This window comes from Aotus nancymaae, unplaced genomic scaffold (assembly GCF_030222135.1).
Source record: "Aotus nancymaae isolate 86718 unplaced genomic scaffold, 86718_ANA_hifiasm-v0.15.2.pri h1tg000057l, whole genome shotgun sequence".
In the NCBI taxonomy this organism is placed as follows: domain Eukaryota; kingdom Metazoa; phylum Chordata; class Mammalia; order Primates; family Aotidae; genus Aotus; species Aotus nancymaae.
In genome coordinates, this window is record NW_026988471.1 from 32,353,733 (window position 1) to 32,642,090 (window position 288,358).

At 39.9% G+C, this 288,358-nt stretch overlaps 2 protein-coding genes and 2 non-coding genes across 7 annotated transcripts; 2 read left to right on the top strand and 2 right to left on the bottom strand.

Moving 5' to 3' along the window:
* The first annotated feature begins 30,955 nt into the window (after window positions 1-30,955).
* On the top strand, window positions 30,956-159,911 carry RASGRP3 (RAS guanyl releasing protein 3). 4 transcript variants are annotated; one of them, XM_064363993.1, is made up of 18 exons: window positions 30,956-31,195; window positions 111,704-111,836; window positions 115,276-115,474; window positions 116,483-116,585; window positions 119,486-119,548; window positions 120,095-120,226; window positions 121,499-121,646; window positions 123,108-123,281; window positions 123,653-123,769; window positions 126,337-126,612; window positions 134,167-134,244; window positions 135,649-135,765; window positions 139,966-140,081; window positions 145,380-145,527; window positions 150,668-150,704; window positions 152,689-152,814; window positions 153,118-153,470; window positions 157,670-159,911. In XM_064363993.1, the coding sequence occupies exons 3-18, from the start codon at window positions 115,405-115,407 to the stop codon at window positions 157,676-157,678; spliced, it is 2,067 nt and encodes a 688-aa protein (XP_064220063.1). In that variant the 5' UTR covers window positions 30,956-31,195; window positions 111,704-111,836; window positions 115,276-115,404; the 3' UTR covers window positions 157,679-159,911. The 4 variants fall into 4 exon arrangements, with proteins under 4 accessions (XP_064220063.1, XP_064220064.1, XP_064220061.1 ...); XM_064363994.1 differs by lacking the exon at window positions 30,956-31,195 and adding an exon at window positions 75,612-75,899 and having other exon boundaries at window positions 135,652-135,765; XM_064363991.1 differs by lacking the exon at window positions 30,956-31,195 and adding an exon at window positions 75,613-75,899.
* A 33,281-nt stretch (window positions 159,912-193,192) lies between these two features.
* FAM98A (family with sequence similarity 98 member A) lies at window positions 193,193-208,912 on the bottom strand. The gene is made up of 8 exons (XM_012475458.3): window positions 208,763-208,912; window positions 205,095-205,243; window positions 201,888-202,022; window positions 197,871-198,055; window positions 196,776-196,856; window positions 196,103-196,219; window positions 195,071-195,238; window positions 193,193-194,985 (listed from the first exon to the last, which is right to left on the bottom strand). The coding sequence occupies exons 1-8, from the start codon at window positions 208,813-208,815 to the stop codon at window positions 194,323-194,325; spliced, it is 1,551 nt and encodes a 516-aa protein (XP_012330881.1). The 5' UTR covers window positions 208,816-208,912; the 3' UTR covers window positions 193,193-194,322.
* A 12,650-nt stretch (window positions 208,913-221,562) lies between these two features.
* Window positions 221,563-221,669, top strand: LOC135269748 (U6 spliceosomal RNA). Its single transcript, XR_010338012.1, has one exon. It is a non-coding gene; the product is annotated as a U6 spliceosomal RNA (small nuclear RNA).
* A 16,987-nt stretch (window positions 221,670-238,656) lies between these two features.
* Window positions 238,657-238,797, bottom strand: LOC135269872 (U4 spliceosomal RNA). The gene has a single exon (XR_010338111.1). It is a non-coding gene; the product is annotated as a U4 spliceosomal RNA (small nuclear RNA).
* Between the last annotated feature and the right edge of the window lie 49,561 nt (window positions 238,798-288,358).

Genomic DNA, 288,358 nt, shown 5'->3' on the forward strand with positions numbered 1-288,358 from the left:
GGTCTGCAGCAACCTCTGTTCTTGCCTCTACAGAAGACAGAATTTGACTGAGGGCATGAGGCAGAAAAAGAGATGAGGCAAGTTTCAGAGCAGAAATGGAGGTTTATTTAAACAGGTTTTAGAACAGGAAAGAAAGGAAAGTTCACTTGGAAGAGACCCAAGTGGGCACCTGAAGGTCAAGTGTGGTGTTTAACCTTGAACCTAGGACTTCCTTTTTTTTTTGAGACAGAGTCTTGCTCTGTTGCCCAGGCTGGAGTGCAGTGGTGTCATCACCGCTCACTGCAAACTCCGCCCCCCACGTTCAAGCGATTCTCCTGCCTCAGCCTCCTGAGTAGCTGGGATTACAGGCACACGCCACCACGCCCAGCTAATTTTTGTATTTTTGGTAGACACAGGGTTTCACTATATTGGCCAGGCTGATCTCGAACTCCTGACCTCATGATCTGCCCTCCTCAGCCTCCGAAAGTGCTGGGATTACAGGCTTGAGCCACTGCACCTGGCCCCGCTGATCTTTTTGTTTGTTTGTTTTGTTTTATTTTTTTGAGACAGAGTCTTGCTCTGTCACCCAGGCTGGAGCGCAGTGGTGCAATCTCGGCTCACTGCAACCTCCGCCTCTCAGGTTTCAGCAATTCTCCTGCCTCAGCTTCCTGAGTAACTGGGACTACAGGTGTGTGCCACCATGCCCGGGTAAGTAGTAGAGACAGTGTTTCACCATGTTAGCCAGGATGGTCTCCATCTCCTGACCTCGTGATACACCCACCTCGGCCTCCCAAAGTGCTGGCTCCCTCGTGAGCCACCGTGCCTGGCTGAACCTAGGACTTTTATCAGCTGGCCCCTTTCCCATGATTCTTCCCATAGAGTGTACTGCCTGCACACATAGCACCCTTCTTACACTTGGGAAATGAGCACACACAGTGTTTAGGAAGCCATCCACATGCTCATCTGAGGCATTCTTCCCTTTTCTGGCGCTCTGCCCCTGGAAAGCCATACTCCACCATTTTATCCTTCATGCACACGCCCAGGAAGTTGCATCTCTTTGGCGCCTACATTCAGTTCACACCTAGATGCAACAGGTGTTGACCATGGGGAAGTGGCCTCTCCCTGGCCCTGGCAGCCAGTTGACCGCTTCTAGAGAGCCAATGTGATCATTGCCGAACCATCACCTGACATTCCTAGTGGGTGGGGGAAGAAACCTCTCCTGCCCCACTCATGCCTGTCTAACTACCTGTAACACTTACAAGAAGAGATTAGGACACAGATACACGGAAAAGACCCCGTGAAGACAGGGAGACAGTGGCCATCAACAAGCCAAGAAGACAGGCCTCAGAAGAAATCAACACTGCCAAAACTTTGAACTCAAACAGCTAGCCTCCAGATTTGAGAGAAAACACTTTTCTGTGGTTTAAGCCACCCAGTTTCCGGTACTTTGTTATGGCAGCCCTAGCAAACTAATGCAAATATATATCACAGGAAAAATGAATAACAGCTTTCACAGTTCCAGTCCCTGCTTACACAACCACAGTAATGCCATTGTTTCATAACTTTAGCTGAAATTCACTTTTACTTGAAAAAGCATCTGAGTTTTTAAAAGCCAACTATAGGCTGGGCACGGTGGCTCACGCCTGTAATCCCAGCACTTTGGGAGGCCAAGGTGGGCGGATCATGGGGTCAGATGATCGAGACCAGCCTGGCTAACACGGTGAAACCCTGTCTCTACTAAAAATACAAAAAAATTAGCCGGGTGTGGTGGCGTGTGCCTATAGTCCCAGCTATTTAGGAGGCTGAGGCAGGAGAATCGCTTGAACTCGAGAGGCAAAGGTTGCAGTGAGCCGACATGGCACTGCTGCACTCCAGCTTGGGCAACAGAGCAAGACTCCGTCTCAAAAAAAAAAAAAAGAAATGATAAACATCAGTTCTATGGGATAATTGGGCCAGTTTTAGTGTCAACTTCCAACCTATAGAACTGAAGATAACAAATGTATATCGTTTGAAGCCACTGAATTTGCAATGACAGAAAGCTAATACAATATCAAAGCTTCATATCTTACCTGTCTCTTGCAACGTCTTGTAGCTGATGTTTGTATAGGAGAATTGTGTGACCAGTTTCCAGCTGTTTCCAGTTCCCAGCATGTGCTCTTAATGCATTTTCACAGTGCCTTTCCCGTCTAGACCTTGTTTTCATCTAGTGTTGTGCAAGTCGCAAAAATGTACAGCAAGTGTCTAAAACTGTACAGAAGAAAGCCAGGTGAGTATGTGTGAGAAAAACAAACATGGAAGAGACGATACTACTGCACGCAAAGCAACTTTGATCACCAAGAGATGTTTTAAGCCTTTTACATTCTAACATGAGAGTTTCATTGCATTTCCATTGTCTTTGAAGGAAATTTTATTTGACTGAGGTGTGTCATGAATTCTATTAGCATTTTCACACAGCACATTTTCATTTTTACAGATTACTGATATTAAGCAGGAGATGTCTGTACATAATGAAAATACATAGCTTGCTTTATTTATTTTATTTTTTGGAGACAGAGTCTCACTCTGTTGCCCAGGCTGGAGGGCAGTGGCATGATCTCCGCTTACTGCAACCTCTGCCTCCCAGGTTCAAGTGATTCTCCCACCTCAGCCTCTTGAGTAGCTGGAATTACAGGCGTGAGCCACCACCCCCAGCTGATTATTATATTTTTAGTAGAGACGGGGTTTCACCATATTGGCCAGGCTGGTCTCGAACTCCTAACTACAAGTGATACACCGCCTCCCCCCACCCCCACCGGCCTCCCAAAGTGCTGGGATTGCAGGAGTGAGCTGCCACACCTAGCTGAAAATACATAGCTTTAAATGTGACTATTTTTAAGTGAGTTTTGCTGCATGAAGTTTGTTTCATAGCCCTCTTTTTTTGATATATAAGATTCTTTTAGCTCCTTTCAGAAGTTACTGGAATTTAAGGCTTAATGCTGGTTGCCCTCTCACGAGGTTTGGGATTCTGTGGCAGTGGTCCTAGTTCTTTGGTCATAAAGAGACAGACACATGGTAAGATATAGTCTAGTCATTCATTTGACCTGTATTTTCCAGCTGCACTTAAGTATCTTATACCCAGGTAAGAGCCATTTGTCTTCCTCTGCCCACCCATGGAACTGGTCTCTGTACCTTAAAATACTATCAGTAATATTTCATTCATTTGTCATAAAATCAAATGTCATTCCAAAAAAAACTAAATATGGCCATCTGATTTAAACCTATGTAGTTTGAAGTTATGTTCTTTAGATTTGTCCTGCTAGTTGAAATGAGCACCAAGTACTGATCTAACAAACGAAATCCTTAAATGTATCAAAGTTCTTCTGTACAACTTCGTATTTCCATTTTAAAAAGTTTATAGATACAAAAGCATAGTATATAGTATTTTCACAGAGAGACTTTCTTACTCTAAAATTGTACTTTAATTCTGGTAAATCTGAATGTCTCCTTTTGCCAGAAATATGCATAAGAAATGAGGTTCATGAATATTTTATTTGAGTCAACAGCCTTAGTTTCATGTACTACATCTATGTCAGTGTTTCATGTACTACTTTGTAGAGGCAACCTGTAGCCGACCAGACTATGCTACTCTAAATATGCTTTTCTAGCACAGTAATTATTTTGAAAAACGGCAGACAGTGGAGGCTCTCAAAACAGCGTTAAGATACTTTTTTTTTGAGATGGAGTCTCGCTCTGTCGTCCAGGCTGGAGTGCAGTGGTGAGATCTCGGCTCACTGCAACCCCACCTCCTGGGTTCAAGTGATTCTCCTGCCTTAGCCTCCCGAGCAACTGGGACTACAGGCATGCGCCACCATGCCCTGCTAATTTTTTGTATTTTTAGTAGAAACAGGGTTTCACCATATTGGCCAAGCTGGTCTCGAACTCCTGACCTCGTGATCCACCCACCTCGGCCTCCCAAAGTGCTGGGATTATAGGCATGAGCCAACACGCCAGGCCCAAGATACTTTTTTCTATAAGGAAAATTTATAAAGGAAATTTCCATTTGTGAGGCTGTTTTCCTCCCTGTACCAGAAAGATGATGGCCCTGGGACTTAAACTTGCGTAATAAGCCAGACAGTTTCATCTTCTCATAACCTGACTCCTCCATAGTTTTCTTCCTTTATTTTAGCTGAAGATGGCATTTAATTAAGCCCAAATTCTAAGCCTTCTATGTACATATGAAATACACATGTTAATATACTTCTATTTGTTTTTAACTTTTAAATCTGCCTTTTGTTACAAGGGCCCCAGTGGAGAATTTAGAAGGGCAGAGGAACAGGGATTCCATCCCCGTCATCTACAAGACCATAGCCACTGATTTATGAATTGCTCTAATTACTTGCAGCACTAAAATTCTATAATGCTACTCTCTCCAGCTTTCAAAGAAAAATGACATAAATATGTCCTAGAGTGCCTATTATATGCTGCTCATAATCTTTGGCAAGAAGAAGAGGAACACAGAGATGGTTGCTGAAGATCAATAGCAAAGTGACTGGTAATTGCAATTATGAGAAAAAGGGAATAGGGAAGGTTTCACCTGCAAAGTGCGAGAGATAAATCACATTCTGATGAGAAAGAAGACATTTCTCAGGGAAAAAAGCTCCCTGAGTTAGGATAAAACATTTAAGTCATCACAGGACTGTGAGGGTCCTTGGGCCAGCTTTCACTTCGTTTAAGAGTATGGGTTGGGCTGGGCATGGTGGCTCACGCCTGAAATCCCACCACTTTGGGAGGCCGAGGTGGGCAGATCTCAAGGTCAGCAGTTTGAAACAGCCTGACCAACATAGTGAAACCCCCACCTCTACTAAAAATACAAAAATTAGCTGGGTGTGGTGCACCCGTAATCCCAGCTACTCAGGAGGCTGAGTCAGGAAAATCACTTGAACCTGGGAGGCGGACGTTGCAGTCAGCCGAGATCACGCCACTGCACTCCAGCCTGGGCAACAGAGCCAGATTCCGTCTCAAAAAAAAAAAAAGAAAAAGCATATGGTTTGGCCGTTACCAAAAGAAGAGGTGAGACTATCTGAGGAACTTCAGTGCCAGCAAAATCAGCGTGGCTGGAGCAGAAAGAGAACCCGGGGGGAACAGTAAGTTATGCTCTCAGAGAAGCCTTATTATGTGATGTTTGTGGGTGAGGCCTACTGAGATGTCTTTAAAGTTCCCCTTCAACCTTTAGTCATCTCAACTTTTTCAGCCCCATTCCCAGACACTTCTTTGAATGATGAATATTTTTTCTGCTGTCAGTAAGCAAACTTCTGTCTTCCTCTCCGTAGGAATTGTCCTCTCTGGTTCCTTCCCTTGTGGCGTTAATAGTTCTCTGCAGGTTACCTTAAACTATAAAAATCCCAGACCCTTCTACGGCACATACAGAACAGGATGTCATGTTGCTCCTAAGCCCCACCTGGAATGTCCTGCTCTTAGAATAGAAAACAGCCCTTTTCCTCTCACCATTTGCAGAGGCCCAAAGAGCAAAAGAAAAATAAGGATAACGAGATGTTCCTAAGGAAATGGCGAGGGGGAGGGCGTTGGGAAACCTGCCCAGCTGGGTTCAATTTCAGCATCCTTCCTTTAAGACCAAGAAATTTGTAGCAGGTGGGCTCCTGGGGGCGTTGCATACTCACTAAGGTGCGCAGCCACCCAAGGATAGAGAGGAAACAGAGAAGGAAGAAGCTGGAAAGGGGAAAATGGTTCGTACAGAACTTTCCCCCGTAGGAGAACTGGGTAGGCACTAATTTGCCTCTGCTAAGGTTTTAATAGTGAAAAGGAGTTGCTGTTATTTTATTTATTCTCTTAAGCATTTGTTAAATGCTTATTTTGTACCAGGCATTGTGCTAGCCCCTGGGACTATGGAAATGAATAACTAGTCATCTTTGACCCCATAGCTAGCTCAGAAGATAGATGGGAGCCCAGCTAACCATAAGGCAATACGGTAAGTACAGGAATTAACAGAACCTAGAATTCAGTGCTATGGGAACAAAGGGGAACCAACTCATTCTACCCTGGGGGCAGGGGGAGGGCGTGGGGCTCGGGGATTAGAAGTCTTAAGGAGAAGATGAAGTAATTGGAATTGTATGGGCTTAAAGTTCATTAGGAAAAAGAAAACCACGCAGCCACTTCACCTGCCCCTTCCTTTTTTGTCAAAGAATGTATGTCTGGACTTCCAGAAATAGCACTGGACTTGCTCAAAGCACCTACCTGGGTCCTAATTTCTTTTTATTTATTTATTTTTATTTTTTTTTTTGAGACAGAGTTTCACTCTTGTTGCCTAGGCTGGAGTGCAGTAGCGCAATCTCAGCTTACTGCAACCTCTGCTTCCCGGATTCAAGAGATTCCCCTGCCTCAGCCTCCTGAGTAGCTGGGATTACAGGCATGCACCACCATGCCCAGCTTAATTTTTGTATTTTTAGTAGAGATAGGTTTCTCCATATTGGTCAGCTGGTCTCGAACTCCCAACCTCAGGTGATCTGCCCGCCGCAGCCTCCCAAAGTGCTGGGATTACAGGCATGAGCCACCGCGCCCAGCAGGGCCCTAATTTCTGCCTCTGCCATAGCCAGCTATATAACCTCGAACAAGTCTCTTTTTAGCTTGTCAGTTTTTTTTTCAGTCAGTAATGTGAACTCTGAAATCTCTACTGTGTCAAAAATCATCAAATTCTTTTTCTTTTTATCAAATAATCTTCTTTCCAAACCTGTTTTCTTAACCCTAGTTAACCATGATCACATTAACCATTTGCTACCTTAGAATGACTTAACCAAACCCTTGAGCTATAGCCATTCTCTGCAGAGCTGGGTGTTCCAAATGGACATTCCATAGATGCATAAAAACAGGTGGTAGCTGCTGGAACAATGCAGGGGCATTCTGTGAATTACAGCTTCAACATTCGAAACACTTGACATGAAAAAGATAGATTGGATTCTTAATCCACTGGTATTTTGACAAGAAATTTCAACTTTTGCCTATATATATATATATAAAAAGATCTTCTTTAAATGCAATTTTAAATGTCTTAAATTTCTGAGTGATTTTTTTAAATATTTAGAAATTTTAGCCATCCATTTGTGCAAATTTTTCACTGATGGTGACTATTAGCAATCCGAGAGATTAAATTAAAAGTCTCGATCAGGAACTGCAGGTAGTCATTTCAAAGATAAAACCTATTTAAAAGTTTGCAGATGTAAGCTCAAGTTTCTCAACAACACTTTAAAAATACTTTTAAAGGAAGTGTTATAAAATTTCCAATATTTAATTTTATACCTACTATATAATCTTAATTTTTAAAAATACTATATAAAGAAAATTTATTTTTTTTTTAACCAAGTTCCACTTAAAGGCCTCAAATCCCCGCCCATTAATCCCAGTCTGCCAAATAGACATCTCATGAAACAGATGTTTTGCCAACCTGTGACAAACACTGGGAAGCATTATTTTAGGGTCGATACCTATGGATGGAACAGATCATTTTATTCAATAGTCATCCTTTCCCTTTCTGATCTGCAGAGACAGCTGTGCTATAGATAAATTTTCATCCATGCCTAGGTCTGTTTCCAAGCTCTGTGTTCAATTCCATCACTTTTCTTCTATCTGTGCATCAGTGCTATACTGTTTTCATTATTGTGGCTTTTTTATAAGTCTTCATTTTTGATAAGGCAAATTCCTCTACCATTTTTAGGAGTGTACTCACTGTTTGATTTTTAAATAATTAATTAGCAGACTTTATTTCTTGAGCAGTTTTACATGCATAGAAAAATTGAGGGGAAAGTATAGGCGGTTCTCATACAGCCCCTCACCCCCACTGCCGCCTCCAGGTCCCCTCATAATATCTTACATTAGTGTAACACATTTGTTACAATGGATGAGCCTCTGTTGATACTTACTAAAGTTTATAGTTTAAGGTTCTTTGTGTTATACATCGATGGGTTTTGACAAATGTATAATTACATGCATTCACCAATATATCACACACAGTAGTTTCACTGCCCTCAAATCCCCTGTGCTCCACCTATTCATCTGACCCTCCCTCAGTTCCCCACCACTCAAACCCCTGGCAACCACTGATCTTTTTACTGTCTCCATAGTCTTGTCCAAAAAATGTGGTTGGAATCAAACAGTATGTAGCCTTTTCAGATTGGCTTTTTTCACTTAGCAATATGCACTTAAGGTTCCTTCACTTCTTTTCATGGCTTAATAGATCGTTTCTTTTTAGTGCTGAAATTATTCAGCATTTTATAGATTTATCACAGTTTATCCACTCACCTATTAAAGAACATCTTTGTTGCTTCAAAGTTTTGGCAACTAGGAATCAGGTTACTCTCAACACCTGCATGCAGGTTCTTGTGTAGATGTAAGTTTTCAGCTTATTTTGGTAAATACTAAGGAGTAAATATGGTTGCTGACTGTATAATGAGAATATGTTTAGTTATGTAAGAAGCTGCTAAAACGTCTTCCAGAGTAGCTGTACCATTTTGCATTCCCACTAAGAATGAATGAGCATTCCTGTTGCTCCCTACCTTTGTCAGAATTTGGTGGTGTCAGTGTTTTGGATTTTAGCCATTCTAATAGGTGTGTTGTGGTAGCTCATTGTTTTAATTTGCAACTCCCTAATGACATGATACAGAACACCTTGTCATCGCTTCTTTGCCATCTGTATATCTTCCTTGGTAAAGTACTGTATCTTTTCAGGTCTTTTGTCCATTTTTTAATTGGGTTGTTAATTTTCTTATTGTTGGGTTTTAGGAGTTCTCTGTATACTTTGGATATATCTTTTACCAGATATGTTTTACAAAGATTTTCTCCGAGTCTGTGGTTTGTCTTTTTATTCTCTTAAACCCATTGCTTTTTATAAATTTAGGATCTGTTTGTTAAGTTTAAAAAAAAAAAACAACTGTGTTTGGGTTTTTATTAGAATTATATTGATTCTATAGATAGTTTTGAGGGAAATAACATCTTTATAATATTGAATCTTCTGGTACATGACATTTATTTAGATTTCATTTAATATTTGTCATAAATATTTATAATTTTCTTCAGAGGATTTTACTAATATTTTAGATTTATTCTAAGTATAATATTTTGTTTTATGGTCTACTCAGTGCCAAAAGTCACAGATACTTAAATTTTATTTGTTTTTATTTTTTTGAGACAGAGTCTTACTCTGTCACCCAGGCTAGAGTACAGTGGTGTGATCTTGGCTCACTGCAACCTCCACCTCCCGGAGTTAAGTGATTCTCCTGCCTTAGTCTGCCAAGTAACTGGGATTACAGGTGTGCGCCACCACACCCCACTAATTTTTGTACTTTTAGTAGAGATGGAGTTTCGCCACGTTGGCCAGGCTGGTCTCAAAATTCTGACCTCAGGTGATCTGCTCACCTCAACCTCCCAAAGTGCTGGGATTACGGGCATGAGCCACCACACCTGGCAGAAATATTTCTTTTTAACCATGTGATATTATACATTTTTAGAATTAGTAGAATATCATTGCATAATTATAACCAGTGGTTTTCATCTCGACACCCACATATAGTATACTGTATCTATAGAATCATTTTAAAAACTGTTTAAAACAAGTGGAAAGAAAACTATTTCAATTTTTTCCCCCAGAATTTCCTTGTAAAACTGGCATGCCCTATATTTCAGTAAATAAGTAAATATAGATATAGATTAAATATAGATGTTGACCTTTTATTGGATGCCAAGTGTGTGCCTTCATCTTCACATTCTTATGAATTATATGTAGAGTTTTCACAGCATTCTCTGGAAGTTATTATTTTCTTGTTTTGTTTTGTTTTGTTCTGGGCCAGTCCCTGGGAACCAGCTGCTTAAGCCAGTGGGTACAAGCAAAACTCTGTGGTCTCTGTGCCCTTACCCATTGGCACTGCTTCAAAGGACTACAAACCTGCAGGAGAAAGCAAACAGAGATCTGGATGGTGTTTGTTTTTAGTGTCAAGGAATGAGGTCACTGCCTGAGACTATGACTTTGAGTAAATTGGTGGATGGGCACAGAAAAGTCAAAACCTGGTTAAGAGGCCACATCATTAGCACACAGAGAACAGTATATGTATATTTCAAAAGCAGGAAACTTTGGCCAGGATGGTGGCTCATGCTGGTAATCCCAGCACGTTGGGAAGCCGAGGTGGGCAGATCACAAGGTCAAGAGATTAAGACCATCCTGGCCAACATGGTGAAACCCAATCTCTACTAAAAATACAAAAATTAGCCAGACATGGTGGCACACACCTGTAGTACCAGCTACTTGGGAGTCTGAGGCAGGAGAATCACTTGAACCTGGGAGGTGGAGATTGCAGTGAGCCCAGATTGCACCACTGTACTCCAGACTGGCAACAGAGCAAGACTCTGTCTCAAAAAAACACACAAAAGTAGGAAACAATGCTTTTATGGGCTTTGGGTAAACTGGATGGTGTTTGTCAAGGCCAGAAAGTGCACTTTGTAAAACATGCATGCTATGCTTGAGCTGATTACTTTTCTGGTGATAACAGTTTTATTTTTTTCTCCAGTGGGTTGGCAAAGGCACTTGCTTGTTTACTATCAGTGAGTTAGGGTTCCTCCATTCCTTTTTGTTTGTTTGTTTCCATAGGCTCTAAGCCATCCAGCTAGGAGCCAACAGTTATAAAAGCACAGATAAAAAATAACTTGGAAACGGCCAGTTGGGACTTAAAGGTGAATCTGTGAGGTTCACTCTCCATAGGGTGTGAATATGTGATGGGTTTGGGAAAGCAAGGCAGGGCTTGAGTGTGCCATTAATGAGTCAGATTCTCCCCTTATCAAGTAACTCTTAAACTGGCTGCTTATGGAAGCCTAGGATCTTCTTCAGGATCACAAGAGGACCAATTGAAGTTATTACTTTCAAAATCAAGAAAACACAATACAAACTTGTATGGTAAGCTAGCATTGCAGGTTAGTCACTGAGCTTGAATGAATGCATTTGGGACTTGGCAGTGGAAAACATAAAGACTGACTGTGGACTTCGTATCATATTTGCCTGAGAGCTCCACCACTGGATGGCAGTAAACATCCTTGGATTCCTGTGTATCCTTTCATATTCCTTCTACTCATTAACTAGACCTTTTTGTCCATTTGAAAGTGCCATACTTTAACAGTTAACTTTGACTAGAACACCTTAATGTGATAGGCATATGATATGTTAGGCTCAAGTTCCAAAATTAAAAAATAAGTAAAACAATTATATACATCGTAGTTAAAACAAGATAAAGGAATTTGGATAATCTAAAGTCATGCAATTTCTCCCTAGGTTAAGATCAATACTCGGTCACTCATAGGTCTTATGGGGACTTCAAACTTCTAAATGCAGGGGGAGAATAATGATCTCAAAATAAGGACACAGGAGTTATTTTTTCACTGATTATCTTCAGAATTGAACAAAAGGTTATATAATCCCCAGAGTACACTTTCAAAAGAGGACCCACAGGCCCTCAAAATTCTCTATTCCCAAAAGTGAATTTATCATCTTAACTTCCCAGCTTATTCATCTATGCATTCATTCATTTACTCAACAGATACTTTTGGAAGATGTACCAGACTAGTGCTATGCATTGGAAATAATAGCAGCGCAGACAAGATCCCTGCTTCCCTGGAGTTTAGGTAATCCCTGCCTTGTCTAGTTGTCAACTCAGACTCTGAAAGTCACCCTCCACTCTCTTCGCCTCATCTCCCACAGCCAATCAGTAGTAGGTATTATCAATTCCATATCATAAATTGCTCTAGATTCCATCCATATGTCGCCTTTCTCATTTCAACTTCTCTGGCCTAAGCCATCACCCTATTATCACAGCCTATCCTAAATGGACTTCTTACCCCTATTTTTGCCTCCTTCCAATCCATTGTCCATCTAGTAGCCACATAGATGTTTTGAAACAATACACCTGATCAAGTTACTTCTCTGCTTAAAACCATTCAGTGGCCTTCCATTGTCTTCCAGATAAATCTTTATTTATTTATTTATTTTTAATATGGAGTCTTACTCAGTCACCCGGGCTGGAGTGCAGTGACACGATCTTGGCTCACTACAACCTCTGCTTCCTGGGTTCAAGCACTTCTCCAGCCTCAGCCTCTCAAGTAGCTGGGACTACAGGCACGTGCCACTGCATCTGGCTAATTTTTGTATTTTTAGTAGAGATAGGGTTTCACCATGTTGGCCAGGCTGGTTTAGAACTCCTGATCTCAGGTGATCTACCCGCCTCGACCTCCCAAAGTGCTAGGATTACAGGTGTGAGCCACTGCACCTCGCCTCTTCCAGATAAATCTGTGTGTCCCCTGCTTCCCTCCTCAGCCTTATCTCGGGCTGTGTGCCCTGTTGCTGTCTCCCTCTAATAACCCAACACACAACACACAGTCACAAGAAACATCTTTTAATTCCATGATTGTAATTCACTCTTTATTCCTTTGGGACTTTCCCACAGTTGGTTCTGGCTTGGAATTTTTCTTCCTACCAACACTCTTTGGTCTGACTAAATGCCCCATTCAGGTATCAGATTCACTGTCAATTTTTCAAGGACACCTTGGTTATCTGGGTTCTCACTGCTAGCTGGCCAGTGGTTGGCAGCTTCAGAATCTCACATGAGCATGTGCTTCCTTGGACCCTGCCACTATTGCAAGTGGGTCTTCTGGAAAGCAGACTGTGAGATGGAGATTAGCACACAGGAATCAAATAAGGGAGTATTCTTGGGAACAATACCCTAGAAGAGAAGAGAAAGAAATCAGTATTGGGTAGAAGAGGGATTATGATGCAATCTCAAAAGACTTTACATTTCATTATAACCTTGTAAAGTTCTGCTGCATACAGGTTTCTGTTGAAACTAACCGCATTGTTGATATCATGGGTATTAAGTACATTCCAGCATCACTTTCTTGGTGCCTTTGCTCCCCAGTGAATGATACACTGGATGAACACCACTGAGATGAATAGCTCTGTCACGGTTTCCAGAAATCTTTTTGTTTCTCTGAAGGAATGCCTTTTAATCTTATAAATTCAGTGGTTATACATTAAAAGTTTTCCCATAAAATACTGTTTTTTGAAAGAAATGTTTATCATTGAGATACCCCCTTTTTTTTTTTTTGAGATGGAGTCTCGCTCTGTTGCCCAGGCTGGAGTGCAGTGGCATGATCCCAGCTCACTGCAACCTCCGCCTCCTGGGTTCTTGCACTTCTCCTGCCTCAGCCTCCCAAGTAGCTGGGACTATAGGCGCACACCACCACACCTGGCTAATTTTTTGTGTTTTAATAGAGACGGGATTTCACCGTGTTGCCCAGGCTGGTCTCAAACTTCTGAGCTCAGGCAATCTACCCGCATCAGCCTCCCAAAGTGCTGGGATTACAGGCGTGAGCCACTGTGCCCGGCCATTGAGATATTCTTTAGTCTGATTTTCCAGTATTATTTTTTTTTTCTTTAAAGTGCTTCATTAAAAAGCAGTTCTTCAAGAATGTAACTATTGAAATAGAATCTAACAAATGCCATAAGCTGAGACATGGTAGGAATATCTATACTTTCACCCAAATGCATGGCCAATGCTGAGTTGTTTATTCGTATCTTCAACAATATTTACTCTGTGACTTCCCAAAAAAACTTGCTGATGAAAAAGTGAATTTTAGTTTTTGGCCTTTTGTTTTACAATTATTTTAACATTTTTTCTTGTGGCAGGAAAATCCAGAGACCCTGATGGTTTGTGGCTTTTGTTCCTTAACTGCAAAATAAAAAACCTCAAAAGAAGTTTCTGAGCAATTATTAGTAGGTTTTGTGAAATTTCTCAAAAACTAGGTTGGTTCACATAACTTTAAGCATCTGAAAAACTGCTGAAATTTTTCTTCCATTTTGAACGTTTGGCTTTAAAATATCTTGTTAATCATTATAACTTTATATTATTACTAGTTAACATCTCAAGACATAATATGCCAGCCAACTGGGAAGAATTTTATTGTTAATGGAAGTGGATATAAATTCATAATTCAAATGGTCTTGATAACTTTGGATTTGAAGGGATTACTTGCTGGTCTAATTATCCTGTCATTCTTTTTTTTTTTTTTTTTCACCTTATATTGTGGCTGATGTAGAATTTATTTCAGAATAGAAGGGTTAGCTCTGCCATTTTCTTTAGGTTTATTTTGCTGTTATCCTTCTTTCACCTATAATTTTTACAGAAATATTTTTAAAGCCATTTTTCCAGTATGAGGGTTAAAGTAATTGAAATCAGATAATATTATATAAAAATCCCTTTACTGGACACGTATTAATGGAAATGTCTTAAGTCTTACGAGAAGCAATCAACTAGCCAGCACTATTTTCCCTTCCACGCTTTTTTTGAGACAATCTCACTTTGACACCCAGGCTGGAGTGCAGTGGCACAATCATAGCTCACTGCAGCCTTGACCTCCCATGCTCAGGTGATCCTCCCGCCTCAGCCTCCCGAGTAGCTGGGACTACAGTTACATGCCACTATGCCTGGCTGATTTATTTTTATTTTTAGTAGAGGCAAGGTCTCACTATGTTGCCCAGGCTGGTCTTGAACTCCTAGGCTCAAGTGATCTGTCCATCTTGGCCTCCCAAAGTGCTGAGATTTCAGGAATAAGCCACTATGGCTGGCCCCTTCTGCACTTTTTTTTCCCACAGGATATCTTGAAATTGCTGAGATGTGGGCACTGTAATTACAGCAGTTAGCATACCCTCATTGAGAGAACATCAAGAACAAGCTTGAAAAGTGTGGGGTCCTGTTCAGCCACATCTCCCCCATTCTGCACTTCTACAAGAGGCTTTTTGAACCTCAGTGCAAAATTTCACCTTTGCTCCTATTAATCTTCTCTTCTGTTGTTGGCCACTTACTTTAGCCTGTTAAGATCTTTTGCGATTCTGATTGTGACATCCAGTATGGTTGCTGTCTCTTCCAAGTTGGTATATACTCTTCATTGCTATTCAAGACATTAAGGTAACTACTAAGAAGGATATCTCTTTAAGACGGAAAAAAAAAGTGCAATACAAAAAAACAACTTCCTTTTGCTGAGTTGCTGAGCCCCTTGTGAGGCTGACAATGGCAGGATGGTTTAGTCTGTCGTCTCCAGAGGGTTTCCTGCCAGGGGACTTCTGGATTTCAGGATCGGGCAGCATGAGTCAAACAGCTCTTGGAGCTCTTTATTCTCAAACCTTCCCTGAACGTCAGAGCTGGAGATTTCAGAATTCCCTCCCCATGTTCCTCATCACCAGTACCACCCTCTCAATTTTTCATGACTCCCTTCAAAGAGAGATATATAAATAAAAAGTCTTTCCCAGATTTACCTTTTGCTGATTTTCCGTTTTTCCCAACTAGTCAACAAGACTTCATTTTGTCCACTGTTGTGTCACACAGAGTACTTAGTTTAAAGCCAGAAGCAGCAAGAGAGAAGATGCTAAGAAGCCACCAGGGCCAGGCACGGTGGCTCATGCCTGTAATCCCAGCACTTTGGGAGGCTGAGGCAGGCGGATCACTTGAGGTCAGGAGTTCGAGACCAGCCTGGCCAACATAGTGAAACCCCATCTCTATTAAAAATACAAAAATTAGCCAGGCATGGTGGCGGGCACCTGTAATCCCAGGTGCTTGGGAGGCTGAGGCAGGAGAATCACTTGAATCCGGAGGCGGAGGTTGCAGTGAGCCGAGATGAACCACTACACTCTAGTCTGGGTGACAGAGCGAGACTCTGTCTAAAAAAAAAGGCCACCAGGTTTCTGTTTGTGGGGGTTACATTGAAGAAATCTAGTGTCTCCTACCTACTTTCCATGGGGAAAAAAACTGAATGAAGGAAGATTAGATCTATCCTTGAGCATGGTGAGTTTGAGGTGCCTGGAAACATCCACAAAGAGATACTGAAAGTCCATGAAATTGACTCATCTGGAGCTGAGAAGCCTACTGGCTTAGTGCTCTGCAATGTGCAGATAGAATATCTTTGGATATGCTGAGTAAGGGCTCTCAGTGTTGGTCTCAAGGCAATCCTGGTCCTTAGAGTAAGTATGAAAAGAGGACAAGGCCCTCTTTCTTTCCATGTCTATCTGACTCTATGATCATAGACAACACATGTTAAGAATCATAAGCCACTCTTAGAATTCACCAATCTCCTTTGGGAGGCTGAGGCAGGAGGATCACTTGAGTTCAGAAGTTCAAGACCAGCCTCAGCAACATAGCAAGACCCCATCTCTACAAAAAATTTAAAAAAATTGCCAGAAATGGTGGCATGTGCCTGTCACCTCAGTTACCCAGGAGGCTGGGGTGGGAGGACCACCTAAAGCCTGGAGAGTGAGGCTGCAGTGAGCAGAGATCATACCACTGTACTCCAGCCTGGGTGACGAAGCAAGAGGTTGTCTCAAAAAAAACAAAACAAAACAAATAACTACCTCCCCCCCCCAGTAAAAAACCCTCACCAACCCCAAATCTGAACACTTTTGCCTGAGATTTTTAAGCCAGCTTTCCCACCCTTCTGACTGAGGGAAGGTAGAGGTAGGTGGATGGGTTGATAATTACCACCTTCATACCGATCACCCTAAGTCTTCTATCATGTTCCAGTCCTACTGTTATTTTGCTTATGTTTCTGCCCAGCTTCAACCTCCTAACTTTGTGGTCACTATTTCAAATTCTGTCTGTGGTCTTTGCATTTGGTATTTGAACTTGGTCTCCCTGCTATTTGAACCTTCAGTTACCCCCAACCTCAGTTACCATCATAGATTTTTCTTTGGAAGAAATTCCTTTGTATTAGTCAGGATCCATTCAGCAGACAGAAACCACACCAGATAAAGGAACAGGAAAATTTTAATATGAAGAATTGCAACTAGGTAAAAAGCCATTAGCTAGGTAACTGAGAAGGGAAAAAGGGATCCCTAAAGTATCACAGAGGTAGGTAGCAACTGCGGTAATCAGCTACCACACCTTCAACTGAGAAAGAAGAGAGAAGAGATTGAAATTATTAAACTTGGAAATGTAGAGGAGGAGTCTTGGAGAACTGAAAATCAAGTTTTCTGAGGAGGTGGTACTGGCCCGCTGGGGCTAGTGTTTCTAAGTGGGTACAAAGGAAGGAACTTGTTTTGTAAATGGGACAAAATTGAAAAGAATATTCAGCTGCTGCTGTGAGAAGTCAGTGCCTCTGCCCATAGGAAGAAGTTTGTTCAGGTGACATCACAGGAATAAGATGTAGACAGGACACAGCAAGTCCTCTCTTCTTCCTCCAGCCTTGCAGGCTCCCTCTAACACACCCTAAAGAGCCTGAACGGTATCTAGCTGGAAAAATAGAAACGACCTTTGCAGTTTCTGCCCCAGCAACCCAAAGCAAGGTATAGAAGTGTATTTGAATTCGAAAGATAATGCCATATAGCCTCACTCTTATTCTGGCCCATTGTAACCCAGTTCTGATCCTGAACTTAGCCAGCTCCCACTCCTCCCCAGTTAATTACTTCCCACTGCTGCCTCCAGTAGAGAATGACATATTTACCATTCATTTCCCGCTGTAGTTCTCCAAGTCTCTGCCCTTGCCCTGGCAATTGGAAGCAAATTGTTACTATCACTTTCCATTCCCGATTCCACATCACTGCCCGAGTAAATTACAGTGTTCTTCAAGCAGGAGTCCACCTTGCTTTCCAGCATGGTGAGGACAGATGATCTGCCTTACAAGCAGCTGCAGGATCTTTTCCTCACCTCAACTCCTTTCTTCAGAGAAATTTGGAAGTAATTCCAAGTTTCTCCTGGGCTCTCTTGGGCAGTTTCATTTACTTAGGCTGTGGTCTGGTTATCGAATGTTGCATAACAAATCACCCTAAATCTTAAAGGCTTGAAATGAGAACAAGCAGTTGTTGCCTTTTACAGTTTCAGGGCATCAGAAATTAGGAAGAAGGTTGGCTGAGCTGAATTGGGGGGTCTCATGAGGCTGCAATCACGTGGTGGATGAGGCTGGGGTCGTCTTGAAATCTCTGGCGCCTGGGCTGGGAAGACACAAGAAGCTGGGGATAGGAACAACCGAGGCTCCTTAGGTATCTCTCGGTCTATTTATTTAGACTCTCCAAGTGGTCCTTTTCAGACTATCTTGATTTGTACATGGAAGCCCATGCTTCCCAGAGCAGTTCTCCTCAAAGAAGCCAGGAGAAGCTGTATGTCTTTTTAACTTCACTCGTAATTCTTCAATCCTCACTTCTGCCACGTTCATCAAGGCAGTTACAAAAGGCCACCCAAGTTCAAGAGGAGGGAACTAAACTCTACCATTTGATGGGAAGAGTGTCAAAGAATTTGCAAGCACTTTGAAAACCACAAGTGGCACCTCTGGCTTAGGGTTTGTGGGAAACATTGCTCTGAACCATTGTTTTCCTCATATCTAGAATTACACTCTTTCAAACAGGCAGGATTCCTGGCTACTATGTGGCATGCTCTACTGCCTACACATGAATATGCAAAACAACAGAAAGGAGGGACATGCAGCCTGGACACTACAGTCCTCATGCTGGTCCAGGATCAGAGTTAGAATCATCGGTGCTTCCTGCCTGGTCCCAGGAAGACCTTTTAGGATTGATGCCTGAAGAGTTAATTTCCATGTCAATTCTACAAAGCTCTGGGGCAGACTGCAAGCCACTGCAGCTGGTTATAGTCACCGCTCTCTGCTGGCACATCCAGGAGGGCACACAACTGTCCATGTATTGCACTGGGGCATATCACATCAAATACGGGGTCTGGCCTGAGCAGTAAACATCCACTACTGGGAAAAGGAGGCTGGTGAGGCTCCACCCATGAAGATCAGAGCAATTGGTGCCTTCCTACAGGTTTGAGCCATAATAGAATTAGAGGCATGAATGGTAGCACCAGATTTGTGTATGTGGCTTAAGGGTAACAGTTGGGTTGGGAAGAGGAGCTAGGGAGTTTGCCTAGAAGCTTTTGCATAACACAAAATTTATTTTCCTTCAATTGTATGTTTATTTGGAATAACTTCAGGGGTGAAGGCTAGTGGATGTCATGGGCGCTAAAGGCCTACTCAGGTCACCCATTGGTGCCATTATTTGGGCCACTATGATATTTAAAAATCAAACGATGACTAAGGAAGCCCAATAACAGATTGGCAAACTTAGCGACTTCAGACCGCCATATACCTCCCTGCCTTTCCTGCTCCATATCAACCTTGAGATCCTTATGACATCTAATTATTTCCAGGAGGCTTTCACCATGGAGATGATATGCACCAGGAGAGCAGCCTTACAATGTACAGCATTTAGGATGCATGTTTTTGCTGAATGGGTGTGCTTGATTTTTGAGCCTGAGACTTCCACTACTCCATTGACACAACTTGTGTTGACTGTTCATAAGACTCTGCACCTCCCCAGTGGAAGAACCCATGTTCTTTAAAATGAACAAGAACACCAACTCTTCCCAACCAACCACTGCATCTTAGAGAATTCCTCTCCACACTGTATCCATTGTCTTATCCCTGATGCCTATAACTACTCTTTGGCACCTGGTCCAAAGATACATGATATTGTATCTTTACAAGGCAGGAGCATTGTTTAGGTCTTGAGGTCACCTATGGTCTGAATGTTTGTGTCTCCCTCAGATTCATATGTTGAAATCTAATCACCAAAGTGATGGTATTAGAAGGTGGGGCTTTTGGGACATGATGAGGTCATGAAGGCTCTACCCTCATGAATGGGATCAGTGCCTTTATAAAAGAGTCCCCAAGAAGCTGCCTTGTCCCATGTGAAGAGGCAGCCAGAAGGTGCCATCTATGAGAAAGCAGGCCCTCACCACACACCAAATATGTAGGCATCCTGTTCTTGGACTTCCCAGCCTCTAGGAGTGTGAGAAATGTGTGTTTTTTATAAGTTACCCAGATTTTGATATTTTATAACAGCAGTCTGAACAAAGACAAAGGCAATAAATGAAAAGCCACATTGCAGGTATGTCTCTGTATCTGATAATGACTGTGGCCTCTACATTGTCCCAGCAGTTTCGTACATGACAGTAAGTGGCATACCGTGGAAACTCATGGGCTTGCATGATACCATGCCTGCAGAGAAGTATTGTGTGGCGCTTCCAAACACTTTTCACATGCTCGTATATTTAAAAATAAGTAAAATAATAGATGTGTAGCCTACTGGATAAAAAGAAGATTCTGCTTTACTGGGAGTCAACTGATCTTAAACCCCACCCTGCTTTCCACAGAGCTGAGCACATCTTTCTTGGCGACCTGTAAACCTTGATCATGTAGTTGTTAGGAACCGCCATAGGGCCAGGACAGTGGTAACAAATGACCACAAACTGACTGCCTTCAGTCAGCAGAAATGTGTTCTCACAGTGTTGAAGGTTAGAAGTCTGAAATCAAGGTGTTGGCAGGGCTGTGCTCCCTTTGAAGTCCTACAAGGAAGGAGAATCCTTCCTTGCTTCTTTCTAGCTTGTGGCGGCTCCAGGTATTCCTTGATGTTCCTTGAATTGTAGCCACAGCAGTCCAGTCTCTGCCTTCGTCTTCACAAGGCCTTCTTTTCTGTGTGTCCTCTCCTCTTCTCATAAGAACACCAGTAATTGGATTTAGGTCCCACCTTAAATCCAATATAACTTCACCTTCAGATCCTCGACTCATTACATCTCCAAAGATCCTATTTCCAAATCAAGTCATATTCTGAGGTTCTAAATAAACATGAATTTTGGGGGCACCATTGTCATCCCACTACAAACATTCAGCCTAAAAATTCTCCTTGTGTCTTCCCAGTGCTGAACTATTCCTTTTTATTGTGTTACTTACATATTCAAACATAAAACATGAACTCCTTGTGTTTATAGTTCCTTTGCAAGTACAAACCAAAACAAATACCAGTTACATGCAAACAAAGCAGTGAAATAAATATGTTTAAGTGATTAGCATTAATTTAATGTGGCAGATGACATTTTTTAAGAAAAATTGTACTTTACTCACATGAGCTGCACTGTCTGCTGTGGTGTACTTTCTTCAAAGTCTGTCTTGCCAAAATTACCGTCAGTTTCTTTCATCACTTTTCTCTCTTCTAAATATTGTATATTTTGGTTCATACAGTTCCCTACCAAATTATTTTCTGGGTACAATTGTGTCCTCTACTTATTTACTTATATAAATTTCTCTCTCAAATCACATGACAACATTTAGTTAAAAGGTGGTGATTACATGATCTAAATATTTGTATATTAATTCTTTATAAAGACTATTATCATTTAAATCAAATCCAAAATTAAATATTTTTTCTAGAGAATATGGGCATCTACATGTTGCCCCTGTTTTGAGAAAACTGGAGTTTGGCCCAAAATCATGTGAACTCTTGGCATGAGTGTTCTCCATCCAATTTCCAATAGCATCTTCCCCAGACTAACCCTGGAAAATATCATTTTAGAAAAACAGAAATGGAATACCTGAGCTAATTTATGTTTAGCAATGGAAGCTCAAGATTCTAGCCTTGGTATCCCCAGGTCTGAAGCAGAAGCTCCCCATTCGTCATCAGCCAATTCCTGAGGTTTGCTAGGCCCAGAACTTTGGTGATGATTTCCCAGTTTTCATGTCCTGCCAACCACACTTTAAAGGGAGAAGAGCAATCTTTGGCTAACTACCAGACCAGAATTCTGAGAGCTGTTAAGTTCTTCTTCTTCTTCTTTTTTTTTTTTTTGAGACAGAGTGTCACTCTGTCGTCAGACTAGAGTGCAGTGGCACAATCTCAGTTCATTGCAACCTCCGCCTCCCACGTTCAAGTAAATCCCCTGCCTCACCCTCCCCGGTAGCTGGGACTACAGGCACGTGCCACCACAGCCAGCTAATCTTTGTACTTTTAGTAGAGACAGGGTTTCACCATATTGGCTAGGATTGTCTCAATCTCTTGACCTTGTGATCTGCCCACGTCGGCCTCCGCGCCTGGCTGTTCTTCATCTTTATTTTGGCTTACCTTGATCTAGGCTTTCCCCTCATCTTTGGAACCAATGCCTTTGGCATCTGGGTGTGCATGGGAAGCACCTTCTGGATTTCCATTGCTTTGTCTATCCAGACACCTTCCCACCTTCCACTCCAACACGCAGCCTCTTTGACTTTGGCCGTAGTCATGAGATGCGGGCTGGGCCAGTTGTATTACATCTGGTCACAGTGATTGTTATAAGAGGTGGGCATATACCCAACCCAATCTGAGTCCTGCCTTGAGAGTTTTCTCACTGGAGGTGGAATGAAAGGGCTCCTTTCCTCTCTGTGAAGGCTGTGTGGTTGTGAGTCCAAAAGAGACCCATTTCTAGTCTCATGAAGAATCCAGTCTGAGTTTGAAGTAGAGATGAAAGCTAGAGGAAACGAGTCATGATGGTGCTCCATGTTGGCTCCAGAGGTCCTCATGCTCCTGCACTTTTGTTCTCCTAAAGTTTAATTAGTTCATAAAATTCCTCTTTCTCATGTAAGCCAGTTAATTTAGGATGTCTTGTTCCTTACAGCCATAAATTGTGACTGATTCATTTCATTTAAAAAAACTACCTTGCTGTTGACATCTAACCCTCTGTCTACTGCTAAAAGAATCTGATCCTTGATCATGTCAGTTATCTTGAATCACATTAGGGTCTCCATTATAATTTTCCATGGGTAAGGACAGGTTCTGGGAATTTGAGTTCCCAGAAGTAAAAGCCTCACTACCTTTTGCACTAATTCCCTTCATTCTGGGGAACCATGATGGTCTTTTGAGGACATAGAACATAAGGCAATATTATCTATTGTTCTGTGAGCAGGACTGTGCAGCACCTTAAGTCTGTAACAGTTGCAACATCAGAAGCAGCAAGGGATCATCAGTTGAGCCATGAGGTTTTCACTCCTCTCTCATTTTCAGTCCTCCTGCCCTGGACACCTGCCAAAATTCCGTCTCAACTCTTGACTCCAGCAGTGAAGCACGTGGCCCAGCCTAAGTCAATCAGAACTTAATCCAGTCAAAGCCAGTGAGACTTTGGCTGGCACTTCTGGAAAAGTGGTATTCTCTCTTCAACACTAGATTTGAATGTGAGAGGATGATTGGTTGGAGCTGCCATAACCATCTCTTGACTATGAACAGAGCCAGCCTGAGAATGACTAACATCATTGGACCCGTTGCCTCAAGCCGCACCTAAAAAGGTTTTGTTTTAATTTGTAAGAGCACGCTAAATAATGATACCATAGATTTAATGGAAGAAGATAATAGTTAAAACCATGTTCAAGGTACAAATATATCACCTCAAAGGACCAGATTCCTTATGACGACTTGGTCTGCATCATTTAACAAAGGGCAGAAATAAACCTATCCTCAACTGCCATCTTTGAATTCCACGTACATTATGGGCTAGATAGCTAAAATAGCTGAAAAAGTCTCCTGCCCTGCACATCAGAATAACAGAGTGTGGTAGGAACCACTTGGCATGCTATCCTGATCAAACAAGAGCAGGGAGACCAAGTGTCATCATCACAGTAGTTATAACAATTACAAACACTTACTGACAGCTCTTGGGTGGGGAATTGTGCTGCTATATTGAATAGTTACCTTTAAGGCTAAAACGTAGGTACTGTTTTAATTTGTGGTATAGATGAGGAAATTCATATAATATTAAGATGGTTTAAAGATCATCTGGATGGTAAGAGGCAATTTAATTTGAAGCCAGGTTTGACTCCAAAACTTATGTTCTTTCTACTTTTTCCATGCTTCCTTTCCTCTTGCAGGACTTGACTGAGGTTCAGAGCCACCCTAGAATACACAGTAAAAGAGGTGTCTTTAGGAGGCTGAGGCAGGAGAATCGCTTGAACCTGGGAGGCAGAGGTTGCAGTGAGCTGAGATCGCGCCACTGCACTCCAGCCTGGCAATAGAGTGAGACTCCGTCTCAAAAAAAAAAGAAAAAAAAAAACGTATCTCGTCCACCAGAATGCTTAGATTGATGCCTTGGGAGACACCTTCATCAAAGTTCTTGAACTCTTTCAGGCATCTCCCCAATCCTATTGGGTCACTGTGGCCCATCCAAAGCATTAACCATGGCCCTCCAGAACTTCCAATGGCTCTGAATTTGGCATGATGCCTTTTGATACATAATATTTATGATATCTGTTCCCAAATCCACAATGCCCAAAGGGCTGCCTTAACCAATCCCATCCTAGTGAGTTATCACCATGAGTGGATCAAAGGTATATCTACCTCCCAAATCTGCAACAAATTTTGGTGGTGGTAAATACCTTTTATAATCCCCAATCTTTATCACCTGACCTACTTCCCATCTACTTTAATCACAATCATTTACTCATCAAAGATACAGGAATTTGATCTGATATCTGGTAGTGACCTATATAGTTCATATTCTGGCTTTAGAAAACATAGCTACGTGATACCTGCTTCCCATAGCCAGATGATCAAACTGTCAACTCATTTCTGAAAAACACCTCTACTTACACACCCAGGTGTCTTTGCTTTATACTTTTCTGCTTTGTAATCTCATTTCTTAAACCAAACCCCTGATTTGGATGTTTAGACTCAGTTCTTCTTCTTCCTTTTTCTCATACCTGACACTTGGTCATGCATTCGGTTTTAAAAATGGGGCATTCATCATAGAAATAAAACGTAGAATGGTAGTTGTCAGCAGCTACAGGGAGGGAGAAAAGGGGAATTGTTGTTTTCAAGGATATTGAGTTTCAGTTTTACAAGATGAAAAAAATAGTCCTAGAGATCTGCTTCACAACAATGTCAACATACTTAACACTAATGAACTGTACACCTAGAAATGATTGAGATCATAAATTTAATGATAAAAGTATATTTTACCACAATTTTTTAAATACAAAAATAAATAAATAAATAAAGGTTAATGCACCCAGGAAGAGAAATGGTCCCTCCATTCAGATCTTTTCTAGGAAATTCAAAATAAATATGCTACTATTAGGACAAATTAGAACTGACTTCAAAGAAAGTTTACACCATAACACATATTCCATTATGGAAACTTGATGTTGGCTACAGCTATAATCAGAATTCATTCAGTACTTGCAAAACCTTTGGGTACTCTCTTGCATTAGTTTAAAAGGTGTGTTTTGATCTCTGGGCCACTCCAATGACACCTGTATCATTGGCTCTCAAACTTCAGTGTACAATTAAAAATCACAGGCACATTCCAAGGCTTACCCTAGGCCTACTAAACTAGCCATCTACTGGGGCAGAGGCCCAGAAATCTGCACGTTCAATAAACTCTCTTCATTATTCTTATATAGGCTGTCATCCAACCATGACTTGAGAAATTCTTTTTAGAAAGTATGCTTCTTTTAGCGAAAAGGCCAAATGTTTAATTTTATTTCTTCTCTTATGGCTCAAGCTCAGAGCTTTGTACTTAGTAGGGACTTACATTGGGTTGAAAAAATAAAGTTTACAAAAAAGAATTTTGCTGGCCTCATTGTCCAAATAAAATACAATTTGTAACATGTGGTTTCTTTCAGAATTAACTGCACATTAATACTTGATATTTGAGCAAGCTGTATATTAAGGAGCTATAACACGATGCTAGTTCCAAGAATGTGACTTCAGTGCTTAGCGTTTTAAATCTAGACTCTTAGATGCTCTGATCTCATATAGCTCTAAAAAGTCATTTCCTTCTTAAACTTTTCATTCCTCTTCAGCCTCTAAATGGAAATGAAACATTCCTAGTTTCAACCTGATTTACAGCTTTTAATCTGTGTTCTTAATGAGTTATTAGAGGACATTTATAATGTCACGGTGTAGTCTGTCCACAGAAGAATAACTGTGAATATATGTTTAAAATTCCATATCCTTTAGAACTTAATGTTTGTCTGAAGAAAAAATTCACTGATCTAGTGTGCAAGCAATTTGGATTTGCCTTATTTAGATTAGATTCATAATTTTGTTTTTAATAGTCATTTACATTTATGACATTAAAAGGAAGTATGACAGTCTATCAGTTTCTACTTAGAAATAATAAGATAATTTGTTCTTCATGTTCTGGAAGATATTTGCCCATCAGATGGGTGGCTAAAAAGTTGACTATGAAAGCCCTTTCTAACCCTGAGGGTATGAGTTTATACTGCCAAAGTAGATTCTCGATGTACTCAATATTACTTGGATGTGAAATGTAGTTTGCTCCCTGCCGAAAACATAATTTTTAGCCCCAAATTTGCCTGTAAAAAGTGAAGTTTATAATGGTTTTGTCTCTGTGTACTTTTTATATGACATCATGCTTTAGAAGTATAAACAGTCAAATGGAAAATCAAAAATTGGATCAGAGGGTAACACCCTAATAGATTTGACTTTTAACTTCTCTAGGGGACTGAGCTATTATGTATTTTCCTTCTCCCCTGTATTGTTATATTAAGATGTCAACAGTAACACACGGATTAACACAGCACTTTGTATGAATACAGTCAGGATTGTGGCATTCCAAAATGTCTTGAGACGCTTGTAAGGGAAGGTTTGAAGTCACAGAAGCTTGGCATTGAAAAGACCTCAAAGATACAGCATGAGGACATTTAGGTCCCTGAGTTGCTTGAGTGTGCTTAATGATAGAAGATGCCCTGATCTTTCTCAAGGCAGTGCATTTACCACTGGTTTGAAAGAGGAAAAATTAAGTTGTTTTATCTATTTTACCTTTGGGTAGCACAGTCCTTAACTGTCCTTTAGTAACCACCTGGTGTATGATGTCTACTTTCTTCTTCCTTCTAGGTCAGTCATCCATTGTGGCAGACAGACAATGGGGGCCCTCATGATCCCACTCTTGATAGGCACATCCTTGATCCCTCACCCAATCACGGGAAGGACCTATAACTTGCTTCTAGCCAGCTGAATGCAGCAAAGGTGACAGGCATGTCCGGGATCACAATATGTGATTTCCTTACATAAGACTGCAGATCACCTTGATAGGAGCTCTTCTCCTATAGCTGGCTTAGCCAGACATGGATTAGCTGGGTCACTGCTTCATAGTCTTAAAAGGCTGCAAGAAGGTATCAGCTGGAACTTTGGTCATCTGAGGCTCGACTGGGGAAGGATCTGCTTCCAAGCTCATGTTTTTATTGGCAACAGTCAGTTTCTTGAAGGCTGTCAAACTAATGGCTTCACTTTCTTGCTGGCTGTTGGAGGGAAGCTACCCTCAGTTCCTTACCATGTGATCTTCTCCCTAGGCAGCTGGCTTCTTCAATGCCAGCAAGGAAGACCGAGGTTTTCTTGGTCATTCTGAACGCTCAGTTATTTTTAACTTGCTTCATCAAATCAATGTGAATTTGCACTCCATAATTTGTTTGAACGGTAAAGCTGATGTTTTGTGTTCACCTTGCCAAACTTAATATAAACTCAGTTGCTTAATTATGTGTCAGGGGATTATGGAATATATTGACCCCATTGTGAATTCAGACTAATCTACTGTATAAGCAAGGAACCTGTGTAGACTATTATTTCAGTCACCAACCTACTGCTTGGCTTTTTACTAGACTACAGTGGCTGCCAAAACAATAAAGTTTAATTGTTGTTGGATAGATCAGTTCCACTGCCCTGCTCGCTTCCCTCCTTTCTTCCCTCTCTCCTTCCAAATACTGCACACAATCAGGTAATATTTAGGCATGCATGCTCTCGGCACCCATGGCAGTCTCCCTTTGCCTTCAGATGTGTGCCGTGAGGTGTCTCTCCGTGGTCTGTTTTGTTTCCTGTGTATTTTACTCCTGGTGATGGTTTTGCTTCTTCTTTGCCTCCAACAGTGATTAGCTTCACAAACAACCTTAGAGTTGAGTCCAAAGGCGTTTCCCAAAGGAACATACAACTAGCAGAAACAGCAAAATGACTGTCCATTTTTCAGAATTAATAGGAAAACTTTTACCACAACACCAAGTAGAATTTCCTTTAGTTATTATGACATCAGATTTTAACTTCAACAAAACTGAACGAACTCTAGACTTTATTATCGGGGAGTCTCAAGTTGTCTTTGTTGTTGTTGTTGTTGTTACACAAAAACTCATGCTGTTTTATTTTAGGTGCATGGCAGAGTGACGGAATACCAATAGAAACCAAAGCCAAGTGCAGGGAAGGCAGTCTGGTTTAGATTTTCTAACTGAATTTGACCAAGGCTGGGAGGTATCTCTCTTTTGGGAGATATTGTGCACTGTTTCATTTGTGCCAAGATTTTTGTACTTTGCAAGGTAACTTTAACATTATGTTTACTGAGAATCAGTCTAAAAAAACTAATGAATACAAATCAACTTTAATTAAATGAATGGAAAAGCTTTGTTTCTCTCCTACGAAGCCTTCAGATCTTTCAAAGAGTTTGGTAACTCTTAAATTTTATTTTTGAGATGTAGAAGTCCTTCCTAACGTCAACTACTTTGTCATTATTCCTGCTGTGATTTAGAGACCCATCCTTAACCGGTGTTCTTTTGAGTGGTTATTCTAGCAGTTTTGATTTATTTTCATTAGTATGATGCAACAATTCAAGTCAAAGGAACACAGTTCATAGGCCACAATTTGATCATAATCTAGAGCTTCTGTACTTTGGGGACAAAGATAAGCTATTATTAAAAATACTCGTGGGACCTAAAGGCTTAAATACACAAGTGCATCCATCTCAGTTGAGCAATAATATGCACTCTTTTTAACGTTTTCTTTGAGGGCTTTTGCTTAGGTTTCCTCTAGATTGTATATTTTGAAAAGTTTTTAAGTGACTTCAATTAAAAAAAAAAAGTATTTTCCTCCATTGACGGAATCAAAACAATTGAAAAATGTCATACATTATCTTTCCTAACAAGGCCTTTGACTTTTTCCCACTATGCCTTTTGAGAGAGTCTGTCATTGATTTCAGATTAAGAATACAGAGCCTTGCTGTTCCTGTAGACATTTTAATGACTCATTTCTAGAGATGGGCAATACGGGGAGTTCTGTGATGCTGTTCTTTTTGACAAGTAAAATATTTCCCCACAAAAATAGAAGGAAGGTTTCCAGAGGACAATGAAAGAAGCCTGGTAAATGTACTTGGAGTTTCTTAGAAGCATTCATTCTTCTCACATGGGAGCACAGTTTGCTCCCAAAAACATATTACCCCATTGCCAGCCATTTTCTTGCCAAAGTCAACTCATGTACTTTCTAGCTCTTTCAATACACTGCAGCTGTTATATCCTGACCACCATGGACTTCCTTCTTCCTCTCTGCTATTACAAGGACGTCATTCACCTCTCTTTTTTGCTTTCTTTCCCTCTTTTTTCTTTCTCCCCCTCTTTTCGTCTCTCTTTCTCTCTGAAGAAACCTTTTCCTCCCAATCTGTACTTAGGATGTGGACACCCCTACTTTTTCCTTACCAGGTCTGGCTTGAGCTCATTGTTCAACCTATTGCTTCTATTATACGGGGCCTAGTATGAAAGCCAAGTGTGGACAAGGAAATGCCTGGATCTCTAAACAATAATCAAATCACTAAACAGAAATAGGGGCTGGGACATTTTTTTTTCCATTAGAAGCTTCATTTCTTCACTGTTTACTTTGGTTTTGTCTTATTTCAGACAACTTACAATTTTCAGATATATGTGTTGGTAAAATTTGCTTTGAATTTATCTATGTGTATGATGACTATTCACAATGTGTGAGTGCTGTTGTGTCTCTCTTAAATACCATCCTTTTGGGGCCGGGCGCGGTGGCTCACGCCTATAATCCCAGCACTTTGGGAGGCCAAGGCGGGTGGATCACGAGGTCAAGAGATCGAGACCATCCTGGTCAACATGGTGAAACCCCGTCTCTACTAAAAGTACAAAAAATTAGCTGGGCATGGTGACGCGTGCCTGTAATCCCAGCTACTTAGGAGACTGAGGCAGGAGAATTGCCTGAACCCAGGAGGCGGAGGTTGTGGTGAGTCGAGATTGCGCCATTGCACTCCAGCCTGGGTAACAAGAGCGAAACTCTATCTCAAAAAAAAAAAAAACAAAAAACAAAAAAAAAACACCATCCTTTCATTCTTTTCACTGCTTTTGCCTCACATTAGGTAGCTCCTCCAAGTAATTGGGAAATTAGCATGTCTTCTTAACATTAGATCTAAAAACTCTTCTAGTCATCTCGATGGAGGTTACCAGCATAAAAAGCATTTAAATTGTTTTCTGATTTTTACATTAAAAAAATCTGTCTGAAATTCCTTTTTGAAGGGATATTAATAAACATGCACACAAAGTAATTCTGTAGACCCGTGCATCTCCTCTTTAGTGAGCATCAGAATCACCTGAAATTCATCACCTGAGCCCCAGCCCCAGGGATTCTGATCCAGGGATTCTGATCCAGGGCCACTGATGCTACTTGTCCTTGGACCACTTGTGCTGCTTCTCAAAGTGTTACCTCACGTAAAGAGCCGCTGTTGACCGACAGTAAGTGGAGAATGACAGAATGAGAGAGGGAGGTGACAGATAAATAGATGACTGTTAGTTAATGAATAAATACACAGACATCTAATAGAATCATGTGAAGGACCTTAAGTAATATCAGTTTTAAAAATTGTCTCTAAAATTAATGTTTTCAAAGCATGACATATACAGTATAATATTCGAAAGAGCAAAAGAAATGTATGTCACAAACTAAACTGTCCCTTGATTCCAGACCCACACTCCCACTTTGTAGAATCAACCATTTTTAAGTATCTATAAGATATGACATCTTCTAGTAAAACTGAGATTATAGGAAATTAAAATGTTGACTATGGTGCATAGACCAAAGCTGAATTATTTGAGGCCAAATTTTCTTTTGTATATTTGTTGGTATTCATTTAAAAGAAACACGCACGCACTCATACACCTAAGACTGCTTTCTGAAATCAAATACATTTCCTGCCTTCTTTCCTCAGTACTCTTACAACCAGCCTATTTATAGCCCAGGAAAGGAAAAAGCTGCACTGGAGGCAGGAAAACTAAGTTGGGAAAGAATAGGAGGAAGTCTGCCTGCCATTTAGCCAAACAACCTTTAATTCATTGAGCTCAAAGCTTAGCAGCTTCAATGTTGTTGTTAGGCGTAATCAGCTTGCAAATTTCAGGTTTTTTTCTTTCTCCACTTTTGAACTGGATTTGGGCAATGGAGACGATGACAGCATTTTAGAAGAGAGAACAGGAATTCTAGGTGTTTTGGCACATTGAAGAGAAACTTGCTAGAGGTGATGAAGCATAAAGAAAAAGATGATTCACTATAGGGATGAGCATTATGGCAGTTCTGCAAATTAAGGTAAGTGTCCTTTAAAATTCTATCTGTTGTTGTGTCTTAATGCATTTCAGAAACTATGAATATTAGCCAGAGACAATGTATACGATTTGAGGTCAGATTCTCACGTAACTCTTCAATATGCTTTGCTTTATCTCTGAAGAAATGTAGAAATCTGCCTCAGTTATGACACCTTCAGTTTTTACAATAAATAATACATATATTTTTTCAAAATCTTTTTTTTTTTTATTATTATACTTTAGGTTCTTGGGTACATGTGCGGATCATGCAGATTGTTGCATAGGTACACACATGGCAATGTGGTTTGCTGCCTCCATCCCCCCGTCACCTACATCTGGCATTTCTCCCCGTGTTATCCCTCCCTGACCTCCCCAGCCCCCGCTGTCCCTCCCTTGGCACCCCCCCAACAGACCCCAGTGTGTTATGTTCCCTTCCCTGTGTCCATGTGTTCTCATTGTTCAACACCCGCCTATGAGTGAGAACATGCAGTGTTTGATTTTCTGTTCTTGTGTCAGTTTGCTAAGAATGATGGTTTCCAGATTCATCCATGTCCCTACAAAGGACATGAACTCATCATTTTTTATGGCTGCATAGTATTCCATGGTGTATATGTGCCACATTTTCCTCGTCCAGTCTATCATCAATGAGCATTTGGGTTGGTTCCAGGTCTTCGCTATTGTAAACAGTGCCGCTATGAACATACATGTGCATGTGTCTTTATAATAGAATGATTTATAATCCTTTGGGTATATACCTAGTAATGGGATTGCTGGGTGAAATGGAATTTCTGTGTCTAGGTCCTTGAGGAAGTACCACACTGTCTTCCACAATGATTGAACTAGTTTACACTCCCACCAACAGTGTAAAAGTGTTCCTATTTCTCTACATTGTCTCCAGCATCTGTTTTCTCCAGATTTTTTAATGATCGCCATTCTAACTGGTGTGAGGTGGTATCTCAATGTGGTTTTGATTTGCATTTCTCTAATAATCAGTGATGGTGAGCATTTTTTCACGTTTGTGGGGCTTATAAATGTCTTCTTTTGAAAAGTGTTCATATCCTTCTTCCACTTTTGGATGGATTTGTTTGTTTTTTCCTTGTAAATCTGTTTTAGTTCTTTGTAGATTCTGGATATTAGCCCTTTGTCAGATGGGTAGATTGCAAAATTTTTTTCCCATTCTGTTGGTTCCCGGTTCACTCTAATGATTATTTATTTTGCTGTACAGAAGCTCTGGAGTTGAATTAGATCCCATTTGTCTATTTTGGCTTTTGTTGCCATTGCTTTTGATGTTTTAGTCATGAAGTCCTTGCCTACGCCTATGTTCTGAATGGTTTTGTCTAGGTTTTCTTCTAGGGTTTTTATGGTGTTAGGTCTTATGTTTAAGTCTTTAATCCAACTGGAGTTAATTTTAGTGTAAGGTGTCAGGAAGGGGTCCAGTTTCTGCTTTCTGCGCACTGCTAGCCAGTTTTCCCAATACCATTTATTAAATAGGGAATCCTTTCCCCATTGCTTGTTTTTGTCAGGTTTGTCAAAGATCAGATGGTTGTAGATGTGTGGCATTGCTTCCAAGGCCTCTGTTTTGTTCCATTTGTCTCATCTCTGTTTTGGTACCAGTACCATGCTGTTTTGATTACTGTAGCTTTGTACTATATTTTGAAATCAGGTAGCATGATGCCTCCAGCTTTGTTCTTTTTGCTTAGGATTGTCTTGGCTATGTGGGCTCTCTTTTGGTTCCATATGAAGTTTAACGTGGCTTTTTCCAGTTCTGTGAAGAAGGTCATTGGTAGCGTTGAATCTATAAATTACTTTGGGCAGTATGGCCATTTTCACAATATTGATTCTTCCTAACCATGAGCATGGAATGTTTCTCCATTTGTTTGTGTTCTCTCTTATTTCATTGAGCAGTAGTTTGTAGTTCTCCTTGAAGAGGTCCTTTACATCCTTTGTTAGTTGTATTCCTAGGTATTTTAATCTCTTTGTAGCAATTGTGAATGGCAGTTCACTCATGATTTGGCTCTCTATTAGTTTGTTATTGGTGTACAGGAATGCTCGTGATTTCTGCACATTGATTTTGTATCCTGAGACTTTGCTGAAGTTGCTTATCAGTTTAAGGAGATTTTGGGGTGAGATGATATGGTCTTCTAAATATACAATCATGTCGTCTGCAAATAGAGACAATTTGACTTCCTCCTTTCCTAATTGAATACCCTTTGTTTCTTTTTCTTGCCTGATTGCTCTGGCTAGAACTTCCAATACTGTATTGAATAGGAGTGGTGAGAGAGGGTATCCTTGTCTAGTGCCTGATTTCAAAGGGAATGCTTCCAGTTTTTGCCCATTCAGTATGATATTGGGTGTGGATTTGTCATAAATAGCTTTTATTATTTTGAGATATGTTCCTTCGATACCTAGTTTATAGAGAGTTTTTAGCATAAAGGGCTGTTGAATTTTGTAGAAGGCCTTCTCTATATCTATTGAAATAATCATGTGGCTTTTGTCTTTGGTTCTGTTTATGTGGTGGATTACATTTATAGACTTGCATACTTGCATCCCCGGGATGAAGCCTACTTGATCGTGATGGATAAACTTTTTGATGTGCTGTTGCAATCGGTTTTCCAGTATTTTATTGAAGATTTTTGCATCTATGTTCATAATGGATATTGGCCTAAAGTTTTCTTTTCTTGTTGAGTCTCTGCTGGGTTTTGGTATCAGGATGATATTGATCTCATAAAATGATTTGGGAAGGATTCCTTCTTTTTAGATTGTTCAGAATAGTTTCAGAAGGAGTGGTACCAGCTCCTCTTTGTATGTCTGGTAGCATTCAGCTGTGAACCCATCTGCACCTGGGCTTTTTTTTGATTGGTAGGCTATTAATTGCTGCCTCAACTTCAGCCCTTGTTATTGGTCTGTTCAAGGTTTCTACTTCTTCCTGGTTTAGGTTTGGGAGGGTGCAAGTGTCTGGGAATTTATCAATTTCTTCCAGGTTTACTGGTTTATGTGCATAGAATTGTTTGTAGTAATCTCTGATTGTAGTTTGTATTTCTGTGGAGTAAGTGATGATATCCCCTTTATCATTTTTTATTGCATCTATTTGATTTTTCTCCCTTTTCTTTTTTATTAATCTGGCTAGTGGTCTATTTTGTTGATCTTTTCAAAAAACCAGCTCCTGGATTTATTGATTTTTTTTTTGAAGGATTTTTTGTGTCTCTATCTCCTTCAGTTCTGCTCTGATCTTAGTTATTTCTTGTCATCTACTAGCTTTTGAGTTTTTTGGTTTTTAATCTTTCTCCTGTAGCTCTTTCAAAATTGATGATAGGGTGTCAATTTTAGATTTTTCCTCGCTTCTCTGGTGGGCATTTATTGCTGTAAATTTCCCTCTAGACACTGCTTTCAATGTGTCCCAGAAATTCTGGTACGTTGTGTCTTCATTCTCATTGGTTTTGAAGAACATCTTTATGTCTGCCTTCATTTCATTGTGTATCCAGTCGACATTCAGGAGCCAGTTTTTCAGTTTCCATGATGTTGTGTGGTTCTGAGTTAGTTTCTTAATTCTGAGTTCTAACTTGATTGCACTGTGGTCTGAGACACTGTTATGATTTCCATTATTTTGCATTTACTGAGAAGTGATTTTCTTCCAATTATGTGGTCAGGTTTAGAGTAAGTGCCATGTGGTGCTGAGAAGAATGTATATTCAGTGGATTTGGGGTGGAGATTTCTGTAGATGTTTATTAGGTCCGCTTGGTCCAGATCTGAGTTCAAGTCCTTGATACCCTTGTTAATTTTCTGTCTTGTTGATCTGTCTAATATTGACAGTGGAGTGTTAAGGTCTCCCACAATTATTGTGTGGGAGTCTGTCTCTTTGTAGGTTGTTAAGAACTTGCTTTATGTACCTGGGTGCTCCTGTATTAGGTGCGTATATATTTAGGATCATTAGCTCTTCTTAATGCATTGATCCTTTTACCATTAAGTAATGGCCTTCTTCATCTCTTTTGATCTTTGTTGGTTTAAAGTCCATTTTACCAGAGACTAGGATTGCAACTACTGCTTTTTTGGCTCTCCATTTGCTTGATAAATCTTCCTCCATCCCTTTACTTTTAGCCCATATGTGTCCTTGCGTGTGAGGTGGGTTTCCGGAATACAGCATACTGACGGGTTTTGACTTTTTATCCAATTTGCCAGTCTGCGTCTTTCGATTGGGGCATTTAGTTCATTTACATTTAAGGCTAATATTGTTATGTGTGAATTTGAATTTGGTCCTGCCATTTTGATGCTAGCTGGATGTTTTGCCCTTAGTTGATACATTTTTTTCATTGTGTCAATGCACTTTACCATTTGGTACGTTTTTGGAGTGGCTGGTTCTGGTTGTTACTTTCCTTGTTTGGTGCTTCTTTCAGGAGCTCTTGTAAGGCAGGCCTGGTGGTGATGAAATCTCTCAGCAATTGCTTGTCCGTAAAGGATTTTCTTTCTCCTTCACTTATGAAGTTTTGTTTGGCTGGATATGAAATTCTAGATTGAAAGTTCTTTTCTTTAAGGATGTTGAATATTGGCCCCCACTCTCTTCTGGCCTGTAGGGTTTCTGCTGAGAGATCTGCTGTGAGTCTGGTGGGCTTCCCTTTGTGGGTTACCCGACCTTTCTCTGTGGCTTCCCTTAGCATTTTTTCCTTCATTTCAAGCCTGGTGAATCTGGTGATTATGTGCCTTGGGGTTGCTCTTCTTGAGGAATACCTTTGTGGTGTTCTCTGTATTTCCTGGACTTGAATGTTGGCCTGCCTTGCTAGGTTGGGGAAGTTCTCCTGGATAATATCCTGAAGATTGTTTTCCAGCTTGGATTTATTCTCTCCATCACATTCAGGTACAATGATCAAAGGTCGATTAGGTCTTTTCACATAATCCCATATTTCTTGGAGGCTTTGCTCATTTCTTTTCACTCTTCTTTCTCTAATCTTGCCTTCTTGTTTTATTTCATTGAGTTGATCTTCAATCTCTGATATCCTTTCTTCTGCTTGGCCGATTCAGCTATTGAAACTTGTGTATGCTTCACGAAGTTCTCCTACTGTGTTTTTCAGCTCCATCAAGTTGTTTATATTCTTCTCTAAGCTGTTCATTCTAGTTAGCATCTCATCTAACCTTTTTTCTATGTTCTTAGTTTCTTTGCATTTGGTTAGCACATGTTCTTTTAGCTCTGAGAAGTTTGTCATTACCCATCTTCTGAAGCCTGCTTCTGTCAGTTCACCAGATTCATTCTCCATCCATCTTTGAGATCGCCAGCTGGTGAGGAGCTGTGATCCCCTGGAGGAGGAGAGGCATTCTGGTTTTTGGTGTTTTCATCCTTTTTGTGCTTGTTTCTTCCCATCTTAGTGGCTTTATCTACCTGTGGTCTTTGTAGCTGGTGACTTTCAGATGGGGTCTCTGAGTGGACATCCTTTTTGTTGATGTTGAAGCTATTTCTTTCTGCTTCTTAGTTTTCCTTCTAACAGTCAGGCCCCTCTGCTGCAGGACTGCTGGAGGTCCACTCCAGACCTGCTTGCCTGGAAATCGCCCACAGGGGCTGCAGAACAGCAAGGGTTACCACCGGTTTCTTCCTCTGCTATCCTCATCCCAGAAGGGTACCCATCTGATGTCGGCCTGAGCTCTCCTTTATGAGGTGTCTCTTTGGGTATACAGGGGTCAGGGAGTTGCTTGAGGAGAAAGTCTGTCCCTTATAGGAGCTCAAGTGCTGTTCTGGGAGTTCCATTGTTCCGTGCAGAGCTGCTGGGCAGGTACCTTTAAGTCTGCTACAGCTGAACTCATAACTGCCTCTTTTTCAAGGTGCTCTGTCCTAGGAAGGTCGGCTTTATTTATAAGTTCCTGTCGTGCTGCTGCCTTTTTTCATAGATGCCCTGACCCGCTCAGAGTAGTCTAGTCACAGTCTGCCAGCAGAGGTGTTGCTGAGCTGCCGCAGGCTCTGCCCAGCTGCTGTGTGAACTGCCTCAGTAGTGGCAGACTGCCTCTCCCCTCACTGAGCTGGACCGTCCTGGGTCCAGCTGCGCTTGCTGCAAAACTCTCAATCCAGAACGTTTCAGATTGCTTGTTTTGTGGGGGTGGTACCCACCAAGCCAGATCACCTGGCTCCCTGTCTCAGGCCCCTCCCTTTTAGTTGAATGGGTGGCTCTATCTCCCAGGTGTTCCAGGCACCAGTCAAAATGGCCACCCAGACTTGTGTGAGTTCCTGTGTGCCGATGCAGCACCGGCTGAAATCGCCACTCTGAAAACTCCTGGCACTTTTTGGCCTGGGAATCTCCTGGTCTGTAAGCAGTCAAAACTTGTTTGGAAATGGGGTGAGCACTCACCCTCTGCGCTGTTCTGGCTAGGAACTGTGCTCTGGAACTGTTCCTATTCTGCTGTCTTGGATCATGATCCCCAATAAATATATTTTTTTAAATTTTATTTTGAAAAAATATTTAACATGCACACAAAATTAATAATAAAAATTTATCTTAAAAGATACATATATTTTTAAAATATTTATTGTTTCTTGACAATAACTTTATCTCTGTGAACTTTCTTCAGTTTCATTGTTATCAGGCATTTAGGTAGCATAAATAATTTCATTGATGATCACCTTTAAAAATATATATATTTGATATTTGTCTTCTTGTCTGCCCTTTTCAAATTGCTGATTAATAATCCACCTACAATTTCTTTGATCAATAGTAGTTTAGAATACCTTTAATAAATAGCCTTCAAGCAGAAATAGACAATTGTGTAAAAGTTATTTCAACTAAAATTTAAATTTTCTATAAAATTAAGCAAAGATAAAAAATGTTAGTACAGGTTTTTTTTTTCTTGAATATACATTTTTCAGACAATGGAGAATCTTCTAGGACCACAAAAAACAGCACTGAACAGTTTCCAGTGATAGAAACTGTTCATAGTAATTCTTATTTAAATTATTATTTCAAAACATTCGTTCATTATATTTTGAGTGCCTTGAAAAATGTCACTGGGTTTGGAAATGGTAAGGTCGAATCCAAGAACAGTTGACGCTGCCCACAAAAACTTGGAAAGCTCCTAGGGACATTCCAAATTCTTTTAACATTCTTTGCCATTAAACAAACACATTTGTTTAAATGATGCGCCATATTCGCATCCACTGCTGATAATAACCACATTTCTGTCTTGGAGTAACTTGATTCATGTTACCACAATGACTAACAAAGGAATAAGGTTCTCGTGGATTATTGAAAAGGAAGAGTAGACGGAAATGTGTTGCTGTTATTTCACCCTATCCCTGTTTGAGATTGGGATGTTTGGAATCTGTCCCAAGAAGATAGCAAAGCTGGAAGCCAGAAAAGCAGAACCAGCCAGAACCCGCACAGGAGGCCAGGACTCGGGCTCTGGCTCGGTGTGGATCCCACTGGCCATCTTCTTTTCTGGGAAAATTTAATGGTTATTTTTTACTGATTAGAAAATTATAATTCCATGGAAACTGTTGGAAGGTATAATACGTTTGAATAGAAAGAGCATGACTTCTTAGTTGAACTTAAGTGGTTAAAAAAAAAAAGAGAGAGGGAAATGAAATTAATCTGAGTAAATGTGATAGATCTGAAGAAACAAATAAACAAACCCTCAGCATTTATTTTCAGAACATTCCAGTACTGTGAAGTCAGTTTTGAGTCCACTTTAGATCTTCCACAGAGTGAACTCTAAGGTGACTTAATTAATTGCTACTCCACATGGCCCTAATGACAGCAGTGTTGCTTATAGCAATCCTGATTTCTGATCATGTTGAACTCATTTCCCTTAGAGTTTCAAAACAACGTTCACATTTGACACATTCACATGTTTACATTATGAGAATGAAAATGTTTTAACTGTATGTAAGGTTTAAGAAATAAAAAATTATGGGCTAGATGTACTATTCCAAGAATATACTTTTTCACTTGTAAAAGACTCACTTTCCAGATGATCGTAGATTGATAAATGTACTCATGAAATGACAGGTATTTAAAATACAGCTCTTAGAAATTGCCTAATAGTTCTACAGGAATGTTTTGATGTATCTACGAGCTGCTGAGAACATTTTAAGTTAGAGTTCTCTAATTTTGAAAAAACTTATAATTATTTTTTTGCTTTTCTATAAATTACATAGAAATGTATTGCCTCCTTTCCAGAGTAACTCCTACAATCACTATGTGTTTACAGTTTACATAGTAGAGCCAACCGTCGTCTTCACATTAAATACAAGTAAAATCAGGTTACTGAAGAGCTCATGTGAGGCAGCAAGAAATTTAGATGTCATTAAATACAATCTGCAACTTGGGGGATGTGTTGAAGAGGGATGTGGGGAGAAGCGTGCCAAGGTCGTCTTCTTCAGATGGGAAACTACACCCATCTGCCCTGTGGCCTGATGCTGGATGGGGGAGAGGGGGTGTTCACGTTGATTCTTGTGTATTTTACAGGCACCTTAAATTCAGACAATTGGCTTTTGGAGATTACCTTTCTGCTAATGTTTCATCTATATTACAGGTTTACAAGTAGCACCACACCATGAAAGCGTACTAAATTTTCTAACTTATAATTTCTATCCTTGATAAACTCAGTGTTAAGTTGGAAAAGGGGAAATATATAGGACACAAGGCATCCTACATGTGGAGCCAAATTAATGACGTAGGTAATGAGTACCACCTAGGGAAGACCTGATCCAGATGGGCTTCATGCAGCTCTGAGACTGAGCTGGGCCTTGGTGAGCAGGAGGACATCTGATAGATATAGAGGGAGTCAAGGGTCTCTAAGATAAGAATGGAGCTATGAGCTTGAGCAGAGGCAGGAATGGACTTGCGGCGCCCAAGGAATAGGGCTACCAGATAAAATACGGGATGCCCGGTTCAATGTGAATTTCAAATAAACAACAAACACTGGTCTAGTATAAGTGTGCCCTACTCCACAACTATATGAGACCTAGTGCATGGGACTTACTTATACGAAAATATTACTTGTTGTTTGTTGGAAATTCACACTTAGCTGGTGACCCTGTATTCTTATTTCCTAAATCTGGCAACTCTTCAAGGGAACCGAGAGTCCCAGCTGGACAACAACAGGAATGAGCCTAGGGAGCAAGAAGGAAGTGCCTGGAGGAGGATGGGTTCAGGCTGTGGCGGGACTGCAATGCTGGACTAAGGAGTTGAGAATTTAAAGACACCAGGAGCCAGTGAAAATTTCTGAAAAGGGAAACGGCATGGATAAGATCTACCTGTTGGAGGCAGAACTTGCTGGAGCAGAAATCAGGGCACCGAGGCTTGGGTTCTGATGAAAACAGAAAGAAGCCAAATGGAGACACATTTGAGAACAAATTGACCTGTTCTGTGAACTAATTGAGTATGGTTATAGGAAGAGAGAATGTGTTCAAGAGGATGTTATGTTTTATGACTCCATTCAAAGAAATGGCCAAAGAGACAGCAGCAGGTCAGGGAGTTAGAGGGATGAGGATTTTGGTTTCAAACATATGAAATTTGAGGGAATGATGGAACAGTCAGATAGAAATAGTAAGTGAACAGCTGGGAACGGAAAACAGTTTAGGTGGGAAATGAGAAATGGAAATAAAAACAGCCAACATTTATTGAGCACTTACTCTATGTCAAGCCTTTTATCTCCATTATCTTTTTTTGTTTCTGCAACCATCTATCAGCAGGTTCCATTGCCAGCCACATTTTGTAGTTGAGAAAAGTGAGGTGAGAGAGGTTAAGTAACGTGTCCATGATCAATCACATCGTTGATGAGAGGCAGATGGAAAATGGAACCACCGTGTGCAGAAAGCCAAAGCCCTCACAACTGCCGACTCCTTTACAGAATGTTGAGCATCTGGCCCTAGATTCACTTTCTCCATCTGCAAAGAGATAAGGGCGCCAGTTGCTCATGCTAGAAGCCAGTTTTTAACCAGGTTCCAGGTCTTCTATTGTTTCTAACTTTGGTGGGTGGCCCTTGTAGAATTCTCCATCTTTTGGTTACTCTCTCTGAGAAAATGGACATGATTTATACCCAGAGGTTTTCCTTATTTATTAATCTTCTAAATTGTTTTTCCCCTTAGTGGCTCATTTAAAATTTTCCCTTGGTTATCAGGTGAAATAAAGATTATAAAGAAGAATCTATAACCTCATATAGTGACATTTTTGCATGACATAGGTGGCTAAAACATGCTTATTTTACAACAATCCCTAATACCACACAATTTTATTAACTTTTATCCTGAGAGGTTGGACATTAGATCTACAAACTAGTTTTTTTTTTTTTTCAAGACAGGGTCTCCTGTCACCCAGGCTGGAGTACAGTGGCACACTCTCAGCTCATTGCAGCCTCCACTTCCAGGGATCAAGTGATCCTCAGCCTCAGCCTCCTGAATAGCTAGGACTACAGGAACGCGCCACTGCACCCACTACTTTTTGTACTTTTTAGTAGAGACAGGGTTTCACCATGTTGGCCAAGCTGGTCTTGAACTCCTGACCTCAAGTGATTCACCCGCCTCGGCCTCCCAAAATGCTGGGATTATAGGTGTAAGCCATATAAACCAGCCTCCAAACGTGTTCTTTAGTGTCTGCTATTTTGTATCCTTTGACCTGTATGTCCCCATTTCCCTTTCCCCCCACTCCCACCATTAGTGACCACTGTTTCATTCTGTATCTCTGTATTTGAGGGTTTAAAAATATTCCACATATAAATGAGATCGTGCAATTTTTTTTAAAAAAGGTTATGCCTAAGAGAAAACCAGACAAGAGTGTCAACCTCCTTTCCTTGTCCCTGGCTGCCCTCTAGTGGCCACACCAGATAACAACGTTCAGCCCAGAGAGCGCAGAGCCAGGCACTAGAAGCAAGCTCCTTAGGAACCTCTAAACAGCATAATCAAGAGTTTACAGAATCGCCACAGAATCATCTGTGGGCTCTTAAATGGGTTGAAGGCTAGTTGTGCTAGGAAATTCTGGAAAAAGACTTCCTGGAATTACCTACAGCCTTACAGATGGTTGACCTGAAAGGCATTTTGAATAGACCAGTTTTAGATTTATCTTAAACTTTCTAATTATTAAAAGTATTTCACCTGTTTACCATTTTAGGCAGGCACATATATCATGTTTGGCTACTAAACTTTCAATGCATATACGTGCCTTTATTGTTAAGATATCCTAGACCTTTGATTCTAAATATTTACTTCAAAATATGCAGTATAATTTTTAGTAAAAAGCAAACAGTCTATCTTTTAGGGATCTATTCTTAAAAACATCATAAGTTCGGACAATAATGTATGTAAAACAATCTTTATCTATTACAACAGATACATTTTGTAACCTAAATTTAAAGGGAATTATTAAATAATATTCCACAATATGAAATTTTACACAGCCATTAAATTACATTATAATATTTAATGGCATTGGCAAGTGTTCATTGTAAATGTTGAGTGAACATTTATACTTACATTCAGTGAAGGTAAGAAGTCTACAAAATTATATATATCCTGTGACCCCATTTGCTTAAAAAAAAATATGTGTGTATGAAAACTTAAGACTAAAAAGTCATACACCAAATGTTAACCATAGAAATTTCTGGTTGGTGGGGTAATGGTGATTTTGATTTTCTACTTTGTCTCCAGGATAATAATGTACTACTCCAGTCTAGTAATGTACTGCTTTTATAATCGGGAACAAAACCCAGTATGTTTTCAAAAAGTGCAGAAGTAAGTCTCTGTTCTGATTTCTTGCTGTCATGGCTGACAATATGTTTGTGCTAATTCAGTGCCATTGAAGGCCTCTCTGCCAGGTAATGGGCTATATCCTGTTTGTGACAGCATAATCCATTGTAATGGAAAAGATTATGATGCACTGGCCTGGTCTGTGACTTCACTGCATTCATCAGCAACAGGAAACAAAGACATGCACTTTTTTCATAATTGTTTTAGTAATAATTGACAATTGGAGGAAATGAATGGCAAAAAACAATTATAGGCAGACAAGATGGTCAGCAAATCAAACTGGGAAATGCAGGGGAGCCAGTCTCAGCTTTATTCACACAGCGATTTCAGAACATTACAAAGATATTATTGTTTTGTTCTCAGTCTACTCCTGAAATCACTATTGTTTTTTGTTTGTTTGTTTTTGTGTTTTGTTTTTCTTACCAGCAGTTACACAATTCTTTGCTGGCAGCAGTGACCTCCAATGTATTTTTAATTCAATAATCCAGTAATCCCTCATCAGGGATTTGGTGCTGAACTTTTTATGTTTATTAGTATTTAGGGTCAGTGTGAACGCCTCCCTGTGCACATAGCCAGTGAAGTGCACAGCGATATTGATGTAACTTTTCTTGCCTCTGAATAACTGCCTGTTGCCCAAACGTAGAATCTTACAAGTGTTACTTTCCATTAAATTTATAAATAGCAAATTCATGTTTTTTAAATTGTCCCTAATCTTCATTTTAATAGCAACAGGCAGGAGAATAAAACAACAAAAAATCAAAACAAGTGAGTTAATGATTCAAGATCTAGTTTCTATGCCATGAAATGGGCACAAGTAATAATAATCCCTTAGATGAAATGAGGGATGTGTTATCAATTAGAAAACAGTTAAGTAAGGTAGGTATTATACTGCAGTAACATGTATTTATTTCTCCTAGTGGCCTATGTTCATAGTTGTCTTCTTGGGTACTAAAATTCTTTGGATGGGAAACTAAATGTGTGTGGGCTGTTATAACCATCACTCCAAGTCATACGCTCCTCTGGTTAGCCTGATGTGGAGTAAAATTCAGCAGCAGTTCTGACTTCCAGTCTGTAAGACTACTTACTAGTCTTACTATGTATTATGGGAGACTCTATACCAGTACTGTCCTATAGATATATACACCTCTAATCCCAACAATTCAGGTGGCAGAGGCTGGAAGATCACCTGAACCCAGGTGATCAGCCTGGGCAACACAGCGCGATCCTGTCTCTACAAAAGAAAAAAAAAATTACCTGAGCTTGGTGGTACATGCTTGTAGTCCTTGATATTCAGGAAGCTGAGCTGGCAGGATCATTTGAGCCCAGTTGTTCAAGTTACAGTGAGCTATGGTCACACTTGCACTCCAGCTAGAGCAACAGAGTAAGACTGTCTCTCACAAAATAAAAAATAAAAATGAAATAGGAATATAATGTGAGCCACTAATGTGACCTACATAGTTCATGTTACATTTTCTAGTGACCACATTTTAAAAAATAAAAAGAAACAGATAAAATGAATTTCAATATCATAGTTTAAGGAGTGAGATATAGTGCCTCACACCTGTATTCCCAGTGCTTTGGGAGGCAAAGGTGGGAGGATTGCTTGAGGTCAGCATTTCAAGAGCAGCCTGGGCATCATGGTGAGACCCTGTCTCTACAAAAAAAATTTTTTTTAATTGTCTGGGCATGGTGGTGCATGCCTGTAGTCCTAGCTACTCAGAGGACTGAGGTGAGAGGATTGCTTGAGCCCAGAAGTTCGAGGATGCAGTGAACTATGATTGTACCATTGCACTCCAGCATGGGTAACAGAGCAAGACCCTTTCTAAAATAATAATAATAATATAGTTGATTTAACCAAATATGTTCAAGTTATCATTTCAACATGCACTCAATATAAAAAACCACTAATAAAACATTTTATATTCCCTTTTTGTAATAAAAGTCTTTGAAACCCAGTGTGTATTTTATTGCATATCTCAACTCAGACTAGCCTCATTTCAAGTGCTCGATAGCTTCAGGTGCCTAGAGGCTACTGTATAAGATAGTGCAAATCTAAACCGAAGAGCTACGGTGCCACCCACAGCTATGTAAATAATGTGAAATTTAGACTATGAGATATTGCCACCTTTTCTGTACTCAGTCATCTCCATTCTGATACATTGAGCTGAACGTTCTATATCAAGTAAAACTGAATAGTTGAACAGCAAGCCAAGGACTGGCAGTTTTTGAGATTTAGCTTATTAGAATAATTAAGCTGTTCACTTGGGCTGGGTAACTATGGATTACTCAGTTGAGAATTACGACTATAGAAGTTTTTTAAAAAAATTATCCAAATTTAAAATCTGGATTATATGGTTGTAAAAGACTTTATCATAATGTTTTCAGGTGAATTTAGGTATAGGGATAGATTCAATTACACAGCTTAAAATTGAGTTCCCAAAACCATTATAGACATTATGTACCTAATAGTGCCTACAACTTAGTACAAAGAAATAAATCTTTAGCAGTTAAAACACACAGGAGCGCACATGCACACACGCACATACTTCCAACATTGTGACCACTTGCTGATGTCTTCTCTGCATTTTGCATTGTCTTATTTGAAGGATAGGAAGTATGCTATAATAATCTTCTATAACTACTCTGCCTTGGGGACTCTCATGCCAGTCAGCTGGGGTGATAAAGATAGCCTCTGTGTACTAAATATGGAGATACAAAAATAGAACTGGTGGAAGTGGATAAAATCAGAAGACACTGTAGGTTCTTATAGCCCTACCAAGAGCAGAGACCTGGAAACGGGTCTCTGAAATCCTGGCAATGAGTTGCAGCCAACTGAAACGATCATATTTTGGGTTCATTTCTTATTCCATGAAGGTTTGGTTATAAAGCTAGAGTTTAACCAGTCAGAAATTTCTGCAATCAAAATAAAAGTTAAAGATATATAAAATATAAATAATGACCATTTGCTGCATGATTTACAAATTGGTAATGCTCCAAAAGTTTGTTTTTAAGAATTTTCTTGGCCCTCTGAATTCACTTTACATTTTCCCCATAGAAACAAAGTTATAAATAGCAACTACATACTGTTCCTAAAATGCCACGTATCTACCATGAAATTATTACAATGTATTTATATTATTTATTCTAAATATGTATGCATGTTTAAATCATTAATGAAGTCTAATTATTAATGTATTATTTCTACATTAATACATTATGTGATATATTAATATGCTAATTAAATCACATTAATATAAGAATATTTAATCAAAACAGAAAATATATATACTGCATCAACAAAACCACCTTGCATTCAAAGCAACAAACAAACACGAATAAAGAATCCAGGAAGTACCAGGTGCTATTCTAGGGCTGGGGATAAGCATAAGAGATAAATAATATTTATCTTGTTTCTTAATGTTGGAGGAAAAGCATAGTTACTAAAAAAAAAAATGAGGAAATAGATGGAATTTTTTTTTAAAGGGGACTGCCTTATCTAAGTGACTCTTAGGTAGAGAGACCTTTTTTAGGCTTTTATGTCTAATTTTACTGTTAAACTTTGAACTTGCCTTTTCCTGAAGGATGAAGTACCTCTGCTGTTAATGGATAGCCTGCCTTTTTTTTTTTTTTTTTTTGGTTCTCAAATAGGGTGAGATTTTTCTGATGTAATTCTTGGCTAAGAAGTAGAAGAGAGGAAGGTGAAGAGAATGGTTAGGATTAAATATGCAAGGACATGAGAATTGTACCTGATTGTTCAGTTCTGCTAGGAGAAAGAGTGAGGCAGACTAGAGGACTGAGCCTCAAGAAATGATCCTCAACAGCTTCTAGGACAGGGAACAGGAAGGGAGGGAAAGCATGCAATTAGCCTTTACACACGAATTTCCAAGTCTGCTAAAGAAAATCTCTTGCTGAGTGCTATTAACTGTTGGATCCTGCAGAGACTACCATTTAAAAAATACATCACTAGAAAATGAGGAAGGAGTGACCGAGTCAGATATGAATAGGCCTTCAGGCAAGGTCAGGAAATCTGGGTTGAGTAGTCCCACTCATTGATTTCACAAAACAGCAAGAGAATCAGGGACCTACAAGTGAGTTGAGATTATATATGTAACCCAAAAAACAGGAGGCTGGGCCAGGGGGACAGACTGTTCTGGAATACTCTCATTTCTTCTGCTGGAAACTCAGGCTGTTTCTCTGGTAATGGAGGCCTTCTGACAAAGACAAAGCATGGGGTGGCTGTCCCTCAGGTGCCCCAGCCTCGGAGTGTGCACATTTTTTTTTTTTTGAGACAGAGTTTCGCTTGGTCACCCAGGCTGGAGTGCAGTGGCCTAGTCTTCGCTCACTGCAACCTCCGCCTCCTGAATTCAAGCCATTCTCCTGTCTCAGTCTCCCTAGTAACTGGGATTACAGGTGCATGCCACCATACTTGGCTAATATTTTGTATTCTTAGTAGAGATGGAGTTTTGCAATATTAGCCTTGAACTCCTGACCTCAAGTGATCTGACTGCCTTGGCCTTGCAGAATGCTGGGATTACAGGCGAGTTTTCTATCTGAAACTGTCTCCACCCCTTCTGGTCAATCATTCCTCAATGTCTTCTCTCAATTTATTTTGCTTCTAGGATATTTTCTTTTAAAACATCCATATCTCTTTGCATGGAAACTACACCCAATCTACCTGAACCTGCAGCAGCCCTCTGGTTACCCATTTGGATTCTCTGATTTCACGGCCAAAATTCTCAATGAGTATTTTATCACTACCACCTTTATTTTCTCAGTTCTCTTTCATATTTTAAACACGTAAAATCTGATGGCCTGTCCTCAACCCCACTGAAACTGTGATGCCAGAAACTTTCTAAATGATAAAGAGAAGAACCTTTTTCATCTGCCCCCTTTGATGAAGCCCTCACCAGTCTTGAATGAGTTTGCCCTCTTCAGAAATACTGTAACATTTACATACTGTAATACTATATCAATACTGTTTTATATATTTAATCCCATGTCTGGTGATGTTTCTTTAATTTATTCAACTACTATTTGCCTCTATGGTTAATTTTCCAAGAGTTTCTTCTCTCAACAACCTAAGTATAAATTCCTTCATATCTGGCCCTTATTTTGTGCTTAAAAAAAAATCTCTCTCTGGTACACTAATGTTCATAGCAGCATTATTTATAATAGCTTTAAGGCAGACACAACCCAAATGTCTATCAATAGATGAATAGATAAACAAAATGTGGCATACCCATGCAATGGGAAATTAATCAGCCACAAAAAGGAATGTTCTCATATATGCTACAGTATGAATGTACCTTGAAAACATCATGCTAAATGAAATAATCCAGACACAAAAGAATACATATTATATGATTCCACTTATGAGAAATACCTACAACATGCAGATTCATAAAAATAGAAGGATTAGAGGTGGCGGGGGTGGGGGAGAAGGGAGAATAGAGAATTATTTCTTAACAGTTGTCAAGTTTCTGTTTGGTGTGATAATGTTTTGCAAATAATGGTGATGATTGCACAACATTGTGAATTAATAGTGTAATTAATACCACTGAATAGTACGCATAAAAATGGTCAAAATAGCAAATTTATGTTATATATGTTTTCTTACATTTTTAAAAATTAACGATATGATATAGCAAAACCCAGTGAATTATATGGTATGTAAATTATATTTCAATAAACCTATTTTTTTTTTTTTTTGACACAGAGTCTTACTCTGTTGCCCAGGTTGGAGTGCAATGGCGCCATCTCGGCCCACTGCACGCCAGCCTAGGTGACCAAGTGAAACTCTGTCTCAAAAAAAAAGGTGCACACTCTGAGGCGATCTTGGCTCACTGCAGCCTCCGCCTCCTGGATTCAAGCAATTCTCCTGCCTCAGCCTCTCCAGTAGCTGGGACTACTGGCGCCGGGTCTATAGGCGCCGGCTACCATGTCTGGCTGATATTTTGTATTTTAGTAGAGACAGGGTTCGACCGTGTTGCCCAGGCTGGTCGCAAACTCCTGAGCTCAGGCAATCCTGCCTGCTTTGAAAGCCTACCAAGGTGCTGAGATTACAGGCATGAGCCACCATGCTCGTCTCAATCAAACTATTTTAAAGACATCCCTTTGGGAACCAGATATAACCTTACATATAATAAATGTTTAAGTAATATTTATTGTATCTTTTGTTATAATGAGATTTATTAGGGCATAAATTTATATGTGGTAGAAATTAGACATGTTTTTCAAAGTATGCATACCAGATATAACATGATTTCTCTTAGGTTTAGACAAAAGCCAAGTGCTGAGCAAGTGTGAATTGAGACCTTAAACAAAATTAATCATTTTTACCTCTTCTAGATTACTGGATGTAAAATCAGGTGTGTGACACATACCAACTTCCTAATCTTAAATTTGGTGAATAAATGAATAAAAATATTAACAAAGTATGCAAATTTGCTTCACATATATATGCATATATGTTTTTCTTGACCAACCTTTCATCATTACAGTTGAGACATTTTTTCAGACATCTACTTTTAAGACATAATACATTATACTACGTAGATAACATAGAATATTGTGTAGCAATCTAGAAAAAACTGTTTTAGGAAGAATATTTGATGACATTAGAATATTTAAGAATATTTAGGCCAGGTGTGGTAGCTCACGCCTGTAATCCCAGCACTTTGGGAGGCCCAGGCGGATGGATCATGTGGTCAGGAGATCGAGACCATTCTGACCAACATGGTGAAACTCTGTCTCTACTATAAATACAAAAATTAGCTGGATCTGGTGATGTGTGCCTGTAATCCCAGCTACTCAGGAGACTGAGTCAGAAGAATTGCTTGAACCTAGGAGGCAGAGGTTGCAGTGAGCCAAGATTGTGTCACTGCACTCCAGCCTGGCAACAGAGCGGGACTCTGTCTCAAAAAAAAAAAAAAAAAAAAAGAATATTTATTACAATGGAAATATTTATGATATATAATACAAAATGCAAACTTTTGTATGTATGTCTATTATGCATTTTAGTAAAGACGAGAAAGATATTTTATTAGTTACATATTTCTGTGTAACAAATCTTTCCAAAACTAAGTAATTAGTTCTTTAACAACAGTAATTATTTATTACCTCTCATGATTTCTATGGACCAGGAATTCAGGAGAAGGTCAGATTAAGGACTATCATTTGTGAGGTTGTAATCAGATGTCACTTGGGACTAGAGTCTTCAGAAGATTCAGTGGGCACTAGAGATTTACTTTTTTTTTGTTCTTTATTTTCAACTCCCAAGCTTTATTAAGATAACAAACTAAAATTGAATGTATTTATGATGTAAAACATGATGTTTTGATATATGTATGCATTATGAAAGGATCAAATCAGCTATCTAACATATTTATCACCTCATATACTGATCATTATTTTTGTGGTGAGAACATTTAGGATATACCCTCTTAGCAATTTTCAAGTATGCAATACGATATTATTAGTTATATTCGCCATGCTGTACAATAGAACTCATACATCTTGTCAAACTGAAATTTTGTACCCTTTGATCAAAACCTCCTCATTGTCACCCCTCCCCAACCACTTGCAACCCTCATTCTGCTCTAGTTTCTGAATTCAACTTTTTAAGACTCCACATAAAAATGAGATCTTGCAGAACTTGTCCTTCTGTGTCTGGGTTATTTCATTTAGCATAATATTCTCCAGGTTTATTCATGTTGTTGCAAATTACAGAATTTTCTTATTCTTTAAGGCTAAATAGCATCCCATTGTATATACCACATTTTCTTTATCCATTCATCTGTCAATGGATGCTTGGGTTGATACCACAGCTTGGCTATTGTAAATAATGCCACAATGAACATGAAGTGTAGGTATCTCTTTGATATGCTGGTTTCATTTTCTTTGGATAAATACTCAGAAGTGGTATTGCTGAATTATATGATAGTTCTATTTTTAATTTTTTTTTTCCTTTTTAAGATGGAGTCACTCTGTTGCCCAGGCTGGAATGCAGTGGCACAATCTTGGCTCACTGCAACTTCTGCCTCCCGGGTTCAAGCGATTCTTCTGTCTCAGCCTCCTACTTAGCTGCGATTACAGGCACATGCCACCACCCCTAGCTAATTTTTGTATTTTTAGTAGAGACAGGGTGACCTCAGGTGATCTGCCAGCCTCAACCTCCCAAAATGCTGGGATTAAAGGCATGAGCCACCGTGCTTGGCCTATTTTTAGTTTTTTGAGGAACCTCCATGCTGTTTTTCATAATGGCTGTACTAATGAGATTCTCATCAACAGTGTACAAGGATTTTCTTTTTGCCGCATCTTCACCAACACTTGTTCTTTTTTGTCTTTTTTGATAATAGCCATTCTAACAGGTGTGAGGTGATATTTCCTTGTAGTTTGAGTTTGCATTTGCCTGGTGATGAGTGCTGTTGAGCATTTTTTCATATACCTGTTGGCCATTTGTTCAGGTTCTTTACCCATTTTAAAAATTGAGTTATTTGTTTTATTGCTATTGAGTTGCTTTGAGTTTCTTATATATTTTGGATATTGGTCCCTTATCAGATACAATATATATGGTTTGCAAATATTTTCTCTCATTCCTTAGGCTGTCTCTACATTTTGTTGATTATTTCCTTTGCTCTGCAGAAGCATTTTTGTTTGATGCAATCTCAACTGTTTATGTTTACTTTTGTTGCCTGTGCTTTTGGAGTCATATCCAAGAAATTATTGCCCAGACCAATGTCAAGATTTTTCCCTATGTTTTCCTGTAGTAGTTTTATGGTTTCAGGTGTTAAGTTTAAGTTTTCAATTTATTTTGAGTTCATTTTCATATGTGACATAAGGGTTTATTGCTGCTTTCAAAGTTTTTTGTCTTTTGAGAATTTGATTGTAATGTGTCTTGGTGAAGATCTCTTTATATTTAATCTGCCTGGGGTTATTTGGGATTCATAGATCTGGATGCTCATTTGTCTCTCCAGATTTGGGAACTTTCCTATTATTATTTTTTTACATAAGCGTTCTCTTTTTTCTTTCTCTGCTACTTTTGTGAATACCCTAATGTATATGTTGGATTGCTTGATGTTGTCTCACAAATCCTATAGGCTTTTTTCACTCTTATTCTTTGTTGTTGTTGTTTCTCTGGCTGAATATTTTAAATGATCTGTGTTTGAGCTCACTGATTCTTTTTTCTGCTTGATTGAGGCTACTGTTGAAGCTCTCTGTGGAATTTTCAGTTCAATCACTGTGTTCTTTAGATCCAAAATATCTGCCCTGTTCTTTTTTATGGTTTCTCTACCCTCATTGAATCCCCCATTTTGCTTTTGTATTGTTTTCATGATTTGATTTACTTATCTGTGTTCTCTTATAGCTCACTAAGCTCTGTTGATTATTTTGAACTCTTGGACAGGCAGTTCATAGATCTCCATTTCTTTAGGGTCAGTGACTTAATTTTGTTGTTTGGTGGTGGTATTTCCCTTATTATTCACTCACTATCTTTGTGGCTATAGGTTGATGTCTGTGCATATGAAGAAGTAGGCACCTATTCCACATTTTACATTTTGGCTTTGGGAGGGAAAACCCTCACCAGTCAGTCTGTCCAGAAATTCTGGGTGGGCTCTCTGGTGGAGTCTGAGGGCAGGCTTGCTCCTGCATTCCCAGGCAAGTTGCCCTGGTGCCTGAATCAGCAGGCAGGCAGGCTGATGGTGGATCTAGATTCTAGGTTCATAGGAATGAATCTAGCTCTCGTGTTTGCAGGGGTTGGCCTGAAATCTGGGCTTGTGGGGGCCAACCTGTCCCTAAGATGGGTCTTGAGCCTGAGTTCATGGAGGCCCACTTGGTGCTAAGATGGGCCTGGAGCCTGAGTTCACACAGGGCTAGCCTGGTTACTGGGACTTGCCTGAAGCCTGTGTCTGCAGGGTTTGACCTAGGGGTTGAGCTGCTGGGGCAGACATGGCTCTGGAGTGGGTGTAGAGCATAGGGATGTTGAGTTGGTGTGGTGCTTGAATGAAGCTGAAACCTGAGGCTATAGAGGCCTGCTTGCAGCCTGGGGCCATACGGGCTGGTCCAGCGTTAGGGTGGCCCTGGATGCTCTTATTCACAGGTGCTAACCTAGAGCCTGCGATCACAAGGGCTGTTCTGGCACTGGATTTCATGGAACTAGGCCTGATGCTGGAGTCCATAGCAAAGTATGGGGCTTAGTTCACTCTCCATCCCCCACAGGGAGGGTATCTTTTTCTGTGCTGTGCACCCCTTGGGGGAGGAGTGATATGAGTAATATGGGACTCCTTCTCACCCTCTTCAATGTGCCTTTTCTTATTTCTGTGCTGCACCCTAGTTATGTAATCGCTCACTGGAATTCTTTAGTTCTTGAGAAGGTACGTTCATGCATGGATAGTTGTTCAAATTGATATTTCTGCAAGAGGTTATGTGCTAAAAAATACTATTCTGCCATCTTGCTGAGGTCTGCTTTTGAGGTGGCTCACTAACATGGCCGGCATGTTGGTGCTGGCTGTTAGCTGGGGACTTCAGTTCCTTTCTTTGTGGATTTCTTCATGGGGCTTATTGAATGCCCTTATAAGATGGCATCTGACTGGCTTCTTTGAGAGTGAAACTAAGATGAAAGATAAAAGGCATTCTATGACCTTGCCTTGGAAGTCATATATCATCACTTTTCATATATACTATTGGTCACACAGGGTCAGCCCGATTCAGCATGTGCAAGGACTACACAAGGATATGTAAGGATCATGAGAGGCTATCTGCAAATTAATATAAAAAATTATATAAAAAAATATAAAAATATATATAAATATATATATTTTATATATATTTTTATAAAAATATATAAATTTATAAATATATATTTTTTTATATATATAAAATATATTAAAAAATAAAAAATATAAAATGTGTAATTAAAATTGATCTTATTTTTCTTCTTTTTACTTTTCTATACTTTAAAAGTTTTTTATAATAAACATGATTTTGAAATTACGCACATACAAATCAACGAAAGTATTTTTTTTCTTAAACAAGAGAAATTTATGTTTCACTCTCCTGGAGGCTGAAGTTCAAGATCAAGGTGTCAACAGCTTTGGTTTCTCTTGAAGCTGTCTCTGTGGATTGAGATGTTTGTGTTTTCACTGTTGTCATCTTCTTTTTAAGTAAAAGTTATTTTTTAAAGCTATACATAGTCCAGAGAGGAGTGAGTCAATTGTTTTTTCTTTGATGCAATATTGATGCCAAGCTCAAGATCAAGGTGTCAGCAGGTTTGGTTTCTCTTAGAAGTGTCTCTGTGGATTGAGATGGCTGTGTTTTCACTGTCATCTTCTCTTACTTTTTAAGTAAAAGTTATTTTTTTAAAGCCATACATAGTCCAGAGAGGAATGAGTCAATTCCTGTTACTTTGATGACATTGATGCATCTGTGCTTTTCTCTGTTTAATGTAATCCTGTAACTAAGGAAGGAGAATTTGTATGGGAGGAGGGATAGTTTTAAATATAGAGCAGAAGACTAGAAAGAGGTGGCCCACGGTAGAGAGTGTGGGGTAGGCATGGCAGTATTTGGGCCCCAAGGGCTAGAGGCATCAAAATGGATTAAGAATATTATAAAAAGCAATGAGTGTATTATAAGGATTTTGAGCTTCCAGCTGAAGACAGGCTTAATACACACCTTATCTACCTTTGTTTCCTTTTGAAATCCCATTAAAATGAGATCAAAGGGATTTTGCACAAGTGGAAGCCAACCTATCTCTCATTATAGCAGAAGGCTGGAAGTTTATTCTCTTAAGAGGGTAAAATATGGGATGTTTAGGCTGGGGGACCCTGGTCTCTGGACCAGGCCCACCTAAAGGCAGACATACTACACTTGAAACTGGAATATTAACTGAAAAGTTCTCCATCTTACCTATAGACAAGGAAGAAAATATAACTGCTGATAGGTTCTAGGTTTTAGACCTTGTAACTTGGCCACAGAAAAAGGATTTTCTGGTTCCGTGTCCTAAAAATTTGGGAAGGGAGTCATTTGGTTAGGGAATCATCCACCTGAATCACGTTTACTCCTGGAATACTCAAATGTGGCCAAAAAAGAAAGGGACTATGATTGGCTAAGTTTGAGTCACATGCCCATCTGGGCCTAGGTAGGTGGGGCAGATGGGGTGGTTGAAGGTAGTGATGGAGAGTGGGAATGTCAGGCAGATGGTGTCATAGATATCAACTAGAGCTTCTCACCCTCTTCTATAGGAGATGATGTCATGTAGGCAAAGGTCCATGAAGCTTAAAACAGTCTTATGAATGTAAGAAAAAAGTCTACTTTACCATAATTATGGTTTTTCAAAGAGCATTTTTCTATATTATTTCAATTCTTCTTAAAAAATTCATGAAACAAATATTGCCATTGTCATCTTGTTGCCTGATCATTGAGGTGAACTCATAATGGTAATGTGCTGGACTCAGTCATTGTCCCTTGAGAGGATTAAGTCATTGCTGGGATGAGAAGCCATGTTTTTTGATTCCTAGTCCTGTGCAATTTTTATTTTATCATCCCAGTGATCAGGATGGGATCACAAATTCGTAAATAATTGGACTCGGAAGGATATCTGGAGAGATGCTGCTTACGGGGAATGAACTACATTTATGTCCATAGTTTCCTAGTATCTCACCCACAATTCCCTCAACATCAACCCCAACACGTGTAAAATCGATAGAGACTGGGAAAGTGCTGCCAAATGCAGACCGCCTGAGGAGCCGTGTGGCCTACTTTTGGAATAAGACTGAAGGATTAACTTCTGGGAAGGACTTTCCATCTGTTTTCCTGACAAGATTGATTAAAACCATCTAACCAAGTTTTGCACTGTATGAAAGAACTGATGAATTGTATCATCTGGCTTGGTTAAGTTTAGTTCAAATTCCTTAGAGGAGTTCTAGCTCCACTATTCAGGAAAGGAATCTTCACCATAAGACTTCCTGGGGGGAAGAGCAGCTAGGAGGGCCCAGAGGTTAGCCCCGCCCCTCCCCGAATGTCTCATTTTAGGTAGCAAGTGGTGCATCATTTTCAGTAAACCAGCTGGATATCAGTTAGACAATTTAACATTTACCCTTTTGCTGAAATTATAGCCTGGAAACATTATTTTTCTTTGCCAGTTCTCTTTGTCTCCTTTCCATTTCTCCCACCCTCTCCTCTTCCCACCAAAGTTACTTTCCTTTGTTATTTTTGGTATAAAGAACTTTCCTTCAATTAATTTCAAGGCTTCAGAAAAGCAGTTAAAAGAAGTTGAGTTGGAGAGAGATATCTGATCTTCTTATTACACACAGCCCTATACCTGTGGAATTGAACTGAGTAAAAATGAATCTATCTTTTGTTTGTTATTTAATGATCGTCTTTACTTTTTTTTTTTTTTTGAGATGGAGTCTCGCTCTGTTGCCCAGGCCGGAGTGCAGTGGCGCGATCTCGGCTCACTGCAACCTCCACCTCCCAGGTTCAAATGATTCTCCTGCCTCAGCCTCCCAAGTAGCTGGGACTACAGGTGTGTGCCATCACGCCTGGGTAATTTTTTGTATTTTTAGTAGAGACAAGGTTTCATCATGTTAGTCAGGATGGTCTTGATCTCCTGACCTCGTGATCTGCCTGCCTCAGCCTTCCAAAGTGCTGGGATTACAGATGTCAGCCACCATGCCTGGCTGATAGTCTTTACATTTTAATGGTGAGTTTAGACCATCTACACTGTGGTTATTAAGATATTAATAATAATATTAATATTTTTTATTTTCAATTTATCATTCTTTCTCTCCTGACTTCTTTTGGATATTTCATTTTCTTTATTCTAATTTTTCCCCTCGATTAGTTTGAAAGTTATATAATCTATATCTTTTGTTTTAGTGGTTGTGCTTACAAGTTTAAAATACATACTTGATTTAACAAAGTCTAATGTTAATATATTCAGTGTTCTGGATAACGTACAGACCTTAGGAACTTTAAATTCTGATCTCAGTCTTCCATCTTACTCCTGCTGAAAATTTTAGTTCCACTCTTTTTCCTAAACAGGTTTGTTAAGGTATAATTGATATATGATAATCTACACATATTTAAAATATACAGTTTGATGTCTTGATATATTTATATATCAATGAGACAATCACCACAATTTTTTAAAATTCATTTTTCTAAAAATAATTAATCTAATTCACATTCAGACATAACTGGTTGCACGTTATCAACATCTGCCAGTTTTATGTAAACTCGTTTTACTTAGAGTTCTGTAGCTTCTGCACAACAGTAACTATTTTGATAATCACCATTCATCAAAATCCACTAGGCATTGTGCTAAGTGCTTTTATTTATTATTTATTTATTTATTTGAGATGGAGTCTTGCTCTGTTGCCCAGGCTGGAGTGCAGTGGTGCTATCTTGGCTCACTGCAACATCTGCCTCCCGGGTTCAAGCGATTCTTGTGTCTCAGCCTCCGGGGTAGCTGAGATTACAGGAGCAGGTAGATATGGGGTTTCCCCATGTTGGCCAGGCTGGTCTCAAACTCCTGGCCTCAAATGTTCTGCCCACCTTGGCCTCCCAAAGTACTGGGATTACAAGTGTGAGCCACAATGCCCGGCCACTAAGTGCTTTCTTTACACTAATTATTTCCCATTGTTTTCTTTATTGTTTTTAATTTTTAATTATAGAAGCAATACAAGTTTGTTATAAATGAAAGTACTCAACTACAATTAGTCATATTTTTTAAAGACTTGGAACCCTCTTTTTTTCTTCAGTCTATATGTTTATTGTTTGTTGTCACTGCAGATATTTTCTGTGCATTTGAAAACATGCATTATTGTAATAAAAATGGGGCTAAATCCACAGTGTTTTTTTTAGCTCACTTTTTAAACTTCATCAAGACCTTCTTTCCATTTCATCCTCCTCATGGCTACATGATGTATACAGCTTTGAATGAATGCATTGGGAACATTTTGATGAATCGCCTCTTATTTTTAGTTTTTTTCTTTCTTTTTTTTTTGATATTACAAATGTCACATTATTTTTATTGGATAAAATCCTGATGGGGAATGCATTATTTCCAACCTTCATTGCCACCATTTGAGTTGGGTATGATCATTTCCTGTTCACAAATGAGGAATTTTATACTTAAAGCCTTAAGTGACTTAATCAGCTCTTAAGTGACTGAGTGGGGAATGAGATGCCTGGTTTCCTGTTCCTGGTGCGCAGCAATTCTTACCCCTCACCACATTGCTTCTCCTACTAGTTTGGAAAATGGTTTAAAAAAATTTTTAAGTTTATTTATAGTGAAATTGTCAGGAGGATTACTGAGAATTTCCAGCAAATAGTAGCCTATGGAATTAGAATGCAGGGGACAATATTTCAGGCAATTTATATTTTCACCTGGTCCTTCAACTGAGGACTCTGATGTGAGAGCTGAGGAGCTATTTATAGCAGGTGACTTTTGAGCACACTGGGGAGATTGTGAAATAGCTGTCTATCACAGGCAGCTAGGAACTGCTTGCTCATTTTTTTTTTTTTGTTCTGAAAGAAAGGATGCAGACCATCTGGGCCAGTAATTTGGGTCCAAAATTGGACTTATGTTTATTTTACTTAATAAATGTGTTTTTGAATAGTATGAGTTGAATTTTGGTTGGTTGAATGCCATTTTTAGTGCACCAGGGGTGCACACATTTCTTGTAATCCTTTAATGAGTAACTTTCTAAAACAAAGAATGCTTTGGTAATATGAATAAGTTTCTCTTAATTTATATTGAATATAATTTATTATTTTTTCTGTGAAGCAGGGAATGTTGTGCTCAGTTGTTTGTGTTTTAGAATGTATTGGCCGGTGTGGCCATATCAGTTAACAGTATCATGGAATATATACGCTATTAAAAATATAGACAGATATATTTCAACCTCTCACTACAAAGTCTCAAATCAAACTATGTGGTGAAGCCATGTAACTTCAGAAGAGGGGGTATAGATAAAATTCCATGCCAGGAGGAGTATAGCTGTAGACACTGGGTGCCTCTTGTTCTGTTTAGATAGTGGGCCCTATTCCTTCCTCAGATGGTATGTGGAAGAGCTGGCTCTTCAGTTACCAAGGCCACAGTGCAGAAAATAAGGTAGAAACAAGTGAGAAACTGATGGACCCTTTTTTTCACCAGCATCATTGCATGCTGTGAAAGTATAAGAAAATGTTTTTAGTCCAACCTTAACATTTTTGTTCTTAATAGCACAACAGTTCACATTTGCTCATTAAAAAAATTTTTTTTACCCAATCATCAATTGATTCCATGGCTTCAATGATCTTTAGAGATTATGGAAATCTTTAGAGTTCAATTGCTTCCACGGCTTCAGTGATCTTTAGAGTTCATCGAAATTGTGGTATGTGCAGATAATAAGGACTAACTGGGGGCAAATAGATTCTAACTTTTAACTTTGACTAATTTTAATCAGTTGGATTTAAGATACTTTGTTTTTTCTTTTTAAATAATGATTCTACGTGAAAAAAAAAAAGCTAACGTTTTTAACATAAATGATTTCATAAATATGCCTGGTGGGATATAATGCTGAAATATTAATGCCTCTCATAGTATAATCTTGATCCTCAAAGTGGACATTTCTCAGACTTTTTAAGTTCATAACTTTGCATTGCTTTTAGGTCATTTTTGGAAAAATAACTGGAAATATAGAGCATTTAAGGTAAACAAAACCAGACACTAATTAAAGTGGTAAGGACCGATTTTAATCAGTTATAACTATTATAATGGGGAAAACAGTCCAGTGTGAACTGAGCTCAACTTTGATATGTCCAGAAGTGACTAGGCATTTTTAAGGGAGAATAAGGGAGTGGGGATGAGACACGGAGGGCCTCAGTAGAGTCAGGAAAGTGAAAAATTACAGAGTTGGTCAGTGTAAATGCAATTAAGCCAGCTGTGTCTGCTGGCTGGAAATTACTGAAGTTAGGATTCTGTCTTTCCAGAGAGACTGGGGAGCAGAAGCCTTATCCTCTGGTGTTAACTGGAGAAAACAACAAATTTTTTTGGCAGCCTTGAGATCTCTCCAGCAGGCACTTTAAGTGGGACTAGAGTCATCTTAGGATGTGGCCTTGAGCTAATAAAAACTGTATTAGAGTTTGTTCAAGTCTCTATAGGCCAGGATTGCGGCCTAGTTGAAAAGAGAGCTCAGAGGAGCCTGGCTAGAGTTTGGTCAAGGAAAGAATCTTTGTCAATTGTAAATGAATAACTTTGCAATCCCAATACTCCCAATTTTGGAAATTTATACAATGGAAATAAAAGCACTAGCCACTAAAGATACATGTACCAGGACATTTGGTGCACTGTTCATAGAAGCAAAACGTGGGAACATTTTGAATATTCAGATAATGAATAAACTATGATATAACTATACTGCAGAGTAGAATGCAACTATTAAAAAGAATAAATCAAATCTATATGATTGATTTTGGAGCCAAGATAAATGACCATAGTACATTATGAAGGGAAAAATCAGTTTGTAGAGTAATGAGGTTTTGAAAGCTGTATGTGAAAGTAGAATCCCATACATACATATATATATATATGTGGGAGATACCTTTTTCGATCCCATATTGCATTTTGATACAGGATAGAGAAAGATGTGTGTTATCTCAGTGAAATGAGAATGGTTGGGGAAGAGAGTTATTACATTTTTCTTTATGTATATGTCTGTACTCTTCAACTTGCTACAGTGGCCATGCATTGCTTTTTAGATTTAAATATCTTATAAAACACACAGGAGTTCCTGCCTGTCTTATTTATAAAAGGAAACAAGACTGTGATTCAATGTGATAATGTGAGTATTCTGGCCATTAGTATATAAGTCTAAAAGGATTTACAGGGATTCAAATACCTCTCAAACTTCAATGTTTAGGTTGATAACTTTCAAGTGTGGCAGTCCATGCTCCTCTGCATTGATTTCTCACTGCCCTGTGTTTATTTCCACCAACCAAGAAGCTTTATTGAGCTTTATAACACTTATGGTCTGTATTAAAAAATCAACAACCACCCCTCATTTCCAATCCCTCGCGTCTCCATTTGAGAAGTTTTGCCCCAACCTAAATCGATCTATTCCTTTTTACTACCGAGAGTGGCAATCACAGAGATGAGCTTTGAGAAATCTCCTTTTTTAATTAAAACATTAGGGAAAACTGGAAATTTCCCTACGACTTACTTACTTACGTATTTATTTATTTGAGGCACAGTCTTGCTCTGTTGCCCAGGCTGAAGTGTAGTGGCACAATCTCGGCTCATTGTGACCACCACATCCTGGGTTCAAGTGATTCTCCTCTCCTCAGTCACGAGAGTAGCTGGGATTACAGGGGCCCGCCACCATACTTGGCTAATTTTTGTATTTTTAGTAGAGGCAGGGTTTCACCATGTTAGCCAGGCTGGTCTCAAACGTGAACTGAAGTGATCCACCCGCCTTGGCCTCCCAAAGTGCTAGGATTACAGGCGTGAGTCGCCATGCCCAGCCCCTACCCGTTTTTAAAATGTGTTTCTGAAGGTGCTTTCTTAGTTTATACCTTATGATCTACAAATAAATCCTGGAGCAATAATGTTAGATCCTCATTCCTCAGCAGATTCTTAACTCTGCTGTGGATTTCCAGGAAGTCATAAGAATATTTTATCCAAAGGTTTTCTACACACAAAGTTACAAGTAACACTGAGACTGCAGCCAAAAGGTTGAGCAAATACAGTGTAAGTAAGTCATGGTGTTATTTAAGAAATGTATGACAAAGGGAGTGATACTTTAGAAAAGGACATGGAAAAATGGAAATGAGGTTAAAAGGCCAGGTCTCACGGAGTTATAACCGAGAGGTTGTGATGGTTGAATTAAAACTTGAGCAAGCAGTTTGGCACTAAGGCTGGAAAATAGGACTTGTAGTCAGCTAGCTGGGTTTGGATAATCTGGTAATTAAAGTGAAGAGCAAAAGCGATTAACTGGAACATGGACATTGTTTAGAATTATACACAACATTGAGCAGATGAATTTGGTATCAAGTTAACGTGATTATTTATAATTACAGCCATCATGTAAAAATTCATTCATTTGGAAAGAGAAAGAAAGACAGAAAGTGAGCATCATTCTCCAGCCAGGGCTAGTGGGCTGCCATGTGAATCCAGGACAGCTCAGTGGACTCAAAAGGAGACCTGTGTTGACTGTTGATTAAGAGTAAGGCTCTGATGCAAAGATGAAGAGAAGAGGCAGAAGAAGCCTAGAGTTCGCATTTGGGATGTAGAGGTTTTTCTTCTTCTTCTTCTTTTTTTTTTTTTTTGAGACAGAGTCTTAGTCTTTCTCCCAGGCTGGAGTGCAGTGGCGCAATCAGCTCACTGCAACCCATGCCTCCCAGGTTCAGGTGATTCTCCTGTCTCAGCCTCTCAATTAGCTGGAACTACATATGGGCACCACCACAGCCCGGCTAATTTTTGTGTTTTTAGTAGAGATGGGGTTTCACCATATTGGTCAGGCTGGTCTCAAACTCCTGACCTCAGGTGATTCACCGCCTCGGCCTCCCAAAGTGCTGGGATTACAGGCGTGAGCCACCGCACCCGGCCAGATGTAGAGTTTCTAACTGCACTTTTCCTGTGATTCTTATGAAGATCAAACTGTGCCCCCACCTCATGCATTAAGCTATCACACATTTCGAGGAAAAGAATTTAAATATTTGCTTTGTGTCATTTATTCCTGAATCAGTTTTGTATTTCTGCTTTGCTGATGCTTGAATAGAAAGGAAATCATGAATCTGAAAATTGTCCTTGTAGTATTCTCTGCACACTAAAATGATTCTCAGAAGATCACACAGAGGTTACCTCAGGATTTTTCTTTATTTATTTATTTTACTATAAGAAACTCTTTTCAAGAATGAAAAGAATCCCAGAATCAATAGTGGCATTTCAGAAGATCTAGATTCAGGTTAACTTTACCACTCATCTGCAGTTTATAGGGGTGAGATCTCAAAAATGAGTGAAAGTTGCTGTCAAATCAAGGTTTTGAAATAAAAATAATCAAGGGAGAAAGTTTAATGTAAGTAATTATGCGAAACAAGGTGTTTTGTGGCATGAATGCTAAATTTTCCTTCTCATCTTTTACTGAATCCAGCTTCAGCTAGAAATCTAGGCCAGTTTAAGAAGATGGTTAGATGGACGGAAAGTGTTAAGAGAAAAACACTGTCATAAAAGTAAATTTAAGTGAATTATAGTAAAAAATGAGATTATACTAAAGCTAGTATGTTTTAAAAAGTGAATGAATTTTAATAAAAAGAAAGAAAAGAGAAGAGATAAAAGACAGGGAAAAGAAACAGAACTGAAAGGGGAAGACTATTGTTAATCTGGACCAATTTGTCTGGAAATTTGGGAGTTTCTGCAGGATGCTGAAGAAAGGGGGCCCACAGAGGCTGGGGTGTAGAGGTGCCTCCTGTGGACCCTCCTCTGGTAGAGGCTGTCTGCTCCTTCATTCTTTTCATTTGTACATGTGCAAACCTCATTTTACCGTGCTGTGCTCTATTATGCTTCACAGATACTATGTTTTTTACAAATTGAAAGTTTACAGCAACCCTGCATCAAGCAAGCCTATTAGGGCCATTTTTCTATTAGCATGTGTTCACTTAATTTCTCTTGTCACATTTTAGTAATTCTTGCAATGTTAAAACTTTTAAATTATTATTATTTAGATGGAGGCTCACTCTGTTGCCCGGGCTGGAGTGCAGTAGTGTGATCTCAGCTCACTGCAACCTCCACCTCCAGGGTTCAAGTGATTCTCCTGTCTCAACCTCCTGAGTATCTGGGATTATAGGCGTATGCTGCCGTGCCTGGCAAATTTTTTGTATTTTAGTAGTGACAAGGTTTCACTGTGTTGCCCAGGCTGGTCTTGAACTCCTGAGTTCAGACAATCCACCTGCCTCAGCCTCCCAAAGTGATGGGATTACAGGCGTGAGCCACCTCTCCTGGCCTTAAATTATTATATCCATTTTGGTGATCTGTGATCAGTAATTTTTTTTTTTTAAGACAGGGCCTCACTCTGTCACCCAGGCTGGAGTGCAGTGGCTAATCACAGCTTATTGCAGCCTCAACATCCCCTGCTCAGTTGATCCTCCCACCTCAGCTACCTGAGTAGCTGGGATTACAGGGATGTGCCACCACACCCAGCTGATTTCTTTTCTTGTATTTTGAAAAGATGGGGTTTCACTATGTTGCCCAAGTTAGTCTTGAACTCCTGGGCCCCAGCAATTCTTCTACCTAGGCCTCTCAAAGTATTAGACATGTGAGCCACCATAGCCAGCCTGTGATCAGTTACTTTGATGTTACTATAGTAATTGTTTTGGGGCACCCCAAACCACACCCATATAAAACGGCAAACTTAATAAAAGCAGTGGGTGTTCTGACTGCTCTACCAACTGGCCATTTCCCCAACTCTCTTCCTCTCCTCTGGCCTCCCTATTCCCTGAGATACAACAATATTAAAATTAGGCCAATTAATAACCCTACAATGGCCTCTAAGTGTTCAAGTGAAAGAGTCCCAATTTCCTCACTTTAGATCAAAAGCTGGACAATGATGAAGCTTAGTGAGGAAGGCACGGTGAAAGCCAAGTCTCTTGTGCCAAACAGCCAAACTGTGACTATAAAGGAAAAGTTATTTAAGGAAATTAAAAGGGCTACTCCAGTGAACGCGTGGATGACAGGAAAGCAAACAGCCTTATTGCTGATGCAAAGAAAGTTTTAGTGGCCTGGACAGAAGATCAAACTAGTCACAATATTCCCTTCAGCCAAAGCTTAATCCAGAGCAAAGTCCTAATTCTCTTCAATTCTTGGAAGGCTGAGAGAGGGGAGGAAGCCACAGATGAAAGTTTAAAGCTGGCAGAAGGTTGGTTGATAAGGCTTAAGGAATGACACCATCTTCATAACGTAAAAGTACAAGGTGGAAGGCTGAAGTAGGAGGATCGCTTGAGCCCAGGAGTTTGAGGCTACAGTGAGCTATGATCACACCACTGCACTCCGGCCTGGGCAACAGAGCAAGACCCTGTCAAAAATAAACAAACAAACATGTTAATAAGTAAAGTACAAGATGAAACAGTAAGTGCTGATGGAGAAACTGCAGCAAGTTATCCACAAGTGCTAGCTAAGATCATTGGTGAAGGTGGCTACTAGACAACAGATTTTTCCGTGTAGACGAACAATCCTTAATTGGAAGAAGATGCCATCTAGGATGTTCATAGCCAGAAATAAGTCAATGTCTCGCTTCAAAGCATCATATGACAGGCTGACTCTTGTTAGGGGCCAATGCAGCTGGTGACTTTAAGTTGAACCCAATACTCATTTGCCAATCTGAAAATCCTAGGGCCCTTAAGAATCATGCTAAATCTATTCTGCTTTTGCTCTGTAAATGGAACAACAAAGCCTGGACAACAGCACATTTGTCTATAGCATGATGTACCGAATATTTTAACCCCATTGCTGAGACTTACTGCTCAAAAAAAAAAGATTCCTTCTTACTGCTGATTGACATTGCAGCTGGTCACGCAAGAGCTCTAATGTAGATGTGAAAAGAGATGAATGTTGTTTTCATTCCTGCTAACACAACATTCATTCTGCAGCTCGTGGATCAAGGAGTAATTCCTACTTTCAAGTCTTATTATTTAAGAGATACATTTTGTAAGGCTATAGGCACCCTAGACAGTGATTCCTCTGATGGATGTGAGCAGAGTAAATTGGAAGGAGCAGAATAAATGGAAACCCTTCTGGAAAGGATTCACTAGTCTAGGTGCCATCAAGAATATTCGTGACTCATGGGAGGAGGTCCAATTATTGACATTAACAGGAGTTTGAAAGAAGTTGATCCCAACTGTCACGCCTGTAATACCAGCACTTTGGGAGGCCAAGACGGGCGCATCGCCTGAGGTCAGGAATTCAAGACCAGCCTGGCCAACATGGCAAAACCCCATCTCTACTAAAAATACAAAAATTAGCCTGGCATGCTGGTGGGTGCCTGTAGTCCCAGCTACTTGGGAGGCTGAGGTAGGAGAAACACTTGAATCCAGGAGACAGAGGTTGCAGTGAGCTGAGATCGTACCACTGTACTCCAGCCTGGGTGATAGAGCAAGACTCCATCTCAAAAAAAAAAAAACAAAACGATTTCCGTGGAGGAAGTAACTGCCAATGGCAGATGTTGGGGAAACAGACATAATGCTATTGCACACTTCATAGACTACAGTATACTGTAAACATACTTTTATACTGGGAAATAAAAAAATTTGTGTGACCCAGGTTTAATTAGAAAAGGATGAGCAAGTCTAGGAAAACTTCTCTGGCTGCTGACTTATTCTGGGGAGGTAAATGCTCAGGGTTTAAAGTCAGACAGACCTGGGTTTACATCTCTCTTTGCTGCTTACTAGTTGCTGGCAGGCTAGTTAACCTCACAAAAAGTCATCTAGGGGTAATAATAGCATCTCCTTAGATCATTACTGTGAGAATAAATGAGTGTTTTACACAGATGTTAGCTTGTTATAAGTAACCTACTAACTATATATATATTAAGAAATTCTACTTGGTATTATTACGATTACTTATATATGCCTTTCTACATGTTTCTGTTTTCTCCCCGAGAGATTGAGAGCAGAGATTTTCCCTAAATATATAGATAAATCCCTAAATGTAATGCACATTGAACGCAGGCAGTATATATTTTTTCAGTTACCAACATTGATTTGTTTCATTCTGGAGCTTTAGAGGTTACAAACTCTACTCTCTGATGCTTTCAAAAATGTTTCTTTTTGTTGCAATTAACTGACTGTGACTGGGTGCTTATTCTGGCACAAACATAGTTCAAAGGGAAGAAAGAGGGAGGAACAAGAAGGGTAGAGAAAACTTGCCATGATTTTTAGACAAGTATTGTAAGAAAAAGAAGCAGAAAAGGTATCAAAAAAGTGTATGTGTCTGAAAGAGATTGCACAAGGTGAAATTTACTGAGCTGGAGGAATATGAGAGAATGTTGCATACAAAGTCTCCTGAAAGGAAAGGAAGGGAGAGATGGGATGAGACACGCTAACAGCAGGTTTCGCGTCCCCAAGTTGAGGCAGCTTGTGTGGAATTTGGCATAGGGCAAATGGACCCGCAGCTTCAGGAGGGAGCTGCTAGCAGGGAAAGTTGTACTATCTGACAGTGTGTGTATCTTTTGGGAATTTCTGCCTAAGGGTGTGGCTCAGATAGGCACAAAGGCCCATTGGGACCTCCCTGAGAAACAGAATAAGAGGTGCTCAGGCTCTTCCCTCTCTTCCTGTATGCTTGGAACCTTTCAGAGATTTGCTGTCAAATATTGGGTCCAGGACCAGAAAGTTAAAGAAGCAAGACTTGAGAAGAAGTGACTGGTTTTGCTAATGAATGATGAAGCTTTTTTTTTTCTTTCTCTCTCAGTGTAGATGATTTGGCTTTTTCTCCTTGTGTAGAGGATTAAAGCACTTAAGTGTCTTTGTAAGTCCAGTATCTCTTTTCTTATTTTAAAAAGATCTTCCTAAAAAAAAGAACTCATACATATTTATTATAGAAACAGCAGATAAATGGTGATGAGCATAAAGAAGGAGGAAATCTATATGACCCCCAACTCCCAGAAATAACCACTATTAAAAATTTGATGTATAATGTTTCAGATTTTTAGTATATTCACATATTTTCTTAGAAAAATGGGATTGTACTGAATAAACTTTTGTAACTTGTATTTCTCATTTAATTGATGCTGAATAGTTTTCAATGTTACTAATATGCTTCAACATTATTATCATATTTTGAGACAAAGTCTCGCTCTGTCACCCAGGCTGGAGCGCAGTGGTGAAATCTCAGCTCACTGCAATCTTCGCCTTTCAGGTTCAAGTGATTCTCCTGCCTCAGCCTCCTGAATAGCTGGGACTACAGGCGCATGCCACCATGCCCGGCTAATTTTTGTATTTGTATTTTTTGTAATTTTGGTATTTTTAGTAGAGACGGGGTTTCGCCATATTGGCCAGGATGGTCTTGATCTCCTGACCTTGTGATCCACCCACCTCGGCCTCTGACACTGCTGAGATTACAGGCATGAGCCACTGCGCCCAGCCACTTCATCATTTTATAATGATTGCATAGTGCTACATCTTATGAATATGTTTTAATTTATTCAACTAGTTTTGGCACATAGATTGTTTCTAATTTTTTCCTAGTATAAATAATGCTGTATGGAATATCCTTATACATATGCAATCCATATTCTTTTCTTGGAATATATTTCTACAACAGGAACTGCTGAGTTAAAGGGTGTTCACATTTTAAAAAGCTTTTGATATACATTACAAAATTATCTTCCTCCCATGTTGTATGATTTATACTCTTACCAGTAGAGTATGAAGGTGGCATTTTCCAAACCTCCTGCCAACATTGGGAATTTTCATTTGTTCATCTTTGTCAAGTTTATAGATAATAAATGGTATCTTATCATTGTTTAATTTGTACTCCTTTTTAGGGAAGCTGAATTTTTCATGTGTATATTGGTCATTTGTATTTCTTCCCTTATAAACTAGTTATTAATATCCGGTTAGCCTATTAACCCTTTACCATATGTATTTCATTTTGTTTTTTTGAGACAGAGTCTCTGTCACCCAGGCTGTAGTGCAGTGGTGTGATCTCGGCTCACTGCAACCTCTGCCTCCCAGGTTCAAGTGATTCTTCTGCCTCAGCCTCCGGAGTAGCTGGGACTACAGGTGTGTGCCACCATGCCTGGCTAATTTTTGTATTTTTTGGTAGAGATGGGGTTTCACCATATTGGACAGGCTGGTCTCAAACTCCTGACCTCATGATCCAGCCACCTCGGCCTCCCAAAGTGCTGGGATTACAGGTGTGAGCCACCGTGCCCAGCCGTATTTCACTTTTTATTCTCATTTTGTTATTTGTAAATTGATTTTGATTATAGTTAGTTATATTTTACATATATAAGTTTTATATTTTATGGTTTAAATATTGAACTTTTTTCTTTATAGTTCCTTCTGTTGTGATTGTGATTAAAACATTTTCATGATAAAAGTATTTAATCATGATCAAAATAATTTTAAGATTATAAAACCAATAGAATGATTTTCTTCAAGCTTGTATGTAATTTTTTTTTTTTTTTGAGATGGAGTCTCATTCTGTCACCCAGGCTGAGTGCAGTGGCGCAATCTCAGCTCACTGCAACCTCTGTCTCCTGGGCTCAAGTGATTCTCCTGTCTCACCTTCCCGAGTAGCTGGGACTATAGGCGCTCACCATCACATCCAGCCAATTTTTTATATTTTTGGTAGAGAAGGGGGTTTCACCATGTTGGCCAGGCTGGTCTTGAACTCCTGACCTCAGGTGATCAGCCCACCTCAGCCTCCCAAAGTACTGGGATTACAGGCGTGAGCCACCAAGCAGTCTGTATGTTGTTTCTAGGTTTAACTCTTTAGTCCTCCATGCTTTTACTTTGTGTATGGCATGAAGTAATGATTGCATCTTTATTTTTCCTAATAGTTAATGATTTCATCTGTTACTGAATGGTTCATTCTTTTCACACTGGGTTTAAATACCATATTTAACAAATACAATAAACATTTACTGTAGTCTTTCTATGTGTATTTCTGGGCTTTTGGCTCTTTTCCATTGCTCTACTGCTTTTGGCACCAGTAACAAACTTTAAATTCTCATTATTTTTAGCCTATTTCGTACCTAATATTTCACTTTTTTTTTTTAAATTTTCTTTACCATTCTCAGTTTTTTATTCTTTTAAATAAACTTTAGGATTTGTTTTTTGACCTATTTGAGAAATTTCTTTGAGATTTTAAGCAAAATTTGATTATATTTATAAATTAATTTGGGGGAGAATTAATATATTTACAATGTTAAGTTTTTCAATACAGAAAAATTATATAACTCCCCATTTATCAAACTGATTTTTTATTTTCTTAGTAAATTGTATATATATTTTATATGGGTTATTCACTTTTTTAAAAAATATTTTTAAAATATTCAGCTAGGTATAGGTGGGCTGAGGCTGAAAAGGGCGTCTGCCGGTTATTCACTACTTTTATTCCTAGAAATGTTGTTGTTGTTGCTATTATAAATAATAATATAAATAAGAATTATTTTCTATTTTATTTTCTAAGTTTTAGGTAGTTCTATGGAAAATTTCATATAATTCCATATACTTGTTCTGTGGCCAAAACAATTAATTTCGTATACTTATTTTATATATTTTTTGTATATTCGTAACTGTTCATCTCACTTTTTAATTACTTACAAGCAAATTTTAGTTTTTTCTACTGAGAAAATGAACATTACTCAATCTGCAGGTTGAATATTTTCGTCTCCATTTTTCTCATAAAGTTCTTCTTTAGTTTCTTTTTCTTGCATGGTTGCAATGGCTTAAATGTCTAGAACAGTGCTAAATGGATGGTAGTGATAATGAGCATCCTTTTCTTGTTTCTGATTTTAGCATGAATACTTCTAGTAGTTTATCATTAAGTATGATGCCTGTGTGTGATTTGAGATGGAGTATCATGTGAAAAAAAGTCTTTTAACTTTGTTTTACTAATTAAAAATTTGATATTGAATTTTATCGAATGACTTTTCAAGATTATTGTGGCAATCCAAAAGTTATTCTCTGTTGCCCAGGCTGGAGTGTCGTGGTGTGATCATAGCTCACTGCAGCTTTGAATCCCTGGGCTCAAGCGATTCTCCTGCCTTAGCCTCCCAAGTTGGTAGGACTGCAGGCATCTGCCATCACACTGGGCTATTTTTTTTTTTTTATGATAGAGATGGGGTCTTGCTATGTTGCCCCTGCTGATCTCAAACTCCTGGCTTCAAGTGATCCTGCCATTCTGGCCTCCCAAAGCACTGGAATTACAGGGGTGAGCCACTATGCCCAGCCTTATTTTTTACATCTTTAGAGTAACTATGTTTACATATGAAGTTAGTCTGTGGTTTTCTTTATTATGCTTTATCATTTTTTTTAAGTTGGGGTATTATGTTAGCTTTCTGTTACTTTTGTCCACTTAAACACTTCATATACCCAGGAAATTCATTGTGCTTGAAGCTCAGAGAGAACTTGATTGTGTAAGTAATCTGAACTAAAAGCTTTATTTGGAAATAATTTCTTATTAACTTTTACATTTTTCCATGGTTACTGATTTGTGTTTTGACTTCTTCTTGGGTCAGTTTGCTTCTAATTATTATTTTGGCTACGTCTCCCAATATTTGACATGTGGTATTCTCATCATTGAAACCTTCTAAACATTCATTCTGTAGTTGTGGTTTTAATTTATTCTCCAATCAATGATTAAAAAAAAAAAAAGAACTCTAAAGTTTCCCCGAGAGCTTAGGGTCTTTTTGACTTATACTTTCGTAATTAATGTATAGTTTTATTACCGCGTGATCATAGAATATGGCCAATTTCTTTTGGAAAGAAATTACTTGAATTTTTTGGGTAGCCTAATATAGAATCAAGTTTTGCAAATTTTTCTTATATTTTTTCTTAATGGGCTAGACAGAAGATCCTTCTCTTTAATTATTCATTTATTCCTTGAGCATTGTTTCCACCACGTGTCTCCTACATGCCAGGCATTGTATTAGGCATTGTAGGATATATAATGAATAAGTCATAAGCTTTCTCTTAGGTTGATAAAGTTTGGGTGGAACATAGACAAATGTAGACCTAATTATAATACAGAAAGAAATGCAACCACAGCGAAATGTACAAAAGCAGCAGCCAGCCAGAGTGGGAGTCAAGCGCTATCGTAGGTTCTGGGAATACAGACTTGCCTAAGATGACCCCAAGATGCTTTCAGTCCTAAAGTGTAAGACATACGTTGAGAGCAGAGGCAGGCTTTGTGGAGGCAAGGTGATGAATTAGGAAATCACAGTGGATCTTCAGTAATAAATCAGAACATATGAAGGATGTTAAGAGTGCAAGACGAGAAGAGAAGATTTTTACACTTAAGGGGCAGATAGCAGAAGAGAAGTCCAGACCAGAGGATAAAGGAGATAGTAGTAAAATTTTATAGAAACCATGAGAGAACTTTGCAAGGAGTGCTTGGTCAGTTGGGTAAGATAGAGCCAAAAGGTCAAGTAAGATAAAAGCAAGAAAGTGTCAGTTGCCCTTGGTCTTTGGGGACTTGGGAAGAGCAGTTTCAGTGAAGTGGGGACAAAAAGCCAAGCTACAAGCAGGTTGAGACCAAATGGGATGTGAGATAGTGGAGATACGTATTTTTTCAGGAGCTTAGTTGTAGCGGAAATGCAGGAGTTAAGGCAGTAATTAAAAGAGCAAAAGATCAAAAAGATTGTTGTTAAGATATAAAGACAATGTGAGAACGTGAGAGTGTTTAGCTAAGGAGGAGTGTGAGCTGAGAGGGAGAGAAGGCATGGTTGTTGTTGAGAGTTCTAAGCAGGTGGGAGGCACAGGGTGAGACACAAAGCCCAGGCGGGAAGTGGCCTCTTGACAGGAAGAGGGAACCTCTTCTTGAGTCAAAGGCAATGCTTGGAACTGGTAGCGAGGATGAGCAAAAAGATGGGATCTCCCCATTTCTTTGCAAGGCTGTGTCATTGTAGAACCTTTAGTCAAACTCCTGGACTCTGGCTGAAAGGGTCCTGGGTCTTGACCTCTGTGTTAACAGTTTGCTTCACAGGAAGGATTTAGGATCCATCCCTTCCTCTCTTGGCTATGGAACTAGAAAAAAGCTGGGCACAGTGGCTCATGCCTGTAATCCCAGCATTTTGGGAGGCCAAGGCAGATGGATCACAAGGTCAGGAGATCAAGACCACCCTGGCTAACATGGTGAAACCCTGTCTCTACTAAAAATACAAAAAAAAAAAAAAAAAAAAAAATCAGCTGCACATGGTGGCATGTGCCTATAGTCCCAGCTACTCAAGAGGCTGAGGCAGGAGAATCACTTGAACCCAGGAGGTAGAGGTTGCAGTGAGCCAAGATCACACCACTGCACTCCAGTCTGGGGCTACAGAGTGAGACACTCCAACTCAAAAAAAAAAAAAAAAAAAAAGAACTAGAAAAGAATCTCTACACCAGTGGTCCCCAACCTATTTGGCACCAGGGATGGAAGACAATTTTTCCACAGACTAGGAGTGGGGAGATGGGGATGGTTTCAGGATGAAACTGTTCCACCTCAGATCATCAGGCATTAGACTCTCATAAGGAGCATGCAATCTAGATCCCTCACATTCACAGTTCACAATAGGGCTCATGTTCCTATGGGACTCTAATGCCACAGCTGTTCTGATAGGAGGCAGGGCTCAGGTGGTTGTGTTCACTTGCTTGCTGCTCACCTCCTACTGTGCGGCCTGGCCCCTTAACAGACCACGGACAGGTACCTGTCCATGGCATGGGGGTTGGGGAGTCCTGCTCTATACTTATGACATAGTTTGGATGTTGTCCTCACCCAAATCTCATGTTGAGATGTAATCCCCAATGTTGGAGGTAGGGCCCGGTGGGAGGTGATTGGATCGTGGGGTCAGATTTCTCATTAATGGTTTGGTACCATCCTCTTGGTGCTGTTCTCATGACAGTGAGTGAGTTTTTTTGTTTTTTGTTTGTTTTGAGACAGTCTCATTCTGTTGCTCAGGCTGGAGTGCAGTGGTACCATCACAGCTCACTGCAACCTCTGCCTCCCAGGTTCAAGTGATTCTCCTGTCTCAGCCTCCCGAGTAGCTGGGATTACATGCCACCATGCCTGGCTAATTTTTGTATTTTTAGTAGAGACAGGGTTTCTCCATGTTGGCCGGGCTGGTCTTGAACTCCTGACCTCAGGTGATCCACCCGTCCCGGCCTCCCAAAGTGCTGGGATTATAGGCTTAAGATCCACCCCACCAACAAGCCAATAGTGAATTCTGGCAAGTATTGGTCATTTAAAAGATCCCCTCTCTGTCTTGCTTCTGCTCCAGCCATGTGACACATCTCCCCCTTTTCCTTCCACCATGATTGTAAATTTCATGAGGCCTCCCCAGAAGCCAAGGAGATGCCAGTATCATGCTTCCTGTACAGCCTGCAGAACCATGAGCCAATTAAACCTCTTTTCTTTATATAAATTACCCAGTCTCAAGTATTCATAGCAATGTGAGGATGGACTAATACAACTTACCTTTCCTGAGGCTGTTGTCTCTGTTGGGCATTGAAGAGCTTCTACAAGTCTCTCTTTCTTTATGTGGCATGCAATGGATCATCAGAATCATTAACCCAGTCGATTGTAAATAAAGTGACTGATGGATGCCATCAGATCACAATTCACATTACTGTAAATACAAGGGTGTAAGCAAATCAAAATAATGTTTCAAATCCTCAGTAGGCCTCTTTTTCTGTTTCTGATTGAAGATTGTCACATCAACACATAAGCAAAAATGCCTGTGAAGGTAATGTGTATTTTAGTACATTGCATTTTTATATCTGAAGTTTACTTCTATTACTAACTTCAAATGCTGAGAAAAGGATTTGTTTTGGTGCTTAGAAAATTTTCCCATTTGCTCTTTGGGCTCTCACAAGTTGATAACAAATTACTCCTCTGATAGTATGGTGAGACTGAGGGTTTTTTGTCTTTTTCTGTTATTCTAGAAAACACTGTATCTTCTGTTAAGGAGGGAAACTTCTGGTTTGATTAACACTAAATTATTATGAGACGAAGCCTAAATATAAAAGATGACTCACACTTTCGCTTATATTAAGATATCGCATATTAAAAATCAGGGTCGATAGTTTAACAGGCTCATTATGGTTCAGAAATCCCCTGGGGGACTTCAACCATCTTTTTTAGGTGTTCATTTTGCCAAATAGGCTGCCTCTGAGTCATATCTCTACCTGAAGGGCTGGCTCAGACACTGATTTGGGGAAGCGTCACCCTGACTATACCAAGAAGTCAGACACCTAAGGTCGGACACTATGCAAAGTCAGATAACTCCAAGGGCTTTCCTGGGAAAGGAGGATGAAAAGGGAAGGGTGGGAACACCAGCTCGGGGGAGACATCTGAATCCAACAAAACGTCAGGGATGGTTTGCCACGTTCGTGAGCCGGACAGAAAACGGCAGTTTGGTCCAAGTTCCCAGCACACCAAAGGGGGCAGCAGCGCGCGTCTGTAAAGTGTGTTGTAAACTTGGTGATAATTTCTGTTTGCACTCACACTCGCTGATAATCTCAACTGCTTGACGCAATCCAACAGATAGCCATGCGGAAGTTCGGTCTTAAACTAGCTGAAATCACTTCCACGAGCTCTTTAGATAAAGCTGCCTTTGATAGTCTTCATTAACCCCTCCCATATTTGCCCCTCAGCCTCCCCTGGCTCAGGAGCCCCGGACTTGGAATTCTAACCTAAGCATTCTCTGATGGTGAGAGTCTGCCTGCCCCAGTCCCAGTCACTTAGTCAGGCTTGCGGCTCATCTAACAAACTGGAGCCTGGGATTCCGAGAAAACGAAACCAAGCAGTTGTTGTGCTCCGGGGTCACCTGGAACACAGAACAACTTCCACCTGCTGTCTGAGTTCCCGATCCTTTCTCTTGCTCTTCTAGAAGGATCAGTTTTCCCCAGTGAAAACTTGAGTGAGATGAGAGAGCGTGGAGCCCGCCGGTCTCCCCAACTCCCCTGCACACACACACGTTTAACTTTCCACTTGTAGTGACCTGCCCTCCAGTGTGACTTATCAGCTGTTTGGCTTTTGTCACTGAAGGAAAACAAATTGTGGAATGTCCTGCTCTGCAGGCTCATGAGATGGCTGAGCCAACTCAGGGGTTATGAGGCAGTTTGTGAGTGAGGAGAAGAATGATCTTCAGTTTCTGACCTCCTGGCACGGTGGCAGGCGGTATTTATCAGGAGGTGCATGTGACTGGTTAAGACTCAGAGCCCCAGCCTGAAGGAAACAGCTGCTCTCGGCGTGCTCCGGCACTTGGCAGCTGGACAGGCAGAGTGCTGATGTGAAAAATACCGCGACAAAACCACCCCAGTAAGTAACTGGAGAACTTTCCTCTCTCTTTCATTCTCTCTCCGTGTGTGTGTGTGTGTGTATTGCAAGCCACCAACAACTTTTGATTTTGATTTTGGTTTCTCTCTGGCATGATAGGAGATATTTTATTTGTACCTGTTAGCAGCCATTGGTGTTTTTACAGCCCTTTTTTTAGAACCTGTTATTTTCGGCAATGGTGTCATAACTTTGAGGATGAACGGGGCATATGGGTTCATTCCTGTCTAGGAAACAGCGAGTTTGTTTCCCAGTGTTAAAGATTTTTCTGGTCCATGGTGTTTAGATTCAAAGCCAAGAGTCAGGTTATGAAGTAGAGCCTTCATTGAAGTGAGTTGATGACTAGATTTGATTTTAATCTGTTTCTACCACTGAAACCTGAAAACATAGTTGTTTAAAATGACTTGTGAATTTATTGTATGGTTGACTTGACTTTTCCTATTCAATTTTTGAGAATATCTCATTTAACTATGTAGAACTGTCTGCAATATAGAAAATTTGACAAAATAACACATTAGGAATTATATTTAGATTTCTTGCCTGCTTTCCAACTAATTGAAAGCTGTATTTTGTAGCTACTTTCCTGTGCCCCCCGACCCCCCGCCACCCCAAACAAGCTAATTCACCTTCATTACTTTAAAATGTTCAGCTGCTCCTGGTCTTCCTTGTTTTAGTGTTTTCATGATGCTCGGGCTGTTTCTTCCTTGTTTATGACCTGGCTGGGGAAAGCATTGCCTGCAGCTGATGATTAACTCTGGGAGGACCGGCCCTTCCTCAGGCTCATTCAGCAGTAATGGTGCTTGCTCTTGGGAGAGCAGCAAACCAAGCACCATGGTTGTTCAGTGACTTTTGTCCTTCCTTGGTAGTCACCAGACAGAATGCTTCAGAGGATAGGCAAAAGGGGAAAAGAGAGAGGGCAGAGCTTTGAACTGATGACGTAAACCTCTGAAAGCGACAGGTCTTTGAATCAGAGGCTGCAGGGAAATATCAAACAGGTTTCTGTTTCTGGAGGTTACATGGACCTCAAGGAGGGTGAGCAGAGAGGGGCTGTTTTTATTTGACGTTTTACCAAATCATTGTTTTGCTTCTGATAAGCCTGACAACCCTGGAGTGGGCTTAATTCCTCGTGTGACAAATGGATTGTCCTACAGGCTCAAGTTAGACAATTTCTTTCACCCTCTGCCACCTACCATGAGGGAACACTGTTCTCTTTCCACCTTCACCACCCCCTGTTGTTTGTGGAGAATGGATTAAAAATGACCCGGGGCACACTACTTCTGCGGTCAAGTTTCCCTCAACACAGCGGGTCTTGAGTACTGCAGCAACCCATGTTGTCTGATGGAAGCAGCTTCCGATGCCCTGTCTAAACAAATGGCTAGTTTAACATTGAGAAGTTCTCCACCTTCTTTTCCTTGAAATGTAGAAGAATCCACAAAACCTAGAGTGACCAATGAGGAAAAATAGTCCCATTTCTCTGTTCCTCGTTATGGCATTTGTGTGAGTGAGGTTCTTGGGTCAGGCCATGGCCATGTGGTCTGTGACTTCCCTGTCTGACTGCTGGAAGCTGGCGGTCCTCCTGGGTCATTCTTTAGGGCATTGGTTTCTGGTATAGTTTCAGTTTTTCCATAGGTTGGTAGTGGAAAAGAACTCTCTGGTGAAATTTTGTCTCTGGAATCGTCGAGCCTCCCATAACAGAAGGGAATGTCTAAATGGGAGTCAGTGATTCTTTGAATTATCCAACTGCTGTATTTTTTGAAAGCCAATAGACTATTTCAAAAAACCCATGATACCCTGACTTTTCAAAATATTAATAGCAAAATAATAAAAAGTAATTATTTTACTTGCAGATAGTACATCCACTGAGTCAAAAACTTTTTGACCTGGATAGGAATGATAGAAGGTGCAATTTAACTCTCATTTCAAAGATGAGGAAACTGTAGCAAATTTATCAGAGTCGCAGTGCAGAGCCAAAAGAGAGAGCTCAAGGCTTCTAACTATTCCCATCATAATTTTCACGCTAACAGTCCCTTACATTTATTGTGCACTTACTATGCCAAATGATGTGCTAAGCCAGTGTGTTTATTTTCAGTCTCCTCACAATAACTCTGTATTAAATGTTATTATTCCAGTTTTATAGATAGGAAACTGAGGTTCAGAAACCCTTTAGTCACTTGACCATACAGACAGGAGGGACACTTAGATCTGACTTTAGAACCTGTACATATTAAAAAATAAAAGGGGAATCCCACCCATTTAAATCTAAAAACTCACGACATGCAAATGAGAGTATTTCCAGCACAATATGATTATACACACAATGTGTGTTATGGCCTTTTTGAGCTCTCCGTTACAGGAAGGGCTGGGTTTCCCCCTGTGACAATCCAAGCCCAGGCTCTACAGGATCACTGGCTGGTGGCGTGTTTTTCTCTTTGAAAATAGTTCAGTGATGGTCTTCATGTTGGTAAGAACAGCAACTGGAACTTTGTTATTAACCTCCAGCACATGGCTCCCACGCCCCTTCTGGCCTTTCCCTCCATTTTTCCTGTCACTCCTTTCCTTTGGAGGACAGCCACTCCACCCATGCCCCACCCCAAATAGCTGGCTTAGTGTTGATAAAGCTATTATCAGACCCGTTTCCCGTGGCTCAGCCTGGAAGGCTGGTTGTCTGAGTAGGTTGTTGATGAATAGAAACCATGCACTCTGCCACTGTGCTCCATTTAGTTGAGCTGTGGCTGTAGGGGGTGGGTCACAGGGCAGGGGACTAGCTGGCAGTGGAGAGGGAGGAGAGGTGTGCTTTTCTCTGCTGCCCACACCTGCCATTCGCCCTTAGTCACACTTCTCTGCACACCACTTGCATATCTAAAACACTGGCAGTCTCATCAGTGGGCCATGAACCTGTGGATTTTCTGGGTCATCAGGCACACAGAACCCTTACAGAAACCTGCCTCCTGAATCCTTTTAAGAATGTCATTTAGCTGTCCACGTTCCTCCACTTTAGGTTAAGTTTCAAAATCTGGGTTGGAGATAAGGAGAAAGAGCACCAGGTAGTACATAATCAGCAAGGGGACCTTTGATTAATCAGGAAGAAAATTAAGCACTTACGTATGTGTAGATATCTCTGAGAAAGTTATCAATGTTTCTGCAAGGTCGTGCTGACAAGATTACACATTTTGAAGATCAAGCTATTTATAGCATGAAAAAAGAATTTTTAAACTTTAAGCCCACCTGCCTGCTGCCTCTAAAGCTAAGCCCAACTGAATAGTAGTAAGTGATGTGGTTTGCTAGACCACAACCACTGGGAATTGCCTCCAGTTCTTGCTAGGAATTGCTCATTTCCGTAGAAATTGGCATTGTACAGAGGGTGTTATATGGGGACACGTGAAGTGGACTCAGAATCATGACAGAGTCCACAAGTCATACTCCAGAGCTGGTTTGAAAGAAAATAAAATGCTTGATTGGTTCTGGGGGCATCTTTTACAATAAGGAAACAAATTCTGGGATACAATACCTATTTTGTTTCTTTGTTTTTGCCCGATTGTTTGTTTCAAAGACGTCTGCTTCCAAAAAGTTACCTTTACTTGGCTCCTCCTTTCCCTTGGTATTAATGGGTTACAGCCCCTGGAGTTAACAGCTTCAGTGTCATGTCCCTACTGCTCTATGAGATTTGGAGGCTTTGGGGTTTTTGCTGTTTCAAGTGATTATTATAGCTTCAGCGTCTGTGGTGTGTAGAGTCACTGTGCTTCGATCTTTGAGTGCATCTTTGGTATTGAGAAGACAAACCCCTGCATTTATATATGCTGGCATAAAGCACTTGCTTGCCTTTGCCACAATCCCATGAAAGAGGGAGGATACCATCACTGTTGTTTTCAAAGAGGAAACAGAGGGCGAGGGAAAATGAGTGACTTGTTTATGGCCATGGGAAAAGTAACTATCAGAGCTCAGTTATGTCTCCTGTCTACTGACTCCAAGTGCCGGGCTTTTTCTATTATTTGTGCTATCTTTCAGAGAAAGATCAATTTCAACTATTTCATGACAATGCACTTACATAATCTATGGAATTATCGTTGGTGATAAAAAGTTGTATAATTTGTATTCTCTTTTGATCGGCAAAGAGTGAACAGATAACTCTTTTGTGACATGCCACTCATGGTATTTCCAAAGCCTGTGGATGTCTGACTTTGGAAACAGGGTCAGCTTAGTCTGCAGACACAGTATTTACTTAGGGTAATTTTTTTTTTTTTTTTTTTTGTTACCCAGGCTGGAGTGCGGTGGCGTGATCTTGGCTCACTGCAACCTCTGCCTCCCAGGTTCAAGCAATTCTCTTGCCTCAGCCTGCTAAGTAGCTGGGACTACATGCACGTGCCACCACGCTCAGCTAATTTTTGTAATTTTAGCAGAGATGAAGTTTCACTATGTTGGCTAGGCTGGTCTTGAACTCCTGACCTCAGGTGATCTACACGCCTCAGATTCCCAAAGTGCTGGGATTATAGATGTGAGCCACTGCACCTAGCCATCTTAGGGTAATATTTTTAAAGAAACTTAAGTGATCACTTTTCTCCCTTGAAGGACTCATGTGGTCAAGTTGGGGTTATACCAACATGGCATGATGTAACATTCAGCTTTTAGAGACCATGTGGTTGTTTCCTGAGATATGAAAACTGCAGTCTGCTCTTCAGCCTGCATACTCCTTGCCCAACAAAACCATCGGAATTCTTGAAAGTTCTGCCTGGGTACAGCACCTGTATTCCTATGGTGGTATAGTACACTCTGGCCACCATGAATCGTGCCCACTGTGATCATTTCCCTCTGCACAATTATCTGCCCATAACTGAGAGAGTCTTAACTTGCTAGAATAATGGAGACTTCAGTATCTGTCAATTTCCCCATGTGGCAATTCAGTTCATTGTATGACAGCATCATCAGAGTGTTGTCAAGGTCATAAAAATGGCAGTGCATGTTGCCTGATGGTTTTACAGTGCATATTGTAATGGCCAGGGCTTAGAGGTAGGGGAAAAACATGTGAACAGCTTTGTGACAAGAGTTGCTATTATAGTGTTTCTTTCTAAAGCAACCTGAGTATGAATGTGAAAGGTAGCCTTCTTTGAATTAAAAAAATCCTGAAAAACATTTAATTTCTGAGCTGACTCAAAGAGCATTTTTCTTTAGTGATGACTGTAATCATCAGAACTTTCTTCACTTTTCAAGAGGACAGAGGGGAAATATGATTTAGAAAAAAAGAAATAGTAAGTTAAAAATATACCTTCCTGGATTATAGTCTGTAGAATTTGGGGTAATAGAAAGCTTAATGCCCCTATTGTAAGTGGAGATTTGACTCAATGTATAAATGATTTCTGTGACTGCAGATATCCTACCTTTTAAGTTTCTATTTGGATAGATTGGTAATTTTATTTTCTGAAGTCTCTATTTGCCAAATGCTGCCCTATCTTTACACTTAACTTAGTGTTGGTTTAGGTGGATTGATCTTTACCCCACAATAGGTTCTAAGCCCCTTGCGAAGATCATTATGCCACTGATTTGCTAAAGTATTGTAAGTGTTCTTAGAGTTTCAGCTCTGAGCGTGTTCCAGGTGCAACTTTGACAGAGAACTAGTAATGTGGGAAAAATAATATGGAAAAAAATCAATTCATATCTAATCCCAGAAGCATGTTTTACTTACTGTTTTTTTTCTTTTTTTTTTTTTTTTGAGATGGATTCTCACTCCGTCACCCAGGCCGGAGTGGTGTGGTGCAATCTCGCTCACTGCAGCCTCCATCTCCCGGGTTCAAGTGATTCTCCTGCCTCAGCCTCCTGAGTAGCTGTGACTATAGGCATTCGACACCACGCCCAGCTAATTTTTGTATTTTTAGTAGAGACGGGGTTTCGCCATGTTGGCCAGGCTGGTCTTGAACTCTTGACCTCAAGTGATCCACCCACCTTGGCCTCCCAAAGTGCTGGAATTACAGGCGCGAACCACTACGCCCCACCTAGTCACTACTTTTCTATTGCTTAGTTGTCTCAAAAATCACAGACAAGCCTGGGCGCGGTGGCTCATGCCTGCAATCCCACCCAGCACTTTTAGAGGCCGAGGTGGGCAGATCATGAGGTCAGGAGGTCGAGACCAGCCTGGCCAACATGGCGAAAACTTGTCTCTACTAAAAATACAAAAATTAGCTGGGTGTGGTGGCATGCGCCTGTAATCCCAGCTTCTTGGGAGGCTGAGGCAGGAGAATCGCTTGAACCCAGGAGGTGGAGGCTGCAGTGAGCTGAGATTGTGTCATTGCACTCCAGCCTGGGTGACAAGAGCAAGACTTTGTGATTTTTTTTTTTTTGAGACAAACAAGTAACTGATTTGAGTGTGTGTATGTGGTTTTAATTGTTTGTCCTTTTCCCATCTGGGGTGTTTGTACTATGGTAGAGACCTTAATAATTAAGAAATTGACCAAAAGGAGGGGTGACAAGCTACAGAATAACTCAGGCAAAGAGGTGATCAATCTGTGATGGAACCAGACTCCATTAAAAAAAAATTCAAATTTGGCTGAACCAAGTTTCCTTGGAGTCTTTTCCATAAACTAACATTGGGAAGGTACCAGGAGGATTCTTTCCTAGGAATTGGCACACATGGGTTGGTTTTACAGAACTCCCTAGACCTAGAATGAAAGGAGTGAAGAAGAAATATCCTTTTCTGACCACACTTTAACAACTTGCTTGTGACTATCAGGGATGAATCTCTCTTCAAGTCTCGAGTTAATACAGATTTCTGGAGCTCATAAACTACTCAAGAATTTTAAACAGTTTTAAATTGAAGAATTGGGTAAAATCTCCATATTTGGTTCTGGAAAACTCATGAGTTTTATTTGACTGAACTTTGGACTCTGCTCAGCTTTCAGTTCTGTTTTTTAAAAGTAGAAAGTATTCCACTTATGCATGGAATGCTTGCCATTCAAAATCATATGAGTTGACAGGGTGTTTTAGAGATCATTATTTTTTTATGGCAAGGACAGTGCCCAGTTCGAATGGTGGAGCTGGAGAGATTTCTCTGTAATCCATTTCTCTCCCCAGTCACTCTTGATTCTGAATCTGCCTCTTTCTACTTTCCTTCTCTTGTGTCTGCTATTGAGAGAGGAAATAACATAACATTTATTTTCACATCACTCAGAGGTAGACATCATTAGCACTCTTGCAGAAAAGAAAAATAAATTTTAGAGAAGTCATATACCTCGTAGAAGGTCACAAGCCAGTAAGAGTCTAGTCCTAGTCTGCCTGGAAACAAAGTAGGTGCCTTTTTCATCCAATCACACTGTCTCTCACTATGTCTATGTTAAAACTGATGATGCCCTCTTGAAAAGGGAAGCATTCTGTGGAGTTGGGATTCTGCTGTCCTTGTCATGCAATTGACATTATGTTATGTCATGCTTAATACATACTCATTTCTATTAAAAGGATACTGCAGGACAAAGAAATATCCTAGGACTCTGCGGATTTGTGGTTGTACCCTGCAGTCTCTCTTTAGCTTCTGCCCAGAACACATTCAGTTTTTATTATTGAGGTGTTCTCTCAACTGTGCTGCTCTGAGTCTTTGGCAGGGTGCTCCTGCAGAGCTAAGCCTTTGGCAACGCTCAAAAATCATTATACTATCTCAGATGGTGACAGGTATGAAAAAGATCATGACTGTTGGACTAGCTGATTAACTAGCAGTGACAGTTTGCTTTAAAATATATTTGGTTTTTATAAGAAGTGACATAATATTGGCACCAGGAGGGACAATCATATTCATTCCCATAAAATGTTTCTTAGGGCCATGATTACAGATAGATAAAAGGGCCAAGCAGAACTTGAAGCAGAACCAGTGTAAAATATCTCATGCTATTTTAATTCTTTATGTTTTTAGAAGAAATACTGTTTTCAACCTCTCTTTGGAAGTTGCAGGAACTTTGGTTGACTTAAGCCAGTGATGGTGGATTTATTATGTAAGAATTGAAGGTTTGTCTTTTTCAGCTACAAAGATGACGGAGACATGTGTCATGCATAAAATTCTGCAACTATTTGGAATACCATCACATATCTAACTTGTAGATGAGAGGCTAACATATTTGGAAAATTGTTTTGAGCTTCAGTCGCCAGTTTTAAAAATTTTCCTCAACCAAAACTTCAGGAAGTACAGTCTAGTAGGAGCCAGGATTTACATTTAGGTAACAAAAGTCAAGGGACAAAATTCAGAATATATTTTCATACAAGAGGATTCACTTGGTATTTCTTTTCTTTTCTTTTTTTTTTTTTTTTTTGAGCGTCTCACTGCATTACCCAGTCTGGGGTGTAGTGGCGCAATCTCGGCTTACTGCAACCTCTACCTCCTAGTTCAAGCAATTCTCCTGCCTCAGCCTCCTGAGTAGCTGGGATTATAGGCACTCCAATTCTCCTGCCTCAGCCTCCTGAGTAGCTAGGATTATAGGCACCCACCACCACGCCCAGCTAAGTTTTGTATTTTTTTTTTTTCGGTAGAGACAGGATTTCACCAGGTTGGCCAGGGTGGTCTTGAACTCCTGCCCACAAATGATCTGCCCGCTTTGGCCTCCCAAAGTGTTGGGATTATAGGTGTGAGCCACTGCGCCCTGCCTCACTTGGTGTTTCTAAACATATGCTTTTGTGCTGTGTATTGCACAAACATGAAGAATATGGAATTTATCCCATAGGATTTTACTGTTTAACAGATCAATATTTTTAAAAGGTTACAATAATCATCTTATAATACATAAATGCGTATTTCGTAAAAGAGGATGTTCCCAAAATGTTCTGTGGGAATTCAGAGAAAGGAGATAGCTAACTGTATTGGGATGAGTCAGGAAAGATTCCCTAGGGTTGGTCACATTTAAGCTGGATATAAAAGGATACAAAGTCATTGTTCAAGAAGAAAAAGGGTATATTTGAAAGAGTACATTCTAGGAATAACATGTAACTTGATAGAGCTGAATCATGGGGTACATATTGGAGGAGGGAGGGGAGAAAAGGAGCAAAGATAAGATGGTTCCAGGAGGTTAACAGTAGTGTTTACCCTTCTGAAACATGTAAGTATTTTTGAGAACTGTTTAGAGTTAAAAGAATCCTTTTTGTAATGGAAAATTTCAACCATATACAAAATAGACAAAGTAGTATAATGAACCCCCATTTATTATCTAACTATAACAATTTTCAATTCATGGTCACTTATTTAATTTATATCCCTACCCATGTTATCCTCTTCCCATATTATCTTGGAAGTAAACCCCAGATATTTCATCATTCCATCTGTAAATACTTTAGTATGTGTTTCTAAAACATAAGTTCTCCTAAAAAGTTCACAATGTTGGCAGGGCGCAGTGGCTCATGCCTGTAATCCCAGCACTTTGGGAGGCCAAGGTGGGCAGATCACAGGAGATCAAAACCATCCTGGCCAATGTGGTGAAGCCCCGTCTCTACTAAGAATACAAAAATTAGCTGAGCGTGGTGATGCATGCCTGTAGTCCCAGCTAATCGTGAGGCAGAGGCAAGAGAATCACTTGAACCCAGGAGGCAGAGGTTGCAGTGAGCCAAGATCATGCCACTGCACTCCAGCCTGGGCAACAGAGCAAGACTCCATCTCAAAAGGACGACATGAATACATTTGCATTCTGGGAAAAAAAAATCTCTGAAGGCAATGAGGAGGAGGACAGATTAGAGAGAGAAAAATATTGAAGACCAAAAGAAGACTCCAAAGATAGGTTTGAATCAAGGCAATGATAATAGAGAGGATGTAAAAACTTTCAAAATATTTAAAAGGTAAAGTTGATTGTTCTTGAGATTAATTGTATATGATATGTAGGAAAGGAGGGAGTTAAAGAAATTTTGGATGTTTCAATTTGAATAATCAGTGTATGAGTATGCCATTAGCCTATATAAGGTAGGGATTCCTTAAAAAGCAGTTAGCCTGGTTCAGCATTATACAGAGACTATAGGAAACAAATAAAAAAATAACTTCCTATTACCCTTAAACAAAACTTTGAGATTTTCACCTGTAGTCCCAGCTACTCAGAAGGCTGAGGCAGGAGGATTGCTGGAGCCCAGAAGTTTGTATATGTGCTGCCGAAGCAAGCACAGAGCCCAGAAGTTTGGAGTCAGTTTGGGCAACATAGTGAGATCCCATCTCAGGAAAACAACAACAAAACTTTGAGACTTGGAGCATTTGGAATAATTCTGATTGTCCCACCTTAAGAAATCCATTAACGCCCGCCATGGTGCTTCATGCTTGTAATTCTAGCACTTTGAGAGGCTGAAGCAAGAGGATCACATGAACTCGGGAATTCAGGACCAGCCTGGGCAACATAGGGAGACCCTGTTTATTAGGCTGTTCTTGTATTGCTATAAAGAAATACCTGAGACTGGGTAATTTGTAAGAAAAGAGGTTTTATTGGCACACAGTTCTGCAGGCTGCACAGGAAGCATAGCAGCATCTGCTTCTGAGGAGGCATCTGGAAGCTTACAATCATGGCAGAAGGCCAAGTGGGAGCTTGCACATCCAACACATGGCAAAAGCAGGAGCAACAGAGAGAGGTGGGAGGAGCCACATACTTTTAAATGACCAGATCTTGTGACAACTACTATTGTGAGAACAGTGCCAAAGGGATGCATAAGAAATCCATCTCATGATCCAATCACCTCCTACCAAGCTCTACCTCCAACACTGAGGATGACAATTCAACAGGAGATTTGGGTGGGAACACAGATCCAAGCCATATCACGTGCCTCTACAAAAATTAGAATATTAGTCATGGTGGTGCATGCACGCCTGCAGTCCTGACTACTCAGGAGGCTGAGGTGGGAGGATCGCTTGAGCCCAGGAGGCAGAGGTTGCAGTGAGCCAAGATCACACTGCACTGCACTCGAACCTGGGCAACAGAGTGAGACTCTGCCTCAAAAAAAAAAAGGAAAAAGAAAGAAAAGAAGGAAGGAAATCCATTAACAAAACTTTGGAAACATACAGAGAATAGCATCTAAAATGTTCAAAGGGACAGGTGAGCCACTTAGACTGAAAACTGAGACTTTTTTTAGTTTATATGATTAATAGTTATACAGCCATAAGGCCAATGAACATGACTTGTTCACCAAATCCCAAACCACTAGATGTTTGAAAGAGATAAATTAAGAATAATGTGAGGAATTTCCATCCCCCATTTTATAATGACAATGTTCAAACCAAAAATTTGAAAGAGTTTTACAGTTAATACCCATATCCCACCAATTCAATTCAACAGTTAAAAATGTACTACATATGCTTTTTAACACATCTATCCATTTATCTGTCCGTTGGTTTATCTTATTTTTTCTTTTTCAAAATCCATTGTAATACCAAGCATGGTGGCCCACACCTGTAATCCCAGTGCTTTGGGAGGCCAAGGTGGGAGGATATTTTGAGGCAAGGAGTTTGAGACCAGCCTGGACAATATAGCAAAACCCCATCTCTGCAAAAAAAAAAAAAAAAAAAAAAAAAAAAAACCTAGAGTGGTGGTGTGTGCCTGTAGTCTCAGCTACTGGGAAGCTGAGGCCGGAAGATCACCTGAGCCCAGGAGTTCAAGGTTACAGTGAGCTATGATCACAACACTGCACTCCAGCCTGGGTGACACAGCAAGACCCTATCTCTAAAATTAAAAAAAAAAAAATTAGTTGCAGACAGCAGTACACTTCATTTGTAAACATTTTATCATGTCTATTACCAACTAGAGTTCAATATTCGTTCTTGCAGAATTAATATTTTACACAAGAGAGATTAAACTTATACATTTATTTTCTCAAAGGGAAAGGCTGTGATTCAAGAAGGATTAACACAATTGATGGCTGATTCTTACTCGATTATTTATGAAAGCAAAAAACTGAGAACCTTTTGATTCTCAAAAGTTGTTGCCATCCAGAGCAGCCACAGCCTACTACAGAATAGCCTTTGAGGAACTATCAAGTATTGTCCTGGCAGAACCACGTTCCTCTCAGTGAATGTTAATTGAATTTGAATATAAAGAAACTGACACCTAGAAATGTAACCTTTTTGCCAGTAACTGACAGAGCTGGTTCTAGAACAAATTACATCTAATAGTTTCTCATTGAGCATCACTCCTTACCCCTAACAACTCTGAATAGTAATAATGTAACACAGAAGATGACTTACTACTAAAAAGGTAAAGCCTTCTACATCAAGTCATTATGAGGTCGCTTAAGATTCAATGGGACTGGGTAGCTGGGCAGTAGGAAGAGACGTAAAATGCTCTCACACACACACACAAAAAGAACTCTTTATACACAATGGAAAAAAAAATGCCTGTGTTCATATTTACCCTCTGACTTCCTCCAGAAGAGGATTAAAGCAGCTTATGACAAAAAGCAAAAATAAAACTGAAAATGATTAATACAGGAATAAAACAAAGGCCAAAATCCGCCAGTTAGTCAGGTGAGGAATAAGTTTGGACCTAGAAACCTTTAAAATGTTCTCCATTATGTCAAATTCTGACATGTTAAATCTTGCAAGTTGAGATGATGTCTAAAAGACATGTTCATTCAACTGTGTTTTTGTTGATGAAGATATCGAGTATTCATTTGGAAACTGAAAAACTCGGTCAAATAGCCAGGCATTTACCTACACAAGAAACTGACATTCTGATACTAGAAAAGATTTTAGGGGTTTGATTGCTTGTTTTGGTTTCCATTTTGATGTTATGGCATCAGTCTGTATCAGTGGTTCTCAACTGAGAATAATTTTGCCTTCCAAAAGACATTTAGCAATGTCGGGGGATGTTTTTGGTAGGCTCACTGGGAGTGGTGTATTACTGGCATCTAGTGGGTAGAGACCAAGGATGCTGCTAAACATCCTAAAATGCTCACAGCAGCCCTGCATAACAATGAATTATCCAACCAAAAATGTCCATAGTACCAACATTGAGAAATTCTGATCTTTGTGAAACAATTAAAAATCTCACTCTAACATACCTTCAAAGACACTTTAGGTGAGTTACATGCAACATTTTTGCTTGTCTGCTGCTAAGCGGTAAGTGGCGATGGCTTAATACACTTGCAGAAATACTGCTGCTTCGGCATCAGAGTGGAAATGAGACGTCAAACTGCCAGTCCTTCAGAATGCAAAGCCAAGTGGGGTAGTTCACAACACAGGCTGACAGGACTCTTTGGTGTCCAAAAGATCAAATGTTGGCAGCCAAGGATACTGATACTTAGTCAGCAGGAAAATATTCAAAGCAATGAGGGATACGTCATTGTTGCTGGGGTTTTCTTCGTGTGTGTTTTGGTTTTTTTCCAAGGTCTAGCTCTATTGCCCAGGCTGGAGTGCAGTGGTGCAATCTCTGCTTACTGCAACCTCCGTCTCCCAAGTAGCTGCGACTACAGGCAGGCTGTAGTCGCCTGCCCACCTGGCTAATTTTTGTATCTTTTGTAGAGAAGGGAATTTCACCATGTTGGCCAGACTAGTCTTGAACTCGTGAGCTCAAGTAGTCCTCCTGCCTCAGCCTCCCAAAGTGCTGGGATTACAGGTGTGAGCCACTGCTCCCAGCTGACACATTGTTGATTAGAACAGAACAAAGGATCTTTAGGTTGTAAGTTATGGGACAGTTGATCCTGGGACTTGAGGAGTTCATTTCTCTGCTTCTAGCTTTTTTCATCTTCAAAAACTCAGGAAAGAGAACTGAGGGCATCAGAGCAGGCTGATTTGATATACTCTTGCTGCCAATCTGATGACTGTATATCTCTGATATATGTTGATTCTTTTTCATGTTCCCCTTACTAATTATAACTATTATCCATATTCGTAACCACGTTCTTCTTCTTCCTTCTTTCATGTTACAACTGGAACCCATCTGCTTCCCTTTGGTTATCTTCTCTTCCTTCTGAGTTTTCAGCTTCCCCTACTAGATTATCCTCATCAGTGCCTATGTGTGCTTCAGTAACTCTCACCTTAAAAAATATCCTTTGCTTGCCACAAGCTCTGCCAATTTCTCTTCACTGCAATTCTAAATGAACTTGTTAAGCTCGTATTCTACACACGTTATCTTTGTTCCTTTACCGCTCATTTACTCTTGCGCTCACACCAACCTAGCGTCTGCCCACGGTTCCATGAAACTACCTTTGTCAAGGTCACCAGTGACCTCCTTGTGTTAAATTTTTATAAAGCAGATAGTTTCCCTTTCTTTTCTTATTTAACTTCTCAGTAGCATTCAACGTGATTGATGGCCTCAGCCTCCATTCTATTCCTGGCCTCATGGCACAGCATGCTTTTAAGTTTTCCTTCTTTCTCTCTGACAGTAGCTCCTCCAGATGCTTTGCTCCTCTTCCTCCTCTCTCTGACCTCTAGATGTAGGAAAGCCCATGGCTTAGAAGTGGGTCCTCTTGTTCTGCCTCTATATACTTTCTTCCTGAGTGATCTGAACCATTGCTCACCTGGTGATAAAATCCCAGATGTTTCCTTGGAGCTCCAATTTGTATACATAACTGCAACTCGAGATCTACATGTAGGAGTTTCTCACCTGGCCTGTTTAGTTCACTCCCGGATACCCAGACCCTGGCATAATGTCTGGAAAGTAGAGACATATTTGTTGAGTCAGTAAAGAACTATTTGGATACTGGGCCTAAAACAGACACATTTTTTTTCTGTGACAAGATAAGAGTTAGTTGCTTTTGCTGTCAGAGTTACACTTTTATTAGATTAAAAGATAACACTTAGGCCAGGCACGATGATTCATGCCTGTAATCCCAGCACTTTGGGAGGCCGAGGTGGGTGGATTGCTTGAGGCCAGGAGTTTGAGACCAGCCTGGCCAACGTGGGGAAACCTTGTCTCTAGTAAAAATACAAAAATTCGATGGGCATGGTGGTGCATGCCTATATTCCCAGCTATTTGGGAGGCTGAGACAGGAGAATCATTTGAACCTGGGAGGCAGAGGTTGCAGTGAGCTGAGATCGCTTTACTGCACTCAAGCCTGGGTGATAGAGCGAGACTCTGTCTCAAAAAAATAAAAAAACACTTAAGCATTATCCAGAAATAAAAAAAGAAACAAGATACTATTTAATAACTGCTTATTGGTTGATGGATAGATTGAGTAATCAATTGGAAATGTATTAATACATAATCTTTTTTTATTCTGATTTATTTAACATAGAAATAATGCTATTATTTGCCAAATCATTTTAAAAGACACAGATAGTAGTTTTGTAATATTCTGTGGAGAAAGACATTTACTACATACAAAATCGTACACAAGATGGTGTAGAGATTGCATGTATTAGCAATTTCCTTAGTCTGAGGACTGCATTGCACTTGTGCCTGAACTCTTGTGGTTTGTGAGCCAACAAAATATCAGTCCTCATTGTTATAAGTCTTATTTGAAAAGCTACCATTGGATAGTGTTTCTGTGATGTGGCTAGAATTATATAATTGTCTTCACAGCCTCGCAGCCATCTGCACTGAGAGGTGCCGGGTGAGGCTGGTGGACAGCACAGCACAGTAGCCCCTGGCTGAGGCCCAGGCTAGAGCGCAACAGACTTTCTGGCATCTGGCCAAAGTGCTGAAGGCTAACAGGTGAACAAAGTGGAGTAGGAAGCAGCTTCAAGGGCAGGAGTAAGGAGTAGCAGATCTAGACTTCGACAGGGTCATAGGTACTTCTGCAAAAGAGAAAGCCTTCTGTTTTCAGAGTTGAATGCTCAGTCTGAGGTTGCTCATGGAATCTTGGAAGGAGATTAAAATTTGAGTATCTTAAATTTTTGTGACTCCAAACAGCTGATGGTGAGAATCAGGAAGTGAAGTGACTTTTTTTCTCCCCTTTTGCATTGGGCAAGTCCATTTACTTTAAGGTCATAAAAAATGACATTGAGTGGTAGAATCTCAGATCGATTTCCCTTTGTCTTCTTCAGAAATCCTCTGGGGCAATTGGCCTTTGTGTGTTTGAGTAGAGGTCATGAAACTTTTATTACAGACCCCCTTCAAGCCCCCAAGGAAAGCTATGGGCCTTTACCCTAGAAAGAAGCCCATAGGCGCAAATACAGGAAATTCTGCATATGATTTCAGGGTTATATATATCTCCAATCCTTGGTTGATGGCCTAGCTGTGGACAGAATGTTGTACCCTCAACATTCATATGTTGAAGCTTTAACCCCCTAATGTGACTGTGTTTGGAAATAGAGCCTGTAAGGAGGTAATTACGGTTAAACAAGGTCAAAGAGTGGGGCTCTGATATCTGATAGGGCTGGTGTCCTTATAAGAGGAAGGGATACCAGACTTCTCTCTCTCTTCCATGTGTGAGAGAGAAGGTAGAAGAAAGAAGAAGGTGGTGTAACTCACCGTTTGCACTTAGGCAAATCACCACAGGAAGAAGGTGGCCATCTGCAAGCCAGAAAGAGCGTCCTCACCAGGGACTTAGCCTCCAGAGCTGTGAGAAATCAATTTCTGTTGTTTAAGCCATCCAGTCTATGGTGTTTTGTTATAGCAGCTTGGGCTAAGACAGGCCTCTTACCCTGGAAGCTGCTCTGGCCCGTAAGGTAGCTGTGCTCGTGCTGACTGTTCCATGGAGGGACCAGGATGAGGAGGGAAAGTTCTAGTGAACAAATGTTCTGGGGAGGTGTATGGGAGCCTTGGAGCACCGAAGCAGGTCAGCCAATTGTACCACACCTGGCTCGCTCTGCCCGGACTTCATGAGTCCTCAGAGACAGAGTGAAGTATGAAGGTCACCCAGAAGGATGATGTGCTGTCATGCTGAGTGTGTGCCTCTTCTTTAGGAGTTCATTTCACTGCGCAGGCTGTCTACCAGAAGCAAGGGGCCTCTTTGAATTTTCTTTCAAGCGTTTAATAAGAGGCATGTATCCTCCTAGACACAATCATCCCATTTTGTAAAGTAGAGAAGTATCTCCCCACAGTTAAGACTGGAGCCACCTGAGCCCTAAACAAACAACTGGCAATGTGGGAAGTATATTTTCCATACAAATCCACTTACCCCATCCTTTCCCCTTTTGAGAAAGCCGCCATTGTCTGATTGGGTAGAATTTGGGAATAAGGACAATAGGAGCTGCGGTATGCAGGCTAGCTAGTCTGATACCTGGGAGAGCAGGGGCAGAGTCCTTAGTGGTGCTGTCAGAGTGAATTTGGACTGGACAGAGGAGTGCTTGAAAGTCTTTTCTGGAAGAGTTAAAAACAGAAGCCAAGGTTTGAGTGGCTAAAAGTCACCAGCAAAATCTGGGATTCAACGTGACATGAGTAAATGAACAGTGTCAGTCCAAGTGTTCGAGCCAGGGAACCAATGGTTTGTGCCAAGACCCATTTAGAGTTCCCAGATTCCGCCTTCTCAACCTCACTTCCATCAACTCACCTTCACCCATCTCACAGACATCCAGACCTGGTTCAGATGTGCAGCACCCAACAGCCAGGGATTATAGCTTTTTATTGAAATCCCTGCTATCATTTTAGACCAGACTGCTGAAAAAAAATGTGTTGACAAGGAGAGATGACCAGATTGGAATAATCTTTACAAAATTAAAAAAAAAAAAATAGATTCCCTTGAAATCAGACCAGTGAGCAGAAATTCCATGACTGATGATAGCATATAGCTGCTTCATTTCTCCAAATCAAAATGGCCAAAGGGTGACTTCATGTCAGAAAACCTAGATATTTTTAAAGCAAGTGCATTAGTTCAAAATCAGCCTACTGCCTCATATACTTTTTATGTTCCAGAGACCCTGGTATGAGTCTGGATTCTATAGAAGCTCACTATGATGAAATATTTTCCTTTCTTCCACTAACTCACCATTTGCACTTAGGCAAACCACCTTATCATTTTGGCCTTGGGGCTCTCCTTTATAGAATGAGGTAGTTAAACCGGCAACTAAGTAAAACATCCCATTGAAAAGTGGAAATGTGTCACCTACTAGTACAACATCTTTCTCTCCTGGAGCTATAGTTTTCTCTGAGTAGACTAAAAACACTGTCAGAAGACATGAATGACCAAGCTGATGAAATCAGGTGCTTAGAGACCAAGGCTCACAGCCACACTGACCAGTTCATAACCCTTCCCTGGCTTCTGGTTTTTCTTTTTAGAGTAATAAACAACAACAAAAGTAGAATACCAGTTCAACTCATATAGTCACTAATTATATAAGTGACCCATTCTAAGGGCTAGAAATGATCCTAAAGGAGATTATCCTGAAGGGTCTACAGTGATAAATATCTATGATTTACTTGAGTCTGACATGGAAAAGCAAGCTGTGACTAGTTGTAATCAACAAATCCAAAACAACCTAGAGAGGAAGTGGGAGAGAGTGAAACTATATACTCGCTACAGTGTGTGGAATCTGAAAATGCCTCTACACATGCATAGGTACATTTTGTTTTTCAGGTAGCCCAGTGTACATTCTAGTTTCTCTAAATCTTTACAAAGTAAGGTATTGAGGGGGCATTGGCACCCAGTCCCATGCTCTTCAGAAATCATTAATGGCTACCTATTTTGTTGATTATGAGAATTTTTTTTATTAATATAAAGAATAAACCAGAAATCTGAGGAAACTCTAAAACTTGGAGGCGATCTAGACATTTAAATGATATTATAAGTGGAAATAAATAATAATGTGTTAGACTAACCAAGCTTGACAAATGCTGTAGAGATCTCCAAATGTACTTTCTTACTCAGGCAAGAGGTGAAATTTGTCTTGCAATCTGAAATTATGTTTTGAGTAAACGTATATAAGTAAGCAAAGTGACTGTCTTGTCATTCTCCCTTGGTCCAGTCCACAACAGTAACATTCCGAGGATCTGCACATTGAAAGGTCCTCCTTAGCTTTTGCATCTGTGGGGTTAGTAGGTAGCCCAATGAGTCTGAGGTAGGGCCTTGCAATCCCTAACCTTTCTGGAACAAGGGACAGGTTTCGTGGAAGACTATTTTTCCACGGACAGGGCAGGGGGTGGGGATTGGGGAGATGGTTTTGGGGTGAAACTGTTGCACCTCAGATCCTCAGGCAGTAATTAGATTTTCATAAGGAGCATACAACCTACATCCCTCATATGCGTAGTTCACAATAGGGTTTGTGGTCCTATGAGAGTCTAATGCTGCAGGTCATCTGACAGAAGGGAGAGCTCAGGCAGTAATGTTCCCTCACCCACATGCACCTTCTGCCGCGCAACCTGGTTCCTAACAGGCCATGGACCAAGCCATGGCCCAGGGCTTGGGAACCCCTTGTTTACAGGACCAGGAAGATATTATAATGATGTAATGAGTGAAATGAATTAGAAAGAATAAAAATTCTGGACAAGGCCTGGTGCCTTATGTTCATAATCGCAGCACTCTGGGAGGCCGAGGCAGAAGGATTGCTTGAGCCCAGGAGTTTGGGACCAGTCTGGAAAACATAATGAGACCTCGTCCTTTAAAAAAAAAACAATTCTTTCTCTGTTTGGAACAAGTGATAGTCACTTTCCTCTTAAACCTACTAAAAGAGAAAAGGCACATAGTGGGATGGTAAATGGTAATGTCACTTGGTCTCAATTTGGGGAGACAGCAGAAGGTAGTAGAGGCTTTGGGGAACTGAGAGTCAGTCAGTTGCTGCTCAGCTCCATCCAAATGTCGCTTCATGGGAATGCAGCCCTAAAATCAGCAGAACTGATTTTTCCACAAGAATCTAGAAAACTGAATTTTTAAAGTAAAAGTTCAGATTTATAAATTTTCACAATTAATTCAAAATTTTTGAAACTTTGTTAGAGCTAATCCTGTGTGGACCTAAAAAAAAAAATGCATCTAGGAGCTAAATCTGTTTATAAGCTGTAGATGCTGAGTGAAGTAGAACTTATTAGCTTGCACCGTCTTCGATTTGTAGAAAAGACAAAGACTCTTGATTCATTATTTGTAAGTCTTTAAACAGGCTTTATCAGATAAAGAGAAAAACATTTAAAAAGAAAGGCATTTGAGAACAATATTTATAGTGTGTGAATAGGAATTGTGCTCTTGCATTTCATTCCTATAGCATCACAGCCAGAGTTCTTGGGTTAATATAGAATGCATGATTTTATTTTAGGATCCACAAGGACATTGACGTGAGCTATTGCTGATGTCAGGCTTATGGCATCTGTATCATCTTGCTATGAATATGGCCCTTAATAAAGACTTCATTAGAATGATTCAGATAGGGCCTTTGTTATAACAAAGATATGGGGATTTGGATATATGTAGATGACATACAGAATTTTCTAGTTGTCAAAAAATAAATGTTTGGGCCGGGCACAGTGGCTCACACCTGTAATCTGAGTACTTTGGGAGGCCGAGGGGTGGGTGGATCACTTGAGGTCAGGAGTTCGAGAACAGCCTGGCCAACATAGTGAAACCCCAAGAAATACAAAAATTAGCAATGTGTGGTGGCACACGCGTGTAGTCCCAGCTACTCAGGAGACTGAGATGGGAGAATCACTTCAGGAGGCAGATGTTGCAGTGAGCCAAGACTGTACCACTTCACTCCAGCCTGGGTGAGAGAGTCAGACCCTGTCTCAAAAACAAAACAAAACAAATGAAAAACAAACCTGTACTCCCATCACATTGCTTTAGATGCATAAAAGCAATACGTTTTGGGTCTTGAGTGTTTCTTGACATTTGAAGTGTAGATACAGCTTTAGATATTTCAGCATTTTCTTCCTACTCATTGATTTTTTTTAATGGTAGCTTTTTGTCTTTTTCTCCCAATTCAAGTATATAGTAATAAGTTAACCTGAGATTTATAAATTTTAATTTCTATTTTTTCTGTTTTAATAATAAAATAATTTGTGTTGCATTTAGTAGTATGGAAGTATCTTTTTACCTAAATGCTTGGTGAATACTTTCAAGTTTTGCTTGATTAATAGTTAAAGGGTGCTAAGAAAATTAAATAAATATATACATGCTCTGTTTCATGAACTAGAAATTAGAAACAATGTTTGAGAAGAAGCCACTAGAAATGAGATATTGTGGTGAGATAAAGATTGACAAGGGTCTAAAACTGTGAGCCAGCAGACTTGTGAAATCCCATAAATGACCACAGAAGCTGATGAGGTTCTCTCTTTCACTGTAGCCCCAGCTTGGTTTCACTTACTATTTCAACTCTTTGGTATCCTTATTATGACTAGTAGATCTGTTAGCAAAACTTTTAGTGGACATGTTTTTGTATAATATCCACTCCTCAAAATGGTTTTAGGGACATTAATAACCTGATATGTGTTTATTTTCATTCCACAGAAGAATAAATGCAATGTCCAGACTTGGATTCCATTCAAGATCCATTGGTACACTTGAGATATTACTGACATTTCTAAATGTATCTACTGAAATCTCCTGTTCTTTAACCTCTTTGTGGGGAGATACGTGTCTTTGTATTCCCTTGAGTACTTCTTGCGTGTGCTTAATAAATACTTCTTAAAAATTAGGTTGTAATTGATCGATAAAGATATTTTTGAATGGTTTGGGTGGTATGCCCAGAAATAGTTTTTAACCTACCAAAATAATGAATAATAGAGAGTAAGAAGCATATTATAGAATTTTCACTTACAAAAGTATGGACTAAGTCATAGTAGAAATGGGATTTAAACTAGTTCTAATTTCATGACATAAATCTCTAGCCTACACTGCCTTTTCCCCCTTCCTTTCTACAACCCTTCTCTCCTCTCGCCTTCTCTTTCCTTCCTTTCTTTGCAAAATGGGTATATGTAGGTAAAATATATGTGACTTATGAATTTAAGAGGAGTGACAGAAATAGAAATCATTGCATCCCTAGGTAGAGGGCACTTTTTGGTCCCTTACCAAGAAAATAGTAACAGCAGCTAACACTCATTGAAGATGTAACATGTGCCAGTCAATAAGCCCTTTCCCTGTAATTAACTCATTTAGTTCTCATAACAACCCTACAACATAGACATTATTATTATTCTATCATATGTATAAAGATACAGACACACAGTAAATTAACTTGCCCCAAACCACACAGTTAGAAAGTTTAAGAGTTGAATTTGATCGCAGTGGTCTGGCTCTAGAGTCCAGGCTCTTAACCACTGTACTCAGAAAAGAATTCATTAAAGAATGAGTAAAATAGGAGCCGCGGTGGCTCAGGCCAGTTGTCCTGGCGCTTGAGGAGGCGAGGCTATGCGTTCAAGGCCAACCTGGGCAACATAAGAACCTCTCATTCATTAAAAAAAAAAAAATTTTGAGAAAAACAAAAAAGAATGAGTAAAATGTGTAAGGCCCACAAGAAAGTACTACGTTGGTTTATGTTACATGGCTTTCACAGGATCTTTAGTTATGACGTACAGAACATGATAGTCCCTCTCTCCCCTTCAAAATGTTTTTGAGTGAAAGAATGAACAAATACATACTTCAGTCCCAACTTTAAGACCTCACCATCCTGTGAGCATTCCAGCTTTTCTACGCCTCCCTGCCTTCTTCAGTGCCATTTTCTCTGTGTGAAGTGTTCTCCTTCTTCTCTTCTCTCTGACCAATGCATCCCTGCTTGTGCGGCTAGACATAGCTCGGTTCTATGAGTCACCTTGCTTTGACCTCTCAACTCTTTCATGATGCCCCGTGTCGTAACTTCTGTCCATGTGTGCCCCCCTCTCTAGATCCTCAAGCCTCCGAGATCACAATCTGTGCCTGACATGTACTTGTACCTCTGCCACGATGTTAATCATAGTGTCTGGCACAGAAATAAGTGTTTATTCAGCAGACGAGAAAGTGACCGGAGAAGTATTCACTGTAATTTTATCCTCTTGAATAATCTATAATACTAAAAATTGGGAAGCATATCTTGAAATTCTATTATGGGCCTGTTAATATAAAAGGAATAAAATTATTCCATAATCAAAAGAGAAACATCAAGACAAGAATAAGGTTAGACTCATCCCTAGCCCCCTCCCATTTCTGACCTCTGTTCCTCTGCTAAGATTCATCCCATCCCTGGTCCTAGTCCCATCCTGGACAGTGAGTCCCTCCCTAAGGCAAGCCACCTATCTCCCTGGCCTTGTCCAGACACCTAATCCTCACTCTACATAGAGTGAGGATTTAAATTAAAACCCTAGTTTTTGGCCAGACGTAGTGGCTCAATCTCAGCGCTTTCGGAGGCCTAGATGGGTGGATCGCCTGAGCTCAAGAGTTCGAGACTAGTCTGGGCAACATGATGAAACCCCATCTTTACCAAAAATACAAAAATAGGCTGGGTGTGGTGGTGCACATGTGCGGTCCCAACTATTCTGGAAGGTGTGGGAGAATTGCTTGAACCTGGGAGGTGGAGGGTGCAGTGAGCTGAGATCATGCCACTGCACTCCGGCCTGGGCAATGGAGTGAGACACTGTCTCAAAATAAATAAACAAACAAACAAACCCACCCCTCAGTTTTGGGGTGGGTTTTTTGCATACTTCAATGCACAATGTTAATTAAGTAGCGAAATCTTGGCATTTAAAAAAATCTGAAATATTTACATAAATGATTTGACCCAAATCACTTGTAAGGGTCAACTGATCAACTGATTTGAATCAAACCACCTATGTCTTGAGCTATACTCAGAGAATTACAGCTGCATTAAGATATCAAATCCAAAAAAAAAAAAAAAGAGAGGATAAGATTAGAGAAGAAAATTAAAGAAGAAACCAATTTGAAGTTTAGAGACCATGTCAGAAGAATATGATGGCAGAGAATGGTAGTCATATAAAGATATCAGGCAGGCCAGATGTGGTCAGGAGATTGAGACCATCCTGGCTAACACGATGAAACCCCACCTCTACTAAAAATACAAAAAATTAGCCAGGAGTGGTGGTGTGCACTACTCCAGAGTTTGAGGCAGGAGAATCGTTTGAACCCAGGAGGCAGAGTTTGCAGCGAGCCAGGATCACACCACTGCACTGTAGCCTGGGCAACAAATCGAGATTCCATCTCAAAAAAAAAACCACACACAAAAGATATCGGGCATACTTCTGGGCTAGGGGCTGAAAAAATACGGTTTTGTTCTTAAACCAGTGGAGAGACCAACAGAACCATTCAGTAACATACATTTTACAAAGCTAAAGGAAGTCAGTATGCTGAGTGCCAAAATCCACCTGGAAGGGTGAGGAGAGAGGAGGAAAATTCTGGAAAAGTGAGTAGGGGATTGCCAAGCAGAAGTATTGAGAAAGGTGAGACATTCAAAAAAAATAAACAATGTGTGCAAAGCATGGGGTCTGTGAAACCAGAGTTCCCTTTTACAGCGTATCACACACGCAGGAGTAAAGAGGACAGAGGAGTGAGGGAATGCGAGGGGCAGGCTATCTAAGCCACGGAAAGGGCTTTCTATTTATGCAAGACAATGGGGAACTGTGGAAGAATTTTGGAGAGAGAAGTTCTGCGATCAATCTGTTAATTTGGAAAGATTGGTTTGGCCCCAGGGGAGAGGAGAGAGAAACAGGAACTGAGAATCAATCTAGAAGTCTGAGAAATGAGCCACTGCAGTGGGGCAGAGGAAAGGGGACAACAGCTTGAACCCAGGAGAGGCGGTGGAGATGAAGGGCAGTGGGCAAAGAGAAGAAACAACTGGGAGGTAGGTGATCGGACTTGGGCGTGAGGGATGGCAAAAGAGGGTGCTAGGAAATCTAGGGTGAGTCCCAAGTTTCTGGCATGGAATACTCAGAGGCAGGTTGAGCCATAGACCAAGGAAGAAAATACAGGAGATACAGCAGGTTAAAAAAGTGAGAAGGACATATTCTCTATGTCTTTTATATTCTGCCTAACTCATTTCCAAAGTGACTGTACCATTTTACATTCCTACATATTCTTTAATTAAAACTATTTCATTGAGACGTGGTTCATGTACCATTAGAACCTACCCCTTTAAAGTGCACAGTTCAGGCTGGGCACGGTGGCTCATACTTGTAATCCTAGCACTTTGGGAGGCCAAGGTGGGTGGATCACCTGAGGTCAGGAGTTCAAGAACAGCCTGGCAACATGGCAAAAACTTGTCTCTACTAAAAAAACAAAAATTAGCTGGGTGTAGTGGTGTGTACCTGTAATCCCAACTACTTGGGAGGCTGAGGCAGGAGAATTGCTTGAACCCGGGAGGTGGAGGTTGTAGTGAGCCTAAATCACACCACTGCACTCCAGCCTGGTGACCGAGCAAGACTCTGTCTCAAAAAAATAAATAAATAAAGTGCATAGTTCAATTGTATTTAGTGTATTCACAAAGTTCAACAACTAACACTATCAAATTCCAGAGCAATTTTATCACTCAAAAAAAGAAAACGGTGAACCCACTGCAGTCATTCCCCATACCTGCCTTCCCTCAGTGCCTGGCAACCACTAATCTACTTTCTGTTGCTGTAGATTTGCCTATTCTGGATGTTTTTCTATAAATGAAGTTGTACAGTATGGACTTTCTGTGTTTGGCTTCTTTCACTTACCATGGCGTTTTCAAGGTTCATCTATACTGCAGCATGTATCAGTACCTTGCTCTTTTTTATTGTTAAATAATATTCCATTGTATGGAGATACTTCATTGTGTTTATCCATTTATCAATTGATAGATACTTGTGTTGTTTTCACTTTGTGAAAATTATGAATAATACTGCTATGAACGTTTTTCAATTCTCTTGGTTATGTACCTAGGAATGAATTTGCTAGGTCATATGGTCACTGTAAGTTTTTGAGGAGCTGCCTAGCTCATTTCCAAAGTGACTGTACCATTTTACATTCCCACTAGCAATGGATGAGGGTGAGATACGAAAACTTTTACCCAAAAGTTAAGTAGAACTTGCCCAAAGTCACCTGCTGGCAAGTAAAAGAGCTAGGATGCAATCCCGAGTCCGCCTGTCTCCAAATCCTACTCCCTTTCTCGGCAGTTTCGTGTCGCTGGTCTCTGCTGTTTGGTTTGGAGTCATCAATGTAGAGGTGGTAGTTGAAGCCACTTCTGTGGATGAGTTCAGTGTGGAGATGTGATAACCATTGGCAGTTTAGAGGGCCAGCAGTAGGAGAGGAGTCTGTGGATGAGACTGAGAAGATATGATTAGGGGCATAGAAGAAAAACCAGGGAAGAGGTGTTGCCAGGAAAACCAGCCAAAACGAGAATTTAAGGGAGGGTGTGGTCAAGAAGTACTACAATATGGCTGAGCCTTAGCAGAAGAAGAGAAGGAAGGAGCTTAGCGGGTGTAATGACTTTTGCCAGAGTAGTTTGAATGGAGTATGGGGGCAAGAAGTGGAGGGGGAGTTAGATAGAGCTTGATTTTGGTGGTCTGAAGAGAGGACCAAATAGAACCAGCAAATTCTGTTTGGCTGTGAGGGATGAGAGAGATGGCAGGTAGAGGGTTGCTAAATGTTGTTTGTTTGTTAGTGTTTGGTTTTGGCCAGAAGACACCTCACGTTTACTAACTTACGTAGAGGAAATACAAGGGGAATTACAAGCTAGAGGAAGGAGACGTGGTAAGATGCATGAACTCTAGGCAGTTACATCAAGAAGCTGGTGAAGAGAGAAGAAAGGCAAGGTGCTGTTTCTAGGTGTGGGGGGTGCAGATACCTTCATATGGCAGGTCAAGGGAACTTAGTTCACTCTGGACTTCCCTTCATTTGTCTTAATTTGCTCACACCTTAGTAAATTACAATTGATTAATTCCTCCTTTTATAACCTACCAACAACATCCTTGTTCTCATTCCTTGGTCTCCTCTAACTCTTTTTTTTTTTTTTTTTGAGACAGAGTCTCACTCTGTTCTCTTGTGACCCAGGCTGGAGGGCAGTGGCACCATCTTGGCTCACTGCTTACTGCAACCTCCACCTCTTGGGTTTAAGGGATTCTCTTGCCTCAGCCTCCCAAGTAGCTGGGATTATCAGCATACGCCACCACAGTCAGCTATTTTTTTTTGTATTTTTAGTAGAGATGGGGTTTTACCATGTTGGTCAGGCTGTTCTCGAGCTCCTGACCTCAGGTGATCCACCCACCTTTGTCTCCCAAAGTGCTGGGATTATAGGTGTGAGCCATCAGGCCCCATTTTCCTCTAACTCTTTAACCTTTACTTTGTGAAAGTTAGCTGCTTCTCCCTCTATCTTTCTTTCTCATTCTCTGTCGCTCTAGTTCCACTAATGAGTCCAAAATACCCATCAAAAACCCTACTTTCTAGGAGTTGCGCCATTTCCGAAAGCTAATCTGGCATGCTAATGAGCCAGTCTATCAAGCTCTAAAATTCTTAAGAACGCCCAAAGTTCTCTTTTAGCATTTTGGCAGGCTGTTTCTCATATGTAAATCTGTTATTAATCCATTTATAATATTGTTTAATAGAAAAATATATTCTACATTTCAAATAACCACTTTACAAATTTAGTTGGGAACATTTCGCAATTTTAGGATTTCCTTTTTTCTCATGGTGATTTATGCTCTTAAAACATTTTTGAAATGAATTTTTTTTGTTCTGTTGAGGAAGGCAGTGTATTAGTATTTATCCCGTGTCAGAGATGACGAAAGTGAGCCTTAGAGAAGTTAAAGGGACCTAAGATATTACGTAATTGTTTTAGACTCTTATATTTTCTTTTTTTTTTTTTTGTAGGTATGGACTGTGATTTCTTTTCAGGAGTAAGGTGAAATTAGTTGATGTCTTAGATGGGAGGAAGACAGATAACATTGCCTCTTGAGATTTGTTTTTCTTTTAGGGAAAAGAAGAACCATTTGCTGCAGGAAAAACATCTGAAATAAAAGGGAATGACAAAGTCATTAAGTGGAGCCTTCTAATTATGGGCTTCAAGCTGTATAACTTTATTTGAGAGCACAGAAATAATTTTAAACATACTGTTTTTTTGGTTCCTGTCTAGTTCCAAATCCCTGATTTCAGAAGTAATTTCAAACTGAGATGTTACCGTCCCATAAAAGAGTAGTGTAAACCCATGGGTTTCTAAATAGGAGCAAAATGTTTTCACTTAGATAACATAGTACAGTTTCTCTTAGAAAAGAGAAATTCATATTACATCTTCAGTATCTGTGTATACAAAGTTAGTGTCTAAATAGTAAAGGAAATCTATCTATTAAAGCTTATCACTATCAATAGTGAAACTGGATAAGAAAATTAATAAAAAGAAAGCAGCATTGTGCAACCACTATGCTTTTTGTAATGCTTTCTTTTATTTGTGCCTTTGAAAAAAATCCACAGATGGTTCAGAACTCAATGTATACCTACCTGATCCCAATTATTTTCTCTGGTTAGCTTTATTTATTTGTTTATTTATTTTAAGATGGAGTTTTGCTCTTGTTACCTAGGCTGGAGTGCAATGGCACAATCTCGGCTCACTGCAACCTCTGCCTCCTGGGTTCAAGGGATTCTCCTGTCTCAGCCTCCTGAGTAGCTGGGACTACAGGAATGTGCTACCAGGCCTGGCTAATTTTGTATTTTTAGTAGAGACAGGGTTTTTTCATGTTGGTCAGGCTGGTCTCGAACTCCTGATCTCAGGTGATCTGCCTGACGTGGTCTCCCAAAGTGCTGGGAATTACAGATGTGAGCCACTGTGTCCGGCCCCTCTGTCATCAGCTTTTAACCTAAATATTGTTGTCTCACATGTGTTCTTACTCATTTTTCATATAATGATAATTTTTTTGAAAACAAATTGCATATGTCTATCCTATGACTAATTCTGGAATCATGTTCAGATATTTCCAACCACCTCACTGTCTGACACTATTAAACTTAGCCTGTATTTTCTACTGTAATTTTGTGACCCATAAAACTTAGTATCTTTCCTGTTGAGAAGGCTTCCTAGATCTCCTTGGGTGGAATTTGGTCTCATTTTTGTGCTCCCACAATGCCCTGGGCATCTGTCTCTGTTACCAGACTTAATGGACTCATTGGTTTATAATAACTGATTTATAAAATGTCTCCTGTATGGGATTGTGTGCTCTTGAGAATGGACTGTCTACATCTTTAGCCTATAGTGTTGTGTTTAATGCTTAATAGACAATAGATGTTGGCTTTTGTGCCCCAACCAAACTAATGCCTTTCTCTGAGAAACTGGGGGTCCATTTAAAGGCAGTCTTTCATTGTGTTAGTGCTTCTGGCTGCATTCCTGTGTAGCAACTTAGAATTCATATTTTAAAATCCTTTCCCCTTGTTTTTAGCGACAGTCAACTTCCACTTCCAGCCTAGAGTGATGGCAGTTTAGGAGAGATTTTGTAGTCCAGGCTATGCCTTCTGTTCACATTCTCTTGCTTTTTCTTTCTGTGTAATGTCTTAATTCCCTTGGAGCCTCCTTTGTGTAGATTCTATCCTTGGAGATTGTCTTCTGGATCCAGTAGGATGATCCCTAAGAATTTTACTTATGCAGTTTTTAAAAATGCCTTCTTGTTCGTAGTGGGCACATGAGGCAGAGCACGTTGGTATTGGCACCAAGTACTAAACAGAAGTCAATAACCAGCTCAGAGCTCATCTCACAAGACATCATTACATTTTTTGGTAACAATTAAGTAACAAGCAAGATTTAGCTGAATTTTATTTATTGCTAGATTGCTGGGAGGGGCCTAGCCTCCCAGAGTTTGCTGGGGAAAAACGTCAACACAGTGACCAACATGAAGAGTACCTAAATGATTCCTTCTCTTCCTCCTCCTCCATATCATCATCATCACCACCACCACCACCACCATTATGACCATCATCAAATCTACTCTGAAGTAAACAGAACAACAAAGGATTAAGGGAATGTGACTTTCTTTCAGAGAATTTGAGATTGGGTACTTCCAGAGTATTAAGACCACAGACAGGATTCTTACAAATATACTATTGGCATTTTCAGGAGAAGAAAATATTGATCTTTAAAAAAATAATTTTTCCAACGTTTAAAATTTTTAATTTTGAGGCTCAAGTTTCCTAGTTTCAGGTTTTACTTTGGGGTATTATTTAGAAAGTGAACGCTCGAATTGCCATAGTGGTCTTAGCACTGCAATGTGGTTGAATGTGTCCATCTGGAAGCCATCCAGCTGCAGGTGTCTAGAATGTGTTTATGTCATTTCCCTTCTATGTTCAGCTGCAGCCAAATGCTAGGAAAATACCCCTTTGGTGTGACTTTGGAATTTTGTGGTATTTATTACTAAAGCTTCTCCAAGATTCTGATTTTTCATTCATATGTCAGATAGCAGTAAATATGTTAAATTGGTTGCCAATATTAAATACCAGTAACCAAGAAAACATAAATAAAATGCAGTTAAACCTTATTACTTGTTACCAGAAAATGCAATGAGTCCTTGTGAGATGAGCTCTGAGCTGGTTATTGACTTCTGCTCAGTACTTGGTACCAGTGATTCTCTGAGTTGCCAAGCTTGCCGTAATAGCGAAGGTTATTCATTTTCAGACAATAGGGCCAGTGACAGAATGCTTATGAGCCAAACACAGGGAATAGTAAACCTTTGTTCTAGACAATGTCTAGAAATTGTTCTAATAGGCAGGCCTTAACAGCAGCTAAAATTTTTGTAGGTAGTAGAAAAACATAAATTTTTGGAATTGGACTTGGCTTTGCAACTTAACTAGTAACATGGTACCGGACAAGTAATTTAACCTCTCTAGGCTTCCATTTCCTTATCCATGAAATGGAGATAATAAGACTTGGTTATGGGAGTGTTATAAGATTTAAAGATAATATAGATAATTTTTCCAATGTTGTATCTGTCACATTACATTGCCACTAATAAATAGTATTTGTAGATGCTGTTATTACTTCATTTTCTAAAATCCAGCACAGTGCTGATTATTAATTTCCCATTTGTGAAATCTCTTTTCAGGATAAAACAAAAAAAATTTTTAAACCCAGGAAAATCCTATTACTATATTAAATAAACACATCCAAACCAACAATGACAAAAAAATACTTTAGAGTTGAAAATTACAGCATTAACCCTGGCTCATTCCTACTGTCATTGTTAAATAACCTTTGGAGATATTGCTTCACCATCCATAAATACGGGGGACTTTAGTCTTCATGTCATCAGTTGTGGTCCATTTATGATGAATGAGTTTTGCTGTAAGCACCGGGCCCATTTCTTATATTTGTACTATCCCAGCAGGTTTGTGATAGAAACAAGTTTGACAGTGATGATTGTATGACTTTCGTGAAACACACTGGGAAGAACACCTGATTGAAGAAACTAACGTAGAAAGAGAAATTCAAGGAACAGAGGAGTGAACTTAAAAGGAATGAGAAGGAAAATTTAAACAGAAAGAAGACCAACGCAGAAATAACCAAAGAATTTCGAATATAAAGAGTAAACTGAGGCTGGGCACAGTGGCTCATGTCTGTAATCCCAGTACTTTGGGAGGCCAAGGTGGGTAGATAACTTGAGGTTAGGTGTTCAGGACCAGCCTGGACAACATGTTGAAGCCCCATCTCTACTAAAAATACAAAAATTAGCTGGGCATGGTGGTGCACGCCTGTAATCCCAGCTACTCTAAAGGCTGAGGTAGGAGAGTTGCTTGAAACTGGGGGGCGGAGGTTGAAGTGAGCCAAGATCACGCCACTGCACTCCAGCCTGGGTGACAGAGTGAGACTCAGATAATGAGAGCATTGGAGAATATGAGTGGTAGGGCAGAGATGCAGAAAGCCTGGTAGGGAAGGTGGGGATCATAAGAAAGGTAGCTCAGGTGGTAGTTGCTAGAATAAAATATTTTGAATCAAGTCAAAGGATGGAAGAGAAATGATTTTCTTTCTGTTGTCCAGGCTGGAGTGCAGTGGCGGAGTTGACTCCCTGCAACCTCCACCTCCCAGGTTCAGGTGATTCTCCTGCCTCAGCCTCCCAAGCAGCTGAGATTACAGGCATGCACCGCTATGCCTGGCTAATTTTTATTTAAAGAAAAATAAAACGTTGGCCAGGCTGGTCTCGAACTCCTGACCTCAAGTGATCCACTTACCTTGTCCTCCCAAAGTGTTGGGATTAGAGGCATGAGCCACCATACCCTGCCTGTTTCTCTTATTATTTCATTTCCAATGGTATCTTAACATCCTCTTCACCAAGCAAACCTAGGTGAAAGGGGATTCGGGATCTGTGCTGTGGTGAGGACACCACCTAACAAATGCCAGCCTTGTTTTAGTTTTGAGGCTCACACATATGGAAAGTGTGACTAGACCATAACAATAGAAACTCAGAATTGCTCCTTCAATGCAGGGGAGAGTTCCCATATACATTGTTCCAGAAGTTATCTGAAATAATTTTAGAAACATGACATGGTGGGTTATACAATAGCCCAAAGAACAAGGAACACTAAACTTCCTCTCAAAAAAATAAAAATAAAAAAATTAAAACCCCAGAAGAATTGAAATGTCAGCATTCTACTCTTGACAGAAATAATCCTGATAATTCTGGTTCCTTTCTTCGATTTTCACAACAGCTTTTGTACATTTTCTCCTTGATAAACCTCAGAACTGTATCCATCATACCTTTTGGCAGATGACCATGTCTCCTTTTTAGAGTATATGAAAGTTGCCAGACAGAAACTTACTTCCATACAAATGACAAATATACCTATATTGATGTCCTTTTTTGGGGTCTCTCCTGCAATTGCATTGAAAGAAGTGGTCATCTTCTTTATCCATAGTCATTCCCTCCACCTGTACGTGGACCCCTTACTCTTGTCCTCCCAGGGACCATGTTACATGAATTAACTTATCACTCTCCTGCCCCTTCCTCCAATTTCTTTTCCCTGCTAATTCTTAGCACTTAAAAAAGCTCAGGTCTTAACTCAGAAGTCTGTAATAGATATCTAGAAGTTAACTCAACAATTCCCCTTCACATGATCAAAGGAAATAATTTAAAACAAAATTTCTCCTTAGAGTCTTAAGCATCTATAACTCAGTACCGCCAAAGTGAACTCATCATTTTCCTTCCATAAACTTGCTTCTCCTCCCCTCCACTCTCAATTTCTCATTCACAGGGGAGTGGCACCATGACCCAACCAAATATCTAGCTACAAATCTAGGAATTATCCTTGATTTCTGGTCATTCCCCATAGCCAATGGATCAGTAAATCTTTCTGAATGTATTTTCAAAAGAAATTCTGCAACCAGCCTCTTCTTTCCCATCTCCATGGACACATGCTGGTTTAGACAACCATCATCTCTTGCCTGAATGATTTTAATCAATTACTAACTGGTTTCCCCATCCTCACTGTAGGTCTTTACTATAATCTCTTCTCCATTCTGCAGCTGGAAGAATCTTTTAAAATCCAGATATGGGCCAGGCACAGTGACTCATGACTGTAATCCTAGTACTTTGGGAGGCTGAGGTGGGCAGATCACTTGAAGTCAAGAGTTCGAGACCGGCCTGGCTACAACATAAGGAAATCTCCATCTCTTCTAAAAATGTAAAAATTAGCCAGGCATGGTGTTGCATGCTTGTAATCCCAGCTACTTGGGAGGCTGAGGCAGGAGAATCACTTGAACCTGGGAGGTAGAGGTTGCAGTGAGCCAAGATCACACCACTGCACTCCAGCCTGGGCAACAGAGTGAGACCATCTCAAAAAAAAAAAAAAAAAAAAAAGGAAACATCCAGATAATGATCATACCACTCTTCTTTCAAACAATGGCTTCCCACTGCCCTTTGGGTGAAGTATATACTCCTTACTAAAGCTTACACTACTGTCATGAGCTACTACTGACTTTTTAGTCTCATCTCTTGCCATAATACTTTGGTCATTCTAAATGTCTTTTCGATTTCTCATAATTGCCATCTTCTTTGTCAACCTAAAACTCCTCAGGCTCCCAGATTAAATTAGTGCCCCTGCCTACCTGCTCTGTGGTCCAATAGGCTATTCTATTGTAATTGTTCCTTTAATTCTTTACTAGAGTGTTAAGGCAAGGATTGTGTCTGTCTTGTTTATCCATTTATCCTTCGATCCCCCAACACCAATCCCTTCTACCAGCCACTCTGGTATTTTGTTCAGTGTCTGGTGTCTAGTACATCCTCAGTAAGTGTTTGTCAAATAAATTAATTATCTTTCAGAGTTTTTATTATTTCATTTACTAAACTCAATTTTAATTCTCCTATGGTGTATCAGGTAATGTAATTACAGCACTTAAAAAAAAAATCTCATGTCTCTGCTGATACAGGGAAATTAAGTTTGCATATTTCCAGAACGATGAATGCTGACATCTTTGGCATTAATCTTTAAGACTTCAAAGTTTGTAACAATTACCACTTGTTTTCACAAAGCATTAGTCATTTAGGGAAACCTTTTTGTCTCCATATGGAGGTTGTATTAATGTAAAGATATATATATATAGAGAGAGAGTCATTTATGCATAAAGATAATGACTGCCATTAGCAGGGAAGGATCTTCAAGTTTTTTTTTATCTTGGAATAGAGATAATGTGATAGACAAGACAATCTTTGAAAGTTCTAATATGGCCAACATCATTTCAAGAGGATTTGTTGAATACTTACTAGTTATAATATTTCACCTTATAAATCCTACAATTACTAGAGCCAGGAGAAAGCTTCCCTGTCATTTTGGCATACTTCCTAGACACCGTCTGGGAATTTAGTCTACAACATCTCTCACAGTCATGACCTAACTTTGGCTTGAGAACCTTTGGGAATTGGAGTCCCTTGCTGGTGAGGCTGCCTGGCCCACTAATAGGTGCAACAGTGTCACCGTATTTTTTCTTCGAATATCTTTTCTCTTCTCTAAACGAACATCTCTCTTCCTGTCTCTTCCACAAATTGATCCTCCACTTCAGGCCTCAACTTAAAAGACTTTTAATATGGGAGGGGAAGGAGTAGTGCGGGTAAAGGGAAACCCTGACCCGAGCACTCAGCGTTTTGCAGGCTCCATGATGGGTTCACTTCACGTGACCTCACTAACTCCTTAAACAATCTAGTAAAGCAAGCAGCATTATGGCATTTTACTCAGAGATAAGTCAGACTTTCCCCCATTTGGTTACTAAGGTTGAAACGCAATTTTTTTTTTTTTTAATGAAGAGGTTCTGAGTCAAGAGCCTGGTATGCTAATTTATATCTGTTAATGAATAGTTGCCTGGAATTGGCTTCCTTTTGTTATTTCTGAAATTGAGAGCACAGTTCTTTTTGTCCTAGGCAACCTCAGAAGGATGTTTTTTTGACAAAAGTGGCTTCACAAGTCCTTTTGCTACATGAACATATCATAGCCTTTGAAATCACACCCAACAAACTCTATTGCCCTGTAAAAATAACACTTCTCTTTTAGAAATAATTCAAACCCTGGGAGAAATTTAGCTGATTATGTCCCTTTCAGACTCGGGAGAAAATGTCTATGTTGGAAAGCAATAATTTTCATCACAGCCAGAGAGTACCTATCAACACCACAGCAAGTCCTAAACAAACAGCAAGTCCTAACGTCCCCATTGGGAGACTAAACAGCCTGCACTAAAATAACATTGACATTCATCTTGAGACAATCAGTAGTGATTTAGGGTCAGAGTTTCGTGATCACAACCACAAACTGTTTTGAGGATTTCAAAGTCAGTGTTTGGAAATTCTTAATGAGTAATCCACTTATATATTTGCATGAAATAGTAGTTTATATTATGTGTGTAGAACTTGGTTTTGTCGCATATGTGGGTTTTTAATAGGCTTCATTTTTTTAAAAAGCTCACTTGATTAAAAAAGATCATGTTACCAAATAGCTATTTTGAATATTTGCCCTTGTTAATTGATTTTGTGGGTGAAGTTTAGACAAAATCTCAAATGGCACCTGTAACTCAAAGTTTTTGAAAATGCTTTAACACAATGTGGATTCTTTGGGGTTATCATTATCTCATTCTGTGTGGGGGTTTCTTTCCATTCTTTTGTCAGGTTCTCCAAAGTACTTATCATTCAGTTTGAACAAACCATTTCTACAGACTGCTTCTTCCATGCATTTCCCAATGATGCTAATTGCCCTTAAAGTTCTTTTGGATTTGGAACTCTATCTGTATGGAAACAACAGGTAAGTACTTCTTTAAATTGTTGTAAATTATGTAAGAATTCTAATAAAACAAATAAATATACCTAGAGAAACTAAAAGAAACATGCTATGATGTTAATAGGAGTTATCTTTGGATGATGAGATTATGGGTAATGTTTTCCTTACTGTCCTTAAATAATAAGTGTACACTTAAATAATAGGTGTACCTTGCTTTTGTAATAAAGAAGCCTTATTTTGAAAAAAGGCAGTGGCAGACACAATAATGTCCACACATAGGAAATGATATCTCAGGTAAATGTGCAGGTGACAGAAGGCGGAGCAGAAACTCAGACACATCTACTGATTGCAGAAACAGATTGTAACCTGATAGCCCAGCCCACCTGGCCCATTACATGCCAGTTTCTTTGCAGATCAGAAATATAACCCTAAACATGGTGATAAGTCTTTGTTTCCAGGTTATCTCTAACTCCTTATGGGAATGTCAACACCTTCCCCAAACAGCTCAGCTGAATAATTTTGGTTTTGAATTGAGAAACCAGTTTAGTCTAGGCCTATTTGTTCTAAGCAGTGTGTGAGTAACAGGATTAAAAAAAATGACTGTATACACATGAAGGTAATCAAACTTGTTAACTGTTCAATCTTGATACTAATAGAGCTTACATTAGAAAAATCAGAGACATTCTACCCCCGCATGCCTTGGAAGAGGCAAGTTCTCATAATGAATATAAGCAGATACTATTAAGTTTAGAAAACTGGCAGAAATTTTTGTTTCAGTGATGTTTACTTAAAGCTGATCTAGTAAACTTTGAAAAAGTCTCTTAAAAACATACGGTATCAGCTGAGCATGGTGGCTTACACCCGTAATCCCAGCACTTTGGGAGGCTGAGGTGGGTGGATCGCCTGAGGTCACGAGTTCGAGACCAGCCTAGCCAACATAGTGAAACCCTGTCTCTACTAAAAATACAAAAAATTACCTGGGTGTGTTGGTGGGAGCCTATAATCCCAGCTACTTGGGAGGCTGAGGCAAGAGAATTGCCTGAACCTGGAAGGCGGAGGTTGCAGTGATCCAAGATTGCTCCATTGCACTCCAGCCTGGGCAACAAGAGCAAAACTGTGTATTAAAAAAAAAAAAAAAAAAAAGATATCTATACACATTCATATGAATACTCATATTCAAAGACAAACCTGTGACAAGTTTTATTATATTCATTTCCTCATCCATTAGTCCACTCATTCATTAATTCAGTGAATAATTTTTGAATATCTTTTATGTGAGAAGCAAAACCTTAGGCATTAAGGAATATACCAGAGGACAAACACAAAAATGTCTGCAATCTTGGAGTTTACATTAATAGCACTATAGAGATTAAAAAACAAATAAACAAGTAAAATATATAGTTTGTCAGATGGTGTTAAGTGTTACAAAGAAAAACAAATCCAGGAAGGGAGGTAGGGTATGCCAAGTGAGAGGTGGGTGTGAGGTGAGGGGTGCGTTGTTTTAAATAGGTCAGGAAAGGCCTTACAGATAAGGTAACTTTGTTAAAAGATGTGAGAGTTAGTTCCAGATGACTTTAATAATCTGCTTTCACAAATCATTTGAGCAGCAGAATTGGGAGAGCTTGGATCAAGTTTCTCTGCTATTTTTATTGAACACTTGAAATAATCCTTTATTTTATGTTCTAAGAGTGGTACCTTCAGCACAAGAATCTGTTCTTTCACAGAATGAATAGATGGCAAACATTTTTCCCCCAAAGTTATGTGCCTGGTGAACAGACTCATTCCAATGTCACTCCAGTGGTCTCACTGAACGAATACAACCATACATATGGTCATTAGGTATTTTTTCCTATTCATTCACATGTTTGTTTTCTGAAGTTGACTATGAGCCCATTGAAGGTAAGAATGGGACGATGATTTGTTCATCTTGGCAGCCTCAATGCCTAACCCAGTGCCTGGCATAGGTCAGGTGCTCAATGATTGCCAGTTGAATAAATACAGTTTGAGAGTAAAATAGACATTGACTTTAAACAGCTCATGAGATGAATCCTCGATGGCTTTATTTATCTACTAAAATGTCTAAAGTGGATAAATATCTTACATCATGACAGTCTTCCTCCTGTTTCAAGTCCTGTGGGGACCTGGCATCAAGGACCTGCTGTGTAAAATAAAGTGATGATGTCTACCCAACAGCAATGCTTTTGAGTAAGCAACTATAAGAGGTTATTTCCAATCACGTTTTCCCCATGACAGTGCTGGCAAATGGGATAGCTGTTATCCCCACATTTTCCTTCTACCTCTGTAACAGATAATCTGTCTAATGTCTTTTTTTCTGAGATAATGTGGAGGAGTGATACCCTTTACACTAGTTTAGCAGGCAAAATTATGATGGTTTGTGAGGGTATCCATGCTTGTGGAAGTAAGAAGAAAGGGAACACAGAAGCTTTATTTTATAGTGGCGTCCTGATTCTAGGCCTTCATAATTGTATGGATTGGGGTAGGTTGCCAAACCTCTGTGAATCCCATCACCTCACCTGTGAACTGGAAATAATTATTACTACCTCATAGCCTTGTTGTGAAGATCAAGTTGGATAATATATGCAAAGCATTTGGTATGGTGCATAGTACATAATGTGGGTGTTAAATAAATTAACAGTAGCATTTTTACCACTGCAAAGAATAATCTTACTCTCAGTTAGGCAAATAGAATTTTTTATAGTTGTCGAATATTTATGTAATCACTGAGGATAATGTTCATAAATATATTTGTATTTAAAAAATTTTCTCTTTACACATCCTTTATTAATATTAAAGTAACCAAGTAACATTTATAGCATTCTTGAGTATCTTATCACTTAAGAATATGAGGAAAGATGGCCGGGCATAGTGGCTCACACTTGTAGTCCTAGCACTTTGGGAGGCCAAGGTAGGTAGATCACTGGAGCTCAGGAGTTTGAGACCAGCCTGGGCAACATGGCAAAACCCTGTCTCTACAAAAAATACAAAAAAAATTATTCAGGCTTGGTGGTGTGTGCCTATAGTCCCAGCTACTTGGGGTCATAGGTGGGAAAATTGTTTGAACCCAGGAGGTCAAGGTTGCAGTGAGCTGAGATCACACCACTGCACTCCAGCCTGGGTGACAAAGTGAGACTCTGTCTAAAAAAAAAAAAAAAAAAAAAAAAAAATGATATGAAGAAAGTATAAAATATTGCATCTAAAAAATTTCAGCTATGAAGTGGGATGATATATAACAGGGAACATTTCCGTGGTCACCACACACATCCATGCCCAGGAACAGCTTAGCAGTTATTTTGGCATCATAAAGATTCATGTAATCTCAGTCACTATGATACTTTTCTTGTAGAAAGATATTGTCTATGGAAGTCATTATCTTTTCAGGTAGGAAAGTGATGTTCTAATGGGGTCTGAACTCTAGGCTAATAACTTTCTCTTGTTTTTTTAGAGTTTTCTTGAAGTACAACTAAGGACAGAGGTCACCACTAGGCACTAACATCACTGATTCACATGATTATGGAGATGGTCTATCTGATGCTGAAAATGTCTCTGGTTTTTTGACAACGGCTAAACAACCATGGGATCAAGTGGCCTTGGGAAAGCAGCAACGTTAGATGAACTGCTGCGCACTTGCATTGAGATGTTTGGTATGATCCTTTTCTCCTTTCATCTCTTTGGGTATCTCGATGCTCTCGCTTTCCTCTATTCAGAGGCAAGTTGCTTGTGCAACAGAGTTCAGTCTCTGTACCTTGGTATTTAAGGCCTTTTGGATTGACCCCAGTCTGTGTCTCCAGTTTCACTGCCCTCCACATTTCTTTCCCTTTACTGCCCACAGCTCATACTGCAGTCCAACTGTCCACTTAATGTTTCTGGAACATTCCCTGCACCTTTCTACCACCATGCATTGGTCATATTCCTTTCATTGAGATTCTGCTTCAGGGCCGTCTCAGATGTTCATAATACCACTCCTAGTCTCCTTGATCAGGAATGTTGCTTGCCTCTTCCCCAGTCCCACATCTCATTGTAATTCCTGATAGCACATGGCATATGCCTTTGTGATTGTTTCTTGTTCTTTTGTCTCAGATGAATGTGAGTAGCACAGTTTACTGCATTCTACATTCATACACGTCGTATCTACTACAAGATTATAGACTTTACAGCCGTATGCTCCTTGTGGTGTTTTCATTTCCACCTCCGAATTCTGGATTATCCCTTGCACAAAGAAAGTCAACTCTCATGAGGATTAGTTATTTATTGAATTGATTACTATAGAAACCAGAGTTAGACCAGAGCAAGGTTGCCAGGTAAAATACAGGATGGCCAGTTACACTTGAATTTCTGACAAACATTTTTAGTGTAAGTGTGACCTAAATAATGCCTTGGACATACTTACACTGAAGAAATTAATCATTGTTTCTCTTAAATTCAAATTTAACTGGGTGTCCTGTATTTTTATTTATTAAAGCTGTCAACTGTAGACCAGAGGAAGGGTAAGACCCACCTACCTTTACTTGCAAGGAAATACTAGCTGAAGTAGGAAGTTAAAGATCATTGTTCTATGAACAATTTTTGACCCTGATGCTTCTCTATTGATGTTAGAAAAAGTAGAGAATAGCACTGTTATCTCTTCACTTCTTGTTCTATTTTTTTAACAGATGACAATGGAGAGCTGAATAACAGTTATTTGCCAAGAATAGTTCTACTGATGCACCGATGGTATTTATCTTCCACTGAATTGGCAGAAAAACTTCTCTGCATATATCTTTTCAACTACTGTGTAATTTTTACAATCATAAATCAAGCTTTGTATTTAGATAGAGTGTCTATCCAAAGCCAGTAAATTAAGATGAATAAATAGTCTTCGGTTATCCAGCTGTTTTGTGAATATATATAGATGTCTAGACCAAACATAGCTGGATGATAGACCAGATAGTTGACTCTCCATCTGGATATTTTGGCTGTACTTGAAGATAATCACTAAGATGTAAAATGAAGCAGGAACTGTAGGCTGGATGTTTCTAACTTGTCTTAAACATTTCTGTTGTTAGAGCAATGAGAGAATATTTAACAATGATTCAAGACCAAATTTATTTCTTCTGGGATGACGAAATGGTGGGCATAGAGAATGCAGCTTAATCATGTGGAAATAGAGCCAAAATAAGATGCTTTTGCTTGGGAACAAACATCAATTTAGTTTTCACATCTCCCCTTGCTGCCAAGATACAATGAACATTCTAGCAGGTTTATTATGATTTGTTGACTGACACTAATTTTAGATTTTCTTCTGAAATACAAACAAAAACATAAATCCCATGGTTAAAAATGCCATTCCATAATGAGGGCTTTTAGCAGCCTACTACTTCTGTACATGATGCAGTCCTGAAAAGTGGTTGAAAGCCAAATGACTGAAAATGCAGTCTCCCATTTGTAAAAGGTTCTATTCCCTGAGAGCCAATGCTTATTATATAATCTCTGATGCTGGTTCCTGCAGTCTTTGCCTTCTTCAAGCCCATGAGGCCCTGGAGATGAGTGATAACCCCTATAGGGGAGGGGGAGGCCTTAAAGGGAGAGGTGCCATCGAGTGTTATTAGGGCCTGCCAAGGCTTTTGGAGTCAGTAGGGTGTCCACCTGTTCAATTCAAGCTTCCTCCACTTTCTACTTCTTCTCTTCATCCTCCTCACAATCTCAGAGCAGAAAGCGGTGTTAGAGAGTCTATAAGGTCTGTGAAAGTGAACAAGATCCTAGTCCCCAGTGGTCCAAGGGTTATATGAGTCCATTGTTGAAGTGTAGAACATAGGTAAGGGTGGAGGGCATTGACTCAGTCTGGCCATACTCCTGACAATCTAGACATTGTCCAAAGAATGTACCATCAACAGCGTTCTCACCCTTAGCATGGCCACCAATGCATGAGACACAAATAAAAAGGGATGTTTAGGCATAGTAATGTTTAATGTGGGAAACGTGAAGACTGTGAATTGACATTTCTTTAAACTTTCCTCCCTTTGGATTCCTTGCTCACGCTGTATCCAGTGCCTGGCATATACACAAGCTCAATATATATCTGTTAAAAGGAGTATGAATAAATAGCACAACTTGAGTACTAACATACCTGAAAATGAAATTTTCAAAAATGAAAGAAGAAATTAGAGTACCCACACTGTTACGCATAGCATAACCATAGGGATACGTTTTGAGAAATTCATCATTAGATGATTTCATGATTTTGCAAAGATCATAGAGTGTGCTTACAGAAACCTAGATGCTGTAGCCTCCTACATACCAAGGCTGTATGATACAGCCTATTAATCCTGGGCCACAAACCTTACAGCATGGTGCTGTGCTGAATTCTATAGGCAATTGTAACACAATGGTGAGTATTTGTGCATCTAAACATAGAAAAGGTGCAGTAAAAATACAGTATAAAAGATAGAAAGTGGTACACCTGTAGAGGGCATTAATCATCAGTGGAGCTTGTAAGACTGGAAGCTGCTCTGGGTGAGTCAGTAAGTGGTGAGTGAGTGTGAAGGCCTAGGACATTACTGTACAATATCGTAGACTTTATAGGCACTATACGCTTAGGCTACACCAAATTATAAAAAATACTTGTCTTTCTTCAATAAAAAATTAACCTTAGCTTACTGTAACTTTTATACTTTATAAACCTTTAAAAACTTTTTAACCCTTTTGTAATAACTCCTTAAAACACAAACATACTGTATTGCTGTACAAAAATATTTTCTTTCTTTATATCTTTATTCTACAACCTTTTTCTATTTAAATTTTTTAAAACTTTTTAAACTTAAAAGCAAAGACACAAACACACGCATTAGCCTAGGTTTAGGTTTATACAGGCTCAGGATCATCAATATCACTGTCTTCCACCTCCATCTCTTGCTCCACTGGAAAGTCTTCAGAGGCAGTAACATGCATGGAGCTGTCATCTCCTAGGATAACAATGCCTTCTTCTGGAATAGCTCCTGAAGAACCTGCCTGAAGCTGTTTTACAGTTAACTTTTTAATTTTTTTACAGAAGTAAAAGGAGTACTCTAAAATTACAACAAAGATAGTATAGTAAGTACATAAACTAATAACATAGTCATTTATTCTCATTATCAAGTATTATATACTGTTCATAACTATATACACTAGACTTTATATGACTCACAGAACAGTAGGTTTACACCATCATCACCACAAACACATGAGTAATACAATTGGGTTACAACATTGTGCTGGCTACCATGTCACTAGGCAACAGGAATTTTTCAATTCACTGTCATATATGTGGTCCTTCATTGACTGAAATGTCGTTATGTGGTGCATAACTGTATAAGGCATTAATTCTAAATACAAAATCTTTTTGGTTAAAGTAGCATTTCTCTGTACTGTCAATTTTAATTATGTACAGTTGCCAATCTATTTGTAACTACAGTTGGCAGTTATTGGTTAATAAGTGCGGAGAAAAGCAAAACTAATTCAGGTTTCAATTGTTCAGTGTTGAAGTCATCAGAGGCCACTTCTCTCCATATCTGAGTGTCCGTATAACCCGAATGTCCCTAGTATGGTCCTCTTATTAGGAATTTGTATAAATCGAGGACACAGCTACAGGTATGTGCAAAGGAAACAAGGTGCAAGGATTTTTTCTTTAACTGGTTTACGTATCGAAATGCCACTGGAGAAAGCTGCAATGAATTTCGATTAAAGATCTGCTACTTCATGAGGTAAATATATTTACAAATTTTAATTTCTTATAGCTTCTGGTTCTGGCACAGTTGTAGTTTCTAGTTCTGGAATTGTTGATAATTTCCTTTTCCCCAAGCTGCAGACCTAGTTTGACAGAAGCGTCTACTCTGATGCCCCTCCCACCAACTTTGTTAAAATTGGTCCTCCTCTGTTGCGTGGCGTCGGGGGAACTTTATCTTTTGGACTAGAGATCAAGTAATAGTAAATGTGATTAGGGAATGAAACTAGCTCTTAGAAAGGGTGGATTTATTTTCTTCTACTCCCTCACTCATTGTTAATTGAAGGAAAGGTTTCCTCTCAACCGAAATAGGGGCTATGAATGGGAGTGGTTTTAGATTGAAGAAGGGCAGAGAGAGGCTCCATGTGATGGATGGGGATTTAGAGACAGGAGATGGCTAATTTGAAGTATGGTCCTGGATGGTCCCAGGTTTGGTGTTAAATTTAGTCTGTAAAATGGTACAATCGTTTCCATAGATATCCAACTTGAAATCTTCCAGCTGCCAGAATTATTTGATGCCTTTCAGGTACTGGATTCTGAAGTTTCCTGCAGAGTTTAATTTGGATCTTGGTTTGGTTCGCATGACTGAGGAATTCCGGGAAGTAGCTAGTCAACTAGGATATGAAAAACACGTCAGCCTCATCGACATATCCAGCATGTAAGAGTGGCACCAACGTCTTTCATACTTGATGAGTCCACTGCTATAGGGGAGGAAGCAGTGATTACCCAACTTGTCCTGAGTCCATCCCATTCCTGAATCCAGGTTTGCTTCTGTGAGCAAAGCCTTGCTATAGTGAGCTCAAGCCATATTGGACACATCTCATCTCTCCAAGCTGCAGTTTCTTTGTTTACAAAATGTGGACAGTACCTTTCTCATAGGATTACTATGAACATCCAATAAGTACATAAGACAGTGCATGAAAGCATTTGGCACACAACAGATGCTCAGTATTAGTTACTGAGTCTGAATCTAGTTGATGTCTCTTATGCCTTCACTACTCAAAGTGTGGTCAGCAGACCAGCAGCATTGGTGTCACCTGGGAGCTCATTAGGAATGCAGCCTCTAAGCCCCACCTTAAACCTGAATTGGAATTTGCACTTTAAAAATGTCTAAGTGATTCACACGCAAGCTTGAGAAGCTCTGTAGCATGGTGCTGCTGAGGTTGGCCTCAGAACAACAACCTTATGGTGGTTGACCATAGATGTCAGGAGCTGGTTAGCTTAGTTATTAGGTAACTGGTGCAATTAGGCCACTTTCATATCAACTAGGTAACTTTGCACAGGGAAAACTATTTGATGATCCTAAATATGGTTATCCATCTTGCAAATGTATGTTCTTGTGTGTTAGGTATTCATATTCTACTCTGTTTTCCACTGTTGATTACTATTGAATACTTCTTCAATAGTAATCAATAGTGAATGATCCAGGAATTATAAGGGATGTTTGGTGAAAATACATATTATTTAGGATCATTCCTAATGAATCAGAACCTCTGGCAGTGAGGTCCAGGCCTCTGTCTTTATAACAAGCTTTTCAGATAATTCATGTTATACTGAAGTGTGAGAACCACAGCTTCTACTGGTTTCCATGTGCCTTAAATCATCAACTATATCCTGATAAACTCCCAAATTTATATATACTAGCCCCGATCTTTCCTTTATGATCCAGACCTTGCCGGTCACAAAGAGACTAAATAAGAGATTCTGGATGGATCAGTGCAAAACTTACTCTATCTGTCTGGAAAAACAACTCCAAATTTATGTTCTATTGGCAATTGGTCAGTGGTTTTCTCTTCAAATATGAAAGACGGCATGTATTTTGCACAAGCCCCTGGATGCAAGCCAAGAGTTACAGAGTCAGTAGGTTAATAACTTCCATTGAGTGAAATGGGCTTTCAGCACATTGACCGGACTCACTCTTCTTTTATAGTCCTTCCTATGACTGGATGAGAAGAGTCACACAGAGGAAAAAAGTATCCAAGAAGGGAAAAGCCTGTCTGCTGTTTGACCATCTGGAGCCCATTGAATTGGCTGAGCACCTCACTTTTCTGGAGCATAAATCTTTTAGAAGGATCTCAGTAAGAAACTTGACATTTATTCTTCCAAGGATAACAACCACCATGCCAACTTTCCCAAGAGCTGCATTTTCATACTCTGAAGTGTTGGCAGCTTCTATCACTGTGCTCTGCTGGAAAAGTGCCCTTAATTCACAGGAACAATCCCTTTTAACCAAAGATAAATATTATCCTGTCTTTATTTTATGGCTCAGGAGCTATATTTCTGTCGCTATTTTCAATGTCTCCTTTCATAGGATTAAAGCGTGATTTTTCTAAATACTCAGTGGAGATTTAACCATTCAAGGTTGATTTAGCTCCATTGACTTCTCCCAAATGAGCGTGTTTTGCTAGGCCCTTCGTTTTTGGGAAAAAATATTTAGTTAGGTTCAGATTTGTATAAATGGCTAATTATGGGTGTAGGTTGAAAATAGGAATTGTCAACTTTAAGGAGAATCTCAACATCAGGTTGTTTCTTTCCCAGAGATAGAGATCCTGAATTAAACTTTTCTTTCCTACTCATCTTGATGGAGCCTCATTCCTTCCCTAACTCCCCCTTTTCTTTCTCTGGTCTGTGATTTCTTAGCCTCCTGCTCTCTATTCTTCTGTTACGATAACATTTTCCACATTGGTTCACAATCAGCCAGCCACTTTGCTTTGTCTCGCCAAGCTCTGGGGAAGTCACTCCTCCTTTTCCAAGGTGTCAGAGAATGAATTACATTATTGCTTGCAAAGAAGGCCGTCTTGGTTCGAAGCATGAATTTCTGAAAGGCTGATTCTTTCACTAAGTAATCCTACTTGGAGAGGACCTTAATGATTCCCCGCAGGCAGGCGGTGGGAGGGAGTCCCCTGCACTGTTTATATGACAGAAAGCTTGTATGTATTTCTTGACATCCATGCTAACATTCTGAAAATGTGTTTGTCTTGCAGTCTTACTTCAACTGAATTTTTTCCTTCTGTCGTCTTTTTCTTGAAACAACTTTATAACTGATGCTAATTTGAAATCATTACATTTATGTTCATATCCTCGTCTTTATTGTATGCCATTGCATCTTTAACTTGCCTGATTGGAATCACCAGCAGTGTGTTAAAATTGGAAATTCTTAAGTTTTTCTTCGGAGACAGTGATTGTTTATACCTAGGGTGTTCCCAGGAACCAGCATTTTACTGAGTGTCACAGATGGATCTTATGAACCAGTAAATTTTGAACTCATTGGAATAAGACTTTGAATCTTGCTCCTTTCTCCTCTAACCAATGCTGTAATGTACAGTAGTGGGTGTCTGTGCGTAGGATAAGTGGGGTTTGAAAAGCAGCAAAATAATATTTTAAAGGCACATGTATATTCAAACTTGTAGGATGCCATTTTAAATGTGAAATAAATTGTTCTGTTATGAAACAATATCTCACCTCTTCTATGCAATATTCTAATTTTTGATTTTACAAAGGCTCCATTAATTCAGAATCTCTGAATCTTCCTTTCCTAGTTCACTGATTACCAAAGCTATGTCATCCACGGCTGCCTGGAGAATAATCCAACCTTGGAAAGATCTATTGCTTTATTTAATGGAATCTCTAAGTGGGTCCAGTTGATGGTTCTTAGCAAACCAACCCCCCAGCAAAGGGCAGAAGTTATCACAAAGTTTATCAATGTTGCAAAGGTATGTCTGGTAATCAGACTGGGGTTCTCGAGTTCTAGATGTTCATTTACTCTACTGAGAAAAGTCATTGAGGAAATGTGGTGATCACAATATAAGGGCATCGGACTCGCTGATGTCTAATGAACAAATCATATTTCTGCAATGCAAGAAGATTTGCTTTCAAAAAGTAATGCTTAGAAGCATTTAATGTAGCCATTTTTCTGTGAAATAATAGATATATTTCTCTGGATCTGTTTGTGCATCCTTCTAAATTAATGTAATTTTTTTCCTTAGGTCCTTGTTATTAAAATTGTGCATGCATTTACTTGTAATTCAGAAAGTTTAGAATAATTCAGAAATCCTTAAAAAGCACTGATGCATTTTAATTGCAGAAGCTCCTTCAACTCAAAAATTTTAACACCCTGATGGCAGTGGTGGGAGGCCTCAGTCATAGTTCCATTTCACGCCTCAAAGAGACCCATTCTCATCTCTCTTCAGAAGTTACAAAGGTACAGTAGATTTGATTCTAATCCAAAGTAAAAAATACATTTGTAAATTGGTCAAGTTTAGCATATGCCTAACAAATGTCACTCAGAGTGGGAACGTTTTCCTTTTAAACCAGTGGAAGGTTATACATGGGGACAAAGTAGAAAGAGTAGCCACACCAACTAAGTCCACCTGGAAAAACAGGTTGGATGTGGTGTTAAGTGTCCCAGGAAGAATGCTTTAACATACCATTAACATATAATAGTGGTAAATATTCAACAGATATCTATTTGGTCCTTGCTATGTGATAGGCACTGTGATACACAAGGTAAATAAGAAATAGGCCGGGCATGGTGGCTCACGCCTGTAATCCCAGCACTTTGGGAGGCCGAGGCAGGTGGATCACCTGAGGTTGGGAGTTCAAGACCAGCCTGACCAACATGGAGAAACACCATCTCTACTAAAAATACAAAATTAGCTGGGTGTGGTGGCACATGCCTGTAATCCCAGCTACTTGGGAGGCTGAGGCAGGAGAATCGCTTGAACCCAGGAGGTGGAGGTTGCGGTGAGCTGAGATCTTGCCATTGCACTCCAGCCTGGGCAACAAGAGCAAAACTCTGTCTCAAAAAAAAAAAAAAAAAAAACAGAAATAGTTCCTACCCTACCTCCTGAAATAAAGTCATTGAATGACTACTCTATTCATGACATTGTGTTGGGCACATCAGAAGATAGAAAGAAGGGGAAGACATAGGCCTTGTATAGAAATCCTCAGATTTACAGCTGAATTGTCATGAAAAAGTATATATTAGGTATTAAAAAGAGTGATTTTACAAACTGAGCTTTTCTACTATATTTATTTTCATGACATGATAGTTGTGTTTTTTCTTGAGCAAAAACGAACATTTTATAAGGATGAATCTTTATGAAGAGATTCTCACGTAAGAGTGCACTTTGCTATTTCAATCAGGACACGTCTAGCTGTGAGTTTAAAAGGAAAAGAAAAAATCTACAATAATTAAACAATAAGGAAATGTATTGTCTGTCAAGAGTGGTGGCTCACACCTGTAATCTCAGCACTTTGGGAGGTGGGGAGGATTGCTTGAGGCCAGGAGTTTGACGTCAGCCTAAATAACACAGCTAGATCCTGTCTCTACAAAAAAAAAAAAAAAAAAAAATTAGCCTGGTGCGGTAGTGTGTGCCTGTAGTCCAGCTATTTGGGAGGCTGAGGTGGAATGTTTGCTTGAGCCCAGGAGTTTGAGGCTGCGGTGAGCCATGCTCATACCACTGCACTCCACCCTGCGGGACATACCTGGAAATCCAGAGAAGGAGCCAGCATGGTCTGTTCAGAGCTCTGACTCAGGTGCTCTGCCTGCCTCTCAGTATCAGGGAGTTTTGTTTGTTTGTTTGTTTGTTTCATCAAACTGGTTTCTCTCCTAATTGGGCTGTCTGTAGCAACCAAAAAATTATGTTCCCTTGTTCATAATTTGAAATAATGAAAGTTGAAGATAGGGAAGACTTCTCACTTCAACTCTTCACCTATAGAATTAAAGACCTCTTGAGCCATCTCAGGTCTTACGTCCATCCCTGGACCAATAATGGTTGCCAGAGGAATGCAAGGTACTGATTGGCTTAACCCTGAGTTCCTGAACCAATCACAAACTAGAGGGATGCAATTACACTGATGATAAATCAGAACTCATTCTTGGTCCTGGAAATGGAAACAGCTCTGTCTGAGTCACATGGGCTGCTTTGGGAGATAGTAAACTAATCAAAATTGGGATCTACTAAAAAGGTCTGGTTGCTGTGAAGTATCCATCGATAACTTGTCCACATAAACAAGAGGAAGTAAGCCACAGAAGTACCGTTGTTTGACCTCATACTCGTACTCATTCCAAGTAGAATGGGACTTATTATGTAATAAGTACTTCATTTTCTTTTAGCTTTGTACCAAATCTCAAGTAAAAAGCAAAACCAAATTTTAAATGTTGTGAAGAATCTGATAGAAGTTTATAGAGGCTTGGAGAACTACCAGTGTATCTTTTTAAATTATTCGTGGGAACTTCTCTGACTAACAGAGAAAGAAACTGAGGCCCAAAAAACTGAAGCGACTTGCTCAAAGTCACTCTTCTAGTTAGGCAGAATACAGAATCACGGCTATCTCACACCGCATTGCAACTTTACCCCATACTGTCCCAGATTCACCTCAAGTAATATTCGGAATGCAACTTTCTTGGAACAACTAAAAAATTTTTAATACTCAACATGCTTCAATTTGTGGACAGTAATATTTTCATAAATTCCAAAACATCTAACTACATGATGCCATTTAATATCACAACATCCCAGTAGGTAGGCAGACGTGTAGGCTGTTTCCGTTTTATAACAAAAGGGAACAGGCTGCTCAAAGCATAGCCAGGCCTAGTACGTTTTTCTAACTTTGTTTTTCCTGATTCACATTTCCCTGCATCAACATTGGTGCAAGTGATACTTTTCTCAGTAGCTGAGGAATTTCCTAGCCATGCATTGCAGGGCCTGGGGGTGTGCAGAAGGGAAAGTTGTCTGAAAATTCTACTTTTCCATCTGTTCCCAGAACTGGAATGAAATGACAGAGCTGGTCTCCTCCAACGGCAATTACTGCAATTACCGCAAGGCCTTTGCTGACTGCGATGGCTTCAAAATCCCCATCCTTGGAGTACACTTGAAAGACTTGATAGCAGTCCATGTCATTTTCCCAGACTGGATGGAGGAGAACAAAGTGAACATTGTGAAAATGCACCAGCTCTCCGTTACCCTGAGTGAACTAGTCTCCCTGCAGAATGCCTCTCACCACTTAGAACCCAACATGGATTTGATCAACCTGCTCACGGTGAGTTCCAAGGAGCCAAGTTTGGGCTTAATAACTCTTCTGCAGGAGTCATAGGACGATGTGTGCCAGCAAATCATTCTGGGGGAAAATTGGTTTCAGAGTCAATAGATGAGAGGAAATCTCATAGGAAAAGGGAATAGGAACCCTGGTTAATATTTTCCATGACTGGCAAATCTTGGGGCAAAGAAATCTATCTTTGTTCAGAGGGGCCCAGTCTCTGCCAAATGGCTCCACTTCTGGAGTTCTTAGAGAGGCTCCTCCAGACTCTGTCTCAGCCCTCATTCTCCTTCACCACATTCGTCCAACTCATCACATTCTTCTGTATGTCCTCCAGTCATCTGCTCCTCTTTATCCTCATTGCACTGCTTTGGCTGAAGCCTGTAGTAGTGCAAGGACCTTCTACGTGATCTTCCTGTTCCCATGATGCACCTCCCAAACCCCCAGGATGTGGTTTACAGTCTGGCGTTCAAGATTCTTCGAGACTCAGTCTCCGACCATCAGCCCAGCCTTGTTTGCCGTCACCCTCTCCCACATTTTACCAGTCTGTGAGAAATATTGAACTTCTTGTACTTCCCACCATGAAATGCTGCCTACTGCTTCCTGGCCTTTGCACTTTCTTGGAGAATCCCATCCCTACCCATTCATGTATTGAGTTCAAATTCAAAAGCCTGTCCTTCCGGGGCATTCTCTCCCCCTCTCCAAAGCAGTCATGCATCTGTCACATGTCGCCCTTGCACTTTATATTTTCCTTAACTATAGATGGTATCACTTTGCAATCATTTTTTTTTTCTGTTTGTCTGCCTTACATATCATATCCCTAGCACCTCTCACAGTTCCTGGCATATTTAGGAACTCAATTAATGAACTGCATGCTGTATTTAGGAGTGATGTGGCTTAGACAAAAGAAATTCACCTACCACTCTTACCTTTTTGGCATTTGTAGCATACATATTTAGATGGTCTCTGGGTCCTATCTTAGAACGTTTAGACACAACAGGTGTATAGAGAATGTTTCCCATTGGCTGCTTCTTTGTGGGAAGAAGAAGCATAACCAAATTCGCTCTCTTGCCCTTCCTTAAACAAAAGTAGATTGCAACTTCCCCGTTTGGGTTTATAACACTGTAGCATCTGAAACTCAGCTGCAATACTGAATTAACTGTTTTCCTTTTATGGCTGTGGAAAATGAAACCAATAACTCCTCTCAATTTCTGAGATCCTAAATCACCTAGGACTGCTACATTGGAATAGGAGTATGTTTTCTCACCCTTCTCACAAACTATTTCTAGAGCATGTAATTGTTTACCAAAGAATAGACCTCCAACCGGGTGTGGTGGCCCATGCCTGAAATCCCAGCACTTTGGGAGGGCGAGGCAGGTGGATCACGAGGTCAAGAGATCAAAATCTTCCTGGCCAACATGGTGAAAACCCATCTCTACTGAAAATACAAAAATTAGCTGGGCGTGGTGGCATGTGCCTGTAGTCCCAGCTATTTGGGAGGCTGAGGTAGGAGAATCACTTGAACCCAGGAGGCGGAGATTGCAGTGAGCTGAGATTGTGCTATTGTACTCCAGCCCAGGCAACAAGAGCAAAACTCCATCTCTATCTATCTATCTATCTATCTATCTATCTATCTATCTATCTATCTCCCTCTAAGTGTAGGCAATAATGCTAGCTATACCCCTTCAAACAAAGCAGAAGTGGCCAACACACAGAAACACAGATCTCTTAAAGATGAGTTTTTATGACAAATAGTAAACACACAGACTTTCTCTACTGGGGGCAGGAAACACAACTCACAATAATCTAAGCACCTGCATTTATTAATCATTTGCCATGTAAATCTGTTTCCATTAATAAGTGACCAGAGTTACAGCCCCAATCACACTACAGACCCACAGCCACGGGATGTCTGCAGACTGGTCTCCATGTGGAGCCTAGGCTTCCTGTGTCTGTGTCCAGGCTGGCCACGATGTCAAGCATGCATAACTTCAGAGAGCAGGTGCCTACCCTTGGGCAATTTCTCATAGAGATAAAACATAATAGTGAGGTAGGGAAATTAATTTTGAGTTATAAATGAAACAAGCAACGTTATGACAAAGAGATTTTTAGAGTAATATTAGGCTGAGTGTGGTGGCTTGTGCCTGTAATTCTGGCACTTTGGGAGGCCAAGGCAGGTGGCTCACGAGGTCAGGAGTTCAAAACTCAGCCGGACCAACGTGGTGAAACCCTGTCTCTACTAAAAATACGAAAATTAGCCAGGCATGGTGGCACCTGCCTGAAATCCCAGCTACTTGGGAAGCTGAGGCAGGAGAATTGCTTAAACCTGGGAGATGGAGGTTGCAGTGAGCCGAGATCGTGCCACTGCACTCCAGCTTAGGCAACAGAGGGAGACTGTCTCAAAAAAAAAAAAAAAAGTGGGGAGCGGGTATTTAGAGAAACATTGAAGGGTTTTCAATAAAATTTCAGGAGTACAAATGAAAAAAATCTGAACTCTAGAAATAAAGGTTAAGAAAAAAATTCCTTTTTGCTGGGAAGGAATCTTTCTCTCTCTCATACTGAAGGAAAACTTAGAAGCCATCAAGCGCCGTATTTAGTAACTGCAGTGTTGGGTAGCATAGCGTAGTGGAAATCCTAGATGTCAGAACTTGCTTTCAGCCTTGCCTCTGCTGTTGCTTGGCTTTGTTTCCTTGCTAACAGCCTTGACTTTGGCTTTTTTAAAATAAGCGTTTTGTGCTCATTTGTGAGGTCTTGTCCAGCTCTAAACTTCTAGGATTCTAGATGTAAGAACCGGTGGAGCCTTGAGCATAAGGAAGCAAGAGTCAACCTGATTCTGTAGTGCCAGCGCAATAGTGCATCACGATAGCACAGTCCTGTGTATGAGTCACCAAACATCAAGCCAAGATCCTTTCTTTCTCCCCACAGCTAAGAAGAAAGTTTAGTGCAGGCCAAGTGTGGTGGCTCACACCTGTAATCCCAGCACTTTGGGAGGCCAGGGTGGGCGGATCATGATGTCAAGAGTTCAAGACCAGCCTGACCAACATGGTGAAACCTCATCTCTACTAAGAGTAGAAAAATTAGACAGGCATGGTAGCACATGCCTATAATCCCAGCTACTCAGGAGGCTGAGGCAGGAGAATTGCTTGAACCCAGGAGGCGGAGCTTGCAAAGTGACTCCATCTCAAAAAAAAAAAAAAAATTTAGTGCATAGTAGTATATATTCATGCTTCCTGACTCCTGGGGATTAATGTCCTCAACATGGGGACCAAGGCGGCCTCTCTCCCTTGGAATATAAGGGCAGTGTTCTCTATGAAGCCACACACACCTGGATTAGAACCATATGACTGACCACAGCTGCCCCAATGCATGTAAAGGTGTCCACACGCCAGCATCAGAAGGGGTGATTCATTTTGCCCATTTATAAGAACATTTCCCTCATATCCCAATTCATTTTAGGACTCTAAATTTTCATCCGAAGTGTTTGTTTTCATCTAAACATGGCTTGAGTGAGGTCACCTATATATGGGGACAGCCCTGGAGGACAGAAAAAGAGAACCCTTAAGTTCATCAACAATTATTAAATGTCTACTCCGTGTGGTAGGCTGCAGGGCAGTGCTTTAACTTTCTGTAATAGTTGATTACGATTTCCACAGCACTTTTCATATATATTTCCTCAGTAAATTCTCACATGCACCTGCCATGCAGCCTGGGCAGGGCAGCAAGTGGAACATAACCTACTTGATCCTTCCTTTTTTTTTTTTTTTTTTTTTTAACAAAAAAAGAAACTGAGATTCACAAAGGACAGGGAGTAAACATCTGCATCCCAGCCTGGGCCGGGTTCCCCTCAAATGGACGTTTGCTCTCTCGTGTGGGCGCACTGCTGACATCTAATTTTTTATTTCACATCTGTAAAAATTAATACTGCTCTCTCCCCCTCTTCATGAAGTGCAGTAAAGGAGGTAACTGCAAGGCGAAATCTATGAGGGTGGGGGCTGTGCTTGTCATTTTTATCAGCGTATCCTTGGGCCCTGGAAAGCAGCACCAGGCATGTTGAGGGAAGGAGGATCATGCCACCAAACCGTTGGGATTTGTATTGTTCCTCTTCTCAGGAAGTATCTGGAGATAACATTTCCCTTGTATCCCAATTCACGTAACCTGGAGTTTTAAAAACTGATGCTTCTGTTGCGTGGTATATGGTGGTATATGAAATAGTCTGAATCTCTTCATGGTATTTTTAGCCTTGTCAGTTACTTTTACCATTTTGAGTACATGCAAATAACTGGAAAGCCCCTGTATTTTTAATTTTAGTCTCATTTTTAAAAAAGAAGAAGAAGAATAAGAAGAGTTTCAAAAATGGTGAGTAGAGGCAGTCTGACGTCCAGGTGTGTTTTATTTTGTGATAAACAGTCAAGCCCATGTAGATCCTAATGAAGACTGAATCTGCAACCAGCTTTGCTGAAAGGATAGGTTGGTCAATGCAACAACCTAAAATAGTGGACTGGAACATTTGTCAGAAAAAAAAACCAGCCAGGCTCAAAATATGTTGGACAAAAGCAAATGTTCTTGAAATTCCATTGACGAGCAGCCCATATTATTAAAAAGGTGTGTAGAAAGTAGAACAGATCACTCTTTAGGCAGGTCCCTAAATCCAGAGGAGATCCAAGAGAGGAAGTAGAATCGTGGCTGGGAAAGAAGAGATGCCAGGAGCTTTACATTTACGAGGGCAGCTTTACATTCATGGATAAGCACAGTGGCATTTGACTGCTGCATTGACTGGAAGTCAAACCCTGCATTTGTAACCTTCTAAACAAACCTAGTCAGACACCCATTCGCTCATTTAATCTTCACCACAGTCCTGGGAGGCAGCTATTATTTATGATCCCCATTTCACAGATCAGGAAACTGAGACTCCAGAAGATTAATTGCTTGCCCAGGCTCACACTACTAATAAGCAGAAAGCAAATATTTGGAGACTACCAGAACATTTTCATCGCTGAGCCAGTTATCTCTTTGACACATGGAAATACCCACGGATGTTCTGTTTCTTTTGAAAGAGCATCTCCCTGACTTAGTGTGTGGCTTATTTGGATTTCTGGTTGGCCGTTGTAGTGCTGCTGTCATCTCCGGCAGATGCTGGTGCCAGTCATCACAGGACTTGGAAGCTGAGTCAGGAGGAAGGGAACACGCTCCTCCATGTCCGGATTAACTTCTGATAACAAGGAATTCAGAAGGAAGGAGTCACTTGGTTTTCTCCTTATGTAACCTTCACAGTACGAGGCCACAAGCTGGGACTGGGGGTACGGAGGTGCAAAAGACAGATGTGCTGCCCACTTTCACGAGGCATAGGGCCTGGCAGAGTTGTCTGTTGTGGGATTTACAAAATGGTAAGCAACTGCCCATGGCCGATGTATTTTATTTGGCCCACATGGAATCATAAAATTTTTTGTTGTTCCCAGTGTTTAAAAATTGGGATAGTTTACCTAAAACTCCAGATTCCTGGCTTCTCCTAACAAATCAGAAGATCTGGAAACTCAAGGACCATTGGTAGGCTGGCAGCAATTTGCCATTGCTGGGTAGCGATGTTCATCCCAAACCACATCTCTCCCTGTTGCTTCCTTAACACAGAGAGGTGCTAGGGCCCATTTATCATCACACATTTTTCTTACTGTAGCGCGAAGATGAAAGATCCCTAAATAAATTACATCTGTAAAGACTCTGTTTTCCAAGTAAGATGCTCTGGTACCAATGTCTCTATCAACATGTACATTTGCACATCCTACTTTGCTCTTTTATATAACGGGCTGGCTCCTAAAGGCATTTGTTGGTGACATGTGGATGTTTCCTTTCCTGTAAAAAGGCAGAGTCAGGGAGGTAGGAGTGATTGCTGTTCAGGGGAAGGCAAATACAATCTCTCTTCTTTGTAAGCAAGATTTTCGTGATCTCGAAATGATACTGGGGAAACTTTACAGTTAAATCAGTTTGATTTTGTTTAGAAAAAAACTTTGTGACAAAGTACAGGCAAAAGAAATGTGACCTGATTATGAAGTCCTTAGTTTAAATGTTATATTCAAGTAGCTGCTAGAACAGTGACTAGAATGGTCCCTGGCACATAGTACGTTACTGATAAATATTTGTTGAATGAATGATTTGAAAATGAAACTTTACAATGCCAACTTCTTTTTTAAAGGAAGTAGAACAGGAAAAGGAATCTTTGAAAACATCTTTGCCTCTGAGTTTTCTCTTGCTTCCTCCTTTCTTTTCCCTTTCACTCCACTCTCATACACATATTAGATAAAGTATGTTAAAGAAAAATTTTCATTCCTACATGGTCAAAGAAGGGAGCCAGCACTGGTTATGTTCATGGCCGGGGAAGTGATGTGATTCATCGAGTGTCCTAGCTTTAAAGGAATGGGTGGGAATTGTTCAGACTTATTTTAAGCCTCGTGACTTCTGTTTTAGGTGAGTGGGAACATGCATTGCAGGCTTTGCAGATTTTATCCACGTTCTCCAATCTGGATCTGTGTTGTCCTTGCCTACAGTGACCTTCTTCTTTCTCTTGTCCAAATTAAGTCCCAATCCTCCTGGTTAAGTCGCAGTTCACAAGGACCTCCATGAATCTGTCCTGATCATTTCAGTCTCCAGTGGCCTCTATGCATAATAATAATATGACTAATAACACATGCAATAATAACAGTAACATTAACACTACACAATAACACTCCTTGAGATTTTACTGAGGTCCTGTGTGAAATACTTTACATGCATTATTTCATTTGGTCCTGATATAAAGCCAACTCAGTAAGGACTTTTATGATCATTCCCATTTTCCAGATGCAGAAACTGAGTGTCAGAGAGGAAATGACTTGATAAACATTACAGAGCTAGCCAGTGGCAGGCTCCATGCTTGAACGTAGTCCTGACTGACTACACAGCCTCTGACCTCTTGTACTTACTATGCTGCCTCCCTGATTCCTGACCGATTCCTGGAGCACTTAAGTGGAGCAGCTACTTCACGCTCAGCATGTGCTGCCTTTTATTGCTATGAACACATCTTTTTAGGTTCAAATAAATGATCAGGCCCTGGAGGGCAAGAAATGATTTTATATTGGTTTGCCTCACCAGGACTTAGCACAATGCTCTCAAATGATAGGAACCTAGTTAATTGCACCTGTATTTCCACAGTCTTTAATCAAACCTTGAAGGCAGCATTTATTACACTTATAAGTCTTACTGTTTGCATCTGTCCTTGCTTCCAGCCTGGAAACAGCAGGTCTCCCTCATCTGTGACTCAGCACTGAGCTGCTGGGAGCTGCTCAGTAAATACTGCTGAGGAATTGAGTTGATGGTTCTGGTCAATACTGATGATAAACGATATTAACGTTTTCTCTTTTAAATTTCATTTTCCATCTCTGCATACCGTCTTTTTATTGTTCTGCATTTACTCAAATTACTGTATTAGACAGTGAACTTAAACATTCAACTGAAAAATTCAGCAATGTAAATAAATAAATAACTAAAGGTAATCCAACATATTTATCCTTTTTAATTTTGTTGTAGCTTTCCCTGGACCTCTATCACACCGAAGATGATATTTACAAACTGTCACTGGTGCTGGAGCCTAGAAATTCTAAATCGGTAGGTATAATTTTCTCTCTAAGGATCTGTGCCAGTCACTTTTTTTTGGTTATTTACAGTAATTGTCTATTACAATGTTGCTTTATGTTCTAAAATGGAAGAATTTAAAAATTGACATTATTCCCATTTTATCAGTGGGACAGCTTAGTCCTGACAGTTTGAGAATTGTGTCTTCATACCAGAGGCTAATAAAGAGGAAGAACATCATTCTCATTACTCTGTTTTATAATTGATCTTCTATTTATTGTGTTCCTGCTAAGAACTCAACACACATAGGACTAAAAAAAAAAGGAAAAGAATAATAACTCATCTTAATGTTAAAGATCATTTAGACCCTTTCAGGTTTTAAAAAAGCTCCATTCCACATAAAATTAGATTTAAAATTTTAAATATCTTGATGATAATTTACAAATTTCTCTGCTAACCATCGATTCAACTGAGAATTTGGATGTCACATTGGATGGTGTCTCATTTAATAGATGGCAAACTCTTAGTAAATAAACATTATATAATGAGATTGAGGGCTGGGCGTGGTGGCTCACACTTGTAATCCCAGCAATTTGGGAGCCCGACATGGGCATATCACAAGGTCAGGAGTTCAAGATCAGCCTGGCCAACATGGTGAAACCCCATCTCTACTAAAAATAAAAAAATTAGCTTGGCATGGTGGTGGGCACCTGTAATCCCAGCTACTCGGGAGGCTGAGACAGGAGAATTGCTTGAACCCAGGAGGTGGAGGTTTCAGTGAGCCAAGATCACGCCACTGCACTCCAGCCTGGGCAACAGAGCAAGACTCTGTCTCAAAGAAAAATAATAATAAATAATAAAAATAAAATAATAGAATTTAAGTTGCTATTAAACAAAAGGCAGTATCCAAACATGTATTTAGTTACAGATTAGATTTCAGTAACAAAAGATGCTTGTTTTATAAGCATTTAAAGCATAAAAAGCTACATAAATGTAAGTTTCTACTGGTATTATGAATATACAAAACTTATTCATTCTTCTCAGTGTCCCTGGCCCTAGTTGCTCAAGGCTCCAGTTAATGTTGAAAAATATGGCCAGTCATGGTAGCTCATGCCTGTGATCCCAGCACTTTGGGAGGCTGAGACAGGAGAATTGCTTGAGCCCAGGAGTTAGAGAGTAGCCTGTGCAACATGGTGAAACCCCATCTGCATTAAAAATACAAAAATTAGTCAGGCATGGTGGCACACACCTGTAGTCCTAGTTACTTGGGACACTGAGGTGGAAGGATGGCCTGAGCCCAGGAGGCAGAAATTGCAGTGAACCAAAATTACACCACTGCACTCCAGTCTGGGCGACAGATCCAGACCCTGTCTCAAAATAATAATAATGATAATAATAATAATAATATAATTGAAAAATATGTGTTTTTTTTATCAGCAGCCTACCTCCCCTACGACACCCAACAAGCCTGTGGTGCCCCTGGAGTGGGCATTAGGGGTGATGCCAAAGCCAGACCCCACAGTCATCAACAAGCACATAAGGAAATTAGTTGAGGTAAGTGGATGAGGGAGAATAAAGAGAGGGCACTAGAAGACCCTTTCTCTTTCCAGAATATTCTGCGATTGTCCAGGAATCTGATGGAACCCATGAAAACAGCCCTCTGGCAAGTAGGAACAATTTAGCAGGTACTTCGTACTACCTGGCATTGGCCTCTTGGGAGAATCAATCTGAAAGACCCTCTTCCCTTTGTTGTCCGTCTACTCTCTCTTGCCCAGATACTCTCAGCTACTCTCAGCTCCTCTCTTTCCCAGGCATTTGCCACCTCTGTCATTGTCAACAGCTCAAGGGATTGGGGATTAGAATCACTCATAAAAAACTCACATGGGTCACACTAAGATGCCCAATAAATTGGTTACCCAAGGGCAGGAAAGAAATCCTGTAAGTTGGATAGTTTCTCCTTTCGTATAGTTTTGGAATTTGACCACGCAGAAGCCCAATGTTATTGAGATTAGAAAAATCACCTAATGGAGGACAAGGCTCTGTCAGAGTTTTCTGTGTAGAAAAGAGCAGAAGTGCCAATGCGGGGAACACGGTAACATCTCGGGTACAGGAAACTGCGATCCTGAACTAAATGTCGACTTGAATGGATTGGTAGGTACATTTGCTGGTGCAACAGAATTGAATCTTTGGGATATTATGTGCTTTGGGCTGGGAAAAGATGTTTAAAGAAAAGGAAAGAATGTCTTACATCTTAGATAATCCAGGAAACTAGGAGGCACTGAAAGAAAAATTTTGTGGAGCATGTGAGCAGGAAGGAAAAGGGTGGTGCTGGTGCAGAGAGGAATATTAGTGAGAGAAGGGGCTGAGGAGATAAGGTCCAGTGGAGGCCGTGGTAATAACAGACCCAGCTTGGAAATGGGAAGGTGAGGAAAGGATCCAGGGACCCCCAGGGAATGCAAGGACTGAGCTGTGGCTCAGGAATGTCCGAAGCCAGGAAATGGAGGCAGATCTGTTCTCTCTCCCAGTCTTATTCTGACTGCCTCTGCCGACTTGGAGAATTTCTCTCTCTCTCTCTCATTCTGTCTTCCTTACCTTCTCTCTCTTCCCTTTTCTCCAAATTCCTTACCATTGGTTCAATCAAACAAAAGACCTAGATTTTCTGATCAATTTTACTCCATAAAAAATCTTCAACTCACAGTATAAATGTGGATGTTAAACTATAAATAGTAGGTATTCCAAAATAGTTAACTTTTAAGCTTTTTTTATTATGGCTAAGCAATGATACTGGGATTTTCACACACACAAAAAAAGAATGTTTTCTGATTTTGCACAATTCTGTTACCTATGAAAAGGCTCGAGATAGGCTCATTTTAGTCATATTTTTAATTAACGCATTCATTTATACCTTATCTACTTCCCAAAATACTCCTGAAGCAACTGCCAACATAGGGCAATATTGATAAATAGAATAAATAGAAACTACTGGGAAAGGGGAGAAGACTAATTAAAACTGGAATCAAAATCAAATATAAATTTGTGTACATGTGTTTGCAGAAAGAATTTATAAATTTTTTTGAAAACCTAATTTTGCAGAAGGCAATGGGAAACCTTTTTTATTTTTCTCTGATTATAAAGGAAGATAGAATCATCAAAACTATTAAAGCATTACATAAATTATAGAAAACAAAAAGCTTTACTTTGAGATCTTGGTAATTCTGTTCTCCAGGGATAAGCACTGATGATTTGTAGATGATCTTATATGACTTTATTCTGTATGTATATATTAAAACATACTACATACATACTACATACATACATACATGTATATCTTACACAACTTTGTTCAATTATTTCTTTAGAACAGATTCCTTGAAGTGGAATTGCTGTGTCAGAGAGTAGGCACTTAAAATTCCTGATTGTCTTCCAGAAATACTGTGGCTATTTACATCACTAACTTGATACAAGTCTACCTATTGTCTCATACCTTAGAAAATGATCAATCACAGTATTTTAAGATTTTATTTAATCTGAGAGGTTAAAAAAGTTTCATTTATGTTTCTGTAATGATTAGCAGAGTTGAATACCTTTCCATGGATGCATTGGCCATTTGTATTTTTATTTGGTGATTGCCTGTTTGACTTTTGTGTCTTTGCTCTCATATATGCTGCAAATAACTTGCTCTGTTTGACATTTATCTTAAAATTTGTTAATTGAACTTTTTGGGTTAGGATATTTTGCATTTTTTTATAATAAAATATTTTTCTTTATGGCTTCTGACATTGATGTCATGCTAAGAAAGTCCTTTTTCACAGGATGAATATTTTCATTTATTTATCTTTGGTACTTTTATGCAGCTTTGGGCTTTTTTTTGCATTAAAATATAGAATACACTAGTGCAGTGGCTCATGCCTGTAATCCCAGCACTTTGGGAGGCTGATGCAGGTGGATGGCTTGAGCCCAGAGTCTGAGGCTGTGGTGAGCTACGATCGTGCCACTGCACTGCAGCCTGGGTGACAGAATGCGATTCTGTCTCTAAAAAGATAAGTAAACAAATAATATATAATACATCTAGAATATAGTTTGGAGGTAATTTATTTTGTAAGATTATTAGCCCTTTAACTCAACAGCAGTTACTGGATAATCCATAATTTCTCTGTGGATTTTAAAAGATACTTATCATCATTTAAAATTTTATATATACATGTTTCTGGACTCCACTCTCTGTGGCATTTTGTATCATGTTGTTTTGATTAATGTAGCTGTGTAGAATATTTGATTTCTGAAAGGACATGTTCCTCCTCATTGCTCTTCATTTAAAATAATTTTTTGCTTACTTTTAACATACCCACTTTGATTTGAACTTTATAATCAATTTGTTCATCATTTAAAACAAATCCCTACTGGGATTCTGATTGGAATTGGATTAAATGTACACTTTAATTGTTGAGATAACACCTTAAAGCTTTATTTTGTATTGTCATGGTGTTGGAATTTGTAAATTCACTAAGCCAATTCCTACTCAACCCTGAGGTTTTGGTTTAAACCTTGCTTTTCCCAGGAAAACTTTCTTAATCTACCTCCTCTTTTCCCCCCACTGATAGCACTATTTTATTGATTGATTGATTGAGACAGATTTTCACTCTTGTTGCCCAGACTGAAGTACAATAGCATGATCTCGCTTACTGCAACCTCCTCCTTTCAGATTCAAGCAATTCTTGTGCCTCAGCCTCCTGAATAGCTGGGATTGTAGGCATGCGCCACCATAACCAGCTAATTTTTATTTTTATTTTATTTTATTTTTTTAGGAGAGATGGGATGGGGTTTCACCATGTTTGTCAGGGTGAGCTCAAACTCCCGACCTCAGGTATCCATCAGCGTTGGCCTCCCAAAGTGCTGGGATTATAGGCATGAGCTACTATGCCCAACCTCTGTTTTATTTTTAATTTTATTTTAAATTTATTTTTTAAAGATGATGCCTTGCTCTATTCCCCAGGCTAGAGTGCGGTGGTGTGATCCTGGCTCGTTGTAACCTCAAACTCCTGGACTAAGCAAGCCTCCTGCCTCACCCTCACAAGTGGCTGGGACTACAGGCATGCACCACCATGCCCAACTAATTAAAAAAAAAAAATGTAGCAATAAGCCCTCTCTATGTTGCCCAGACTGGTCTCAAACTCTTGGGCTCAGGTGATCTTCCCACCTCTGCCTCCAACTCCCAAAGTGCTGGCATTACAGGTGTGAGCCACCACACCCAGCCATTACTCTGTTTTTATCCTCAACAAATCACTTCTCTTTTTATATTATAAAGGCCTATTGATTTACTTATCTTTCACTAGATTCTAAGCTCCTTAATAGAAAGGATCATATGCTAGTTATCATTGCTTTCACAATAACAAGTTCAGAGCCTACTTCATAGTCATTCAATAAATACTTATCTTGGCGGTGACTCATGTCTGTAATCCCAGCACTTTGGGAGGCTAAGATGGGCAGACCACGAGGTCAGGAGATCGAGAACAGCCTGGCTACCATGGTGAAACCCCATCTCTACGAAAAATACAAAAAATTAGCCAGACTTGGTGGCACATACCTGTAGTCCCAGCTACTTGGGAGGCTGAGGCAGGAGAATCGCTTGAACCCAGGAGGCGGAGGTTGCAGCGAGGTGAGATTGTGCCACTGCACTCCAGCCTGGGTCACCAAGTGAGACTCTGTCTCAAAAAATAATAATAAATAAAATAAATACTTATCTTTCCTTTGCAGTCTGTATTTAGAAACTATGATCATGACCATGATGGGTACATCTCTCAAGAGGACTTTGAAAGTATAGCTGCCAATTTCCCCTTCTTGGATTCCTTCTGTGTGCTGGACAAAGATCAGTAAGTTTTAATTTTGTTTTATTTTAATGCAACTATCCTAAAGCAGAAAATTATTATCAGAGGAGAGAAGGAGAAGCTTGACAGCTTCAACCCTAGTGCTTTGATGAGCCAGGTCTAATTTGTCACTGATTATTTTCTTGTGACCCGAATGGAATCACAGGGCAGACCGTGTTGTTAGTGTTGAACACAAGTGCACATTTGTAAATGATCCAAGAGCACCATTTGCTATATTGCTTTTATTGCTTAGCTCTCAACCCAAAAAATCTCCACCAAAAAAAAGAGTAGAGGAGAAATATAGTTAGGTCTAGCCTGGGAGAGTCCTCAGCATTAGTGGACCTGAAAGCAATCTTAAAACTCATGAAGATTAAAAAAAAGTTGGCTGGGCATGGTGGCTCATGCTTGTAATCCCAGCGCTTTGGGAGGCTGAGGTGGGCAGATCACTTGAGGCCAGGAGTTCAAGACAAGCCTGGCCAACATGGCCAAACCCCATCTCTACTAAAAATACAAAAATTCACCTGTGTGGTGTTGCATGTCTGTAATCCCAGCTGCCTGGGTGGCCGAGGCGGGAGAATCCCTTGAGCCTGGGAGGCAGAGGTTGCAGTGAGCTGAGATAGCACCATCGTACTCCAGTCTGGGTGACTGAGCGAGACCCTGTCTCAAAAAAAAAAAAAAAAAAAAAAATTATTTACAGTCTTCATGAAAGCATGATAGCTGCAGATAGCCAAGAAGCATTAATACTCTGTTTTTTTCTTTGATCAAAGGTTGTCTTGATAAACAAAGAAAAAATATGTTTCTTTTTAGCGTCAAATGATTCCTAAAAATCAAATGGCTTTAGAGACTAAAACCCAACTTATTATAAATAATAATAATAATTTTTAAAAATTGCTGAGAAATCCTGGCATTAATTTGATTGTTACTTGTGCAAGATTTATTCCTAATTTAAAAATCACCTGTAAGGAAACACTGGATTTTGTTTTGGTAAAATGGGCAAATTAAATTACATTAAAATCCTCTTATATTTTTGCTGTTATGAGTATTTTTAAAAAATGAAATTCGGGGCCAGATGCGGTAGCTTACACCTGTAATCCCAGCATTTTGGGAGGTTGAGGTAGGAACATTATTTGAGGACAGGAGTTTGAGACCCACCTGGGCAATATAGTGGGACCTTGTCTCTAACAAACCATTTTTTTTTCAATTAATTTAAAAAAAAATATGTAATTCAACACACCAAGAAAAGTCTTGACACGTTAACATAACTTAAAATCCTAAATTCATCTTCATTATATACCCAGAACAAAGAATACTTTTAAAATAAATTATATTAGAAACATAAACTTCCTTTACAAAGTAAAATTTAAATTGCCTGCTAACTACCCACTTCTTCACTTAGTTTGTTACTATCAGTGACATGTAAATAGGACATTGACTTAAAATAACTTCCCAGTCTTCATTTCTTTTATCTGTTGTTTCTAGAGACAGAATTGAGATTGTCTTAGCAAATATCTACATCTATCTCTATCTCTATATCATCATCTCTATATCGATCATTATCATATAATATCATAGATATCATCTTATTGATATCTATAGAATTGTTTTCTATGAATGAAGGTTTGAACTATTCATACCTTGCTTACATGACACTAAATTTTGAGTGGTTAATACTGGAAAGATCTCAAAAAGATGTTTTCTCTGAGGTACTGTTTTCTAAACGATGTTCCACAGAAGTAGCTATTAATTAGTGCTTTTGAAAAAGGAACTGACTAGTCACGTGTGAGAAACACAGGATTAAATCTCATTAAATAGATGTCTTTACTGTGTGACTTCCCAAACTTTGTATAGGCTAAAGTGTGTTACATTGTGAGTCCCTAGGAGGAGTGATTGGCTAATGCACTGTTACACAAATGTATGTAGTAAATTATGTGATGAATTTGTGAGACAATGCATTAATAAATTTATTTATCTCATATATATGATAAGGATTGTTTTTGGTGTCTTCATTATGAAATCTATGCCCATTCCTTTGAGTGGGCAAAGGACACAAATAGATACTTTTCTAAAGAACACATACATGCCAATAAACATATGCAAAAAAGCGAAATGCAAATCAAAACTGCAATGAGATACCATCTCACACCAGTCAGAATGGCTACTATTTTTTTTTTTTTTTTTGAGACAGAGTCTCGCTCTTTCACCCAAGCTGGAGTGCAGTGGCACAATCTCAGCTCACAGCAACCTCAGCCTCCTGGGTTCAAGTGATTATCATGCCTCAGCCTTCCGAGAAGCTGGGATTACAGGCATGTGTCATCATACCAAGCAAATTTTTTTCTTTTTTTTAGTAGAGACGAGGTTTCATCATGTTGGCCAGGCTGGTCTTGAACGCCTATCCTCAGGTGATCCACCTGTCTTGGCCTCCCAAAGTTCTGGGATCCCAGACATGAGGCACTTCACCCAGCCAAGAATGGCTATTATTAAAAAAGTCAAAAAATAACAGATGCTTGCGAGGTTGCAGAGGAAAGGGAAGACTTATACACTGTTGGAGTGTAAATTCATTCAACCATTGTGGAAAGCAGTATGGCAATTCCTCAAGCAGCTAAAAACAGAACTACACTTCAACCCAGCAATCCCATTACTGGACATATACCCAAAGGAATAGAAATCATTCTACCATAAAGACACAGGCATGTGAATGTTCATTGTAGCACTATTCAAATATCAAAGATGTGTTATCAACATAAATGCCCATCAATAACAGATTGGATAAAGAAAATGTGGTACAGATACACCATGGAATATTATGTAGTCATAAAAAAGAACAAGATTATGTCTTTTGCAGGAACATGGATGGAAGTGGAGGCTATTATCCTTAGCAAACTAATGCAGGAACAGAAAACCAAATACCACCCATTCTTACTTATAAGTGGGAACTAAATGATGAGAACTCATGAACACAAGGAATAATAGACACTGGCCTCCTTGATGGTGGAGGATGGGAGGAGCAGAAAAAATACCTGTTGGGTACTAGGCTATGCCATGATGTCTCCCCAGGTTTGATTATCTAAGATCCCTTTCTTACCTCCTATGCAAAATAACTTTAATAATAATACTTATAATGTACAATAATCTGTTACTTTGCATAGGAGGTAAGAAAGGGATCTTAAATTCTCAAGCCTGGGGGAAAATCGTGGCACAGCAAACAGCAATAGGGAAGCCTGGGCAGGGAGTATGGGGAAGAGAGAGATGAAGCTGAACTTAAATACATTGATTGAGACAGAGTGGATCACAGGAAGAGAAGTCCAGCAAGTTCTTGAAGATGTGGTACAAAAATTCAGGACAACAGTCAGGACTGGAGATGGAGATGGAGATGAAGTCTTTAAACCCACTGTAAGCTGGAGTCCTGATCTTGTGAGCACACTCTGGTGGAACGCTTAGAAGGTGGTGAGCTTGGGGCCTGAGGAATAAGCCTTCAGGGACTCCCCTCCCACATGCAGACACTGAAAAGAGTCAGTGAGCCCTGCAGGCCAGCTGGAGAAGGGGGAGCTGGAGAGGAAGGAGGAGAAGCAGGGTGGCATGCAATTCCAGGGTCTCTAAGGGGAGCACGCAAAAAGAAGGAAATATGTCTGTGTGTTACCTCCTGCCAATGAGAAGAGGCCACTGAGGATGTCCTTGGTGACAGATTGGTAGGGTTAGAAACCCAAGTGGTATAAAGAGTAGCTGGAGGAAATGATAGAAGAGCCTAATGAACACTCTTTTTGAAAACTTTGGGAGTAAAAGAAGGATGAGAGAAATGACACCTGTTAGAGATGGCAGCAGGACTGAGGAAGGAGATTTTTCAGGTGAGAAAGTCTTGAACATATTTGTGAAAGGAGGAAGAAACAGGGAAGAGACTGAGAACCTGGAAGAAGCAGAGTCCCGGGGAGGCTGGAGAGTGCTGGATGGGGCAGCCTGGACTCTGAGAGACGGGCCCCAAGAGAGGACAGAGGAGGTAGAAAAGAATTCTGAACTGGAAAGGAAAGGTGTGATCACCAGCACATGCTGATGGACAGAGAAGCGGTCTGGAGCTCACCTGTGTCAAGTGGATCCAATAACTTTTGTTTTCGAGACAGAGTCTCATTCTGTCATCCAGGCTGGAGTGCAGTAGTACAATCTCAGCTCACTGCAACCTCTGCCTCCTGCCTCAGCCTCCTGAGTAGCTGGATTACAGGATTACAGGTACACGCCACCACACCCAGCTAATTTTTGTATATTTAGTAGAGACGGGGCTCAGGCTGGTCTTGAACTCCTGACCTCAAGTGATCTGCCCACCTCGGCCTTTCAAAGTGTTAGGATTACAGGCATGAACCACCACACCCAGCCGATTTGATCATTTTTGATAAACAAGAAGTCAGGATATGTGGTGAGTTGGGGTAGGAAGGTGGGAAGAACCAGAGGTTTGTTCTGTGTGGAGTAGATCTGGAAGAATTGCTCCCAGCATCACAGCGAATGGGCTATGAGCCACTAAGATGTGAGTGAAAACATCACCAATGGAGTAGCAGCCCAGACAGCATCAAGCTGAATGAATTTGAGAATGGTCAGCCCAGTTATTACAGTTTTCCGCCTTTCTCCAGCATCCTAATTCTTGCAACCCTACAGCTAGGCAAGGACTAGAAGGATGTCCTTCGGGAAACTGCTGTTCATAATAAAGAAGACTTTCTGTGCTGCAGGGCACAAGCCACATGTATGCTCACATGAATATGCTCCTGCACACACACACACACACATGCATGGGTGCACACATATGAAATTTTCTGCTTACTGAAAAAGGCTTTGAACACCGGAATATGCCTTTTACGGTTCTCCCCTTCTGTGAGATGTAGTAGAGAAGTGAACATTCTTCATCTGCTTTTGGCCACAAAGGTTTGGGAGGTGGGTGATTAAAGTGTGACAACTATGGACGGGCCTGGTGGCTCACACCTGTAATCCCAGCACTTTGGGAGGCTGAGGTGGGTGGATCACCTGACATCAGGAGTTCGAGACCAGCCTGGCTAACATGGTGAAACCCTGTCTCTATTAAAAATACAAAAATTAACTGGACATGGTGGCACACGACTGTAATCCCAGTTACTTGGGAGGCTGAGGAAGTAGAATCACTTGACCCAGGAGGTGGAGGTGGCAGTGAGCCAAGATCATGCCACTACACTCCACCCTGTGCAACAGGAGCGAGACTCCATCGCAAAAAAAAAAAAAAAAAAAAAAGTACGTCAACTACTTAGCAACCTGGTATTCAAAGATACCTCCCTTCTTTGATTCTCTTAACAGGGATGGCCTGATTAGTAAAGATGAAATGATGGCTTACTTCCTGAGAGCTAAATCTCAACTACACTGTAAAATGGGACCAGGATTCATCCATAATTTTCAGGAGATGACCTATCTCAAACCAACCTTCTGTGAACACTGTGCAGGATTTGTAAGTCTGTTTTCCATTGTTTTCTTATGCATGTAGTTATTTGTGTAGCATTCTGAAAAGGTAAGAAAATGATACGCTGAATAAAGTCCACTGTCTGCTTTGAATCACAAGTAAAACATGGTGGTTCCCTGAAATTAAAGATTCAACACCCAAAGCAAGATCTTTGGGTTTCATTATTTCCTAGGAATGCAGGGCTAGCAAAAACAGGGAAGGTTGTTGAGGGCTGTTAACTCAAGAGAGTGGTTTGTCTATTAATCCCTGCCAGGGAAAAGTGTCAGCCCAGTGAGTCCTGGCATTCATCACTAATATTCCTAAGTGGTTGCAATTAAGAGGTGCATTTATCTTAGCCAGTTCCTTCCAGTTTTCGTTTCATGTGGTATTAGTGACCAGAAATCCATCATGGCACAGTTCAATAATTCACAACTCAAAAAGGAAAAAAAAATCTTTTTGGAGAGAAGTTGGTTATAATAATAAATAACATTTACTCAATGCTTGATGGTAATAAAGTACTCCCATAGACATTAGGGTAACTAATCTTCATTGCAAGCCCTTCGAGTGGGTATTTTACTTTCGCCATCTTGCTTATGAAGATAAAGAGGTTCAAAGAGGATAAGCCAAGTTCCTGAGGTAATCATTACCAGAGCTTGGACTCCGGCACAGGTGTACCGACTCTCAGCCCTGTGCTTCACCTATACCATTGCAACAAATGAAGACCGTGTGCTTCCTTCCCCTACCTTTGATAATTCTTTGAGAACTGAGGTCAGTTTTTGATCCTGGCCTTAACATAAACGCTTGAGCCCTGAATGTCTTCCAGTTGATATTCAAGTTAAATAAAATGGAAAATGCGGTATTCCAGGTGAAGGAGGCCCAGCACCCAGATAAGTATGACAACTGTCCCTTTTTCTAGATGCCAGAGCTCAGTTGTGTTAGCTTCATTTGGCAGCCATGTCCCCCTGTGGACTCACTGACCCATATTGAATTTGTTGCTGATATTATATGCTACCAGAAATTACATTTTCCCCATCCCATCCTCAAATAACTGGCTTTGGGGAGCCCAAGAGGAGTCTGTGTTCAAGCACACACTCTCTGAGAATGTGTAAATAAGAGGCAGTTGTTCCTCAAAGATGGCCCCAGGTGGTCACAGCAGCTGATGTGACACAGGGCAAAGCCAGTCTAACTAGCTCTCTTTATTCATCGCAGAGAAGGTGAAGTTCTTTAGTATCTCCACTGGGATTGCATGACCAGACCATTCTATCATAAAACAAATGGTCTCCTTTTTCATGTTTCTCTAGTTTCTCTATTCTGATGGAAATTTTTGGAAATACCTAGACCTGAAAATTCTGGTGTGGGATGGGGTCATGTGTAACACACTCCTGCAGAGTGGGACCCAGTTAACAAAAGGTCAGGCTGTTGGGCCATGGCATGGCTCAGCCAAAAGTCAAGACAATACGTCTGTCTTTTGGGTGGGCTGTGAGAGTCAGAAGGCGCTTATCAAATCTCAAGGTCTCAGGTGCTATGGCGTGGACCTGTAGTTCCAGGTACTTGGGAGGTTGAGGCAGGAGGATAGCTTGAGCCCAAGAGTTTGACTCCAGCCTGAGCAATACAGAGAAACCTGCCCGCTCCCCGCACCATCTCTAAATATAATTTAAAAAAAAACCCTCAAGGTCTTATCTCTGCTCTCTAGTCCTTCTGTCCTGTCCCTCCCTTTTATAGAGGCCCTGGTTCTGTAGAAGCAGAAGGTAGACTTTCTTGGGAGATCCACACCTGTCTCCCTGACTCATTGGAGCAGAGATGCTGGTGCTACATTCTTGATGCAGCTGTGATGAAGTAGAAAGCTCTGAACATGGAGTCTGGAATGTTGGGCTAAATTTCTGTTTTTCCCTTGCTAACTCTATGTCCTTGATCAAGTTATTTGCCATCTTTGGGTCTATTTCTATCTGTAAAAGGGAGTTAATACTTACCCACCAAGTTGTTGCATGATAAAATACTATTAGATATGTTGCAAGTCACATGGTTTGGAGTACACATTTTTTTTATGTGTTCCTTGATTCTTTGAGAGTTTAATTGAAATTAACTCATTTAAAATATTTACAGCTCTTTTTGTTTTTAAAATATATTCAGTTTTATTGGTACAATTTGATTTGATCTTTATTGACACTCATGTTAGAGTCCATTGGTGGCTGGGCGTGGTGGCTCACGCCTGTAATCCCAGCACTTTGGGAGGCTGAGGCGGGCGGATCACCTGAGGTCGGGAGTTTCAGACCATCCTGACCAACATGGAGAAATCCGTCTCTACTAAAAATACAAAATTAGCTGGATGTGGTGGCACATGCCTGTAATCCCAGATACTCGGGAGGCTGAGGCAGGAGAATCACTTGAACCCAGGAAGCAGATGTTGCAGTGAGCTGAGATCGCGCCATTGCACTCCAGCCTGGGCAACAAGAGTGAAACTCTGTCTCAAAAAAAAAAAAAAAAAAAAAAAATCCATTGGTTTTCAAAGGAATTTATAACTATAGTTCTATAGATGTGTTGTTGAAAGGAATTGCGGGAAAATGGTTCCAGTGCCAGAACCATCTGCTTTTAAAATAAATTCCATTTTAAGGTTAAGGAAGACAAACAGACTTGCTCTGCAGAAGATTTATTTTAGAATTAGAATTCTAGAACTGAAAGAGTGTTAGTAATTCCCTTATTTTGTAGATGAAGAAACTCTGGTCTGGAGAAGTTAAGTGACTTCCCTCAAGGTCACACACAGATCGTTAGTGGCAAAACTGTGAGTCACAGGCAGGTCTCCTGACTCTCAGTCCAGAGCTCCTTACACCACAATTACTCCAAATATTACAGCAGCCAGTGGTCTCAAATCAAAGGACTGTGGAAAATGCGCCTGCAAACCCATCCACATGGCATCATCCTCTACTGTCTTTGGCTGGCACACTGACCCAGTGCCTCTTTCTAGCTACTGTTTGTTCCTGGTTAAGTAAGCATTAGCAAACCATGTCCTCCTCCCCACCCCACGCCCCCCACCCCTCTTGCTTGACTGTATCTTTTTCACCAGTTCCTGCGGCTATGCTAATAATGTAACATATCTGGATATTAGGATGTCTCTTCTTAAATCTTATCCTTTCTTGTCCCACCTCAGTGCCTTTGCTCACACACAAAGTATGCAGGAGCTATGGCTTCCTGTCTTTTCCTCAAGTAATATATTCATCTTTCCCTCACTAGCTATGAGACCTTGCCAAGGGACTTCACCTCTCTGTAGGTCAGTCCCCTCATCTGTAAAAATGAGAAGGCTGGGAGCAGTAGCTCACGCCTGTAATCCCAGCACTTTGGGAGGCTGAGGCAAGTCGATCACCTGAGGTCAGGAGTTGGAGACCAGCCTGGCCAACATGGTGAAACCCCGTCTCTACTAAAAATACAAAAATTAGCCGGGTGTGGTGGCTCATGCCTGTGGTCCCAGCTACTAGGGAGGCTGAGGCAGGAGAATCACTGGAACTCAGGAGGTGGAGGTTGCAGTGAGCCGAGATTGCCCCACTACACTCCAGCCTGGGCAACAGAGCAAGACTCTGTCAAAAAAAAAAAAAAAAAAAGAGAGAGAAAATTATTATTACCTATACCATCAGGACATCATGAGCAATTACATAAGTTAATATGTATAAAGAGCCTAAAGCTGTGCCTCTCACATAGCAAGAGTTCAAGAAATGTTAGCTATCATCATTATTATCACTACTATCATTACCAAGGGCTCTGGAGAAAGAATTTCCAGGTTGTGGAAGATTGCAAATTATCTAACTTCCTGGATCATCACATTCACCTTTTACAAAAGAGAAGCAAACTAGATTATCATAAAGATCACGCTGTGATGATCCTGGCCACCACTGCCCTTTTTGGGACCATGCTCCTCTCTCTTCCAGCCACCCTTGCTTCTACTTAGTTGTCATATAATCCTTCCCGTCCCCAAGAAAAAATATTCTTCTGTCCTTGGAGACATTTGCATTTTAATATGTATTCCAGAGGAGCAAATAGCTGTTAAGGCTCAAAGGAATCTTTGAGTTTTCTACTTGGGGAAGTTCCTTGTCAAGAAGAGGTAAGGAGCCATCTTCCTGTACTCTTGAGTCACTTCACATTGGCAGTGACTTACTCTTCTGGAAAAGCAGGGGCATTGTTTGCTTATAATACACTGTGGACATGAGAACAGCACCCCGTCAGTCCCAGTGGGCCCTGCTTTTTTCAACATTATTTTATTAAATAGATAATAGCCACCTAACCCAAATGCGCAAAGGTTAGCAATAGTTCTCCAACTTGAGCTAAGCCCATTTAATGACCCATAATATACACCTCTGCTATCTCTATCACCCATGCAAGAGCTGTGGGGAGACACAGGAAGGGCATGGAAAGGGCTCTCTTCTTCATGGCGTTTAGAAGGAGTCTGTCTGGCGAAAGAAGACACCACCACCAGGATGTGCCCCTGAACCTCCGGGGAAAACGCTCCCTCGTGGAACTGCAGGCCTTCACATCTCCCCTCCCGCATTGGTCACTTCCTACTTGTTAACCATGAGGAAGTCACAGACTCCTTGGTTGGCAGAATCTGAGTTTTCTCGACATCTACCTACAGCCCTGGCACAGGCCAAACATAGAGCCAATGTGGAGAATGAAGACATGAATAACTAAGATCATTTCCTCTTCTGTATTTTTCCAGGGGACAAAAACTACGCAGAAAATAACCTAGCATAATCCAAGTGTTTTCATGTGAGATGCGCTTCTTCCATTGCTCTATTTCCTGTAGTGGGTGCCAACGGCAGCTAGTGTCATTAAAAAGAGGGAGCTAGGGACTCCCAAAGACCAAGTGGCCATCGCCTCTGTACATTTTGCTGGGAGTGCACCATGACAAAGTCTGAGGATCAAACGTTAGTCATCTCCCATCCTGGCTCCCAGTTGGCTCCGAGAAAGAAAGGGGAAGTGAAACTCATGTTATCACCACCCTCGGAGAGGGTTCTTCTATCTGGCAGGAAGGGTGTTAAGAGTGGCGACATCCTGTTTGTGCCTGGCCAGTCATGAAGCTTCCCAGCACTTCCCTCTCAGTGGCCTTGTTTTCCTTCCAGATCTATCCTCAGATTCTCTGACATTCCTTTGTCTTTTGTTACAGCTCTGGGGCATAATCAAGCAAGGATACAAATGCAAAGGTAAATCAATCTTATTTTGTTAACATTTTAAAAATTTGACATTTTGGGTAAGAATTAAATTTGTCTGGTTAAACTACAAAAGCTCTTGGCGTCATTGAGAATTTCAGTCTTTTGGGTCAACGGCAGCTGAGAGTGATTGCCTCTGAGGAGAAGTTCCTGGAGTTTTGGAGAACCAGAATTGGACTTTTATAGTTTGTTACAAACCACTCTTCTCAACACACATAAATCTAGTTCTTTTGAATCAGCAGCATCCAGTTCAGGTGGGAATTCTGAAGTGGGATAAGCCTAGCTAAAATATTGTATATAAGAACCTTTTTTCAAAGAAAAAAACCTCCACACCATTTCTGTAATCCATAGGCACTTCTTCCTATGGATTACAGAATCCATACTTAGCTATTCCTTTCTCTACCAAATCACATAGATGGTGACAAAAAAAGAGAAAACTAAAACGTATTTTTGTCCTTTTCAATGAATGCATTCCTCTATTTTTCCCATTTAATTAAGTTTATAAACAATTGAATCAATTGTTTATAAATTTGACAAATTGACAAATGCATATGCATGTACATTAAGCATTCAGGAATGTGTTGCTACTTGTTCATGTATGATTAAGTACACATTGTTTAGGAAGTTGCTGGACACTTTATGCGGACGATTTATACAGTTCTTTTAAGAATCTTCTAATGCTTTTGAAAAATATAATAAAACTATAAAAAGAAACATCTTAATCACGGAATGCCTTCAGATGAATGTTGTTCCCCTGGGATGCCGTTTTTTCTCCAGTCATTTTGCATGAACAGAAAACTTCCCGAACCTCAATGGAAGCTACTGTTTAGTGCTCAGAGGGACCTTTCCGTTACTGCTTCTCTATCACTTGTCTTGGTCTAACTTAGATTTTGACTTTCAGGCAGCAAAGATACTGCCAGATCTTACTGCCCAGCAGTGAGTCTTTAGTTTTACTCTGGTTTCTATCCCCATACCCTAAAACAAACACACACATGATTTTATAAAGATGAAAATCTATTAAACCTTTAGATTATCTCTTGTATTCTCTTAATGGCACATAAAGTGGAAAAAAAACTAATTAAAATAGACCGAACATTAAGACTATTTGAAACAAGACCACTTAGGGGAAAATGGGTACTGGAAATAGTTAGAAAGGTCCTCTTTGATGGTAGGAGAGAAATGATCATCTCTATTCAATGATGCTCAGTGAAGTGTAGGACCCTCATCATAGGTAATAATTCTGAACCACCATCTGAACTGCCACATTTTTCTATCCCAAGAAGTAATTAACATTCTACTGCCTTATCTAAAACATCCTAATGGGTAATTTCACAGACTCTGCTGCCTGCCATTTCAAAGCCATAAGCAAATATAGAACATATTTACTGAGCATATGCCCATATTGTATTTTGTTTCTGTACAAAGAAAGGAAGCAGAAGATACAATCACTGGCCCTGAAAGGTTTTGGAAAATGAAGAAGAGTAAAAATATCCAGACAAGTGCTGAAGGGAGGAACAGCTCACCGTAAATGATCAGAGGCAGCAGTTGGCCTGGGAGAGACTGGAAGCTGAGGCTTCTTGCCATCATCCTGGCTTAGGCTCTCTTTGTGGGGGTTTCCATCTAAGCCTGGGAAAGAATCCCAACCCCATTTGATTTGCATTTAGTTTTGGGCAAAGGCAACTGACCTCTCAGGCTGGACTCCATTTGCTCCCTAGATGCAATTGCTCGTTAGGTCCTCAGTTACATAGAGAACCAAGCTGAGCAAATCTAAGAGAACTTTGGGAACTTCAGGAGGGCAAGTGCGGACCGATGGCCCCTTTCCAAACCCCGGACACACCCCGTGGGCCTGTGCGTGACTCTGAAATTCAACACAGAAACTGGGATGGGGGAGGGGAGGGCTGACAACTCAAGTGCCACCCTGGAAACTCAATCAACAGCAGACACACTAATCATCTTCCACACCCTTGGAATTTTTCAGACTGTGGAGCCAATTGCCACAAACAGTGCAAAGACCTCCTGGTTCTGGCCTGCAGGAGATTTGCCCGGGCGCCCTCCTTGGGCAGTGGGCATGGGTCACTGCCTGGAAGCCCCTCGCTGCCCCCAGGTAATGCCCTCTGCTTTTTTTGCTGCCATGGTGTCTCTCTGCTTGGACCTCATTTAGATTCTGGGTCTAAACCCGGTTAGTCACTCTAAATGCTAAGGCTTTCTTTAGGGGGAGCAGCAGTGGCTAAACGCTTGAATCATCCTTGCTTCTCTTTGCTTTCCAGTCTCAGGAACATGTAACCTGCCTGCAGCTAATTGAATTCTGTCCCTAGTTGGTTCCTCTAGGACCTTGCATGCCAGACTCGTGCTGGTTTGCTGTCAGGCAGTCAGACGTTAAATAATCACCATCCTCTTTTACTTCCAGTCCAGGATGAGGTGTTTGAATTTCCCGGAGTCACTGCTGGACATAGGGATTTAGACAGCAGAGCCATCACACTGGTTACAGGCTCTTCTCGCAAGATCTCCGTGAGGCTACAGAGGGCCACCACCAGCCAGGCTACCCAGACTGAACCTGTCTGGTCAGAGGCTGGGTGGGGGGACTCGGGGTCCCACACCTTCCCCAAAATGAAGTCCAAATTCCATGACAAAGCAGCAAAGGACAAAGGCTTTGCCAAATGGGAAAATGAGAAGCCCAGGGTGCATGCTGGCGTGGATGTTGTAGACCGGGGCACGGAGTTCGAACCTGACCAGGATGAAGAGACCAGACAGGACGGTGAGGTAAGTGCCAGGTCACCCCACAAATAAAACCAGAAGGAGGCTGAAAGTGCTGACATGAGCATTACAGAGGGTGTGGGAGGCAGCCTGGTAGTTCTGAAAGCAGAATGGGTGGGAATGAGATATGTATCACTTTAGTCTTGCCACTGGCTTGCTATGTGACCCTGGGCATATGTTTCTTCTTCCTGGATCTCAGTTTCATCGTGTAAAAAATTGGACCAGAGCAAGTTCTCAAACCTAGTGAAGGCTGTCATGCCTGCGTACTGAAATGATATACCCCAGGAACCCATGACTATATATCCAAGATACCTGTACATGATACAAATCAGCCTGGTTTTCCAAGCTAGAACCAGGTCCCAAACTCAAGAAAGGCAGTGGATGCAAAAGACTTTCAGATAAAGGAGAATCGGACACTTTTGACTCTACTCAAAAGAGGCTTTTGACAGTATCATGGAAAAGGGGGTGGTGAGAATCAGAGACACAGGGCTCTCAAGGATCTACAAACCAGGCTCTGCCTCTGCCTGAGAATTACAGACAAATCATGCAAAGCAAACTGGGATGCAGATGGAATTTGTTAGAGTATGCTGACATAAAAATTGATTCAAGATGTAGTTAGAGAAATGTATTAGTTAACAGTCTATAGCGTATCAAGAAAAAGGATTTGAGAAAATTGGCATCATATTCCTAACTTTTAAAGCAATGTCATGGAGGACAGCCACTGCCGCCCTGTCGAATCATTCTCATAAACAGAATATTGGGTTAGGCAGAGATCCTACTGGATCAAGCCAGTGCTCTTTAGTCTTATGGGTGGTCCTCCACATTCCACTCTTCAGGAGACTTAAACACACGTCTCCATAAGTTTCCCATGATGAGAAAAACTCCAATGACCTTTAACCCACAATCCCCTTAGTTCTTTCCTCATTGAAAGCAACGCATAAGGAGGCTACACATTATCTCTGGTCATGCAAGGTTTATTGTAAGTTTCTGCTGAAATACTTTTTTTGTTTCTAATAACATCAACTTTTAAAAATAGCTTTGAGATGTAATTCACATGCCATGAAACTGACCCATTTAAAAGTGTACAATGTAATATACTTTTAGTATGCATTTTGTATATTCACAAAGTTGTGCAACCATCGCTACAATCTAATTTTAGAACATTTTCATTATTCCGAAAAGAAATCCTCTACCCATGAGCAGTCACTCTCCCCCACCTCACCCTGGCCCTAGGCAGCCAACTAATTTATTTTCTGTCTCTTTGGATTTGCAACATCCACTTTATTGTTAACGTTTCCCCCACCGATCATCTTGGCAACTGTATCAGTCCTATCCTCCCACTCCGTTTACTGGCCTAGCACAGTTCAAGCTGGGGATATAAATGGGAATAAAAGAAAGATCATGATTTGGTGCCAACAGCTCTTAACCTGAGGTCTATTTAATGGCTTTAGGGGGTTCATGACAGCACTTTATACTTTATGTAAAATTATACATAGACATATGCTCATTTTTGGGGAGATGAGTCCATGCATTAAACAGATTCTCATGGGGGTATGTGATCCAAAAAAGCAAAGAATCATTGTGCAAGATGATTTTCTGGATTCCCTGTGCTAGACACCCCGTACGCGAACTCAGCCTGCAGAGGCTGTTTCCATGGGTGCTATAGCTGCCCCTGGAATCTCAGGAAAAGAGCTTCTCCAGGAAGATGCTAGGATGACTACCAGAGTGCTTACGGTGGCACCCACCTCATAGGCATCTCTGAATTCAGAGGAGAACCTGCTTTTGTTTAACAAATAGTGAAACTGGTGATGAGCTTACTACTATTGGCCTCTGAGTTAAGAGAAATTCACAGCCTGTTGGGTATAAGACAATTACATAGGTAAGTTTTTTTTTTTTTTTTATCATTATTCTCTGTAACGAAATGTAAACAAATATCTGGGTTTTTTCAAAAAATAATTTTGTTCCCTGGAAATTCAACTTTTATATTCAAATGTTCTATTATCCTTTCAGTGTTCTTATCTCTCTCTTTTTTTTTTTTTTGAGATGGAGTCTTGCTCTGTCACCCAGGCTGGAGTGCAGTGACACAATCTTGACTCACTGCAACCTCCGCATCCCGGGTTCAAGCGATTCTCCTGCCTCAGCCTCCTGAGTAGCTGGAACTAGAGGCATGTGCCACCACGCCTGGCTAATTTTTGTATTTTCAGTAGAGACAGAGTTTCACCACGTTGGCCAGGCTGGTCTTGAACTCCTGACCTCAGGTAATCCACTAGCCTTGGCCTCCCAAAATGCTGGGATTACAGACATGAGCCACCACGCCTGGCCATGTTCTTATCTCTTAAATCACAGAGATGGTTCACCGAGCACAAGTATTTAATTTCATCTGTGCTAATGAATGAAGGAAGTATGCCCTTGTATGAAATGCATATATATAGTATATCGTCTCAGTACCATTCAAATCAGTAACAAATGAGATGTTTGCCCTGTTTAGGAAATAAGTAAGAAGGAAAAAAAGTGACAAAATTATACCCGGGAGTTGAATATGTAGAAAAAAGAGTTTTCAACTTTTTTTCTGCCAGGTAAGACCAATGATTGGGATTAGGAGCAATGACCTACACATTTATTATTTAGTATCAGATGATGTTTATGAGTCCTATAGTTAAAAACTGTAGAAGGCAGAAAAGGTAGTTGTGTTTGTAATCTGTGTATTTCCTCCAACAGAGTTCCAGGATTTATGCTCATTATAAAATATAAGGGTGTGAACATTTTCTGTGGCATCTCACCAATGGCCACCAAGCCCCTGCATGTCAGAACCAGTCAAGATTACTCTCTTGGCTTGTCCAATGGTAGTGGGTTATCAGAACTTATTAACATTAGTGTCACTAAAGTTGGTATACAACCCCCACTGCTAAATTTGACTGGCTTTAAAAAAAAAAAAAAAAGATTACTCTCTTGGCAGTAAGAATACATGTGTTTCCTTTGAACTTCTTTTGTTTTCCTTTATCTTCTGCTCAATTAAACCTAGTCAACAAATATTTATCATAAAAGTTGGGAAATGCTGATTACATAAAATGGAATATGTTTATGAATATATGTAATATACATATATAGTCATACATATATACATATATAGATGTATACTTCTCTATGTAAATATATATTTTTTTTTTTTTACAGATTTTCTCAGTGCCCTCATGTACTAATTTACACTGTGGATTTCTTAAGAGGAAAACCTTTTTTTTTTTTTTTTTCTCTTTTTTTGAGACGGAGTTTCTCTCTTGTTACCCAGGCTGGAGTGCAATGGCGTGATCTTGGCTCACCGCAACCTCCGCCTCCTGGGTTCAGGCAATTCTCCTGCCTCAGCCTCCTGAGTAGCTGGGATTACAGGCACGTGCCACCGTGCCCAGCTAATTTTTTGTATTTTTAGTAGATATGGGGTTTCACCATGTTGACCAGGATGGTCTCGATCTCTTGACCTCGTGATCCACCCGCCTCGGCCTCCCAAAGTGCTGGGATTACAGGCGTGAGCCACCGCGCCCGGCCCCAAGAGGAAAACCTTTTAACAAGAATCATTTTGAGGCACTAGTGATTTGTGGTACACCCTTTAAGGTCAACATCCTAGTTGGACTCTGTATCTTTAGTCTTTAAGAGTTCATGTGCTGGGTGAACTACATGATCTCTCTCTCTCTCTCTCTCCCCCCCCTCTCTCTATCTCCCTCACCTTTCTCTCTCCCCTGGCCTTTCTCTCTCCCCAACCTCTTTCTCCCAGACAAGATCTCACTCTGTCCCCCAGGCAGGAGTGCAGTGGTGCAGTCATAGCTCACCACAGCCTCGAACTCCTGGGCTCAAGCGATCCTCCCATCTCAGCCTCCCAAGTAGCTGGGCCTACAGGCATGTGCCACCACACCCAGCTAGTTTTTATTTTTTGTAGAGAGAGGGTCTTGCTATATTTACCAGGCTGGTCTTGAACTCCTGGCCTCAAGTGACCCTCCCACCTCAGCCTCCCAAGGTGCTGAGATTATAGGTGTGAGCCACTGTACCTGGCTACCTACATGATCTCCTAATTCCCACTAAATCCTGAGACTACAAGGTACTGATCATTTCAGATGTTCCCTCAAATTCATCAGAAAAACCACTTTCAAAATAGGAACACTCCTATTTTGTTACATGAGATCCAGCCACGCAATAGGTTCCAATTTGTGTTTCAGGATGGCTGACTTCAGGCTGAGGAAACTTGACTTTCAGAAGGAGCAAGATGAGAAACTCTGAAGAAAGCTCTGACTCTCAGGAAGTTATCTGGAAAGACACCTGGATGTTTACTGTCTTGTGACACTGTAAGATCTCCGTGTTTAGACTATGGGACAGAGAACTGACCCTAACTATGAACTATTTATTTCCTTACTCCCAGTGAAGTGCCACAAAGACTGTGTTATGTAGTCAGTAGTTTTCTCATGTATCTTTCTCTAGAGCCATTTATATACGGGTGAAACGAAAGCTTTTTTGCATGTACTTGATACTCATTCTGTAAACTCAGACTTTGCTTTTTTTTTGTAAGAATATCCTTTCAATATTTTTATAAACGTTTGTGTGTGCTGTGGCAGGGAACAGTTAACAGGGAGTTAATTTAGAGGTTGTATTTTTTTTTTTCTTTTTTTTTGGTGTGCTTTTTGGATGGCACCAGGACTTAACATTTTCCTGAGGACAAGGAAGCTCTTCAGACACTGGAATGCAGTGATTCTTATGGTCAACTGCAAGGAGAAGCTGTTTACATTGTTCCTACCATACAGTTGCTATGATATGTAACAAGTCACATATGTATATATCACAGAAGTCTTATCAATTCTGCATCACTAGGTAGCTATGACATGGTCATGAAAGCTCTCCTAATACTTATAATAGCCGTGGAAGAAAATTAACTATGCTTGTCCCTTCTGACTGGGTTAGGCCATCTTTCTTAAGATTCCTGAAGTAGAAATAGCAATTAAGAAATCAATTCAAGATTTGAAGGTTAAAATTTAGCAGAAAAACAAACCACTGAATAAGCCACTAGGTGAAATGAAAACAACCATCAATTTTTTAAAACTCAAAGTAAGAATTTTGTTAAGAAAAAAAAACACAAACTTTCGGTTGTGAAAGAGAACCCTTGTGTTCTTCCTAAGAAATTGCCTTCCTCAATTAAAGAATATTCATAGAAAGAAAATAATCAAATTACCTGTAACATTTCATTTAAGCTTTTAAAGTATCTTTTAAATAGCTCCCTTTTACCCAAAATAACTAGTTCTGTGTCTATTTCTTCCATTATTAGAGGACAGATAACTTGATTCAAGATACCAAAAAATAGGCCAGGTGCAGTGGCTCACGCCTGAAATCACAGTACTTTGGGAGGCCAAGGAGGGCAGATCACTTGAGGTCGGGAGTTCGAGACCAGCCTGACGAACATGGAGAAACCACATCTCTACTAAAAATACAAAAAACTAGCCAGGCGTGGTGGCACATGCCTGTAATCCCAGCTACTTGGGAGGCTGAGGTAGGAGAGTCGCTTGAACCTGGGAGGCAGAGGTTTCAGTGAGCTGAGATTGCACCACTGCACTCCAGCCTGGGCAACAAGAGTGAAACTCCATCTCAAATAGAGATGAGACTGAGCCTGTGAATGACAGGAATGATCTGCTACCAAATGACTAGTCAGAAACTGCTCCAGAGAGGTGTACTGGTCTACGTTTGGGGCTAAAGTACATATATATATATATTCCATTTAAAATGGAATTTGTCCCAAATAGGGGCAGTCTTCAGTAAAGCCTTTCTTTCTCCTCTCTTTTCTCCACTGAGGACAGTTCTGCTCAGCAAGATTGCTGAGTACCTGCTCTGGGCAAGTCCCATGCTATATACACAAAGGTAAGCAAAACTTGGTCTTGGCCCTTCAGAGCTGACAACCCATGGGCATTAAGGCAAAGTCATTCTAGTGATTTAAAATATGGTTCAAAATATGCTAGAAACGACTTGTGCCAACCAGATTTACAGATTGGAAATACTGCAGATGAAATGAAGTTATTAGTTGACGGAGCTGTGATTAAGCTTGCTAATAAGCAAACGCGCCGTCTGTAAGCACTCAGAGGGCAGCCAAACCTAGATGTTGATTTCATGTATATATACTATCTACTACTATCCGTAAATGCAATGATATGCATGTTAACAATATTAAAAACAGAAAACAGCAATCTAAGTACCGAAAAGCTTTTTTGTGTATTTAAAAAAATTGAAGAAAATCCAGGAAGAAACTTGTTAATAAACATTGTACTGTTCTTTTACTTCTCAAAGGCTCCTTACCACTTAATTTGGTTATTTTTGGGTTTTCATACATAGGAAGTTTTATATTGTTAGCCTTCCTGTGACAAAGATATTGAATGTAACTCAAGTGAAAAAGAATAAATATGTATCTATATATATAACTATATATGTGCCTGTATATTGTGTGTGTATATACACAGTAAGTCTTCATTTGTCCATAGATTCTTGGAAACTGCTACTTTAACAACTTGAAGTTAGTGTTGAAACACCTATAACAAGACCAACTTTTAGCTCATCAATGTTGTAGCAAAATGAAATTGAATGAAACTACCTTGTGGAGGACCAGTTTGAACACTTCATTTGACTTAAAGTTGCTGTTTCCAAGAAACTGCAGACCATGTTAAGTAAGGACTTACTACACACACACACCCCCCAACCCTATTATTACTTCGCTGAAGAAGAATTTAAGTCTGTAACAAAACTGCTTTATAATTTTCATTATATCACTTACTGATGACCAATGACTCTGATGTTTCCAATCTATCAGTTTCCCATAATCAGTAAAATAAACAAAATGGGCAAATCCATGATGGGACAAAAAGAACCACAATTGACTACTCCAGACCTTCATTTTGTAGGTTAGATGATCACTATCACCCTGAAAATGGAAAGGAAAAACAAAAACAAATGCTTAACAGTGAAGATGAGGCATGAAGGCAGGATTTATTAGATGCTTCAATTGTGTCTTCATTGGAGCAGCTATGAATTGACTGATGCCTTCTCAAATCTGCCTAAACCAGAGCAGCCATGACTGGTATTTGAATGCTTGTGTTGAGTGGATATCCCCTGAAGCAATAATGTGCCCAAATTTTCATGGTAAGTCTACAATAGACAGATGAGTTTGTAATTTAAAAATGAAGACAGGACTTCTACAGAGGAGAACATCAAAATGTTACTGATGGTAGGAAGCTTAAGTATTCCTAAGATAAATACATTAATTTTGTCAAAATATATAAAACTCCAGAATGACTGAGGAGATCTATTCAGTGAATCACAAAAGTGTATCTTTAGCATGCAATTCCGAAACAGATCTAAATCTCACCTTGGCTGCTTATCGTCATGGAATCCTGGGCAAGTCACGTACATCTATTTGAGCCTCAATTTCTTCATTTAAAAAAGAGATATTTCACCACCTTCTTCAACTACCTCATGGAGTTTTGGTAAAGATCAAGTCAGATAATATATGTAAAAGGATTTGTAAAGACCTTATGTTATTATTTTGCCATTAAGCAGGATTATTCTCTAAAATTGCCTCAAAGCCTAGATTTTCTGTATATTAATTTGGAGGCTCTAAACCAAATATTTAAATTTTCTGTTAAAGATTTAAAGAAGTATTAATGAAAATAGTCAAAAGAGATTTTCTTATTTCTGCCACTATGTATGTGTGTAGGATTAGTTCTGGTTTGACTGTAACATTGACTAGTCCTGTCCTGTTTGAAAACAGACCAGCAAGATAAAGAAACCAAATGGGTAAAATGTAAATGAGTTAAAGATGGCCAAATAGGAACAGCTCCAGTCTGCAGTTCTCAGCAAGAGTGAGCCAGAAGGCGCGTGATCTCTGCATCTCCAACCAAGGTACCAGGTTCAGCACATTGGGACTGGTTAGACAGTAGATGCAGCCCAAGGAGGGCAAGCCGAAGCAGGGTGGGGCATCGCCTCACATGGGAAGAGCAAGGAGCCGGAGAACTTCCTCCCCTAGCCAAGGGATACATTAGAGATGTTTCCCAAGACTCTGGCCCTCTGGCTCAAATACTGCACTTTTCCCATGGTCTTCACAACCCACAGACCAGATTTCCCTCCGGTGCCTACAAGACCAGCGCCCTGGGTTTCCAGCACAAAACTGGGCAGCTGGTTTAGCCACAGCAGTTTTTTTTTTTTCCTAATATATATTTTATTGTGTTTTAGGTTTTGGGGTACATGTGAAGAACATGCAAGATTGTTACATAGGTACATTCATGGCAATGTGGTTTGCTGCCTTCCTCCCCATCACCTATATTCTGGCATTTCTCCCCATGTTATCCCTCCCCAACTCCCCACCCCAGACTGTCCATCCCCTAGTTCCATCACAGACCCCAGTGTGTGATGCTCCCCTCCCTGTGTCCATGTGTTCTTATTGTTCAACACCCGCCTATGAGTGAGAACATGTGGTGTTTGATTTTCTGTTCTTGTGTCAGTTTGCTGAGAATGATGGTTTCCAGGTTCATCCATGTCCCTACAAAGGACACAAACTCATTGTTTTTTATGGCTACATAGTATTCCATGGTGTATATGTGCCACATTTCCCTGTCCAGTCTATTGTCAATGGGCATTTGGGTTGGTTTCAAGTCTTTGCTATTGTAAACAGTGCTGCAATGAACATTCCTGTGCATGTGTCCTTATAATAGAATGATTTATAATCCTTTGGATATATACCCAGTGATGGGATTGCTGGGTCAAATGGAATTTCTATTTCTAGGTCCTTGAGGAATTGCCACACTGTCTTCCACAATGGTTGAACGAATTTACACTTCCACCAACTGTGCAAGAGTGTTCCTATTTCTCCACATCCTCTCCAGTATCTGTTGTCTCCAGATTTTTTAATGATAGCCATTCTAACTGGCGTGAGCTGGTATCTCAATGTAGTTTTGCTTTTCTGTAATGATGAGTGATGATGAGCACTTTTTCATATGTTTGTTGGCCTCATGTATGTCTTCCTTTGTAAAGTGTCTGTTCATATCCTTCACCCACTTTTGAATGGGCTTGTTTTTTTCTTGTAAATCTGTTTTAGTTCTTTGTAGATTCTGGATATTAGCCCTTTGTCAGATGGGTAGATTGCAAACATTTTTTCCCATTCTGTTGGTTGCTGATTCACTCTAATGATCGTTTCTTTTGCTATGCAGAAGCTCTGGAGTTTAATTAGGTCCCATTTGTCTATTTTGGCTTTTGTTGCCAGTGCTTTTGGTGCTTTAGTCATGAAGTCATTGCCTATGCCTAGGTCAGGAATGGTTTTGCCTAGGTTCTCTTCTAGGGTTTTGATGGTGTTAGGTCTTATGTTTAAGTCTTTAATCCATCTGGAGTTAATTTTAGTGTAAGATGTCAGGAAGAGGTCCAGTTTCTGCTTTCAGCACATGGCTAGCCAGTTTTCCCAACACCATTTTTTAAACAGGGAATCCTTTCCCCATTGCTTGCTTTTGTCAGGTTTGTCAAAGATCAGATGGTTATAAGTTGCTTCCAAGTCAACTGTTCTGTTCCATTGGTCTATATCTCTGTTTTGGTACCATTACCATGCTGTTTTGATTACTGTAGCCTTGTAGTATAGTTTGAAGTCAGCTAGCATGATGTCTCCAGCTTTGTTCTTTTTGCTTAGAATTGACTTGGCTATGCAAGTTCTCTTTTGATTCCATATGAAGTTTAAAGTGATTTTTTCCAGTTCTGTGAAGAAAGTCATTGGTAGCTTGATGGGGATAGCATTGAATCTATAAATTACTTTGGGCAGTATGGCCATTTTCACGATGTTGATTCTTCCTAACCATGAGCATGGAATGTTTCTCTATCTGTTTGTGTCCTCTCTTATTTCCTTAAGCAGTGGTTTGTAGTTCTCCTTGAAAAGGTCCTTTACATTCTTTGTTAGTTGTATTCCTAGGTATTTTATTCTCTTTGTAGCAATTGTGAATGGCAGTTCATTCTTGATTTGGCTCTCCTTAAGTCTGTTATTGGTGTATAGGAATGCTTGTGATTTTTGCACATTAATTTTGTATCCTGAGACTTTGCTGAAGTTACTTATCAGTTTCAGGAGATTTTAGGCTGAGACAATGGGGTCTTCTAAATATACGATCATGTCGTCTGCAAATAGAGACAATTTGACTTCCTCTTTTCCTAATTGAATACCCATTATTTCTTTTTCTTGCCTGATTGCTCTGGCTAGAACTTCCAATACTATATTGAATAGGAGTGGTGAGAGAGGGCATCCTTGTCTAGTGCCAGATTTCAAAGGGAATGCTTCCAGTTTTTGCTCATCCAGTATGATACTGGCTGTGGGTTTGTCGTAAGAGCTTTTATTATTTTGAGATATGTTCCATCAATACCTAGTTTATTGAGAGTTTTTAGCATAAAGGGCTGTTGAATTTTGTCAAAGGCCTTCTCTGCATCAATTATCATGTGGTTTTTGTCTTTGGTTCTGTTTATGTGGTGAATTATGTTTATAGACTTGCATATGTTGAACCAGCCTTGCATCCCCGGGATGAAGCCTACATGATAACAGTGGATAAGCCTTTTGTGCTGTTGCAATCGGTTTGCCAGTATTTTATTGAAGATTTTTGCATCTATGTTCATCATGGATATTGGCCTGTAGTTTTCTTATCTTGTTGAGTCTCTGCCGGGTTTTGGTATCCAGATGATGGTGGTCTCATAAAATGATTTGGGAAGGATTCCCTCTTTTTGAATTGTTTGGAATGTTTCAGGAGTAGTACCAGCTCCTCTTTGTATGTCTGGTAGAATTCGGCTGTGAACCCTTCTGGACCTGAGGTTTTTTTTGGTGGCTAGGCTATTAATTGCTGCCTTAACTTCAGCCCTTGTTATTGGTCTATTCAGGGTTTTGACTTCTTCCTGGTTTAGGCTTGGGAGGGTGCAAATGTCCAGGAATTTATCCATTTCTTCCAGGTTTACTGGTTTATGTGCATAGAGTTGTTTGTAGTAATCTCTGATGATGGTTTGTATTTCTGTGGAATCTTTGGTGATATCCCCTTTATCGTTTTTTATTGCATGTATTTGATTATTCTCTCTTTCCTTTTTTATTAATCTGGCTAGTGGTATATTTTGTTGATCTTTTTGAAAAACCAGCTCCTGGATTTATTGATTTTTTGAACGGTTTTTTGTGTCTCCATCTCCTTCAGTTCTGATCTTAGTTATTTCTTGTCTTCTGCTAGCTTTTGAGTTTTTTTGATCTTGCTCCTCTAGCTCTTTCAATTTTGACAATAGGCTATCGATTTTAGATCTTTCCTTGCTTCTCATGTGGGCATTTATTGCTATATATTTTCCTCTAGTCACTGCTTTAAATGTGTCCCAGAGATTCTGGTATGTTGTGTCTTTGTTCTCATTGGTTTTGAAGAACATCTTTATTTCTGCCTTCGTTTCATTGTTTATCCAGTCAACATTCAAGAGCCAGTTGTTCAGTTTCCATGAAGCTGTGAGGTTCTGAATTCTGAGTTCTAACTTGGTTGCACTGTGGTCTGAGAGACTGTTTGTTATGATTTCCATTCTTTTGCATTTGCTGAGGAGTGATTTACTTCCAATTATGTGGTCAGTTTTAGAGCAGGTGTTATGTGGTGCTGAGAAGAATGTATATTCTGTGGATTTGGGGTGGAGAGTTCTGTAAATGTCTATTAGGTTTGCTTGTTCCAGGTCTGAGTTCAAGTCCTGGATATCCTTGTTAATTTTCTGTCTCGTTGATCTAATATTGACAGTGGAGTGTTAAAGTCTCCTACTATTATTGTGTGGGAGTCTAAGTCTCTTTGTAAGTCATTAAGAACTTGCTTTATGTATCTGGGTGCTCCTGTATTGGGTGTGTATATATTTAGGATCATTAGCTCTTCTTGTTGCATTGATCCTTTTACCATTATGTAATGTCCTTCTTTGTCTCTTTTGATCTTTGTTGGTTTAAAGTCTATTTTATCAGAGACTAGGATGCAACTCCTGCTTTTTTTTTTTTTTTTTTTTTTTGCTCTCCATTTGCTTGGTAAATCTTCCTCCATCCCTTTATTTTGAGCCTATGTGTATCCCTGCATGTGAGATGGGTTTCCTGGATACAGCACACAGATGGGTTTTTACTTTTTATCCAATTTGCCAGTCTGTGTCTTGTGATTGGGGCATTTGGCCCATTTACATTTAGGGTTACTATTGTTATGTGTGAATTTGATCCTGCCATTTTGATGCTAGCTGGTTGTTTTGCCTGTTAGTTGATGCAGTTTCTTCATTGTGTTGATGCTCTTTACCGTTTGGTATGTTTTTGGAGTGGCTGGTACTGGTTGTTCCTTTCTATGTTTGGTGCCTCTTTCAGGAGCTCTTGTAAAGCAAGCCTGGTGGTGATGAAATCTGAATAATTGCTTGTTCGTAAAGGATTTTATTTTTCCTTCGCTTATGAAACTTAGTTTGGCTGGATATGAAATTCTAGGTTGAAAGTTCTTTTCTTTAAGGATGTTGAATATTGCTCTCCACTCTCTTCTGGCTTGTAGGGTTTCTGCCGAGAGATCCGCTGTGAGTCTGATGGGCTTCCCTTTGTGGGTAACCCGACCTTTCTCTCTAGCTGCCCTTAGCATTTTTTCCTTCATTTCAACCCTGGTGAATCTGACGATTATGTGCCTTGGGGTTGCTCTTCTTGAGGAATATCTTTGTGGTGTTCTCTGTATTTCCTGGACTTGAATATTGGCCTGCCTTGCTAGGTTGGGGAAGTTTTCCTGGATAATATCCTGAAGATTGTTTTCCAGCTTGGATTCATTCTCTACGTCACATTCAGGTACAACTATCAAACGTAGATTAGTTCTTTTTACATAATCCCATATTTCTTGGAGGCTTTGTTTGTTTCTTTTTACTCTTTTTTCTCTAATTTTGCCTTCTCATTTTATTCCATTGAGTTGATCTTCAACCTCTGATATCCTTTCTTCTGCTTGGTCAGTTTGGCTATTGAAACTTGTGTATGCTTCGTGAAGTTCTTGTGTTGTGTTTTTCAGCTCCATCAATTCATTTATATGCTTCTTTAAGCTGTTTATTCTCAGCATCTCATCAAACCTTTTTTCAAGGTTTTTAGTTTCTTTGCATTGGGTTAGAACATGTTCTTTTAGCTCAGAGAAGTTTCTTATTACCCACCTTCTGAAGCCTGTTTCTGTCAATTCATCAGACTCATTCTCCATCCAGCCTCGTTCTCTTGCTAGTGAGGAGTTGTGATTCCTTGGAGGAGGAGAGGTGTTCTGGTTTTGGAAGTTTTCATCCTTTTTGCGCTGGTTTCTTCCCAACTTTGTGGATTTATTTACCTGTGGTATTTGTAGTTGGTGACTTTCAGATGGGGTATACGTGGACGTCCTGTTTGTTAATGATGAAGTTCTTTCTTTCTGTTTCTTAGTTTTCCTTCTAACAGTCAGGCTCCTCTGCTGTAGGACTGCTGGAGGTCCACTCCAGACCCTGCTTGCCTGGGGATCACGTGCAGCGGCTGCTGAACAGTAGGGTTGCTGCCAGTTTCTTCTTCTGCTATCTTTGTCCCAGAAGGATACCCGCCAGATGGCCATCTGAGCTCTCTTTATGAGGTGACTCTTTGGAGACAGTCTGTTCTTTCTGTGGGCTCAAGTGCTAAGCTATGAGCTCCACTGTTCCATCAGAGCTACTGGGCAGGTACGTTTAAGTCTGTTGCAGTAGAACTCATAACTACCTTTTTTTTCCCAGGTGCTCTGTTCCGGGAAGGTAGGGCTTTATTTATAAGTTTCTGTCATGCTGCTGCCTTTTTTCAGGGATGCTCTGCCCAGCGAGGAGGCAGCCTAGTCACAGTCTGCCAGCAGAGGCGTTGCTGAGCTGCCATGGGCACCGCCCAGCTGCCATGTGAACTTCCCTGCAGTCCTGTTTATAGAGGTATAGTTGAAACTGCCTCGGCAGTGGTGGCCTGCCTCTGTAATGGTGGACTCTCTATGTAATTGCGGACTGCCTCGGCAGTGGTGGACTGCCTTGGTAATGGCGGGCACCTCTCCCCCACTGAGCTGGACCGTCCCAGGTTCAGCTGTGCTTGCTGTGAAACTCTCAATCCAGAGCGTTTCAGATTGCTGTTTGTTTTTTTGTGGGGGGTGGGACTGACCGAGCCTGATCACCTGGCTCCCTGCTTCAGACCCCTTTTTTTTTCAGTTGAAAGAGTGACTCTGTCTCCCAGGCATTCCAGTCATCAGTTGAAATGGTACCTGGATTTGTGTGAGATTTTGTGCAGAGACCCGCTGTGCCAGGTGAAATAGCCACACTGGAGACTTGCGGCGCTTTTCCACCCAGGAATATCCTGGCCTGGCTCCCTATTTCAGTCCCCTTTTTATCAGTTGAATGGGCGACTCTGTCTCCCAGGTGCTCCAGTCACCAGCTGAAACGGCACCTGGACCCATGTGATTTTTTGTGCGGAGACCCGTAGTGCTCCTCCTACCAGGAATCTCCTGGTCTGTGGGCAATAAAAATCCATCTGGAAATGCGGCAACCACTCACCCTCTACGCTCTCGCTGGAAGCTACAATCCAGAGCTGCTCCTACTTGGCCATCTTGCATCCCTCCTCCAGTTTTCTTTTTTGTCATACCCCAGTGGTGCCTGGAATGCCAGTGGGATAGAACCATTCATTCCCCTGAAAAAAAGGGGGCTGAAGCCAGGGAGCCAAGTGATCTGGCTCGATGGGTCCCGCCCCTATAAAGACCAGCAAGCTAAGATCCACTGGCTTGAATTTCTTGCAGCCAGCACAGCAGTCAGAGCTCAACCTGGGACGTGCGAGCTCAGTGGGGGGAGGGGCATCCACCATTGCTGAGGCTCGGTAGATGGTTTTAACCTCTGCTGTGTAAACAAGGTCGCTGGGTTTACACAGCAACTGGGTGGAGCCCACAGCAGCTCAGCAAGGCCTCTGCAAGCAGACTGTGACTAGACTGACGACTCCCTCCTCGCTGGGCAGGGCATCTCTGAAAAAAGGCAGCAAGGACTTATAAACAAAGCCCCCACCTTCCTGGGACAGAGTACCTGGGAAAAGGGATGGTGTGGGTTCCACTTCAGCAGACTTATATGTCCCTGCCCAGCATCTCTGAAGGCAGCAACAGATCTCCCAGCACAGCACTTGAGCTCTGATAAGAGACAAACTGCCTCCTCAAGTGGCTCCCTGACACTGTTTATCCTGACTAGGAGACACCTCATGGAAGAGACCTCTGGCTGACATCATCTGGCAGGTACCCTTCTGGGACGAAGCTACCAGAGGAAGGAACAGGCAGTGATCTTTGCTGTTCTGCAGCCCCCGTGGGTGATTTCTAGGCAAGCAGGATCTGGAGTGGACTTCCAGCAGACCTGCAGCAGAGGGGCCTGTTAGAAGAAAAACTAACAAACAGAAAGAAATAGCTTCAACATAACAGAAAGGACATTCACTCAGAAACCCTACCCAAAAGTCACCAACGTCAAAGACCAAAGGTAGATAACTCTATGAAGATGGGCAGGACCCAGTGCAAAAAGGCTGAAATCAGCAAAAGCCAAAACACTTCTTCTCCTCCAAGGGATCACAGTCCCCTCACCAGCAAGGGAACAAAACTGGATGGAGAATGAGTTTGATGAACTGACAGAAGCAGGCTTCAGAAGGTGAGTAATAAAAACTTTTATCCAAGCTAAAGGAGCATGTTCTAACCCAATGCAAGGAAACTAAGAACCTTCAAAAAAGGTGAGAAGAAATGCTAATAAGAATAACCAGAGTAGAGAAGCACATAAACGAAATGATGGAGCTGAAAAACACAGCATGAGAACTTCATGAAGCATACACAAGTTTCAACAGCCAAATGGATCAAGCAGAAGAAAGGATATCAGAGATTGAAGATCAACTCAAATAATAAAGTGAGAAGGCAAGATTAGAGAAAACAGAGTGAAAATAAATGAACAAAGCCTCCAAGAAATATGGGATTATGTGAAAAGACCAAATCTACATTTGATGGTGTACCTGAAAGTGATGGGAAGAACAAAACCAGACTGGAAAACATCCCCAACCTAGCAAGCCAGGCCAACATTCAAATATAGGAAATACAGAGCAGACCACAAAGATACTCTGCAAGAAGAGCAATCCCAAGGCGCATAATCGTCAGATTCACCAGAGTGGAAATGAAGAAAAAAATGCTAAGGGCAGCCAGAGAGAAAGGTCGGGTTACCCACAAAGGGAAGCCCATCAGACTCACAGCGGATCTCTTGGCAGAAGCCCTACAAGCCAGTAGAGAGTGGGGGCTAATATTCAATATTGTAAAAGAAAAGAATTTTCAACCCAGAATTTCATATCCAGCCAAACTAAGCTTCATAAGCAAAGGAGAAATAAAATCCTTTATGGACAAGCAACTGCCAAGAGATTTCATCACCACTAGGCCTGCCCTACAAGAGCTCCTAAAGGAAGTACGAAACATGGAAAAGGAACAACCAGTACCAGCCACTGCAAAAACATACCAAACTGTAAAGACCAACAACACTATGAAGAAATTGCATCAACTAGCAGGCAAAACAACCAGCTGGCATCAAAATGGCAGGATCAAATTCACACATAATATTAACCTTAAATGTAATTGGGCTAAATGCCCCAATCATCAAAAGACACAGACTGGCAAATTGGATAAAAACTCAAGACCCATTGGTGTGCTGTATTCAGGAAACCCATCTCATGTGCAAAGACAAACATAGGCTCAAAATAAAGGGATGGAGGAAAATTTACCATGCAAATGGAGAGCAAATAAAAAAAAAAAAAGCAGGAGTTGCAATCCTAGTCACTGATTAAAAACTTTAAACCAACAAAGATTAAGAGACAAAGGAGGACATTATATAATGGTAAAGGGATTCATGCAACAGGAAGAGCTAACTACCCTAAATAAATATATATGCACCCAGATACATAAAGCAAGTTCTTAATGACCTACAAAGAGACTTAGACTCCCACACAATAATAATGGGAGACTTTAACACCCCACTGTCAATACTAGACAGATCAAAGAGACAGAAAATTAACAAGGATATCCAGGGCTTGAACTCAGATATGGACCAAGTGGACCTAATACACATCTACAGAACTCTGCATCCCAAAGCCACAGAATATACATTCTTCTCAGCACCACATCACACTTATTCTAAAATTGACCATATAATTGGAAGTAAAACACTCCTCAGCAAATGCAAAAAAACAGAAATGATAACAAATGGTCTTCAGACCCCAGTGCAATCAAATTAGAACTCAGGATTAAGAAACTCACTCAAAACTGCACAACCACATGAAAACTAAACAACCTGCTCCTGAATGATTACTGGATAAATAATGAAATCAAGGCAGAAATAAAGATGTTGTTTGAAACCAATGAGAAGGAAGACACTATGTATCAGAATCTCTGAGACACATTTAAAGCAATGTCTAGAGAGAAATTATAGCACTAAATGCCTATATGAGAAGTGAGGAAAGAGCTAGAGGAGCAAGATCAAACAAATTCAAAAAGCTAGCAGAAGATAAGAAACAACTAAGATCAGAGCAGAACTGAAGGAGACAGAGACATAAAAAAACACTTCAAAACAATCAATGAATCCAGGAGCTGGGTTTTTGAAAAGATCAACAAAATCAATAGACCACTAGCCAGACTAATAAAAAAGAAGAGAGAGAAGAATCAAATAGATGATGCAATAAAAAATGATAAAGAGCATATCACCACTGATTTCACAGAAATACAAACTACTATCAGAGCTTACTACAAACAATTCTATGTACATAAACCAGTAAATCTAGAAGAAATGGATAAATTCCTGGATACTTACACCCTCCCAAGCCTAAATGAGGAATAAGTTCAATCCCTGAAGGACCAATGACAAGTTCTGAAGTAGAGGCAGCAATTAATAGCCTACCAACCAAAAAAAGTCCAGGTCCAGAGGGGTTTACAGCCAAATTCTACCAGACATACAAAGAGAAGCTGGTACCATTCCTTCTGAAACTATGGGTATCCTACCAAATTCATTTTATGAGACCAACATCATCCTGATAGCAAAACCTGGCAGAGATACAATTGAAAAAGAAAATTTCAGGCCAATATCCATGATGAACATTGATGCAAAAATCTTCAATAAAATACTGGCAAACCGAATGCAACAGCACATCAAAAAGCTTATCCATCATGATCAAGTAGGCTTCATCGTGGGGATGCAAGGCTGGTTCAACATATGCAAATCTATAAACATAATCCATCACATAAATAGAACCAAAGACAAAGAACACATGATTATATCCACAGATACAGAGAATGCCTTCAACAAAATTCAACAGCCCTTTATGCTAAAAACTCTTAATAAACTAGGTATTGATAGAATGTATCTCAAAATAATAAAAGCTTTTTATGACAAACCCACAGCCAATATCATACTGGATGGGCAAAAACTGGAAGCATTCCCTTTGAAAACTGTCACTAGACAAGGATGCCCTCTCTCACCACTCCTATTCAACATAGTACTGGAAGTTCTAGCCAGAGCAATCAGGCAAGAAAAAGAACTAAGGGTTATTCAATTGGAAAAAGAGGAAGTCAAATTGTCTCTATTTGCAATGACATGATTGTGTATTTAGAAGACCCCATTGTCTCAGCCCAAAATCTCCTTAAGATGATAAGCAACTTCAGCAAAGTCTCAGGATATAAAATCAATGTGCAAAAATCACAAGCATTCCTATACACCAATAGCAGCCAAATCATGAGTGAACTGCCATTCACAATTGCTACAAAGAGAATAAAATAACTAGGAATACTACTAATAAAGGATGTGAAGGACCTCTTCAAGGAGAACTACAAACCACTCTTTAAGAAAATAAGAGAGGACACAAACATTCCATGCTTATGGTTAGGAATCAATATCATGAAAATGACCATACTGCCCAAAGTAATTTACTGCCCAAAGTAATTTATAGATTCAATGCTGTGCCCATCAAACTACCATTGACCTTCTTCACAGAACTGGAAAAAAACCACCTTAAACTTTATATGGATACAAAAAAGAGCCTGCATAGCCAAGACAATCCTAAGCAAAAATAACAAAGCTGGAAGCATCATGCTAGCTGACTTCAAACTATACTACACATCTACAGTAATCAAAACAGTATGGTACTGGTACCAAAATAGAGATATAGACTAATGGAACAGAACAGAGGCATTGGAAATAACGCCACACATCTACAACCATCTGATCTTTGACAAACCTGACAAAAACAAGCAATGGAGAAAGGATTCCTTGTTTAATAAATGGTGTTGGGAAAACTGGCTAGCCATGTGCAGAAAGCAGAAACTGGACCTTTTCCTTACACCTTATACAAAAATTAACTCCAGATGGAGTAAAGATTTAAACACCATAAAAACTCTAGAAGAAAACCTAGGCAATACCATTCAGGACATAGGCATAGGCAAGGACTTCATGACTGAAACACCAAAAGCAATGGCAATAAAAGCCAAAATAGATAAATGGGATCTAACTAAACTGAAGAGCTTCTGCACAGCAAAAGAAACTATCATTAGAGTGAACCGGCAACCAACAGAATGAGAAAAAATTTTTGCAAGCTACCCATCTGACAAAGGGCTATTATCCAGAATCTATAAAACCTAAAACAAATTTATAAGAAAAAAAAACCCCATCATAAAGTGAGCAAAAGATATGATCACACACTTTTCAAAAGAAGACATTTATGCAGCCAAAAAACATATGAAAAAATGCTCATCATCACTGGTCATTAGAGAAATGCAAATCAAAACCACATTGAGATACCATCTCACACTAGTTAGAATGGTGACCATTAAAATATCTGGAGATAACAGATGCTGGAGAGGATGTGGAGAAATAGGAACACTTTTACACTGTTCCAGTGTAAATTAGTTCAACCACTGTGGAAGACAGTGTGGTGACATTTGACCCAGCAATCCCATTACTGGGTATATACCCAAAGGATTATAAATCGGTCTATTAAAAAGACACATGCACACATATGTTCATTGTGGCACTGTTTGCAATAGCAAAGACCTGGAACCAACCCAAATGCCCATCAAAGATAGACTGGATAAAGAAAATGTGGCATATATACACCATGGAATACTATGCAGCCATATAAAAGGATGAGTTCATGTCCTTTGAGGGACATGGATGAAACTGGAAACCATCATTCTCAGCAAACTGATACAAGAACAGAAAACCAAACACCACATGTTCTCACTCATAAGTGGATGTTGAACAATGAGGACACAGGGAGGGGAACATCACACACTGGGGTCTTTTGCGGGGTGGGGGACTACGGGAGGGATAATATTAGAAGAAATACCTAATGTAGGTGATGGGGAGATGGAAGCAGCAAACTACCTTGGCATGTGTATACCTATGTAACAATCCTGCACGATCCGCACATGTACCCCACAACTTAAAATTTTTTTTAAAAAAGACAATCATCTTTATAAAATCAGGAGACAACAGATGCTGAAAAGGATGTGGAAAAATAGGAATGCTTTTACATTGTTGGTGGGAGTGTAAGTTAGTTCAACCATTGTGGAAGACAGTGTGGTGATTCCTCAAGGATCTAGAAATAGAAATACCATTTGACCCAGCAATTCCATTACTGGGTATATACCCAAAGGATTATAAATTATTCTATTATAAAGACACATGCACACGTATGTTTATTGCGGCACTGTTCACAATAGCAAAGACTTGGAACCAACCCAAATGCCCGTCAAAGATAGACTGGATAAAGAAAATGTGGCACATTTACACCATAGAATACTATGCAGCAATAAAAAAGGATGCATTCATATCCTTTGCAGGGACATGGATGAAACTGGAAAGCATCATTCTCAGCAAACTGACACAAGAACAGAAAACCAAACACCACATGTTCTCACTCCTAAGTGGGTGTTGAACAATGAGAACACATGGACACAGGGAGGGGAACATCACACACTGGGGCCTAGGGGATGGGGGACTATGGGGGGTGATAGGGGTGGGATAGCATTAGGAGAAATACCTAATGTAGATGATGGGGCGATGGATGCAACAAACCACCACCGTGGCACATGTATACCTATGTAACAAACCTGCATGAACTACACATGTACCCCAGAACTTAAAGTATAATAAATTTAAATTTTTTTTTTAAAAAAAGAAACTCACTCAAAACTGCACATCTACATGGAAAATGAACAACCTACTCCTGAATGACTACTGGATAAATAATGAAATGAAGGCAGAAATAAAGATGTTCTTTGAAACCAATGAGAAGGAAGACACAACATACCAGAATCTCTGGGACACATTTAAAGCAGTGTCTAGACAGAAATTTATAGCACTAAATGCCCACAAGAGAAGCAAGGAAAGATCTAAAATCGACATCCTAATGTCATGATTAAAAGAACTAGAGGAGCAAGATTAAACAAATTCAAAGCTAGCAGAAGACAAGAAATAACTAAGATCAGAGCAGACTGAAGAAGACAGACACACAAAAAAACCTACAGAAAAGGTCAATAAATCCAGGAGCTGGTGTTTTGGAAAACAACAACAAAACAGACTGCTAGCCAGATTAATAAAAAAGAAAAGAGATAATTGAATAAAAGCAATAAAAAATGATAAAGGCGATATCACCACTGATCCCACAGAAATAAACTACCATCAGAGATTACTACAAACACCTCTATGCAAATAAACCAGTATATCTACAAGAAATGGATAAATTCCTGGACACTTACACCCTCCCAAGACTAAACCAGGAAGAAGTTGAATCCCTGAATAGCCCAATAACAAAGTCTGAAATTGAGGCAGCAATTAATAGCCTATCAACCAAAAAAAGTCCAGGTCCAGACAGGTTCATGGCCAAATTCTACCAGAGGTACAAAGAGGAACTGGTATCATTCCTTCTGAAACTATACCAAACAATACAAAAAGAGAGAATCCTACCTAACTCATTTAATGAAACAAACATCATCCTGATACCAAAACCTGGCAGAGACACAACTAAAAAAGAAAATTTCAGGCCAATACCCATGATGAACACTGATGTGAAAATCCTCAATAAAATACTGGCAAACCAAATCCAACAGCACATCAAAAAGTTTATCCATTATGATCAAGTTGGCTTTATCCCTGGGATGCAAGGCTGGTTCAACATATGCAAATATATAAACGTAATCCATACCATAAAGAGAACCAAAGACAAAAACCACATGATTATCTCAATAGATACAGTGAAGGCTTTTGGCAAAATTCAATAGCCTTTATGCTAAAAACTCTCAATAAACTAGGTATTGATGGAACTTACCTCAAAATAATAAGAGCTATTAATGACAAACCCACAGCCAATATACTGAGCATTCCCTTTGAAAACTGGCACAAGACAAGGATGCCCTCTCTCACCACTCCTATTCAACATAGTATTGGAAGTTCTGGTCAGGACAATCAGGCAAGAAAAAGAAATAAAGTGTATTCAGTTAGGAAAAGAGGAAGTCAAATTATCTCTATCTCCAGACAATATGACTGTATATTTAGAAGACCCCATCATCTCAGCCTAAAATTTCCTTAAGCTGATAAGCAAGTTCAGCAAAGTCGCAGGATACAAAACCAATGTGCAAAAATCACAAGCATTTCTATACACCAATAACAGACAAACAGCCAAATTATGAGTGAACTTCCATTCACAATTGCTACAAAGAGAATAAAATGCCTAGGAATACAACTGACAAGGGATGTGAAGGACCTCTTCAAAGAGAACTACAAACCACTGCTTAAGAAAATAAGAGAGGACACAAACAGACAGAAAAACATTCTATGCTCATGGTGAGGAAGAATCAATGTCATGAAAATGGCCATATTGCCCAAAGTAATTTATAGACTCAATGCTATCCCCATCAAGCTACCACTTACTTTCTTCACAGAATTGGAAAAAAACAGCTTAAAATTCATATGGAACCAAAAAAGTGCCCGCACAGCCAAGACAATCCTAAGGCGGGGCGGAGGGGAGGGGAGCGGGAAGCCGGAGGCATCATGCTACCTGACTTCAAACTATACTACAAGGCTACAGTAACCAAAACAGCATGGTACTGGTACCAAAAATAGAGATGTAGACCAATGGAACAGAACAGAGGCATTGGAATTAATGCCACACATCTACAACCATCTGATCTTTGACAAATCTGACAAAAGCAAGTAATGGGGAAAGGATTCCCTATTTAATAAATGGTGTTGGCAAAACTGGCTAGCCACATGTAGAAAGCTGAAACTGGATCCTTCCTTACACCTTACACAAAAATTAACTCCAGATGGATTAAAGATTTAAATATAAGACCTAAGATCATAAAAACCTTAGATGAAAACCTAGGCAATACTATTCAGGACATAGGCATAGGCAAGGACTTCATGACTAAAACACCAAAAGCAATGGCAACAAAAGCCAAAATAGACAAATGGGATCTAATTAAACTTAATTAGATCTAATTAAATTAAAAGTTTCTGCACAGCAAAAGAAACAATCATTAGAGTAAACCAGCAACCAACAGAAAGGGAAAAAAATTTTGCAAGCTACCCATCTGACAAAGGGTTAATATCCAGAATCTATAAAAAACTTAAACAAAATTACAAGAAAAAAAAAACCACATCAAAAAGTGGGCAAAGGATATGAACAGACACTTCTCAAAAGAAGACATTTATGCAACCAACAAACATATGAAAAAATGCTCATCATCACTGATTATTAGAGAAATGCAAATCAAAACCACACTGAGATACCACCTCACGCCAGTTAGAATGGCCATCATTAAAAAATCAGGAGACAACAGATGCTGGAGAGGATGTGGAGAAGTAGGAACGCTTTTACACTGTTGGTGGGAGTGTTAGTTCAACCATTGTGGGAAGAGAGTGTGGCAATTCCTCAAGGATTTAGACACAGAAATTCCATTTGACCCAGCAATCCCATTACTGGGTATATACCCAAAGGATTATAAATTATTCTATTATAAAGACACATGCACATGTATGTTTACTGCGGCACTGTTCACAATAGCAAAGACTTGGAACCAACCCAAATGCCCATCAGTGATAGACTGGATAAAGAAAATGTGGCACATATACACCATGGAATGCTATGCAGCCATAAAAAAGGATGCATTCATGTCCTTTGCAGGGACATGGATGAAACTGGAAACCATCATTCTCAGCAAACTGACACAAGAACAGAAATCCAAACACTGCATGTTCTCACTCATAAGGGGGTGTTGAACAATGAGAACACAGGGACACAGGGAGGGGAACATCATACACTGGGGCCTGTCAGGGGGTGGGGGGTTAGGGGAGGGATAGCGGGGGTGGGGGGAGAGGGGAGGGATAACATTAGGAGAAATGCCTAATGTAGATGACAGGGTGACGGATCCAGCAAACCACCATGACACATGTATACCTATGTAACAAACCTGTGTGTTTGCCACATGTACCCCAGAACTTAAAGTATAATAATTTTTTTTAAAAGTTTCTATTTGTGCATAAAGATAAAAGAAAATGTGGAAAAATACCAAAATGTTGACTCTAAGTAAAGGGTACATGGATGGTCATTGCACTATTTTTTAAACTTTCATAAAGTTTTGTGATTTTTTATAAAGTTGGGAGAAAATCATTATTCCTTCTCTTACAGGAAATCATTTTAAAAACCATCAATAAGAATAAAAACAAAAAACAAGTTCAAGAGCATCAGAGATTGATCAGAGGCTTGCAGGAGGACAAGGACTGATACTGTTCTGGGAGAGAGGGATTCAGTAGCTGCAATTATTTAAAACATACACATGGGGCGGGTGTGGTGGCACACACCTGTAATCCCAGCACTTTGGGAGGCCAAGGTGGGTGGATCACTTGAGGCCAGGAGTTTGAGACCAGCCTGGCCAATATGGTGAAACCCCACTTCTACTAAAAATACAAAATTAGCTAGGCGTGGCAGCGTGTTCCTGTAATACAGCTACTCAGGAGGCTGAGGCAGGAGAATTGCTTGAACCCAGGAGGCGGAAGTTGCAAGTAAGCCAAGATCGTACCACTACACTCCAGCTTGGAGTAAGGCACTGTCTCAAAAAATACACACACACACACACACACACACCAGGTGACAGCAAACATCCCTCTCAGAGAGAAGGGACACACTCTGTAGTGCAATCCTCAATCCTCGTTTACAACAGAAGAAACAAGGATGTATCAGCCAGTGGCAGGAGCTTCCTGGGCCTGTTTGGTTCTAAGAAGCAGGAGAACCAGGGCACACTAACAAGCAGTATTTGCTAGAAGCAATCTGTGCTGTGACAGCAGAATGCCAGAGGGTTTTTATGATGAAAAAACAACAACAACAACAACAAATCCCATGTTTGCCAGTCCCCAGCAAGATGTTAATACTAACAAAACTCACATTCACACTCAATACTTAGGATCATAAGAGAAATTCCACCTGGCCTGAACACTACTCTGGTACCTTTCCTACATGAACTTCCAATAAATTTTGAATAAAACCTCGAAATTAAAACAGAGCTAAAACAAAAGCCAAAGGGATATGAGAAGAAAATAAAAAGGACAGTTAGACAAATGTCAGAAAACTCACCAGAAAACAAAATTGCTACAGATCATATGAAAATTGTTTCTCCAAGAATTAAAGCTACTTAATGAATTCTTGATTCACAAAAATCATGGTAATAACAAATGCTTACTGTTTTATGTTACTAGGTATTAGGGTATTTTGTTACACAGTACACATGAATATAATATCCTACAAGGCAATTAAATCATAACTTTGAAGTTACCTTCTCTACTGGATAGAAATAATTTACACCTCTACCAGATAAAAATCCGTTGTATCTTACCCATTTTCTGGAAGTCAGAAACTGAGCCCTAATACACAGTAAATAGTAAATTTTTAAAAATTACATTCCCCTAAAGAGGATTCCTGTATCTCTGTACTATTGACATTTGGGGCCAGAGAATTCTTTGTTGGGAAGTGGGCCATCCTGTGCATTGTAGAGTATTTAACAGCATCCCTCGCTCTGCCTTCTAGTTACCATTAGCACTTCCTTTATAACTGAAAATGTCTTCAGACATTTCCAAATGTCCCCTAGGTGACAAAATTGCTCCTGGCTGAGAACCACTGTCCATGCATCAGCGTCACCTGAATGTTTGTTAAAACACAGATTGCTGAGCCCCATTCACAGAGTTTCTGATTCTGCTGGTCTGGGGTGGAGCTTGAGAAGTTGCGTTTCTAAGTTCCCAGGTGATGCTGGCGCTGACAATGCTAGTTGGGTACTGAACTTGAGAACTGCTTCTAGAAAGTCAGGTGGCTCCAAGGAAGGGTTGTTAGACACTGCTGCAGTGTCTAACAAATGTTGTTAGACACCAAAGGACAGACAGCCATCTTTTGCCTTATTTTCAGCTTTGAGATCGCCTCTTTTGTAATTCTTTCTAAAGAAGTATAAGGTAAAGGCAATTCTACCTGGTTATAAAGGTCCACATTGCAGCAAAATTTTAAGTCTTCCTAAATATCAGAGTAAATGCAAAAACCAAAGCAAAGAGACTCTATATAAGAGATGTTTAAAAGTCATAAAAACGGAAGACAGAACTTAACAGAACTAAGTTCAAACATCTGTTATATAAATATAAATGGACTAAACTCACTTTTTTTGAGAGGAACTCTTGCTCTGTCTCACAGGCTGGAGCGTAGTGGTGTAATCTTCACTGACTGCAACCTCTGCCTCCTGGGTTCAAGCGATTCTCACGTGTCAGCTTCCCAAGTAGCTGGGACTACAGGTGTGTGCCACCACACCCAGCTAATTTTTTTTTTGTATTTTTAGTAGAGATAGGGTTTCCCCATGTTAGCCAGGATGATCTCGATCTCCTGACCTCGTGATCCGTCTGCCTCAGCCTCCCAAAGTGCTGGGATTACAGGCATGAGCCACCGTGCCTGGCTACTCACTTTTTTCTTAAAGGATACTCAGACTGATAATACCACCACCAAAAAACACCAATTCTTTGCTGTGTACTAGAGACCTTCCATAAAGTGATTCAGGTGGTTGAAAAATTTTTTCAATGGGCAAATATATACCAAACAAATGCAAGCAGAGAGAAAACACTGATCATAAATATAGTATCACACAAAATTAAATTCAAGGCAAAAGGCACAGAGACAAAAGTAGGGCCCTTAATGCTAAAGGATACAGATCACAATCAAAATATAATTAACATATTTGTACCAAATTATAGACCATCATCATTTATAGAATAAGAATAGATGATTCAAAGATATACAGAAATATATTAGTGGCATAAGATATTTATTATCATCTCACTCACCTCATGATACAGCCAAGTACCAAGTACATAAAAAATAAGGTGCTTAGACCTGTGCCATTCAACATGGTAGCCTCTGGCTACATGTGGCTAATGAGCACTTGAAATGTAGCTAGTCCAAACTGACAGGTGCTGTAAATACAAAATATGCCAGATTTCAAATGCTTAGTATAAAACAAAGAAGGTAATAAGCTAATTTTTTCTATTGATACATGTAATAATATTTTTGATAAAATGGGTTAAATAAAATTTCACTTATTTATTTTATTGTATTTTTTTGTGTGTGTGATGGAGTCTCACTCTGTTGCCCAGGCTGGAGTGCAGTGGCACAATCTCAGCTTACTGCAACCTCTGCCTCCTGGGCTTAGGCAATTCTCCTGCCTCAGCCTCCAGAGTAGCTGGGATTACAGGTGTCTGCCACCACGCCTGACTAACTTTTTGTATTTTTAGTAGAGTTGTGGTTTCACCATGTTAGTCAGGATGGTCTCAATCTCCTGACCTCATCATCTGCCTGCCTCGGCCTCCCAGAGTGATGGGATTACAGGCGTGAGCTGCCAGGCCAAGCAAAATTTCACTTTTAAAAAAATTTCTTAACATGGCTACTTTAAACTTAAAATTGAATGTGTGGCCTGTATTATATTTCAGTTAGATAGTGATGCTGCTTTAGAACTAATCAACAAGGTAGATCTAAATACTTATAACAGCTAACACATGTATATATTTCATTCCAGACACTGTTCAAAATACTTTACACATATTAATGCATTTAGTCTCTCAACACCCTAAGAGGTAGATGCTATTATTACAGCCATGAACCATTTTACAGATGAAGAAACTGAGGCACACAGAAGTGAAGTAATTTGCATAAAATCACAGTAGTGAATCTGAGATTTGGTTTCCATCAATCTGGCTCCAGAGTCTGTACTCTAAACCATGATGCTATGATTGATAAATGTATGTATTGAACTATGTCCTTTGAAAACAGAGATACATCTCCTGTTCCATCTTCTTCAGTGAAACAGTCACAAAAATTGACCACAGATTAGGCCACAAGAGAAATATCAAGTTTCAATACTGGGAAATAATATAGAGGAAATTACACCATAATGCTATAAAATTAGAACTTGACAGACAAACTAGAAAAATGAAGTAGCTAAATTCAGAAATGAAAACAAAACAACACAAAACCCACCTGTTCCAAAGAGCTCTTGAATAAGAGAGGAAATCAAAGACTAGCAAATGATCATGAAAATACTGTTCAGCCTCAGCACTACTCACAGAAAAAGTTATAGCCTTAAATACATTAATAGACAAGAAAGTATAAATAAATAGCTAATCTTCTCAAATCCAAGCCAAAAAAATAATTAAAAACCAAAAGTGGACACTTTTCTAGGAAAATAGAATTTACAAAAACTGATCTAAGAATTAAAAATAAAAAGTACAGTTGTTGAAAAGAGCTACTGTCCAAAATTATTGGGCTCAGAAAATTTTTATCAAATTTCTAAAGTTTGATAAAACTTTAAAGTAACCCACGATCTTACCTGTGTTCCTAGTCCAGGTATGATAATCAAAATCTTTCCTATTGGCTGGATCCAAGTTTGAGAGTCATCATATGGCCAGTGAGGTAGGTTCAGAAATGAGTCACCGTCCCAACTGTGGGCTGTGCCCACGTAGGATGATCAAATCACCTACGTGCCCAGGCCGGTAGATAATTTCGGTGTAACTTACATTGTTTTTAAACACAAATAAAAAACTATTAGAAGCTTTTAAATGAAGGTAATGTAACATTATTCTGCAATAGAACTGTGAAAAAAAATAATAAAATGACAACACAACAATAAAAACAAAATATCACACTGATACCAAAACCCAGTAAGAACTGTCCAAATTAAGAGAACTGAAATAATCTCATTTCTGAATATCAAAGCAAGTCAAAATGCTGTAAATATAGTAAAAATATGAAGGTTCTTAATAGAAATTCAAGAATGGCTCAATATTCATAATTCATGAATATAAGTATGTTAAAAATATATAAAGAAAACTACATAAATCATGATAATGCTAAAAAAATTGACAGAATTCAACACATATTTTGATTTAAAAATTCTTAAGTCAAAATAGATGAAAATTTCTAAATATGAGTAAAATATATCTATTTCAACCCCAAAACCATCATGATCCATTACAAATTTTTTTTTCAGATGGGGTGTCATTTTGTTGCCCAGGCTGGAGTGCAGTGGCATGATCTCCACTGAATGCAACCTCTGCCTCTTGGGCTCAAGTGATCTTCCCACCTCAGTGTCCTCTGTAACTGAGACTACAGGTGCCTGCCACCATGCTGCAGCTAATTTTTGTATCATTTTGGTAGAGACAGTTTCGCCATGTTGCCTAGGCTGGTCTCTAACTCCTGGGCTCTGCCGGCCTTGGCCTCCCTCCCAAAGTGCTGGCATTACAGGTGTGAGCCACAAGATTCTTAATGATGGAATAATGCAAGCATTTATCTAAGAACTTGTCTAGGATAACAAGGCTTGTCACCACCATTATCTAACATTGCTTTTGAGGCACTAGACACTACAAATAAATAAACAAGAAAGTAGATTGTATACTTAAAATAGGCAAAATTATTACTGAAATATAATCCTATACTAGAAACCCAAGAAAATCAACTGAAAACTTACAACAAACAATAAGAAAAATCAACAAGGTAGTTGTGCATTAATAGACAAATAGTTTTTATAATGTAGACAGCAATCAGAAAACAAAAGACCAGTGACAAAAATAGATAAAATATCAAGGAATAAACTTAAGAAACAAGCAGCTATATGAAGAAAACTTTAAAATCTTCATGAGAGACACAAGAGAAGACTGAAATGAATGGAAAGGCATCAAGTTTTTAGGAAGAAATCATCATGAAGATTTCAGTTCTCTTCAAGTTAACCTTTAATACTGCAATTGCCCAAAAACACAAAGAAGATTTTGTTTTTGGTATCACCACATTGATTTTTAAATGCATGGAAGAAAACCAAACATGAATAGCTAGGAAATATCTGAACAAGAGTAATGAGTATTAGCTCTGCCAGATATTAAAACAAAGTCTCAACCAGTAAAAGAGTGTATTACAAATGCCTGCATAGATAGAATAGCAAGTCCAGAAACAGAAACAGCAATATAGTAATTAAACATATGCTAAAGTGGGCATCTCATAACATTTCAGAAAACAGTATTACTCAATGAATGATTTGAGACAACTGGGTAGCAATCTTAAAATAAAATTGAATTTATAACTCAAAGGCATTGATCACCACCTGAGACCTTGATCACATGGGGGTCACCACCTGAGACACTGATTACATAAGGGTCACCACCTGAGGAACTCTGTCCTGCAGAACTCTGTCCTGCAGACTCGGACTCAATGACTGGATGAATAAATGCACTCACACACTAGAATACAGTGAATCTGAGTTGGCTAGGGATGGTCGTCAGCTGCTCTCAGAGGGTGAGTGCAGCTAACCAACCACGACTCCCTGTCCTCCTCGCATTTATTCAGTATAGATTTAATAACAGAGGTTCTAAGTCAATATGCTTGTGGATAATTAACATGGTTAAAAGAGTGGTTTTATGAATGATAAAAGGTCTTGGTTGGGGGGGACAGAGTAAACACATTAATGGGTAATTCCCCTTTGACCTCCCCCTGAGAAGACCATCCAGCACAAAGTTTACATGAGCAAACAAATTAGAGTAAGGACAAAGTGATGTGGGGTAATCAGACTTAACTGGAGAAGCTTTATTATCCTAATCTTACCCTATGACTTAAAATTCTAATGTATTGAACTGGCTGCCTTCAGCCCATTCCATTAAAACCTTTCGGCCTTCCAAAAGGTTTAATACTATAATCTTCTAACTTTCCCTAACATTTCCCTAATATTTTGAAGGCCACCCCAAGTGAATCCCAACACCTCAAAACTTATACCATTATAATTCCAAACAAATGAGTGATTTAAATGGAAAGAAAAAGAACTACAGAAATGAACCATATGAAAATTATTTTTAATTACTATCTTGGACAGGGGCGTGTGACACAGTTCTAAGTGTGACACAGTTCCCAGAAGCCATAAGAAAGAAGAGTGACAAAAATCTGCCATGTAAAAAGTCTGATTGGCTGATTACACCAAAAGTTAAGGGAAAAAATAGACAAAAAATACTTTAAAACATTTGCAAATCCTATCACTAACACAGAGCTAATTTACCTGATATATAAAGATCTACAAAGTCATAAGAAATGTAATGTCCTGGTTTCAAATAAATGAATTAAATAAACAATCCACACCAAAAGAAATCCAAGGGATTCATAAAACCATGTCACATCCCTCACAAAGAAGAAATGCAACTTAAAAGCACACTGTGGCCTGGTAGTGGTGGCTCAAGCCTGTAATCCTAACACTTTGGGAGGCTGAGGTGGGCAGATGCCTTGAGTCCAGGAGTTTAAGACCAGCCTGAGCAGCAGGCTGGTGGCAAAACTCCATCTCTACCAAAAATACAAAATTAGCTGGGCATGGTGTTGCACAGCTGCTTGGGAGGCTGAGGTGGCAGGATCACCTGAGCCCAGGGAGGTCAAGGCTTCAGTGAGCCTTGATGGCACCACTGCACTCCAGCCTGGTGACAGAGTGAGACTCTGTTTCAAAACAAACAAAGCAACAAAACTACACTGTGATAACAGTTTCACTCATCAGACTGAAAAAATTTGAATACTCTCTTGGCAAAAGTGTGAGAAACAGACATTCTATTCATACGCCACTACTGGGCAGATCACCTAAGGTCAGGAGTTCAAGACCAGCCTTGCCAACATGATGAAACTCCATCTCTACTAAAAATACAAACATTAGCCAGGCGTGGTGGCAGGTGCCTGTAATCTCAGCTACTTGGGAGGCTAAGGCAGGAGAATCACTTGAACCCAGGAGGTGGAGGTTGCAGTGAGCCGAGGTTGTACCAGTGCACTCCAGCCTGGGCAACAAGAGTGAAACTCTGTCTCAAAAAAAAAAAATTAAATAATAATATTAGCAATAATAGTAACAGAATGATATGGATCCTCCTTAGGATCTATGTCACAGAGGAACAAAGGAAGGCAAGGTAACGATGACAAATGTGAGGACTGACTGCAGCAGAATGTATAACTATCCTTTTGATAATCACTTAATGAAATAGAAAAACCCAGAACTAGTTATTAGAACTGAGACAAGAATCTTAAAAACTCCTAATACAATCCTCTTTCCATCACCCTGGTTTTTCCTACAACTAAATGACTTCAAAGGTGGTATTCTATCACAGAAAATGGTAGAGGTTACAGTCTGAAAAAGAAGGTTGGTCTGCTCTACCATATTCAGAGAAGTCCCTCTCTGGTCTGGGACAGTGCATTAGTAATGAAGTATCCCTCAGACACACAAAGACATTTACCAAATTGGTGGTCTTTAGGCCCTTGTACTTACCTGCTCATTTTAAAGTTTATATACAAAATGTTTCATCATAAATTTAAATAAGTTCATTGTTTGCTATAAGATGAAATAAGCATTGACTGTGATTGGAATAAATATTTTATGACATGATTTGATAGCCTAGGTTTTAACTAGCTTATTGCATTGAGAACCCTGAATGTGAAAGAAGTCATAGAACCGTTTACTTTAATATATCTTAATAGATTTGGTTTTCATAAAATATTCTAGTTATATTGAAAACAACCCACATAACTAACCTATATTGTTTTGGTTGGTCTGAATTCAGAATATCCCCAGACAAGCCAATTTGATCCTTAAGGGAAATATAGTACAAAAGGATTTAAAGGGTTTGAATGCCTTCTTTATGTAAATTGGGAAAAGTTGTTTTCTCAGCTTGTTTTGGGAAAAAGTAACTGTGGAAGATGATCTAGAAACCAATTTCCTTGCTTAAATTTACCTGACTTAGCAGAATATCTCTTGAAGTGACATGAAGTCACTTAATCCATTTTGGAAAACACTGTGCTAAATCACAGGCATCAATCTACCTTCTTACTGTGTTTTTTTTTTTTCTGAGATGGAGTCTCCCTGTTACCTAGGTTGGAGTGCAGTGGCCTGATATTGGCTCACTGCAACATCCCCCTCCCGGGTTCAAGTGATTCTTCTGCCTCAACCTCCCAAATAGCTGTGATTACAGGTGCACACCATCATGCCCTGCTAATTTTTGTATTTTTAGTAGAGACGGGGTTTCGCCATGTCAACCAGGCTGGTCTCAAACTCCTACCTCAGGTCATCTGCCTGCCTTGGCCTCCCAAAGTGCTAGGATTACAGGTGAGCCACCATGCCCAGCTGTGTTTTCATTTATGAGAGACAAGTTCTCACTGCTGCCCAGGCTGGAGTGCAGTGGCACAATCACAGCTCACTGCAGCCTTAAACTCCCGGGCCTAAGCAATCCTTCTGCCTTAGTGTCCCAAGTAGCCGGGGAATACAGGCATGTGCCACCATGCCCAGCTAATTATAAAAAAAAAAAAAAAATTATTTTTTGTAAAGATGGGGCCTTGCTGTGTTGCCTAGGCTGGTCTTGAACTTCTGCAGTGATCCTCCAACCTAAGCCTCTCAAAGTGCTGAGATTACAGGTGTGACCCACTGCACCCAGACTATTTTGTTTTTGATGGGAAAATAAAAGGGTGCCCAATGAGAGGGAATGTTCCAAAGGGACATAAAAATAATTCTGTGGCCAGGCACAGTGGCTTACGCCTGTAATCCCAGCACTTTTCGAGGACAAGGCAGGCAGATAACGAGGTCAGGAGATCAAGACCATACTGGCCAACACAGTGAAACCCTGTATCTACTAAAAACACAAAAAATTAGCCAGGTGTGGAGGCTCACGCCTGTAATCCCAGCACTTTGGGAGGCTGAGGCAGGCAGATCACCTGAGGTCAGGAGTTCAAGACCAGCCTGACCAACATGGAGAAACCCTGTCTCTACTAAAAATACAAAATTAGGCAGGAGTGATGGCACATGCCTGTAATCCCAGCTACTTGGGAGGCTGAGGCAGTAGAATCCCTTGAAGGCGGAGGCAGAGGTTGCAGTGAGCCAAGATCGCACCGCTGCACTCCAGCCTGGGGAGCAGTGAGACTCTGTCTCAAAAAAAAAAAAAAAGAATTCTGTAACATGAGCCAATGACTCACTCCCTTTGTTGTCCTTAACAATGCTGTCACAGAGCAGCTCTATTCTACGCAGTCACACGCTGAATACTACTGAAAACATTTCATTAGAAAAAAAGCTAAAATACAAAAGCAGACTTGAGCATCATGTTTTACTGTTTAAAAAAAAAAAAAAGCAAAAAGATGCAGAGCGGATTGCCCATCATAGATTCTGTATGTGTGGGTACTCAGGGTATCTTAGGCTGTTTTGAAGTTGTAGGAAGGGGAAATAATTGGGTGCTATGCCCTTCTTTGCAACATGTGTTCCAAACCTGAACCAGGAGGAGTAAAGAGATTTCTCCCTGAGATTGTGCTTAGGAAGTTCCTGAATATTAGCTATCTCTGTATTGATGATAATAGCTAAACACTGAGTATATATTATGTGCTATACATTGTGGTAGGTATTTTACAGGGATCATCACAATCCTCCCAGCTCTTCTAAGAAGGTGGGAATTACTTTCACTTTAGAGACTGGAAGATGATGGGTTAAATAACTTACTCAACATCATGTAGCTAGTGTACCAGACTGCCTCCTGGTAATTTAAATGAATTGTTAGGCAAGTATTTACTGTATCCACTCATTGCTCTCAAATTTTAACATGAAGCTTCTAGAACTAGAGTGGTCCCTTGGTATAAATGAGATTAGTTCCAGGACCCCTGAACTAACGCATACACCAAAATGCACACATACTCAAGTCCACGGTCAGCCCTGTGGAACCCACATATATGAAAAATCAACCCCTCCCTATACAGAGGTTTTGCATCCTGTGAATACTGTATTTTCCAGCAGATTTGGTTGAAAAAACTTTCTCATATAAGTGGACCTGTTGTTCAGGGTCAACTATAATCTCAATTTATGATTTCTTATCTACTTCTTTCTTTGAAGTCCAAAACACTGGTCTCATTTTTATTCTGAAACTGCTCTTGAAAATGCCACAATAAAAAGCAACACAAAAACACCACAAAACATAATGGCTATTTTTCAACTCTAGTTGTTGAATTTCTTCATAGCGCCTGGAATTGTGCATTACTGAGCTCTGGAGCCACATGGCCCTAGGTTTATTCCAGCTCCCCTACTTACTAATTATATGGATGTGGGCAAGTCTTCTCAACTATCCTGGCTTCATACTCTTTACATGTGAAAAGAGGGGTAATAGTGCGTGTGTTGCTCTCAATAAACAGTAATAACAGTAACAAATTACCACTCTTACCACTGATCCTAAGCTTCCATGCCACTGTTCTCTAGGTGTCCTTCTTATTCTGTGACCCTGCTCCATCTATTCCTTAACAGATTATTCCTTAAGATCCTATCCTTGATCCACTGCCCCTTTCCTCCCTTCTTGGATGGTTTAATTCAGAATCATTTTTTCTGATGAAATGTTCCAATGCAAAAATCAATAGATGTTGATCATTCCCAAACTTCTATCTCCAGGCATTTTCTGGAGTTTCAGACTGAAATCATTTCCTCCAACACACCTTTTCCCTCTTCTTATAATTTCGATTTCAATTGGTAGTTCATCATCCACTCAATCACAAACCAAAACAAAACCAAACCAAGGTTCACACTAAATTTCTTGCTCTAATACACTCCTATAACATTTGCCTCCTACATAATTCCCAAATCTGTCCCTTCTATACCTTTACTATTTCTACTACATTAGCTTAAGCTCTATGCTTCTGATTTCAATCTTTTCCCTCCTCGAGTCTATCCCCTCTTCTTGAGCCAATAATTTACATAGAACCAAAGTTGAATATGCCATGTTATTGGTATACTACCGTACACAAAGTAGGTCCAAGTTACTCAGGACGGCATGAAGAGGCCTCTATTATCTGACCCCTGAAATCTTTACAATTTCTGCCAATTTCCACCCCATATAAGCAATACAGAAACAACACGCTCTCCTAGTACCCACACATTATTTTCACTAGTATTTATGCTACAATTATCTATGTTTTTGGCTCTGTCACTAGACATTTCTAGAGGCAGGGACCTCCTACCTCAGCCCAGCCCAGTGCTGCAATATAGCAGACACTCATTTTTATTGAACTTAACTGCAGGCTTTTCCCTTTTTTTTTCTGAGACAGAGTTTCACGCTGTCGCCCAAGCTGGAGTGCAGTGGTATAATCTCGGCTCACTGCAACCTCCCACCTCCTGGGTTCAAGCCATTCTCCTGCCTCAGCCTCCCAAGTAGCTGGGATTAAGGCGCCTGCCACCACACCCAGCTAATTTGTGTATTTTTAGTAGAGACGGGGTTTGGCCATGTTGTCCAGGCTGGTCTTGAACTCCTGACCTCAGGTGATCCACCCACCTCGGCCTCCCAAAGTGCTGGGATTACAGGCGTGAACCACCACCGTGCCTGGCCAGAACTTTTGTCTTCTTGAATAAATTATAACTCAATTTAACAAACAACTGATCATTTTGAGAGATTCCCCCCCCACAAGATTCCCTGCCCTACCCAGATTCCTAGGAAACAGTGTTTTTGTTTGTTTGTTTTTCTAATGCTGCCCTGCCACCACCTCTTTATTTACATTTAGTGGACAGGAAATTATTTACTGTGGAAGTTCTCATACCAACAGTTGTGTTTACAACCACAAATCTGCAGATGACTAAAATTATGAAAGGGGAAAAGTGAGCTGAAACACTGACACGCATACCTGTTTCAATCAGTGATCTGAACCCTAGAAATACATTAGTGTATACAAATATGGAAACAACAACAAAAAAAGCATTTCTAGTTATTTCCATGATAATGATGAATGAGAGAAACAAGAAAAACAGGAAAAAAAAAATAAGTCATAAAATGCTAAGTATTTAAAAACAAATAGATCAAATGCTACCCAAATTACCTAAGGAGGCAGGGGGATGATCAAATAAAATAAACATCTTTAAAATGTATTTTCAAAAGGATGTAATACAGGTAGACAAAGTATCCAGAAAGATATAATGGGCACAATCTAAAAATATTTAAATGTAAGAAAGAAGGTAATCTGGGCACTGGGAAATCAATTAAGTATATATAGAAATGATTCAAATGACTTGCCTCAGCAAGAATTTGTCTATTCTATGTCTGCCACAGTTGCATACTAGATTAGTTTGGATCTAGAGCAAGAAATAAAAATGACAGTGGTACATCTTTAATAGTTTTCATAGAGAATATTGACATTCTAGTTCCTGGTAGTAGGAGGAAACAGGACATTAACAAAAGGTACCATCTGTCTCACTGTATCCATTTTAAGAGATAACAGTTTAAGATTTCACATGTTAAAAATTCTCTCCTGATATTTTTCCTTGTTTCTCTAAGACATTCTCATATGCCCTATTCCAGTAAATCATTATTTACTACCAAATTAAGGTTAAGAATGTGTATAAGATCAAAAGATACTCTTTATACAAAACCTAAGAACTTTAAGATAAAAACAAAACTAACAGGTGTTTTGAAATATCCTTTTTCTAGAGGACTTCATCTATGTTCAAGAGAAAAAACTCAATTCTTTTATGGTTTCAGAATGGGGAAGGGCAGGGTAGGAACAAAAAATGCTGGTAAGGTTCCAGAGAAAAGGGAACACTTATACACTGTTGGTGGTAGTGCAAATTAGTTCAACCATTGTGGAAAGCAGTATGGCGATTCTTCAAAGAGCTAAAAGCAGAACTACCATTTGGCCCAGCAATCCCATTACTGGGTATACATCCAGAGGAATATAGATCATTCTACCATAAAGACACATGCATGCATATATTCACGGCAGCACTATTCACAATAGCAAAGACATAGAATCAACCTAAATGCCCATCAGTGACTGACTGGATAAAGAAAATGTGGCACACATACAACACCATAAAATATTACATGGCCATGAAAAAGAATGAACGCCCATCTTTTGCAGGAACATGGCTGTAACTGGAGGCCATTATGCTTAGCAAACTAACACAGAAACAGAAAACCAAATACCAAATATTCTTATTTGTAAGTGGGAGCTAAATCATGACAACCCATGAACACAAAGAGGTAAACAACAGATGGGGGTCTACTTGAGGGTAGAGGGTAGGAGGAAGTAGACGAACAGAAAAGATAACCATTGGGTATTGGGCTTAATACCCGGACAGTGAAATAGTCTGTATAACAAACCACTGTGACACAAGTTTACCTACATAACAAACTTTCACATGTACCCCTGAACATAAACTTTTTTTAAAAAAAATAATAATGTGGGAAGAAAATCTAGTTTGAAGTGGGAGATGCAGATTTCAGGAAGAAATGCATCATTTGCTTATTACATGCTTATATTTGAAAAAGCAATCTATTAACCATAAAGATAAATCAAAATTATATTTTTCAAAAGAATGAAACCTGTATTCATTGTGCAGTCTGAGGCTACGAAACAGATCAAAGCAAATACTAACCTAAATATGAATACATCCTAAAGATACGATAACCTTGACAATGTTATTCTAACAGGAAATCTTATATAGACATACTTATTGAACAGTTTAAAGAAACCAATACAACATTCAAGACAACTTAAAACTTTAATGATAAAACAGTTGAAATTGTCTTCAAATTTGAACATTTTAAAATAATCATAAATGTTGGCTGAAAAATAAACAGGTAAAGTTAAAAGGATCAATGTGGGTTTTAAAAGATGGTTTTAGTTACCAGAAGAATATGCTTGCCTCAGTAGCAAGTAGATTATTTCAAATGGCATGACACGAGTTGATTCTTTAAAAAAGTTCAATTTAGTAGTATAAAGAAAATACAACTTCTCTTTTAACAAACATATTTATAATTTCAGTTAATTCCTTTTAAGAAAAAAGTCCCCCAATCTTAGGAAGAATGGAGAAACAAAGTAACACAAAAAACCCTAAAAACTTAGACATTGATCTTTGCTTAGTATGTGTAGCAACAGCTACACCCAGTGGCCAGAGATGAGTAATGACGGTTTCTAGATAGATTGTTTTAAAAGGAAAACCTGGAGCGAGCCATTTTTCCATTTACTTAAGGTTTTAGGATAAGAGTCACCTTTCACTAACATTAGGTTTTAAGGAAATACAAGAATCTTTGGGAACAAAAGCCTTAGCTCAATAGTTTGACACAAGAGTCCAGAATAATGCAGTAGCTAAAATAAAACTCAAAGCAAAGAGAGAACTTAACAGATACTTTATTGCTCACCTTTCACACAAAGCACACCTCCAGCCATTTTCTTTCACAGCTTGACAATGTTTACATATACAAAAACCCAGCAAGAAGCATCATGTCATGTAGATTTCAGTAAGGGAGAATGTAAAACATCGACTCAGCCAGGCTTTTGTTTTCTGCAGCAATAATAAAGGGCCTCCTGCACTTGGCAAAAATCTGTCTTAACTTTGTAGTGCATTTCTTCCATTACAAAAAGTCTCCTGCCTAAAGCAAACTAACTTGTATTTGCTGAGCCAGTGGTATTCACTCATGCATAAAACAAATTTCGGTTTGCTGTTTCTTCTAGCAAATTTCAAGTAAAAATAAGGTTGAAGGAGGAATTTGTTTTGGATGGATGCAGGTCAGTTTGAATTGCTATACTTAACTAAATGCCTACATGTACTATAGATTCACAATTTAGTTTGCTTTTTTATAATCTTTATGGATTTTGGCCATGTTCAAGGTTTTCAGTTGAGCATATGATACAGTATTCCATCAACAAAATAAGGCTACTGAATGTGCTATCTGCAGAAGAGCTCATTTAATAGGAACTGACCTAGAGGTTCTATCACGAAGCACATGTGGCATAACACCTCTGAATAAAAAGCCAACTGGGGGCAGAACTGTGCTTGGAAAATAGGCATTGGAATACTTTAAGCAAAACACATATAAATGGATTATTAATATGAGGAAGGTTTCCTAGTAGTAAATCTAAAAAAGTCTAGGCGAATCCTCATTTTCAAAACTGCATATTGAAAACATGAAAACTACTCATTCAAGTAATTTCTTCAAAAAAGTATGCATGTTCTGACTGTGGAATTAGTCTACTGGTCAATTAAAGGCAATTTTAATCACCTTTTAAAAAATTTTTCATAGAAAGGAGAGATGTTATGTGTTTCTCAAATAAACAGCATTATGTAAGTCCAATAAAAAAATCCAACAGAATTGAATGAAGACCTACAAATGCTTATGCCAAGCAGGAATCTGCCTGCCACCTGTGGTCTCACATTAATTCAAAATAGGTGCTGAATTCAGGATTCTGAAACTAAGTTTCTATTACTTGAGCTCTAGCAAAATGTAAGGTTTGGTAGCCTCAACTAGTATAATGTCTTCCCTGTCCAAATCCAGAATGATTATACTGATAACCTCCATGCTGGAAATGCTGTTCAAATTGACCCCCTTGGTGATAATTCTGGCTCCCTCTTCCTCCCCAGCCTCCTCCCTGACCTGCACGACCACCTCGCCCTCCACGACCACCTCGCCCTCCACGACCACCACCACGATCACCATGGTGCCCGCCATCTTGGTATCTATTGTCCTGCTGGTAGCCACCACCCTGGTATCCACTTCCTGTATATGAAGATGTCTGGAAGCCACCATAACCTCCACCTTGATAGCCACCACTGTGGCCACCATGATAGCCACCTGGTTGGAAACCTGAATCTCGATAACCACCATCTTGGTAGCCACCTCCTCCTCCACTCCCTCCATCTGTCCAGCCTCCTTGATGCTTATTTCCTCTTCCTCCCCCTCGGCCACCATGGTCATAGCCACCACGTCCACCTCTCCCGCCTCCTTGTTCATGACCTCCTCGTCCTCCATATGAGGAATGTTCATAGCCACCTCTCCCTCCTCCTCGGCCTCCTGTTTGCTGCTGGGGGCCATCTTGCCTCTTCTGCCATGGTGGCATCTCTGGGGGTGGAGGTTCGATTTCATTGGGTCTACCACCTCTGTCAGGCACCCTGCCCATCAACACCTACAGAATAGGAAAGGTATTTTAAACTTTTATTTTATGAACAGAAATAAATGCATTTGGAAAAAATTAAAGGTACTCTAATCACCTTATTGATCGCACAGGCAGTCTTTTCTCTGATAGAGCCGCTGCTTGTCCTTAAAATCTTTGACAAGTCCTGTCTTGCAGCCAAAAGATGGGCAACAGAAATAGTACTTTTAGGGGATAAGACCGAACGTTTCGGCTGGTAAACCTTGGCTAATTTTTCTGTCTGACTCTGTTGAAAGAAAAGCGTTGAAAGAGAAATGTCGATTTTCAAAATGACATAAGAAACACATATTAAATAAGTTAAAGGTCTCCAAAATATCTGATAAAGATATTTACTAGGCTCCAGATGGTAGGAAAAGTTAATACACTCACTACTGCTCCTACCTAGTCAAGCACTACCTTAAAAGTACAGCTGCCAGACTTGTTGACACAACAAGGAGTGACAGGGGCTGTGGGGGCAGGGGTAGAGTGGGAGGGCTTCCCTTTAGGGTTAGGAAGCCAACATGATAAAAAGGTTCCCCCCTCACAGGTCTCAGATCAAACATACTCATTTTCTCTATTTAAATATAAGAATGTAAAGTTATTTCAACAATTTTGCTTTTAATTTTCCTATCTTTGGTTTCTATGAGGTAATAAATATCTGTTGAATGACCAAGGTCTTTACCTGGATTATCTCATTTGGCTGAAATAAAACTTAAGTCTTACTAGAATTCTCCAATTCTCTAGAAATCATACTAAATCCAGTATTTCTAACTTCCATTAGCAAATTAAATTGTTAGCTTGAAGTAAACAAATAATTTGAAATCAATTTATTATTTTAGTAATTTTCAAATAACTCCATTTCTCTCAAAAACAGGTACTTCCAATAATAACTATAAAATTCAGATTTGTTAAAAAATAGAAAATTGAAAAACAAATCTTTTCATTATTGCTGAATAGTTGAAAAGAGCCGCTACTCAGGAACTCACTAAGGAAAAATCCCAATGTGTGTCTTCTATGTATTTCTCCCATAGTTTCCACATATCTAAACTGTTTATATGTTTAGGGATCATGTCTATAAATAGTCTGCTCTTTTAAATTATTTAACGTGTACCTTAGCTCTGTCAGACCAGCCAAAAGACTGTACAGTGACATCCAAACGTTTTATTAGCAGCTTTCTCCGGACTTCATATTCATTGGCTATGGCTTGGTTAATTGCTTCTATCTTTTCCTAAAGCAAAATTAAAAAGACAAGTTAGAATTTAAATCTCCTTGATCCTCTATCCCCACAGGGGGCAGAAACTGCGTCTGTGTCATTCATAACTGAGATCCCAGCATTTAACAAAGTTATTATTCCACATAATACACTAACAATTAATGAAGCTATAGGCAACAAAAAGCTGATTCTCAAAACATAATGAAGAATATATGAAGGACACAATTCTTATTTATCTCTCCCATAATTTATTGTGTGAAGCTCGGCTCAATGAAGTTTTTGGCTTGAAGGGAATCCAATTGGCAACAAGAAACAGGTATCATACTGAATTTCAGTTTACTTATATCAGCTGTGTGAAATATTTACAGATTATGACATAAGTGCTTCTAATCTCACACAAATAAAATTATTCTGCAGAAATCCTGAGATTCACAAAATGATTCTAAGGGTGTTCAACTAGAAAACTATGTATTAGAAAATATAACTTAAAAATCACAAAATGTAAGTGTTGACATGAAAATCCTAACTCTGTAGTTCTTTACAAAGTTTACTCAAGATGATTACTACTCACCCAGTGGGCTGGTCCCATTGGCTTCTTCAGTAAAGGCTTTCCCACATGATTAGGTGGAACTTTTGCTAACGTTTCCTTTAACTGACACAAAAACATGAATAAATGAATAAAAACTCTAAAAGTCAAACATCCTCATCTTCCCAATTCCCATCATATCTTGCCATCAAAAGAAGATTCCTGACAGAGGCAAAGGTGGAGGATGTTTTGAAATGCAAATGTAAAAGACCCACAGGATAAAGACACTCACTGGTCCCACTCCTGAAGCCTACAGAAGTCCTTCATTGCACCTAGAACAGTGCCTGACAACAGTAGGCACTCAATGAACATTTGCTGAATGGATGAATGAACACACAGGAAAATATGGACTATGGATACACTGCTGCTTCCCTGTAGAGTTCAGCCAAATTTGTGCATCATGGTGCTGGTCTACCCCACAATGCAAATGTACCAATTCTTAAGAATCCAGCAGATAAGCATATAGGAAATAACTCTGCTATAACAAATACCATTCTCTTCTACTCATTTTTTTGTTAAAATTGCTTGTTCCTAATTAATTATATAGAAAATCTTAACTGATAATCTGTGGTATAAATATAATTCTAATTTCTTTTCACATACTAGATTATGTTAGCAGTCAACAAATCAGTTTGTCAACTGAAGCATGAGACTTGAAGTGACTGGATTAAAAATAAAAAATATTAACATCCTTTTCTGTCCAGTCAACGGGGAGCAGGGTGGTAACATTTAATGATAAAGACCTTAAATTGACTGTATCAAAGTTCAATGATAAAATAATTTTTAAAAGGACTGAAATCTTAATCCTTTTTACATTATATCTAGCTTACTTTAGCTTACAAACCAGTGTAGAATTTCCTTTTTGAAAAAGAAACATGCTAACATGTTTTTAGGAAAATACTAAAATACTAATTTATCTTTAAGGCATCTAGGATTTAAAACCCAAAATTCATTTTGTAACAATTACTTAATAATATGCACATTAGATTCCCATTAAGAGAAAGTAAATTAATTGCTTCATTTCAAACAAATGTAGGACTATGCCTTTAATACACTACAATTTGGTACTAAAGGTCTTACTTTTTTTTCAATCCCGCTGAAGAATTGGAACATAGTTATATTGGCTGGAGGTTTGGACATTCCTAGAGCAATACATATGCCTTTCAACTCTTGAAAGACCTCACTACCGCCTCCTTCTTGAGCTTTTTTTGGAGGAGCATTCACACAGAGCATTCTGGCAGCTTCTAGTTCTGAGATGAGGTATGCTGAAGTAAACAAAATAAGATTTCAAAATGAGATACAGCTATAGTTATAGTCATAAGTCTGGAGTCACAACTCTATAGACCTAATGATATGTAACTTTTAAAGCTGCAAGAATGGATAAAAACAAGAAAGAAAAACCACTTTTACCTGCAAATGAAATAAGTTATAAACTGGTTATGCAATTCAGGTATTTAAGCGATACGTAATGCTTAAAGGTTAATTTAAAAATAAGCAATTCTCCTTTGAAACCAAAGTCTCAAGGTAAGTAACATCTAAAAATTTGGATTCTTGAATTCCAGTATTAAGAAAGCTCCAGAACAGGGGTTGGCATCTGTTAAAAATTTTGCAAACGGTGGCAAGTGACCAATTTTTAATGATAAATTTTTTTATTTTTTACTTCTGACTAGTTGTGAGCATCAGTGATACAACTACCTTGCTCTCTTGTCTCCCAATGATTAGGTAGCCTGTCTAGAAGAGGTGTGAAACAACATTTATAAGTTAAAGCTTAAGTTACAGGAGAAGCAGGAAGGCACCCCAAAGTTCCTTTCCCAGGGTCTCCAATTCTTACGTTGCCCTCTGGCTGTTCAAAGAGATTCCTCTTGCATCTATATTCTTCTCAGGACTCCCTTCCCCCTACCTTCCTCAACCCATTCCCTTCAAAACAACAATAAAACTTTCAAAACACTTCTTGGCATAGTCCCCTTCATGTCAATATCATTCCCTATGTGCTTTCAGCTTGGTATAATGAGGGCTGCAAACTGCTTCAGATAATTTAGTTGAAGGTATAAATATTCAATCCCATTCCTTTAACCTTCCCAAGGACATTTCAATTTTTATAAAAGATCATTAAGAATCATTTGAATCTTAGGATTTCAGGTTATGTGACAAAGTGAGACTCTTCTGACAATGTAACGAAACCAGTTTTGGAAAAAGATATTTTCAAGGCCCTTAGGGTCCTATTAGAAGTAGAAAAAAAGTCAACTTGTGTATCAAATTTCCTATACCCAAAATGTAATCCTAGAAGGATAGAGGCCATAATTTTGGCAAATCATTTCTGAAAGGCTGCCAACTCCTGTTCTAAAACAATAAATACAGCTAAGTTTCTGGAAAGGTCATACTAAATGGGTTTGACACTGTAAAATCTTAACACGTTCCATACTGCAAACTGTATTTATGAGTTAAAAACATCCAAACAGTAACACCCCACTGTTATGACAATAACCACTGTTTCTGTACATAAGGTTTTATTAGAACACTGCCACACTCATTTATATATTGTCTATGGCTGCTTTCATGCTATGACAGCAGAGGTATGTAGTTGTGACAGAGAATGTAAGGCCCACAAGCCAAAAATATTTACTATCTGGCCCTTTCAGAAAAAGTTTGCCAACCCTTGTTCTAGAAAATCATATACTTATATGATTTAACATGTTGGTTATGTAAATTTGGGATAACATAGTTCAGGTATTCACAAAATTAGGTCACCGATAATTACTGTGAAAAAACTTTAATCATAATTAATGTGTTCAAAGCATTGGGAAAGGCACTGAAGATATAATTTTTTAAAACATCAAAAAGATTATCCCTTCCAACAATCTAGTTAGGAATAAAGAATATATGCAAAAATAAAAGATGAATAGTTCTTCATCTACTAGGAACTCAGATATCTTACTTAATTTACATAAGGGAAACACTGAGAATCATAAAAGGCCAATGAAGAGCCAGAGTCTTTAATCTGACACTAGAGTTTTTCAGCTGCTCATTCAAAGGCTATTCTATTTTACCAACAATTCTAATGAGGCTGGTTTGTTTCCCCCCTAAAACACAATGTGATAAAAGGTTTGAATTAGTGAGGTAAGGGTGCTGGAAAAGTAAAATTACAGCATCCAGATGTGACAACTGATACTTCGAAAGATGAGAACTATTTACACAGACCAAGTACATGTAGGTAAATGCTACAATGAAAGAGAGGTTACAAACTGGGGAGAATATTTTAGAAAGGGAGAAATGGCAGAAGCAATGATAAAGAGGGAAACAGTGTGTATGTGTCTACGTATGTATGAAGAATATAATAAGTGAGTGACCTCTAGATGATTTAGTCATTTAATTGAAGAGCAAATAGTTGTATATTCTTGAAAAGCTTTTGAGGTGATAGCACATTAAAATAAAGTCTAGAATTATGACCCTGATCCAAAATAATGTTCACTGAAGTCTGCTTAAGAAACAGAAAAGTGGGCCAGGCGCGGTGGCTCACGCATGCAATCCCAAGCACTTTGGGAGACCGAGGCAGGTGGATCACAAGATCAGGAGTTCTAGATCAGCCTGACCAACATAGTGAAACTTCGTCTCCACTAAAAATACAAAAATTAGCCAGACATGGCAGCACACGCCTGTAATCCCATCTACTCAGGAGGCTGAGGCAGGAGACTCGCTTGAACCCAGGAGGTGGAGGTTGCAGTGAGCCGAGACTGCACCACTGCACTCCAGTTTGGGCAACAGACTGAGACTCCAAAAAAAAAAAAAGAAAGAAAGAAACAGAAAAGTGTAAAAGGCATCTTATATTTACATTCAAAGTGGTTTTTATAAGTATCAGTGCTAAAAAGACCAAACTCTGAGCTCTTTGGAAGAATTAGCTATTCAGGATCATAAGTAAGCATTCCACACAGCTATTATTTTCCTAGGTAGATAACATATCCTAAGTGCCAAATATTGGTAAGGATAAGCAATGCTATAAAGGAATTATCAGCTGAGTACACTGCTATTGAATCAGTTACAGAAATTATTCAATATGAAGAATATTAAATAAATATGTAAGAACTACCAGCAGCAATATCAGTAACTAAAGCAACTCCTAACCTTATGTGCACATTCCCACAATAACAATCAATTGACAGACAAAGAGGAAGTTACAAAAGTGATTCTGGAATAACTTAGTGCCTAAGTATTATGGCTATGAACACTTCTTTTTTTTCCACTGAACCTTAAAAACTGAAGTTGCATCATTTTTCAGAAACCATAATAGAGTTGTAAAGACAAAGTATTTTTAAAACCCTCTGAATTGTCTGTCATAATGAGAACTATTAATAGCTAATTAACCAAAGCTTAATGTAAATGTGCTTCAGAATGCTACATAAATTCTGAGTTAAGACTATAGGTTATATTTATTGGAAAGTTTATAGAAGGCAATAAAATTTGTGAGTCTACTTACTGTTTTTCAGTGTGAAGAGACAAAACAGAAGTATGTAAAAAACATGGAAAGAACTTTTCATAAAAATTGTATTTCCCAGAATGGTAAGTACAAGAACAATCCAAGTAATATTCCAGAATATTTACAAACGAAACCAAAATCCCCAATTACCCAACCACAAAGAAATAGCAACAAGACAAAATACTTCACATTAATCATTAACTGTATCTACTATTATAAACATTTACTCTCCTCAAAGAAATTAATTTCTAAACACAATCTCCATTATTTCCATACTATCTTCCTAGTATACTTAAAAACGTGCTTCTAGTCTAAAATACAAAGGTTTAATGATCACACACTTGAGCAACACTCCAGCACTACCAGTGATCACATTAGGAGAAGCACAACAGCCCGAGTACCACTGAAGCTGAAATACTGAACGAGCATCAATTACAGAAACAATAATGCTACCAGTGCACGTCTACCATCAGCTCCTAAATTGGAAATTTAAGAAAGTTTTCTTTTAAAATGAATTTTGAATTATATCCATAATGAAACAAACAAACAAAAAACATGATCAGTTTATTAGTCATGGAAAACATAAACAGAAAATAACAGCTCTATTCCAGTATCCATGAACTTACTGAGCAAGAGAAGGCAGTTCTTCTGAATGAGAAGGCGCTTGGTCACATCGCCAGATGTCAGTGAAAGATACGGGCAGTTCATCTCCCCTAGTAGCCCACTCACCTCAAGCTGGAATTCTTCAGCTTCACTTGGACCTTTTAAGAATTAAAATAATCTTATTTAATCATAAAGATTGTTCTTCCATTAGCATAACAATTATTATATACATGTAAAATTTTTAACAGGATTTTCATAACTTGAGTTTCTTTCCCTTCTAATTTATCCTTTCTTACACCACTACAAATCTTTTTTTTTTTCTTTTTTGAGATAAGGTCTCTGAGGCCCAGGCTAGAGTGCAGTGGTGTGATCCCAGCTCAATGTAACTTCAAACTCCTGGGCTTGAGGGATCCTCCTGCTTTAGCCTCCAGAATAGCTGGGCCTACAGGTGTATGCCACTATGCCTGGCTATTTAGAAAATTTTTTTGTACAGACTGGGTCTCACTGTGTTGTCTAGATTAGCGTCAGACTCCTGACCTCAAGTAATCTTCCCACCTTGGCCTCTCAAAGCACTGGGATTACTACAGGCATGAGCCACAGCACCCAATCTAAAATTTTCTTTCTCAAACAGTGTTCATTAGGTCATTCCCTTATTTGAGAGTCTTTAATGGCTCCCTAATTTCTCCCTCATCTAATCTAATTTTTTCTCTCTGCTTTCAAAGATTCTTCATAGCTGCTTAGGTTTACCCTTCCCAGCACATTTGGCTATAATCACCTACTTTCCCTCCACAGATATTCCCTCTGTTTGTTCCAGGCCAGTCTCCTCATTGTCCCATGAATACCCGGTCTCATTTCCACTCTTTGCCTTCATTTAAGTTATTCCCTGTGACAGATACGCCCTCTACTCTCTTCCCCTCTAGCAAATCCCACCCATCCACCAAAGCCCAGTGGCCTTGCTCCTTGATGAAACTTTCCTTAAATACCCTTGTACTTGCTAATTTCTTCTCTCTATGAACCACAGAATGGTTCAGCATTTATGTACTGTGCTTGGCCGAGCATGGTGGCATATGCCTGTAATCCCAGCACTTCAGGAGGCCGAGATGGCTTGAGCTTAGGAGTTCAAGACCAGCCTGGGTCACATGGCAAAACCCCATCTCTAAGAAAAGTAACAAAAATTAGCCAGTCGTCATGGCACATGCCTATAATCCCAGCTACTAAAGAGGCTGAGACTGGAGAATTGCTTGAACCTGGGAGGCAGAGGTTGCAGTGAGCCCAGATCGCACCACTGCACTGCAGCCTAGGTGACAGAGTGAGACCTTGTCTAAAAAACAAACAAACAAAAAAGGACTGTACTTATCTCCAGTTGTTTCATTTGTGCCTAACATTCCCAGTTAGACAAAATTTGAAGACAGCAAACATGACTTACAGTCCTGTATGCCCATAGCATATTAAAAAAAAAAAAAGCATTGAGTTCACTGCATGAAAAAGGAAAAACAAAGCTCTTTCTTCATTATTTTTTATTGTTCTCTATTCAATATCATAAAGGAGAAGAAATTAACAAACTTTGAGAGAGTGACTCGACCACCTGAGTCCATTTTCTAATCTGTAATACAATAAGACTACATTATGAATGTTTTACAAACTGTCATCTGTGAGCCCCTGAGTTCCACAGAGCTCTTTTAGAGGCAGCTGAGAGGAGGAGGAGGAAAGAGTTGGCTTAAAGGTACCTCATCGCTACTTTGTTAAAACACCTTTTCACCTGTTTTATATGATGGCTTCTGTATCATGTTTCATTTGAGAAAAAGGGGCTCCAGGTTAAAAATAGGTATCATCTAGTACTGGTGTTTTCAAAGGTTCCTACAGTCTCTGAAACATTTGGTAAAGAGGTAGTATAGCACAGTGCTTAAGTGCACTGGCTCAGAACTAGACTACCATTCTGGGGTTGAACTACAGGATGACCTCAGGCAATGTATTTAAATTCTCTAGGCTTTCTTGTTAAAGGTTTAACAGTAATAAAACCTGCCTCATAGGGTTGCCCTGAGGTTTAATGAGTTAACACGTATGAAGTGTTTAGAACATAGTGAGTACACAATAAATGAAAGCTGCTGCTATCATTGTTACACTATACTCTTCTTAATAACTAGAACTGAATGCAACTAACACATACAAGTACACATTAAATATACTAGCATGGAAGCCATCATCCTCTGCAAACTAATACAGGAACAGAAAACCACACACCACATGTTCTCACCAATAAGCTGAACAATGAGAACACATGGATACAGGGAGGGAGAACAACACACACCAGGGCCTGTTAGGGGGGTGGAGGGCGAGGGGAGAGAACTTAAGAGGTTGGGTCAATAGGTGCAGCAAACTACCATGGCACATGTATACCTATGTAACAAACCTGCATGTTCTACACATGTATCCTGGAACTTAAAATTTTTAAAATATATATATACTAGCATGCAAGAAGGTGAGCTCTTCAAAATGCAATTATGTGGAAAAAAAGGAATTATATGGATAGCACTCCATAAGGGTGGATTAACAGGTAAGTATTTTCCTTGATCTCCTATTATAGGTTTACCTACAGCAAGAAGGAACCAGATGGTGGAGGGTCAGATTCATGCTTTTGCCTCTTTTGCAGTGTCGACAAACTAGTGCAACAGTGAAAATAAAATTGGCAAATGCAGAACAGCCCTTAGGCCCATAAATTTGATTGTCCTGGGTCTCACTGTGATGTATCTAACAATGCATTCCTATGATAAACAAAATGTCTTAACAAAGTGTTCCTTTCTCCCCAAGCATAACAGAATAATAATATATTTACTCTACATGCTATAGATGCTTCTAAAATCTGGTAGTCCTAAAAGAAAAACATCCCAGTATCTAGCTATAGCCATCAATCTAGGATCTTACATTTCACATCTTACAAAATATAGGAAGGTCATATATTCTATGCTTGTGGTCTCCATTTTTTCTGTATCTCAGTAATAGGGTCTTTTCAGCCTCCACAAATTTTTAAGTTACATGACTTTATTCTGATATTTCAACTTCCGAATCACCTCTAAAAACAATGGAGGGAAAGAAAATCTTGGCTCCTTTACAAATTTTTCTTTATATTTACAAAAAACTTGGAACTTTCAGCTTTAGTACTGATAATGTTCAGCTGACAGTACCTCAATATTATTTTTATACTTTGTACTTAAAAGTGAATGTTTACTTACTGTTAGTTGCTTGCACATTTTCCTCTAGTTTACAGAGCACTCTTAATTCAGACACCAGCCAAGCACACAGTTTGGTAAACTCAGGGGAACTGGCTCCAGCAGAGACTGCCTGAGAGAGCGCTCCATCTTCCAACAATGGGCCCTTGTAACTGGTGAGTAAGAAATTATATTTCAGAAGAAAATACAATCCCACCTAATATATTGCAGATAAAACATATCTATGTCTTATTTATATAAGCAATTTAATAAAGATAAGTTATGTGATCAATTATAAATGGGTAAATATAAACAAAATTTTGAACTATACTGAACCATTAGAAAAAGAAGCTAAATAGTAGCTGTATTTCAACCTTCAAAACATAGGTTAGTATTTAACAGAATTGCATATACTACTAAATTATGTCAACTTCTGTACATTTACTAAAAGTTTTCATTGTAAAAAGGTTTATTTTCTTACTGTAACTGAGTATTAAAAGCAAATTAACAAGTAATAGCTAATTATACTGTAGCTTATTATTTCAGAAATAAAACTTGTTATCTTTCCTAGAAATTTTTCAGAAAACAACTAGGTTAGGTTTTTATTTTATTTTTAGATAAAGTCTCGCACTGTCACCCAGGCTGAAGTGCAGTGAAGGCACATGCCACCAAATCTGGCTAATTTTTAAATTTTTTATAGCGATAGGGTCTTACTATGTTGCCCAGGCTTGGTTAGGTTTCGAGTGTGTGAGTGTGTATGTGTGTGTGTGTTTCATTTTTTTTTAAGACGGAGTTTCGCTCTTGTTGTGCAGGCTGGAGTGCAATGGTGTGATCTGAGTTAATTGCAACCTCCACCTCCTGGGTCCAAGTGCTGCCTCAGCCTCCCGAGTAGCTGGGACTACAGGCATGTGCCACCACGCCTGGCTAATTCTGTATTTTTTATTTAGAAGAGATGGGGTTTCTCCAAGTTGGTCAGACTGGTCTTGAACTCCTGACCTCAGGTGATCTGCCCGCCTAGGCCTCTCAAAGTGCTGGGATTACAGGCATGGGCCACCATGTCCAGTCTGGTTAGGTTTTTAATGATTTCCTTTAAAAGTTAAAACTTTCCAGTTAACCATTTGTATAACTTTTATAAATTTAATGACCGTTAAGACTAGTAAGACATTCTAGTACCAGAGAAATGTCAAGGTTAGTTTAATAACCATTGGCCAGTTAATGAACTGGGGCATCTGAATCCTAATCCTTTGTAAGTAATTCTAATGTAATTTTTAAAAATTTAAAAATGTTCAAACGTTCACAAAAGATGATAGTCATAATGAACTCCAATCACCAATATTCTAAAATTTAAGATTTTTGTCACTCCAAGTAATCATATACATATTATTCATATTGTTTTATATTCTCTTAAATATTGATAATAACACTTATTCAAGATGATTCAGTAAAGATGCTTGATAATATAATGTTTAGAGATACAGATATGTTAGAGAAATGATAGTTCTCAATCCCTTTAAAATACGATTATAGGTTTATAGAGTATATGCAACAGAATGAAAAAAATCATACACAAAAAAACGAGATTACATGTAGTCTGGCATCTAGATTTACAAACTACATATTATTAGATACCAGAATCAAAAGACTAGGCCTAGAAGTTTCTCCCTGTGTTTCACATTTAGGCTTCATTAGTTTATTCAACAAGTAGTTAGTGAATTCCTACTGTGTGCCAGGTAAGAGATTAAAGAGTCATTTGCGGGATTAGTGCATACGCCTGTAGTCCCAGCTACTCTGGAGCCTGAGGTGGGAGGATCGCTTGAGCCCAGGAGCTGGAGACCAGACTGGTCACCAGAGACTGGTCACCAGAGAGAGATCTCATCTCTTAATAAATAAATAGAAAAGGTAGTTATTTAATTATAACATTTCCCAGTGAATCCTTGAAAAGTACATTTCAATTAATTAAGACTGACTTTTAATGTCTGAACGCCACCACAATAAGTAATGTTAAGATGTATAATAGTTTTTGGAAAATCCATTGTTTACATTACAATACATCTCAAGTATTTATGTGATTACAATTATTACAGTAACAATTACTTGTATAGTACCCAAAAGAATAAAAAGTTTTTTAAAAAAGGAGGGAAAAAAGAGACAATGGGAAGAAACAGCATCTGTGGCCAATTCTTAAGTGACCACCATCCGTGCAGAAAGACTGTATTTAATTAAGGTCTTCCTATTCCCTTTCATTCCACTCTTCCTTCAGTACTACTGTGTCATTTATTTCAGAAAGAAGCTTCTAAGACTTCATTTCCTTTCCCAGTGAAGGGACCCTCCTCAGGGCTCCTCACAGCATATTTTCCCAGTACCCTGTGAACCCTTCTTCCACCTCACTTTGTACCCTAAGTACCCAACACTGCCACAAAGCAACTGTTCCTTAAAAAGGCCTAATGAATGAATGGTTTCATGTGTGAACAGGCAATTCGGTCTGAGACGTCAACTAAAGAGATTATTTTGCTGAATGACTTTAACATGTGCCCTAATGAAAGAAGCCCCCTAAAGTCTGGAATATTTATGAAAATTCAAAGCAAGTTTCCAAGAAAAGAACAATGGTTATTTCACTTTGACAAAGAAAGATGATAAGCACGACTACTTCCTTTCCTAAAAATTTCTACTAGGGTAGTAAATTATTCAAATAGGCAGACTTTGGGAATCCTCAAGGTGTTTTTTCCTAAAGAAAGGTTTCTCTCAAAGATTTCCTTGTTGTGGAAACACAAGAGAGAGTTTTGATAAAGAACTTGTTACTTGGCTAGCAAAATCTGTACTTTTTCTGATACCGTACCTGTAGGTAAACATCTAATCATATAATTTGTTTCTGGAACCACATTTAGCCCAAGAGGTTCCACGTTCTCAAGTTTAATAGAGTACACTGATCTGGGTGACCCAGTGAGATAACAAACCCTATTTCCAGCTTCTAGATCCTGTTGAATTATGGTTGAATAACTATCAGGAGGAGGAGAGACAAAATGCAAAACAAATATGCAGGTTCTTCGTGGGTGAAGACGACCCTGGTCTAATGGGGCTCAACGAGGCAGAGTGTCACAGAATCAAGGGAAACTGCCGTTGGTTCCCAAGGAGGTGGTGATAGGTTAGATGCACAAGTGAGCTGGCTAGCGGAACAGATGCAACGCTCATACATGTGGCTTAGGGAAGCCTGGGTGCATGCAGAGATGACTGGGCAAACGAGAAATTTTGAGAGAAGTGGGGTGAGGTAGGAGTAGGGGCTCAAGATGGGAGCAGGAAATTTGGAGAACAAGTAGGAAAGCAGAATCAACTTTGGCAAATTTAGAGTTGGAGGGTTAAGGGTAGGGCAGGAGGATGAAGCCAGGAGAGAAGCTCGGGGAGTGGGGGTGGCGAGAACCAGAGCCCAGACAATGACACGCATGACTGACAAACGCTGCGGGTAGCTCGGCTGCAGGAAGCACCGGGCAGGCCTAGAGGTGTTGGGATTGGAGGACCCCGAGGTAGCAGTGCAGACAGTGGACGTGGCATTGGGGGTTCCAGGGCCAAAGGGAAGAGACAGCCAGGAGCCACGGGGTGCGGCGTGGAGAGGCAGGTGTCTCAGACTGGGGTGCTGGAGGTGTTCCCAGGGGGCCGGCAGTGTAGGGCTTGGGAGACCCGTGACCTGGCAGTCTTACCCTAGATCTTCCAACGACTCCAAGATGTCAGTTTCCATGAGGTCACACTCCATGCTACTGTGGTATTCAAATTTCCGAGTCGTCAGGCTCCCCTCTTCGCCGGCAACGCGTACACTCGCGCATGCGCGACTTCCCCGGAACTTCCAAATCGACAGCTGGCGCCTCAGCTCCCGCACTGCGCATGTCCGGAGCGTGCGCAAGAAACTTGGTCCCACCGACTGCCCCACCCCTGCCAGCTAAGGAATTGTAGGGCCGCGCAGTTTTGCACATGCGTGTTACTGGATAGTGAAGCCAGCCGCCAAAGAAGGGCAGGAGGACAGGCTGCGTGGCAGCTGGGTGTGGGAACCACACGAGGGGGAGAGGTCTCGGCTCTCTTTATTGGGTGTACGCATGTGCGAATCTAGGGGGCGAGGCGGGCAGGGAAGGAGCTTGGAAGGAACCTGGTGTCGGAACTCGAGTGGAGTCGGCTGTGAAACCGAATCTCTGCATCCCAGACAGGAGATCCGGTGGCTCTTCGTAGTGTGCCGGCATGTGCTAGCCTTAGCTTGCGGGTGGGTCATTTGCCCAGGACTGGGGTAGACGGCCCAAGTGCACACGGCAGATAGCGAGACATTTTATTTCCTTGTGGCTGCAGTGGCTTTATTTCAGGGTTAGGAAGAGTCAACTTTCCTTAGACAATGGATATTCAGAAAGTTGGGTCCTTTACCCCCATGCGGTCTCTACCTGATTTCTAAAGCCCTTCCCAGACACTAAGCATGTTATTTTAAGGATAAGTGGGAGCCTCACTCTATAGCAAATTGAATAGAATATATTTAAATCCAAGTAGTTTAGACAGTGAATAAACTTTTTGGCTGTACTGCCATTGCTTTTGACATTTGCCCGGGTGAAACATTGAGTTCACGATGTGTTAAGATATCTTGGCAGTTAATGAGTGTGTGCTTAGAAATTATTGAAAACTGCCCGAGCTGGGTAGCTCACGCCTGCAATCCCAACACTTTGGGAGGCCGACGCGGGCAGATCACAAGGTCAGGAGATCAAGACCATCCTAGCCAACATGGTGAAACCCCGTCTCTACTAAAAATAGAAGTATTAGCTGGGGATGGTGGCAGGTGCCTGTAATCCCAGCTACTCGGGAGGCTAAGGCAGGAGAATCGCTTGAACCAGGTAGCCTGAGGTTGCAGTGAGCCGAGATCGCGCCACTGCACTCCAGCCTGGCGACAGAGTGAGACTCCGTCTCGAAAAATAAATAAAGAAAGAAATCATTGAAAAATGAGAAATTGTTTTCAAAGTGGTGGCGTATTTAGAAAACTGTATTTAACCATAGTTGGCATACTGTTAAATAGTGTAGACATTTAATAAAAATTTTCATGTTGATACCAGTTGATTTTATTCTGTGGTTCTCAAGCATTTTCGTGCCTGATGGATAGATGTTCCTATCCTTAGTAGTACCATTTTCAGTTCCTTATTTTGCATCTTCTGAAGTGGGGGTAGATTTTGTGCACTCACTGTGTGCACTTGATATGGCCCTACTCCACTGACCCACATTTCGATGCAGCCGCCATAAGGCTGTGTAAATATTAGTCACATTCTACAGATGAGGACAATAAGGCTGAGGGGCTTAATAATCTTCAGAGATTTTTTTTTTTTTAAGACACTAGACACGCACATCTTCAGAGGTATTAATGCCTGTAAGTATGGAACTAGATTTTGAGACCGAGACCTATCTGAATCCATATTCCTTTTTATTTGACCAAATAAGGATTTATATGCAGGATGTGCAAAGAGGAAAATTTAGCTAGTTGAATTTGTTTAAACTTGTATATCTTGTACATAATTACCTTATAATAATGGAATAATTACTTTCCTCATAGGGTTGTTAAAGGTGCTAAACAAAAAGTAATGCTTAATACAAAAATCAGTTTTGAAAGAAAAAGGTTTTCATTCTTGACTCACTTTTGATGTTAGCTGCAACGCAATATTAGTGAATGAACGAGTGATGACTTCCCTAAGACTATTAGTATTCCCTTTCTTTCTTTTTTTAAAAAAATCCAGCTTTTGCAGGAATAGTATTCTCTTTCTAATGCATATCGTTAGCTTAAATGAAGAATTGCTGATATGAATTCTTTATGTATTATTGTTTAAAGTAATTCTACAATGGCTTTCTCTGCAATTAAAAAAAGGTTTTAAATATCACTTAAACAAAATTGTGTTCCCTAGCAAGCAGGCTCAGAAAGAAAAAAACAATTGTCATCATTTTAATGGGATCTACTAGGAATCTTTTGCATTTTATTTAGAAATTATTTATGTTTATATTGTAACCTGATATCTGAAGACCTCTTTCAAGCTGAGTTTACTAGACTGAAAGGGACAATGATTTGGGAATTAGGAAGCTCTGGTTTTTGCATCAGATCGGTATAAGAAGGAATTTTCTTACACTTTAAGAGTAGTCTTAATTAGGTTCAGAGGTGATGAGCTTCCGGTCTAGAAGGTGTTCACCTAGAGGCTGAATAATTACTTGAGAGAATAGTTACTCTTGTGAGAAGGCACACCCACAAGTGCCAGCACACACCCTTTTACTGAAGACTTTGATTCTAGATTCTTTCTCAAAAAAGAATATAAAATACCAGATCAAAACCCTTCTAGGGCCTGGTGTGGTAGTTCAGACCCGCAATCCCAGCACTTTGGGAGGCTAAGGCCGGAGGATTACTTGAAGCCAAGAGTTCAATGTCGGCCCAGACAACATAGCAAAACCCTGTCTCTGTTAAAAAAAAAAAAAAAAAAAAAAAATTAATTAAAAATGACTTCCCAGTGGTACCCAAGTGAGAAAGAGGAGCAGGGGATGGCAGCACCAGCAGTAAGCCTGACGTATCAGGGCCTCACCACTCATTGCAATGAGCTTGTTTTGGGGCTTCATTGGTTTCTTCATACCTTGGTTCATACCTAGGGTCCTAACCAGAAAGTTATCATTACCATGTTGGTGACCTGTTCAGTTTGTTGCATTCTCTTTTGGCTGATTGCAATTCTGGCCAACTCAACCCTCTCTTCAAACTACAGGCGAAACATGAAATCATCTGGTATCTGAAGCATCATTGACCTTGAAGAAGACAGGCTTTACGGTGCTCAATCTTTGCAGTCATGAGAAACGAATTCCATCTAGATGCAAAATCACCTCCAAACCACACCACTTTTCTTAACTTGCTTATTTTGGGCATCAGCTGCCTTAAACATTCACACCACATTTGAATGTCTAACACAATGCAGCATTTTTTCTTCAGCTTTTTTATGCTTTAATGAATTATGTGGCTATTTCACCTAAACTGTGCCAACTCCTTAAAATGATAATGCACTCTTCTGAGAAAGAAGATGCTTTTCTTCTGAGAAATACGTTACTCTGTCCTTGGAATCTGTGTATTTGTAGATGGCTCCTGCCTTCTGACAACATGGGAATCAGTGAACTGTTTAGAAAGTGCTGCCTGACAGGACCAGTGGGGCAAGTTTACAAAGTGCTGCCTGACAGGACTCCAATGGGGCAGTCAGTAGGAGAGCACATTCACAGGAAAGAGCTCTCCCAACAGAATCACACCAAAATTATGTCTTCCTTCCTTCCTTCCTTCCTTTCTTTCTCCTTCTTTCTTTCCTTCCTTCCTTTTCTTCTTTCTCTCTTTCTTTCTCTTTTCTCTCTCTCTCTCTTTTTTTTTTTTTTTTTTTTTTTTTGAGGCAGAGTTTCACTGTTCTTACCCAGACTGGAGTGCAATGGCGTGATCTCGGCTCACCGCAACCTCTGCCTCCTGGGTTCAAGCAGTTCTCCTGCCTCAGCCTCCCGAGTAGCTGGGACTACAGGCGCGCACCACCATGCCCAGCCAATTTTTGTATTTTTAGTAGAGACGGGGTTTCACCTTGTTGACCAGGATGGTCTCGATCTCTTGACCTCATGATCCACCCACCTCGGCCTCCCAAAGTGCTGGGATTATAGGCATGAGCCACCGCGCCCGGCTCTTTCCTTTCTTTCTAACAAAGTTTTACTGTGTCATACAGGCTGAAGTGCAGTGGTGATCTCGTAGCCTCAACATCCTGGTGATCACTTCCAAGTGATCCTCCTGCCTCAACCTCCCAAGTAGCTGGGACTACATGCTCAGGCCACCATGCCTGGCTAATTTTTTAATTTTTTAGTACAGATGGTTTTGCCATTTTGCCCAGGCTGGTCTCCAACTCCTGGGCTCAAGCAATTCACCCACCTTGGCCTCCCAAAGTGTTGGGATGACAGTCATGAGCCACTGCCCCTGGCCCAAGCTATATTTTCAGTATGAATTTCTAATTTCTGCCGTCTTTTGAAATAAATCATGTTTCTGTTTTCTGTGGATAAAATGAAATATAAAATAAAGGTGTTCTAGTATCCATCTTTAAGGGAGACTGGTTACTGTCCATATTCTTACTGCTGCTGTTACAAATTACCACAAATGTAGAGGCTTAAAACAAGACAGATTTGCTGGGCGCGGTGTCTCACGCCTGTAATCCCAGAACCTTGGGAGGCCGAGGCGGGTGGATCACGTGGTCAAGAGATTGAGACCATCCTGGTCAACATGGTGAAACCCCGTCTCTACTAAAAATACAAAAAATTAGCTGGGCATGGTGGCACGTGCCTGTAATCCCAGATAGAGGCTCAGAAGGCTGAGGCAGGAGAATTGCCTGAACCCAAGAGGCGGAGGTTGCGGTGAGCCGAGATCCCGCCATTGCACTCCAGCCTGGGTAACAAGAGTGAAACTCCGTCTCAAGAAAAAAAAAAAAAAACAAGACAGATTTATTATCTTATACCTCTGGAGGTCAGACATCTGAAATGGGTCTCACTTGGCAAAAATGGGCAGGTTTGCATTTCTTCTGCAATCTCTAGGAGAAAATCTGTTTTATTCCCTTTTCCAGTTTCTAGAGGCCACCCACTTTCCTTGGCTTGTGGCTCCCTTCCTTCATCAAGGCCAGCAACACCATTCCAGCCCCTGCTACATAGTAGTCATGTCCTCTTACCTTCCTGCCTCCCTCTTTCACTTATAAGGACCCCATCCTTGTGATTACATTGGGCCTGCCCAGATAATCCAGAATAATCTTCCAATCTCTAGATCTATCATTTAACCACATCTACGAAGTCCCTTTTTCTATACTCTCAGGTTCCGAGGATTACAATGCAGATAGCTTTGGAGGGGGTCCATTAGTCTGTCTGCCATACTGCCTTTCCTAGAGAGTAGAAACAATGAATGATCTTAAAGACCAAACTTTTCTAGCTCTTCTTGAAAAGAATAAAGAGAAATTATTTTTACACTTGTAAAAGAAATATAAATGGGAAAATTGAAAACTGATTTTAGTTTCCAGAGGAACATCTTTTATAAGTCATAACCTTAAAAATTATTAGATGGTTTTGATTTATATAGTAGCTGAAAATTTATGCAGCTGATATTTTTAAGAAAGTTACTTCTAACATCTATAGAAGTAATTTTTTTATCATGGAAATGAGGTAGATATAAACTCAAATATAAGGTTTGTCATAGATTGGTTTCTAAGAGATGATTAAATAGGCATCTAAAAAATAACTTTTCTATCTGAAATAAAAGAACACTGTCTGAAAAATAGCAGTATTTTCCATTTTTAATGAATTTGCCTTTAGAGTGACCCTCCAGCAAAGAGAAAATAGAAAGACCATAGATTTGCTCACGTTGCTCAGAAATGCAAGTTTGTATATGCTACCAAATAAAGTCCTTTTCAGCTTGTACAGTGAAAACACAACTCTTTCTATTAAAAAAATTAGCATGTAGAATCAAATCTTGTATGGTTTCGAATACTTTATATTACTAAGGAATGCTGTTTTGCAAATCATTTCTCTGGCTATGTTAGTAAAGTTTCTGAGCCCCGGCAATGTTTAGAGTATATTGCAATGTTTGAGAACAACACCTTGCCTGTGTTTAAACTAAACAAAGGAAGTGGTATGTGTGTGTCACACACTCAGATGTATATATATATTTAGATGTATGTATGTGTATATATATATACATACTCACACAAACACACACAGAGATATATCCAGATCATTCCTGAATAAAACTCTAAATTTGATTTCTGTTGTTCTCCCAGCAAAGCTTCAGCCTAGTTGCCATGTTCTGTAATCAGGCACACAGTGAACCAGATAGACACCCATCCAATTTGGATGCAGTAAAAGCTTATTACACTGAAGCCTAGAGGTAATAAACCAGCCTTCACACCAGGCCAAGAGTTGTATTTTATTTGGCCTGATGAATAATTGAAAGAATTGAGCCTACATTTAAAAGCTTGGAGATTTTATTTTAAAAGTCTGAATTTCTGGCTTTTCTGGGGAAAAAAAAAAGTCTGCTGATTCGGCAGCACTGGAACCTCATGCCTATCAAGACAATGATTGGCTTGGGTTGAGCAGCTTGCCCTTTCAACATGGGGCATGGATCTACCAGTTCCCTCTGATTTCTGGACCCTGTAAATCACACAGTATGTCATATGCATGAACATCTAGGCATTTACTTGCCCCGCATTCGGGTTTGAGATTTCCAATCTTGTTTAGTCTTTTACTTCTTAAGCAGGTCCATCCCATTTTCTACCCTGTCTCCCATGGGCCTCTCCTCCTTTCTCCTCTGCCTATTCAAGTCACATGGAGCTCCTGCAATTCACTTAACATAACTTGCCCTTTCATGCCTCTATACTTTTGTACAAATTTGGCCTGAAATTCCCTTTCCCTCATTCTCTCTGCCTGGCAGATTCCTCTAGCTCAATCTTCGAGGCTCAGTTTGGGAGACGGCTTTTCTAACTGCCTTGGGCACTCATTCTCTCCTCCCAAGCCTTCCTTTTTTTTTTTTTTTTTTTAAAGACAGGGTTTCACCATGTTGGTCAGGCTGGTCTTGAACTCCCGACCTCAGGTGATCCACCCGCCTTGGCCTCCAAAGTGCTTGGATTACAGGTGTGAGCCACCATGCCCAGCCCCAAGCCTTCCTTAGCATTTTGGCACAGGCAGCTTCGGGTGAGCACACACCTAAGCCCTCTGTCAGCTACTCTGCTCACATCCTATCCTGTCCTCATGTCACAGGCCGACTAGTTCTTCTTGCCCGCTGCCCTAAAAGAACCAATGAGAACTGGTATTGCAGCAAAGAAAGAGTTTAGTAATCGCAGGGCTGGCCAAGCAAGAACAGGGAGAAATTTCTCAAATCCATCTCCCTGATAATTCAGAGGCTAAGGTTTTTAAAGGGTGGTTGGCTGACAGGGGCTAGGGACCTGGAACAATTGATTGGCTGGGGTGAAATCACAACAGTGTCTGAAACTGTCTTCGTGCAGCTTAATCGGTTCTCAGGACCAGGTGGTACCGAAATGCTGAATCTAAAAAATATCTCAGAAACCAGTTCTTTAGGTTTCATAACAGTGAAGTCACCCATAGGAGTAGTAGAGGAAGCTATAAATTTTGTGGCTCCAGCTACATGACTCTGGGTCAGTTAGCAACTTGTAGGAAAACACATTAAGCAATGACAAGTCATTGTTTATGTCTATTTTTTAGCAAAGTTCAAGCACCTACCGCAATTTTACCCTTGTCTTAAGAATGTGGCTTCAATCTCTGGATAGTGTGTGTGGGCATGGTAGGGTGGGGTTGGGAGGGTTAGTTTCCTTTGCCTCCAAGTTTAACTATAAACTAAATTCCTCTCATAGTTATCTTGGCCTCTGTGCTAGAATAAAAAAAAAAAAAAAAAAAAAAAAAATTCGAGACCATCCTGGTCAACATGGTGAAACCCCGTCTCTACTAATACAAAAAACTAGCTGGGCATGGTGGCGCGTGCCTGTAATCCCAGCTACTCAGGAGGCTGAGGCAGGAGAATTGCCTGAACCCAGGAGGCGGAGGTTGCAGTGAGCCGAGATCGCGCCATTGCACTCCAGCATGGGTAACGAGCGAAACTCCGTCTCAAAAAAAAAAAAAAAAAAAAAAAAAAAAAAAAAATTAGCCTGTGAGGTTAGAAACAAGATGGAGCTAGCCCTGTTAGACTTCTCTTATTATTTATAATTCTGCTATAATTCTGCACGGGTAGTTCCACTCAGGGCCCATCTCAGCTTCACTGCTCCACAAAAAAGGTGTTCCGTGATGGTATTGGTTAAAATTAATTTTCCTCTTTTATGGATTTCTGAGGTAGTGGTGCTCAACTGTATTGATTATCAGAACAACCTGGCAGACTTAAATGCAGATTCCTGGGCCCTGACTCTGATGAATCTGTCAGCATTTCTGATATTATGGCATTCTGACATAGCATAGCATTTATGGGGTTGATTTCTATATTTCCTTCCTCCCTCCCTCCCTCCTTGCCTCCCTCCCTCTCTCTCTTTCTTTCCTTCTTCTGAGACAGGGTCTGGCTCTGTTGCCCAGGCTGGAGTACAGTGGGGCAGCCTCAGCTCACTGCAACCTCCACCTCCTGGGCTCAAGCGATCAGCCTCCCGAGTAGTTGGGATCACAGGTGCACAACACCATGCCCAGCAAAGATTTGTATTTTTTTGTAGAGACAGAGGTCTTACCTTGTTGTCCAGTCTGGTCTAGAACTGGCTTACCTTGTTGCCCAGGCTGGCCCAAGTGATCTGCCTGCCCTAGCCTCCCAAAGTGCTGGGGATTACAGGCGCAAGGCCCCGTGCCTGGCTGGAATCTAGATTTTTTTTTTCTTTTTTTTTGAGACGGAGTCTTGCTTTGTCACCCAGGCTGGAGTGCGATGGCATAGTCTTGGCTCACCACAACCTCAGTCTCCCAGGTTCAAGTGATTCTCTTGCCTCAGCCTCCTGAGTAGCTGGGATTACAGGCACATGCCACCACACCCAGCTGATTTTTATATTTTTAGTAGAGATGAAGTTTCACCATGTTGGCCAGGCTGGTCTCGAACTCCCGACCTCATGATCCGCCGACCTCGGCCTCCCAAAGTGCTAGGATTACAGACGTGAGCTACTGTGCCCAGCCATCTAAATTTCTTAAAACCACTTCAGATAGTTTCATAAGTAGTCCTTCATAATTTATCATTTATTAGTATTTTATTTTTATGTTGCTTATTTCATGTGTTCTGCTCTTTTCTTTCCAGTTGTAAAACTGTGACCACCTAATGGGTTCTTCTTGTCTGCTGCCCAGATAGAGCTGATTTATCAAGGCAGGGAAATTGCAATGGAGTTGAATTCCTACAGAGCTGGGATTTCAGGGGCTAGGGCTTTTCAGAAGTAGTCTGGGGGAAGTGGTGGGGGTGGCTGCTGATTGGATGGTGGGTGCAATCATAGGGGTGTTGGAAATGATCCTCCTGCAGGCTGAAACCTAGGTGGGGCCACAGGAGCAGTGGGCGGATCCAGGTGGAGCCTTAGGCATAGGTGTCAGACAGGCGAAAACCCTGAAATGATATCTCAAAAGGCCCATCTTAGATCCTACAATAGTTATGTTATTTGCAGGAGTAATTGGGAAAGTTATATATCTTGTTACCTCCGGAATAAAGACTTGCAATCATTTATGTCTATACTTTATCAGAATTCAGGCTCCTCTCCTCCTCCTAGCCTGGAGTTCTCTCATTAGCTTTACAAAGGCAGTTGAGTTTTGGGGAAGAGCTGTTATCATTTAAACTATAAACTAAATGTCTCCCAAAGCTAGTCCAGTAATAAAGGCAGCTCGATTGCTTGATAGCTAAAGGCAGGAGGGCAGTTGGCTAGATCAGATCTCCCTCCCCCACTGCCATAATTTTCTCACTGATACAATTTTTGCAAAGGCGGTTTCAACGCACCCATGTCCTATGTAATGCCAAATACATTGATGCCTATCCAGCAGCCACAAAAAATATTAATTCATTGATTGACAAGAAAACTTTCCTGTTTTCATAACCAGATTTTGCTCTCTTCTGAAAGAATAGTGGTTCTTTGGAGCGAATAAATAAGTATACAATAATGAATCATGCTCTGAGCTCTTGGATCATCCTGGAACTCAGTCAATGCCTATTTAAAACTTGGCTATTCTGGGAGGATGATATATTCTCTGCTGACTTAGATTGTTCTTAGCAACTTTGTCTTTTATTCTAGTGCAGAGATTCTTTTGGTGTGTATGTGGGGGAGGGGGGTGCATTAGAATCCTCAATGAGACTTTTCATGCTCTACAGCCCCCCTAGTCCCCATGAGAATCACAGCATTGTGATGAGAGATGTTACTGATTAGGAGTCTACTGGGAACAAAACAGGTTTAAATCAGAATAGTGGCTGTGAATCACTGTTCTAGAGAGTTTGCAAATATGACCATTATGATTAGATAAATGAACTAGAGGCTGATTTTTAATGTCCTCATCAAACCATAATTTCCAACTCTTAGTAACAGTTATATATTTAAATTCTTCATTATCATAATAGAATATTGTTTGTAATCACAATAGAGATAAGAAGGAAATACATTTTAAGCCAAAACAATTTTATGCAAATCCTTGGCTGGATTACTTTATGTTTTAGAAAACTTGGGTTAAGTCACTATAAACCAAAAATAAAATTCTAAGACCTCCCAGCCATCTGAATGGGCTTCCTCCTCCACCAGGGTGCTCTTAAAATTTAATCTGAGAGACTGGTTCAGGCCATGATGGGAAATGGGGGTTGGACGTGTCTCATTATACCCTCCAGCATTAACATCAACACTGACCTTAAGTCTAATAAAAAGCATTTACAGCCTGGGCACAGTGACTCACACCTGTAATCCCAGCACTTTGGGAAGCTGAGGCTGGCAGATCATGAGGTCAGGAGATCGAGACCAGCCTGGCCAACATGGTGAAACCCTAACTCCACTAAAAAAAAAATTAGCCGCGTGTGGTGTCAGGCGCCTGTAATCCCAGCTACTCCAGAGGCTGAGGCAGGGAATTGCTTGAACCTGGGAGGCGGAGGTTGCAGCAAGCCAAGATTATGCCACTGCACTGCAGCCTGGATGACAGAGCCCAGACTCTGTTTCCAAAAACAAACAAACAAGCAAACAAACAAAAAGAAGCATCTACAATCTATTCTCTCTGAAACCTGCTACCTGAAGGCTTCATCTGCATTATAAGAACTTTGGTCTCCACAATCCATTATCTTAACCCCAACATTTCCTTTCTATATTTCTCAAGTCTTTAGATGAACTCAACCAATTGTCAACCAGGAAAATTTTAAATCTACCTATAACCTAGAAGCACCCACCTTTCCCCCTTCAAGTTGTCCCACCTTTGTGAACCAAACCAATGTGTATCTTAACCGTATTTTATTGAAGTCTCATGTCTCCCTAAAATGTGTAACATCACGCTGCACCCCAACCACCTTGGGCACACGTTCTCAGGATCTTATATTCTCAGTGTCATAGGCCATGGTCACTCCTATTTGGCTCAGAATAAATCTCTTTAAATATTTTACAGTGTTTGACTATTTTTGTTGACATCATGCAAATTTACTCCGAAGAAAACCTTGGGGAATCATTCTAGATTTTTTTTCCCTTCTCAACCACTCCTAAGAGAAAATTAAGCCCTCCTGCCCTAAGGCATGTATTGTATGTAATAACTAACTTATTTCCCAGTATCTTCTAGAATGCCAGCTTTCTAATTCGGAGAAATGACAAATCACTGAAATAATTTTCTCTAAAGCTTCAATCTCTCCTGTGATTGAGAAAGGCTAAATTACCTAGATTTCAGTGGTTTTCTAATGTTATAGTGAACCCCAAGTTTCTCTTCAAAGAATCAGTATGTCAGTATGTTCAGCTCTCTTATTCTTTAAATCTCTATTTTAAAGTTTGACTTCCTTATAATTCCAATAAACAACTTCTCCACCGGTTCATCAGTAGTTCACGTCTGCTCCCCCTCCCCGCTGGCACCATCCTGACTCATCCCAGTCACATGATCACCCCTGACTACCTGCTCTGACACACCGATAACTGTCCTTCCCGCCAAACACCCACCCTGCTACTCCAGCTCAGACCCCTGCTCTTTTTAAAATAGCCAATTGGGATTAGTCTAGTTTGTGGGGTCTAACCCTAGCCAACAGGGGATGACACAGCAGCAGGGATGACCCCCGTCAGGCATAAGTACACCTTTCCCCCTTGTCCAAGCGTGGGGCGACCATCATTGCTCCATCCGTGCACCCCAAACCCTTCTATAGAAGTAAACTGCCTTGCTGAGAGGACATATCTCCCAATGCTATTTCTTTTGCAGCATTGAAATTTTACTTATAACACTAACATTGTTCAGAATTATCTGGAGGTTTTTTAAAACACAGGTTTCCAGGCCCTGCCCCTATTCAGTAGGTCCAGAATGAAGCCCCCAAATTTGCAATTCTTATGATCACTAGGTCCCAGGTAATTCTAATGCGGCTGGGTCAGGGACCATAATTTAGGAACCACTGATCTAGACCAATTCTAACATTGTTTAAAAAGCTCATGTCAATCAATAAGAAACTCATTTTACATCATGTCTCAGTACACTTAGGAACACACACACACATACCTGAAACAATTTTGAAACTGCCTTTGGAAAATTATAACTAAGGAAATTATGACAGGGAAAGATATCAGACCTAACCAACTCCATCTTGCTTGTAACCTTTAAGCTGTCCTTGTTTATTCCTGGGCATAGGCCAAACTAGCCTTGGGAAGGAACTTAGTTTATAGTTTAAGTAATATCCCTTCCGAAAAGCTAAACTGTCCTTGTGAAATGAATGGAAGACCACCAGCCACTAAGTTAGAATGAGGGGCTGGAATTCTAAATATTAACAGCCATTATTCCAGAGGTCATAGAGTCACAACTTCTCGTGCTCGCTTCGGCAGCACATATACTAAAATTGGAATGATACAGAGAAGATTAGCATGGCCCCGGCACAAGGATAACACACAAATTTATGAAGCATTCCATATATATTTTTTTAAATTAAAAAAAAAAGAGTCACAACTTTTCCAATTACTCTTAAAGGTAACATCACTGTTGTGAACCTAAGCTTGGCCTTCTGAGATGTCTTTTCAAGGTTTTGCATTTCTAACAACCAGATGGTCCCAGCTGGACCTGTCAACCAGTTCTGTGGCCCCCACCTAGGAACTGACTCAGCATAAGAGAACAGCTTTCTTTCTTTCTTTTTTTTTTCCTAAGAGAACCACTTTGACTCCTATTATTTCAGCCCGGAGCCAACCAATCAGCACTCCCAATTCATTGGCCCCCTACCCTCCAAATTATCCTTTAAAACACTAATCCCTGAGTTTTCAGGGAGACAGATTTAAGTAATAATAAAACTCCTGTCTCCTGCATAGTCAGCTCTGCATGAATTACTCTTCCTCTATTGCAGTTCCCCCATCTTAATAAATTGGCATTGTCTAGGTAGCAGGCAAGGTGAACCTATCAAGCGGTTACAAATTTGGGGGCTCATCTGGGATTGCCCTTGTTGCTATCTGTCCATGGTTCAGTAGCCCCCCTCTGGCAATGGATTCAGAGGCCAGTCCAAGCAGCCGCCTAGTTCTCTTGGACTGGGGGCCAACTCTGGTACTCTTTCTACTGGTGGGGTGCTGCCAACCCAATGTGCAAAGTGCTAATTGCAATGGAGAAATAGTCCTGGGGAGATATCCCATAAATGTATCCCCATCACAAGGCATCTGTCTGTAGGCCCATTGTGGGGTGTCTGGGTTGGTGAGTATCCTAGGCACTGCTCATGCCTCCTTCCTTTTCCTGACTGGTTCTCTAGCCCCATGGTGGAGTGTCTGTCTGTAGCCTCATTGCAGGGGGCTTACTGCAACCTCCACTTCCCAGGTTCAAGTGATTCTCCTGCCTCAGCCTCCTGAGAAATTGGGATTATAGGCACACACCACCAAGCCAGGCCTTAAAAAAAAAAAAAAAGAAAAAGAAAAAAAAATGCATGGTAGAAGCACAACACTATCTTCTCCTGTAGTATTCCCCTACTTTTTGGGGATCCAAGATCTAGTATAAAATGGCACCCTTAATTTTGGGGATTTGTTTTTGCCGTCTAGCTGTACATACTTATTAGGCCCTAGAGACCGCAAGCTTTCCTGATTCTCTTCCTCCAAGGGCTCCACCCTGAAGTCAGTAATCCAATTAAGAAACTGGCAAATGGAAAATCTTATAACTGCTGGAACTTCTGTCTGTCTGTCTGTGTATTTATATGTGTTGTGTGTGTGATGTTTATATAAAAGAAATCTGATTAATTGGCTTAGAAAAATAAGTGCTTAAATAATTTTTTTTTTTTTCAGAAAAATAGAAACTTTAGAACAATGTCTTTTTGTTCATGTGACTTTAGTAATCTTTTGGAAATAAAGATAGCTTTAAAGATAAATGGTAAAATAAAAATGCCTTCAAAATTTGGACATTTGGCCTAAATTAAGGTAAAATATCAAATTTGCTAAATGCATTAAGGTCATAAACTGCTTCTTTGACTTTTGAAAATTGTTCAATTTACCTACTTTGGAGCATTAAATTCTAGATAAGGCCTGAGGACATGTGGAGTAAAATTACTTACTTACCAGGTTTTTCATCAAAAATAAAATTTCCTGAGCATTAACATTGTAACATGTAATTAAGACTTCTAAAAATACAGTTTTACATACAAGGTGTGTAAGAAAATAACATGTGTTTTGTTAAAAAAAAAAATTATAAGAGGGCATGGGAATATGGTTTTTGTTAAAGGAAATGTAATTTTTCTAGTTCAGAGGGTATTAAAGATAATCTTACCCTAAAAGAGTAATAGGACAATACTTAAGGCTTAAGCAAATTAAAGAGGGTTCATGAATAATTGATCCTGTTAAAAAGAAAAAAAAGTCCTGTGGGTATAATAAGCAAGTTGGCTAAGATTTAATGGTGATTAATTTTTTTCCCATAGATTAAACATTAAAATAAAAGCATACTGATGCACAACCAGAATCTGGGCCCATGTGTCCAAGTAACAGGATTTTCTTAGAAAATTAATTTGCTGGTTAATAAAAAAATTGTAAAGCATTCTAAAAATAGTTTACAAAAATCTTACCTTATGATCAAACCAGTTAAAACTGGATAGATTTTAAAATTTTATTTTAAAATTAGCAGTCATGTATGGTGGCTCACACCTGTAACCCAGCACATTGGGAGGCCAAGGTGGATGGATCATGAGGTCAGAATTTTGAGACCAGCCTGACCAACATGATGAAACCCCGTCTCTATCAACAATATAAAAAATTAGCTGGGTTGGTGACACACACCTATAATCCCAGCTGCTTTGGAGGCTGAGGCAGAAGAATTGCTTGAACACAGGAGGCAGAGGTTTCAGTGAGCCAAGATCATGCCACTGCATTCCAGTCTGGGCAACAGAGTGAGAGTTCATCTCAAAAACAAAAAACAAACAAACAAACAAACAAAAAAACCAGCTTTAGTATTTAAGATGGACTAATGTAAACAAAAATTAGGTTTCCTTTTTTTAAAAAAAAAAATTTAATGAAACTAAGAAACGATGAAAGATTTTTGTTTGCCTTTTAAGTATATTACAAAAAAAGCGGGGATGGGAGAGAGAAGAGACAGATTGAGTTAGCCTGATGCTATCTTATTGGGTCTTGTTGTTTGGAAAACTGGGTCTTCTATCTAGCAGAGTTCTATCTATCTATCTCTTTAAAAATTTTTGAGTTATCATTTTGGCTAAATAAATGAGTTATGGTGACCTGAGACTCTATTTTATGATATCCAGTGTTTTAAACTTTTGATAGTTGACAAACTTTCCATGATAAAATTCTAAGTTATTAAAATAATCATAACAATTAGGTCCCTTAAGTCCAAAAGGACATATTTATCTTATTTAATGTATTAAATCATGCAAGAAACTACCAAATATAAACATTCAATATCAAACACAACAGGAGTTAACTGAATGGACTAAACTAATAAAAATCTGAAGTAATCTTTTTTTTTTTTTTTACTTTTTTCTTAAAACATTGCTGATCCTTTTTGTTTTCCAGAGCCAAGAAGACTTTTCTTTTGAGCTATATACAGCTTTTGACAATTGAGTAAAACATATTCCTGTGAATAAAATTTGGAGCACATTTTTTTCTCTCTACCTGATTTCTCCAGAATTTGGAAACTATTTGTGAGTATTCTTAACTTATGGCAACATAGTTGTTTGCGTAAGTGCATTAAGAATGTTTTCTTTTAAAGAAACCGGTTGTTTCACCAAGGCTTTTACTGGAATGGCATGCTTTCCTTTAAGGAATCAAACTTGACTTATAGAGCCAACAAAAACCCTTGGGAAAACTGGCCTCATACCTTGTCTACACAATTCCTGTACAGGAATTCTTGTAACCACCCAAGGGGTTCATCTTGCCCACTGTCTAGACAGAGCCGATTCATCAAGACGGGAATTTCAAGAGAGAAAGCGTAATTCATGCAGAGCCGGCTGTGCTAGAGACTGGAGCTTTATTATTACTCAAATCAGTCTCCCTGAGCATTTGGGGAGCAGAGTTTTTAAGGACAACTTCATGGATCAGGGAAGCCAGTGAGCCAAGAGTGCTTATTGGTCAGAGATAAAATCACAGGGAATCAAAGCTATCTTCTTATGCAGAGTCAGTTCCTGGGTGGGGGCCATAAGATCAGTTTTTTATTGATCTGGTTTGAGCCAGCTGACCCATCAAGTGCAGGGTCTGAAAAAAGTCTCAAGCACTGATTTTATGATCGGTTTAGGGAGGGTCAGAATCCTGTAGTCTCCAGCTGCCTGACTCCTAAACCATAGTTTCTAAACTCCTGGCTAACGTTAGTCCTATAAAGGCAATGTAGTCCTCAGGCAAGAAGGAGGTTTGCTTTGGGAGAGGGTTGTTACCATTTTTGTTTAAACGATAAAACTGTTTCTCCCTTAGTTCAGCCTACATACAGGAATGAACAAGGACAGCTAGGAGTTAGAAGCAAGATGGAGTTGGTTAAGTTAGGTCTCTTTCACTGTCTCAATCATAATTTTGCAAATGTGGTTTTGTCCTGACCTGTGGTAAGTAAAGAATATCACTTTCTAACAGGCCCAGGAGCCCCAAATTATCTTGGGACTTTGAGAGGAAGTTACGCAACTCGAAGGTATTTAAGTGTACAAACCCATGACTGGCCTCAGCTTAAAACAGTCTTATCTGAAATTCCTTATGGAACAGAGTTCTATCAAAGCCAATTTATAAAACCTATATGAATAATAATTGTGCTTGATGCACTTTATACAAATAATCAGGCCAAGTATAATAAAGAAAATGGGTCCTACTATGATTTGTCTTTAGTAAAAATGGAAAACTGGAGAGAGAAAAATTATATTTTAAAAACTATAGTACACTTGTTGGATGTTCTTAAGTTTTCATTTTTTTATGCGGTATAGACTAAATCCTAATTTTCTTGTGGGCTACAAGTTCCTAAACTAATGCTTTCAAATTTTTACTTTTAAAGCCGAGAATTGCACTTTTTATCCTAAAACTCATTATTTACCTTGTAGGACACAGTCTGCTTAAATACTGTACTGAAAAGTGTTAGTATAGGTAACAATATTAAAGCTTTTGTCATGTAAGCCTTGGAACCCCAGCCAGGCTGCGTAAGTATGCTCAGACAGTTGCAAAGCAGTTCTACTCTGCTCACTTTGGGCTCAACACCTACCCTCCCTACAAAAATTTAATTAGTTACAGTTTGTTTTCTTTTCTGTACTGTTTGTTTTTCTTTTCCTTTCCAATTTAATAGAATGTTTAACATTGCATCTTAAATAATGTGATAGTCATGAAGCCTTTGTGTAAGAAAAGAAGAAGAAAAGATAATCTGTAATGAAGATCAATAGGGGTTTCCCCTGGTGCCCTTCAGTTATTTACTGTCTTTTACAAAACAACGTAGGTAAGGAAAAGTTAATCTATAACAGAGAAACAAAGATTACATTAGCTTAGGTGACAGGGGCCTGCTTATGTTGACTCAGGTCCCATCACATTCCCTTAAGGCTCAGATATTTTAAAGTTCCAACAGCTTAGATTTTAAATTACTTATTTTTATAGAGGAATGATTCTGAGCATATTATAAGACAATGACATTTAAGTGGACTTTTGGCCGAGTTCAAAGGAAAACTGGGCCTGATTCATAAAGAAGGAAAAGTGAGGATAAAGAAGTGTAGGAAAAAAAAATTACCACTATAGGGGTATGACAGACATTTAGACTACAAGGAAGCCTGTTTAATGACCCAAAGTCCTGGAAAGGGTTAGGGGGAGGTGGTAATCAGGGAGAAAAGGCTCATGTTATTGTAGTGGCTTTGGAAATGGGAAGACTATGGATGAAAATGTCAGTAGGATGGGCACCACAGTTGCTCCAGAAGTGATGTCAGAAGGTATGCTAAGACATAGGAGCAGACTGGCTCCAGGATTCACTAATGAGGACTGTCCAAAGACTGATAATTTGTTTGGTGTGATTCACCATCTATAATTGTTCATCAGACTGATATATCCTGGGCAGTATAGTTACTTAGGAAAGAGAGTTTCTGGTTTGTGTGAACTGACCTGCTCCAGCCCATAAAAGGTGATGAACTGATACCGTTATTGAAATGCCACGGGTTCAATCTAGGTCCCATTACTTGCCACACAGAAAGCCAATCACTGAGATAAAAAGTATTGCCAGGGAAGAAGAATTTAATTGGTTGTTGCAGCCAAGCAGACAGAAGAGCATTCTCAAATCTGTCTCTCTGACTGACTAAAATTGGGGGCCTTTATATGGTACAGGAAGTGATGTAGATACAGGGGGAGATTGGCTCCAGGATTAGAGAGGGATAAGGACGCAATCATGATGAGTGAAGGATCTGATGCCTCATTGTCTGGATGTGGTGAGCTGATGAGTTTCAGTTCCCAAGGAAGGAACTCAGATGTGACAAATGTAAGTTTCAAGTTTCAAGAACCAAGAGGGTCAATTTCTACGTTTATTCAAAAAATCTTAAATATCATTTCTATGGGACAATTGGGCTGATTTCAACACCTGAATCTATAGCTTCTGATTCTCAACATTTTGTGTTCATTATTTTTGTTGTTTATTGTTTCTTATCAAGGAGATTTTCTGTATGTAAAAATACTTCTTTGATTGCATTGAATTGGTTGTACAATTGATCATAAGATATTCTACCAATATAATAACAGATTTTGAGAAAATAAAAATACTGCATGACATGCATGTACATTTCTTTTTTACATCAAAAAAATTACATACTACAGGGTCACAATTCAGGTTTGCATTTAATCCTTTTATGCATTTAAAATCTGAAGATTCTTCTAGGTCACTTTTTACCATTGACAAACTTGCACAACATCATGGTGACACTGATATCACTAGGATATGATGACTGAGCAAGATTGGGTATGAAAAATGACCCCCTAGGATGACTTTTGTGTGACTGAATGGGGGATGATGCCTTTCAGCTGCTATATGGAGCCATAGAAAAAGACAAGATTTATGGAACAAGACCATGAGATGAGTTTTGGATATGTGGAAGCATTTTGAAACATTTCTTTGAGAAATTCAAATGGAGTTATCAAATAAACAATTGGGGCCGGGTGTGGTAGCTCATGCCTGTAATCCACGTAATTTGGGAGGCTGAGGCAGGTGGATTGCTTGAGCCCAGGGGTTTGAGACCAGCTTGGACACCATGAAAAAACCCTGTCTCCACAAAAAGTGCAAAAAGTAGCTGGGTGTGGTGGCACACACCTATAGTTTCAGCTACTCAGGAGGCTGAGGTGGGAGAATGGGCCTGGGAGGTGGAGGTTGCAGTGATCTGGGGTTGAGTGGCAAGGTCTGTAAATCTGTGAGTTACCTCCATCAGGGTGGGACTTAATATCATAAAATGATATTTTATGAAGATTGGTGGTGGATAGGATTGAAAGTGTTAAGGTATGGATAAGGTTTAGAGGCTGGAAGGATGGTAATCTAGCTACTTGGGAGGCTGAGGTAGAGGATCGCTTTAGCCCAAAAGGTCGAGGCTGCCGTGAGCCAAGATTGTGTCACTGTACTCCAGCCAGGGTGATGGGGCAAGACCCTGTCTCTAATAAAAATAAATACATAGGCCAGGTGTGGTGACTCATGCCTGTAATTCCAGCACTTTGAGAGGCCAACATGGGTGGGACACCTGAGGTCAGGAGTTTGAGATCAGCCTGGCCAATGTGGTAAAACCCCATCGCTACTGAAAACACAAAATTAGCTGGGCATGGTGGTGCACACCTATAGTTTCAGCTGCTTGGGAGGCTGAAGCAGGAGAATTGCTTGAACCCAGGAGGCGGAGGTTGCAGTGAGCCGAGGTAGTGCCATTGCACTCCAGCCTGCAAGAGTGAGATTCCGTCTCAAAAAAAGGAAAAAATAATAAATACATAAAAAATAAATAAAGGAGTTGATCTGGCAAAGGAACCACATGGTCAACAAGAATCCCATGATTAACCGAGTCCTAACAATGACCTTGGGTCATCAACCTGCTATGGGCAGGAAGTAGCCTGAGAAAACTTCTCAGTACTCAAGGAGGAGCTTCTATTTAATTCCACTTCAAGTGTGGCCAAGGAGGGTGACGAAAAAGGAAGAACCTCCCAGAGGGTGAAGCCAAAGCTCAAGGTGGCAGTTTCAGAGGCTTCTTCTGTGTTGTTCCCACCAGAAAGTCTCTTATTTAACAGGTCAGAGAGCCAATGGGAGGCATTTTTTCAGCTGCTGAGTATAGCCATCCCTATCATACACTTAGGGGCTGGGGATATGAGCAGAGAGTGTGTTTATCTGACTAACGGTGAGATGGACTTGATTTATAACTTCATTTATTCTTTGGTCACTGTATGCTCCCATGCTAAAATGTGGTAGGCATGATGGCATTTTGGTTCCCTTCATACCTGTGTCAGCTCAGACTCTGTATCTCACAGACGTGGGTATTCCTTCTGCTCTGTGAACAGTTATTCTGAAAAACAGCCATATATGCACCTATATATTGGAATAATAATCTACATAAATGAGTATGAACAACAACTTCACACAACAATATTGATGAGTTTCACAAACATGAAGTTGAGTAACAAAAGCAAAATACAAAAGAGTACATAGTGTATGATTCCATTTATATAATCATTAAAAACAGGCAAAACTAGTTTATCATCACTGAAGTCAAGATAGGCAACCATTGGGGGGCTAGCAACTGAGAAGGGAAAAAATATGGGATTTCTGAGAATGGCTGTAATGTTTTCTCTTGATCTTAGTGTTGTTTTCATTATCATTCTCTGAAAATGCATCAATCTGTACACCTATGACTTGTGTACTTTTTGGTATGTATGCTATATTATTAATATTCTTGTATAAGTCTTTGTGGGTGAATCTACATTTCCTTTTTTTTTTTTTATTCACCTAGGTGTGGGAGGGCTGAGTCCGAAAAGAGAGTCAGCCAATATTTCTATATCTTCATTTCTTTTAGATAATTACCTATAAGGAGGGCTATAGGGTCATAGGATATGTTTAATTAATTTTTTTTTTTTGAGACAGGTTTCACTCTGTCACCCAGGCTGAAGTGCAATCAGTAGCACTATCACAGTTCACTGCTTGTCTTCCTGGGCTCAAGCAACCCTCCCACCTCAGCTTCCCAAGTAGCTGAGACTATAGGTGCATACTACCATACCTGGTTAATTTTTTTATTTTTGTAGAGATAGTGTCTCCCTATGTTGCTTAGGCTGATCTCAAACTCTTGGACTCAAGTGATCGTCCTGCCTCAGCCTCCCAAAGTGCTGGGATTACAGGTTTGAGCCAGCACACCATCTTTTTATGGGTTATCTAATTTGCATGTCACCTAAAGTAATTTTAAAATTCTTAACCTAGTAAATTGAAAGATTAATGGTATTGAAAGGTATCCGAATATGCCACCCCCAAATATGATACTTTGGCATATTGATTATTTTGAGCTGAAGGCAGTTAAGATACAGAGAACACAAGAACTCTCTGCCCTTCCTTTTACTGCCTAAAAGTAGGGTATAAATGTCCCTAGTCTCTTGTACCAGATTAAGGGGAGCAACCCTTATCACTGAAGATAAGACAGCTGGCACTGAGATGAGTATGCATAAACAAACCTTACTAAAATAACCCTTATGTTTCACTAGTCTCCTCCATATATTTCCTAGTCACTTTTCCACATTTATTGGCCCTAGAAGCCCAAACCTCTTTTCCTTTGTCTCATCATTTCTCCATAATTCATTGCCCTTGGTTAAAATGGTATATAAGCCCTGATTCTAACTCCTTCTTTGGATTTTCACTTCTTTTCTGTGAAGCCCCTGTACACATAAAAATATTAACATCAGCCAGGCGTGGTGGCTCACGCCTGTAATCCAAGCACTTTGGAGGCCAAGGTGGGCGGATCACCTGAGGTCGGGAGTTCAAGACCAGCCTGACCAACATGGTGAAACCCCGTCTTTAAAAAATATATATGTATATTAACATCAATAAAATTTGTATACCTTTTCTCCTGTTAACTTGTATTTCATCAGTTTAATTTACAGATCTCAGCTACTAAATCTAAGGAAGTAAAGTTCTTTTCTCTCCTACGCCATATTCCCTTTATTTCACTGTTACCAAGTAAAACTTTATTCATTTCTCACCCCCTTTCTAACAATAAAATTGACCTGTACAACCTTCTTTTGGCTTAGATTTCTAGTGAGTACAAATGTTTCTATTTAAGGAAGGAGGCTTGGGAAGAAGAGAAAGAGAGATCGTCTCTGTTTTGCAGCTTTTGGGTGAGAGTGCTTTCTGTATCATTAAAAGCATTTGAATAATCTAATTTGATAAAGCACTAGAAACATTCATTAGACTCCTAATCTTGCTTTTCTGTGCAATAAAATAGATTCCTGTGAATATTTATAACTGTTTCTAACTTGTTTCTTGCTAATATTAATCTGCCCTTGGAAGCAAAATTTAAACAAAGAGAACTTGTAAAATTGCAGAGACTTTAGAAAACAGTGCTATATCCCATGAAAATAACCTTCAAAGAGAAACATGTAATTCTGATTAGCTTTCTTACTTTTTTTTTTTTGCTCTCATAAAAATGTTGAAATTGACATCTCTATATTCCTAAAGAGAAAAAATATTTATGAGATGTTTTTCTTAAATCAGTTAACCTTTTCCCCCCACTGGTATGAATGGAGTGGGGAGTTGTATGACTGCTAGACTTCATCATTGTAAAATGATTAACAATCTTATTTAAATAAATAGTTGTGAGATATACTTTTTTTCTTTTTTTGAGACGGAGTTTCGCTCTCATTACCCAGGCTGGAGTACAATGGCGCGATCTCGGCTCACCGCAACCTCCGCCTCCTGGGTTCAGGCAATTCTGCCTCAGCCTCCTGAGTAGCTGGGATTACAGGCACGCGCCACCATGCCCAGCTAATTTTTTGTATTAGTAGAGACGGGGTTTCACCATGTTGACCAGGATGGTCTCGATCTCTTGACCTCGTGATCCACCTGCCTCGACCTCCCAAAGTGCTGGGATTACAGGCTTGAGCCACCGCGCCCGGCCCGAGATATACTTTTATTAGCTCAAATGACTTAAATAATTTTCTTTTCTTTTCTTTTTTAAGACAGGGTTTCACCATGTTGGCCAGGCTGGTCTTGAACTCCTGACCTCAGGTGATCTGCCTGCCTCGGCCTCCCAAAGTGCTGAGATTACAGGAGTGAGCCACCACGCCCGGCGACTTAATTTTTTTTGTGTAATTGTTATGACCTGTTTCACCAGCTTGGGTGAAAAACTCACTTCATATTTTCATCTCCACACACGTTACTTGTCAAGAACTTAAATATCTCCCACTTTTGTTTTCTTCTGTTCTTCCCAGTTGCCCAAGAATCTTTGGACTGAAGCTTTAGTGCTTCCACACATGAGGCAGAGAGCAAGGTGGGAAGTCCAATCAGCCCATTACTTGATGGTTGCTTTGGATGCTGTCACTCAGTTATGCTGTCGAATATCTTGGATAGCCTGATGAACTCTTGTCCATTCTTTCAGTGATGACCTTCCTGGCACAGATCTTGGCAAAAGCTGCTATTGATGACCTGGGATTGGTCTCCAAGTTTACATTTACATGCTCAACCTCACCTCCTGACACTGTCTGGCTACAGATCTACAGGGACTCCAGACGCAGCCCCACTCTGTATCAGGGTCAACCTTCACACTTTGCCTTTCAGTTGAGCCTATGCTACCCCAAACTCCCTGTTTCCTTGCAGTTGTTCCACTCTTAGGCTCATGACATCTTTTTTAACCAATGAACTACTGCCTAAGCCACCCAGGTCCACCTGGGTCAAATGGGGCTTCAGTATCCACACCTTCCCCCACCTCTTGGGTCTTGGGATCCTTAGGGAAAGTGGTCAATTCCTCCTTTTGAGTAGTGCATTCAAGGGAGTCTTAGGTGGGGACTCCTTTATCAAGCCCATGGAATTCTGTTACATCTTCTCCCAGGTCAATGGCTGCATGCCTGCCTTATGCTTGCCATTCAAGAGATAGCTTACTTAACAAGACTGTCTGTTCCTAGATAACTGGTGCCTCAACTTTGGAACCAGAGGCAGTTATCATAATTTTGAATTTTTTAAATCAGAGACTAAACACCTATTGAAGGCCATATGCTATCAAATAATAGGGCCAATAGAAGGAAGGATTTGAGGCCTGGACATACAAAGGAAGTTATGTGTTTTTAAATCTGTTTGTGTTCATATTGTTGAGTAGAAATCTCTGTGTGAAATTAGGCCTCTGTCTGAGAACTATAGAGGAGGAAAAAGCTTTTCCTATACCCACTCGGGGTTAGTAACTGGGGGCTTGTGAATTAAACTGATGAAAGATAGATTACCAAGAGAAAAAGCAGAGTTTATTTATGCTTGCAAAGTACATACACAGGAGAGTGTTCAGTGATGAGTAACTCAAAGGAGTTATTAGCATTTGGGGCTTATGTACCATTTTAATAGATAAAGGGGAGGAACAGAAAGGCATTATGGGAAATCAAATAACTTTTTAGAAACATAAATGAGCTCTATGGAGAATAGACAGGAGTTTCGAGTCTTGTGTCAATGTCCATTTAGATGTGGTACCCAACTCACTCCTAGTCTCTGATATTATAGTTGCTTCTGAAGAGAGGATTTATGACAGTTAGTTCTTTTGGGAGGCTCTACTTTTAGGCAGATAAGGGATTTCTGGAGCTAAAATGCCTTAATCTCAAAATAATTTTTATGACACAGTGGCATATTTTGAAGTGTCATATTTTGATACCCTTCAAAAAGGACCAAATTATTTGAACACTGTAACATATAACAAATTCTAAAAATATATAGAGAATAGTTTATCTCCTGTTTGTTTTGAAATATAATTCACTTTAAGAAAATTCATTAAAAAAATCTAAATACCCCCAATCTCCCCACACAGCTAACCACAAGTAATTTTAACCCTACATACAGGCTTATTCCAATTAGATCTTGGACAAAGGAGCTTTATGATCTTGAAATTTCCTTTACTTTGAAGCCTCAGCCAATAGCAGGAATAAATTCTGATGTCAATGTACCTTAGTGGTATTTCTCATTGGTCAGTTCCATGGTGCCTCCTAGCATGGGAGAGAGGACTGGTAGCCCATGTGGTATGTTGGTGTAGGATGGGAAAATGCAATTAACTCACTTGATGAAAGCTTGGCTTCATGCTTTTAACTTTTCTGCTCTTTAGATTTTAGTGTTTAGTTGCTAAAATCTTAACAATTTTTTTTTCCTGCTTGACATGTTTGTAGCTACATGATGGCTTATCAGATTGGTTTATTTTTATTTATTTATTTTTTTGAGATGGAGTCTTGCTCTGTTGCTTATGTTGGAGTGCAGTGGCGCAATCCTGGCTCACTGCAACCCCTGCCTCCTGGGTTCAAGTGATTCTCCTGCCTCCCTCCTGAGTAGCTGGGACTACAGGTACATGCCACCATGCCCAGCTAATTTTTGTATTTTTAGTAGAGATGGGGTTTTGCCATGTTGGCCAGGCTGGTCTCGTACTCCTGACCTCAGGTGATTTGCCCACCTCAGCCTCCCGAGGTGCTGGAATTACAGGCAAGAGCCCACTGTGCGCAGCCCAGATTGGTTTGTTCTAATATCTACTGAAGGCTGGTTGTACATTATTATTTTTACCTAAAAAGATAAAATTTAGAGAAAGTCTCATTTTCAGTCAGGTGTTTGAGACCAGCCTGACCAACATGGAGAAACCCCATCTCTACTAAAAATACAAAAAATTAGCCAGGTGTGGTGGCACATGCCTGTAATCTCAGCTACTCAGGAGGCTGAGGCAGAAGAATCACTTGAACCTGGAAGGCAGAGGTTGTGGTGAGCTGAGATCATGCCATTGCACTCCAGTCTGGCAAAAAAAAAAAAAAAAAAAAGAAAAGAGAAAGTCTCATGTTCAAGTCAATTGTGTGCCTATGAATCTAGAGAAGACAAAAGATTAGTTGACTAAGGCTTAATGAAGTGGAAGATATCTGTATTTTGTTTAAATAACTGAGTCCCATAGCCTATGGGGATACTTGGTTTTTTATTCTATACTGCAGCAGATACTCAACAATGGCCTTGGAATAGTGTCTTCATTATGTGGCCTGTGAAGTTTTCCTGCTGGTGGCAGATGGCAATTTATTTTTAAATTGACCTGGACAGAAATATTTTTTTTCCTACCTTGGCTATGGTGCTGATTTTGGGAAGACAAGCCTCCATAGAATGCTAATTCTGGCAGGTTAGATTTCTCACGTAACCTTAATTGGAAGAACTGGGAATAATGACTGAAAATTCACCTATAAATACCTCCCACAGAGGAAAAATCTACACAGAGTTGTTGCTAATGATGTCAACCTCTTCAGCTTCTTCTATGGTTGATGACTGTTATAAATTCGGACTTCTCCCTGGTGTCTTATCTCTGTAAATATATTTTGAAGACCCATTCTCCCTCTGCTACAACAAGGCCTCTAAACATTCTTGCAAAACTGCTCTTTTATATTTATGTTTCCTTGATAACTCCCCTGAGCCACTGGCAGCATCCCACAGTTTGCCAGGCATTAAAGCAAGAGCTCCTCTCAGCTCTGTATGATCTATGACAGACAGTTGTTATCAACTGCATTTTAATCAGGTTCTTTTCTCTGTGCTCCTAAGGAGAAGTGTTTTCTGTGTTGTGGCATTGACACATAGAGGCTCTCACCAGCTCTGTTCATAAATTCCCAAGAAAATTAGTTTGTAGTTATGAGTTTTCCTTATCCAGATTTGCTTCTGTCAAAAGTGGAAGATTTGCTATTTGCTTAGTAAGGGTGGGTTGAGTCGGTGTCTCTGTATGTGCATTTATTCATTTTATAAGAAGATAAGAAGACATTTATCTGTTATGTAGCTTATGTCATATAAAAAGTTTTAGAAAAAATAATTCTATTTTAGAATTATTTCTAAGTAGAAATAATTTTAGATCCAAGCTGTGCTTTGAAACTATCATTTCATTTCATGAGAATTTTATTTCTGAAATGACATTTATAACTCATATTAAATGACTTCTTGGTGAAGTTACTTCACAGCACTGAAAAAAAGGAATCATGGAAATAAATGATGTAAGTATATGCATTTCCCAAACCTATCTCTGTTTGATCCAAGGGCCATTGTATGGGTATTGCTGTGGAGGCTTATATAATGAAAGAATCTTAAATGTTTATCTTAGAAACTGTCTTAGGTTAGTGTTTCCCTATTGATACGCTTTGGTTCAGTGTTCTGACCCAAATCTCATGTTGAATTGTAATCCCCAGTGTTGAAAGAGGGGCCTGGGAGGTGACTGAATCAGGGGGATGGTATCTAATGTTTAAGCACCATCCCGCTAGTGGTGTCCTGTAATAGAGTACTCAGGAGATCTGGTTGTTTGAAAGCGTCTGTCACCTCCCCCTTCATTCTGTCTTCCTCCCGCTCCCACCATGTTAGACATGGCAGCTTCCCCTTTGCCTTCTGCCATAATGGTAAGTTTCCTAAGACGTCCCCAGAAGCAGAAGCCTGTACAGCCCATGGAATGGTGAGCCAATTAAACCTCTTCTCTGTATAAATTACCCAGTTTCAGGAACTTCTTTATAGCAATGCTAGAACGGACTAATACACCTATGTTTTCCATAAAGCAATGATTCAGAGAACTGCCAATGGGTTCGAAGGAAAAAAATGGTGAGGAAATCGTATAGTTGGGATCATACAGTATGTAACCCTTTCAGGTTTGTTTCTTTCGCTTTCTAGTATGCATTTAAAGTTTCTTCATGTTTGTCATGGCTTAATAGGACATTTCTTTTTAGCAGAGAATATTTCATTGTCTGGAGGTATTACAGTTAGTTTATCCATTTGCCTACTGAAGGACATGTTGATTGCTTCCAACTTTGGGCAATTACGAATAAAGCTGCTATAAACATAATTTGTGCAAGGTGGAAATAAATTTTCAACTAATTTAATTAAATACCAAGGAACACAATTACTGGATCAAACGGTAAGACTATGTTTAGTTTTATAAGAAACTGCCAAATTATTTTCTAAAGTGTCTGTATTATTTTCTATTCCCGCTAGTAATGAATGAGAGTTGCTGTTGCTCCACATTCTTGACAGCATTTAGTGTTGCAGTGCTTTGGATTTTGTCATTGTAATAGGTATATAGTTCTTATATAATTTTTAAATTTAATGTACTCTTTATAATGTGGTTTTAACACTAAAATAAAACTAAGGGGAAAAAATCAAACTACTGGTTCACCCCTTCCCAAGTCTCAGATTTGTTTCTCAGAGACAAATACTTTAAAATCTTTCATTCATTTCTTTTGATATCTGCTTTCACATTTTGAAATAACACTGTAATATCTTAATTTATTAATTCTATTCATTATGTCTGCACTTCCTATTATGAGGAATGAGGATTTAGCACTTTGAAACTATGCTTTATATGTTAACCTCATGACTCACTTTCCCTATTTGTATTTTTTTTTGTATAGTTTTTTTTGTTTGTCCTGAAGTTAATTGCCTTGTTTTTTTCATCTATTTTTTATGTATATACAAACATATAAAAATACTTATACAGATATATTTATGTTCCTATGAATAAGATATATACACAAATATGCATATGAATAAGGAGAAAGAGAGAGCGAGAGATCTTTTCAGCCACTCAGAGACATATATAATCTCTCTTACTACAGTTCTTTTTTTTTTTTAAATTTGAGATAGGGTCTGGCTGTGTCACCCAGGCTGGAGTGCAGTGGCATGATTATGGCTCACCGCAACCTCTGCCTCCCAGGCTTCTGCCATCCTCCCACATTAGCCTCCCAAGTAGCTGGGACTACAGGTATGTATCACCACACCTGGCTAATTTTTTAAATTTGTTTCAGAGGCATGCTTTTGCCATGTTGCTCAGGCTGGTCTTGAACTCCTGAGTTCAGGTTAATGTGCTCATCTCAGCCTCCCAAAGTGCTGGGATTACAGGCATAAGCCACTGCACCCGGCCTTTTAATACAGTTTGGCATAAGACAAGATTATGAGATAATTGGCCAGGTCTTCTTTTTCTCTGGAGACCTTCCTTGAGCCCACAAATTTCCTGTAGATATCTCCAAGTCTGTTTTTTTAAAATTTTTAAATTTTAAATTTTTGTGGGTACATAATAGGTATATATATTTATGGGGTACCTGAGATATTTTGGTACAGGTATGCAACATGTAATAATCACATCATGTAAAATGGGGTATCCATCCTCTCAAGCCTTTATTCTTTCTGTTCCAAACAATCCAATTATACTTTAGTTATTTAAAAATATACAATTAAATTATTATTAACTATAGCCTCTCTGTTGTGCTATCAAATACTAGATCTTATTCATTTTTTCTTTTTCTTTCTTTTTTTTTTTTTTTATAAAAATCAGTCTCCATAGAGATTGTAAAAAATTGCCAGTGCCGACTGTATTGCAAGTCGTCACAGCGGAGTATTGGGAAAAGTTTTCAATTAGCAATAATCACGCCTCGGATAAACCTCATTGGCTATGATACTGCTACTGTGCAAAGCTGATATTATTCATTTTTTCTATTTTTTGGGTGGCCATTAACCATCCCCACCTATCTTTCACCCCCTCCTCTACCATCCTTCCCAGCCTCTGGTAACCGTCCTTCTCTCTCTATCTCCATGAGTTCAAATTGTTTTGATCTTTAGATTCCATAAATAAATGAGAACATGTGATGTCTCACTGTGCCTGGCTTATTTCACTTAACATAATGACCTCCAGTTTCATCAATGTTGTTGCAAGTGACTGGATCTCATTCTTTATAGCTGAATATTATTTCATTGTTATAAGTACCACATTTTCTCTATCCATTCATCTGTTGATGAACACTTAAGTTGCTTCCAATCATGGCTATTGTGAAAAGTGCTACAACAAACATGGGAGTGCAGATATCTCTTCGATATACTGATTTTCTTTCTTTTGGATATATACCCAGCAGTGGGATTGCTGGATCGTATGGTAGCTCTATTTCTAGCTTTTTGAGGAACCTCCACACTGTTGTCCATAGTGGTTGTACTAATTTACATCCCCGCTAACAGTGTATGAGGGTTCCCTTTTCTCCACATCTTTGCCAGCATTTGTTATTGCCTGACTTTTGGATAAAAACCATTTTAACTGGGGCGAGATTGTAATTTTGATTTGCATTCTCTGATGATCAGTGATGCTGAGCACCTTACCATATGCTTGTTTGACATTTGTATGTCTTTTTTGAGAAATGTCTATTCAAATCTTTTACCCATTTTTAAATTGAATTATTAGGTTTTTTCTTATAGAGTTGTTTGAGTTCCTTATACATTCTGGTTATTAATTCCTTGTCAGATGGGTAGTTTGCAAATATTTTCCCCCTTTCTGTGGGTTGTCTCTTCATATTGTTATTTTCCTTACTGTGCAGAAGATTTTTAACTTGATACAATCCCATTTGTCCATGTTTGCTTTGGTTGCTTGTGCTTGTGGAGTATTACTCAAGAAATCTGTGCCCAGACCAATGTCCTGGAGAGTTTATCCAAAGTTTTCTTATGGTAGTTTCATAGTTTGAGGTTTTAGATTTAAGTCTTTAATCCATTTTGATTTTATTTTTGTGTATAGTGAGGAATAGGGGTCTAGTTTCATTCTTCTGCATATGGATATCCAATTTTCCCAGCACCAATTATTGAAGAGACTGTCTTTTCTCCAATGTGTGTTCTTGGCACATTTGCAGAAAGTGAGTTCACTGTAGGTGTGTGGATTTGTTTCTGGGTTCTTTATTCTGTTTCATTGATCTTTGTGTCTATTTTTCTGCCAGTGTCTTGCAGTTTGGTTTAGTATAGCTCTGTAGTATAACTTGAAGTCAGGTAATGTGGTTCTTCCAGGCTTTGTTGTTGTTGGTTTTTTTTCCTCAGGACAACTTTGACTATTCTGGGTCTTTTGTGATTTCATATACACTTTAGGATTGTTTTTTCTATTTCTATGGAGAATGTTATTGGTATTTTGATGGGGATTGTATTGAATCTGTAGATTGCTTTGGGTGGTATGAACATTTTACCAATATTGATTCTTCCAATCCATGAACATAGAATATATTTTATTTTTGTGTGTGTCCTCTTCAATTTCTTTCATCAGTGTTTTATGAATTTCATTGTAGAAATCTTTCATTTCTTTGGTTGCTCACAAAGTATTTAATTTTTTTGTGGTTATTATAAATAAGATTGCTTTTTTGATTTTTTTCAGATTGCTCACTGTTGGCATATAGAAATGCTACTGATTTTTGTATATTGATTTTGTATCTTGCAACATTACTGATTTTATTTATCAGTTCTAAGTTTTTTGGTGGCATCCTTAGGTTTTTCCAAATATAAGATTATGTCTGCTGCATGTGGTGGCTCACGCCTATAATCCCAGCACTTGGGGAGGCCAAGGCATGTGGATCATGAGGTCAGGAGTTTGAGAACAGCCTGGCCATGATGGTGAAACCCTATCCTTAGTAAAAATACAAAAATTAGCCAGGCATGGTGGCGCATGCCTGTAATCCCAGCTACTCAGGAGGCTGAGGCAGGAGAATCACTTGAACCCAGGAGGTGGAGTTTGCAGTGAGCCAAGATTGTGCCACTGCATTCTAGCCTGGGTGGCAGAGCAAGACTCTGTCTCAAAAAAAGAAAAAAAAATCTGGGTGTGGTGGCGGACTCCTTTAGTCCCAGCAACTCGGGAGGCTGAGGCAGGAGAATCACTTGAGCCGAGCAGAGATCTCTCCACTGCACTCCAGCCCAGTGACAGTGCAAGACTCTGTCTCAAAGAAAAAACGATTATGTCTTTTGTAAACAAGGATAATTTGACTTCTTCCTTCCCAATATGGATGCCCTTTGTTTTTTTCTCTTGTCTGATTGCTCTAGCTAGGACTTCCAGTACTTTGTTTTTGTAGTTGTTTTTTGTTTATTGTTGTTTTGAGATGAGTCTTGCTCTGTTGCCCAGGCTGGAGTGCAGTGGCGTGATCTCGGCTCACTGCAACCTCTGCTTCCCGGGTTCAAGTGATTCTCCTTCCTCAGCCTCCTGAGTAGCTGGAATTGCAGGCATTTGTCACCACACCTGGCTAATTTTTGTATTTTTAGTAGAGACAGGGTTTCACCATGTTGGTCAGGTTGGTCTCAAACTCCTGACCTCATGATCTGCCCGCCTCAGCCTCCCACGGTATTTTATTGAATAACAGTGGTGAAAGTGGGCATTCTTAGCCTGTTGCACAGCCATCCTCTGGGAATACTCTTTGTCACACCTTTGGATCTGTGTTGCATGGATACTAAGTCTCTTTGTTTCTCTGTTTTCTTTCTGTGTATTTCAAACAAAATGACCTTTTACATGCTTATGTTTTTTCTTTCTGAAAGCTTTCATACCCTCCTCTCTAACCTTGATGTTCTGGAATGTCACAATTATGTGACTTGGTTGTGAGTCTTTTCTCATTCCCTGGTCTGCTTTTGGTAGTCTTTTCCAGTCTCTGGCTTCATGTACTTAAGTGTGACAATGCCCTTTTACCTGTTTTTTGTTTGTCTTTTGTTTGTTTTTTAAATTGTGGTAAAATGCATGTAACATAAAATTTACTGCCCTAACCATTTTTAAGTGTACACTTCAGTGGCATTAAGCACATCAATATTTTTGTGCTGCAATCACTACTACGCATCCCCAGAACTCTCTTCATTTTGCAAAACTAAAACTCTGACCATTAAACAATAACTCTGTATTCCCCCTTGCCCTAGCCATTGGCAACTACTGTTCAACTTTCTGTCTCCTTGATTTTGACCCCTCTAGGTACTTCATTATAGTAGTTAGGGTTCTCTAGAGAAACAGAACCAATAGAGGCTGTGTGTGTGTGTGTATGTGTGTGTGTACACATACATTATACACACACAAATACACATATAGAGACAGAGATTGAGAGAGAGAGAGAGAGAGAGAGAGAGAGAGAGAGAGTGACTAGCTTATTTTCAGTAATTGGCTTATGTAATTGTGGAGGCTGGCAAGCCCAGCAGGCTGGAGACCCAGGGAAGAACTGATGCCAACATATACAATTAATCATCCTCATCCTGTAATCCCTGTGATTCAGGTGAGGCAGAAGGATTGCTTGAGGCCAGGAGTTTGAGACCAGCCTGGCCAATAATAGTGAGACCCGTCTCTACAGAAACAAAGGTAAAAAAATATTTAACTCTCATACTCACATAAGTGGAATCATACACTATTCCTCCTTTTGTGTTTCACTTAGCATAATGTCATTATGTTATGTCTTCTTTCTTCTTCTCCTCCTCCTTCCCCTCCTTCCCCTCCTACCCCTCCTCCTCCTCCTCCTCCTTCTTCTCCTCCTCTTCCTCTTTCTCCTTCTCCTTGTCTTCTCCCTACTACTTCTCCTTGACTTAGCCTCATTTCTTATGTTGAACTAGCTCTGCTTTGGAGTTAAATCATGAGCAATTTAATTATGTGTACTATTCCCCTTTTATTATTCTGTGGCACTAGTTCTTTTCTTTTCTTTTATTTTAAAAATAAAGACAGGGTCTCATTATGTTGACCAGGCTGATCTGGAACTCCTGGCTTCAAACAATCGCCCCACCGCCCCCCGCCCTTTAGCCTCACAAACTGATGGAATCACAGACATGAGACACTGTACCCAGTCAGGAACTAGTCCTTTCCTTGCCCTTCTATAAAATTTAATGCCATTCCCCTAACTTTTCTCATAATTTTCCGATAACCAAAGATGCTTTCCAGTCCCGTGTCATAGACAAAAGTTTCATCTTGATTTTAAGTGAAATCATCTTTCTTTCTCCAGTGTATGTTGCTGCAGATGGAAAGTCTGAAGTCGGGAAAAAGAAAGTATAATCTTCTTTTCCTCTTGTTACCTGTCACTTTATTTTATCTCCCACATTATTCTAATCACATTTTCTGATCTATCTCCCCTCCAGGGCAGGAATCCTTTGAAGGGATAGAAGGAGAAGGAATCAGAGACCTCTCCATGGTGACGATAGGGTCAAGGTGTGTGATTTCTTGTAGGTAATGTTTCCTTATGTGATTCTATGAGAAAACAAGCATTATTTGTTCTAATTAAGTTGTTTATATATATATATATATATATACTTCAATCTCATTAATAGACATAAAATGTTAGTATTTAATAAATCATAATACATCAATTCAATTATGTTGAAGCATCAGCTCTTCTGAGAACCCTTCCATAATATCTCCACAACCCCATCACTCTCCAACAGGGTTAATCTCATCCCCATCCTCCACCACAGCTGGTGCCCGCTTCTGTTTGACTCATAATAGATTGCATTGGAATCATCTGTTTGCTTATCTGTTTCTCTCCTAGTCAATAAACTCCTGAGGGGCCTCATTATCTCTCCAATGCCTGGATTATAGTGTTGTTAAATAAATTTCCATCGAATTGAATAGACACAGTTCAGAGGCCAAAAGATCAAAGATTCAGCAGAAGAAGGCCCCAAAGTGAGTGCTGATTCCAGAAGAGAGGTTGCTTGTCTATTTGGAAAGAAAAACCTCCCAACTCTTGCTTTTATGATCTCTGGTCCTATCTCTTTTTGTCCTGCTTCAGTGAGTAGGGGGTTTGGCAATTTAAAACATTTTTCTTTTTATTTTTTTGAATTGGGCAGCCTCCAGAATCACAGCAGATTCAAAGAAATTCCCCAGGGGGATGGCAGTTTTACCTACCCTCAGCTCAGGGCTGCCTCTACTCAGCAGACATTAGACAACAGTGCTCAGAATATTTTCCTCCTAATAAGGAAATTCCAGTCATGCTCAGATACCCCAAAAGCTACTGGAATCTGACCTCCAAATATCTGGGGAATTACTATATTGTGAAAAAAAAGGCAGTCTGAAGAAAGAAAAGACAATGAGATAGGCTTGTTTGTAAATATTTGGTTCACCTTTCTGAGAGGTATATCTTTAAGCTATAAAAGTGTATGATATGTTTTATGGATTTTGTCTTTCTTCATAGCTCTATAAAATCACAGCTTTATTGGTATGAACCCTGCGTGTGAAGAAAATGATAGATAAACAGATGATCATTTTATTTCATGGTTGAGACAAGATGTGCCGGGCTTTATTGCACCTAATCTCCTGGTGAAAGAAGAGTTTTAAAGTGCATAGTAGTTAATTCTCTTTGGCAGATATGAACTATAAACATGTTTTCATCTGCTTTCTGTTCTTATTAAATTAGAAATTTTCAGTGATTACAGGCTTTTACTTCTCTTATGGAGAATTTGGAAATAATTGTTAAAAATCGATCTTTCATATTTAGATGCCCAGAGTGACTTAGAATAAAGTATTAATTAGTTTCAGCAAATTATTATTAGTAGTGTAAATGGCATTTTGGCTCAGAATCCCAAAATTGGTCATCCTCACCACGGCCAAAACAGTGATTCCTGATCACCCCAACCAGAAAAGAGCTCTTCTGTCTTGGCGCTACTCAGTCATTTCTTGTTAGCACTTCATAAACAAAGTTCCTTTTATTTGGACACCTTTGTGTAATAACATGGCTGATTCCCAGGCACTTCATCCCTTTTATCCCTACAGATGGGACTGCCTAACTAGTATAGGACAGAAAATTGATCTTCTTCATGCCATGTCTGATAAGTCACTTTGGCTTTGTGGAGCACTGAACCTACATAAGATGATAAGGTGACATGTAGACTCAATATTAAACAGATCTTTCATAATCTACAATTGGTTAGAGACTCCTCCCCAGGTTTAGGAGCAGGAACACAGACAATATGCATTTGTGGACCCTGGCTGCACTCTGTCTTCATGGATCCTGATGTGAGAATCATGCAGTTTTCTATCAGGCAGTTTATGGAATGGTGTTCATAGCTACAGTCCTGTCTTAGACCATTTGTGCTTATAGAATGAAATGCCTGAGACTAGGTAATTTATAAAGAACATAATTTATTTTCTCACAGTTCTGGAGGCTGAGAAGTCTAAGATCAAGGTGCTGGCAGGTTTGGTGCCTGGTGAAGGCTCATTCCTCATAGATGATCCTGCCTAGGTGTCCTTACATGGTGAAAGAATGGAAGAGAGCAAATCCACTTCCTCAATATTTTTTTTAAAATAAGGGCCCTAATACAATCCATGAGAGCTCTGCTGTCATGCCTTAATCACTCCCTAGAGGCCCCACCTGTTTTTCTTTTTCTTTTTCTTATTCTTTTTTTTTTTTTAAGATGGAGTCTCGCTCTGTCACCCTGGCTGGAGTGCAGTAGTGCAATCTCGGCTCACTACAACCTCTGCCTCCTAGGTTCAAGTGATTCTCCTAACTCAGCCTCCTGAGTAGGTGGGATTACAGGCATCCGCACCACGCTTGGCTAATTTTTGTATTTTTAGTAGAGATGGGGTTTTGCTATGTTGGCCAGGCTGGTCTTAAACTCCTGACCTCAAATGATCCGCCCACCTCATCCTCCCAACGTGTTGGGGTTACAGGTGTGAGCCATGGTGCCTGGCCAGCGCCACCTCTTTTGGCAATGAAGTTTCAACATGAATTTTTGGGGACACATTCAGATCATAGCAGGTCCCAATAGAGGGAGAGAATTTGTGATCATAGTCACAGCCGAAATTATTAGATTACATAGGTGTTGTGGGGAAGGCAGTTGGAGATCACTCTTGAGGTCATAAATTTTAGGGCAGGTATAATTCCATAAGGGCACCGTGAGTCCAAAGGGTGCCCACTAGGAGGAGAAAGTCCATTAGGAAGGGGCCTGAATTCTACTAGCAGGCAGCCTCATGTCTCCCTTTTCAATTCTCTAAGCTCAGTTCTCTAAGCTTCAGTTTCCCTAAGCTCACAGTTTCCCAGTCAAATATAGAGAACACACAGGTATGCCAGGAAACCTTACGTGAAAAACGCTTTCAAGGAAAAGAGGCTCATATATAATGGGATCTCTTATGGCAAGACCCTCCACTTTATCGTAAGCCACTCCATGAAGTGGTCAATCCAGTGTCCACAGGTTACTGAAAGATCTGGCCCCTGACTTGCAGACTTATTCTGCCTAAAGGAGAGAAATAGAGGGAGAATGTGGAAATTTGGCCACTAGGTGGGTAAAGGGAGGTGCTTTGGAAAAAGAGGAGGGTTGGTTTAAAGCTATTATCTGAACTTACGAGTTTTTTTATTTTTCATTTTGATATCTTAGGGAAACTGGCCATTTGTTGAAAATCTCTGTAACAGAAATCCAAAAAAGGTTTGACCTATCTCTTCTAGTTTCATAAAATTGTGCTTGCAGACAGACAAATCTAGTTGACTTGACTTCTAGTTTCATAAAATTGTGCTTGCAGACAGACAAATCTAGTTGACTTGACTTGCTAGCTCAATAATCTCATCTTTTATCATTTTATACCTCTTCAAATAGCTTATAGTTTTTCATTCTCTTCCTAGCTGTGGGAAGTAAAAGTTCCTCTTCAAAGTTTCCTTTCTTGTTAAAGAATAAATCATCAGTATGCTAATAACTCATTGTTAAGCCTTATCCTATGTAGCTGTTAAACATGCCATGCTTATAGGCACATAGTACATTCTATGTCCTTGTATTTTAACCAAGATATCTGTGCTAGGTGTGCTCACAGGCATGTCCTAGCTCACAGCCAATGCCCCTTACCTGTTTAAAAAAGTTTTCAGTTATTAGCCAATTGGGTTTTAGTTTAGATTGTGAGATCTGGCTCCAGCCAACAGAGATCAGACACAGCAATAAGGACAACCCCAAATGCGTAAGTGATAGATAGGTCTGCCTTTCCTTTGTTCATTGTATTCTCATGGCAAGATGGCTAGTAAGGGTACCCTTCCTGCAGTCCAGGAAGTAAAAATTGCTTGCTAAAAAATCCTTTGTCTCAGTGCTGATTTTTCTTTGTGGCACTGAGCATCTGTTTCCAACACTAGCCTTTATGCTTCTGCTCATGCTGTCTCCTTGTCTAGAAAGCCCTCGCTCTCTGCCCTGCCTGCTCTTCAAGCCACTCCTTTCTGTGTTCACTTAATCTGGCATATCTCTACAAGCATGTTAAAATTTAGCTCAAGGATTGCCTTAGCTAGGGCCTCTTCCTTGTTTCATACCGTGGCAGACATCGGCTGCCTCCCCATATCCTCTCTTCTTTCCACTTAACAACACGCTGATATTTTTAGTGGTGCCATGCCTCGGAGGTGGCAGGGGCCTCTTCCTGGACCTAGGGGTTAAATCTTGAGTGATTTAAGCCAATTGTAATAATTCTGTTTCCCTTGCCAGTGACTGTTAAAGAAATAATCAAATGATGTAATTCTAACTACTAACATGAGGGAAATCTGCTGGGAGCTTCTGAGGAAGTGTTTCTTACCTTAAAAAGGAAGCCTAGGCCAGGCACAGTGGCTCATGCCTGTAATCCCAGCACTTTGGGAGGCTGCGGTGGGTGGACCACAAGGTCAAGAGATCAAGACCATCTTGGCCAACATGGTGAAATCCCATCTCTACTAAAAATACAAAAATTAGCAGGGCGTGGTGGCACACAACTGTAATTCCAGCTACTGGAGAGGCTGAGGCAGGAGGATTGCTTGAACTCCAGGAGGCAGAGGTTGCAGTGAGCCAAGATCATGCCACTGCACTCCAGTCTGGTGACAGAGCAAAACTCTGTCTCAAAAAAGAAAGAAAGAAAGAAAGTAAGTAAGAAAGAAAGAAAGCCAGCCAGCCAGCCTAGCTTTCTGCTTGTTGACACCACTGAGGAAGCATTGTTAATGTCTCTCTTCCCACTGCCCTCATGTCAGAGTCTCCAAAAGAGCCCGAACAGCTGCAGAAGCTCTTCACTGGAGGGTTGAGCTTTGAAACAACTGATGAGAGCCTGAGGAGCCATTCTGAGGAATGGGGAATGCTCACAGACTGTGTGTGTGGTCAAGAGAGATCCAAACAGTTTCTTCATCTGTAAAAGGAGGAACAAAGTTATGTATCTCTCCATAGTGTTGTGAGGATTAAATGAGAAAATCTAAGCCCATTTTTGAGTACAGTGTTTGGCACATCATCACTGAAAGAGCAGCAGCCATTTCTTAAAAGATGTTAATTTCTGCACAAATAGTGCAGTACCCTTTAACTATACCCACCCAGGCCCCTGCTACAGTGAGAGCTGGTTGCTTCATGCTCACCGCTACCCCCTTTCTCCAGAACATGGCTTGGCAGAGCATTGCCCTGGCCCACTTAGCCCCTACTTCCTCCTGCAGACAGCACACAGACAATGACTGACTGACCCTTCGTGTAAAAGGCTGGGCCCTGGCCTCAAGGCAGAATGGGATTTGTGCTTCAGGGCACCCACCCTGTAGCCGAGGCCAAAGTTGGTTCTTACTAGGAACCACACCCTTGTTTGCCCTTTCCTTTTGGCCTTCCTGATTCATTTCCATTCCTTCCCTGCTTTTTTTCTGAGGTACTCCTTTAACACAACACAAGCACCATAAACCTAGTCGGACTCCATCTCTCGGAAGCCTTCCTAAAATAGGGTCCTTCCCAACCACCCAGTGTGTCTTTCCTTTTGTTTTTTTTTTTTTGAGATGGAGTCTTGCTCTGTCACCAGCCTGGAGTGCAGTGGTGCAATCTTGGCTCACTGCAACCTCTGACTCCCTGGTTCAAGCAATTCTCCTGCCTCAGCCTCTCAAGTAGCTGGGATTACAGGCCCCTGCCAACATGACTGGCTTTTTTGCCCAGCTAATTTCTGTATTTTTAGTAGAGAGGGGGTTTTGCCATGTTGGCTAGGATGGCCTCGATCTCCTGACCCCGTCATCTGCCCACCTTGGCCTCCCAAAGTGCTGGGATTACAGGCATGAGCCACCACACCCGGCCCAGTGTGCCTTTGTTCCAGCACTGTTCTCTTCCCCATCACCCATGTTCTCTTACTGGCTCCACATCACACTCTTACCCACCTTCTATTACAAAGAGAAGGGAAAAGCAACTTATGTGTGAAGGAGATGGAAATAATAAAAGAAAAGGAAGCATAAACTGTGGAGAAGAAAACAAGGACTGAAACATTGAGGAAGTACAAGGAAGAGGAGAAATGTAGCCACACGCGATAGAGTCTGAGCAACATAAATTCAACAGCAGCATCCGTGACAGGAAAAATTCTTCTCATCCTTTCAAAACTGCATTCTAAAAAGGATTTATCCTAAAAATGCATCTTTGTTATCTGATGCACATGAAGATGAGAAGTAGTAGATAAGTTAAATTACTCTGCATAAACCAGGAAGGCAGGGTGTCAGGGAGGCTAGAGAAAGGCTGGGTGGGGAGAAAAGGGCAGAAGGGACCAAAAAACTGTGGTCAGTGACTGATGGGATTGAAACAGACATTTTTATAAGGTGATTTTTATTTTAATGAAACTTTTTTTTTTAAACCTCTGGTGTTTAATGTAAACACAACTTTGTTTACATTATATCCCCTCCCTCCCAAGGAATCATTAATAAGTTTCCATTTTTCACTATGTGAAACTATCTTTGCAAGGATTATGACAGTGAGAGAAAGCTAACATGGCTGTCTCGGGAGTGGCCAAACTGGAGATTCATTTTTTTTTTTTTTTTTTTTTTTTATTGAGATGGAGTCTCACTCTGTTGCCCAGGCTGGAGTGCAATGGCACGCTCTCAGCTCACCGCAACCTCTGCCTCCTGGGTTTAAGCAATTCTCCTGCCTGAGCCTCTCAAGTAGCTGGGATTACAGGTGCATGCCACCACACCCAGCTAATTTTTGTATTTTTAAGTAGAGACCGGGTTTCACCATGTTGGTCAGGCTGGTCTTGAACCTCTGACCTTGTGATCCACCTGCCTCAGCCTCCCAAAGTGCTAGGATTACAGGCATGAGCCACTGCTCCCAGCTGAGATTCACTTCTTATTTATGAAGGACATCTAAACCCTCAACCCATCCTTGGAACACAGGCCACCCAGGGGATTGAAGCCCTTGTTTTGGTTGAATGGAGGCTGCTAGATGGAGACTGCTAAGTGAAAAGGGTACATAATCTGCATGCTTTTTACAAACAGTAGTGGTTCTCCTATCCAGCCTGCTGCCACTGGACCATTCTTACATATGAGTCCTTTGAATAAACCCTAGGTCTCCTTCACTGTCTCTGGGTCTCTTCTTCAGCCTCTTGGATATGGTGCCATCCCTATTGGAGTCAATAGGGTCCAGCATGACAGAGAGTCTCTTGCTCATGTCTTACAGGTGAGAGCCGGGTCACTAGTCAGTCCTGGCTTCAAGGGAGTATGAGAAGGTATGTATTTTAATTGTCTAAACTTTTTGGTAGAGGAATGTAAGAGATAAGCCAATGAGTTGCAAATGGAAATATGTGATAACTGACTTAACCTAGCAAAGGAACCTCGGCCAAGATACCCTCAGAGAGGATCATCACAAGCAAGAATAGAAAACTCTCACACGCAGATGTCTTTGGTTTTGCATTCAAGGTAATACTGGCCTCATAGAATGAATTGGGAAGTATGTCCTTTAATTCTATTTTTAGGAAGAGTTTGTGAAGCATTGTTATTAATTCATTTTTAAGTAAATGGTAGAGTTTACCCATGAAATGATCTGAGCTTGGGCTTTTCTTTGTGGGATGTTTAAAAATTACTAATTCAATCTCTTTACTTGTTATAGATCTAATTAGATTTTCTATTTTTCCTTGAATCAGTTTTGACAGCTTGTGTCTTGGCTCACTGCAACCTCTACCTCCTGGGTTTAAGTGAGTCTCATCCCTCAGCCTCCTGAGTAGCTGGGATTATAGGTGCTCACCATGACACCTGGCTAATTTTTGTATTTTTAGTAGAGACGGAGTTTCACCATGTTGGTTAGGCTGGTCTAGAGCTCCTGGCCTCAAGTGATCTGCCCACCTTGGCCTACCAAAGTGCTGGGATTATAGGTGTGAGCCACTGCACCTGGCCACAAGAGCTTATGTCTTTTTAAGAACTTTTCATAATCCCAGTGCTTTGGGAAGCTGAGGCAGGAGGATTGCTTGAGGCCAGGAGTTTGAGACCAGCTTGTCTCAAACTTACTATGGGTACCACAGTAAGACCCTGTCTGTGAGAGATGGGAAAGTTCTTCAAAGTTTATATTTTAGATTACATTATAAGGAGAAGGAGTTACAATCTCTTGCTCTATGGCCATTATCCGCTATTAGCATAAACATATACCCATGTATATATATTATCTAAATCAGCTATGTCTCAAATCAGCTACCTTGACTCGCTCTGACATGTCTGAACAGAACTTGGCAAGCTCCAAACCCTGGTGCATGCCATTCCTTATTTGGAAACCCTCCTGACCTTCTCCTGACTAGCTTCCTCTTCTTCCTTGTCTTCTTCTTCATCTTCTTTCCCCTTATCTAGTCAAGAAATTTCCAAGATTTTAGCCAACCGGGTGAAGCATAGAATGTGAGGTCCGTTTACTGCCAATGGAAAGTGGACACAGCAGTAGAGTGATTGCGTCAGGTTATGAAAGTTATAAATGTCCTTTTGTCCTTTGTTCAGGTGTGCTCTTGTGTCAAGACTGCTGGCGAGTTGCACCCTTCCTGCAGGAAGTAAACTAGGCTTGCTGAGTGATCTGTTGTCTCCATGTGGATTTTTCCTGACATTATAAACCCGTTTCCAACACTGTCTCTAAAAAAAATATTAAGAAAGAAAGAAAGAGGCCGGGCGCGGTGGCTCACGCCTGTAATCCCAGCACTTTGGGAGGCCAAGGCGGGTGGATCACGAGGTCAAGAGATCAAGACCACCCTGGTCAACATGGTGAAACCCTGTTTGTACTAAAAATATAAAAAATTAGCTGGGCACGGTGGCGCGTGCCTGTAATCCCAGCTATTCAGGAGGCTGAGGCAGGAGAATTGCCTGAACCCAGGAGATGGAGGTTGCGGTGAGCCAAGGTCACGCCATTGCACTCCAGCCTGGGTAACAAGAGCGAATCTCCATCTCAAAAAAAAAGAAAGAAAGAGAAAATTTTATTTCTTGTATGTTATCATTTGTTGGCATGCTGTTGTTTATGGTAGTCACCTATACCTCTCATGATTTCTATAAGATGATTGTTATGTTCCCTCTTTTATTATTGATTTAAAAATTTGAGTGTTTCCTGTCTCTTAATTTTTGGTCAGTGCATCTAAAATTCAATTTTCAAAGAACCAATTTTTGGTGTCTTTGATTTTCTCTGTTGTTTCCTTTTCTTTTTTTTTTCATTTTGCCCTCACCTTTAGTATTTTCTTTCTTCTGTTTGCAAGTGTATTTATTTATTTATTTACTTATTTTTTGAGATGGAGTCTCACTCTGTCACCCAGGCTGGAGTACAATGATGCAGTCTTGGCTCACTGTAACCTCCACTTCCTGGGTTCAAGCCATTCTCCTTCCTTAGCCTCCCAAGTAGCTGGGACTGCAGGCATGTGCCACTACACCTGGCTAATTTTTATACTTTTAGGAAAGACAGGGTTTCACCATCTTGGCCAGGCTGGCCTTGAACTCCTGACCTCAGGTGATGTGCCTGCCTCAGGATCCCAAAGTGCTGGGATTAGAGGCAAGAGCCACTGTGCCCAGCCTTCTTCCAGTGTCTTAAGCTTCAAGGTTAGTTTATTATTCTTCTCTATTAATATAGATGTCTAGAGCTTAAATTTTTCCTTTGAGTATTTTGTTGGGGCTCAAAAACCGATGCCCCAAAATGTGGTGTTTTGACATGCCGAACTGAGGAAGAAGCTTTATGGTATCTCTGACCTCTCTCTACCACCTATTCTCACAAAGCCTTGAAGAAGTTGTTCTCTGAAGCTCCTTATCTGCCCCCAATCCTGACCTACAACAGCAACAACAACAACAAAAAAAACAATGGTTTTGGCTGAGCATGGTGGCTTACATCTGTAATTCCAACACTTTGGGAGGCTGAGGTGAGAGGATTGATAGAGCCCAGGAATTCAAGACCATCCCAAGCAACATGATGAGGCTCTGTCTCTACAAAAAAAATGTTTAAAAATTAAACAAGTATGGTGGTGCACACCTGTGGTCTCAGCTACTTGGGAGGCTGAGGAGGGAGGACCACTTGAGTTCAGGAGGCCAAGGCTGCAGTTAGCTGTGTTTATGTGACTGCAGTGTAGCCTAGATGACAGAGAGAGACCCCATCTCAAACACACATACAAACAAACAAACAAACAAAAAACTAGTTTTTTCTTCTCCTTGTAAGACCAAACATGAAGCAAGATCGAACAGATCCTTTCACAAGATAATGTCTTTCTCCCAGTGTCATTCAAATCCAAAGAGAACTGTGTACCAGTTAACTTGTGTTCCTCTTTATTGCCCCTCAAAAGAATTCCTCTTCTTCTTTCTCCCATAATCTGTTTTGCCAGGATCCAAGCCCCATTCTTTCTGTAACCTCAAAATGGTATATAAGCTTCAGAACTCTGTTGGTGGATGGGTGATCAGTCTGTGCTTCTTTCTGTAAACATGTTAATACATTTGTACACCTTTTCTTTAATGAATCTGCCTTTTGCAAGTTGACTTTTCAGCAAAACTTCAAAGGGTGAAAGGGAAATTTTTCCCTTGGCTCCTACAATTGATTTAGCTGTATTGCATTAGTTTTGGTGTATTATGTCTTTTTATTCATTCATCTTATTATCTAGTTTTGCTTATAGTTTCTTCTTTGTCTCATTGGTTATTTAGCAGTGTGTCGTGTAATTTCCACATATTTTTTAATTTACCAATTTTTTTTTCTGTTACTAACTTCTAATTTCATTCCATTATGATCTGATGCTATACATTATATGATTCCAGTCCTATTCAATTTATTGAAATGTGTTTTATAGCCTAACATATGGTCTCCTCTGGAGAATGTGTATTCTGCTGTTTTGGGGTGAAGTGTTGAGTAGATGTCTCTCAGGTCTAGTTGGTTTATAGTGTTGTTCAAGTCCTCTGTTTTCTTGTTCGTCTTTTGCCTAATTGTTCTATGTAATGCTGAAGGTGCAGTATTATCTCCAATTATCAGTGGTTGAGAAAAAACACACTCTGTTTCTCTACACTTTCAGCCAACAGTTTGGATACCAGATGTGTGAGGTTTTTTTCTGTACCAAGCAATTCTCTAACTCTCTGAACACCAATTGGGTCTTACAATTTAATTTAATTCTGACTGTATATACTTGGGGTTAGCATCAGATTCCACAAATTAAGGGCTTAATAGCTATGAATTAAGGGCTCCCATGACCCACTTCTGTGTTTGATAGAATGGCTTAGGGAAATGCTTTACATTTACTGAACTCTGAGAAATGCTTTGCATACATTGACTGGTTAATTATAAAGGAGACAACTCAGGACCAGTCAGATGGAAGAGATGCATAGCACAGTGTGGGAGAGAGGAACGCTGGACAGGCCTCCTCACAAGGAGGTCCCAGCACCTCCTTGTGAAACTCATCAAATCTCCTTGTTCAAGAGTTTTGTTTTGTTTGAGACAGAGTCTCACTCTGTTGTCCAGGCTGGAGCGCAGTTGTCTTGGCTCACTGTAACCTCTGCCTCCTGGGCTCAAGCAATCCTCCCACCACAGCCTCCTGAGTAGCTGGGACTACAGGCATGCACCACCAGGCCTGGCTATTTTCTTTTGTATGTTTAGTAGAGATGGGGTTTCACCATGTTGGCCAGGCTGGTCTTGGACTTCTGGCCTCAAGTGATCTGCCCGCCTCAGCCTCCCAAAGTTCTGGGATTACAGGCACGAGCCACTGCTCCTGGCCGTGTTCAAGAGTTCTTACATGCTGTTTCCATGATAGATCCTTTTTATCTTTTTATTTTTAACCCCTTTGTATCTTTCATTCAAAAGTTTGCATCTGGATCAGTCCTGCCAAACTCCTCACCCCACTGGCATTCCAGAAGTCATCGTCTATTTTGATTTTTGATGGATATGTTGAAGGGACTTCCTTAGAGTATTCTCGGTGCTATATATGCTGTGGAAGAGATATGTTAGAAGTATCTTATGGAGGAGACAGAGAACTCTGAATCTGAGTTGCTTTGCCTCCTTTCAGACTTAGAAGTCAGTGGGCCGATGGTGTAGATGAGTTCCCATTCAGCTACATACTATATAAATAAATGTGGTGGAAACAAGATTTATTCATAAAGAATGAGTTCTCCCACTCTTCTACTAACCAAAGGTAATTTTGTATTCATTTATACAGATTATCTCCTCTTTTTAGTCTTTAAGGAGAATGCTGTCTCTACCAACATGATTCCAGGATTTTAAAATTATCTGGGGCTGGGTGTGGTGGCACACACCTATAATTCCAGCACTTTGGGGGAAGCCAAGGTGGGAGGATCACTTGAGGTCAGGAGTTTGAGACCAGCCTGGGCAAGATAGTGAGACCCTGTGTCTAAAAAAAAATTATCTGGAATTTAAAAAACTAGTGGATAAGTATGAGACAAGTGGGGCATACCTAATTAGCTGGTAGAGAGAGTCAGTTTTCATGGTGGGGAGGTGTGAAAAAATTGGGAAGAATAAAAAAAGAAAAGGGATTTAACAAATTTTTTTTTGAGTTGTGAATGGATTTTCTATCATGTATTTTGAGAAATGAAAGGAAAGTTTGTTATACTGTCTTAGCTTCTTTCAGCCGATAAGCCATACATCTTTATGCAAATACACATAGAGCGGCTCTACATATAGCTCTTGTTCTTATTATATCTTAAGAAATAAATTCTACATATCCTCTCTTCCTGCTTCTTTTTTAGATTTCTCCCAGGAGTACTAACTAGAAAGGATGTTGATTGGTATATCAGACTCAGGAAAAACGGAAGAGATTCAAACTCTGTCTTAAGCATCTCATTGACCTGTAATGCTTTTTCTTACTAAAAAAATACAAAACCTGGCCAGGCACAGTGGCTCATGCCTGTAATCCCAGTACTTTGGGAGGCCAAGGTTGGGGGATTGCTTGAGCCCAGGAGTTTGAGACCAGTCTGGGCCACATAGTGAGACACCATCTCTACAAAAAAACCCCACAAATTTGCTGGATATGGTGGTGCATACCTGTAGTTCCAATTGCTTGGGAGGCTGAGGTAGGAGGATTGCTTGAATTCAGGAGTTCAAGGCTGCAGTGAGCTATGATCACACCACTGCACTCCAGCCTGGGCAACAGAGTGAGATTCTGTCTCAAAAAAAAAAAAAAAAAAAAAAAGATAAAAAATATTTTAATCTTTTATTTTTTAGAAAACCATTTCTTCAACATTATATGTTCAAGTCAATCATATGTATTTTAATTTGAATTTGAGTGATGTATTCAATTTCATAGTTACATAATGTGTGTTTCATTAACAGCTGTTAAAACTGAGGTTCTAAAATGACATTTCAGCTAACAGAATTCTAATCAAAAGGATATGAAATGACATTTTACCCATATTCCTGAAAAGAATAAGAGCCATTTAAGAAGTAAATTGAGGGGTTTCTTCTGAATTATCTCACTGGCTGATGTGGGGGTTCATGGGAGAGGGCTGATAGCTGAGAAGGAGTCTTCCACTTTACAACTTAGATAACCGAGGATGTCTTTTCAATGAGATATGAATGTGGGGAAAGAACAGCTTAGGAATGTAGAAGAGATGATATTTGGATGTGGTGGGCTTGCTCTGCCTGTGGGACATCTAGCTGAATGTTTAGTAGGTAACTAGTACACAGATTTGGAGATGCTTGAGTGGAGGTTATTGATTTTGAAGTCAGTAATATCATGGCAGTAATAATATAGGAGGGAATAAATATGATAATCGAAGAAAGTGAATTTGTGGTTAAAAAAAAAAGTCATCTGGTAGAAGTGAGAACATACTAGAGTATGGAAGAAGGAAGAGGATCAAACATCAGCAAGGGACTGAGAACCACCAAACAGAGCATCTCAGGAATTCTGGAAGCCAAGAGTTTCTAGAGGGAATGAAAATGATCAATAGAGTCTAATTCTGACGATAGGTTAAACACACACACACACGCACACACACACACGAGTAAAACAGAAAAGTACTGTGCTTACTCACACCTTTTTTGAGAGTTGAATAAGTCTATTTGGTGGCCATGAGATTATTAGTGACTTTGAAACTGCCTTTGCAAAAATGATGATAGTAAGAGAAATCTGACATAGTTGACTCCATCTTGATTCTAACTTCCAAACTGTCCTTGACCATTCCTGGGCCTAGGCCAAGCTAACTTTAGGAGGAATTTAATTTACAGCCTAACTTTAAAGCAAGGATGATACTAATCCCTCCCTAAAACCACTCCCTCCCTGTTCAAGGTCTGAAACTGCCTTTGTAAGACTATTGAAAAAACACAAGATTAGGATTACGGTAAAGGGGCCTGAGTTCTGCTAAAATGTAGGTGTAGTTTCTGTAATCCCTGAGTGCTCAGGAGTTGTGGCAGGAAGTCACAAGATTTGTGGCTTCCCCAATTATTCTTATAGATAACATCACTACTGTAGAACCTAAATTTTTTTTTTTTTTTTTTTTTGAGATGGAGTTTCACTCTTGTTGCCCAGGCTAGAGTCTAATGGCACGATCTGGGCTCACCACAACCACTGCATCCCAGGTTCAAGCGATTCTCCTGCCTCAGCCTCCCGAGTACCTGGGATTATAGGCATGAGCCACCACTCTCGGCTTATTTTGTATTTTTCGTAGAGATGGGGTTTCTTCATGTTGGTCAGGCTGGTCTCAAACTCCTGAACTCAGGTGATCCACCCACCTCAGCCTCCCAAAGTGCTGGGATTACAGGTGTGAGCCACCATACCTGGCCTGATTGGTTTTTTAAACATATTTTACAGACTGACTCCACTTGGACTCAACTGTACTGTGGCCCTACCCAGAGGTGGACTTCATGCTCGAGGACTATTTTCCACACCCTTAATATTTCATCCTCAACCAATTAGAAGCATCCATTTCCTAGCCCCCTGCTCACAAAATTGCCATAAAAATCCTAACCTCCAAGCCTTTGGGGAGACTAGTTTGAGTAATAACTCCATCTGGCACATGGCTGGACTTGAATTAGTTAAATTCTACTGCAATATCTCAGCCTCAGTTGATTCTGTCTGTGCAGAGAGCAAGAAGAACCCATTGGGTGATTACAACTTAACAAGTTACAGGTCGATGGAAAGGATGGAAGACTGATCTGAATGGGAGGTTGGAAAGCTGACAGATGGAATGTAATATGCTGCTTTAAAAACGTGAATGAGAAGGAAGGAAAAGCTAGACCATCAGCTCTCATACTATCAATCAAGCCCTAAGTTAATGTCTTCATTTTTTAAATTTTCTGTACTCAATACATCTGGCCTAATCCATACAAACTCAACAAATACAGTTTAAAAAAAGGAAAGGTAAAGGGCCAAGGAGTTGAGTAGAAACGAGAGAAGTTTGGGCTCCATGTGGTGACACACCTGAAATCCCAGCGTCTTGGGAAGCTGAGGTGGGAGGATTGGCTGAGTCCAGGAGCTCAAGACCAGCCTGGGCAACATAGGGAGACCCTGTCTCTACAAAAATAAAAAATTAGCTGGGTGAAGTGGTTCTTGCCTATAGTCCTAGCTATTTGGGAGGCTGAGGTGGGTGGATTACTTGAGCCCAGAAGTTTGAGGCTATAGTGAACTATGATTGCACCACCACATTCCAGCCTGGGTGGCATAGCAAGGCTTTGTCTCTATTGAGAGAGAGAGAGAGAAGTAGTTTGATGTAGTCTGTTCTGCTTTCCCTTATCTCAGTTCCCTGGACTCAAATCCTTCCTTGATTCTACTGTACTTAAGACAACAATTGGGATGGGCGCAGTGGCTCATGCCTGTAATCCCAGCACTTCGGGAAGCCCAGGCAGGCGGATCACAAGGTCAGGAGTTCGAGGCAAGCCTGGCCAACTCCATCTCTACTAAGAATACAAAAATTAGCCAGGTGTGGTGGCACATGCCTATGGTCCCAGATACTCTGGAGGCTGAGGCAGAAGAATTGTTTGAAGTCAGGAGGCAGAGGTTGCAGTGAGCTAAGATCATGCCACTGCTCCTCAGCCTGGGCGACAGAGTGACATTCCATCTCAAAAAAAAAAAAAAAAGACAACAATTGGCTAGCAAGCCTTCTGGTCATGGCTAGCCTTTTGTCTATGTTTGTTAGAGATGGTTTAAAAATCTTTCTGATTTGCATATTGAGAGTACCATAAATGTACCCTTCCAATATGCAAATGTATCATTCTGAAGCCCAAGAGAAACGCTGAATGAAACGATTACTTCCTGGTACCTTCTTCCCTTCCTGCTCACCACAGAATAATCTCTTCAGTCCCGTTAAATCCCTCAGTCACTTCAACCATTAGTTCCACTGCCTTTCCATACCTGAACAAATGATTTTCTATTTAAATCCTGTTCAATTGATTTTATCTTAAATGAGAGGTTCTCAGCTCTGACTACATGTCAAAATCACCTGGGGAGATTAAAAATTACTGATGCCAGGGTCCTATCCAAAACTAATTAAATTAGAACCTCTCAGCATAATGCTTGGGCACTTGTATTATTTAAATTCTCTTGGAGATTCAAATGTGTGGTTAAAATTGAGGACCAATTTCCTAAACCCTTGTGTGGACATGGTTCTTAATTATGCCTCCAAATAAAGATCCTATCCTTACCTAAGAGAAACTGGCCATTGACCTTCATCCCATCCTTTGGGAATGGAAATATAGCATCACATATTCTGAATTTGAGGACATTCCCTTCCCATATACCAATTCTTCCCAAAAGAATTGCCCCATTTTGTGCTCCCAATGCCAATTAAGTGGATTGAGCTGTCTATACACAGTCATGCCAGGCAGGAGCTCATTTTAGCGGGGAAGATGAGTGGGTCTGTGTTATTAAGAACAGAAGCAACACCCTCTGACTGCAACTGATACTTTGATCTCAAGTTGGTAGACGGCTTAGAAGAAGCTGAGTTACTAGGACAAAGTATTCCTGCTTGAATAAATCTACGATAACCTCTTTGGCTTCAAGTATTCTTGCTGTCTTCTGGACATCCTTGTACTATTCCACATCTATTCTAAGGTGATGCTGTGAAATTTTTTGCAGAACAATCTTTTCAAATGCAATTCCATGCAGAAGCTGCATACAGAGCTGGATAAAAAGTACACTTGCTCTAGCTGAAGCAGAGATGTGGGAGTTTCCACTCCAGGCTCTTAGCTGCTCCTCAACTACCTGGAGGAGCTTCTCCTGAGCTCTCCAGTTTCCAGGAACACAGATTGAAAATCACCACATTAGGATGACAGCAGCAATATCAAAAGCCAACAGGCAAACAATAACACTAGAACAGAATTATGAGTTGTTTTGCTCCATAGAATGCAAAAGACACTCTTATTGAGTAGTCAAGGATACAGAAGTCAACACTCTCAGGAAGAATTCAAAGTGTGGAGGAAGGAAAGGAAACAAGAGCAAGAAAAATAGAGAGTAACCAGGATAATGAGATTTTAAAAATTACACTGTGGGAGATACAGTTGAAAGAAATGGCAATGTTTAGCCTAGAGAGAAGGAATGTGATAACTTTCTTCAAATATTTTTAGGACTGTCTCATGTAAGTAGGAGTGAAGTAGTTCTGTGTGTTTGCAGGAAATAGAACATACACCATTGAGTGGGTAGCAGTCTTAGGGAAAAAGCTTTTGGCTCAATCTAAGTAAGTTTCTAATATTATAATGGGCCACCTAAAGAGGTAGTAAACTCCCAGTCCTTGGAGATGTTGAGTTATTGACTAGATGACAAAGTCACTTATTGACTCCCTTTTTTATTTCTCCCTTCCTCATGTTAAAGAAAAAAAATAAATAATTGATGGATACTAGTATTAATAGCTGGGTGATGAAATAATCTGTAAAACAAATCCCCATGACACACGTTTACCTATGTAACAAATCTGTTCATCCTGCACATGTACCCCTGAACTTAAAAGTTTAAAAATTATTCATGACACTTGTTAAAACATGGTAAAGTAAAATATCATTTGACCCAGCAATCCCATTACTGGGTATATACCCAAAGGATTATAAATCATTCTATTATAAATACACATGCACATGTATGTTTATTGTGGTACTGTTCACAATAGCAAAGACTTGGAACCAACCCAAATGACCATCAGTGATAGACTGGATAAAGAAAATGTGGCACATATAGACCACAGAATACTATGCAGCCATAAAAAAGGATGAGTTCATATCCTTTGCAGGGACATGGATAAAGCTGGAAACCATCATTCTCAGCCAAGTAACACAAGAACAGAAAACCAAACACCACATGTTCTCACTCATAAGTGGGTGCTGACCAGTGAGAACACATGGCTACAGGGAGGGGAACATCACACACTGGGGCCTGTTGGGAGGTGGGGGGATAGGAGAGGGATAGCATTAGGAGAAATACCTAATGTAAATGACGGGGTGATGGATGCAGCAAACCACCACGGCACATGTATACCTATGTAACAAACCTGCATGTTCTGCCTATGCAGCCCAGAACTTAAAGTATAATAATAATTTTAAAAAGCATGGTAAAGTAGACTTTATTCAGGACCATTGAGATAGATACAGGGACCATTTCAATCAGGTTTTGCAGTATGGTAGAGAGACTGGCCTCGCTTTTGAATATAATAAGGAAACGTGGGAATTTGGAGTGAAGGAGCAGGGTGAAGTCCACTGAATGGAAAATTACTAAGAGGAATATCAAGGGGAAGAAGGTTTATGGCCAAATCAACCTAACAGGATTCTTGCTGAAGACAGGCCAGGGTGGTCAGATATCACATGGTAGATAGGAGAGATTGAGGAACTTGATAGATATTGAGGATGATCAGATATCAAGAACGGGGGATTCTGGCTAAAATGACTTAGCAGCCTTTTTACTAGAACTGGACTCCACAAAAAAGTCCAAAGGAAACCAAAATTGGGCCTAGTAAAAAAGATTGCTCAGAAGAGCTTGAGTATAGTTTGGTCAAGGAGACAATCTTTGTTACTCACATGCTTGATCTCAATGCTTACATTAATTTAAGTAAAATTATATCTTTCATCCAAAAAATTAAAATTCAAGTACCTGCTATATGCCCCATGAGTTGTTCCTAACTGCAGTGTTGACAGAGAGCTATATCACAATTAGCGGTGAAGTATGTCACAAGAAGCTGATTTCTATAAATAAACTATTAAAGCTTACAAATGATTTGCTTTAACATTATTGATAATCTGGAATGCATTCAATGCTGTACCTATACCACAGTTGCTTTCATTCTGTATTCTATGATGCATATTTGAGTGGGAGAAAGGTACAAGTTATTAGCTAAAGCATTTCAAGTTAATTATAATCTATGTCATATCAAATTTCAGTTATGGCCTGGAATAATTTGACTGATAATGATCTATCACGGAGAAGCGTGGCAAGATACATGATCACCTCTATCTGTGTTGCCTTTATTTGTTTCACTTTCCTGCAAATGTTTTTGTGTTTCTTCAAATCCTTAAAAGCTCCATGGGATGTGTCCATCTATTATAAGAGACACCTTGGACAAGAACTGTAGGGTCCCTGCCTTTACCAGACTGGGAGGTGTAGCGAAGTTGACAGAGCTTAGGTCCTGGACACAACTGAATGTGATGGTAGTGTTGCCATTTTCTAACTCTGCCTCCTGTGGCATGTCACTTAACCTTCCTAGGCATCAGCTTCCTCAGCTGTGAAAGGAAATACTAACTTCATTACAAGGTTATCAGGAAGGTAAGAGACAACAAACATACATTGTTAAGTGCATTTGTTTAAAAAAAAGTAGATAGTGAATATGATAGTGGTTATCCTTATTAATAGCATTTGAACAGAATAAGAGGTCATGTCCTATTCAACTGAGTTCAGATTTCTTCTGATAATATCAGAGCATACTCATAGTTCTGGAGAAAAAGTAATTCCATAGAAAAATGACTATTTTTGAGATATTTTTGTGAGGAAATATTGTCTTCTGAGCTACTTAGTTTATTTTGTTTGTTTATTTTCTTGTGAGACTTTACTATTCAAAGCAAAATCTAAATTTGAATACTATATGCAGCTACCAAGAAGTTATCAGCAAAACACAGAGCTGCAGACAATATTCTTTTGAGTTTTTTCTTATACATCATTTTTAATGCTGAACAGTGGTTGGCAATACTGGGCCTGGTTGGTGAGACTTACAGATAATTAAAGGGCTTTGAAAGGATTTGACTATTTTTACATGCACTAATTTTATGCATTTCTATAAAATGTAACTGACATGAGCAAGTTTCACTGGACTGTGAATACCAGGTGGGAAATTTGTTAATGTCCATCTTGTTACTGCTCTGAATTTCACCCAATCCCTTTGTACCCCAGCAACAGGGCTGGAACAAAAGTGAGGCAAAGAAGGTGCTTAGGGTGCCAAGAATGCCCTTTTACAAATGAAAATTTTCAATAGTTGAAAATTATAACCATATGTGTAGCTGCTACTTAGAGTAACCTAATATTTTAATGGAGAAGAAGTATTTTTTGAACTCTGATGAGAATTATTTGAGAGCCACAGGCTGATCTGAGGATTTCAAAGCTGTTCCATGCTAAACAGTTTCAGAGCCCAGTGAGAAGATACCCTGCTGGGATCTAGTAATTATCTATCTATCTAGCTATCTAATCTTTCTCTCTCTTTGTCTCCCCAATTAATCAATCTCTATTTATTTATTCATTTTTGAGACAGGGTCTCACTCTGTTTCCCAGCCTGGAGGACAGTGTTGTGATCATAGCTCACTGCAACTTTGAAACTCTGGGCTCAAGCAATCCTCCTGCCTCACCTTCCTTGTAGCTGGGACTATAGGTGCATGCCACCATGCCAGACTAATTTTTTTATTTTGTAGAAATGGGGGTCTTGCTATGTTGCTCAGATTTGTCTTAAATGCCTAGGCTCAAGTGATCCTCTTGCCTTGGCATCTCAAAGTGCTGGGCTTACAGGCGTGAACTACCATGCCTCCCCAATCATTATTTATCTATTTATCTGTCACTATTTTGCCTGTCAGTGTTACCTTATCAATTTAACCCATAAGTCAAGGTATTGATAGAGGTAAGAGACAGGCCAATGCCTAGGCAGATAGGGGCAGGTCCCCAGTGAAACTCCACCTCCAAGTCAAATACAGTTTAGAGCCTGAAAGCCAAGCTACAAGTTAAATCCATGAACTAGATTAAGAACCTGTCTTCTCACTTTCCTCTGATTCATCTCCACCCTTTACCTATTTTACATATATCTACCCTTCCCTAATTGTTTTTGTACACTGTTGTGCCCATCTTTGAGTGGTGCCTTTGTTTTAACCCTTTTTGCATACTCACAAACCAATCAGCACACACTTCCCATTCTGTGCCTATAAAAACCCTGAACTCAGTCACACTTTGAAATTGCCCACCTCTGGGTGGTGGGGAGACTGCCTGCCTTCAGGCAGGCAAGAGTGATGACCTGACCTTCCCATCCCCTCTCCGCTGAGAACTGTTTCATTGCTCAATAAAATTCTCCACCCTCATCACTCTTCAATTGTCAGTGTGACCTCATTCTTCTTGGATGCAAGAAAAAAAATTGGTATCGGCTGAACATGGGTGCTGAGTGCTCAGTTGTGATGGCCGCAGGAGCTGTGGGCTGGAGTGCAAGCCAGATGTGACCAGGTGGGCTGAGTAGATGGGGCACCCCCTGCTGTGAACCTGGCAAAGGGGCTGAAAAAAATCTTGCATCGTATCTGGGGGCTTGTCTGGGATTTGTCAGAAGGGTGAGTGAATGTGGACCCTGCTACTCCCAACAAACTGTCATTCTTGGGTGTTGGGAATAGTGGCTTTGTTTCCTTTCATGAAGGTCTAACTGTTGCGTAGGAATGGAAGGCTGTCCTGGGGCAACTGAGGGCATCTGGCTGAGGCTACACTTCAATGTTATCCAAAGGCCTGTGGATTGACTCCAGTCTTGGACTGCTCCATAAGGTGTCGGCCACGTCTTTTCTATGGCATATTCCTTCTTTCTTTCATGGTCCTGATGGCTCCTATCTCTTCTTTTATAATGTTAAGGGTGTTGTTGCAAACTACAGAGATACTACTAGGTATATGGGGGCACTTGGCTCACTCATCAAAAATGTAGTTCAGAACAATGGGGTTTCTGTCCATTCTTAGAAACAGGGAGGAGGCATCAATTAAGAGCTTTTTCCCTGTTGAAGGAGCCTATTTGCATAAGAGCAAGAGGCTTTTTCCCCAGGCACTTTCCCTTCCCTGCACTTAAGCTGTTTTATTTCTTTTCTCCATCATGTCAGGAGTTAACATAGCCCTGTGAATACAGGGAACTTTTCTATGCAGTAGATTTTTTTCCTTTTAGAAGGCATCTTATTAGGCCAGATTCCCTTTCTCTCCCTTGTTTGAGGAGAACCTGGTTCCATAGCTTCACCTTAGTACTCTGCTTATTATAAGGAAGCAGCAGAGGAGTGCTCCCGCTTGGCTGGCTGCAAGTTTGGCGAGGGCCACCTGGGACTTAATTTAATGAGTCCATGCACCCTTCTGAGGCATCTTTTTGTTCCAAACCCAATTCCAAGCTTTAGGTTGAAGCGCTAGAAAGGAAAATTGGATCTGAGGGATCCAGAGGCAGGCAACAATGAAAGGTAAGGGGCACAGCATAGGTGAGCATGACTAATTCCTGCAAATTAGGCACACCTCATTTCATGGATGGAGGTCACGCCTGTATCCATAGCATAGATGAAGTTACTGACAGCAGGGAGGCTAGGCTAGCGCGTAGGTGAGTGCAGATAATTCCTACCCTCTAGGCCTCCCTGTTACATGGGTGAAAGCCACATTGGCACTCATGGGCAGCACCTGCCAAGGTCACTGGGACTCAGGGATATAAGGACAGAAGAAAAAAAGGGGATACCTTTTTTCTCTCCCTCACATACCCCAGGTATTTGCTAGGAAGAGAAAGGAACTAAGGGCTGCCTTTTTCCCCTCTTTCCAGATGGCTAACCAATCATCTTTAGTCTGTATGTCTCTCAAATGCATTCTGAATCACTGGGACTCCTTTGAAAAAAGAAAACCAATTTCTTTTTCCTGTTTCCTCTTCTGTCCTCTCTTCACGGATGAATAATTGTGTCTCCATACCACAGGACATTCCCTACTGTGAAAAGTTTAATTTCCACAAACCTTAAATCACTTGGCTTAAAAAAAAAATGTACTGGGAAGACATTATAACTCTGAGCAATCTCTTCAGGAAGGACAACGTTTACAGTATGCAAATAACCTATTTGTCTGCTCCCTTTTTATACAACCCCAGGGTCATAAGGGCTTTATAGCTCGGGGGAAGGGAACCCTGAAGCCTGACATGCTGGCAAAAGAGTAAAAGTTTTTTTTTTTTTTTAACCACTCAGGCTTCCGGCTTTTCTCTCTCTCTGTACAAACTGAATGATTGAATGATAAAAATCACCTTATCCTCTGAAATGTTTTGATTAACAGGAAAAGGATTTGTGAGGCTAGTCTTAAGCTGTAGTGAATTTATACTTTGTGGTAAGAATTTGTCTTTCTGTATCTTTCCATCAAAAAGAGGGGTAGCTTAGGATAGAATGTGGGTCTAGGACCCCGTAAGCCCACTGTTCCAGCGAGCCTGGCAAACTGGTCAGTAATAAACTTTGCTATAGGTCTCTGAAGAAAAAGAGGTTTCCATTTTGTTTTATGTACTTGGGAGCTTTATCTTGTAACCATGTGGCAGTACTTTCTTTTGGTCTCTGCCATTTTACAATGGTGACTCAGGGTCAGTTCTGGCTTAGGGAATGAGTGCTTTCTGGTTAATATCTGTGACTTTTACCATTTGCTTATTCTCTTCCCCTCCATGAACAACTTCCATAATAGCTTCCTTTCTTAAATCTTCCTTTCTCTGAGTTACCTTTAAAGATTCTAGATTTTGTAAAAACTGCTTACCACCTCTTTGAAAGTACCTTATACACTCACGGTTAAGTGATAAACTTAGTTGAGGTTTGTTGGTTTCACCTGTGAGATTACTTTTGGTAAAGTTTAAAAGCCAGATATATGGGCCACTTGGTGTGGCTAAAGTCAGGTAATAAAGGATTTAAAAGAATTTTTTTAAAAAAGAGTGTATGGTTAAAAGTCAGCTTAATTAAAAGTGGATATCTAAGCTATAGTTATATTTGAAAGGCCTTTATGTCTGTTTTCTCTCTCTCTCTTCTTGGATCTTGTTTTGCTGGAAAAAGTTTCTTTCCTTCTCAGTCAACTGAATTATTTTTCTCCACTCTTAATGCACGCATGACAGGCCCTGAGATAACTTCTGATAGCCTGGGACTGCTTGGGAAGAACAGAGGAGGCACCACAAACCTTGTTTGGGAAAAACCTCTGTTTTCCTCATGGAACCCCAATAATTAAAAGCAGATAGATATCTCTCAAAATCTGTTTTTGTCTTCCAGTTATACGTTCTTATTAGGCCCTAGAACCTGTATGTTTTCCTAGCCCTGTTTCTAGGAAAGGCTCCACCAGGAGGCTAATAATCCAATGAGGAGATTAGCAAATGAAAAATCTTACAACTACTGGATCTTCTTCCCTCTGTCTGTGTATATGTGTTATGTGTGTGATGTCTATATAAAAAAACAGCTTTAATTAATTGGCTTAGACAAAAACAATCACTCAGATCAAATATTTTTAAAGGAAAAATAAAAGCTGTAATGTCTTTTAGTCCATGTGATTCTAATCTTTAAGAAATAAAAACAGCTTTAAAGATTATTGGTAAAATGCAAATGTCTTCAAAATGTAACGGAGTGGATAAATTATGTTCAGATATTAGGTTTACTAAATGCTTTAAAGTAATAAACTGCTTCTTTGGCTTTAGAAAATTGTTCAACTTGCCTGCTTTACAGTTTGGTAAGGCCCAGAGACATATGGAATTAACCATTTCCCAAACTATGCTGGAAAGAGTCAGACCTTATCTGCATCTTGTACATAAAGTAACTTACCGGCTTTTATATCAAAATTAAAAATTGCTGAGAGTCACCATTATAACATGCAATTGAGACTACTGAAAACAGATTTACATGCAAGGTGTATAAATAAAGTAAATGTGTTTTTGGTAAAAGATTGTAAAAAGGCATGGGAATGTAAATTTTTGCCTAGTTTAGAAGGTTAAAGGACTTTTAAATGAGTTAAGATAAAGGTTTAAATAAGTTGTAGAAGGTTTATAAAATTAATCCTGTAAAAGAAACTGTGCATAAACATATCAACTAAACTCAAAAGGGTATTATTTGGTATTTCTGTAAATTGAGCATTGGAATAAAAGCACAACAAGGTTTTCTGAAGGCATGGATCTGCTCTTTAACAAAAGTTTGTAAAGGGATTGTGAGAATCCCACCTTCTAGTCAAACTAAGATTGGATGGTTTTATCTATAAGGCTTCATTAAAAATAAAATATTGGGATTGATATTAATGGTGGACTAATGCAAGGGTGAATTTGGCTTTCTCTCCCTTGAATAAGATTTTCATGTAATAGCAAAGGATAATGAAAGATTTTGTTTGCTTTGCAAATAAACTGAAAAAAGAAAGGAAAATCCAGGAGACAGATTGCTTGGAAAGCTGTCTTCCCTCTTAATGAGTAAAAGATTTAAAAAATTTTTGAGTCATCATTTTGGCTAAATAAATGACTTATGGTAACTTAGAATTCTATTTCATATTATCAAGTGTTTTATACCTTTAAAATATTTGATAGGCTTCCCAAAATCAAATTTCAACTTTAAAATTGTCTTTTCTGACTCCTGACTTTTGGATGCTACAGAGGGCCCCTGAAGCTTTCAAAAGAGAGGTAAACAGGATTATTTGACATGTTTAGTTACATGGGATTGTCAGAATAAAAATAATGTTTAATCTTCAGGTTATATTTTAGTGAATAATATTAATATATGTTCCAAAATTGTATGGAATTTCTAAAATTCTAATGTTAAAATATATGCTATCAATCATAATTAAGGTTATTATGTTAAGTTATTATAAACCACAGAAATAACCAAATTTGTCAGTCACATTTTCAACTGTAACTACCCTGGAAATTTTGTCATTCTTAGACAATTGTCTTGCTTTGATCCTTTTCAAAAGATGGTTTATAATCAGCTATAGAATTTTGACAGGTGCTTTTTTTTTTTTTTTTCCTCCCTCCCTCCCTCCTGACAGGTGCTCTTAAATTCAGGTTCCTGATGTCTTTGGAGATTGGAATAAAGGAAAAATGTTCAAGACTCATGAAGAGATAAAATATCATGGATATCAAGCAGAACAAGAATTGACTGAATGCACTGAAGAGAAATGAAGTAATCTTTTTTTAAAACTTTTTGCTTAAAACATTGCTGATTCTTGTTTTGTTTTTGAGAGTCAAGGAAACTTATTTTTAGCTATCTATAGTATTTAACAATTGAGTAAAGTATACTCCTGTGAACAAAATTTGGAGCATATTTGTTTTTCTCTGCCTGGTTTCTCTAGAATTTGAAAGCTATTTGTGAATATTCTTAACTTATGGCAATATAATTGTTTGCATAAGTACAATAAGAATCCATTTTCTCTTGCAACAAGATGCAATTGGAGAGACTGATTGTTTACCAAGGCTTCAACTAGAAGGATATACTTGCCTTTATAAAGGAACCAAGCTTTACTTGCAGAGCCAATAAAAGGTCCTTGGGAAAACTGGCCTCATATCTTGTCTGCACAGTTCCTGTACAGGGTTTCTAGCCTGTGGTTAGCAAAGAATATCACTTTCTAACAGGCTCAGAGCCACAAGTAATCTTGGGACCCCAACAAGAGATGAATCTGGACACTCAAAAGTATTTGAGGGTACAAACCCATGTCTGGGTTTGGCTTTAAAAAGTCTTGTCTGACACTCCTTATGGAACAGTTCCATCAAATCCCATTTAAAAAGGCTATATAAAAATAATTATTTTTGCTGTACTTTATGCAAATAATCAGGGCAAGTATAAGACTGAAGTTTACTTTGCAAATGAATCAGTCCTATCATAATTTTGTTTTTAACAAAAATGAGGGCTGAGAGAGAAAATTATGTTTCAAAACTTATCATACAAAATTCTAATAACATCCGTTGTTTTTAAGTTTTTACATACATTTTAGATTAACCCCGCTTACTCCTGTGAAACAGCCAGTGATCTCTAGCTGCAGCTCAGAAGGAACAAAAGGGATGGGTAATATAAAACTCTGGATCAATATTCTAGTTCTAGTCAATTTTCTTGCAAATTTTGCCAGGTGATAGGAATAAATAGGGTGCTCATAACGGGAGGTTTCTTTTTTGGGAAAATAAGACCAAAGGAGCTAATTAACCAAAGCCAAGCCCCATAAACCCAAATCTTAGCAGGCATAACTGTTAATATAACCACCAGTTATTTGGGCATGCTGGCAGCCTTAGAATTTTTGAGCTGTCCTTTTCCCCTTGTTCCATTTTAATTCATGTCTTCTAATAACCCTGTTTGCCCCTTCTTGCTTTCAGGTCATCAAACTCCAACGGTCATGCAACCAGAGCCTTGGATGATGGCTTCCTTTTACTAGAGACCTTTAGATAGGCCTCTGAGGGAGATCTGACTGTTGTTTTCCTAAAATAACACCCCCTGTCAGCATGAAGTAGTTAAAATTGGTCATTGTTCTTATCCTAATGGAAGCTAAATGTACCTCTTCAGAGGGGGAAATAATAGAGGTGGGAAGCAGACAAAAGCATAGGCAGGTAAGGTTGAGTCCCCACTGAAACCCCACCTCCAAGTCAAAGAGCGTTTAAAGCCTGAAAGTCAAGCTACAAGTTAAAGCCACAGACTGTTTTGAGAACCTGTCTTCCTATTTGGTGTACTTTCCTCTGATTGATCCCTGCCTTTCACCTATTTTACATATACTTACCTTTCCCTAATTGTTTTTTTTACATTATTGTGCCCACCTTTGAGTGGTGCCTTTGTTTTAACCTGTTTTTCATACTCACAAGATAATCAGCATGTCTTCCCCATTCTGTGCCTATAAAAACCCCAAACTCAGCCACACTTTGAAATTGCCTACCTCTGGGCAGGGGTGGGGACTGCCTGCCTTCAGGTAGGAGAAAGAGATTATCCAACTTTCCTTTACCCTCTCCACTGAGAGCTGTTTCATCGCTCAATAAAATTCTCTGCCCTCATCACCCTTCAATTGTCAGTGTGACCTCATTATTCTTAGATGTTGGACAAAAGGGGACCACTAGACAGAACGGCTGAATGCTCAGTCACAGCAGCCCTGGGAGCCATGGGCCAGAGCACAAGCCAGATGTGGCCCAGTGGGCTGAGTACACAGGGTGCTCCCTGTTGCAAGCCCAGCAAAAGGGCCAAGAAAATCCTGCATTAATATTATTTGGACTCTGACATGCTATTTAAAAAGAAATTAATTCAGAAATGCAGCCCAGAATGGCAATGTAATATTAGAAATAAAATCCAAATTATTTTCTTGCCTATGGAGTTCTGTTAAAATTCATTTGTTAAGTGAAATTTGGAGGCTATTTAAGTGTCATCTCTGTGAAAAGTCATCATCCTCTGTTGATAAAAGAGTAAAAAGCTTTTGGAGTAAGTGTTCATGCAGAACATCCCTGCATGGATCCCTGGAATAGTTAGGGCTACTTCTTTGCACTACATCAATAAGCTAAATGCAGTGAAGATAAAAAGTGAGAGCTGTGACAAAGAATCCTCTGTGGTCCATTGTGTGAATGATTTATAAATAATAGATGATGTTTGTAATGATGCTGTCAGGTCAAAAACTGTGAAAACCAGAGTAGTAAAGAAGATTGCCTGAGGGGTAGGGTCATTACATAGGATATAATAGCTTTGTTCTTTTATTGAAAAATTCATTTTGTAGAAATAAGCCATGTTATACCACCCTAGAGATTCTGCCCTGTATATGTCAAAACTGACTTTTTTTTTTTTTTGAGACATGGTCTTGCTCTATCACCTAGTCAAGAGTGCAGTGGTGTGAATATGGCTCATTGTAGCCTCAACTTCCTGGGTTCAAGTAATCCTCCCACCTCAGCCTCCAGAGTAGCTGGGGCCACAGGTAAACATCATCATGCCTGGCTAATTTTTTTACCTTTTTAATTTTGTAGAAATGGGGGTCTCTCCATGTTGCCTTGGCTAGTCATGAACTCCTGAACTCAAGTGATCTTCCTGTCTCAGCCTCCCAAAATTTTGGGATTACAGGTGTGAGCCACCACACCCAGCCCAAACTGACTTTATTAAATAGATGCAGATGATGACAAATCAGTGGTGATCAGAAACTTTTTCAATAAGGTAGGATTTAATGATCTATACATACTTCCCATGTTCTTCAGACCAGCATTACAGGTATAAATCTATCATATTATAGTTAACAGAAATGTTAAATTATGACTATTTTATGTCATTAAAGTAAGTTTTTGAACTTGGGTCAAAGAAATATTCAAACTTCTATTACAGTCTACATACTTAAACTCTGAGAAAACTAACAATGAAGTTAGGGAATTGGCTGGGTGCAGTGTTTCACCCCTGTAATCCCAGCACTTTGGGAAGCTGAGGTGGGATGATCACTTGAGCCCAGGAGTTTGACACTAGCCTGGGCAACATAGTGAGACCCTATCTCTCTATAAAAAAAATAATGTTAGGGAGTATGTCTAAAGCTGCACATAGGAGAAAATTCATAGGATCAAATGCTTGGAAAAATGAAAACAAGTAAGTTAGCTATTCAAGTGGCTAGGAAAGAAAAAATAAAGCAACCTGTGAAAACTAAAAGAATTTTTTTTTTGAGAGAGCTTTGCTCTTCTTGCCCAGGCTGGAGTACAATGGCACAATCTCGGCTTACCACAACCTCTGCTTTCCGGGTTCAAGCGATTCTCCAGCCTCAGCCTCCCAAGTAGCTCAGATTACAGGCATGCACCACCACGCCTGGCTAATTTTGTATTTTTAAAAGAGATGGAGTTTCTCCATGTTGGTCAGGTTGGTCTCAAACTCCTGACCTCAGGTGATCCACCTGCCACAGCCTCTCTAAGTGCTGGGATTATAGGCATGAGCCCCCACGCCCAGCCTCTTCCTTTCTAACAATATATCTTGGAAAATAATTTCATGTGAGTACATAAATAACCTCTTGCATTCTTTTTATGGTTGCATAGTATTCCAGCTTGATACGGCAAGTTTTTGTTCATCTCTCTTTTGTTTCATACTTACTTTTCAATGTGGTTTAGAATCTGTTTATTTAATTAAAAATCCTTTTGGAATTTAAAATTGAGAGTATGCTAAATTTAGATTAGTTTATAAATATTTGACATCTTTGTGATGTTGTGTCTTCTAAGCCAAGCATGTGATATTTTTCTATATGTTTAGGTCTTTTTAGCTTAAATGAACATTTTATAGTTTTTTACTATTCTTAATACAGTTTTTTTTTTTTTTTTTGAGATGAGGGTCTCACTCTGTTGCCCAGGCTGGAGTAGAGTGGTGCAATCCTGGCTTACTGTAACATCCGCCTCCTGGGTTCAAGCAATTCTCCTGCCTCAGCCTCCCTAGTAACTGGGATTACAGGAACCTGCCACTTCGCTCTGCTAATTTTTGTATTTCAGTAGAGTTGGTTTCACCATGTTTGCCAGGCTGTATCGAACTCCTGACCTCAAGCAAATCCACCTGCCTCAGTCTCCCAAAGTGCTGGGATTATAGGCGTGAGCCACCACACCAAGCCCAATACAGTTCTTAAATTTGTTTCTGCATAAATAATCTCTTCTGTTATTGTTTTAAATGATCTCTTTCTTTCCAATATATCTGCTTATTGGCTGTTTGATCATTGAAGGCTATTAATAACTGTACATTAGTTTTGAGCCTACCCACTTAAGAGAATTATTTTATTGTTTGTGATGTTTCTTCTATCCTTTTTGGTTCTCCAATTACTCCAAGTAATTATAAATGATATAACTGATGTACAATTATATCATTTATAATTAATGATTCTTTTACTTCCTCTCCTGTCTAATTGAATTGGCTAATACCTACTAAAACAATATTAAAAACTAATGAGCATATCGAAATCCTTGTCTTACTCATTTTTTTTTCTTTTTCCTAAGTGGATTGTGGTTGGAGTTGTTTGAAGTTTATGTAAATCTTCTCCTGATTGTAAGGGATGCTCCTAATAAGGAAATGCTATGATTAGTAGGACAAATTGGCAACGAGAGACTCACCAGTTTTTCCTGGCTCAGCCATGCAGTATCAGTAAAGCAGTGTAGGATACCAGGTTGGGGTCAAAGCATGAAAAGGGGTTCATACACTGATCAAGAAACTGGTAGAGGCACACATGCTAAAAGAGACTCTTCCACCCTACAGTACCACTAGGTGGCTGGTGAAAAAGCTAATGATATTTGATGCCTCATGGTTGCCTCAAGCTCTTTGCTGCAGCAGTCCTCCTTGACCCTGCACTGCCAGATATAATAATTACAGAGTCCATTGGGTGGACTGAGGAGCCTGGCTCTTGCTGGTGGACATACTCATTTTTTTTTCAGATTCTACTGCATCCTTACGATCAGAGACTGTTTGAGTTCACAGGACTTGTATTATAACTCATATTCAATATGCTGCCTTAAAACAACTTTAAATTTATTTTGATCTTTCACCATTGGATAGGCTGAGACATAGGAAAGAATGAAACCTTACCAGAGCTGTCTTGCTACCATTACACGAATGCATTATTGTTAGAGATAGGGACAGCATACTGTCTGTCCCAGATACATAGTCAACTATCTGAGTGTTTGCTTAAAAGCCTCTCCAAACCCAAGTTTTGCAGTGTAAACATGTAAACGTGTTCAGTATTGGATGTGCTTCTTACCTCATATAGGGATCCCTTATCCCAACCATTAGATTCCTGGAAAGGTATCTACTTTTGACCAGCAACCTATCTTAAAAACTCTAACAATCAGTACAGACTCTTTCGGACTGTGTCCAGTCACCTGGACAGCACATTTTAGTGATGACATTTTATAGAACAGAACCCATGGGAAAAAGATGTGGCCATCAGGCAATGATGCTCTTTGGAATTTGTTAGTAGCACTTTCCTGGCACCACCACCTCATTTCAGAGTATTCTTTGCTTTTTAGTGGGTACTGGTAGACATAGAGTCACAGAGGCAGATCCCATGTGCTTAAGCTCTGTTTTCCTTATCATTCAATGAATCCCAAATGAGAACCCTAACAAAGTGGGTTGCTCAAGAAACATCCATTTTTAAGTGAAAGTAGTATATGCTTTAAGTGAAAGTAGTATATGGAAGAAGTAAACCAGGTACTAAAGGCATCTCAGAGGTAAAGGGAAAAGCATCTAATCACCCTCTCTTTGCATGTTTTGGAGGCAAGGACTCAGCTTTCCTGATGGCTTCAATACCCCCAGGTTCCCGAGGATACCTGGTTTTGGTTGTAGGTGCATCAGCTAAGTTAAAGGCAGTTCATATACAAGGGGTTGCCAAACCTGTACAGTACCAAAAATAAATCCTTGCATCTCCAGTTGGAATCTATAATCTGTTCAATGGGTAGAGATGAGCACCATGGTGCTTACCCTAGAGAATCCCCAAGTAAACCTTGTTACATTTTGATAGATTCCTGGACAAGTATTCTCCTTGTCTTATTTTTATTTTCTTTTTTTGTTTTGCACTATTAGGGCTCTCTGGAATTATTCCTGACTTTAATAGGATTGCCTTTAGTCCTGTCATGCTGGCTTTGAGATTGAAATAGAACTATACATATACAGTTAATATAATATAAATAAATATAATATGTAAATAGTATAACATATAATAAATATAAATACATAAACATATAATAGATTCAGGAAATATCTACCTATTTCTATTTCAGTATTTAGGAGAGTTGTCATAAAAGTTTCCTGCTTAGATATTTTAATATGGTGAGTTATAACACACTATGCATTTCTAGAATAAACCCTACTTGATTTCCGTGCGTCTATGCATAAAAAATACAAGCTTGTCCTTAAATTATCCTCCACAGAATGATTGTAGCAGACACTATTTATTTATTTGCCTACCCGTCATCTATTCCTTATTCCTTTCCCCCTTCCATTAAGTTCCAATTTGTGAGGTGTTATACACATTGCTCTAAATGGCCATCTGTTTCATTAAACCAAGCATTATCAATTATGTTTCTTGACCAGTAATTGAATCAGGATGCATTAGTCTGCTAAAGATGTGCAGTACTCAAGAAGGCATTCGTCTCACCCCACTGCATGTAGTCATGAAGACAGTGGATAAAGATGTCATCTTGGAGGGTAAAGCCAGAAGCCCAGGGGGACAGGGGACATGAGAGATCCTCCCAGGCAGCAGACTCACAGATGACAGCTGGCTCACTCTGGGGGACTTTCTCTGTTGCTATGGTAAGGTTTCCTTGCATTTCTGGCCAGCAGGATATGTAAAATAGGCACCATCAGTGAGTAATTACTGTATTTATTCTGTTCATTCTCTCTCTCTTCCTTTAGTTAAAAGAAAAGTTACTTTTATGCATTTTCTTCCTTACTATGGGATACTGCACAATAAAGTCAAAAAGAGACTGGATTGTCTGTAGAGAATTTTAAAACAATAATAAAATTGACTAAAAGTCTATCTGCTTTTGATGATCACCATGTGCCAGACATTCTGAACAACGTCAGTGATAAAAATGTCCCGTTCCACCAGGGTGCACAGCACCTATTGGCATCTTCTTCATACTCTACTTTTGATAACATCACGAAATTGATGCTAAATTAATTGCCGAATTAACCTAACCTGGGGCTTTAGTATGTTGGGACTTCTTACATGAAGTATTATTGCTAAAGCCACTTTGAGTCAAGTTTTCTGTTACTCCTCTAGGAGGCCTTACTTGATTCTCCGATAGGGAGCTAACCTGTATTATCATCCTCTGTGCTAACACTATAGCTTTTATACACCTCTCTGGTCATACCTGTTTATAATTTTTTATTTGGTATTCCAGTGATATTTTGAACTCCTTGACGTCATAAAATTTATCTTAGTCATGGTTGTCACATTTGTCTAGGACAATAAATGTCGTACTGGTTGCTCAATAACTTACTGTTCCCGAATATATCTGTAGCCTTATTTGGCTAATGTTATGCAGTCTTCACTGTTAGCATGTCGCTCTTTTGGAATACCCATGCTGTAGTGTGAATAATAGATATTTAATAAGATTTAATAACTATATATTTGCTTTATATAAGCCATCTCTGTTCTTACAAAATAAAACTTCATGGTGTGGTAAGCAATGTGTTTTCTAGTTACTTTCAGGTCTTTTTTGGGTTATATCTACCCATATCCTTTTTGTTTTTTGTTTTTTGTTTTGGAGATGGGGTCTTGTTGTGTCACTCAGGCTGCAGTGCAGTGGTGCAACTTGGCTCACTGCAACTTCTGCCTCCCAGGCTTAAGTGATCCTCCCACCTCAGCCTCCTGAGTAGTTGGGACTTCAAGAGTGTGCCATCATACCCAGCTAATTTTTGCACTTTTTGTAGAGACAGGATTTCGCCATATTGCCCAGGCTGGTCTTGAACCCCTGAGCTCAAGCAATCCACCCACCTTGGCCTCCCAAAGTGTTATGATTACAGACCTGGGCCACTGCCCCTGGCCCACATACTTTTGGTGAGGGCGTAAGAAGTCTACTAAATATATATACAACAAAACATTTTTAAAAGAAACGTATACTTTCCCTAAATCAGAGCTTAGAATTTGTTAGATTCCTGTATTACGGCTGAGCATCCACTAGGTGGTACTATTACATAAGTGATCATACTTGGAACAATGCACTGAAATTTTCTTCTCTGTTAACTGCTCACTGAAATATTTTGTTTTTCAATTCAAACTGTAGCAGCTTGATTAATAATGTAACTTGGTCTAGCATGAGGAAGTAAATTGTCATTATTAAGATTTATGATAAACTCTTTGCAAAAGAAATGAGTAAGGCAATCAATTAGCAGTCATCTAGTAGCTTATGTGCATAAACAATTGTGAACTACAACATGTTGTATTTGAAAACTGAACTCCTTTTGGAAAAAAACACTTTGGTGTTTATGAGAAGGAATTGTATTTGGCATGCATTTGAAATTTCCTGCTTTGCAGATGGCAATGTATTGACTATTTGGCATTTACAAAGTTTTTCCAGGAAATCAATCACTAATCTGGGAAAGTCTAAACATTATACATGGTGCAATTAGGAGAAGATTTGGCTTAGTGGAGTCGCAACATGGAAGCCTCCTTGTAATATTTTCATCAGTATCATGTTCTAGATCTACTTTGGAATATCTTTGGAAATAATTCATGATGAACATGCTTCATATAGAATTCACTTCAGGCAAGGCACAGAGGCTCATGCTTGTAATTCCAGCATTTTGGGAGGCGAAGGTGGGACGATCACTTGAACCCAGGAGGTCCAGGCTGAAGTGAGCCAAGATTGTGCCACTGCACTCCAGCCTGGGTGAAAAAAAGAATCGAATTTACTTTATAGTTTCATTATAACAGAATCTACAAACCACTAAAGTAATGAACATATGGAGAATTCAGAGGCTTGAATGTGAAGGATAAATGTATACTTATATTAAGAGCAGCAATTATACATATCAGCATCAAAGTCACTACAATTATTTAAGTACTAGGAAAGGTACCCTAATGACAAGCTAATATTGCATTTTTTCTTTAAGCTCTTTTTATTTATTTATTTATTTTGAGACAGAATCTTGCCCTGTTGCCCAGGCTGGAGTGCAATGGCATGATCTTGGCTCACTACAACCTCCAACTCCTGGGTTCAAGCGATTCTCCTACCTCAGCCTCTCAAGTAGCTGTGACTACAGGCGCATGCCACCATGCCTAGCTAGTTTTTGTATTTTTAGTAGAGATGAAGTTTCACCATATTGGCCAGGCTGGTCTCAAACTCCTGACCTTTTGATCCGCCCACCTCGGCCTCCCAAAGTGCTGGGATTACAGGCGTGAGCCACGAGCCTGGCCCCTATTTTAATTTTTTTAGATACAAGGTCTTGCTCTGTTGCCCAGGTTGCAATGAAGTGATATGACCATAGCTCACTGCAGCCTCAAACTCCTGGAGTCAAGCAATCTTCCTGCCTTGGCTTCCCAAAGCACCACACGCAGTCCCTTTTCTTTAAGCTGTTAAATTCCTCTAACTCAGGAGTTCCTAGCCTAGTCCATGAGTACCTTGGGTGTTCATGGACAGAAACAGGGTCCAGCAACTTTGAATGGAAGAATTACATCTAACTGATAGCCAGCATTTCCTTTGGTTATGAATGTAGACAATGCCCGTGGAAGTATTACTAGTACCAGTGCTTTTAACATCAACAGAAATCATAGATATTTACATGATATATTACATTTGTTGCAGCATCTTGAAATACCTTTCTTGTTAATCATACTTTAAAGTTATGATGGTACGGTTCTTTGCTGAATTTTCTTATTAATATGTAAATAAATAAATGTTTTTTCTATAATAATTTAGAAATGGTTTGACTACCATATTTCAGTATAACTGTTTTGTTTCTAATCCTGTACATTTTATTTTATGCATTTAAAAATATCTGGCAAGGATTTGTAAGTTTCACACCGAACCACCATAGAGATTCATAATACAAAAATGTTCAGAAACTTTGCTCTAAGTCATGTTTTGACATAGGACATTCTGGCTAAGCTAAGCATTGCTTCTCTTCCTTAAAAAAATGTAGCATCTTGGGAGGCTGAGGCAGGTGGATCACGAGGTTGAGATTGAGACCATTCTGGCCAACATGGTGAAACCCCGTCTCTACTAAAAGTACAAAAAATTAGCCGGGCATGGTGGTGCGTGCCTGTAGTCCCAGCTACTTGGGAGGCTGAGGCAGGAGAATTGCTTGAAACTGGAAAACGGAAGTTGCAGTGAGCCCAGATGGCGCCACTGCACTCCAGCCTGACAATAGAGTGAGACTCTGTCTCAAAAAAAAAAAAAAAATCTAGCATCCTTTGGAAGGTGCCATCCAAGGGCATGAATGACCTAGAGGGTAGATGACCTTGAATAGAATCTATAATTATTCTGCCATTTAGCTACAAGAGTGAATTTAGAAGGTGATTATTTCAAATAAGACAATATTCAGGATTTCTAAATTTTTCAGCAAAATAAAGTTTTCTAAATGCAGAGCAGTTGACTTTCAACTTTCTGTAGCAAATGAGATTGAGAATTGAACTAAAAAGGCAGGAATCTTATTTCTTAGTATTCACTTCCCCTAAAGCAATTCCGAGTTTAGGTGCTAGACTGAAGTTAACCTCTCAATTAACTCTCAGGTCCAGGTAACTTCAAGACACTAAGAAACATCAAAAATATTTCTACCGGGGAAAAAGTCAAAAGTTTGTGCAATAAAACACAGTCATGCCCTGCATAAAGATGTTTCAGTCATCAATAGACAACATATATGATGGTGGTCTCATAAGAGTGTGATGGAGCTGAAACATTCCTATTACCTAGTGATGACAGGCCTAGACTAACGTGAGCTTGTGTTTTATTTTTAAAAAATTTATTTATTTTTACATATTTTTTTGAGATGGAGTCTCACTCTGTCACCCAGGCTGGAATGCAGTAGTATGGTCTTGGCTCACTGCAACCTCCGCCTCCCAGGTTCAAGCGATTCTCATGCCTCAGCCTCCCAAGTAGTTGAGATTACAGGTGCCCACCACCAGGCCTAGCTAATTTTTATATTTTTAGTAGAAACAGGGTTTCACCATGTTGGTCAGACTGGTCTCATACTCCCGACGTCAGGTGATCCTCCTGCTTTAGGCTCCCATAGTGCTAGGATTACAGGTGTGAGCCACCATGCCTGGCTGATTTTTTAAGAAAAAAATTTTTTAAGTAATTTTTTTTCTCAATTACAAACTTAGAGAATACTGTTGTACAGTATGTTTGTATTTTAAGCTGTTATCACAAAGGAGTCAAAAAGTTAAAAAAAATTACAGGTTTTTGGCTGGGCAGGGTGGCTCATGCCTGTAATCCCAGCACTTTGGGAGGCTGAGGCAGGTGGATCATGAGATCAGGAGTTAAAGACCAGCCTGACCAACAAGGTAAAACCCTGTTTCTACTAAAAATACAAAAAAATTAGCTGGGTGTGGTGGCGTACACATGTTGTTCCAGCTACTCGGGAGGCTGAGGCAGGAGAATCGCTTGAACCCTGGAGGCGGAGGTTGCAGTGAGCCAAGATCGTGCCACTGCACTCCAGTCTGGGCGACAGAGTGAGACTCTGTCTTCAAAAAAAAAAAAGAATTAAAAGTTTTATAAAGTTAAAAAGTTACAGTAAGATAAGGTTCATTTATTATTGAAAAATGTGTTTTATAAATTCAGTGTAGCTTAGGTACACAGTGTTTATAAAGTCTACAGTAGTGTACAGTAATGTCCTAGGGCATATTAATTCTCCACTCACTGACACACCCAGAACAACTTCCAGTTCTGCAAGCTCTGTGCATGGGAAGTGCCCTACGCAGGGGTAGTATTTTAATTTCTTTTATAATTTATACTGTACCTTTTCTATATTTAGATATATTTAGATACACAAACATTTGCCATTGTGTTACAAATGCCTATAGCATTAATTAGAGTAATAGGCTATCCAGGTTTGTAGCCTAGGAGCAATAGGCTACACCACCTAGCCCAGGTGTGTAGTAGGCTATACCATCTAGGTTTCTGTAAGAACACTACGATGTTCACACAATGATGAAATAGCCTCACAACACAGTTCTCGAAACATATCGCTGTTGAGAAGCAATGCGTGACTGTATAATACAATACCCTAAAAGCATAAAAAGATACTGAGAAAACCAAGCCATAATCAATTACACTATTAACTTCAAGTTACTTGAATGTTGTGGAATCATCAGTAAATATTGTATTGGTGGACACACTCCTGAAAGACATTGCAACAATTATCTGTGACTAAAACTTTAAATATGTGTTTCATCACACATTGCCTACATCTCATTCCAATTTAATGATGGACCTCAGCAAAAGTTTATGTGATCAGTGTGTTCTCCTGATACTCACTATTTCTTGCTAACAATGCCAGTTTAGATTAAACAATGTATTTAAAGGGAAATTTAAAAACTTAGGAGAGTTGATGGAGGAAAGAAGGGAGCTTTATGATTTGTCTATTTGGTAGAAAACACTGCATTACTTGGTCTTGATCTTGTAAAGGCATTTATAATTTATTTGTTGAATGTGATTGTCTCTGTGTTCAAAGAAAGGCTTATAGTGCTAAGTTCTCCTGATTTTGCGCAGTTCACCAGAAGGAAAGTTAGAGCTTCTGGGTGTGGGATCAGAGCCCTTCATCCAGAAGGATTTGTTACTGGAGAAATTCAGGTATGAACACTTAGAGCAAGCATGAGCATATTGTAGTGTAGGGGCTTCCTGTGAACCATGGTTCATTTGATGTGGAAAATTACCAGGTTTCCTGCTAGGGCCCTGAACTCTCTCCTCCTAATGGCTCATGCTCTAGGCATGTTTCTGCCCCTTCAAGCATTTCCTTCCTTTCTTTTTGCAGCTTCTCTCCTCAGTCTCTGAGACACTTATTCTTCTAATAATGTACCTCAGAGTTATTGGTAACATATTTACTCCACACTTCTTGCTCAGTCCTTAAAATTCTGAAGAGTTTTCCATCTCTTATTCTATACTGCCAAGTTAGTACCTTTCCAAGTTAGTTATCCAGTCCCTGGTCCTATCTGTCTGTTTATCTATCTGTCTATCTATCCATCCATCCATCCACCCATCTGTCCATCCATCATCTATCCATCCATCCTATCTATCATCTCTCTCTGTCTCTCTCTCTCTCCATCCTTTGTATCTGCTACCTATCTCTCTATGGCTATAGACAGTGAAACTATTTTTCTATTAAGGCTTAAAGTTTCTATCTCTTCACATAATTTAGAGTTGTGCCAATCACCATTTTCACATTAATCTTTTTTTTTCAGTACTAAATGCAATGTTGGCCAATTTGCCATTGAGATTATGTCATTTTAATCCCTTGAATCTGTCAGTGCCTCCCTGTTTTCCTGTTCATCAATGCTTCAGATGCAGTCAGCATTTTGTCAATACCATTTTTTTTTTCTCAGTTACCAAGATACACTTATTCTCTCTGCACCTCCTGGAAGTTTGTTCCTTATTTCATCTGAAAGCCATGCTTCAAACTTTCTCCAATATTTCTCTTCCTTAATACTTCAGAAACATGACCTCATATCCTGGATTTTATTCCATATATTTTATAAGCTCATTTTTAGTTATTTGGAAAATATGGGCTACTAAGTCTCAACCAACCCACAGTCAGCACTAATACTTCTGTTACATACAGATGAGGATTCATGATGGCAAACATCTCAAAAGAGAATTAAGTCACTTAAATGTGTTTGCATGGTGGCTTCTTTATGTGCAACTGGTTCTAGCCCATGACATATTTTTCAAAGCTACAAAGGTAATATCAGATCCTAGGGTTTTATCTTGTGGGGTTGAGTTATAGACTACATCCGCTGGACTGGCCAGTAATGAATCATTCTTTTCACACATTCTTAATCTATAACAGCTTTTCTATGTCCAATTAGACAAACAATTTGACAGGAAAAAGATACAGAATTTTGGAAAAAGTTTGAAAACATTTTGGTGAAAGCATATAATTAAGGCTGGTTATACAACTTGCCGAACTCAGTGTAAGATAAAAATGCAGGGCTGTTGTTTAAAAATAAAAATCTTGGCTGGGCATGGAGGTTCACGCCTGTAATCCCAGCACTTTGGGAGGCCAAGGTGGGTAGATCATGAGATCAGGAGTTCAAGACCAGCTTGGCCAAGATGGTGAAACCCCGTCTCTACTAAAAACACAAAAATTAGCCGGGCATGGTGGTAAGTGCCTGTAATCCCAGCTACTCAGGAGGCTGAGAAAGGAGAATTGCTTGAACCCGGGAGACAGAGGTTGCAGTGAGCCACGATTGCACCACTGCATTCCAGCCTAAGAGACAGAGTGACACTCCATCTCAAAATAAATAAATAAATAAATAAAATAAAAACTTTCTAGTTTCTTCCACAATCTCTCTTGATCTGTCATAGCATCTTTTATTTGCTACTTCATGGTGTACTGCCTCAGGCACAGGGAGACTTGTGGGACCCCATCCTTTGACTTACACACACGCCCAACAGCTACTGGGGTCCCCCTGCACCAGTTAGCACCAAATCACTGGGAGAAATCTGTTTCCCTTTCCTTTGGAAACTTTGCTTTAACCAACAGTAGACAGGTGACCCCCAAGGGATTGCAACCTCCACATCGTGATTCATTAGGTACCTGGATTGGGTTAGGCAAAAGCCTAGCCCCCAACCATTTCTCCTGCTAAGTGTGCTGTGGAGCTGCCAGCCTAGAAAGAGGATCTGGCCACTGCCATGTCCCTCCCCGAGATAGGGGCATGTGCATTCTCCTATGCATGACTCTGAAGGCTCCTCATGCCCATACCCAGGCCCCCACTGCAGGTGGAGGGTGGCAGCAGTAGCTGAGTGGTGATGGGATTGGAAATGGAGGGCTAGGTGGGGCCCAGAGCACCCTGGAGTTAGGAGCCTGTCAGCCCAGAGCCTGTCTTAGAAAGGCAGCAGGAGGCAGGACTGCTCCTGAGCCAAGGCTTCAGGTCCTCTGCCACATGTTCCATGGTCCCATCAGACTTGATTTACAAAAAAACAAATTCAAAGATAACATTGGTAAGAATTTTAAGACAAAGACTGCAGTGCATTAAACCCCAAATGAGAGGCTGTTATGAATGTGAGTCCCTGGGCGGCTTCTGGTGACTGGCCCAGGAAGCAGGCCCTGCATGCATCCCGAAGTCTTGGTTGTTATGTACAGCATTTGACACCAAGATAGTAAATCCTTTAAAATAAAACGTAGGGACGATACCATAACACATTATGTTCCTCTTCAGGAGTGACTGTGCTGCATATTCATTGAGTCTCAGAACCCCACAGTATTTAAGGCGGTACCAGATGCGAAAGTATTCATTGAATATATGTCTGTGTATATTTATATATATATGATATATATATTTTTTTAATAGAGATGGGGTTTCACCGTGTTACCCAGGATGGTCTCGATCTCCTGACCTCGTGATCCACCCACCTTGGCCTTCCAGAGTGCTGGGATTACAGGCGTAAGCCACGGTGCCCAGCCCCAGAGTTTTACTCTTGCTGCTTAGGCTGGAGTGCAATGGCACGATCTTGGCTCACTGCAACCTCTGCTTCCTGGGTTCAAGCGATTTTCCTGCCTCAGCCTCTCCTGTACCTGGGATTACAGGCATGTGCCACCACACCTGGCTAATTTTGTATTTTTAGTAGAGACAGGGTTTCTCCGTGTTGATAAGGTTGGTCTTGAGCTCCCCACCTCTGGTGATCTACCCGCCTTGACTTCCCAAAGTGCTGGGATTACAGGCGTGAGGCACCACACCTAGCTTTCACTGAATACTGATAAAGCAAGACAAGAAGCCAACAACAGGATCAAATCTGAAATTAAATATGTGAATGAGCATTCATTTAGCCAGTAAAGTTTATACACTAGGCAGAGATGCTAATTTTACACACTTGTTTCCTAAATCTGAGAATATTTTTACAAACAAAGGTACCATTTAGGTTATTTGTCCCCTCGTGAATTGATCAATGTTTAGAAAGTAGTAGCAACAGAAAGGGCAAAATATTTTGCAATCTACCCATCTGACAAAGGGCTACTATCCAGAATCTACAAAGAACTAAAGCAGATTTACAAGAAAAAACACACACAACCCATCAAAAAGTGGGCAAAGGATATGAACAGACACTTTTCAAAAGAAGACATTTATGCGGCCAACAAACATATGGAAAAAAATGCTCATCATCACTGGTCATTAGAGGAATGCAAATCAAAACCACATTGAGATACCATCCCATGCCAGTTAGAATGGCAATCATTAAAAAATCTGGAGACTACAGATGTTGGAGAGGATGTGGAGAAATAGGAACACTTTTACACTGTTGGTGGGAGTGTACATTAGGTCAACCATTGTGGAAGACAGTGTGGCGATTCCTCAAGGATTTAGACATAGAAATACCATTTGACCCAGCAATCCCATTACTGGGTATATACCCAAAGGATTATGAATCATTCTATTATAAAGACACATGCACACGTACATTCATTGCACACTGTTCACAATAGCAAAGATCTGGAACCAACCCAAATGCCAATCAATGACAGACTGGACAAAGAAAATGTGGCACATATACACCATGGAATACTATGCAGCCATAAAAAACAACGAGTTCGTGTCCTTTGTGGGGACATGGATGAATCTGGAAACCATCATTCTCAGCAAACTGACACAAGAACAGAAAACCAAACACTGTATGCTCTCACTCATAGGTGGGTGTTGAACAAGGAGAACACATGGGCATAAGGAGGGGAACATCACACACTGGGTAGGTTGGGGGGTGGGGGCTGGGGAGGGACAGCATGGGGGGCAGGGAGGCCGGGGAGGGAAAACACTGGGAGAAATGCCTGATGTAGGCAATGGGGGAACAGAGACTGCAAACCACCATGGCATGTGTGTACCTATGCAACAACCCTGTGGGATGGGCACATGTACCCCAGAGCTTAAAATTCAATAAATAAATAAATAAAATAAAGAAAGGAGAAAGTAGTAGCATTTACATATGGAATCCACAAGGAGGAGCTCTGAATTCATTTTAAATATCAGGATTTGAAGTTTCTGTCTCGTGTATATCCATGGAGAGTAGAGCTATCTTGAGGTATAATTAGTTCCAAGACAGAATTTTATCAGCTGAGTCTTTGGGGAGTGGTAGTATGTAAACACTTATTAAAATGTTACGGTGGTAGGGAACGTAAATTCTGCATCAGTCAATTTAGATAGATGCAAATAAAACCAAAGGCTTTCTGCCCTCTGGGATTATTTGTTCCTTGGTGGAAGATATATGTCATATGCTAGATTTTCATCCATGTTAAGAGATAGGAAGGAAGAGTAAGGACAATTTTGCAGCTTACGAGTGGCTCCGACAAACAAAGGTATAAATAGTGTAGCTCACAGAATCTGGTGTTTCTCCCAGGGCATGTTTTGAGGGGTGAAAACATTTCTATATAACTTAATATATAGAAATATTTATATATATTAAGTTCTCATACCAGGAAAGCCTGAACTAAAGTGTATTAACAGGATGTCTTATACAAATATAGATAAATAATATATTGTAAACAGATAAGACAAAACGACAGAATAGTTTATATGACATATATTGAATTGCAGGCTGCTTTTCTACTTCTATTCTGTATCTATATTAAGCCACCTAGTCTTTCGAGCTAGCTGGAGAAATGAAAAATGTCATATAGGAGTCAGGAGTATGCCGGGCAACAGCTGATGATACTCAAAGGGTGTGACCAGTTCCTTAATCCATCTTCTTGGTTCCCCAACCTGGCTTTGGGATAAAGACTGCATATTTTGCAAAACTTGGCTGGCTTTAACTGGCAAGGCTAAGTATTCAAGATTTTGTTGGTTATACTCAGCTGGAGAGTTTGGGAGATTTTTTTTTTTTTTTTTAACCCTTGCTGTAAGGTTAGTAGAAATGAATTGGGAAGGTGTTATATTGTTTGACCTTGGCACTTTCCAAACAAAGGGTTGGTTTAGACTCAGATGGCAAAAAACTAGAAGTCTTTCCTGGCAAATAGCACCACTTGCCCTTCTACTGCCATTCCTTTGCATTGCTTTCTTTCCCCCCCACCCCCCCACCACCATCTGGTTTTATAGTGTGTATTTATTGGCTTTTAATCTGTTCCCTCCACTAAAATGTAAGCATCATCCTGCACACAGGGACTTTGCTCTGTGAGTCTGTCTCTAGAATGCAGAACTGTACATGGCACAGAAGAGGGGCTCAATAATTATTTGCAAAATGAATAAATGGATGAATGTATAATGTACATGATTTTTTTAAAATTAGACTTTTTATCAGGTCAAAATACATATAAAATTTACTATCTTTATTGTTTTAAGTATACAGTTCACTGGTACTAAATATTTTTATAATATTTAAAAAAAATCCCTTAATTCCTCCCTCCTCCATAGCCTTCCTAGACTCTGG

What these genes read in the sequence shown, in the direction of transcription:
- RASGRP3 (XM_064363993.1), top strand. Translation starts at nt 115,405, where the DNA reads ATGGGATCAAGTGGCCTTGGGAAAGCAGCAACGTTAGATGAACTGCTG. An exon ending in GCAGAAAAACTTCTCTGCAT is followed by an intron (nt 116,586 to 119,485) that starts ATATCTTTTCAA and finishes TAACTGGTTTAC; the next exon opens with GTATCGAAATGCCACTGGAG. An exon ending in ATTTGATCAACCTGCTCACG is followed by an intron (nt 126,613 to 134,166) that starts GTGAGTTCCAAG and finishes ATTTTGTTGTAG; the next exon opens with CTTTCCCTGGACCTCTATCA.
- FAM98A (XM_012475458.3), bottom strand. Translation starts at nt 208,815, where the DNA reads ATGGAGTGTGACCTCATGGAAACTGACATCTTGGAGTCGTTGGAAGAT. An exon ending in CAATGGGACCAGCCCACTGG is followed by an intron (nt 196,220 to 196,775) that starts GTGAGTAGTAAT and finishes ATTTTGCTTTAG; the next exon opens with GAAAAGATAGAAGCAATTAA. An exon ending in CTGCCTGTGCGATCAATAAG is followed by an intron (nt 194,986 to 195,070) that starts GTGATTAGAGTA and finishes CCTATTCTGTAG; the next exon opens with GTGTTGATGGGCAGGGTGCC.